General features: G+C 53.3%; 16 protein-coding genes, 5 long non-coding RNA genes, 12 other non-coding genes and 1 pseudogene across 70 annotated transcripts; 24 read left to right on the top strand and 10 right to left on the bottom strand.

The window, feature by feature from the left end:
- Positions 1-3,001: 3,001 nt before the first annotated feature.
- On the top strand, positions 3,002-6,423 carry LOC137206378 (uncharacterized). The gene is made up of 3 exons (XR_010934633.1): positions 3,002-3,053; positions 5,197-5,321; positions 6,153-6,423. It is a non-coding gene; the product is annotated as an uncharacterized lncRNA (long non-coding RNA).
- A 10,412-nt stretch (positions 6,424-16,835) lies between these two features.
- Positions 16,836-24,511, top strand: FLYWCH2 (FLYWCH family member 2). 5 transcript variants are annotated; one of them, XM_067706903.1, is made up of 4 exons: positions 16,836-17,085; positions 18,567-21,833; positions 22,575-23,006; positions 23,944-24,201. In XM_067706903.1, exons 3-4 carry the CDS (start codon positions 22,676-22,678, stop codon positions 24,174-24,176), a joined length of 564 nt encoding a protein of 187 aa, XP_067563004.1. In that variant the 5' UTR covers positions 16,836-17,085; positions 18,567-21,833; positions 22,575-22,675; the 3' UTR covers positions 24,177-24,201. The 5 variants fall into 5 exon arrangements, with proteins under 5 accessions (XP_067563004.1, XP_067563005.1, XP_067563003.1 ...); XM_067706904.1 differs by lacking the exon at positions 18,567-21,833 and adding an exon at positions 18,106-18,175; XM_067706902.1 differs by lacking the exon at positions 18,567-21,833 and having other exon boundaries at positions 16,837-17,085.
- Positions 24,512-32,891: 8,380 nt separating this feature from the next.
- On the top strand, positions 32,892-62,712 carry FLYWCH1 (FLYWCH-type zinc finger 1). Of its 10 annotated transcripts, none has more exons than XM_067706898.1 (11): positions 32,894-33,148; positions 35,313-35,427; positions 44,686-44,787; positions 45,570-46,004; positions 46,268-46,729; positions 47,760-48,203; positions 48,377-48,640; positions 52,266-52,535; positions 53,472-53,744; positions 54,898-54,970; positions 61,577-62,712. In XM_067706898.1, the coding sequence occupies exons 4-11, from the start codon at positions 45,671-45,673 to the stop codon at positions 61,614-61,616; spliced, it is 2,160 nt and encodes a 719-aa protein (XP_067562999.1). In that variant the 5' UTR covers positions 32,894-33,148; positions 35,313-35,427; positions 44,686-44,787; positions 45,570-45,670; the 3' UTR covers positions 61,617-62,712. The 10 variants fall into 10 exon arrangements, with proteins under 10 accessions (XP_067562997.1, XP_067562993.1, XP_067562996.1 ...); XM_067706900.1 differs by having other exon boundaries at positions 32,897-33,148; positions 46,271-46,729; positions 52,266-52,529; XM_067706899.1 differs by having other exon boundaries at positions 32,898-33,148; positions 52,266-52,529.
- Positions 62,713-69,245: 6,533 nt separating this feature from the next.
- KREMEN2 (kringle containing transmembrane protein 2) lies at positions 69,246-73,463 on the top strand. The gene is made up of 9 exons (XM_067705130.1): positions 69,246-69,722; positions 69,961-70,135; positions 70,874-70,965; positions 71,064-71,188; positions 71,389-71,542; positions 71,985-72,317; positions 72,385-72,507; positions 72,590-72,668; positions 72,914-73,463. The coding sequence occupies exons 1-9, from the start codon at positions 69,629-69,631 to the stop codon at positions 73,122-73,124; spliced, it is 1,386 nt and encodes a 461-aa protein (XP_067561231.1). The 5' UTR covers positions 69,246-69,628; the 3' UTR covers positions 73,125-73,463.
- A 253-nt stretch (positions 73,464-73,716) lies between these two features.
- PAQR4 (progestin and adipoQ receptor family member 4) lies at positions 73,717-81,599 on the top strand. Of its 2 annotated transcripts, XM_067706890.1 has the most exons (3): positions 73,721-74,933; positions 76,304-76,525; positions 76,710-81,599. In XM_067706890.1, the coding sequence occupies exons 1-3, from the start codon at positions 74,768-74,770 to the stop codon at positions 77,141-77,143; spliced, it is 822 nt and encodes a 273-aa protein (XP_067562991.1). In that variant the 5' UTR covers positions 73,721-74,767; the 3' UTR covers positions 77,144-81,599. The 2 variants fall into 2 exon arrangements, with proteins under 2 accessions (XP_067562992.1, XP_067562991.1); XM_067706891.1 differs by lacking the exon at positions 76,304-76,525 and having other exon boundaries at positions 73,717-74,933.
- PKMYT1 (protein kinase, membrane associated tyrosine/threonine 1) lies at positions 78,043-88,751 on the bottom strand. Of its 2 annotated transcripts, XM_067706888.1 has the most exons (9): positions 88,592-88,751; positions 88,093-88,200; positions 82,003-82,505; positions 80,619-81,112; positions 79,813-79,919; positions 79,507-79,679; positions 79,264-79,421; positions 78,264-78,362; positions 78,043-78,180 (listed from the first exon to the last, which is right to left on the bottom strand). In XM_067706888.1, exons 3-9 carry the CDS (start codon positions 82,351-82,353, stop codon positions 78,069-78,071), a joined length of 1,494 nt encoding a protein of 497 aa, XP_067562989.1. In that variant the 5' UTR covers positions 82,354-82,505; positions 88,093-88,200; positions 88,592-88,751; the 3' UTR covers positions 78,043-78,068. The 2 variants fall into 2 exon arrangements, with proteins under 2 accessions (XP_067562989.1, XP_067562990.1); XM_067706889.1 differs by lacking the exons at positions 88,093-88,200; positions 88,592-88,751 and adding an exon at positions 87,954-88,086.
- Positions 88,752-96,091: 7,340 nt separating this feature from the next.
- On the top strand, positions 96,092-98,965 carry LOC137206376 (uncharacterized). The gene is made up of 7 exons (XR_010934632.1): positions 96,092-96,184; positions 96,301-96,330; positions 97,389-97,460; positions 97,750-97,782; positions 97,887-97,940; positions 98,773-98,805; positions 98,905-98,965. It is a non-coding gene; the product is annotated as an uncharacterized lncRNA (long non-coding RNA).
- A 2,167-nt stretch (positions 98,966-101,132) lies between these two features.
- On the top strand, positions 101,133-108,041 carry GREP1 (glycine rich extracellular protein 1). Of its 4 annotated transcripts, XM_067705129.1 has the most exons (15): positions 101,133-101,275; positions 101,751-101,778; positions 101,879-101,911; positions 102,961-103,014; positions 103,149-103,181; positions 103,394-103,426; positions 103,531-103,566; positions 104,236-104,280; positions 104,559-104,600; positions 104,705-104,737; positions 105,142-105,204; positions 105,291-105,320; positions 105,614-105,727; positions 105,915-105,959; positions 107,700-108,041. In XM_067705129.1, exons 1-15 carry the CDS (start codon positions 101,165-101,167, stop codon positions 107,714-107,716), a joined length of 717 nt encoding a protein of 238 aa, XP_067561230.1. In that variant the 5' UTR covers positions 101,133-101,164; the 3' UTR covers positions 107,717-108,041. The 4 variants fall into 4 exon arrangements, 2 of the variants coding, with proteins under 2 accessions (XP_067561230.1, XP_067561229.1); XR_010934631.1 differs by having other exon boundaries at positions 105,291-105,727; XR_010934630.1 differs by having other exon boundaries at positions 104,705-104,785; positions 105,291-105,727.
- Positions 108,042-109,340: 1,299 nt separating this feature from the next.
- Positions 109,341-112,141, top strand: LOC137208016 (uncharacterized). The gene is made up of 3 exons (XM_067708479.1): positions 109,341-109,441; positions 109,620-110,381; positions 110,766-112,141. Exons 1-2 carry the CDS (start codon positions 109,341-109,343, stop codon positions 110,329-110,331), a joined length of 813 nt encoding a protein of 270 aa, XP_067564580.1. The 3' UTR covers positions 110,332-110,381; positions 110,766-112,141.
- A 4,078-nt stretch (positions 112,142-116,219) lies between these two features.
- Positions 116,220-117,608, top strand: CLDN9 (claudin 9). The gene has a single exon (XM_067705127.1). It carries the CDS (start codon positions 116,499-116,501, stop codon positions 117,150-117,152), a length of 654 nt encoding a protein of 217 aa, XP_067561228.1. The 5' UTR covers positions 116,220-116,498; the 3' UTR covers positions 117,153-117,608.
- Positions 117,609-117,888: 280 nt separating this feature from the next.
- CLDN6 (claudin 6) lies at positions 117,889-121,614 on the bottom strand. Its single transcript, XM_067706884.1, has 3 exons — positions 121,342-121,614; positions 120,909-121,238; positions 117,889-119,176 (listed from the first exon to the last, which is right to left on the bottom strand). Exon 3 carries the CDS (start codon positions 119,148-119,150, stop codon positions 118,485-118,487), a length of 666 nt encoding a protein of 221 aa, XP_067562985.1. The 5' UTR covers positions 119,151-119,176; positions 120,909-121,238; positions 121,342-121,614; the 3' UTR covers positions 117,889-118,484.
- A 21-nt stretch (positions 121,615-121,635) lies between these two features.
- TNFRSF12A (TNF receptor superfamily member 12A) lies at positions 121,636-123,262 on the top strand. Its single transcript, XM_067706887.1, has 4 exons — positions 121,636-121,766; positions 122,510-122,614; positions 122,837-122,971; positions 123,057-123,262. The coding sequence occupies exons 1-4, from the start codon at positions 121,673-121,675 to the stop codon at positions 123,110-123,112; spliced, it is 390 nt and encodes a 129-aa protein (XP_067562988.1). The 5' UTR covers positions 121,636-121,672; the 3' UTR covers positions 123,113-123,262.
- Positions 123,263-123,908: 646 nt separating this feature from the next.
- On the bottom strand, positions 123,909-125,267 carry HCFC1R1 (host cell factor C1 regulator 1). 2 transcript variants are annotated; one of them, XM_067706885.1, is made up of 4 exons: positions 125,133-125,267; positions 124,767-124,823; positions 124,525-124,680; positions 123,909-124,281 (listed from the first exon to the last, which is right to left on the bottom strand). In XM_067706885.1, the coding sequence occupies exons 1-4, from the start codon at positions 125,225-125,227 to the stop codon at positions 124,146-124,148; spliced, it is 444 nt and encodes a 147-aa protein (XP_067562986.1). In that variant the 5' UTR covers positions 125,228-125,267; the 3' UTR covers positions 123,909-124,145. The 2 variants fall into 2 exon arrangements, with proteins under 2 accessions (XP_067562986.1, XP_067562987.1); XM_067706886.1 differs by having other exon boundaries at positions 124,525-124,653.
- A 70-nt stretch (positions 125,268-125,337) lies between these two features.
- THOC6 (THO complex subunit 6) lies at positions 125,338-128,604 on the top strand. Of its 4 annotated transcripts, none has more exons than XM_067706881.1 (13): positions 125,338-125,382; positions 126,515-126,630; positions 126,730-126,794; positions 126,885-126,988; positions 127,071-127,108; positions 127,192-127,240; positions 127,362-127,433; positions 127,535-127,637; positions 127,723-127,772; positions 127,862-127,924; positions 128,025-128,135; positions 128,221-128,355; positions 128,435-128,604. In XM_067706881.1, the coding sequence occupies exons 2-13, from the start codon at positions 126,515-126,517 to the stop codon at positions 128,513-128,515; spliced, it is 987 nt and encodes a 328-aa protein (XP_067562982.1). In that variant the 5' UTR covers positions 125,338-125,382; the 3' UTR covers positions 128,516-128,604. The 4 variants fall into 4 exon arrangements, with proteins under 4 accessions (XP_067562982.1, XP_067562984.1, XP_067562981.1 ...); XM_067706880.1 differs by lacking the exon at positions 125,338-125,382 and adding an exon at positions 125,542-125,682; XM_067706883.1 differs by lacking the exon at positions 126,515-126,630.
- Positions 128,605-128,640: 36 nt separating this feature from the next.
- On the bottom strand, positions 128,641-136,310 carry BICDL2 (BICD family like cargo adaptor 2). Of its 7 annotated transcripts, XM_067706874.1 has the most exons (11): positions 136,265-136,283; positions 135,013-135,121; positions 134,575-134,870; positions 132,073-132,288; positions 131,825-131,941; positions 131,581-131,727; positions 130,501-130,695; positions 130,235-130,384; positions 129,640-129,770; positions 129,268-129,388; positions 128,641-129,138 (listed from the first exon to the last, which is right to left on the bottom strand). In XM_067706874.1, the coding sequence occupies exons 3-11, from the start codon at positions 134,854-134,856 to the stop codon at positions 128,977-128,979; spliced, it is 1,521 nt and encodes a 506-aa protein (XP_067562975.1). In that variant the 5' UTR covers positions 134,857-134,870; positions 135,013-135,121; positions 136,265-136,283; the 3' UTR covers positions 128,641-128,976. The 7 variants fall into 7 exon arrangements, with proteins under 7 accessions (XP_067562975.1, XP_067562977.1, XP_067562974.1 ...); XM_067706876.1 differs by lacking the exon at positions 135,013-135,121 and having other exon boundaries at positions 134,575-134,888; positions 136,261-136,310; XM_067706873.1 differs by lacking the exon at positions 136,265-136,283 and having other exon boundaries at positions 134,575-134,888.
- On the top strand, positions 129,429-145,799 carry LOC137207255 (uncharacterized). Its single transcript, XR_010935003.1, has 4 exons — positions 129,429-129,781; positions 130,277-134,882; positions 139,154-140,793; positions 144,845-145,799. It is a non-coding gene; the product is annotated as an uncharacterized lncRNA (long non-coding RNA).
- A 5,915-nt stretch (positions 145,800-151,714) lies between these two features.
- On the top strand, positions 151,715-163,534 carry MMP25 (matrix metallopeptidase 25). Its single transcript, XM_067706872.1, has 10 exons — positions 151,715-151,940; positions 152,354-152,486; positions 154,194-154,329; positions 154,436-154,728; positions 159,565-159,741; positions 159,824-159,908; positions 160,075-160,157; positions 160,464-160,616; positions 160,694-160,951; positions 161,097-163,534. The coding sequence occupies exons 1-10, from the start codon at positions 151,851-151,853 to the stop codon at positions 161,345-161,347; spliced, it is 1,659 nt and encodes a 552-aa protein (XP_067562973.1). The 5' UTR covers positions 151,715-151,850; the 3' UTR covers positions 161,348-163,534.
- An 8,638-nt stretch (positions 163,535-172,172) lies between these two features.
- Positions 172,173-176,289, bottom strand: ZSCAN10 (zinc finger and SCAN domain containing 10). The gene is made up of 5 exons (XM_067706835.1): positions 175,894-176,289; positions 175,264-175,531; positions 174,973-175,037; positions 174,762-174,819; positions 172,173-173,740 (listed from the first exon to the last, which is right to left on the bottom strand). Exons 1-5 carry the CDS (start codon positions 176,287-176,289, stop codon positions 172,173-172,175), a joined length of 2,355 nt encoding a protein of 784 aa, XP_067562936.1.
- Positions 176,290-187,185: 10,896 nt separating this feature from the next.
- On the top strand, positions 187,186-208,799 carry LOC137207231 (transcriptional repressor RHIT). Of its 10 annotated transcripts, none has more exons than XM_067706852.1 (8): positions 187,186-187,277; positions 187,994-188,085; positions 191,641-191,779; positions 194,360-194,573; positions 194,837-194,928; positions 195,284-195,404; positions 196,969-197,073; positions 197,334-198,599. In XM_067706852.1, exons 3-8 carry the CDS (start codon positions 191,723-191,725, stop codon positions 198,398-198,400), a joined length of 1,656 nt encoding a protein of 551 aa, XP_067562953.1. In that variant the 5' UTR covers positions 187,186-187,277; positions 187,994-188,085; positions 191,641-191,722; the 3' UTR covers positions 198,401-198,599. The 10 variants fall into 10 exon arrangements, with proteins under 10 accessions (XP_067562953.1, XP_067562952.1, XP_067562956.1 ...); XM_067706855.1 differs by lacking the exons at positions 187,186-187,277; positions 187,994-188,085 and adding exons at positions 190,858-191,507; positions 207,447-208,799 and having other exon boundaries at positions 197,334-198,334; XM_067706847.1 differs by lacking the exons at positions 187,186-187,277; positions 187,994-188,085 and adding exons at positions 190,861-191,245; positions 191,347-191,507.
- A 721-nt stretch (positions 208,800-209,520) lies between these two features.
- LOC137207243 (uncharacterized) lies at positions 209,521-216,879 on the top strand. Its single transcript, XR_010934997.1, has 3 exons — positions 209,521-210,248; positions 212,034-213,709; positions 214,102-216,879. It is a non-coding gene; the product is annotated as an uncharacterized lncRNA (long non-coding RNA).
- Positions 216,288-216,360, top strand: TRNAR-CCG (transfer RNA arginine (anticodon CCG)). Its single transcript has one exon. It is a non-coding gene; the product is annotated as a tRNA-Arg (tRNA).
- A 1,030-nt stretch (positions 216,880-217,909) lies between the features above and the next one.
- On the bottom strand, positions 217,910-218,937 carry LOC137207240 (mediator of RNA polymerase II transcription subunit 10 pseudogene; annotated as a pseudogene).
- Positions 218,938-219,250: 313 nt separating this feature from the next.
- TRNAR-CCU (transfer RNA arginine (anticodon CCU)) lies at positions 219,251-219,323 on the top strand. The gene has a single exon. It is a non-coding gene; the product is annotated as a tRNA-Arg (tRNA).
- A 2,030-nt stretch (positions 219,324-221,353) lies between these two features.
- On the bottom strand, positions 221,354-227,341 carry LOC137207245 (uncharacterized). The gene is made up of 2 exons (XR_010934999.1): positions 227,214-227,341; positions 221,354-226,737 (listed from the first exon to the last, which is right to left on the bottom strand). It is a non-coding gene; the product is annotated as an uncharacterized lncRNA (long non-coding RNA).
- TRNAK-CUU (transfer RNA lysine (anticodon CUU)) lies at positions 226,449-226,521 on the bottom strand. Its single transcript has one exon. It is a non-coding gene; the product is annotated as a tRNA-Lys (tRNA).
- Positions 227,342-230,189: 2,848 nt separating the features above from the next.
- On the top strand, positions 230,190-230,261 carry TRNAP-AGG (transfer RNA proline (anticodon AGG)). Its single transcript has one exon. It is a non-coding gene; the product is annotated as a tRNA-Pro (tRNA).
- A 4,743-nt stretch (positions 230,262-235,004) lies between these two features.
- Positions 235,005-235,076, bottom strand: TRNAP-AGG (transfer RNA proline (anticodon AGG)). The gene has a single exon. It is a non-coding gene; the product is annotated as a tRNA-Pro (tRNA).
- A 2,193-nt stretch (positions 235,077-237,269) lies between these two features.
- Positions 237,270-237,342, top strand: TRNAK-CUU (transfer RNA lysine (anticodon CUU)). The gene has a single exon. It is a non-coding gene; the product is annotated as a tRNA-Lys (tRNA).
- A 1,152-nt stretch (positions 237,343-238,494) lies between these two features.
- On the top strand, positions 238,495-238,567 carry TRNAP-CGG (transfer RNA proline (anticodon CGG)). The gene has a single exon. It is a non-coding gene; the product is annotated as a tRNA-Pro (tRNA).
- Positions 238,568-242,081: 3,514 nt separating this feature from the next.
- On the bottom strand, positions 242,082-242,154 carry TRNAR-CCU (transfer RNA arginine (anticodon CCU)). The gene has a single exon. It is a non-coding gene; the product is annotated as a tRNA-Arg (tRNA).
- A 4,139-nt stretch (positions 242,155-246,293) lies between these two features.
- On the top strand, positions 246,294-246,366 carry TRNAK-CUU (transfer RNA lysine (anticodon CUU)). The gene has a single exon. It is a non-coding gene; the product is annotated as a tRNA-Lys (tRNA).
- Positions 246,367-247,233: 867 nt separating this feature from the next.
- On the top strand, positions 247,234-247,305 carry TRNAP-UGG (transfer RNA proline (anticodon UGG)). The gene has a single exon. It is a non-coding gene; the product is annotated as a tRNA-Pro (tRNA).
- Positions 247,306-252,492: 5,187 nt separating this feature from the next.
- Positions 252,493-252,565, top strand: TRNAK-CUU (transfer RNA lysine (anticodon CUU)). The gene has a single exon. It is a non-coding gene; the product is annotated as a tRNA-Lys (tRNA).
- A 3,629-nt stretch (positions 252,566-256,194) lies between these two features.
- Positions 256,195-256,267, top strand: TRNAR-CCU (transfer RNA arginine (anticodon CCU)). The gene has a single exon. It is a non-coding gene; the product is annotated as a tRNA-Arg (tRNA).
- Positions 256,268-272,123: the final 15,856 nt, after the last annotated feature.

Below are 272,123 nucleotides of genomic sequence, written 5' to 3'. Positions count from 1 at the left end.
AGCCTCTGGGCTTCCCCTCCAACCTTCATGGGACCTCCAAAAAGATTTTTAAATTTTCCTTTGAAACTTTATTTGTATCCTACAGTGTGGTAGGTTGACTAGTGGCCCCCCAAACTTCATGTCCATCCAGAACCACAGAATGTGACCTTACTTGGAATAAAGGGCTTTGCATAGGTAACCAGTTAAGGATCTCCAGAAGAAATCACCATGAGTTTGGAGTGGGTCTTCAATCCAGTGACTGATGTCCTTAAAGGAAGAGGAGATGCAGAGATGCACAGGAGAGGCCATGGGAAGATGGAGGCAGAGATTAGAGTGGTGCAGCCACAAACCTAGGAATGCCAGCAGCCACCAGAAGTTGGAGGGTGGGAGGCTCTGCAACACCTCAATTTAGGACTTCTGGCCTCCAGATTGTGACAAATTCCTGTTGTTTTGTGCCATGCCGTTTGTGACATTTGTTATGGCAGCCCCGTGAAACCTCATCCATATAGGTAAGCCATAGTCATTGTAGAAAACGAGAAAATACAGATAAGCGAAAAGTCAAACCGCACAGAGGCAATTCCCTGCCCCCAGAAACAACCACAGTTAACACTTTAGCATCTATGTCATCAGAGTAAGATTTCTAAAATGCAACCTTCTGAAATGCTTAAAGTTCTCCCAAATGCCTTCAGGATAAACTCCTTAATAGGGCCTCAGAACCAGGCCTTTTTGTAGCCTCTTTTCCTTCTACTTGAAGAAGAATCAACGTGCACACCTGCCTCTGCTTGTTCCCCCAGGCAGACAGGCCTTGCCCGTGCCTTCAACCTCTGATTCCCTGGCCTCCTCGCAACACCCCAGTGGAAGCACTCCTCCTTCTGGAACTTAAGCTGCTGGACCACCGGAGCCTGAGGTGCTGGTGACCTCTGGGGCAGGGGTGAGTGGAGCCTCTCCCACCTCCACCTCTTGATTTCTGGACCCAGGAATCCTGGAGCTGCCATTCCACCCAAGGCAATACAGACCATAAACAAACAAATAATAGGCAATTACCAATCATGGGAACAGCAAGGAGGGTGTAAACGGGGTGGGAGGGCAGGAGGTCTAGAAAAGGATCTCACCCTCCCTTCCAGAGGGAGACCAGGCCCCAGCAGGAGGGCAGCTCCCAGGGCTGATGTTGAGGCACACTGGGCCAACTGTGAGGGTTTCCAACATGGTCTTTTGATCTGGAGGCCCCCAGTCCCAGCTTGCCCCCTCCAACAGGCCTGTAAGCATGGTCCTGGCCAGGCCTGGTAGCTTCCAGGCCCTGTGTGGGCTCGATGGCCTGGCTGGGACCAGGTAGCCTCAGCTCAGGTTGAGGGGGGCACACACCAGTCAGAGTGTCTGCCTGAGCAGCCTCCCAGCAGCACTCGGCCCCCGAAGAAACCTCGGATCCAAGGCCCTGGAAGATGACCCTGATCTTGTGCCCAGGACAGGACCCTGATAAGGGAAGCCCTTCCATGGACAACAAGGGTTGTCCTGGTCCCGAGCCTTCACAGGCACTGCCTCCTTCCCTGTGGCCGGCAGTCCTTGTGCAACGCGCCCTGGCCCAGGGCAGCACCGTGCTCCCCATCCCTTCCTTCTCGGGGTGGATGCTCTCCGTAATTTGGGGGTTTCTAGAGCTTTTAAAGCACTAACTTTATTTTGTTAGGACTGCATATTTAGTCTCTTTGGAGAGGTTAGCAGTTGAGGCTTTATGAAAATTCAGATGAATTATGACTGCCAGACGTGGCACTTTTTTTTTTAATTTTTGGCCATGCTGCATGGCATGTGGGATCTTAGTTCACCAACCAGGGGTCAACTGACATCCCCTACAGTGGAAGTATGGAGTCTTAACCATTGGACCACCAGGGAATTCCCCGCCATTTTTTATTTTAAAAAATACTGAGGAAAAAACCCCCAAACACTGAAAAGTAAAAGATCAACCAAAATCCCATCACTTAAAAATTATAAACATATTTTATAAAAATATAAAGCGGTACTCCCCCAACTGGTACCCTCACACTGCAGAGCCCCCAGAGCCTTGGTGGGAGCCGCTCCCTGGAGGGGTCACAGAGTGCCGTGCCGGCTGAAGATCAGAAGGCGACATCCATGCATGCATGGTGTTGGCACAAGTTCATAATACGAAAAAAAAAGGGAAAAAGCTAAATACCCATCTATAGGATATTAGTTAAAGTAATGGTGAAACAACCTCATGTTAAGAGAGGAACTCTATTCTCCTGGTTGTCAAGGCACACGTGTCAGGCAGCCTGCATTCTCCACAAAGGTAGGTAGTTAGATGCAGAGATACAGGGATGGTGGGTGGTGGACGGCAGATGGTAAGATGAGTGGCATTTTGTATGTGTCAGGGACCCTGGGCCCCCCCCTGCAGGACCTGTCCCCAGGAAGCCTCAGTCTCCCTCCTGCTAGCCCTCCCCAGGACACCCCTTGGTCACTGCCCTCCCAAGCCCAAGTATCACCTCCTCCAGGAAGTCTCCCAGGACTGAAGGCTCCCAGCTGCGAGCTCCCAGGGTAAGCATCTCCTGCCAAAAATGTTGGCTCCAGGGATTCTAATGAGTATGAGCTGGGGGCTACAGACTGAGAGGGCAGGGATTGGACATAGGGGCTGCACTTAAAGCTGTGCTTACACAAGGAGCTCAGCCTCCTCTCCAAAGGGCTCAGAACTGTGGAGTCTTTGGCCCCACTTCCTGCAGCTAGTGGCCCAGTGCCTCTACATTCCTCCTCTACCAGCCACATGGGAAGCCTGCCCAGGAGCTGGGTGCTCCCTCTCCCCCTCACCTGCACCCACGGTGCCCTTAGTTGTCCCACAACTAGGTACATCTTAAACACTTTTATTGTAGAGCAGGTGAAAGAGAAAATGAAATGAACCATCATAGCCTCAGAAAAATGTCACGTGGTTTCAGTGAAGCCACTGTTTTTCTAAGAAGCCATCATGGGGACACAGGAGGGAGGAGCAAGGAAATAGCACGCCCAAGTCCATTTCCTGTCCTGGCCTAGCTAGAGGCTAAGAGCCAGAGAGGAGAGAGCTTGGCTCTCTTCAGAAGGTGAGGACCTGGTGCCGGGCAGGGGACCAGGGTGGGAGAGCTGCCCCACCAGCATGTGGGGGTACCTTTGAACTGGCTAGGGAGTAGGGGGAATTGGGCAGGGAGTGTGAGTGGGGCAGGGGAGGGAGGGTGCCAAGCTGCTCCTTCCTCTGCACCCAGCAATCCCTGGGGTCCCCCACCCCACTGTCACCTGCCAGAGGACCATCCCCCTCAAGTCAGCTCCAGGCTCGTCCCATGGCATGTTCTCAGGACCAGAGGATCCTGCTGGGAGCAGTGAGATGGGGGAGGGGGGCATCAGGATCCTGAGCAGGAACAAAATTTCAAAATTGCCTGGTGGACATGAAGAGGGGCAGAGTGGGGGCGGGGGTCAGGGAGCTGCTGGTGGGTGTTCCCAGATGACATGGGAAGCAGAGGAGAGGGGCCCAGTGGCCAAGCCTGGGGCTGCAAGTTGGAGGGGGCAGCTGGAGGAGGCTGAGGAGGATGGGCAAGAGGAGAGGGCAGAAGGGAGGGGGCCAGACCAGCGGCTGCAGGAGCTCCCTCAGGAGACAGTTTCCTGAAGTGGGTCAGGGTACAGGTAGCCATGAGGGCTGACCCCAGGGGAAGCTGTCACCAACCATAGGCCCGAAGGGGCCCTGGGAGGAGTCCAGCCAGAGCTGTAGCCTAGAAGGAGTGAGGCCAGGAGCAGGAGAGCCACTGGCTGAGTGGGGCGAGGCAGGACATGTGACCCTCCTCCTCTCAGCTCCAGCCTTCTGCCGCTGCCTCCCCTGTCAAAACCAGAAACCAGAAACCAGAACTGCAGAGACCCAAGGCCCCTGACAGAGCAGGGATGTGGGGTGGGTGGAGGGAGCAGGCGCTGTGACGGCCCCTGGGGTGTGTCCCCTTTGCGGCTGGGGAAGGTGGCTCTGCAGGGCTGTGGGGAGGCAATGGGCCCCCAGCCCAGAGTCCTGAGGGGGATGTGAGCATCCCCAGGCCTGTGGAGGGACTCCTGAGCCCAAGGCCCTGGCCTCAGCCTCTGGGGAGGGGATCCCTGGGGGTCTTGGGGGAATCAGAGTGTGAGGGAAGGAAGATGACTAGGCATGTCCCCGCCCCACACACAGGGGTGAGCTCTGATACCTTGAGAAGATGGTGGCAGGAGAGATGCCCATGGCAATGGCCATCAACATGTTGAGAGACATGTCCCCCCTCGCAATCAGCCAGGCCTGACCAGGCCCAGCCGCCAGCTACCAGGACAAGAACAGGACTCTGGTTGCTTCCAGGACAAATAAAGTCTCCAGGGATGGGGGGAGGGGGAGGGGGATGCTTCCCCTGGACTGAGACCCCAAGACATCCCCAGCTACAGGCCAGGAGCTTCAGGGGACCTGAGGGACCCCTCAGCCTCCATCCCCTGCCAGGGGTCCAGGCAGGTCTGGAGCCGTGCTTGAGGAGCCAGAGGGACCCCCTCCCCCCAGACCCTGGAGCCTGTACCTGGCTCACCTGGAAGCACTCCCTGCAGCCAGCCCTGTCCCAGGTGCCACCATATGTCCACTTGCTTCCTCCTACCAGCCCAGGGGTTGGAGGGTGCCATCTCCATGAGCTGTGAGGAGGCAGAGCTCCGAGGGGCCAAGTCACTGCCCTGAGGCCACCAGATTGTCACTACAGAGGGTGGGGCAAGGCTGGCATCTACCTTGGAGTCCATTCTTTCTGCTCAGCTGGAGAGGGGGCATCTCGAGTGTCCCTGTCTTTTCTCTGGTTCCTGCCCCCGTGTCAGCCTGGGACCCTGAGCCCTACAGTCCCCTTACTGTCTCCATCCTGTGGGGTCACCCTGCCCCGTTTCCTCCGGCCCTGAAATTAATGGCCTCCGGGTCGGTAGTGTGGCACACTGTGATAATAATGATTGACGGGATGGCCTTATACAGCTGGATGAAGAGCAGAGCAAGCCGGAGCTTGCACCGTGGGAGGTCCCAGGGTGGCCAGAAGTAGGGGTCAGGGAGTGCCTGAGTAAGAGGGAGGCCTGGGCATGGTTTGGGGGAGGCACAAGTGAGGTGGCGAGAGGGTAGTGGGAGACCCCCTCCCTTGGCCTGGCCGCCCCACCCAACTGGCCACCATTGTCCTCCTCCCATGGTCAATTCTGGGCCCTGCCTGACCCCACCCCCTTCTCTTGCAGGTAAAAATGAACAAGAAAAAGAACCCTAAAATGTATTGACAAGAATCCTCTCCAAGCCCCCTACAGACAGGAGAGCCCACCTTCCTGGGGATGGGAATGCTGTGAGGCGACATTTTACCATTGAGGTATGAACAAAGTCAACTTGTGGGCAAAAATAAAAATTCACTGAATGCACATGTATTCAGTGCCTACTGTGTGTGCCTGACTCTTTTCCAGAAGTGGGCTCCAAATCCCAGGATTCTGGGTCCTTTGAGGCCCAGCTCCAACCCTAGAAGCCCTGGGCCCTCCCCACCCCTAACTAGCCCTGACCTGGCCCTTCATCAGGGCTGTCTGGCCTGGGCCACCTCTCAGCCCCAGGGAGGCTCTATGGGGCCTCTGTGCCCTGAGGTCCTGAAAAGGGAAAAACACCCTGCTTTCCCTCTCCTACACTCACAGTCACACACCAACACTTCTCACACCAGATGTGTGGGATTTTTCACACCCACCAATTTTCCAATTTCCTGTGGACACCAACTAAGATTTCTATGACTTAATTCTGACACTGACAGAATTTAGCACTGACCCCACATTTTAAAGGCTCAGTCCTACAATACTGCTCCCACTTCAGATGCCAATCCCAGGTAGTGGGTCCCCAGATTACCCACAAACATCTGTCTGACTTGGCTACAGATCATGTGTTCCCATGACCCCCTTCTTGGGTTTAATAATTTGCCAGAAGGGCTCACAGAACCCAGGAAAACAGTTTCCTTACTAAGATACGGGTTTAGGGAGTTCCCTGGTGGTCTAGGGGTTAGGATTCGGCACTTTCACTGCCGTGACCGGGGTTCAATTCCTGGTTGGGGAACTGAGATCCTGCAAGCCCCGAGGTGTGGCCAAAAAATAAATAAATAAAATAAAATAAAATTGTTGGGACTTCCCTGGTGGCGCAGTGGTTAAGAATCTGCCTGCCAATGCAGGGGACACGGGTTCGAGCTCTGGTCCTGGAATATTCCCACATGCTGCAGAGCAATGAAGCCTGTGTGCCACAACTACTGAGCCTGCACTCTAGAACCGGCGAGACACAGCTACTGAGCCCATGTGCCACAACTACTGAAGCCCACGCACCTAGAGCCCATGCTCCACAACAAAGAGAAGCCACTGCAATGAGAAACTCACACGCCACAACGAAGAGTAGCCCCCACTCGCTGCAACTAGAGAAAGCCTGCGCGCAGCAACGAAGACCCAACTCAGCCATAAATAAATAAATAAATAAATTTATATTAAAAAAAAAGAATCCGACTTCCATTGCAGGGGACACAGGTTTGATCTCTGGTCAGGGAACTAAGATCCCATATGCCGTGGGACAACTAAGTCCATGCACTGCAACTACTGAGCCCGCATGCTGCGACTAAGACCTGATGCAGCCAAAAAATTTAATTAATTAATTAATTAATTTTAAAAAAGACTGCTCCTTTAAAAAAACAAATAAGTAAAATTGTTTAAAGGAAAAAAATGGTGGATATTATGGCATGTGAATTAAATCTCAATTAAAAAAGAAAAAATGTGGGAGTTTGGGATTAGCAGATGCAAACTATTACATATGGAATGGATAAACAACAAAGTCCTACTGTATAGCACAGAGAACTATATTTAATACCCTGTGATAAACCATAACGTAAAAGAATATGAAAAAGAACATATATGTATAACTGAATCACTTTGCTGTACAGCAGAAATAAACACAACATTGTAAATCAACTATACTTCAATAAAACAAATTTGTTAACAATGAAAGGGAATTCCCTGGAGGTCCAGTGGTTAGGACTCCGTGCTTACACTGCTGAGAGCCCGGGTTCAATCCCTGGTTGGAGAATTAAAATCCCACAAGGGGCGCAGCGTGGCTAAAAAAAAAAAAAAAAGTTACGGGTTTATCATGAAGGACATGGCTGAGGAACAGCCAGATGGAAGAGATGCACTAGACAAGGTATGAGGGAAGGGGCAAGGAGCTTCCATGCCCTCTCTGGGTGCACCAACCTCCCAGCACCTCTGGGTGTTCACCAACCCGGAAGCTCTCCAAATCCCATAGTTCACGGATGTGTATGGAGGGTTCATCACATGGGCGTGACTGATCATTAACTCAATCTCCAGCCCTTGTTCCCTCCCCAGAGGATGGGGCTGAAAGTTCTAGGTTTCTAATCAAGCCTTGGTCTTTCTGGTGGCAGCCCTCATCCTGAACCTAACCACCGAGAGCCACCACATTAGAACAAACGACATTCCTGTCACCCGGGAAATTCCAAGGGATTTGGGAGCTCTGTGTCCGGAACCACAGGCAGAGATCAAATATACTGTATAATTCTCTTTTTTAAAAAATAAATTTATTTATTTTATTTTATTATTTTATTTTATTTATTTATTGTTTCTGGCTGCGTTGAGTCTTCATTGCTGCGTGTGGACTTTTCTCTGGTCGCGGCGAGCGGGGGCTACTCTTCACTGCGGTTCGCGGGTTCACGGGCTTACGGGCTTCTCATCGTGGTAGCTCCTCTCGTTGAGGAGCAGGGGCTCTGGGTGCGCGGGCTTCAGTAGTTGTGGCACGTGGGCTCAGTAGTTGTGGCTCGCGGGCTCTAGAGAGCAGGCTCAGTAGTCGTGGCACACAGGCTTAGTTGCTCCGTGCTGTGCGGGATCTTCCCGGACCAGGGATTGAACCCGTGTCCCCTACACTGGCAGGCGGATTCTCAACCATTGCACCACTAGGGAAGCCCTACTGTATATTTCTTGTTATGTCACAGGACCTCATACTCCTGGGCCCCCTCTACCTGGAAAACCAGCCACTAGGTAGGGTCCCTGAGGTTTCCCATTCCTGTGGTCCTTGACCCAAAAGGGGACAGTGGGACCTCCAGCATCACCTTCCCCTGGTGACCTCTTTTCCAGCCTTCACTGCCTCAGTCATTTTCAGTTCATAAGACCGTCCACACAGAAGAGAAATTTTACAAAGTAAACGTAAAGTAAAAGTACAGTCTTTCCGTCCCATTGCCCCCAATTACAGTTCTCATTTCTGGTGGATTGGACCTTGTCCCTCTGGATGTTTTGATGCAGAGACAATCCGAAGTAGGTGTATCTGTTCTCTGGGGCTGCCACAATAAACCACCACGAACTGTGTGTCTTTTCTTTTCTTTTTTTTTTGGAACAAGGAATAACAATTTGAATCAGAAAGCTAGCAGACCCAGAAGATGGCAGACAAGCATCTAAAAAACAAAACAAAACAAAACCAAACATTTTACCTCAGTCCAAATTCCGACTCCTTTTATAGAGAAGAGAGGAAGAGGAGAGGCCCACTGTGGCGCCCACCAGTGGCTGAGCGGGGGTTGCTAGAGCAGCGAGGCTGCTATAGCTGGCGCCTGCCCCGCCCCTATTACAATTCTTCTCCCTCTCCCTCTTACACGCTGTTAGATGCCTTTTCCCCAGGGGCTCAGACTCACCCTCCTGGAATTCAGGCTTCAGGTCATGATTCGGAGCCATTTACAAGCGATTCGCCGCCTCCTCCTTCTCCTCACCCCCGACTACTGCCCCCTGCTCTCTATCCCACCCAATTCCGCGTCAGGCTCCCCGTCACGCACGGCCAGCTCTACATCCTGGGCCCGATTTGCCAGCTCTGCATCCTGGGCCCGATTTACCAGCGCCCGCAGATCTCACAGCATCGCGACCCGCGCAGCCGCCGCTCCAGCCAATGAACTTTGTGTCTCAAAACAACAGAATTTTATTCTCTCTCACTTCTGGAGTTCAGAAGTCCAAAATCTGGTTGTCACTCCCTCTGAAAGTTCTAGGGGAGGATCCTTCCCTGCCTCTTCCAGCTTCTGGTGGGTCCAGCATTCCTTGGCTTATGGACACGTTACTCCAATCTCTGCTTCCATCTTCACATGGCCTTCTTGCCTGTGTCTCTCTGTGTGTCTGTGTCCCCATCCCCTTTCTTTGCCCTTAGAAAGACACCAGTCACTGGATTTACAGCCCACCCTAAATCCATGATGATTTCCGCTTGATATCCTTAACTTTTTACGTCTGCAAAGACCTTATTTCCAAATAAGGTCACATTCACAACTACTGGGGATTAAGACTTGAATGCATCTTTTGGGGGACACAATTGTACATTTTTTTATACACAAGTGATATCATATAATAAATGTGTATATTTCTACAATAAAGTGTGGAGAAGACACATTTCTCTAACCACAAACTAGAATTTTTAAAACTTTGTCTTTTGAAATAATCTTATATTTAGAGAAAAGCTGAAAAAAAAGTATAGAGTTTTCCCATATATCCTCCACCCAGCTTTCCCTAATGTTAGCATCTTACATAACCATAGTAATCAACCATAGAAAAGAACATTGATACAATCCCATTAACTAAAGCCCTCAAATTTCACCAGATTTTCCACTAATGTCCTTCTCGGGTCCAGGATCTAACCCAGGATCCCAAATGTATTTCTCTGTCATGTCTCCTTAGCCTCCTCCAATCAGTGACAACCATCTAGAATATTTGTACAGCCATTAGTAATTTAAAATGTATGTATGATCCAAATTTTCAATAGTTCTACTTTATTTTAAAAATATGAACCATGGAGGGACTTCCCTGGTGTGCCAGTGGTTAAGAATCATCCTGCCAATGCAGGGGACACGGGTTCGAGCCCTGGTCCAGGAAGATCCCACATGCCATGGAGCAACTAAGCCCATGTGCCACAACTACTGAAGCCCGTGCGCCTGGAGCCCGTGTTCCACAAGAGAAGCCAATGCAATGAGAAGCCCACGCACCACAATGAAGAGTAGCCCCTGCTTGCCACAACTACAGAAAAGCCCGCGCGCAGCAACGAAGACCCAACACAGTCCCAAAGCAGCCAAAAATAAATTAATCAATTAAAAAAATTTTTAATTTTCAAGCTACTAAAGAAAAAGAGATAAAGTTTCAAGATATATTTATCCCAGGATTGAAACTGAAACTGAATACTTTGGAAATGAGAACCACCATCTCCTGTGGATACATGTGCCTAAGCATAGGGCACATTTGTAATTTGATTCCAATGGTACACTCGCTGGAGTACACATCCCTTCCTCACCTATGTAAAGACCACTTCAACACTTACACCATCTGGTTGAAAAATGTACAGTGAAGCCAGTATCCACTAACGCCAATGAGGGCAGGATCAGTACAAAACATATCAGTGATCTTTGCAAGTACTGTTTAAACAATGATTTTAATGTGAAAGAAGTTATGAATATAGGCAGAAAATGCGTGTCTAGAATCAAGGAACAAAAGATATTTTAGTTTCACTTTTTGGTATTTAAAATGAAATTATAGGGGTGGGATACGGAGAGTGGGAGGGAGACACAAGAGGGAGGAGATATGGGGATACATGTATATGTATAGCTGATTCACTTTGTTATAAAGCAGAAACTAACACACCATTGTAAAGCAATTATACTCCTATAAAGATGTTTAAAATCTTAAAAACTAAAGTGAAATTATATAAAGTAACTGAAATTATGGCTATGGATATACAAACCATTCTGAGGGAGCAGTTTTAATATATATGCCACTTTTTTAAAAAATTAATTAATTTATTTATTTTTGGCTGTGTTGGGTCTTCGTTGCTGCGCGGGGGCTTTCTCTATTTGCGGCGAGCAGGGGCTACTCTTCGTTGCGGTGGGCGGGCTTCTCATTGCGGTGGCTTCTCTTGTGGGGCACGGGCTCTAGGCACACAGGCTTCAGTAGTTGTGGAACGTGGGCTTAGTTGCTCCGTGGCATGTGGGATCTTCCAGGACCAGGGCTCGAACCCGTGTCCCTTGCATTGGCAGGCGGATTCTTAACCACTGTGCCACCAGGGAAGCCCCTATATGCCACTTCTTGATCCTTCATTTTTTATCTTTGTTTGTTTGTTTGTTTTGGCCGCATGGTTTGTGGGATCTTAATTCCCCAGCCAGGGACTGAACATGGGCCCTCGGCAGTGAAAGCCCTGAATCCTAACCACTAGACGACCAGGGAACTCCCGATATTCACCATTTTAGAGTGTACAATTTTGTGGCTTTTAGTATATTTACAACGCTGTGCAACCATCATCATTATCTAATCACAGAACATTGTCATTACCCCAAAAGAAAGCCAGTCCCCTTTTAGCAGTCACTCCCCATTTCCCCCCAAATCTCCCAGCCACCGGCAATCACTAATCTACTTTGTCTCTATAGATTTGCCTGTCCTGGGCATTTCACATGAATGGAATCATGCAGTATTTGTCCTTTTGTGTCTGGCTTCTTTCACCAGAGTATGGTCTCCCAGGTTCCTTCGCGGTGTAGCAGATATCTGTATTTTGTCCCTTATTATGGCTGAACAATATTGCATTGCAGGGATAGCCCACATTTATTTATTCAGTCATCATTAGATGGACATCCGAGTTACGTCATATTTGTTTCACTGTTATGAATAATTCAAAAAGCCTTGAAGCTAAATCCGTGTCGCCTCAGCATAGGCCAAGGAGTGAGATTGCGATGAAACAACTATGTCAGAAGGATAAACAGGAGGTCTTCTAGTTATTCGGTAACGGGGGGTGGGGGAGGGGAGACCAGACAAAACACCCCTTCGCTCTGTGCACACGACCTCTGTGCTTTTCCTCGGTCAACGTGGAGAGCGGATTACGATCTCACCCATGTTTCCCGCCGTGGACAATGTATGGCTGATGCTCCTGGCGGCCGGGAGGCGGCGCGCGCGGACGCCGTCGGGTCCAGTGGACCCCGGAAGCCCACCCAGGCCCTTTTGAGACCTGGGCATCGGCTCTAATTTGCCTTCTGCAGGGGTGGCGGGGAGGGTGGCGTTTGGGCCAGGAAGGATTCCTCAGCAATGACCCGGCATTTGGCCCGCTATCCGAAGAATGCGGTGACATCCTTACTCCACCCCGAATTCCAACATAAATCGCAATACAAATTGCAGGTCCCCCTTTCGATCTCCTTCCTTCCTTCCTTCCTTCCTTCCTCCCTCCCTCCCTCCCTCCCTTCCTTCCTTCTTTCTTTCACAACGCTTTTTACAAAATCAATTTTCTTGAAATATAGTTGACATAGGATAAAAATTTCCCTTTGGAAATGTACATTTGCCATATACAAATATAACCACTGCCCCAATCGAGAAATGGAACATTTCCATAATCCAAAACATTCCCTCAGATAGCACAAACTATTGATATATAGCAAGGTATATAACTTTAAACAAACTATATAACTTGATCACTTATTATATCTATTTTATTATGTCTCCTCCATTGACCCTACAATATGGGTTCCTGGAGAGCAGGATCTTTATTTTGTTCACTGAGGTTCCCAAGTTCACAGTGCCGAGTAAATAGTAGCTATTGAACACACATTTGTTGAATAAATAAATTCCAGGGGACTTCACTGGCAGTGCAGTGGTTAAGACTCCGTGCTTCCACCTTCCACTGCAGGGGGCACAGGTTCGATCCCTGGTTTGGGGGGCAATGAGAAACTTAATTTTCAATCAATTAAAATTAGAGACAAGTCCCTAAGCAGTATCAGTATTTTGAAACGATTTGATAATATATATTAAAATTTTATTTATTTATTTATTATTTATTTATTATTATTTATTTATTTATTATTTATTCCAAAACATGAGAGAATCAAGTGGAAAGGGAGAAATTATCAAACCTTTAGAAAAAGGTAAAAGCAAATGCTATGAGTTGAATTATGTCCCCACCCCCCCCACCCAAAGAAGTTTAAGTCCTAATCCCCAGTGCCTGTGAATGTGACCTTGTTTAGAAACAGGGTCTTTGCCGATGATTGAGTTAGGTGAAGTCATTAGGGTGGACACAACCCAAACGACAGGTGTCCTTTTAAAAAGGGGAAATCTGAACACGGAAATGCACACGGGGAGAACACTGTGTGCAGACAAAGCAGAGATCAGGGTAATGCACCTAGAAGCCAAGGAGAGAGGCCTGGAACAGATTCTCCCTCCCAGCCCTCAGAAGGAGCCCACCCAGTCCACACCTTGATCTCAAACTTCTGGCTTCCAGAACTGCCAGGAAAAATTTTCTGTTGTTTAAGCCACTCAGTTTGTGATACCTTGTTCAGCATCTCTGACAAACTAATACAGAAACTATCCAGTATTTATTCAAGTAAGTATGGGAAGAACTTGCTTAGGATAATTTTAAAAAACAGAGAAACTCAAATTGGAAAAGACCACTAGATGCAGCTGTGTAGGGAATTCCCTGGTGGTCCAGTGGTTAGGACTCTGTGCTTTCACTGCCAAGGACACGGGTTCAATCCCTGGTCGGGAAACTAAGATCCCACAAGCTGCGAGGTGCCGCCAAAAAATAAACAAACAAACAAATAAATAAAGATTCAGATGTGTAAACACACACACCTATCATACACCTATTTTCCCAACCTCCTCCCCCACCAAGTGTAAATAATAAAATATTTCCATCACATGTGGAACACTAGGGTTAATCTGAGTTCAATAAAAATGTTTCTTAAATCAGTAAGAAAAAGATGAACAAGCTAATAGAAAAATGAAAGTGCAGCTGTTCTCAAGGTGTGTTCTGGTGGCCCCTGGGGGTTCCCAAAGACTTTTCAGAAGGTCCATGATTATTTTCATAGTAATACTGAGACAATGTTTGCCTTTTTCACTGTGATGACTTTGCACTGATGATGCAGAAGCAATGGTGACTCTTAGTGTGAATCAAGGCAGTGACACCAAACTGACAGAATTTATTGCCAATGATAAAATTCTAAGTCTTCTGGCAAAAAGTACAATTTTGGAAAACTTGTATGCCACCTTTAGCTTCACAGCTTCCCAATATTGCCAGACTTTTGTGTTGAGATTGGTGGCAGTATTAATGAATGTTATACATTTTATTTATACTGTATAATGAGATGTGTCAACATTTGCAAGATCTGTATAAGTCAATGAACAAATATTTTTGAAAAGACCAACACATGATTTATGAAATCACATGAGGGTAAAAGAGTCTTTCAAAATGCACGACAGATCAATGGATTTTCATGTAATAGAACACAAAAAGCTCACTGATATCGTCTCAGATTCCATGTTGCAACTAACCTTCAAAAAACTACCATGTTTTGAGTGTTGGTGTAGTATCAAAGAAGAATATCTACAATTATCTGAAAAGGATATTAAAATATTCCTTCCTTTTCCAGTTTTTTATGTGTGAGGCTAAATTTTCTTCACGTACTTCAACCAAAGCAGCGTATCCCAATAGAGTGAAGGCAGACACAGATATGCAAACCCAGCTGTCTTTTCTCAAACGTGATATTAAATAGATTTTTTTCTTCTTTTTTTGGCCATACCACACGGGATCTTAGTTCTGCGACCAGGGATTGAACCCGGGTCCCCTGCGGTGGAAGTGAGGAGTCTTAACCACTGGACAACCAGGGAAGTCCCCAAACAGATTTTTTTTTTTAATGTAGAACATTGCCACTCTTCTCACTCATTTTTGGTTTGAAGATACAGTTATGCAGTGAATTTATTATTGCTATTTTAAATTCTCATGTTAAATTTCTGATATTGTAAATATTGATAGATGTAACCTACATAACCAAAAGCTCTTCAAGCTGCTCAATAATTTAAAGAGTATAATCACTCTTTAAAGGGGTCCTGAGACCAAAAAGCCTGAGAACCGCTGGACTACGGAATATAAATGTTGGAACCCACGACCCACGGGATAATACTCTGTGAATTCTCACAATGACTCCATGAGGTGAGTGATGTTATTATACCCATTTATCAGATGAGAAAACTGAGAGACAGGGGAAGCAGTTGCTTGTCACACAGCAAGCTAACGCCAGAGCTGGGATTTGAACACAGGCATCTGACTCCAAGCTTGTGCACTTCCTTGGGGACAATCTGGCAACATGTTTAAAAAGTTCTTATGGACTTCCCTGGTGACACAGTGGTTAAGAATCCGCCTGCCAATGCGGGGGACAAGGGTTTGATCCCTGGTTCAGGAAGATCCCATATGCTGCAACTAAGCCCGTGTGCCACAACTGGTGTGCTTGTGCTCTAGAGCTTGTGAGCCACAACTACTGAGCCCTCGTGCCACAACTACTGAAGCCCACGTGCCTAGAGCCCATGTTCTGCAAAAGGAGAAGCCACCGCAATGAGAAGCCCGCGCACCACAACCAAGAGTAGCCCCCGCTCGCAACAACTAGAGAAAGCCCGCGCGCAGCAACGAAGAACCAATGCAGACAAAAATGAATAAATAAAAATAAACAATTTTTTAAAAAACTTATCAAAAATAAAATAAAAAGCTCTTAAGACGTTTGCCTTCTTTTACTATTTTTTGAAATTTCAAGAAAGGGGATAATCAGATGTCAGGAATTTAGATACAAAGATATTTATAACGTAATAAAATTAGAAACAACCAGTAGTCAGTGGATTATTAATAGATAATGGCAAATAAATTCATGAAGGCCTTTGAATGACTCTGAAGAATACCCAGGAAATGACCTGGCCCCTGGAGAAAGGATTGGAGTTCGGTGGAAGCCGTGGCTGCTGAACCGAGGGTGGTGATCAGGGATCTGCAGAGCCAGGGCGGCGGTGGCGGGGTGAGGCGGGGGAGGAGGGAGCTAGGAGCCTTTGTATAGGCAGTTGCAGGTTCTGCTGATATTTGGACTTGAGGAGGAGGATACAGGAGAACGCGGGAGAACTGGAGGACACGGCGGATGCAGAAGATGCGGAGAACGTGGGAAATGCCTGAAGTCCAGGTCAGGCAGGCCTCATGGCACCTGGACCTGCACCTGCTGGGAGCCCAGGAGCAGCTTTAGAGCAAGAGAAAGAAAGGAGGAGAAGAAGAGGGGTGTCCGGGGAGTGACGTTTTCTAGAGAGCAGCAGCGTCTTCATTCTGCCAACGTTAGGACGCGCAGCTAAAAGAGTGGGGGCTCTAGCGGGGCGAAGGGGGACGGGGGGAGGGCTGCGGAGGGTCGCAGTGAGCGGAGGGCCCGGGGCGCCGTGCAGGAGGGGTGGCGGGTGAGAGGCAGGGCGGGTGTCAGCTCGGAGGATGCTGGGCCACTCTGATCGCCACCCGCCAAGTGTCCAGGAAAGCAGCCCCCAGGCTCCGCAGCTCCCCGTGCGGGAGCAATCCCGGTCTCCACCGCCCAGGGTAGTCAGAGAATCAGTGTGCAGTGACTGTGTGCTGTGAGTGCGGGCTGGACCGATGGGCGAAGGCCGGGATGATGGACGAGGTCTGCACCTGTGGCGGGGGAGGGTCGGGGAGCACCAATAACGAGGGAGGGGCCAATGGCGAGGGCTGGACCGAGGGTCGGGGAGGAACCAATGGCAAAAATGCTGCGCCCTCAGGGATGCTGGGCGGAGCGGAATCAGTAGCTTTGATGAGCATACTGAAAGTTCTTCCCTCTGCTCGCTCAGAAGAACGACGGAGACGATCGAGGCCTTTAAACAAATGCTGTGACTTCCTCTACGTGGAGCCGAGGTCAAACACTGGGGGAGGCCGTGTGGTCTCAGTTAAACCCACCCCCTCTTGTCCTGGGAGAGCCCCGCCCAAAACTCGAAGTCTGGCCACTGGAAGGCTGAACCCCGCCCCCCGGGGGCCACCGCCCAATAACGGCATGGTCCTGCCCCCTCGCGAGCCCTGGCTCCGCCCCCGCGCGGGATTGGTCAGGCCGCCAGTTCTGCCCCGCTAGGGGAAGACCCGGAGAAATCGAGTTAGCCCAAGGAATGGGCCCCCCACAAGCCCTCTGCGCATGCTCGCTCCGTGACCCCAGCTTGAGGTGACTGCCCGAACCCAGACCGGGGCCCCAGGCACGGAGGCTGAGGGACCTGCCGCGGCTCGGTCTCCGGAGAGGGAGGGCCCCGCTGCCGTCGCCGCCCGGCCGGTGCCCGGTGAGGACGGGCCCCAGCGGATTGGGGAGGGTCTCGGGTCCCTGCCGGGCTCCTCTGGGGATCCCCAAGGGCTGCTGATGCTGGGGGGTGCCCCCCAGCTCTGCATCCCGGCGCTCAGGCCGCCTCCTTGTCCTTCACCAGCGATTCAGCTCTTCTCCTCGCTCGTCCTTCCCCAACCCACCCTACCCCAGGACTGAGCTCTCACACCCCAAGTCAGGGAGCCCCACATTGGTCTGCCTTTCCTTGACCGTGTCCGCCCCGCCCAGTACTGCCCCCGCGCTGCACCCATCCCCAGTCCCGTCCCATCCTTGTGGCTCTAGAGATGCTCGCAGGGATGGCAGTTGGAGGTCTGAGATGTTGGGGCGGGGGAGGCACTCCGGAGGCTTAGGAGGTGGCGGTAATGATGCGAGAGGAGAGAGGCGGGGAGCAGGGGCCATTTGGGCGCAGCATAGACAGGTCTTAGGACAAATTGCAGTGGGTAAGGAGAAGTAAAAGTAACTAAGATTCCAAGCCATGGTGATTAGGGTAAGGAGGTGCCATTACATGAAATTCCCACTTTGGGGAAGCTGTTCCCTGCACACTATAGAGTAGCAGTTCTTGACCCATTCTGGGTCTTACTGCTGCTTTGAAAATCTCCCTGTAAGGATGTGTACCTGCATATCTAAGTGGGTCCATCATCCCACCAGCAGCCCTCCAAGAACCACATGAGACAGCGATTATAGAAGGGGCATCTGTCAGTATCACCGGTAACTTGAAGACTTCACCCTTGCCTGCCTGCCTGCCTGCCTGCTCTTGAGAGCCCCTGCGAAGTTCACCACTACTCCCATTACATAGGTGAAACCAGCCCAGAGAGTGTAAGGGGTTGGCCTCTTAGCTGAGAATGCAGGTGTTGGTGGACATTGATGGTATTTCTTTCCCATACATATGAAGGTAATGGTAATTCTGTTAATCCATCATCAGTTTCCAGGCAATGATCCTGGCTTTCTTTTTTTTTTGGCCACGCCATTTATGGGATTTTAGTTCCCCAATCAGGGATCGAACCTGCACCCTCGGCAGTGAGAGCAGGGAGTTCTAACCACTGGACCGCCAGGTAATTCCCATGATCCTGGCTTTCAGAACCTCACCATCAAGGGATTGGACCTTGTATTAGTTACCTACTGCTGCCATAACAAATTACCACAAATTTAGTGGATTAAAACAACACAGCTTTGTAAAAGTCATGCAGTGCTGGAGGTCAGAGGTCTGACACGGGCCTCACTGGGTTAAAATCAAGGTGTGGGCAGGGCTGTAACCCTTCCAGGGGACTCTAGGAGAGACAGTCTGTTTCTTTGTCTTTTCTAGAGGCCTCCAGCATTCCTTGGCTCATATCCCCCTCCCTCCACCTTCAATGCCAGCAACATTGAATCTCTCCTCTCGCTGACCCTGCCTGCATCATCACACCACTCTTTCTGACTCTTCTACCTGTGTTTCCTGCTTTTTAGGATCGTTGTGATTGTGATGGAACCACCTGGACAATCCAAGATAATCTCCTAGTTTAGTAACCTTCATGCCATCTGCAAACTTAATTCCCCCTTTGCCATGTAAGGTAACATATTTACAGGTTCCAGGGATCAGGACCTAGATAGCTTTAGCGATGGGCAGCGGGGAGGCATTATTCTGCCTCCCAAGGTGTCTAAGAGGCTCCTGCCAGTTCTTAACATTGTGTGGTTTGGGGTTTACACTGAGCCATCTTACAATATCATGACAGCTGGCTAGGATAAATGGGTGACTGGAGACCCATAGCAATATCAAACCATCCGACTGGGGATGCAGGTGGAGGGTGTAAAGTGAGTGAAGTAAGGTAAACTATTAAGCCTTTTGATCTTTTTAATTCATTTCTGCTTCACTTCTAAAAATTCTGTTAATTCAATGAACTTTTATTGAGTAAAAATTTAATTTTCAAAATAGATAAATAGCTTAAATAAATAAATAAATAGCTTAAAATAGCTGCCTGTCAACTCTTCCATTCACATCTCAAAAATAAATTGCTAGAAGGTTAGGGATGGATCCAGAAAAGAGACTGATCCAGGCTGAGGAACTGTCCACCCCTGTACATGGAGTGGTGGAAAAACAGTTCAGCTATGAACTAGAAATTAGAAACTTCTTAAACAGAGGGCCCATGGCATCATCCATTTTTCACAAAGTATCAAATCAAATAGGGTAATGGTAAAAAAAAAAAAAATGTAGATTCTCAGGTCCCTCTCCAGACCCACTGAGAAAGAAGTCTGGGGGTGGAGGAGTCCAGAACTGTGCATTTTTAACAAGAATTCTGGGTGATTCTTAGGTATCATGAAGTGGGGAAACCACTGATTATAGACTTAACTTCTCTTTTCTCAATACGTAAGTTTTATTGAGATAATTTACATACCATGCAATTCACTCACTCACAATGTACAATTCAATGGCTTTTAGTAAATTCACCAAGTTGTGCAGCCATCACCACAATCAGTTTTAGAACTTTTTCATCACCCCAGAAACCCCATACATACTAGTATTCACTCCTCACTCTTCTGGTCCCCATCCCTCCCACCCCCAGCCCTAGACAATCACAAATCTACTTTCTGTCTCTATGGATTTTTCTACTCTATAGATTTTCTATAGACTCCAGGTCATTTTATAGAAATGGAGTGTATAATATGTGATCTTTCATGACTGGCTTCTTTCACTTAGCTAATCTTTCCAAGGTTCACCCATGTCGTGGCATGAATTTTTTAAATTATCAAATAATATTCCATTGTGTGGATACATCACATTTATTCATTTATCTGTTGATAGATATTTGGGCTGTTTCACTTTCTGGCATCTACGAATAATGCTGCTGCAAATATTCATGTACAAGTTTTTATGTAGACATCAGTTTCCATTTCTCTTGGGGATACACTTAGGAGTGGAATTGCTGGATCATATGGTAATTCTATGTTTAACCTTTTGAGAAATCATCAGACTGTTTTCCAAAGTGGCTGCACTATTTACATCCCCACCAGCAGGGTATGAGGGTTCCATTTTCTCCTCATCCTCACCAACACTTGTTATTGTCTGGTTTTTTTGTTTTGTTTTATTAGATCCATTCTAGTAGTGTGAAATAGTATCTCATTATAGTTTGATCTGCATTTCCCTCATGACTAATGATGTTGAACATCTTGTGCTTACTGGCCACTTGTATATTTTCTTTGGAGAAAGTCCTATTCAGATCCTTTGCCCATTTTAAAAATTGAGTTATTTGTCTTTTTATTACTGAGTTATGTGTTCTTTATAAATTCTAGATACAAGTCCCTTATCGGATGTATGATCTGCAAAAATGTTCTCCCATCCTATGGGCTGCCTTTTAATTCTCTTGATGGTGTCCTTTGACTCACAAAAGTTTTAAATTTTGATGAAGTCAAATTTTTGTGTTTCTTTTTTGGTTACCTGTACTTTTAGTGTCGTACTGAAGAAAGCTTTGCCTAATCCAAGGTCAGGAAGATTTACTCGTTTCTTATTTTTTTTAAGAGTTTTATCACTAGCTCTCATAATTAAGTCTATGGTCATTTAGAGTTAATTATTTTTATGATGTGAGAAAGGGGTCCAACCTCCTGGAGTTTCATTCCTGGACCACAGAGGTGTGGGCTGCTGGCCAGTGTTGTACACCAGGCCAGTCAGGGTATGGGGGCAGGGTCCTGTGGGTGGGGCTTCCCACCATAACCCTTTCCTGCCCAGAGTGGTTCTCTGGGTTGGGGGGGGGGTAGGCAGTGTCTTTTCTGCTGGGCCCCATGTCCCCCCAGGTCCCAGGTACCACCATGTTGCCTGCCCTGTGAGGCAGGATGGGCAGAGCTGGGAAGGACCACATGGGAGGAGTAGGGGTTAGCTTATCCAGGGGCTGGACCAGGGACAGGAGGGATAATGAGACATCAATCCCAGGGGTGCCTGTGGTCAGGTGACTTGCTACCAGGAAGCATTTACCTGAGGCTACACCCCCTGGAGGTGGGGGTCCTCCTCTGTCGCAGTTGGGAGGTCTCTGCTTTCGTGTCTAGTTGTCTGGTCTCTGCTTTCATGTCTAGTTGACTGAGAAGGGGAGCTTGCAGGGGGCAAGGCACCCCAACCATGCACTGGCCTTGTACCTCAGGCTCCTCTCATGGATGAAGGGGTCTTCGAAGACTTTTGGGTGCGGGGCATGGACACCTCAAGCCATGTGCATTGGAGGCGCCCAGAGAAACACAACTAAAAGCCATGTTGGAGAAACAGGTCTAGGGGGCCAAGTAAGAGTGTACGGGCCTTGGTGCTGCCTGAGTCCTGGACAGGGAGGGTGAGATGTCTGCCAAGGCGGCAATCTTGTTTCTGGGCCAAACTGGAAACTGAGAAAGACCCCGCCATCTGCCCACCACCCAATCACCCCCAACAGACAAAACAGCTAGCCCACACTGATGCCCCAGAGCCCCGGTCTCCAGGCCAGCGCTGCCCCTGTCATCCATTTTTTTCTTTTCTTTTTTTTTTTGGCCATGCCATGTGGCTTGTGGGATCTTAGTTCCCTGACCAGACATTGAACCCGGGCCCCCGGCAGTGAAAGTGCAGAGTCCTAATCATTGGACCACCAGGGAATTCCCTGTCATCCATCCTTTCTGCTTCTCCGGACCAGAAGCCAGGGAGCCCTCAGTGACCACAGATTCTCTGGACACCTCCACAGCCCTGTCCCCACTCAGCTGAGGCAGAGCCAGCACCAGCTCAGACACAAGGTCACTGCCCTCGTGGGGTCCTAGTGTCCCCTAGCACTGGGTGCCCTGGGGCCTCTGGCCTGGGATGGGGGCTGGATCTAGTTGTAAATCTGGAGAGCTCTGCCTCCCAGGGCCCAGCCCATGTTCCTGGTGACACAGTGTCAGGGTGAAGGGCACCGGGCATTCTGGGAGTATCAGTGACCTGAGCTCCTGTCCCCAAAGTACTTTTCCCTGAAGACTGGTGCTCAGGAAGATGGGTGTCCATTATCCTGGACAAGGTACCCCAGGTGCTGTACGGGCGGGCTCTGGACCCACCTTTACTGGACTCCCAGCTCTGCCTTCATGGCTGCATGCCTCAGTGTCCTCATCTGTAACCTGGGTCAATGAGAAAGATCAACTTTCAATAACATGGGGCTGAAGGTTAAGTGGAAAAACCTGTGGAAGCACTTCACCCTGTGCTCAGCACCTGTGGGCCTGGATTCCTAGTAACTTAGCTGTCAGCACCTTGGTCACCCCAGTAGCCCCTTGAGAGCCCTGTTTTGGGCACATTTTGTAGATGGGAAAGTGAGGTTTGGCTGGGAGAGGTGACGGACCCAAGGCTACCAAGAGAGCAGAAGCACCAGCCCAGGGTTCTCTGGCTCCATTCAGGTCCTTTCCTGGGGGCACTGAGGCAGCCCCATCTGCCCCAACCTCCAGCCCAGATTCTTCCTGAACCCAGGTCCAAGGGCACCTCCACTGATGGGATTTTGCCTCCTGCCTTAGGACGGAGCCCTTGAACTGCTGGGTTCCTTCCAGGGAGGTGGAGGAGAAATCCATCTGCTGGGGCCTGAGCGTGGCCTGGGGGCCAGGCCATCGGTCCCAGAATGCCCCTGCCCGAGCCCAGTGAGCAGGAGGGCGAGAGCGTGAAGGCCGGCCAGGAGCCCTCCCCTGAGTCCCCTGAGCCGGGCACAGATGTCGTCCCCGCAGCCCCCAGGAAGCCCAGAAAGTTCTCCAAACTGGTGCTGCTGACAGCCTCCAAGGACAGTGCCAAAGTGGCGGGGGCCAAGCGCAAAGGAGTGCACTGCATCATGTCCCTGGGGGTGCCCGGCCCCGCCACCCTTGCCAAAGCCCTCCTCAAGATCCATCCCGAGGCTCAGCGGGCCATCGAGGCCGCCCCCCAGGAGCCTGAGCAAAAACGCAGCAAGCTGGACACAGGTGAGGCCCCAGCTCAGCGAGCAGGGCGGGAGCAAGACCTTCCTGGGGCCGAAGTCCCCTGTCACCTGGGCAGCCAGGGGGACAGCAGGCTCGGCTGGCTCAGGGGAGTATGTGTGTGCTGTGAACATTTCTGCGTGCATCTGTCTACATTATCTCAGTGTGAATCTCTGCGTGTCTATAGGCCTCCGTGTGTGTGTGTGTGTGTGTGTGTGTGTGTGCGCGCGCGCGCGTGTGTTTCTCTAAGGTTCTGTCTCCCTATGTGTGTATTTGCCTAGGAGAGTAAGTTTGTGTGGGTTCTTATATGTCTGTGTTCCTGGGCCTATTTCTCTCCGTGTCTACTCTTATGTGTTTTTCATGAGATAGGGGCATCCCCAGCCACAAGCCTAGAGTTCTCAGGGGACCTGAGGGACCCCCTCAGGCTCCATCGCCTGCTGGAGTCAGGGACCCCAGAGCCTGGAGGCCCCTCTGCAGTGGGCCTGGCTCACCCTTGAGCCCTTCCACCAGCCTGTTCTGCTCCAAGTGCCTCCTCATGTCCACCTGCCTCTGCCCAGTGCAGAGAGGGTTCTGTCCTCAGTACCTGTGTGGAGGCAGGGCTCAGAAGGGCCAAGTCACCACCCTGAGGCCACCAGCTAGCTCACTGCAAAGGATGGGGGGGCCCCCTCTGGCTCAGAGCCCATTCTTCCAGCTGAGCTGGATGGGACAGGCCATTTCTACCCCAACTGAGACCTCTGCTCACTTCTCAGATCAGGCAGGCTCTGGGGCCATATGGACCCCACCCCATATGGCACCTTTGTGAGAATCAGGACAAAGTCACCCTTCCTCAGATGGAGAGATGAAGAGCGTAACAAGGGCTGCAGCTTGGCCCCATGGGCTCCCCTGGGCAGATGCTCATGGGCAGTCAACACCTCTCAACCTGCCTCTCTGTCTTTACCTCCAGACCTGTCCACGGCCCTCCCCACCTCCTGCCCCGTCCTGGGCCAGGCAGCGGGGAGGGAGCAGCAGCTTCCTGATGCTCAGCCCAGATTTGGCCCAAAGTTTCCTGGAAACAGGCTCTGTGTCCCTGGGCCAGTGGCCTTTGGGAGCATGTCTCTGGAGTCAGCAATCCCTGCCCCTGCTCTGGCAGCTGGGACCCCCAGGTTTGCCCCCCACCCCTTCCCCCTTTTCCTTTGACAACAGCCTGACCCATCCCCTTCTCTTCCAGACGGAAAAGAAGATGGAAGGTTGGCAGGACAGCCTGCCCCCAGTCCCTTGGTGGATGGGGAGGAGTCCACCATGGGCCCCATCGTGTCCAGGGAGGACCCGTAGCCCTGACAACTGAGGGTGCATCCTGGCTGGGTCAGTGAACTTGGCTGCAACTTCTACGCGTTCCACTGGGCTTCTGCCTGCGGCCCAGCCGCTGACTGATTTTCACTTTCAACGTTGTAATCTTTTTCTGATCAAGCATAATTTACTTTTGTAAGCAGAAAAAAAAATTAAAAAGAGAATAAAAGAAGCTGTATACTAGATCCCACCATGGGTAGGTTTTTAAAATTCCATGATTCTGGGTCCTTTGAGGTCCCAGCTCCAATCCCCACCCCCCTGCTCCTGAGCCTCCCCAACCCCCACCAGCCCTTACCTGGCCCTGTTCCAGGGCTTCCTGGCCTGGGCCATCTCTCAGGCCCAGGAGGGCTCTCCAGCGGCCTCCATCCCCCAGGGCCTCCTCAGCCTGGAAAACCCGACCACTGACTCAGAGACTAGGTGGAGTCTCTGAGGTTTCCACTTTCTGCTGCCTTTGGTGTCCAGCCCTGAACCCCTGGGAAGCCAATCCTGCCCCTCCCTGGCTCTCCTTCCAGGGCTAGTTCCCAGGAGGCCTCAGCCTGCTTCTTCCTGCTGGACCCTCATAAAGGCCACCTCCTCCAGGGAGCCACACAGGACTGACAGCCCCTGTGCACAAGGGCCCTGATGTCCACGGCAGCCCAAGGTTCTGCTGAGGAGGTGAGCCTGCGGTGTGAGGGGGCACGCCTGACAGAAGTGTATTGTGCCCCTGCCATGTTCCTTCTGGGTGGTTTGGGGGCTGAGGGAGATTCCTGGGAGCCTGAGCCCCTCCTCAGGTCCCCTGGGTGCTGCCCTGCTGGAGGGAAAGATGAAGAAACACTGTTCCCCTCCTTCAACCATAAGTCGGGGTCCCCTGAGAAAAGGCATCGGCCTCAAGTTGCTTCAGCCCTCGTGTTCCTCATCATTTGAAAACTGCCTTTGGGCAAAAGGAAATGGATTACTTTTTAAAAGTAGAGTTTAGAGGACTTATGTTTTCAAACATTTTCCAAATTTAATCAGTATCTGTTGACTCCCTCTTGGGAAAAGTGAGTTACACAGCACATCCGCAGCGCCCAACTCTCCATTTTGCTGTTATTTTTACAGCATAGTTGTCTGTAACAATTATATTCTGTAACCATAACTTGAAAAGTTGTTTTGTCTGAATTCTATATTTAAATAGATTCCCATCCCCCACAAGATTTCTCCTTTCCTGAGGCTCTGAGTCATCCTGGAGGGCTGGTTCTGTCAGTTGAGGAGACTGCCTGAGGGCTTGCTCTGGTTTAACATTTGATGGTGGAGGAGGCATGGAGTAGAGGAGGTGGGGAGAGGGACTGGCCAGCCTCGACCCCTGCCACTCATCCTGGACTCCAGGCAGTCCTGGCCTGGGCAGGGTCACTGCAGGCATCCACTCCCCTGCATTTTGCTGTGGCACCATCGACCCCTTCTGCAGCTGCCATGGGAGCCTGGGGCGGGGGTGGCACTTGGGTCCCCAGTGAGGGGGCCTGGTTGACTAGGTGGCCCCTGGAGGCTGGGTGGGGGCACAGGAAGTGTGCACCTCCATCCGGGGGCTCAAGCGGCCTGTGGTGCCTGTCATTTGCCAGGAGGGTGGGAAGCCACTGCCAAGCCAGGCAGGGAGCTCATACACTGGATCCGGAGGTGTTAAGCTTTTCTTATTTTTTAAATTTTGAAACATTTCAAACTCCCATAAAAGTTGAAGGAACATGCAGGCAACACCACATATCCCTCACCTAGATTCACCCTCCCTCTCCCTCCTAGTCCTGCCGCTTTCTTGCCTCATTACTTCTTGAGGACCTTAATGTCTGCTACACAGGACCTAGTGGTAAACAGGTCACAAGCCCAGCCTCCCAGAGGTAGACAGGAGACACAGGACTTCCTGCTGATGAGTCCATGAAATCTGGGGCTAAGGGCTGCCCAGGAGAGGACCAGGAGCTCCTCAGCATATGACAGGTGCCTGAGGAAGCCCCGTGGAGGGAGCTGAAAGGTGAAGAGGGCGGGCTTAGGAGGAGTGAGCCCTGACGGAGTAGGACAGGAAGGCCACGAGGCAGGAATGGTTGGCAGAGGCTACTGGCCCAGGGCCTTGAGGCCACAGGTGGGTTCCAGGCTCATCACGGGTAGTAGGAGGTTGGGACGGATTTATGCAGAGGAGGAATGTGATCAGTGTCGTTTTACAAAACTCCCTTGGTGCCCTGAGGAGAACAGACTGGAGGGGGTCCCAAGTGGGAGCGGAGAGGCTGGTGAGGGCACCACCACAGCCCGGGGGAGAGCAAAGGGAGGGGAGATGGGAGATTCTAGAAGGGGACTGAGAAGGGCTCAGTGTAGGCCTCTTTTGGGGGACAGTGTTTGAGGGAAGACTGGCCTGCCCAGCCCGGGATGACAGTGCCATCCACCAGGAGGAGAATCCAAGGGGAGAAGGCAGCTGGGGGCAAGTGGCCTTCCAGTTCACACAGTTGGCATCCTGCTGGACGGGTGTGTTCCTGTTGGTCAAGAGTGGTTCCCACCAGTGTCAACGGAGCAGAAATCCCTCAGAAGTGGCAGATTGATACAAGTTCTGAGTCTCTGCACTCAGTGAGTGGGTGGGTGGGGGCATTAATTATGATGGGGATAAAAAGTAAATAGGATGACTATTGTACACTTATTTTTTAAATATTTATTTATTTGGCCACACCGGGTCTTAGTTGCAGCACATGGGCTCCTTAGTTGTGGCATGAATGTGGGATCTAGTTCCCCAACCAGGGATAGAACCCAGGCTCCCTGCGTTGGGAGCGCAGCGTCTTATCCACTACGCCACCAGGGAAGTCCCTACACTTACTTTAAAAAAATATCTTGCATTGGTCTTTCCTTCAAGCTAAAAAACAAACAAAAAAAGGTAATTCATGTTCATGAAAATAAACAGAAAATACTGATTATGAAAAAATATTACAAAATCTACAATAATTCCACCATCTAGAGATAAGTCTATGATAAATATTTTTTATATTAAGAAAATTGGGGTGATAAAGTGCCTTTTTTTTTTTTTTTTTTTGCCGCACTGCGTGGCTTGCGGGATTTTAGTTCTCGACCAGGGATCAAACCCCGACCCCGGCAGTGAAAGCACGGAGTCCTAACCACTGGACCACCAGGGAATTCCCTATTTTTTTCTTAATGTATTACAAATGTCTCTCCAGCGTCCATTTTACAACGTACCACTACAGGGGTGGATCATTTATCCAACCAGTCCTGATTGTTGGACGTATCCGTTGTTTCCAGGTTGGCAACAATCCTTTCAAAAGCCTTGGGTGAGATTCCTGCACACGGATTGGACACAGCCACTATCATTCCACCCGCGGCCCGTGAATACCCGGCTCTCAGGCATCCTTGCAAACATCCGGTAATATCATTAAGAAGAAAATATTTAAAAAAAGAAGAAGAAGAAAATATTGATAACGCCCCCCGCTTCATCTTGTATGCACAACCTCTGCGTGCTTTTTCCTGGGGGTTGCATTTTCCTTGGTTAGCTTGGAGAGCTGGTCCAGGCACGCCCCCGTTCCCCCAGCCGCCGCCAGGCTCAGTGTGGCTGATTCTCCTGGAGGCCGGGAGGAGGCGCGCGCGGACGCCGTCAGGCCCAGCAGATTCCGGACGCCCACCCAGGCCCTTTGAGGCCCGGGCACCGGCTCTAACTTGCCTTCTGCAGGGGCCAGGGATGATTCCTCAGTGACAATCCGGCAGATGGCCGGCTATCCGAAGAACGCGGGTGAGATCCGTACTCCTCGTCATCCTCAGACACTCCAACACAAGTCGCAGCCCCTCCTCCTCCCAGTCTGATTGCCCCACAGCAAGTACCTCTTCTAAGAGCCCATGTGACTCATTGTTTATTATTATCTATTGCTTCTCCCCAACCCACCCCCCATAACGTAAGCTCAACGCCACCACGGCAGGGGTCTTTGTGGACTTGGGCTCCTAAGGTGCCCAGGGTGGAGACCTGGCAGGGGAGCGGGCGGAGACGCGCAGGGTGCGGATGGGGTACGGCACTCGGAGCCCAGGCAGGGGCAGAGGTGCGGGGATCCAGAGCGCGCAGTCGGAGTTGGGCGGAGCGTAGGTGCGAGAGGAAGGCGCGGAGGATGAGGCAGTGGGAGGCGGAGGACTGAAAACAAGGATGGGAAAGGGGGCGGGAGAACGCGGGAAGGAGGGGATTCGACGGAGGATGCGGAGAACGTGGAAATGCGGAGCGGGCGGGGGACCAGGGCAGGAGGGCCCCATGGGACCTGAACCTGCACCTGCCTGGAGCCCAGGGGCAGGGGGGCGGCGGGGACTTCCAGCAGCAGCTTTAGAGCGAGAGGAGGAAGGCGGAGGGGAGGGGTGTCAGGGTAGTGGCGTTTTCTAGAGAGGAGCAGCGTCTTCACTCTGCCAACTGGGAGACTGGGGGCTCCGGCTGGGCAAAGGAGGGCGGGCGGAGGGAGGAGTCCGCGGGGCTGCGGAGGGTCGCGGTGAACGGAGGGCCCGGGGCGCCCTGCAGAAGGGGAGGCGGGGGCGTCGTCGCGCCTGGGCAGGCGAGAGGCAGGGAGGGTGTCCGCTCGGAGGATGCTGGGCCGCTCCGGTCGCCACCCGCCAAGTGTCCAGGAAAGCAGTCCCCAGGCCCCGCAGCTCCCCGCGCCAGAACAATCCCGGTCCCCACCGCGCAGGGTGATCAGAGAATAAGTGTGCAGTGATTGTGCGCTGTGAGTGGGGGCTGGACCTATGGGCGAGGGCTGGATAGATGGGCAAGGGTTGGACCAGTGCAGAAAAAGATGCTTTCCCCGCACGGAATCCCCTCAAAGGGGCAGATTTTTTTTTTCTGACGTTTTATTTTGACATAATTTCACACCTACAGAAAAACTGCAAGTGTACAAAGCATGCCCATATACTTTTCACCCAGGTTCCCCAAAAGTTAAGAATAAAGCCAGCCACAGCAGCAATAGTGAAATTTAGAAACGTGTCCACAACTGCTGAGCCCGCGTGCCGCAACTACTGAAGCCCACGCTCCTAGAGCCCGTGTTCCGCAACAAGAGAAGCCACCACGATGAGAAGCCCGCACACCACAATGAAGCGTGGCCCTCACTCGCCACAACTAGAGAAAGCCCTCACGCAGCAACGAAGACCCAACGCATCCAAAACTAAATTAATTAATTTAAAAAATGCTTAAAAATTTTTTTTCTTCAAATTGAGTTGGAGGATTCTTCTGGTTAGAAAATCTATATCAGATCATGTGATCTGAAAAACGTTTAAATGTTTCCCCTGAATTTATATGATGTATTATGATGGAAAAAAATGAGATCTGGGCATCTTATAAAATACATTTGCCTGTAAAAAAAAGAAACTAGTGTCTAATAGGAAAATAACTAAACTATGTAGCCAGCCATATGTAAATACGGTTATAATATGGGGGCGGTGAGTTTTACAATATACAGTTAGGTGGAAAAAGCAGGAATACTTGAAAATAATTGCCATGGAGTGTGTTTGCAATGATGTAAAATTTAAAAGAAGATTCATTTTCAAAAAGATTGACAAGAAAGATGACAACTAGAAACTCAAGAGACCCAAAACGAAAGGGAAAGAACGAAGTTGGAGAATTCACACTCTCTGATTTCAAAACTTACTGCAAACCAACAGTAATTGAGTCAATGTAGTGCTGGCACAAAATAAACACAGACCCATGGATAGAATTGAGAGTCCAGAAATAAACCCTCACATTTATGGTTAATTGTTTTTTAACAGGGGAGCCAAAATAATCACAGAGAGGAATTAACAGTCTTTTCAACAAATGGCACAACTCAGATATCCGTATGCAAAAGAATGAAATCAGAGCCCTACTTTGCCCATAAAAACAAACAAACAAACAACTCAAAATGGGTCTAAGTCCCAAATGTAAGAACTAAACTATAAAACTTTTTAGAATACATACAGGTAAATCTTTGTGAACTTGGATTAGGCAGTGGTTTCTTAGATGTGACATCAAAAGCACAAGCAACAAAAGAAAAAACAGATAAATTGGACATCATCAAAATTAAGAACTTTTGTGCTTCAAAGGACACCATCTTAACTGGGAGCAATAAAGTGAAAAGACAACCCACAGAATGGGAGAAAGATTTTGTAAATCATATATCTGACAACGGAAGTGTATCTAGAATATAAATATAAAGAATTTTTAGGCTTAATAATAAAATGACAACTCAATTTTAAAATGGGCAAAGGATCTGAATAGACATTTCTCCAAAGAAGATAGGCAAATGTCAAATAAGCCCTTGAGAAGAGGATCAACATCATTAGCTATCAGGGAAATGCAAATCAAAACCACAATGAAAAGCCACTTCATATCCATTAGCATGGTTGTAATCAGAAAGACAGATAATAACAACTGTTGACAGGGATGTGGAGAAATTGGAACCCTCACACACTGCTGGTGGGAATGTAAAATAGAGTAGACCCTGTGGAAGACAATCTAGCAATTCCTCAAACGGTTAAACATCGACCCAGCAAATCCAATTCCAGGTGTATACCCAAAAGAATTGAAAACATCTGTCCACACAAATTTGCACATAATGTTCACAGAAGTATTAGTCATAGTAGCCAAAAAGTGGAAACAATGCAAACGTCAGTCAACAGATGAATGGATAAACAAATTGGGGTATATCCATACAGTGCAATACTATTTGACGATAAAAATAATGAAATACTACTGGCATGCTACAACATGGATGGACTCTGAAAACACTAGGCTAAGTGAAAGAAGCCACACACAAAAGATATATGATTGTATGATTCCATTTAAATGAAACGTCCAGAATATGCAAATCTATAGAGACAGAAAGATTAATAGTTGCTTAGTGTGGGAGGATGGGGGACTTGGGGGTGATCGCTAAAGGTTTCTTTTGGAGTGATGAAATTGTTCTAAAACTGAGTGTGGTGATGTCCGCATCTCTGTGAATCTATTAAAAACCATTCAATTGGTACACTTTAAATGGGTGAACTGTATGGTATGTGAGTTATATCCAATAAATCTGTTACCAAAAGATACAATAATAAACCCTTTATGTGTTAGCATAACATATTTTTATGAAAATCACTATATTTTCCAAATCAAAGAAATTTTATAAGAATGGCGTTGTTCTTTTTTTTTTTTTTTTTTTTTTGCAAATCTCTTTAATGTAGGCTTAATGGAGGACTACAGGTTCTCATCTGTGCTTTGGCATTCAACCTGTTACACGTCATGTAACCTTTGGAATATCCCACAGGGACTTCCAGGAACCCCAGACTACACTTTGAGGACCATTTGCCTACTGTAAAATTCATATTTTTCCTCTTGTAATTAATAAATGTATTGTGGGGAAATATGTACTTTGGGAATATGTAAATACTAGTTCCTTGTTAAACTTCCACCCTCCGGTCTTAGCGGCCATTGATAATTTTTGCCCGAATCAATTATTACTTACGATGGTCGCCAAAGGGTGATTTTCCGCATCCTTCCTTCTGCATTTATTAGCTGGCATTCTACTGTAAGAGCTTTCCCATCTCCCCATTTACTTACTTACATCACTATCGATCATGGCTTCTTATTTTACTCAGTTATAATCTGTTATTATCATTATTTAGTTTGAATCAAATTGACCCAGCTTTGGGGTAGGTCATTTTAAAGTTTCTGTGAAGTCCACAGGAAATTTCCTTCCGCTGGCTAACGAAAGTGACGGGCCTAATGATGCATTTAAATGACCGCTTCCGTAGTAAGTCAGAAAGAGAAAAACAAATATCGTATATTAACGCATATACGTGGAACCTAGAAAAATGGCACAGATGAAACGGTTTGCCCGGCAGAAATAGAGACATAGGTGTCGAGAACAAACGTATGGACACCAAGGGGAGGAAGTGGCAGAGGGGTGGTGGAGTGGTGGTGGTGAGATGAATTGGGAGATTGGGATTGACATATATACACTAATATGTATAAAACAGATAACTAATAAGAACCTGCTGTATAAAAAATAAATAAAATTAAAAAAATTTTTTAATGACCGCTTCCGGGCTTCCCTGGTGGCGCAGTGGTTGAGGGTCCGCCTGCCGATGCAGGGGACACGGGTTCGTGCCCCGGTCCGGGAAGATCCCACATGCCGCGGAGCGGCTAGGCTCGTGAGCCATGGCTGCTGAGCCCGTGCGTCCGGAGCCTATGCTCCGCAACGGGAGAGGCCACAACAGTGAGAGGCCCGCGTACCATAAAAAAAAAAAAAAAAGACCGCTTCCGCTCAGTGAGCTCAGACGCAAATCCTGGATCAGGTCTGGGGTTCTCAAGCCCCCCAAATCTCTTCTTCTCTGAGGGTCCACCGCCCCGGAGGCGACACCCCCACCCCCGCCGTCCAAGCCTCAGGTCAGATCAAAGCTCGGTCCCCGGCTGCCGCAGCCCAATCCTGGGCTTGCCCCGCCTCTTTCTCCAGCCCTGGCCCCGCCTCCCAGCGCCGATTGGTCCGGCCGCCAGCTAGGCACCGCGCACGGAAGACCCGGAGAAGTGGGGTTTGCCCAAAGAATGGGCTCCCCGAGGCCCCGCTGCGCATGCTTGCTAGGAACCCTCTAGTGCGCTCCTAGAGGCCGGCTCCCCCGCGGGGCGGTGCGCGCTCCCTACGGCCAGCGGGGCAGCGCGCGCGGCACGGAGCTCGCTCCCGAGAGGGCAGGTGGGGGCGGGGAGTGGGCACCCGGGTTGCGGTGGCCGGAGGGGCCTGGGCCGCGAGGTCGGCGCCTGTGGCTGCGGCGGCCCGAGGCCAGAGGACCCGCCGCGGCTCGGTCTCCGGAGAGGGAGGGCCCCGCTGCCGTCGCCGCCCGGCCGGTGCCCGGTGAGGACGGGCCCCAGCGGGTCAGGGAGGGTCTCGGGTCACTCGGCGTGGCCGCGCCCCCAGCCGGGCTCTCCCGGGGGTCCCCAGGACTGCTGATGCTGCGGAGGGGGGTGTCCCCGGACTCTGCATCTCGGCGCTCAGGCCGCCTCCTTGTCCTTCACCTGCAATTCGCAGCCTCCCTTCTCCTCGTTCCTCCTCACCCCCCTCCACCCACCCGACCCCGGGACTGAGCCCTCACATCCCAAGTCAGGGAGCCCCACATGGGTTTGCCTTTCCTTTACCGTGTCCGCCCCACCCAGTACTGCCCCCGCCCTGGCATTCACCCCAGCCCCATCCAGTCTTTGTGCCTCTGGAGGTCCCAGTGACCTTGCACTTTTTGCTGTCGTTACACCTACTTCCACTCCTGCATACCTAGATTACCTGTTGGGGCTTTCAAACTTTTTTGACTCAACCTACAGTGAGAAATATATTTACACGCCTGTAGATGCAGATTACTGAGCGATAAGTTTAAAGGGAGATTTTTACCCCAATCTCACATGACGCAGCCAGATCTACTCTACGTGGGTTCTAATTCCAACCTATCCTATCCTGTCCTGTCCTGTCCTATTCTATTCTATTTTGTTCTGTTCTTTCCATTCCAAAAGTCTGTTGCTAACCCATTAAACTGATTTCAGGACCTAAAGAGTCTGACCACAGTTTGAAGCCCTTGCTTTAACGACCAGTCTTTTACTTCCGTTACCCCTTACCTTTGGAGGATGCAGAGGTCCAATAACAGATAATCATGTGTAAACTTAAATTCCAAAGAAAGGGTATATTTTTATTATTTTGACATTAATGCTTTTCGGGGCCAAAATCATCTCCAGGACTTGGTGCGATTCAGGCAGGTTTACCTTGTTCCTCTTCCCAAAAGCTCCTAGTCGGACTCGGGGAAGAGTTCGTATGTGGAGGCTAGATTATAGAGCGTTTATAATGGAGACGGACACTACTTTTATCGGAGAGGGAAATGTTTCAGCTTTAGGAACTCAGCACTGCGTAGGGAGAATCGGAACAGCTGGATGCCGGGCAGAAAAGCCATTTAGGAGGTGGTGGGTATCAAAGCCTTGAGGTAATGTGGGGTGGGAAGGCGTGGAAGATGGTGTGACCAGGTGCCCAGAGATGTGAGGACGAATTAGGCCTGATATGGGAGGCATGGAAATAGCCATGATTGTGCTCTAGGGCGTTGGGGGATCTGGGGCTGGGAGTATTATTAGCTGGAATCTTCCTTTCTGTGTCCTCTGCCTCTAAGTTGCTTTGGAGCAGTGGTTCTCAAGCGACATGCAGCAATGTTGGTTGTCAGGATTTGGTGGCTGCTACTGGCATCTCGCAGGCAGAGGCCAGGGATGCTGCTAAACATCCTTCATTTCACAGGACAACCCCCCACAACAAAGAATTATCTGGTGCAAAATGTCAGTGGTGCCAAGGTTGAGAAGCCCTGCTTTGGAATAGAATTATTATTTTATTTTATTTTATTTATTTATTTTTGTCTGCCTTCGGTCTTCATTGCTGCGGGCGGGCTTTCTCTAGTTGTGGTGAGCGGGGGCTACTCTTTGTTGCGGTGCGCGGGCTTTTCATTGCAGTGGCTTCTCTTGTTTTGGAGCACTGGCTCTAGGCACGCGGGTTCAGTAGTTGTGGCTTGCGGGCTCTAGAGCTCAGGCTCAGTAGTTGTGGCGCACGGGCTTAGTTGCTCCGCGGCATGTGGGATCTTCCTGGACCAGGGCTCAAACCCTGTCCCCTGCACTGGCAGGCAGATTCCTAACCACTGCGCCACCAGGAAAGTCCCTGGAATAGAATTCTTAATCTTTAGGGAGATCACTGCCACCTTCACCTCTCCCAGGACTAATGCCTGTATGCACACTCAGAGACTTTGCACATAATGGTAGGAGGGTCCATGAGCCAATCAGTGTGCACCTCTAATTTTCATAGCTTGCTGGGGGTGGGGGGCGGGGCAGCTTTTGGAATCATCCAGGAGCTTTTTCAAACATCAGGATATTCGCTCCTCCCCGTTCCACTATTCAGAACCTCTGCTGGGCCTGGACAAAGTACTCCTTGTTCTTACATGATGATTCACAGTTTATGGAAGAATTTCACATACAGTATCTCATTTGCCACTTTTCCTGTTTCACAGATGAAATCAGCCCAGAGAAGTGATGGGATTTGCCCCAGGTCTCCCACCCAGCAAGTCAGCGCTAACGACGGGTGTTGGCGGACAGTGATGTTGGTTCTCACTCTTGTGTATGAAGGTAATTCTGTTGATCCGCCATCAGCTGCTGAGCGAGGCTCTGCCTTTCAGGATCTTAGGGCTTGGACCCACTGGTGTCTGAGAGGCACCTAACAATTTGTAATATTGTGTGTGTCTTGGGTGTTGGGTTTATTTGAGCAGGCAGTCTGAGTATTGCACTCAGATTGCTCTGTACCTCAATTTTGGGGGAGGGGAAACAGCATAAGAGAATGACCAACTGTAAACTGTGAGGCTCTCCTACTTTCCATTTACATCTGCCTGACTTAAAAATATTCTAGCCAACTCAATAAATCTTTACTGAGTAAAAATGGAATATTATGAAAAAACACATTAGGGCCCAAGTATTTACCTCAAAACAATGATCATCCAAAAATTAAAAAATACATTTAAATCCACCTAGAACAAATATATAAATTTATTGCAAATAGAAGTTTCATAAAATAATGCTCATTTCTGTTACACACAATGCAGATTGGTTATTTCCTATGTAATTTTTGAAATTGCTGCCTGGAACCCAAAGATTATAAGAGCAATGACCAGGGAGATTTGAAAAGCAGAGGCTTAGACCAAAACAAAGAAAATAAAACTCTTTCATACAGATACTAAATGAACACGTGTGTAAGCTTTTACTTAACTCATCAATCAAGGAAGCAGTAAGATCTTACAACCAGTTTGCAGGAGACTCCAAAAAAGATTCTGGAAGACTGTAGATTAGGAATATTGACATGAATGTGCAAATGGAGGCAAAACCAGAGAAGTTACTTACTTATCTGTATTTATTTACATGGCAAGAAAGAGAGAACGTGTCTACAGAATAGAATTATTTTACCTTGTTCCGTTATCTGTGCAGAGCTGCAGAAGTAGCTCAAAGGCAGCAACAGGCTAGAATCGTATAACCTGAAAGGCTGTGTTCTAGACAAAACCCAGTTCTCCATTGAAGCACAAATTTTCCCTATGGCCTCAAAATCTCAATGAAAGATATTTTTTGCATGAAATAAGGTTGGTCCAGTAAGATTGGGCCTGATTATTTACATAGGTGCGGCAGGCATGCTAATTCACCTCGTAGGCCATCTTGAGTTTGTTTTGCTGGAAGTCTCTGTGAGGAACCTCAGATTGGATTTCTAAAAGTCTGGTATTTGTTATCCCAAGGTACTAAAGCCATGCCCAATGAGCTTTCTCCCCCAGATTTCACCTGTACTACTTAAAATTTGGACAAATTCCACTCTTCTTGAGGTCCCCAAAATATCTTAAGGTGTCTGAAACTTGTTAAATTGTTATTAAAGGATCATTTAAAAAGATGCAATCATGACTCTCCCACCGATATAAAATAAACAAATGTTAATGATTCTGTTTAATGCATTAATGAGGGAACCTGTACAATGTGACAGGTTAAACGAGGTAATGTATGTGAAACACTTCATGTGTTGCCCTGCATAAAGAAAACCTCAAATCCTTATTAAGTTGGTCACTTAGCCTCTGGCCACCTAACCTCAAGGGCATCTATTCCAGTGTTTCTCAAAGCCAAGTCCATGATCCACCAGAACCAGGGTCTCAGGGGGTACTTGTTAAAAATCCAGATTCTTGAATTTTGCTCCAGACTCACCATCAGAATTTTGGATGGGAAATCCAGGCATCTGATTTTTTTTTTTTAATATCAGAGAAAGGGTTATTGCAGGGCCAAGCAAGGAGAATGGGTGGCTTGTGCTCAAAACCCCCAAACTTCTGATGATTTTCAGGGAAAAGTTTTTATAGGCAAAATTTGGGGTGAGGCTGCAGGGTATGTGATTTTCTTCTGGTTGATTGGTGGGGAGGTAACAGGGAGGGGCTCCAGGAATCCTGTGCTCTAAGCATCTGCATTTTTACCAAGTGCCCCGAGTAATTCTTATGGAGACCAGAATTACGTATACAAATAATTGAAATAAAAGCTTCATGAAAACTGTACTTAACCTCAGTATATGGGTGCACTCTTTCTGTTCTGTTTTATTTTTCAAGCGCTGCTTTTAAGGAGGTTTCTCAACCTTGACCCTGATGCTATTTTAGACCAAATCCTTCCTGGGGAGAGTGGGGGTGGGGGGCTGCCCTGGGCACTGTGGGATGTTGAGCAGCATCCTTGGCTCCCACCTACCAGATGCCAGTAGCCTGCCCCACCCCCTAGTTATGACAACCAAAAATGTCTCCTGACCTGGCCAGATGTCACCTGGTGGGCAGATCACCATGACTAAGAACCACCAGTCTTAACCTACTGCGTTGATTCCTATGGGTTGGAATCCTCAAATTGAAAAGAACCATTTTAACTTATATTAAGAGTTTAGGCCCTGAAAACAGACACAGGAGTTTTGAATGCTGACTCTGTCCTTTAGTGGCCTGGCTCTCGGTCACAGGAATCTAAGAGTGAGCCTTAGTTTCCTCCTCTGTGAATGAAACAACAGCAGGCCTAATGGATGAGGGTATTTGGGAGATAAAATGGAATAAAGCATGCAAAGCCCTCGCCTAGTGCCAGGCACCTCATTGGTATTTGGTGAACATGAAATGTGTGATCACAGTCCTTCGGACTCTTGAAGCATGTGTGATCAGAAACCATCTGGGAAAACAGAAACTACCGTAAGGTTTCACTGGGAATTTCATTGCTCTCCCTGGTGGTGGAAGAGCTGAGAAGCCACATGGGAAATGGTGAGCGACCCAGGGATTAGCAGTGGTGGGATGCCACCCCCACAGCGAGGCCCGGCAGAGCAGCCAGGGTGGCAGGCGGGACCCAGCAGAGCTGGAGCAGCCACCCCAGGCAGGTCGCTTCAGGGACACCCTCCAGTCTCCCATGGTGCCTCCGGTTGGCCAGATCAGCTGGAAGCCACAGTGCTAAGCCATAACATAGCTGGTTTGTAGGGCTGATCAATGCAGCTCTGAAGGCCTGACTCTCACTACCCGTATGGTCCTGGGCCACTCGCTTCAGGCCCGAGCCTCAGTTTCCCCAGAAACAGAGCGGGGATGATGGTGAAGGGAGATTGTTGGGTCCCCATACTTGAGGTACACGTGATGTTATAGGATTTTTGTTCCTGGCTCAGGTGCCAGCTTGAGGACCAACCACATGGCTCTGGGTCAGAGAGTATCCCTTTTGTGTCCCCTCCTCTCCTCCCCCACCCTTCTACCCAGGAGGCCTATGGGTCATTTATTTTCTCTGTCAACTTCCATTGTGTCTGTAAGTTTGAAACTTGGGTTTTCAAAATCCTTTTATTTTGAGTTAATTTTAGACTTTTTTAAAAATTGCAAAAAAAAGTACAAAGAATTTTCCTATACTCATCACCCAGTCTCCCTGAATGTCAGCATCTTACCTAACATTGTGCAGTGAGCAAATCTGGGAAATCCACGTTGGTACAAAACCATTAACCTAAACTATTGACCGTATGCAAATTTCACCAGCTTTTCCCCTAATGTCCTTTTTCTTTTCTGAAATCCCATGTTGCATTTTGTCCTTGTGTCTCCTTAGTCTCCTCCAGTCTGTGACAGGCCCTCAGCCTTTCCTTGTCCAAGATGACCTTGACACTTTCGTAGTGTCCTGGTCAGTTTTGTAGAATGTCCCTCCATGTGGCTTGGGGGTGCCACATGGGGGTGTGCGTTCTGGGCAGGAATATCACAGAGGTGATGCTGTGCCCTCCTTGGTGCATCTTATCAAGGAGGTCATGGTGTTGATGTGTTTTATTACTGGTGAAGTTGACCTTGAGCACTTAAGGCTGTGTATGCGAGATTTCTCCCCTGTCAAGTCATTATCTTTCCCTTTGTGGTTAATAAATATCTTGGGGGAAAGGTCTTTGAGGCCATGCAAGGCCCACAACACAGACTGCAAGGTACTTGATTTTCACTTGTTTTTCTGTCCCATTATCTATATTACTCTTTTTTTTTTTAATTTCTTTGGATTTTATTTTATTTTAATTTTTTTTGGTGGTACACGGACCTCTCACTGCTGTGGCCTCTCCTGTTGCGGAGCACAGGCTCTGGACGCGCAGGCTCAGCGGCCATGGCTCACGGGCCCAGCCGCTCCGCAGAACGTGGGATCTTCCCGGACCGGGGCATGAACCCGTGTCCCCTGCATCGGCAGGCGGACCCCCAATCACTGTGCCACCAGGGAAGCCCTGGATTTTATTTTATTATTTTATTTTATTTTTTGGCTGCACTGTGCAGCATGTGGGATCTGAGTTCCCTTACCAGGGATCAAACCCATGCCCCCCTGCATCGGAAGGGTGGAGTCTTAACCATTGGACCATCAGGGAAGTCCCCTGTCTATATTACTCTTTATTTTCCTGTATGACACATCTTGCATAGGACTGGAATCCCTACTTTTCCTGAGAGTTATGGAGTTAAAGAAAAAAATTACCAAGCAAGGAGATGCAGCTTATCTTTAAAGTGTTTACTATTTTCCCACTGTAAAGTGTTCATGCACCTTGTAAACAATTTTGAGAAAACAAAAGAAATTTAAGGGAAAAAATTAATTGCTTTCCTTACTAGTTTTAACATTTTGAGATATTTCCTCCCAGTTATTTAAGGTTTTTTTAAAGTCACAAATACATACAATAAAGTTAGTCGATAAACAACAAATGTGACCAGACTTGAGACTTGAGTTGAGACAGAAGAAATGAAGTGGATTGAGGTCTAGAGGCAGTGTCATGGTCTAAGGAATATTTTGGTTTTTTTTTTTTAAACCTTAGCTTAGAAAACATAGTCTTCGCCGATATGTTAACTGGATTTTGCTTTCTACGTAATATATTTTGTAAATACAAACGTTTTCAGAAGTCTTCCTGAATTATTTGTCTGATATGGAAAAACTCCCAAATTCTAGTTTTTAAACGTTGTGATACATCTAATTCTACCAAGGATGCTTTACGTGCATTTCAAGGAGCAAGATTGCCATCTTGTGGTCATCTTTTGGTATTACTGAGGATTTAGATTTGTGTTCATGTTAGGGGCCTGCGTTAGGTAATGCTTTGGTCCTTCACAAGGGCTCCATCTGGTCTGCAGGTGCGGGCTTCCCACTCTAAAGAGGAATAAAATAGCAAACATGTTGAACACATGTGTGTGCAACAGAAAATTACGTGTATATTAAAGGCACTAATACAAGAATGGAAACAGCTGTGCATTTGAGTGGCAGGCTCGTGGGTGATTTATGAGTGTCAGTTCTCAACATTTTAAAATGTTTTCTATGTAGTTTTTACAATATGATCTTAGCAACTTACAAAATATCTCAGTATATAGTCCATGCCACCCCTCTCCTTTGGTGAGGAAACCAGGCCCAGGAGTGAGAAGCCTGTTTCTGATGGAGAAAACTGTTTTTTATCCAAGTGACCCTGGGGACATGAGTCATACCTATGAGGATTTTTTGTTTGTTTGTTTGTTTGAGATCTTAGTTCCCTGATCAGGGATTGAGCCTGGACCCTGGCAGTGAAAGCACCAAGTCTTTTAACCACTGGACCACCGGGGGATTCCCTATAAGGTTTTTTGGGGTTTTTTTTTGCGGTACGCGGGCCTCTCACTGCTGTGGCCTCTCCTGTTGCGGAGCACAGGCTCTGGACGCGCAGGCTCAGCGGCCATGGCTCACGGGCCCAGCCGCTCCGCGACATGTGGGATCTTCCCGGACCAGGGCACGAACCCGTGTCCCCTGCATCGGCAGGCGGACTCTCAACCACTGCGCCACCAGGGAAGCCCTTATAAGGTTTTTTTTAAACAACCTTATTAAGATATGATTCACATAGCATACAATTCCCCCAACTAAAGTGTATAATTCAATGTTTTATTGTATTCACAGCCAATTTTATAACATTTTCATTACCCCAAGAAGAAACTCCACACGCCTTAGTATCACTCCCTAATCTCCTCCTCCCTCCCCTCCAGCCCCTGACAACCACTAATCTACTTTCTGTCCCTATGGATTTGCCTCTACTGGACATCTCACTTAAATGGAATTATACCACATGCTGACTTTAGTGTCTGGCACCTTTAACCGAGCCGCACTGTCTTCAAGGTTCATCCACATGGTAACATGTATCAGAACTTCATTCATTTTTATGGCTGAATAAATTCCACTGCATGGATAGACCACATACAGGCCAGAGCAGGTATTTCAGAGGGAAACACGGATTATGGATTGACCCAGCAGGTGCTGATCCTGCACGGTGGCCCAACAGGAGAGTGGTGTCTGCAGAGTTGGGGGGCAGCTGCCAGGCGGCCTGGGTGAGAAGGAAGGGGTATGGACTGTTCCTGCAAAGTCTAACTGTTGAGGGAAGGAGAGAGTCTTGTGAGGTTTTGTTTTAGGATATAGGAGACCTAAGAAGATTAGGACCTGAGAACTCTAAATGCAAAGACCCAGAGGAGGCAGAGAGGTTTGGAGACCAGAGAGAGCAGGATATGAATGATGGAGAAAGGGCCCCCGGGGGGTGGAGTGCCAAGGGAACTGGACGGGACACTTCATTTACCAAATCAGGATAAAAATTGTATGCTGTCTTTATCCAGGCAGTGATGATGAGTCATTAGAGCTTAGGCAGCATCCATCCTCAGTGGATAAATTGTGAAAGAGAGAGAAATTGTAAAATTCAGAATCATGGAGGGATAACTTTAGTTAATCAGAAATCTGCATTGTATGGAGAACCTCATTCACCAGTATGGTAGGTGGAGCATTACTATGTATGATTTGTTATAGTTGGGTTTTTTTGGGTTTTTTTGTTTTTGTTTTTTTGCGTGTCTGTTAAAATATACCTTACAAAAATGTACTAGTTTGATCATTTTTTAAAAAAAATTTTGGAGTATAGTTCCTTTACAATATTGTGTTAGTTTCTACTGTACAGCAAAGTGAATCAACTATACGTATACATATATCCCCTCTTCTTTGGATTTCCTTTCCATTTAGGTCACCACAGAGCACTGAGTAGAGTTCCCTGAGCTATACAGTAGGTGCTCATTAGTTATCTATTTTATACATAGTATCAATAGTGTATATATGTCAATCCCAATCCCCCAATTCATCCCAACCCCCACTTTAATCATTTTTAAGTGTACAGTTCAGTGGCATTAAATACATTTGCACTGTTGTGCAACCATCACCACCATCCATCTCCAGATCTTTTTCATCTTCCCAAACTGAAACGCTCCCCACTAAACACTAACTCCCCATTTCCACTCCCCCCAGCCCCTGGCAACTACCATTTGACTTTCTGTTTCTATGAATTTGACTACTCTAGGTACAACATATACGTGGAATCATACAGCATTTGTCCTTTTATGTCTGGCTTATTTCATGTTACAGACTTTTTAAATAAGTAATTCTCATTTGCTATCCTTTATACTTAATATTTTTATTCCTTTCACTGGGTTACCAGCCCTTTAAATGTGATAATCTGAGGGATTTAAAATTTGTGTAGCATGGCCCCTAGAGTTCAAGCGTTCAAAAGCACTTTGATATTGGATATTTCACAACCATTAGTATTAATTCATCTGTCAAAAAGCCAAAACTGACTAGGTTCAGTCACTTGCCAAGAATATCAGTTACTGCTGCATAACAAATGAGCCCTGATCTTATTGGCTTAAAATAACAGTAGTTTATTATTGATCAGGGTTCCATGGGGTGCCTGGGCTTGTTTCCCCAGGCTCCTTCTTGTGGCTACACAGAGCTAGAGGGTCTGCTGGACTGGACACTGGAAATGGCCTCCCTCCATGCCTGGCAGTGCCTCCATCCCTTGCATGTGGCCCTTCATACAGCTTCCTTCTCTGGCAGTCTCAGGGCCCCTGTCCATGAGGGTGAGGGCGTCCAAACCCCCACAGCGAGCTTCTGCCACTCTCTATTGGCTACGGCAAGTGACCAATGTGGGCTGGAGACCAGTCCAGATTCAAGACCACATGGCAAAGGGGCCTGCATACCTTATGGGAGGATCTGTGGTCATTAAACAGTCTACACTTTAAGGCCCTTTAATGGTTGAGAATGGGAACCATCAATCGAATCGAAATTCAAGCCCACTGGCAAGGAGCCAAGCCTATCCACAGTCTGTAGTCAGCCACAGTTCAAGGTCTTTTGTTGCGCTGGAACTTGTTCCATATCCTTTGAGGTACAGAGATTTTAGTTGAGAGAATTACACTGACTCAGGGTACACATGACTCTGGGTACAGTTTCACGGGAATGTGGGTGTTCTCTGTCATGCCAACCCCCAGTGGCCTGAAGGAGGCCGGGCTTCGGCATCTGATCGCTTGAGACTGAGGCCATTGGTGTGTCGGGGTCCCTGCAGCCTCAACTCCTGTCCCTCTGCACGGCGGGGACCAACCGCATGGTCCTGTAGGAACATGCATGCTGGGTGGACAGTGACCGCAACGGTTTGGGGGCTTGAGTTGTCTGAAAGGCCTGTGGAAGGGAGGGCCAGTTTCTCTGCGCCCTCTCGCCCCGTTGAGGAGAGGACGCCCGGTGGAGACCAAGTTCATTCGCCCGGCAACCCGGAGCGCGCAAGCCCCGGAGGCGGGCTGCCGGCGGAGGGACGTGGGCAGAGACCAATCAGCGAGCGGGGGCGGGGGGCGTGGCTTCCCGCGTAACCCTTTCCCGCCCGAGCGGCTCTGCACGCGGAGGCGCCGGCGCTGTCTTGCTGCGGCCGGTCCCCATGTACCCACAAGTCCCCAGTACCACTACATCGCCCTGTGGGGCGGGATGGGCAGAGCGGGGAGGACTGCACAGGAGGAGCAGGGGTTGGCTTGTCCGGGGGCCGGAGGAGGATGACGCTGGAGGACAGACGTGGCCGGGTACTCCCAGTCCTGTGTCCCGTTACCTGTTATCCGGATTTCCTAGAGTCTCGCCCCTCAGGACAGGGCTTTGGTGCTGCCCGGGGCTGGGCGTGCAGGCGGTTTGGGAGAGGTTGTAGGGGACACGGCGCCCCCTGCACCTTCGGCCTTGGCTCCGTCTCCACGGGGACCCAGGAGCCCCGCGCTTGGGCTGACAGGCCTTGGGGAACTGAATGTGGGCCCCAGACCAGGAAATGGCGGAGCAGGAATGGGGGACCCAGGTATTAGAACCGTAGAGCTTGGGATGGGGATGACAGCTCACAGGTGGGGAAGCTGAAACGTGCTGGGAGGCCGCATCCTGTTTCTGGGCTAGTACTGATAGATGGGAAAGACCCTGACATGCACCCACCACCCAGTCCCCCAGGAAGACAAAACGGCCACTTATGCCCCCACACTGATGCCCCAGGGTCCCGGTCTCCAGGCCAGCCCTGCCTGTCATCCATCCTTTCTGCTTCTCCAGACCAGAAGCCAAGGAGCCCTCAGTGACCACGGATTCTCTGGACACCTCCACAGCCCTGTCCCCACTCAGCTGAGGCAGAGCCAGCACCAGCTCAGACACAAGGTCGCTGCCCTCGTGGGGCCCTGGTGTCCCCTAGCACTTCGTGCCCTGGGGCCTCTTGCCTGGGATGGGGGATGGATCTAGTTGTGAATCCAGAGAGTCCCTCCTCCCAGGGCCAGGCTCCTCCTTTGGGGTCTGCAGAGTGCCAGCAGGGGCCCAGCCCATGCTCCCAGTGACACAGTGTCAGGGTGAAGGGCACTAGGCATTCTGGGAGGGTTGGTGACCTGAACTCATGTCCCCAAAGTGCTTTTCCCCAACGCCTGGTGCTCAGGAAGACCGGTTCCTGTTATCCTGGATGAGGTACCCCAGGTGCTGTACGGGCGGGCTCTGGACCCACCTTGACTGGACTCCCAGCTCTGCCTTCATGGCTGCATGCCTCAGTGTCCTCATCTGTAACCTGGGTCAATGAGAAAGATCAACTTTCATATCATGGAGCTGAAGGTTAAATGGAAACACCTGTGGAAGCACTTCACCATGTGCTCAGCACCTGTGGGCCTGGATTCCTAGTAACTCACAGCTGTCAGCACCTTGGTCACCCCAGTAGCCCCTTGAGAGCCCTGTTTTGGGCACATTTTGTAGATGGGAAAGTGAGGTTTGGCTGGGAGAGGTGACGGACCCAAGGCTACCAAGAGAGCAGAAGCACCAGCCCAGGGTTCTCTGGCTCCATTCAGGTCCTTTCCTGGGGGCACTGAGGCAGCCCCATCTGCCCCAACCTCCAGCCCAGATTCTTCCTGAACCCAGGTCCAAGGGCACCTCCACTGATGGGATTTTGCCTCCTGCCTTAGGACGGAGCCCTTGAACTGCTGGGTTCCTTCCAGGGAGGTGGAGGAGAAATCCATCTGCTGGGGCCTGAGCGTGGCCTGGGGGCCAGGCCATCGGTCCCAGAATGCCCCTGCCCGAGCCCAGTGAGCAGGAGGGCGAGAGCGTGAAGGCCGGCCAGGAGCCCTCCCCTGAGTCCCCTGAGCCGGGCACAGATGTCGTCCCTGCAGCCCCCACGAAGCCCACGGAGTTCTCCGAACTGGTCCTACTGACAGCCTCCACTGAGAATGGGAATGGAGTGGACTCCCAGCCCAAAGCAGTGCACTGTGTCCTGTCCTTGGAGATGTCTGGCCCTGACACCCTGGCTGGGACCCCCCAGATCCTGCCAGTAGAGGAACAGCAGGGGGCAGTCCAACCAAGCCCCCAGGCCCAGGAACTGAAACACAGCAAGCCAGACACAGGTGAGTTCCGGGCCAGCTGCCCCTGTCTGGCCACTTTTGTGGCCCTGCATGCTCAGACTTGGGCTTCGCGTACTCCCCTTTCCAGTGAGGTGACCTTAGCCATCTCTTCCCTGCTCTGAGCAGGGCCTCCTGGACCTTGACCCAGGCTGGTGTGATGATCGCAGGACGTCATCCAAGGGCACCCCAATCCCTGTGTTCCCATCTGTGCCCCTGGCTCAAGCCTTGCTCTGTGTCAGCTGACCTGGCCCTCCCCTTGCCTTCAGCAGCCCCCCAGCCCCTGGAGTTCCTGAGGACCCCATTTGGGGGCCGCCTGCTGGTGCTGGAGTCCTTCCTGTACAAGCAGGAGAAGGCTGTGGGGGACAAGGTATACTGGAAGTGCCGCGAGCACACCGAGCTGGGCTGCCGGGGCCGGGCCATCACCCGTGGCCTAAGGGCCACGGTGATGCGGGGCCACTGCCACCCGCCCGATGAGGAGGGCCTGGAGGCCCGGCGCCAGAGACAGAAGCTGCCCAGCCCAGCCCTGCCCGAAGGCTTGGGGGATCCCCAGGGCCCCGGCGGCCGAGTGGAGGAGCCCCTGGAGGGGGTGGGCCCGTGGCTGTGCCCCGAGGAGCCGGAGCCGGCCCCGGGGCCAGTGCTGAGCAAGCCAGCTCCCGAGGAGGATGAGGGGCTCCGAGCCCTGTCGCTGCTGAGCTTGCCTCCCAAGAAACGCCCGACGCTGGGGACCGGTGAGTGCCCCCCCACCCCGGCTCTACTCTCAGGCAGGTGGGAACCACAGCCCTTTCCTCTGCCCAAAGATAAATGTGGGTCCCACGTGGCTTCATAATGTGCTCATAGTCAAAACGATTTTTAAAATATAAATGTGTCCAAGTAATCATTAAGCCCAAGGGGTAGAACTAATGCTCGTGAGCCAGGCAGCCTAGGTCCTTCTGGAGCTTCCTGATGCAAAAACCTGAGGTTTATGGACCCCACGTGATTCTGGTAACCTTTGAAGTTTGGGAAGATCGGCCTGGTGGGAGGCTTGAGCCTTGTGCCCCAGGTTCAAGATCCAGCTCTGCCTCATGTAGCTGGGCAGCCTTGTTGAAGCACTGCAGGTCAGGAGGTCGCTCCTAAGATGTGTGATAGCCTCGCCATTAGGGGATCTGGTGCTGCAGTGCCAGCCCTGGTCCAGTGTGTGTTGTCACTGAGTAACTGGTAGATGGAGTCTTTGCAGAGGTTCTTATTCTTTCTTTGTTGGGTTTTGTTTTGTTCTTTGTGGCAGTTTTTATTACCAGTAACTGGGAGGTGGGCTTGGTCCCATAGGCTGGGTGCCTCCAGACCTGGAGAGGATTGAAGGATTTAGGGATTTAAGGCGGCTGCTGTGCTGGGTGCCGGGGGCTGGGTGAGAAGGACTTGTCTTTCACTGTGTATCTTTTGGTCCCATTTCATTTTATGGCGTGTGCATGTGTTATTCGATAATTAGATACAATTTTCAAACAAACCCTAAGAAAAAGTATGGCCGGGAGTGACTGAGCAGGCAGGGTGTGGCATCGGAGGCAGCTTGGCCCTCTCCAGTGTGTGACCTGGGACGTGGTGCTTGACCACCCAGAGCCGTGGCCTCCTCACCGGCCACCAGGAGAGGAGCCACACAGCCTCCTTGGGGCACTGGGTGGGCAATCAGTGGGGATGCATGCAGGGCCCTGACCTGCACGGTAAACTAAAGGAGCAGAGCTCTGCCAGCCTGCACCTGCCCAGCCCCCTCTCCACTTCCTCCTCCAGGAGGGCCCCCGCCCCTGGAGTTCCTGAGAACCTGCTACGGGGGCAGCTTCCTGGTGCACGAGTCCTTCCTCTACAAGCGGGAGAAGGCTGTGGGGGACAAGGTGTACTGGACGTGCCGGGACCACACGCTGCATGGCTGCCGCAGCCGGGCCATCACACAGGGCCAGCGGGTGACTGTCATGCGTGGCCACTGCCACCCGCCTGACGTGGAGGGTCTGGAGGCCCGGCGGCAGCAGGAAAAGGCCATGGAGTTGCTGCGGGCCAGGCCGGGCAGCCCCGGGGGCCAAGTGGACAAGCTGCTCCAAGGCGTGGACAGCCTGTTCTACCGCAGGGGGCCGGGCCCCCTGACTCTCACCAGGCCCCGGCCCAGAAAGCGGTCAAAGGCCAAAGATCAGGACCTCCTGGCCCAGCCGCAAGGCGAGGAGGACCAGGACGAGGACCTGGGTGAGTCCACACCCGCTGGCCTGGCGCTCTGCCTGCACTCCAGTCTTGCTCCCCGAGGTCCCAGGAGGTGGGAGGGGGGCGATGCCAGGCCTGGCCCAGCCCCAGGCCCTGCTCCGGCTCACACCCCAGCTTCCAACCTCCCTCCCCTGACCCCCTCTCCCATTTCTCCCCAGGAGGCCCTGAGTTCCTGAGGACCCCTCTGGGGGGCAGCTTCCTGGTGTACGAGTCCTTCCTCTACAGGCGGGAGAAGGCGGCCGGGGAGAAGGTGTACTGGACGTGCCGGGACCAGGCCCGCATGGGCTGCCGCAGCCGAGCCATCACCCAAGGCAAGCGGGTGACAGTGATGCGAGGCCACTGCCACCCGCCCGACCTGGGGGGCTTGGAGGCCCTGCGGCAGCGAGAGAAACGCCCTGGCACGGCTCAGCGAGGGAGCTCTGGTAGGCCAGACCGGGGAGCGGCCTCGGGGGACAGTCAGAAGACCCAGACTGCCCACCCCGTTCCCTCTTGACCTCCAGCAAGCATCCTCCCCGTCCTTACTGGGGACCCTCTGGAAGGTTACAGCTCCCTCCTGTCTCATCTCCCTACCCCCACACCCCCTCCTGGTCCACCTCACCTTATCCTCAAGTCGATTAGGTGACTTGGGGCATCACCCTTTCTCTTGGGCAGTGGGCCTCACTCTCCTGCTCAGACCAGCCCAGAATCTCTGCAGCACTTGATCAACCCAGGCTCCCTTTCCTCCTTCTCATCCTTTCTTTTTTCTTAAGAATGTATAGGAGTCATAGAGAAAGCTAATTGCACAAGCTGGTTTCTCATTTTTCCAGTGTGGGTGGCTGACACCGTGCCCAGTAATAAGCACGTCCTACAGATGTGGCTTAAGGGCTGAAGGTGACCCGTTCCTGTCATTGACTTCTGTTCTCCTCCAGCTGTTCTGCCTGATCATCTACCATCGTCCCTCTGGGCTCTATGACGAGGGTCACAGCCCCCCTCCTCCCACCTTTGTCGGCCCCACAGTGCTTATGTTTGACTCTCGTGGCCACAATAACGTGCATATTCCGGCTCATCTTGCTAAGAGCAGCCTCGGCCCAGCCTTCCCTGCTCCCTGCTCTCCCTCGGGGGTTCCCAGTCCCATACTTTTCTGAGTCATCTGAGTCGCCTTTAGAGCCTTTTTGGCCCTAAAATTCTCTCAAACTCGAGATCTCTGATTTTTTTTTTTTTCTGACTCTTTTTATCCCATTTCCTTATAACTTCTATGTACCTAGGGATGATCTAGCCTCGCCCCGTCCTTACCCCCAACTCCCACCCCAAATAACCACTCAGCCATGGTTCTTTTTTTGTTTTCTTCCTTCCTTCCTTCCTTGCTTCCTTTCTTAATTTTTTGGCTGTGCAGAACGGCACGCAGGACCTTAGTTCCCCAACCAGGGATTGAACCTATGCCCCCTGCAGTGGAAGCGCTGAGCCTTAACCACTGGACCTCCAGGGAAGTCCCCTTTCCGTTGTTCCTTAGGGCATCTGCTGCCCTCTTCCCTAAAGCGTGCTTCCTTCCATTGCTGTCAACTGTTTTTTTATTTCCTGTTGACTTCCGACCAGAGACGGCAAGGACCCAGCAGTTACCCACTGCCCCCTCCTCTCGAGGCAGCTGTTGCACTTTTTTTATTTAATAAATTTATTATTTATTTATTTATTTTTGCCTGCTTTGGGTCTTTGTTGCTGTGTGCAGGCTTTCTCTAGTTGTGGCGAGCAGGGGCTACTCTTCATGGCGGTGTGTGGTCTTCTCATTGTGGTGGCTTCTCTTGTTGTGGAGCACGGGCTCTAGGCACGCAGGCTTCAGTAGTTGTGGCACGTGGGCTCAGTAGTTGTGGCTCGCAGCTCTAGAGCACAGGCTCAGTAGTTGTGGCTCGCGGGCTTAGTTGCTCCGCGGCATGTGTGATCTTCCCGGACCAGGGCTCGAACCTTGTCCCCTGCACTGGCAGGCGGATTCTTAACCACTGCGCCACCAGGGAAGCCCCACTGTTGCACTTTTGTTCTATAAATCTGTCCACGGCTGAGTGGGAACACACTGCAGTGGAGGTGTGGCTGTTTGTGGCTCCTTTTCCATGGTTGTCTGGTGTTTGTGCTCGAATGACTGCATCTTTCCAAGGTGCATACAGGGGGTCTTTGCTTGAAGGTATAGGGTCGTGTCTCCATCCCGGTGGTACCTGGCTCTGCTGGGGGCACTTGGGGCCTTTTCAGGCCGGAAACCATGTCCTTCACTTGTAAAAATTTTCTCATGTTCAATGACTTTCGAGTCCCCATTTTTCTGACATTTCCTTGATTTTGCTTTCCAGTCCTTCTATTTAATTTTTAACTTTCACTCTTGTATTTGAACTCCTTTGCATTCCATCCTCTGAGGAGTGCAGCGGCCCTGCCATCCAGCCTCTGGCAGTGGCCTTGTTTTCTCCAACTACCTTTTCTGTATGAGTTTCTTTAGTCTCTGCCATTCAGGGTGAAGCTTCTCTCTTTTTTTTTTTTTTTTTGGTCAACTGGTGAAATTTTCCAGCCAGGTACATGCCATTCAATTTTCTGTCGATCACACAGTTGTATAAAGCAGCAAAACTAAAGGGGGAATGATTGTTGTATACACTTTAAATTGCTTTGCATGGTCTCATTTGTGATGCTTGGTGTAAGAGTCTTGACTTTTTCATCATGTAAGATGGTATGAGAACCTTTGACCCACGTGGCCAGTGGTCCTTAGCCAGGTTTAAGGAGAGACCCACACGCTCCGTATGTGGGTGCCGACCAGGCGACCCTCGAGACCCCAGGCCTCAGAGCCCTAGGACCAACCTCCTGCAGCGATTTCAGCCTGGCTGCCGGCTCCAGGGACTTGGGCAGGGAAACAGGGAGTTTCATGTCAGTGCAGACTTCCTCCTCCTCCCCCACACCCCAGACTCTTCCTCCCCCAGGGCGGGCACCTGTCTTATTGCTCTTCACGCAGACAGTCCTTGTCAGTCCCCCTGTTTGGGGCCTGCCCTAGACCCCTACTTCGGAGGGACCTCGGGCCTCCCTAGGTTTGGCCACTGGACTCTGCTTGTTCTGAGAGTCACCCCCTGAGGCTGGGCGAGCTCTTGCTTTGCCAGGTCTGTGACCAGGTGACCCCCTTTGCCCAGCGTCTAACCTGGGTCAGCATCTCTGCCATCTCCTCTCCTCTCTGAATTTCTGGCCTCACGCCCTGTGCCTTTTTCATCCCTCAGTGAACATTTTCATTGGGTGCTGGGGGAGCAGAAACATGCCCCACATCATATACCTCCCCTTCGGCCACTCACCCCCCACCCTGGCCCCCCCTTCTCCAGGGCATTCTCACCAACCCCCCACTATGGCTGCCATCCCTGCTGCTGTGCTGACGGACCCCCGAATCCCCCTCCACCCCTCCTGTGTGGTCCTGGTGCCTGGGCAGCGGGAAGGGAGTCCTCAGAGCAGAAGGGCGTGGCCACCTTCCAGGTCCCCCCTCTCAACACGTCAGGACAGTGGCCCAGGCTGCTCCCTGCCTCCCCTCCTGCCCTCAGGTCAAAGCCCACCCAGCCTGGCTCCCTGGGTGAGTGGACCCTTCTACAGCCCCACTGCTCACCACGCACAAAGGGCTGCACGCAACTCCCATTTCGCTCCTGGTTGCTTATCCCCCGTAGGGCCTGTCCACTAATTCCTCCAATTTAGCAGGGGTGAGAGGCCCTTGTGCCATCCCATTGCTGGCACCTCAGATAAGACACCGCCTTCCTGCAGGCGCCGCGAGGTGGAGGAGACGGACTCTGCCTTCAGCGATCTCCACCTCACCAGTCTCCCGCCTCCCTTCTCTCCCAGGCTTGGGAAAGGAGCCCTGGGAGCTCAGGCTAGGCTGAGTCTGGGGGATGGGGGGCCTGTGTCCTGGGCTGTGAGGAGGTAGATGCAGCGTGGGGTGGGGTCCGTGGGTCTCATGCCAGGAGCCATGCTGCTCTAGGCTCTGAGAACGGGGTCACGGCCCCCCTCATTCCTCGGCTCCAGGCCTGGCTCCAGGCTCTTCCTCCCCCGACCCCCTCTCCCATTTCTCCCCAGGAGGCCCTGAGTTCCTGAGGACCCCTCTGGGGGGCAGCTTCCTGGTGTACGAGTCCTTCCTCTACAGGCGGGAGAAGGCGGCCGGGGAGAAGGTGTACTGGACGTGCCGGGACCAGGCCCGCATGCGCTGCCGCAGCCGAGCCATCACCCAGGGCCAGCGGGTCATGGTGATGCGCAGACACTGCCATCCGCCCGACCTGGGGGGCCTGGAGGCCCTGAGGCAGCGGGAGCAGCTCCCCAGCCCAGCCCAGAGGGAAGGCTCAGGTGTGGGTGAGAGGGGCGTGGCACGGGCCGGGCCCCGGTCTCCCTGCTGGCCCAGCAGCCCCTGGGGACAGCTCAGAACACAGGCTGGAGGCTGGCTGCTGGGACATTCCTCCTGTGGCCCATGTCCAGTGGTGTCTGTCCTCCTGGTCTGTGGGCTCCCTTAGGGCAGGGGCCACATCTGGACTCCACACTAATGGCACTGGTCCTCATCTGGGATGCGCTGTCAGTGGGAGAAACCCACTCAGACCACTGGAGAAAACGGGGCCAGGGGCTGCAGTGGCATTACTGGCAGCTGCAGGAAATGCTCGGCACCCATTTGTGGGGCTCCTGGACCTGGGGGACCCTCTGTCTCCCCTCTCCCTCCCCACCCCTGCCAGTGCCTTCAGCCACCCCAACCCCAACATGTCAGGAGCTTTCAGTTCAGATTCTTAAAAGTCTCAAAAGGGAGAATTTGATTGGTTGCCAGCTGGCCAAGGGGAGGGTGAACAGGGAGCCGGGAGGCCCCTAGTGCACTGTCCAGACCAACCATGGCCCTTCCAGAGTATTCCATTTCAGCCCAGCCCCTGCCCTGGGGTGCTTGCTTGCCAGCCAGCATGAAGGCCGAGCAGGGTCAGGAGAGGCCCGCAGGAAAGCTCAGTGTTTGGGCGGCTGCAGGGCCAGCCTCCCCGATAGCACTACAGCCATCAGACAGACAGCCAGTCTGCACTCCAGGGCATCAGGGCCGTGGTGGCTTGAGCTTCAGTCCCCAGGGCCCTGCAGCACAGGCTGGGGTGGAGGGCAGGGACAAAAGAGGGACCTGCGGGGGTTGGGGGGTCTGCAGTTTCCTGGCTGGAGCTGGCTGGTGGGACAAAGGAAGCAGTCTCCATCCCTGGCACCCAGGCTCTGTCCCCTGCTTCCAAGGCCCGGCCCAGGCACCCCACTCACACGTCATGTTCCTTCCAGAAACCCTCCAGCCCCTGGAGTTCCTGAGGACCTCTCTCGGGGGCAGGTTCCTGGTGTACGAGTCCTTCCTCTACAGGAAGGAGAAGGCGGCCGGGGAGAAGGTATACTGGATGTGCCGGGACCAGGCCCGCTTGGGCTGCCGCAGCCGGGCCATCACCCAGGGCCAGCGGGTGACCGTCATGCGCAGCCACTGCCACCTGCCTGACCTGGCGGGCCTGGAGGCCCTGAGGCAGCGGGAGCGGCTCCCCAGCACAGCCCAGCAGGAAGACCCAGGTACAGACAGGAGTGGGGGCGAGAGAGCTGTGGGTATCTTGGTCTCTGCCAGCCCGAGGTTCAGACACCTCAGGCGACAGGCACTGTCTGGGGACCTTTGTTCCCTGGTCTTCCTGCCTTTCCAGTCTTCTAACCTTCCTCTCTACTGGCTCCTTCTCCTGAGCCTAGAAACACACCTAAATTGGTCCCATCCTTAAAACCAACTCCCCTTGTAACTGCCATTTTTTTCCTCTCTTTTATACTAAGAGGTCCTAACTTTTTATGGGTGGTAGTATCTTTTGAAAATCTGATGAAAAAATATAGACCACCCTAGAAGAATATACTAATGTGTGTGCACACGCAAACATGAGTGCTCCCGTGCGTGCACACACACACGTAGTTTTGCAAATAATTAACTGTATCAAACTGAAAATGGGTTCCCTTTAGATAAACAGAATGTAAAACCAGTCTTTTTTTTTAATTTTTGAATTTTATTTTATTTTTTATACAGCAGGTTCTTATTAGTTATCTATTTTATACATATTAGTGTGTATATGTCAATCCCAATCTCCCAATTCATCCCACCACCACACACCCCCCGCCACTTTTCCCCCTTGGTGTCCATACGTTCTCTACATCTGTGTCTCTATTTGTGCCCTGCAAACCGGTTCATCTGTACCATTTTTCTAGTAAAACCAGTCTTTAGAAAGCATTATGTGTCTCATATTAATTCATGGAAATATTAAAGGGCACATCTTATAAAATACGGGAATGAATCCAAGTTGTATCAAACAAACAAAAGAAACTTGATTTCTGTTTAAAAAAAATTTTTTTTCCATGAGAAAGCCACTGTTCAGCTTAACCAAGGAGGAGGCGCTGTGGTTTGCCTTTGTTGGGGTGAAGGGCGTGCCATCTTTGAGATTGTTGCCTCCCAGTCTTTTTGGTGACAAGGTGAAGACTGACTCAGGATCTCCAGCAGTTTATTTTACCGGGCATAGGTAGTTTTGGCATCAGAAAACCAGAATTCCCCTAATGACTCCCCCAATCAGAGTCATTCCACCTGGTTTTCATCCTCAAGGCCTTGAAGTCATCGTTCCAGGAGGTGTGCCTTTGCCTCTGGCAGCTTCAACAAGAAAAGAATTATTAATCCATGTTTTCAATGTTTTTTACTCAGAAAAGACAAAACTTCTGCCTGAAGTTCAACTGTGCTTCGAGACTTGTGCTCCTGAAAGCCAACAGAGCTATGGGTAACTGTATTACCATAATCACAAATTACACAAAACTTAGTGACTAAGAACAATAAATATTTACTGTCTGTCACAGTGTCTGTGGGTCGAGATTTCAGGAGTGGTTGGGTGGGGTGGTTCTGGGGTTGAAGGAAAGATGTCAGTGGGGGTACACCCATCTGAAAGCTTGAGTGGGGCTGGAGGAAGTGCTTCCAAATGGCCTGTTCACTCACATGGCTGTGGGCTGGAGGCCTCAATTCCTCACCATGTAGACATTTCCTTAGGGCTGTTTGAGTGCCCTCAAAAATGACAGCTATCTCCCCCCAAAACAAGTGATCCAAGAGATCCAAGGGAGAATGCAGAGCAAGAAGGAGGCCACCACCTAAAGCAGAATTCGCGTCCTTCTCAAGCACATGTGGGACAGTCCCCAGGATGGATCATATCTAGGCCATAAAACCAGACCCCACAAATTTTTTTATTTATTTAAAATTATCTATTTATTTATTTGGCTGCACTGGGTCTTTAGTTGCAGCATGGGGGATCTTTGTTGCAGCATGCAGGATCTAGTTCCCTGACCGTGTACCAAACCCAGGCCTCCTGCATTGGGAGCGCAGAGTCTTAACCGCTGGACCACCAGGGAAGTCCCCAGACACCACAAATTTAAAAGGATTGAAATCATGCAAAGTATTTTGTCTGACCACAGTGGAAAGAAATTAGAAGTCAATGACGAAAAAATTTGGGAAACTCACAAATACATGAAAGTTAAACAGCCTACTTATAAGTATTACCAGTGACTCAAAGAAGTTACAAGGGAGATTAGAAAATACTTTGAGGGGCTTCCCTGGTGGTCCAGTGGTTAAGACTCTGCACTTCCATTGCAGGGGGCACAGGTCCAATCCTGGTCGGGGAACTAAGATCCCACATGCTGCATAGCACAGCCAAAAAAAATTTTTTTTAATAAAAATTAAAAATAAAGATCTTGGGCTTCCCTGGTGGCACAGTGGTTATGAATCTGCCTGCCAAAGCAGGGGACACGGGTTTGAGCCCTAGTCCAGGAAGATCCCACAAGCCGCAGAGCAACTAAGTCTGTGCACCACAACTATTGAGCCTGCGCTCTAGAGCCTGCGAGCCACAACTACTGAAGACCGTGCACCTAGAGCCCGTGCTCTGCAACAAGAGAAGCCACTGCAATGAGAAGCCCGTGCACCGCAAGGAAGAGTAGCCCCCACTCGCCGCAACTAGAGAAAGCCTGCACACAGCAACGAAGACCCAACACAGTCAAAAATAAATAAATAAAATAAATTAATTTTTAAAAATAATAAAAAAATAAAGATCTCAAGTCAATAACTCAAACTTACATGTTAGAAAAAGAATGCTAGGAAAAGAAAAACAATGTAAACCTAAAGCAAGCAGAAGGAAGGAAATAATAGCTATTAGAATAGAAATTAATGGAGTAGAGAATAGAAAAGTAGGGACTTCCCTGGTGGTCCCGTGGTAAAGAATCCGCCTTCTAATGCAGGGGACACGGGTTCAATACCTGGTCGGGGAACTAAGATCCCACATGCCACGGGGCAACTAAGCCCGCATGCCACAACTACTGAACCCACGCGCCTCAACTAGTCAGCCCACATGCTGCAAACTACAGAGCCCATGCACTCTGGAGCCCATGCACCACAACTAGAGAGATGCCTGTGCGCTGCAATGGAGAGCCCATGCACAGCAACAAAAGGTCCCATGTGCTACAACAAAGATCCTGTGTGCCGCAACTAAGACCCAACGCAGGCAAGAATACAATAAATAAATAAATAAATAAATAAATAAATAATATATTTTTAATGTTAAAAAAAAGAAAATAGAGAAAACTAACAAAACCAAAAGTTGTTTCTTTGAAAGGATCAACAAAATTGACAAACCTTTAGCTAGACCAGAAAAACCAATTATAAGGAAATACTGTGAACAATGGCATGCCAACAAATTAGATAACTTAGATGAAATGAAAAAATTCCTAGAAACCTACCAAACCTGATTCATGAAGAAATAGAAAATCTGAGTAGACTTAAACCAAGTACAGAGATTGAATTAGTCATTTTAAAACTCCCCACAAGTTAAAGACTCTGTGCTTCTGCTGCAGGGTACACAAGTTTGATCCCTGGTCAGGGAACTAAGATTCCCGCTTAGGCCTAGATGACTTAATTGATGAGTTCTACCATATATATATGTTATATATATATATATAATATATATATTTATAGATATAATATATTATTTACATACTTATATACTATATAGATATAGATAGATAGATAGATAGATAGATATTCTTTTTTTTTTTGGCCACGCGGCCTGTGGGATCTAGTTCCCTGACCAGGGATCGAACCCGGGCCCCCTGCATTGGAGGCATGGAGTCTTAACCACTGGACCAACAGGGAAGTTCCAAGTTCTACCATATATTTAAAGAAGACAGATACTCTTCCCAAAAATAGAAGAAGAGGGAACACTTCCCAACTCATCCTGTAAGGCCAGCAATACCCTGTTATCAAAACCAAGCAAAGACATCACAAGAAAAGAAAACTAGGGACTTCCCTGGTAGTCCAGTGGGTAAGACCCCATGCTCCTAGTGCAGGGGCCCTAGGTTCGATCCCTGGTTGGGGAACTAGATCCTGCATGCATGCCACAATGAAGAGCCCACGTGCCTCAACTGAGATGTGGCAGAGCCAAAATATATTAATTAATTAATTAATTAAAAGAAATAAAACTATAGAGCAATGTCTCTTAGGAACATAGAAGTAAAAATTCTCAACAAAATGCCAGCAAACTGAATCCAGCAACATAAAAAAGGATCATACACCATGACCAAATGGGACTTATGCCAGGAATGCAAGATTGCTTTCCCAGCTGTAAATCAATATCATACAGCTTGTGTACAGAACAGATTTAACACAGCAGGCCTGCAACTTCTGTCCTTAGAACAACCTGCTTGCAAGGCTGACCCTTAGCTTCCAGGGTCAAGGTCAAGGATGTTTCCAGGACTTGACCCTGATACTATCCCTAAGTGATAACAATTGCTCACTTTTACCTTTTTGTACAAAAAAAGCAGCCACAACTACTGAAGCCCATGCTCCTAGAGCCCATGCTCTGCAGGAAGAAAAGCCACTGCAAGGACAAGCCTGTGCACCACAGTGAAGAGAAGCCCCCATTTGCCACAACTAGAGAAAGCCCGCGCGCAACAACGAGGACCCAATGCAGCCAAAAATTAAAAAATTTAAAAAAAAACAAACTTTAGTGCTTCAAATAATACCATCAAGAAAGTTGGAAAAGACAATCCACAGAATGAGAGAAAACATTTGCAAATCATATCTGTTAAAGGACTTGTATCCAGAATATATAAAGAATTCTTAGGGAATTCCCTGGGAGTCCAGCAGTTAGGACTCAGAGTTTTCACTGCCAGGGCCTGGTTCAATCCCGGGTCGGGGAACTAAGATCTTGCAAACCACAACAATAAAAAGACAAATAATCCAATTAACACGTGGACAAAGGATGTGAATAGACAGTTTTTATTTCAAAGATTTTATTTTTTTTATGAAGTTCAAGATATACTAATGGCCAATAAGCACAATTAAAGATGTTCAACGTCATTAGCCTTAGGAAATGCAAATCAAAACTACAATGAGGGGCTTCCCTGGTGGCGCAGTGGTTAAGAATCCGCCTGCCAATGCAGGGGACACGGATTCGAGCCCTGGTCTGGGAGGATCCCACATGCCTCGGAGCAGCTAAGCCCATGCACCACAACTACTGAAGCCCACGCACCTAAAGCCCATGCTCCGCAACAAGAGAAGCCACCGCAATGAGAAGCCCACGCACCGCAACGAAGAGTAGCCCCTGCTCACTGCAACTAGAGAAAGCCCATGTACAACAATGAAGACCCAATGCAGCCAAAAAAAAAAAAAAAAACTACAGTGAGCTAGCACTTCACACCCACTAAGATGGCTAAATCAAAAAGACAGACAATAACAAGTGTGTACAAGGATGTGGAGAAATTGGAACCTTCATACACTCTTGGTGGGAATGTAAAATGGCACAGCTACTTTGGAAAACAGTCTGGCAGTTCCTCAAAATGTTAAACAGGGATTTCCATGGCGGTCCAGTGGTTGGGACTCCGCACTTCCAGTGCAGGAGGTGAGGGTTCAATCCCTGGTCGGAAAAACTGCATGCTGCGTGATGCAGCCAAAAAAAAAAAGAAAAGTTAAACATAGAGTATTTGTTCACCCAGTAATTCCACTTCTAGTTGTACACCCAAGAGAATTGAAAACATGTGTCCATAAAAAACTGTACATCAATGTTCATATCAACATTAAACATAATAGCCAAAAAGTGAAAACCCAAAATATCCATTAATGGTTGAATGAATAAATAAAACATGGTTCATTCATACAATGAAATATTACTTGGCCATAAAAAGGAATGAAGAACTGACACACACTACAACACGGATGAACCTCAAAAACATGATGATAAGTGAAAGAAGCCAAACACAAAAGACCACAACTTGTATGATTCCATTTCTATGAAATGTCCAGAATAGGCAAATCTATGGAGTTAAAAAGTAGATTAGGGACTTCCCTGGTGGTCCAGTGGTTAAGAATCCTCCTTCTAATGCAGGGGACGCAGGATTGATCCCTTGTCAGGGAACTAAGATCCCGCATGTGGAGGCACAACTAAGCCCGCGCTCTGCAACTGCAGAGCCCATGCACTCTGGAGTCTGCGTGCCACAACTAGAGAGAAGCCCATGCACTGCAACGAAGAGCCCACACTCCGCAACGAAAGAGCCCACACTCCGCAACGAAAGATCCCACGTGACTCAACTAAGACCTGACGCAGCAAAACATAAATAAATAAATAAATAAATATTTTTTGAAAAAAAGAAACTAAATTAGTGGTTGCCTAGGGTGAGGAATGTTGGGGGGTGTAGCTAAAGGTTATGAAGTTATTTATTTATTTATTTATTTATTTATTTATTTATTTATTTTGGCCACACCGCATGGCCTGTAGGATCTTAATTCCTCCACCAGGGATTGAACCTGTGCCCTTGGCAGTGAAAGCTCGGAGGAAACCATAAACAAGACCAAAAGACAGCCCTCAGAATGGGAGAAAATATTTGCAAATCAAGCAACTGACAAAGGATTAATCTCCAAACTTTATAAGCAGCTCATGCAGCTCAATAACAAAAAAACAAACAACCCAATCCAAAAATGGGCAGAAGACCTAAATAGACATTTTTTAAAAGAAGATATACAGACTGCCAACAAACACATGAAAGAATGCTCAACATCATTAATCATTAGAGAAATGCAAATCAAAACTACAATGAGATATCATCTCACACCAGTCAGAATGGCCATCATCAAAAAATCTAGAAACAATAAATGCTGGAGAGGGTGTGGAGAAAAGGGAACACTCTTGCACTGCTGGTGAGAATGTGAATTGGTACAGCCACTATGGAGAACAGTATGGAGGTTCCTTAAAAAACTACAAATAGAACTACCATATGACCCAGCAATCCCACTACTGGGCATATACCCTGAGAAAACCATAATTCAAAAAGAGTCATGTACCAAAATGTTCATTGCAGCTCTATTTACAATAGCCCAGAGATGGAAACAACCTAAGTGTCCATCATCGGATGAATGGATAAAGAAGATGTGGCACATATATACAATGGAATATTACTCAGCCATAAAAAGAAACGAAATTGAGCTATTTGTAATGAGGTGGATAGACCTAGAGTCTGTCATACAGAGTGAAGTAAGTCAGAAAGAGAAAGACAAATACCGTATGCTAACACATATATATGGAATTTAAGAAAAAAAAATGTCATGAAGAACCTAGGGGTAAGACAGGAATAAAGACACAGACCTACTAGAGAATGGACTTGAGGATATGGGGAGGGGGAAGGGTAAGCTGTGACAAAGCGAGAGAGAGGCATGGACATATATACACTACCAAACGTAAGGCAGATAACTAGTGGGAAGCAGCCGCATAGCACAGGGAGATCAGCTCGGTGCTTTGTGACCGCCTGGAGGGGTGGGGTAGGGAGGGTGGGAGGGAGGGAGACGCAAGAGGGAAGAGATATGGGAACATATGTATATGTATAACTGATTCACTTTGTTATAAAGCAGAAACTAACACACCATTGTAAAGCAATTATACCCCAATAAAGATGTTAAAAAAAAAAAGAAAAAAATCAAAAAAAAAAAGAAATTAAATTAGTGGTTGCCTAGGGTGAGGAATGTTTGGGGGTGTAGCTAAAGGGTGTGAAGTTATTTATTTATTTATTCATTTTGGCCATACCTCATGGCCTGTAGGATCTTAGTTCCTCCACCAGGGGTTGAACCTGCACCCTTGGCAGTGAAAGCTCAGAGTCCTAACCACTGGACCACCAGGGAATTCCCAATCTCACGTTTTAAAGGAACTGCTGTGATGCATGTATATGAGTGTGTATAAAAATGATCTGGTTGATGGTGATCTCTAGGGGAAAGGGATTACAGGAATCCTTAACTTTCTTGATTATCTCTTTCCACCACGTTTGGATTTCATGGATATCATGAATGTGTGTTTCTTTGTCATCAGGAAGGTGGAAGATACACATCTGGACAGCGAGTCCCAATGAGGCCAGCCTCCTCCCGGACTCAGCAGAGGAACCTCACGTGTCACCTGCGTCAAGGATGCTCCAGGTCCACACAGAACCCCGGCATTTCCCACCACGTTAGATTTTGCTCGACAAAACCTCTTTCACTCTTCCAAAGCATCCACGGCCTTCACATTTCCTCAAGAGGCCTCCCAGGAGGAACACTTCGATGGTGTCTCCCTGCCGACAAAGAAGAGCCCCAGGAGCTGGTGGCCCGCAGCTGTGTGTGACGTGGAGTGACGTGGGGAGGGCCACGGCCACCAAAAGCTCTGAGGAAGGAAGCATCGTTCACAAAGACACCTGCCCCTGCCCTGGTGCAAATACCCATCTGTTTTCAGAGCCCACAGCTTTGCCAAGGGCTTTCCTGTTGGGTGTGGTCCTGCTTCAGCTCCACAACGTGGAAAATCATCGTGGAGGCCACTTCAAGACGAAGGTGGGGCACGTTTGGGGAAGTTCCTGCTTCCTCAGGCTGAGCTGCCCCTGCGGTTCCAGCCGCCCCAGATGTTTTCCGGGCAGGTGCCAGGTGGGCCTTCATGCTCCTTGGCCATCTGCTGCCGGGGTGTGGCTGTCCCATTAACAGAGCAGGCCGAAACCAGAGGCCTTGCTACACCCTCTGTTAGAGTTCCCTTTGCTGTTTTCCAACTTAAATTAAACCCAGTGTCCACAGTCCCCAGGGCAGGTGTTGTTCAGGCCCTGGAAGCCAGCCTGACGGCTGCAGGAAGCCAGCACTGGGCAAACTCCACCGGGGTCGCCCACGTTCGCCTGATGCAGGAGGAGAGGCAGACCCCGATGACAGCAGGTGCAACCCCTTCTCCTGTCTGATGGCACGGCAGGGAGACAGCCTGCAGGGAGCAGTGAGCCCATGTTCCCCACGAACTCCAGAGGCTGCTGCTTGCTAACAGGGCCGCATCCTCCCCAGCGGGCTCCTTGAATTGCAGGGGGAGCACACGGTGCAGGCTTCCTCCCACCAAGCTGGCCATGCAGCCTGCCGTCCAGCCATGGGACAGTGACAGCTCAGACACCCCCCACTGTCCTTCTGTCTATACATTTCCTGCAATAAACCTGATTTTATATCTTACTGTGTAGAGCTGCTGTGCGTCCACATGCCCTTTGCAGCAACAGATGGCCACCAGAAAGGCATACACTCCACATGTCTCAGTGCCACGTGGTAGGAAGTGATGGAGTTTGGCTGGGCAGAGGGAAGCCTCCACACCTGGGGCAGAGTCTGGTCACCTGGCCCAGGTGCCCGCTGGACTAGGACCCACCTAGTCCTAGTGGTGGGAGTCCTCGGAAAGGTTGCTGAGGGGTCTGCTCCCAGCGCACAGGGGGACAGTGCAGCTTCTGCTGGCCATTCCCCAGCCCCCGTCGAGCTGAAAGAGAGGCCTTGATCCTCTGCTGATTCATCCCAAGTCCTCCCTGACTTGTTTTCATAAGCTGTGGCAAGCTTGAAGTGGAACTGGCACCCCCAAGCCAGGGCAACCTTGACCCCCAAGACTCTGGCTACCTTCCCAGGCAGGTAACTGTCCCATCTCTTGACCCGACTACCGGCTCCATGGGGCCCTCACCCACCAGCCTGGCCAGCAGTCATGGAGATGGTCCAGCAACGTGACAGCCCACCTCCCAGGTAGGAGGCAGGAACCTGCCAAGAGACCCATCATGCTGCTGGCCGCCTGCAGTGGACACGCAACACAGGGGCTATGTTTCGGGCAGTGCTCTTGGCCATGGAGCACGCTGCCCCGAGAGAGTGAACTGCCCATGGCCAAGGCCAAAGACAGCCCTGTGGGAACAGATGCACCCCAATCCCAGACCCACAGATGTGCACATCCACGGGAGGTGACCACACTTATAGAACGGCACCTGAACTTAAAAGGACAGTCAAGTCTGTGCCAGCACCAGCTGGGTCTCTGCTCAGTCCCACACAAAGAGGAACCTCACACAGGCCTGAAGTGCCCGGAGAGAAGCACCGAGTCCCAGCAGCCAATGTCACCCAAACGCCTGCAGGGTCACTGGTTTCCCACCCTCCACAGTAGGGCTTCCACGGGGCGCAGGGTAGGCGACTCCAAATCTCGAGTCCCATGACTGTCACCTTGGCTGGGCTCCAGGCCCAGAGTCAGAGGAAGGACTCAGGCTTGTCCCTCTGCCCCCATGCTCACATTGACCAGGGCCCAGCCACTCATTCTCATCTCTGCACCTGCTTTGACCTTAGAGGGCAGGTGGATGGTCCATGTTGCTCGGACCGAGGACTCCCCAATGGACATGAATTTGGATACTGCTGCCGCCTTGGGTAGCCCCATGGCCACTCACCACCCACCACCAAGCCCCAGAGGCTCCCCATCATACAGCCACTTCCTCCACGGTTCCAGAGCCAGCAAGATGTCCCCTGCCCTATCCCTGTCACAGAGCAAAGTGCACAGAGGCAAGTCCCTCTTGGAAGCTGGCCCCTGGTGGACAGCGACAGCTGGGCGTGGTCCTGCCCTCCTCCTTCCCTATTTCCACTCTGCTGCTAGTTCCCCCAATAAACCCTGTTTCATTATGTCTGCACCACGTGGAGCCACTAATATATCTCTGTGTCTCTTTGGGTGATGGCACAACAACATCTCAATTATGAAATCTGAAATAAAAAGTTCATAAGGAGCAGCGAGACTGCCAAAAAGTTACTCAAATTTTAAAAATGGGCCAGCGGCTGGCTCTAGGGTCCCCAGCCCTCAGTCTCGTCCCTGGGGTTGTGAGGTGAGCGTCACTGAAATGCTTCTCCTGGCCCAGCTCCCCCTGCCCACCCAGCCCAGCCTCCTGTCCCCATGTCCTCTGTCGAGATGGCTCCTGCTGGGTAGCACCAAGGACTTCCTTGTCACTAAATTCAGCGGGTGCATCTCAGAGTTCACCGCCTGCACTGACTGCCCCTCCTTAAGCCCTGCAGACCTGAAGGCGGCTCCCAGGTTCTCTGCATCTCCTTTGAGGGCTCCTTGGTTCCCACCCAACCGATAAGCAAGGTGGTTGGTGTTCTGGGGACTGGACCTCAGCCCTTTTCTGAACAGCCATTTTCAGGGTTCACGGTTTGTCAATCTGCAGCCCCAGCTCTGCCCTCCCTTCTGCAACCAAACCTGTGTGTCCAGCTGCCCCCAGGACCTTGACCCTGGATATCCCACGGTCACCAGCAGCAAAGGTGGAGAAGGGGAGTGTCCTCATCATCCCCCTCCTCTGACAGCTCCACCACATAAGTAGAAACCCAGAGCCGTCCTTAACACCGCCCTGCCTGTCCCTAGGTCCCGTCAGCTATCAGTGCCACAAGTGCCACCCTGCCTAGTTCTTTCTTTCTTTAGTAACAGCTTTATTGAGATACAGTCCACACACCATAGAGTTCACCGACTCAAGTGTACGATTCAGTGACTGTTAGTACATTCAGAGTAGGGCCTCTGTCACCTCTATCTAATTCCAGAACATTTCATCACCCCGAAAAGAAACCTCAGACCCATTAGAAGTCACTACCTCTGCGGTTTCTTTCCCTATGTGTTAAGGCTGATGGGGTTCCTTCCTCTGGTGCTGGGAGAATTTGGGGAATCCAGGTGTCTTAGTCCACTCAGCTTGCCATAATATACCATAGGCCCCAGAGGGGGGATCTTAAACAACAGACATTTATTTCTCACAGTTCTGGAGGCTGGAATTGTGAGGTCAGGGTGCGGGCATGGTTGAGTTTTGGTGAGAGCTCTCTTCCTGGTTTACAGTTGGCCACCTTCTTACTGTGTCCTCACATGGGGAGCGGAAGGGGGGTAGGCCTAGCTAACTTTCTGGCCTCTTCGTATAAGGCACTAACACATCATGAGGGTTCCACCCTGACTGGAACACCTCCCAAAGGTCCCACCTCTTCATGTTATCACATTGGGATTAGGGTTTCAACATGTAAATTTGGGGGGGACACAAACATTCAGTCCATAGCACTAGTAAGGCACACATATGGTAAAGAAGACTGTTAGTCAATCCTTGTATTAATAAACATCCCTGGGCTTCCCTGGTGGCGCAGTGGTTGAGAGTCCACCTGCCGATGCAGGGGACACGGGTTCGTGCCCCGGTCTGGGAAGATCCCACATGCCGCGGAGCGGCTAGGCCCGTGAGCCATGGCCGCTGAGCCTGCGCGTCCGGAGCCTGCTCCGCAATGGGAGAGGCCACAACAGTGAGAGGCCCGCGAACCGCAAAAAAAAAAAAAAAGAAAGAAAAATAAACATCCCCATCCCTAGGCCCCTGAGTCACCTAGAGCCCCAACCCTTCACCTTTGTGACCACTGCAGCATCCAGTGTCCCCTCTGCAATCTGTCCCCATGATAGCCAAGGGCTTTTCTAAAATGCAACCCCAGCATACAACACCTGCCCCAGGTGTTCTCTCCCAGGTGTCCATATCAGGTATGATTACCTGGTTCAAGGACCAGAAGCCAGAGGTACCCAAGGGAGTCTCTGGAGACAAAGGGCAGGGCGGCTGCCAGCCTCAGGCTGCATCCTCATCACAGCTCTGCAGAGCCCAGCCTCTCCTGGCTGTCCACCCTACTGTTCCCCTGAGGGCTCCGAGGGCACTAGAACAGCCCCTCAGCCTTCTCCCATTAAAAAAAGGCTCTGGCTGCTGGAAGGGCTGTTCAGGGTAACCATGGGGAGTTGGACCTCAGTTGAGAGAGCTATTAGTCCAAGTAGGAGATGGTGGTGGCTCGGACTAGAGAACTAGCAGCAAGGATGGAAAAGTGACAAGAAATAAGTAACATGTTATGAGTTGAATTGTGTCCCCCCAGAATTCACATGTTGAAATCCTAACCCCTAGTACCTCAGAATGTGACCTTATTTGGAAATAGGTCGTTGCAGATGTGATTAGTTTAGACAGGATCCTACTGCAGTAGGTTGGGCCCCTAATCCAACATGACTGGTGTCCGTATAAAAAGGGGAAATTCAGACACAGACATTCACACAGGGAGAATGCCATGCGGAGGTAAAGGCAGAGACTGGGGTGATTAGTGGCTTCTAGGAGCCAGGGAATGCCAGTGACGGCCAACAAGGCACCAGAAGCTAAATGAGAGGCATGGAACATTCTCCCTCCCAGCTCTCAGAGGAACCAGCCTTGGAGACAAGAACTGTATGAGGGTGGGGGGAATGTATTAGTCCAGGTAAGTTGTGCCAGCTGCTGTAACAAGCAAGCCCCTGATCTCAGTGGCTTAACACATAGATATTTATTTCTCCACTCATGCAGAATCCCACGCTGATACTTCTAGTTGGTGGGCTCCTTCTACAAGGTCGCTAGGGAATCTGGCTCCTTCCACCCTCCCCTAGGCCCTAGGTATCCCCTCCATCTAGTTGGTGAATGAAGGAGATAGAAACTGAGGCTATTGTAGACCAGACCTGGCTGGGGTCTACATCAGTGCTTTTCAAACTTTAACACCTGGGGATCTTGTTAATGCAGGCTCTGATGAAGGAGGCATGGAGTGGGGTATGAGAATCTGCATTTCTAACAAGCTCCCTGGTGATGTCAATGCTGTTGATCTGGGCCCTTGCTTTGAGAATTGAGGAGTGAGAGGCATCACTCCTGCCCATGCCTCATAGCCAGAGCTCACTCCTGTGGCTATACCTAATGCAAGGGAAGCAGGGGAATGAAGTTCAGCTGTTTGTGCAGGAGCTGGAGGAGCCAGGGTCAGTAAACAGGCAGGGGGCAGGTAGGGGCCAGGCAGTAGGGACCCAGCCCTCCCACGACAGTGGTACCATTGCTGCGGGGAGACCAGGGGGAGGTCCTGCCTGAGACCATGGGTCCCTCGGCAGGCAGCCTTTCTGAACTCCCTGGAAGTGGTGGGGGCGAGAGCCCAGGCCTTCCTTAGTTCAAGGTTCTGTGAGCCACCTGGGACTGGAGCTTGCAGTGGGGATACTGCCTCTCATCTTGGTGCCTGAGTCCTGGAACTGAGCACCCCCTTCTTTTCATCCAATACCCCTTTTGCAGGAGATCAGCCTGGCAGTGGGGGCCCAAAGTACAGTGGACCAGATGGACAGCCCTTTTTAATCAACCCTCCTGCCAGAAAGGGGGTCAGTTCTTCCTCCACTCCACCACTGACCTTCCTTCTGCACGAGGGGTCCTGGTCGTCTTTGTCCTCCACCCCGCCCTTTTCTCAGGTGACTCTTGGGAGCAAGGCTCCCCATGCACCCCCATCACCCAGGCCTGCTGCACCAGGATGCTGTCCCTGGGCCAGAGCCTAGGACAATGCCACGGAGCCACAGCAGCCCCCAAGCTCACAAGCAGAAGGGAGAAGGGGGCCAGGTCCATGGGTTTTACTACTCCCTCCTTAGATGGGTTCCCTGCGCTGGGCTAGCCTGCGCTGGTGAGACTCCCAGTCCATTGCTCAGCAGGGCCAGGAAACTGGGAGGTGATCCCGGGCCAGCGTGGCAGCTGAGAGGGTGCCCCCAGGAGGCAACCTGGGCACTGGCCTCCAGCCTCAGCCAGCAAACTGCGTTGGGATAACGCCCCCCCCACACACACACACCTCCCCCCAGCCTGTGTATGAGGCACAGGCTCATTCGAAGCGAGGTCTTCGCGGGTCCAGTCACCACCACCAGCACTGTGGCTTTCCTAGAATCTTCTCTGCGCCCCCGATCTGGGGCGGGGGAGGAGTACGGCGGGTACTGACAGAGCGGAGACAGGTCCTTGCAGGCTGGACAGCCTGGTGGGGGACTGGTGAGGGGTGGGCAGGCCGGACTGGGAGGCAAGATATCGGGGCCGGGCGGGCCGCTCTGGGCCCCAGGCCACCACCCATCTCCTTCCCGGTCCCCGCCCCCGCCCTCCCACGCACCTGCGCTGGCCTCTCCCCAAGCCCTGGGGGCAGCCGGCGGGCGCTGCTGGGAGATCAGAGGACTCGGAGGAGTCGGGCCCAGGGGGAGGGGGCGGGGAATTTCCCCCCACGCCTGCCTGGGCCTGCTCCCCCTCCCCCTTCCCCGCCAGGTGGGGGGGGCACCGCTAGGGGAATTCCACCGCGCTGCGAGGGCTCCGGCGAGCCTGGGCTGGGGGTCCTAGGGAGAGGAGGAGGAGAGGAGGGAACAGGCTGGGACCAGGGGCGCAGCTGCCTTCCTCCCCAGACACCAGCTGCCCCTGCCTGTCCCAGACTGAGCAGCCACCATTCCAGCCCGTGGGGCGGGTGCGGGGGCAGGGAGTGGCGCTTCCTCAGGCCAGAGGCGTCGGGACCTGGGAAGGGAGAGGCGTGAAGATCCGAAAGAGGGTGTGCGTGTGAGCGTCTCACAATGAATGGGTGACTGAGTGGGAGAGCGTGCCTGCACTTCATTCAAGGGTGTCTGTGAGCTGGGGACTCCGGGTGCCCCGGGGACGTGTGGCCTCAGGAGAGGGTCCTGTGTCTCCCCCATTAGGGTCGTTCTGTCTACCAGCCTGGCCGAGCCTCCTCCACACGCTCCCGCAGGAACCTTCACCGACCCTGAGAGGAGGAAGGGAGGGGAGGCGCGCTCCGGGACACAGAGGGTCCCGGAGATGGGGGGCGGGCGTGGGAGGCGTCTGGACCTGCTGCCTCCGCTCCAGTCTCGGGCGGGGCTTCCCTGCCTCGGTGGGGGGGGGGGGGACCCGTGGGGAGGGACGCCAGGGGGGCAGGAGACAGCGCGTCGGAGACCTGGGCGAGGGAGACTCAGAGAGCAAGAGGCAGAGGGAGGGGGCGGGTGTGGAAGCCGAGGCAGGACCCCGAGCCCGGAGAGGCAGAGACGGAGAACATCCCTGGCCAGAGATCGTCCCCCCGGGGAGACTCCCAGTAGGGGCCGGGGCAGAGAGACGCCTTCAGGGCCAGAAACCCTAGGAGGCAAATACCCCTGGGAGATATTACCGCCACCCCCCGCCCCAGATAGAGAGCGCCTCGCAGAGCGGGGACGAGGACAGACTGTCAGAGGACAACGCCCCCCAGGCCTCCTGGGAGACCCCGGAGCAACCCCAGGGGCGACAAGGGCCTTGTGAGGGCCAGGGCGACCTCTTCTTGCTTGGGGGCGATGGGGACACGGGCCCCGCAGGGCCTCCTCCTCCTTCTCTTGCTCCGGCTGCTGCTGCCACGCGGGACCTCAGCTGGGAGCCTGCATAACCCAGGTGAGTCGCGGCCCGGCGACTGGGCCGAGGTCACCATTCCCTCCTCGGCCTCCGCGCCTAGAACCCGAGTCCCACTGGCGAGGGGGCAGAGCAGGTGGTGGCAGCAGCTGAGCAGCCCGAGGGCCCCGTGGGCGCCGGGGGCGCTGGCTGGGGAGCTGGGTGGGAGTTGGCATCGGAGTGTGGGGTGAGGATGCCCGGCAAGGGTCAGGACCTCCCAGGCCCCGCCGTCGCCGTGCAGGCCTGTCCGAGTGCTTCCAGGTGAATGGCGCAGACTACCGCGGCCACCAGAACCGCACGGGCCCGCGCGGGGCTGGCCGCCCGTGCCTCTACTGGGACCAGACACAGCAGCACAGCTACAGCAGCGCCAGCGACCCCCACGGCCGCTGGGGGCTGGGCGCGCACAACTTCTGCCGGTGAGGGGCGGGGCCTTCGCTGGGGCGGAGCTGGGTGCACTATTACAGGCGTTGGCCCGGAGCTGGGCCTTGGCATGGGCGGAGCGGAGGTCTCTGCTGTGCCGGCACAGGGGCCATCTCGAGGGCCTGGGGGCGGGGCTTAAGCGTGGGGTAGAACCTTTTCTGACCTGGGTCGGGCCGTAGGCGCATAACTTCTGCAGAGCCTCAGGTCAGGCCTGGGCACTCAAGGCGCCCATAAGGGCGTGGCGTAGTCAGAGGGCAAACCCTGGAGTGAGGGGCCGGGCCCTTGGCTCACATCTTCTTTTGAGACACATCTACTGGTGGTGACGGAGGGATTGGGGGTTCAGAGCCACAGTTTCGGTCTGAAGCGGCAGGGACCGAGCTGCGCGGGAGGACACTTCCCTGCTGAACCGCAAAGCTTAGGGCTCATCACTTCTGCTTTAAAGCAGGATTCCAAGTCAAGGGACTTGGCTGAGGCCCATGGCTGGGTGGAGGACTAATACTACAAATGGCCTCAAAGTCTTCATAGCCTATCAACAGCTGAAGACCTAAAATCAGCCCCCAGGGCCCTTTAATGACTTCCCAGCGTACACTCGGAAGTCGACATCCATTCTGGTGGGCAAACCAGAATTTGCTCGAACACACACGGTGGCCATTTTGAGAATAAGCCGTGGGTCAGGGCTGGAATTTGCCATTCTTGGGACAGGAGGATCCCAACTATTTCTCCTGTACCAACAGTAACCCAGATGGTGATGTGCAGCCATGGTGCTACGTGGCCGAGACAGAGGAGGGCATCTACTGGCGCTACTGCGATATCCCCACGTGTCATAGTGAGTGGGCCGGGATGGACAAGGGTGGAAGCCGGGCTGCCTGGGCAGAGTTCGCTTTTGGAGGCGCCTCACTGAGCCTGACTCTGCTGCCCCCTCAGTGCCTGGGTACCTGGGCTGCTTCGTGGACTCCGGGGCACCCCCGGCCCTCAGCGGCCCCAGCGGCACCTCAACAAAGCTCACTGTCCAGGTGTGCCTTCGCTTCTGCCGCATGAAGGGCCACCAGGTATTGCCCACCTGCCCAGACCGGTGGTGACCCCTGACCTTGACCTCAGGACCAAATCAACTTCGAACTCTGAGGCCAAACCTTGACACTAATTTCTGAACCCCCAGCCCGATTCCCACTTTCGACCCCAACCCCTGGCTCCCACTACCCCACCCCCACCCCAGCCCCTGTCTCGGTGGTCACCCAGTCTGTGCTCCCAGTTGGCGGGCGTGGAGGCTGGCTACGCCTGTTTCTGTGGCTCTGAAAGCGACCTGGCCCGGGGACGCCCGGCTCCGGCCACCGACTGTGACCAGATCTGCTTTGGCCACCCGGGCCAGCTGTGCGGCGGTGATGGGCGCCTGGGCATCTACGAAGGCGAGGAGTGGGCAGGGATGAGGGGCCCGGGTGAGGGGAAGAGTCTGAGTGAGACTCAGCGATGCCGTGACAGGGGGCGGGATCTGGGAAGGGAAGGCGGTAGGTTGGGGGCGGGGCTTAATAAAGGGATTGGGTTGAGGACTGGGCCCGAAAACGGGACTGGGCTGAACCTGGGGCCAGGGGTCTGGGTCTGAGGACGGGACCTGAGAAAGAAATTGTTTGAGGGCGAGACTTGAGGAGGGAATTAATAGTTTGACAGCGGGGCCTATGGAAAGGGTTGGACGGGGTCGGAGGAGGGAGTTGGGCTGAACCTGGGGTGGAGGCGGGGTCCGAAGATGAGGCTGGTCTGTCTGGGGCGGGGCCTAGCTGGGAAGGGGCGGGGCTCTATGTAGAAGGAGGAGCCCGCCGGTCTCCGGGTTCTGACCGCCGGCCCCGCCCACAGTGTCCGTGGGCTCCTGCCAGGGGAACTGGACTGCACCTCAAGGTGTCATCTACTCCCCGGACTTCCCGGACGAGTACGGGCCGGACCGGAACTGTAGCTGGGCGCTGGGCCCCCCGGGCGCCGCGCTGGAGCTCACCTTCCGCCTCTTCGAGCTGGCGGACCAGCGCGACCAGCTGGAGCTGCGCGACGCCGCCTCGGGCAGCCTGCTCCGCGCCTTCGACGGCGCCCGCCCGCCGCCGCCGGGGCCGTTGCGCCTGCGCTCCGTCGCACTGCTGCTCACCTTCCGCAGCGACGCTCGCGGCCATGCGCAGGGCTTCGCACTCACCTACCGCGGTGAGGCCCCGCCGCGTCCCCCCTCAGCGCGCTCCCCCGCCAGCCTGCCTCACACCCCTCTCCGCAGGGCTGCAGGACGCCGACGACCCTGCGCCCCCCAAGGGCTCGGCCCAGACCCCTGCAGGGCCCCCCGACGGGGCCAACGTGAGCTGCAGCCCCCGGCCTGGAACTCCAGAGGCCGCGATTGGGGGTGAGACGGGCGTGGGAGGCGGGAGAGAGTTTGGGGAACAGACCCTTCCAGCCCTGTCCTCACCGCACTCGTGTGCCCGCAGCCCAGGTCTTCTTGACGGTGACGGCCGTCTCAGTGCTGCTGCTGCTGCTGCTGTCCCTGCTGCGCCTGCTGCGCGGACGGTGCGCGCTCTGGGACAGGACCTGAGGGCGGACCTTGCCGGGAGCCTGACGCCCCACCCCGGTGCCCCGGGGCGTGGGGGGCCCTGGTGGGAAGCTAGGGCCCACGACGGGAACAGGGCTGGAAGGAACTCCTGGGTTCGAGGGACGAGGATCACGCGTTCGAGGGACGCATGGGATCACAAGCGAAGCAAGGTGCTGGAGGTGAGGTTGGTTGGGGGTTCGGCTGACGTCTGTTCCCTCTCTAGGAGCTGCCTGCTGGCTCCGGGTAAAGGGCCCCCAGCGTTGGGGCCTTCCCGGGACCCCGCAAGAAGCTGGGCCGTTTGGTACCGCCGGCCTCGAGGGGTCGCCCTGCCCTGTCCTCCCGGGGACCCCCAGGTTGAGAGTCTAACCGCGAGTTACCGGCCATTGAGCGCCTCCAGCCAGAGTTCCCTGCGCTCACTCATCTCTGCTCTCTGACTCGGGACCCTCAGGGTCCACTGGACCCTCCTGCAGCGGGATAGACTCCTGAGACCCTTTGCCACACACTGCCTACCTTGGCCTTCTGCCCCTTTGAAGTTTGGCAGCTCGGCCTCTAGTCATCTCAAGGAGGCCAGACGTTGGACAGGAAGCATCTGGTGCTATTATTGGGAACTTCACCTGACCCTCGGGGTCCAGATGGTCAAGGCAAAAGGGCAAGAGGAATTCGACTTCCCTCATAAACCTGGATACCTGGGTCTTTGAGCCCCTTCTGGGGTGGTTCTGGACTGCTGCCCAAAGTGAAATGTGAGAGGTCAACAAAAGTGGTCAAAAGACTAATCATAGGTTTTGAATAAAAGACCTATTTTGGTACAGGGCTCCGGAATTTCTTATGTGTGGGAAGAGCTATGAGGGTACAGTGCCAAGAGTGGTTGTGTACATGCAAGTTAAAGGCGTTCATCGCAAAGAGTTTCATGTAGCAGCCTGGAATGCAGAGGAACCGCGGAGGCGGAAGGATGAGTGGGCGGGGTCCTGGAGAAGGGGAGGAGGTGGAGGCCGGTTGTCAGCAGGGTTAAGCAGAAGAAGGGATGCCTTCGTAGACCTGATTTAGGATGAACCCTGGTGGGGACCGAACTTTCTTCCCTGGCCTCCTGCCCTCTCTCCCTCTCCGTTTCCTGCCCGTCCTGGGCGGGGCCGAAGATGCGCCTTTGGCTTGAACAGTGAGCGACTTTGGCCCAGACCAAGCTCGAAGAAGCCTGGCCCGAAGGGCAGGGCCTCACTGGAGGGCTCCGAGCACGTCAGGCACACCCCTAGAGGCCCGGGCATCTCGGCACGCCTTGCTGCGCTCCGGGGAAGTCGGGCGAGTGGAGATATCACCCGTGGAGTAGGGGCGCGCCGGCTCTAGACCTGGCCCGTCCGAAAATCCCGGGTCGGCAGCACCTTGGACAGAGACCGGGCTGTGGGGTGCTGCAGGGTGGAGGGGCTGTGCCCGGGAGGGTGAAGGCCCAAGGGTGAGTCAACCTGGCGGTAGCGCGAAAAGCCCGGGCGCAAACTGCAAGGGAACGCGAGCCACCGGGACCCAGAAAGTCGGGTCCCAATCTAACAGGAACCCCATGCAAATAAGACTGGGACCGCATATATTATGCTAAGACGCTGAAGGTCTGGGCGGCTGCCGGGAGGAACCTCCCAGTCGGCCGCGCCCATTGGCCCTCGCAGCCGCGACGTCAGGAGCCCAGAGCGCGAAACCCTGACGGGATGGCGGGGGCGAGCAGCTGGGGCGGAGCCTGGCGTCCCCTCCCGCGTCCGGCCGCGCCCGTCCTCCCGGCAGCCCAGAGACTACTGGCCGCTGCCGCCGCCACAGCAGCCGCCGCGAGCTGTCCCTGCACAGCGCCTGCCAGCCGCACTGCGCTCCGGATTCCTGTGCGTCCCCGGATTCCTGTGCGTCCCCGGCCTCCGCCCAGGCGTGGGGTCGCGGGGCCCGCGCGTGCGCAGCGGGGCACGGGCCGGGACCCCCCCGGACCAGCGCGTGCGCGGACCGAGCACTGGGAGGTGGGCGGGCGCAGGGATGAGGCTCCGGGTGCTGTTGGCCCGCTGAGGAGACCCGGGGGCAAGAGGAGCGCGGACCGACTTCGCCCGGCCGGGCCATGGCGTTCCTGGCCGGGCCGCGCCTGCTGGACTGGGCCAGCTCGCCGCCGCACCTGCAGTTCAACAAGTTCGTGCTCACCGGCTACCGGCCGGCCAGCAGCGGCTCGGGCTGCCTGCGTAGCCTCTTCTACATGCACAACGAGCTGGGCAACATCTACACGCACGGTGAGCCGCGCCCCTCATCCCCCATCCGCGGCAGCCCTGCCCGCGCCGGACCGGGGGCCCGAAGGCCGAGGAGAGCCCCAGCGCCCAGGTCCTGGGCTGCCCCGGCCCTGGCACGGCCAGGAGCCGTGGTGACAAAGCTGCCATTGTGCCGATCGTCGCTGCCCGCGTCTGCTCCCCCGGCGGGGCCCCCGGGGCAGGCGAGGGAAGCAGAGTCGGAGACCGAATCCGCTTAATCCCTCTGAGCCCTGGGAATAAGGAATCTGGTTTCCGGCTGCTTCGTAATCCCTGCGCCCTGGCACCCTCTACCGCCAACACCCGTCCCGGAGATGGGTGTTGACTTTGGCGAGGAGGGGCCCAGGAGGAGAAGCTAGGCCCCGGCCGCCCTGCAGCCCCCGCCCGCCCATAGCAGCCCAGCCGCCGGGCTCCGCCTGGTGGCGGCTCCTCCCCCCCTCCGACCCCGCCCCGGGCCCCTCCTCCGCGGCCCCGCGGAACTGTGCTGACACAGCCCTGCCCGTCCTTGGCCTACCCGGGTGGATAGAGGTGCCCTGAGTGCGCTGGGACCAGCCTTGGTACCTGCCCCCAGGGGGACTGTGGCCTGGCTAGACCCTGCCAAGAGTGGGCAGTCAGCGGCCACAGCCTGCCAGTGCCGACCTTTGACCCATGTGAGGGCAATGCCAAAGTGCCTGCAGGAAGTGGTAGGAATGGTTCTGAAGACCTGGACTGGGAGGACTGGAACTCCCTGAAAAGGTGCCTGGGTAGAAGATGGAACAGGGTTCTTTCAGCCCCCTGCCCTGCCTGGCCTCACCTGCTCTGGTGGACAAAAAGGCCCACAGCCTCCATCTGTCTGGTCCCTTCTGGAGAGGAGAGGACATAGGGATTGGCAGGAGCAAGATAAGTGGCCCTGGGATCTGTTGTCATTGCCTACATGTCGGATTCAGAACTCACCTTGAGATCATGCCCCCTCTGGCTTCTGCTGATATATACCTAGGCCAGATTGGGGAGTGGGGGCCCCCTGCTTTCCTGGGAAGTGGTGTGGTGGCTGCAAGGGTGAGACCAGCTTGGGAGTCAGACTGCCCAGGGCTCTGTGCTGCTTCATTGCTTACTTGCTGGGGTTCCCTGGGGCAGGTTACTCAGTTTCCTCACCTATAAAGTGGGAATAATGGTCTCCCCTTCCCAGAACTATTGTGAGCTCTGCTAAATAAAGTTACCGAAAGCCCAGAGCCTGCCTCTGTCCAGGGCCGGCCAAGAGTTGGCCAACAGCCTTGTCAGGACCTGTCTTGCTCCCATCCCTCTAGCGTGTGGCCTCATTGAGGACATGACTTGTCCTCACTGCTGAAGCTGTCTGATGGAAAACTGTCTCCCTCCCCCAGGGCTGGCCCTGCTGGGCTTCCTGGTGCTGCTGCCCATGACCTTGCCCTGGGGTCAGCTGGGCAAGGATGGCTGGCTGTGGGGCACACACTGTGTAGCCTGCCTGGCACCCCCTGCAGGCTCTGTGCTCTATCACCTCTTCATGTGCCACAAAGGGGGCAGCCCTGTGTACACTCGGCTCCTTGCCCTGGATATGTGCGGGGTCTGCCTCGTCAACACCCTCGGTGAGCCAAGGGATGGGGTGGGGGGCGGAGGGCTTGAAGGATGGGAGCTGGGGGTTGGGTACACTCACATGAGCCTGAGATAGAAAGGGCAGGTATCAGGGAAACTGGAAGAAAAAAAAAAAGGGACAAGGGCAGGTGGATCCCCAGACTGATGTGCCCTCTCCTGCCTCTCTCCTCTGTGCAGGGGCCCTGCCCATCATCCACTGCACCCTGGCCTGCAGGCCCTGGCTGCGCCCAGCTGCCCTGGTGGCCTACACCGTGTTGTCGGGTGTGGCAGGCTGGCGGGCCCTCACCGCCCCCTCCACCAGTAGCCGGCTCCGCGCTTTTGGCTGGCAGGCTGGCGCCCGCCTCCTGATGTTTGGGGCCCGGGGAGTGGGGCTGGGCTCTGGGGCTCCAGGCTCCCTGCGCTGCTACCTGCGCATGGATGCACTGGCACTGCTTGGGGGGCTGGTGAACGTGGCCCGCCTGCCAGAGCGCTGGGGACCGGGCCGCTTCGACTACTGGGGTAACTCACACCAGATCATGCACCTGCTCAGCGTGGGCTCCATCCTCCAGCTGCACGCTGGCGTCGTGCCTGACCTGCTCTGGGCCGCCCGGCACATCTGCCCCCTGGACTGAGCCACCTCCCGCCCGCCATGCCGGCCTACTCACAGTCTTCTAGGGCCAACAGCACCATGCTGGCTCCCTGGATGCTTCCAGCAAATGGGACTTCCTAGCGGGGAGCCCTCGTCTGTTCATCCATTCTTCCCTGTGGACTAGCCTCTTTTACTCACACGTTGGATCTCCACTTCCCCTTCCTGCCTTCTTCCACGGGACTTATAGGCTGAAAGGAAACCTTCCCTTCTCTGGGCCTGTTTTTACCCTCTGTGACCTGTGAGGTTTGGGCCAAAGGGACAGTTGGGATCCTGCCAGCCCAGAGCCATCACCCACCCTGACCCTCACATAAGGCACCTCACAGCTGCCTAGCCCAGCCTCCTGCCCTCTGTCTGTCCACCCTGCATGCTGGCCCTCCCAGCAGCCCGTTCTCCCTGCTGTCCAGAGACTGGAATGAGGGGTCTGGACAATAGGACTAGCCTCTTATCCCAGGACCTAGGGGCAGGAGGGTGGTGGCTGCTGCTTTTTCCAAGCAACTGGCACAGAGATGTAAAGAGCTGAATGGCCCCGGACCCAAGCCCCACTGGACTGAGGGCACCCTCCACCTTGAGTGCTCTGAAAGCTTGACCTGCCCAGCAGGGACATGCCTGCTCAGGAAATCTTTGCTCCACACAGTGGGTGACTCCCAGCTCCAATCTGCCAGCCTGGGGCTTGGGGCCTTGCAGCAGAGCTCAACCTTGGGCCGTCGCAGGGGCCTCAGACCCTGGGCAACGTCAGTAAGCGCCGTGTTGCCATGCAAGCAAGCTTGGGTACTCCCAAGATTCAAATACCTTTTATTAGACACGGCCAGGCAGAAGGGACCACTGGAGTTTCCAGATGGACCCCAGCCTCCAGGAGGATGGAGGGAAGGGGCTAAGAGGTTAAAAGTGCCGAGCCTGGGCCTGTGGGCTCAGGTTGGGCCCAGTGAGTCCTCAAACAGGCTGAGGAGGTTCCGAGGCTCAAAGGCGGGGAAGGTGCCCTGTGGAGGCTCTGAGTCAATGTCACTTAGGTCCAGAGAATCCCTAGGGGGAGAGAAGAAAGAGAAATGACTCTCAGGATCCAAAAGCTGCCCCCTCCCACCCCCTGGGACCCTGGGCCCGCTCACCTCAGCGTGTACCTGCCCCGGGAGGCAGGGGAGCCACTGCAGGGGGTGGAGGTGCTCCCGGCAGCACTGGCCAGGATGGCCTCTGGAGAGAGTGAGGGCCTGCGGGGGGTAGGCAAGACAAGCAGGGTGTTGAGGGGAAGGGAGGAGGCCACGGCTGGGTGGGAGCAGCAACACCAATCCTGACCCTGTGCGGGCTCCGAGCTCCTGCCTGACACAGGCAGGTGCCATTCTCGGACAATGGGCATTGGTGGACATTGAAAGAACACTCTGACAACTTCTAAAGTCTACCTGACCACACTCAAATGCCACCTCTGTCCCTTTTCAGAACACATGGGCTCTGACTGAGCTGACTTTGAAATGACCTTGTGGTATCTGAAGCTCATCTGGCACTTTGCCTGCTATAAAGCGCCCCCATGGCAATGGGGTGACATTCTCGTAAGGAAGGGGTTAATGGCGTGATTCCTTCTGAGAACTGTCTGCCCTGAGCTTGTAGTTTCCTTTGCAGTAGTTTCTTAATTACAGCCTCTCACTTGGCCACCAGGCACGTGGGACTAAGGAATTCCTCCCAGGGCGGGAGCTCACCAGGCTCTGGGGGTTTTGCGCCCTAAGAGGAAGGATAACACCTTGCCCTTGGGTATTGGCAGCCTCTGGGGGGTGGGGGCTGCACCGCCTGCCTTTCCCAGCAGGTGCTGTGGCCCCTGTGCTGCTCCCCAGCATGGCAGCACCCTCACTGTGAGGTTGCCAGTTCGCCCTGCTCCGTACGGCCCCTGGTCCACACACTGAGATTAGAAGAAACAACTGCATTCAAACTAGGCCAGGCCGCACCCCCACCAGCCTTGGTTTCCTTCCCGGCGTTTGATGGGGGCCAGGTTTGTGGGAGGAATGCCGGTTCACTACTAATTCCCGTGGGGCTGGGGCCTGGGCCTCGGGCATGGGGTTTGGCCATGCTGACGGCCCGTCTCCCCCAACTCCCAGCCGCCTGCCCAGAGTCCTCACCCACCCTATGCTGTCGTCATCCCAGTTGCTGGCGAGGCTGCTGTCCAGGAGGAGGCTGCAGGGCGGCGAGCCAGGTGGGGTGGCCGGCGGACCCAGGGGCTGCAGCCAGCTGGCAGGGTGTGCCAACCCGTGCCAGAGCCAGCATAGCAGGGAAAGCAGGGCCTGTGGGGACAGGGGGCCGAGGGAGGCTAGGTAGACCCTGGGCCAAGGAACAGAGCAGGGCCGCCCATCACCTTCCCTGGCTTACCTGCCACAGGGCCCACCCTCGACTGAGGGCCTCGGCAGCCATGTACCACAGGACGGTCCAGGGCCGCGGCTGCCTGAGCATGGGCAGGGCCAGCAGGGCCTCGGCTGTGGCCCGCAGCTTGGGGTCAGGTTCCAGCATCATGGTGAGGACAGAACGCAGCTCAGAAGACAGGCCTGTCCCCGGGGCAGGGCCACATCAGAGGTGATGGGGCCTTGAGCCTGGCAGTCCCTTGCCACCAGCCACCCCCCATGAGAGCCTGCCCTCCCTGTGGCAGTGCATCCCCTCCAATCCTCTCCTCCCACTCACCAGCAGTGAACTCAGGGGGCAGGTAGCCCTGGCGCAGCTGCTGCCAGCCCTCCCCACCATGGGGCAGCTCCATGTTGCACGCCACCTCCAGGATGGTGAGACCCAGGCTGGGAGGGACAGGGACAGAAGAGGGGCAGGGTTGACTTCGAGACACAGAACCCAGAGCCCCAGGCTACCCCCAAGAAGAAGGGTAGGAAAGGGATGCTATCTTCCACCATGAGCCAGGGAGGTGGGGAAGGAGGCGCTGGGGGCCCTAAGAAGGTCTCGGCAGGGCTGATGATGGGGACTATATCATGGAGCACAGACCCCGGGCCCAGCGTAGCTCACACACCACCTACCCCCCCACCCCGCCCCAACAGGACTGGCACTCTGGTCGCTGTTGTTAACAGTGATGTTCTCATCATCCTGTTGATGTGACTGGATGCTACTGTCAGAAGCAGAGCAGTGGTGACCAGCATGGACCTTGGAACCCAGCGCCTGGTCCAGGCCCAGCCCCACCTGCTCACTGTGGACTGGGGGAAAGTCCCCTAACCTGCTGTGCCCAATTCCCCTGTGAATGGAGTAATAATAGTCCCTCCCTTGGAGGTGTGGTGAGATGAGTGAAGAGACAAGTGAATCAGGTAAAGTGGCTCCAGAGGGTTCTCTGATTAGCTTAACTCTCCAGACCCCTCTCAACTAGAGGGCGGGACCCCCAACCCCTTGGGGAAGCATCTCCCAGCAAGTCTTCCTGACTTTGGGCTAGGATGGTGACCCTCTGCTGACCACTCCCCCGCCCACCAGGAAGAGCCTCCCACGTCGAGCCCTACCTGAACACATCTGCCGCTGTCCCATAAGCGCCTTGAAGCAGCTCGGGGGCCATGTAGCGAGGGTCTCCCTCCTGGGCCTCGCTAGCTCCGGATGCACCCAGCTCCACCAGCAGCCCAAAGTCACCCAGCTTGCAGCGGTCCCGGGGCCCCAGGAAGATATTGGAGGGCTTGACGTCAAGGTGGACCAGGCCTTGGCTGTGCAGGTGGGCCAGGGCCAGCAGGATGTCCCGCAGGTAGCCCCAGACCTGGGCCTCGGGCAGGCTGGCGCCCCAGGCCTCACAGTGCTGCTGTAGGCTGGGCCCACACAGCTCTGTCTGCAGGTATAGGATGCCGCCCTCCTCCCAGGCTTGCTCCAGCCGCACGCAGCATGGGTGCTGCCCCACCTTCTCATGGCCGCCGACCTCGGCCAACTTGCGGGCCCGGTCCTTGGGGCCCCGGAAAGGTGACATGCAGCGCTTCACGGCATAGAGCCGGCCGTCTTCCTTGGAGCGCACCTGGAAGCAAGGGGGAACAACCACTCAGGAGGACAACCCAGATGATTCTGTTAAGATTTCACGTGTGCGGAAGGTATGGCATGGCAGCTACCTTAGAGTGACCCCCACGTGTGCAAGAGCAAAGCTGGACAAACCTCCACCCCAGGTGCTGGTTTGCTGGAGACCCAGCGAAAGAAGAGACAGGGCAGACCTCTAAGTACAAGCCCAGGAGAATGCGTTAAGTAAAAAAGCTGCCTACAGAGCAGCACGGGCAGTGTGGTCTGCCATGCAGCATATGAGATGGGTTTGTTTCTATCTGGTCAATTCCAGAGAATTACAGAGAAAAGTCTGGAAGGAAGAACGCCCACCTGAGAATCACCGTGGTTTCCCCTGACCTAGGGGCCTCTGTACTTTTTAACAAAATTGTCTTCATGTAGTATTTGTGTAAGGAAAACTACCATTTTAGAGGAAATATACATGATTGGAAAATATATTTTAAGAAACAAAACGTGGCATGGAGGTGTCGCCTGAGTGCTTGCAGCAGGAGGGAGGTGGGGTGGGCACTGCACTGGGGGCGGGAGGTGGCCTGGCTCCGGGGCCTTGTGGAGCTTGCCAAGACCCCCACACGGCTGGCACCAGGCAGGAGGAGGTGGCAGGTGGGAGCCATCGCAAGGCGTGCCAGGCTCTGGACAAGGGGAGAGTGTGTACTGAGGGGGCCTCAGAGGGGCCTGCATGTGGGGTTATGAGAAAGCGGCCAAGTCCAGCACTGAGGGGAGCCTGCCAGCCCAAGAGGTGGGCCGTCAGGGGAAAGGAGGGGAACAGGCTTCCCAGGACACTGTCCCATCCCAGCCAGGGTGGCGAGGCGGCAGGGGGTTACCCCAGACAGGCCTGGGGAGCTGTCACTGACTCACCTTGAAGACCTCTCCATAAGAGCCGTGGCCCAGGCGGCCGAGCCTGTGGAAACTCTGCTGGAAGAAGGACTCCGGCCGGCTCGGGTCATACCCGGGGCTCTGCAGGGGCTCGGAGGCTCGGCCTTGGAACGACACCCGCCGGGGCTGGGGCTGGTGCCAGCCTGGGGTCCGAGGAGGGAAGAGGCGGCTGATGGGGATGCTGCCCTTGGCAGGGGGCCGGGGTGGGAGGCTCCGACTGAGACCCCGAGACCTCTTGAGGGAGAAGCCAGGTTCTGCATGGCGGAAGTAGGCTGGGACCGGGACGGGGGTGCCACTCAGGGGTGGCGGGGTGCCCTCTTCGGGCACAGGCATGTCCAGCACAGGAGCCCCCAGAGTTCAGAACAGTGTGTCACTCAAAACAGCACCTGGTCCTATGGCCCCAAAGAGGCTGCAGAAGAGAGCCGAGTCTACGCCACACACACACACTCTGCTTTAGGCATGGAGGCGGTGGGCACAACAAGCACCTGGTGGAAAAAGGTATACAAATGTATGCACGCCTGCAGGTGGCCACCTGCACCCTGGGGGTTAGAGACACATAGACTGAAAACCACAGGGTCGTGTCCTGGAGGTTCCCACAGTCCAGCAGAGGTTAAACCAAGGCATGTTCTGGAGCCAGACCATACCTGTGTGCACATCTCTGCCTTGTTTGGCCCTAAAATATCCCACCTTGGGGAATTCCCTGGCGGTCCTGTGGTTAGGACTCGGCACTTTCACTGCCATGACCCAGGATTCAATCCCTGGTTGGGGAACTAACATACCGCAAGCAGGGTGGCATGGCAAACAAACAAACAAACAAATAAATAAAACATGGCCAAAAAACTAAATAAATAAAAATTAAAACTTAAAAAGAAAAAATCCAGGGACTTCCCTGGTGGCACAATGGTTAAGATTCCGCACTCCCAACACAGGGGGCCCGGGTTCAATCGCTGGTCAGGGAACTAGATCCCACATGCATGCCACAACTAAGAGTTTGCATGCCACAACTAAGGAGGCTTCTGGCCGCAACTAAGACCTGGTGCAACCAGAAAAAAAAAAAATCCAACCTCTTCCAAGACTGTAAGGTAGAAATATTAACACAGGTCTGCTATCCTTTATCTCCAATTCCAAAGGAAAAAAGAAAGTCTAGGGCTTCCCTGGTGGCACAGTGCTTAAAAATTCACCTGCCAATGCAAGGGACATGGGTTTGATCCCTGGTCTGGGAAGATCCCACATGCTGCGGAGCAACTAAGCCCATGTGCCACAACTATTGAAGCCCGCGCACCTAGAGCCCGTGCTCCACAAGAGAAGCCACCTCAGTGAGAAGCCCGTGCACTGCAATGAAGAGCAGCCCCCGCTCGATGCAACTAAAGAAAGCCCGCGTGCAGCAACGAAGACCCAATGCAGCCAAAAATAAATAAATAAATAAATTTATATATTGAAAAAAAAAAAAAGGGCTTCCCTGGTGGCGCAGTGGTTGAGAGTCCGCCTGCTGCTGCAGGGGACACGAGTTTGTGCCCCAGTCCGGGAAGATCCCACATGACGTGGAGCGGCTAGGCCTGTGAGCCATGGTAGCTGAGACTGCGCGTCCGGAGCCTGTGCTCCGCAACGGGAGAGGCCACAACAGTGAGAGGCCCGCGTACCGCAAAAAAAAAAAAAAAAAAAGAAGAAAGTCTGAATTTCAAATTTCTTTCTTGCTTCCTTTTTCGTAGTTAAGGTGCTAAAACTCAGTTAGTGGGGTTTCGCTTCCAGCTCCATGTAGCAGAGGCTAAATTTCAGCTGAGTGTAGCAGAGAGGCTGGGGGCTTCCTCCTTTCACCAGCCCCTACTCAGAGAGACAGGCACCACTGTCCCTGTCCCCAGCTCCAGAGCTGTGGCTCAGGAGATTCTGCCCGGGGAGAGGCAGGTCATGAAACAGAGAGCTCCAAAGCTCTCCCTGCAAAAATGTGACTTGATTAGAAGTAGAGTGTGAGAAGTTCAAGCCTAAAGGCCCTCTCAAAATCAGTGGAGGTTTTGGTACTAAGCAATTAGGAGGAGGCCGATACCTCCATTTGCACTACAAGTGAACCACAGGACAACTAGTTTACCAGAGAGAACTGGGGAAAGAGACAGCTAAGAAGAGGCTTCCTGAGGTTAGAACAAACCTTAAACACTGAACTCCAAAGCTACCCCTTTAGGGACTTCCCTGGTGGCACAGTGGTTAAGAATCTGCCTGCCAATACAGGGGACATGGGTTCGAGCCCTAGTCCGGGGAAGATCCCACATGCACCACAACTACTGAAGCCCATGCACCTAGAGCCTGTGCTCCACAATGAGAGAAGCCACGGCAATGAGAAGCCCAAGCACCGCAACAAAGTGTAGCCCCCGCTCACCACAGCTAGAGAAAGCCCACACGCAGCAACAAAGACCCAACGCAGCCAAAAAAAAAAAAAAAAAAAAAAAAAAAGCTACCCCTTTAAAGCCCAAATTTGACTGGATCAGTCTATGGAGCAATTGATGTTCCAGGGCATTGTCAAAAACAACAGAGCAATCATCCAGCAATTGGTGGGGCCTGACAGCTGGGTATGATCAGGGAGAAGACAAACAGAGCCCCCCTAAAACCACTAGTGTCCCAGGGTGACTGTGCACATGCCCAAGGCTGGGCCCTCTGAGGAGCAAAGTCAAAGGCTTCACATTGTTTAGGAAAGAGACATCACTACAGTGGTCCAGCCACTTTAAACAAGCAAAAACAATCCCAAGCCCCCAGGGGTAGGGTGAGGAACCAATATTCACAGTTGCTACAACATACTATCTAAAATGTCAAAGAAAAATTACAAGATATGCAAAGACGCAGGAGAGTGTGACCCATACACAGGAAAAAAAACATACAGCAAAAACTCCCTGTAAGAGAGACCAGATGTCAGATTTAACAGACAGACTTCACAGTAGCCACTATAAATATGTACAAAGAACCAAAGGAAACCACACTTGAAGAAGTAAAGGAAACACAATGACAACATCTCATTAAATAGAGAATATCAATAATGAGATAGAAATTATAAAAGAACCAAATGCATAGTTGAAAAGTACAATGTCACTGAAATGAAAAAATTCACTGGAGGGGTTCAACAATAGATTTGAACTTGCAGAAGAAATAATCAGTGAACTTGAAGATAGTTTGATAGAAATTATGCAATCTGAAATACAGACAAAGAAAAGGGAACCAAATCTCAGAGAAATGTTAGGACAGCATTAAGTGAATCAACATATGCATGATGGGTACACCAGAGGAGAGAAGAGAAGGAGCTGGAAAAGTATGGATTAAAACTTCCCAAATGTGATTTAAAAAATATTAACATAGCCAAGAAGCTCAATGAACTTCAAGTAGGATAAATGCAGAGATCCACACACAGACACACCATATTAAAACTGCTGAAAACCAAAAACAAGGGGAAAATCTTGAGAGGAGCAAGAGAAAATGACTCATCACTGACAAGCCCCCCCCATAAGATTAACTGTTAACTTCTCAAAAGAAACAATGGAGGCCAGAAGGAAGTGGGATGACATATTCAAGCACTAGGGAGAAAATTTGTCAACCAAGAATCCTATATCCAATGAAACTATCTTTCAAAAATAAAGGCAATAAAGAGGGCGTCCCTGGTGGCGCAGTGGTTGAGAGTCTGCCTGCCGATGCACGGGACGCGGGTTCGTGCCCTGGTCTGGGAAGATCCCACGTGCCGTGGAGCGGCTGGGCCCATGAGCCATGGCCCCTGAGCCTGCGTGTCCGGAGCCTGTGCTCCGCAACAGGAGAGGCCACAGCAGTGAGAGGCCCTCATACTGCAAAAAAAATAATAAATAAAATAAATAAAGGCAAAAAAGAGATTCCCAGATAAACAAAAACAGAAAGAATGCATTGCTAGCAGACCTGCTTTACAAGGAAAACTAAAGGAAGTTCTTCAAGCTGAAACAATGTGATCCCAAACAGTAATTCAAACATACATGAAAAAAAGGAAGAGCACCAGTAAAGGTAATTATGTAATATAAAAGACAGTATAAATGCATATTTTTCTCCTTTCTTCTTTTAACTGATTTAAAAAGCAACTGTATAAACTATGTATGTAACTGTATTGTTGGGCATATAATATATAGAAATGTAATATACTTGCAAATAACAGCACAAAGATTTAAGTGTGTGGGAACAAAATTATATTGGACTAGAAAATGACACCAGATGGTAACTCAAACCCACAGGAACAAATGAAGAGAACCAGAAATGGTAAAAAAGAAGGTCAATGTAAAACAATTATACATATACACTTGCTTTTCTTTCTTCCCCCAATTTCTTTAAGAAATTAAAGATGATCTAAATAAATGGAAAGGCATTATATGTTCATAGATCCAAAGACAATATAAATAAAATGATAATACTCTCCAAATTGATCTACAGACTCAGCACAATCACTATCAGAATCCCAGGTAGCTTCTTTACAGAAATTGGCAAACTGATCCTAAAAATCATATGGAAATTAACAGGACCCAAAAGAGTCAAAACAAAGTCGGAGGACTCACACTTCCCCATTTTAAAACTTACTACAAAGCGGGACTCCCCTGGTGGCGCAGTGGTTAAGAATCCGCCTACCAATGCAGGGGACACGGGTTCGATCCCTGGTCCGGGGAAGATCCCACATGAAGCCCGTGCACCACAACTACTGAGCCTGTGCTCTGGAGCCCACATGCCACAACTACTGAAGCCTGTGCGCCTAGAGCCCACGCTCCGCAACAACAGAATCCACTGCAGTGAGAAGCCTGCGCACCACAATGAAAAGTAGCCCCCCTGTCACAACTAGAGAAAGCCCGCACACAGCAATGAAGACCCAACAAAGCCAAAAATAAATGAATAAAAATAAATAAATGAATTAATTAAAAAAACTTACTACAAAGCTACAGTAATCAAAACAGTGTGGTACTCACATAAGGATAGACATGAAGATCAACGAAATAGAATTGAGAGTTCAGAAATAAACCCTCACATTTATAGTCAATTGATTTTGACAAGGGTGCCAAAACAATTGAGCAGAAATAAAACAGTCTTCTCAACAAATGGTGCTGGGACAACTGGATATCTACATGCAAACCTCATTTAGCAGAAAAATCTGACCTGGCCTATTCTTCCCTCTAAGTGTAAAATAATAATATATTTCTTGACAGAAATATTAATGTGTTTGATTATGAAATGATGTCCCAGACCCATGAATGGATGGTGTTACATATAAATGTTACACGTACCCTATTAGCTTTCTAAAATGGGAGACATTTTGAATTCTGAAACACACCTGGCCTCAGGGGTTTGTGGACCTGTAATGCTAACTTCATGGAAGCCTTAGTCTAGTGTCTGGCATGCAGATCCCTCAGTAACTGTTATATAATAAATAATATATAATAAATAACGCTCTGAGTAGTAATTGAAAGAACACACAAAATACAGTGGTCCCACGGGTGTAAGTGACTTTTGTATTGGAGCAAAGAGGGCTACTGTGTTGCTATAATGTTATAATTGAAAGAATAACAAGACGAAAAAAGGAGAGAAGTCCAATTTTGAGTGGAGCCACAGTGTATCAAAAGATTCCATACTTAGCAGGGGGTGAGTCAGTGACTGAAACTGGAGGGAGCAGTCATCTGAAGGGTACTCTCCAGTGCCTAGGAAAGTGAGGCATGAGGGGAGGGACCCCACAGGGGCCTGCATGGGAAGACTCACCCTACAGCCTGTGGGTACCCTCCCTCTGCCTCTATGCATCTCAGGAATCCCATCCCAGAGTTTCTCAAAGTGAGGGACCAGGGTGTCAGGAACCCCTAGGGTGTTGGTTAGAAGTAGAGCCTCCGGGCCCAGCCATATCACATTCAGGGACATTGGGCACCTGTATCTTAAACCAATTCTCAGATCATCCCAATGTCACTTACGTTCTAGCACCATTGGCATGGCCAAACAGCTTTGGGGGTGGGATGGGGAGGGAGGAGAAGCAGGGGCTCCCGGTGAATCCAGGGTGGCCCTGAGCAGAAGCCAGGCCGGGATGAGCTCTGCAGCTTTCAGGGGCCTCACCCTCTCACTGGGCAGGACACATCTGCTGACCACGGTCTATCACACTAGACTGTGAGTTCCTCCTGGTCAGGGCCACAGCTGATTCACCTCCGCGGGCGTGGGGAAACCCTGGCGAATAAAGTTGAGCAGACCAGCTGTCACGGGGGAGGGGCTGTAGATGGAAGGTCGGTGGGGGCTTTTCCTGGGAAGGGACGAGTAAAGGGGGAGCAGTCGCTGTGGAAGGGGGCTCCCAGAAAAAGAGGGAGGCCGGGAAAGGAGGAGGGCAAGGACCGTCTAGGGGCAGGAGCCGCTAGAGGGGAAGTGGGCGGAGCCGCCCGCGGCAGGGCTGGCCCAGGGAGGGGTGGGGCTGTCGGAGAGGTGAGGAAGGAGGCGGGAGGGGTTGGGGGTGAGGCAGATCCGGGGAAGGACTGTCAGGGGGCAAGGAGTTGCTCGCGAGGAAGGTAGAAGGGAGGAGAGGGCGATCCCGCCCGAGAACCTTCAGGGCCGGGTATGGGCTCACCTGGGGCGGGAGGGCGGGACGCAGCTCAGCAAGGTCCCAGATTCCGGGTCGGCGGAGGGCACAGGAGCTCTCGGAGCGGTCCGGGGTCTTCGGCCCACCGCTCCCCAAGCCAGGGCGGGAGGATTCTCCGGAGGGGGAACGGCCCGTGAACGCGCGCGGACACGGCTCGCGCCAAAAATTCCAAACCGGCCTCGAGGCCCCGCCCAGGAACGCCTCTTACCCCCGGTGCAGCCTGTCAGAGGCGCACAGCCTGCTGGGGCTCCGCCCCAACGTCCCTGCGTGCGCGCCTCCGACCCCGCCCCGCCGGCTCCGCAGCCGAGCGCTCTCACTGCGCAGGCGCGAAACCTTCTCTGTGCTGGCCCAGGTCGGGTGTGGCTACGCGGTGCCACCTAGAGGCTGAGGCGCCACACTGGGTCTGAGCCTGCTCTTGGGTACTCCCGCCTGGTTCCCAGGACCCCGAACGACCTCCGGGCGTCGACCGACCTCCAGACCCAGGTGCCGGCACCCACGGCCCTCGCTGGGCTGCCTTAGTTTTCGCATCTATAAAGGGAATGGTCACTGCGTTTCGCCCCGGAGGTGTAGCCCCAAGAGGCGGTCACTTGGGGCTGCACAGGAAGTCGCTGCCGCACTGGGGATGCGGTGGGGAACACACACACACACACACACACACACACACACACACACACACTCTCTCTCTCTCTCTCTCTCTCTCTCTCTCTCCCCACCTGCGGAACGCGCGGCTTCGTGAACCAGAAAATTCTTCCTTTTCCAGGAAGCCTCCCTGTCTCCAGGCCTCGGCCACCTCCGAGGCAGCCATTCCCATTCTTTGGATCTGAGACTTAAGCACAGCTCAAACCTCCCTCAGCCCCTTCCTGGCTGAAACGGCCTTTCTGAGCTTCAGACTAGTCTCCTCTCCTGTAAAAGCGGAGCTGATTATGCTTCCTTCACCGAGCTGGAGGTTCAAATAGCATGATCCCCTTAAATTTCTTAGCAGGGGGGTTGCTTCTTCCTCCATCGGAGGGGACTTTTTATCTGTTTAACAGGATCGAGGGGAGTCACTCTTCCAGGCCACCCTCCCTAGAAAGCTCCCCATCTCATCACGTCTCCTTTCCCACCTTCTTTTCTTCTTTTTTTTAAAAATTTTATTTATTTATGTATTTTTGGCGCACTGGGCCTTTGTTGCTGTGCGTGAGCTTTCTCTAGTTGCAGCGAGCGGGGGCTACTCTTCCTTGCTTGGGATTCTCACTGCCATGGCTTCTCTTGTTGCAGAGCACAGGCTCTAGGTGCGTGGGCTACAGTAGTTGTGGCACGCAGGCTCAGTAGTTGTGGCTCATGGGCTTAGTTGCTCCACAGCATGTGGGATCTTCCCGGACCAGGGCTGGAACCCGTGTTCCCTGCATTGGCAGGCGGATTCTTAACTGCTGCGTCACCAGGGCAGTCCCCCACCTTATTTTCATATAGCATTTATCTCTATCTGAAATTCTATCGTCTATCAGTTTATTTGTTGATCATCTGTCTCCCCAAGTCTCTGAAAGGTCATGGACTGCAGGGCTCCCAGTTCACTGTGGTGCTTATACCTTCAGGGAACACTCTCCACTGCATGGACCAGTGCTGGAGGGCCTGGAATCCTGGGTTAGGCCCAAGACCCAGAGCTTTTCTGGGGGCTGCAGCACCCCCTCCGTGTGCCCTTCTTTGCATTAGCATATCTGGTAGCCACGGGCCAGCCCCTGTCACTCAGGCTGAATCCTTGTTAAAGACCCCAGGCTTGTCCCCAGGAGACCCAGGGAGCAGGCAAGCCCCTCTCCAGCTGCCAGTCCCATCTCTGGGAGTCCTGGGCTCAGGTCCGAACGTCTAATTCACAATGACTTAAAAAATAATTTTTTAGGGACTTCCCTTGTGGCACAGTGGTTAAGAATCCACCTGCCAATGCAGAGGACACGGGTTTGAGCCCTGGTCTGGGAAGATCCCACATGCCGTGGAGCAGCTAAGCCCATGCGCCACAACTACTGAGCCTGAGCCCTAGAGCCCATGAGCCACAACTACTGAGCCTGTGTGCCGCAACTACTGAAGCCCATGCGCCTAGAGTCCGTGCACTGCAACAAAGAGTAGCCCCCACTCGCCGCAACTAGAGAAAGCCTGTGTGCAGCAACAAAGACCCAACACAGCCAAAAACAAATAATAAATAAAATAAATAAATTTTAAAATAATAATTTTTAAATTCACAAACATGCTTTAATATAAAGTTAAGTACAGATAGCAGGTAAGAGCATCGACCATGGAGTCAGGGAATTTAAGGCTCTAACCCAACTCTGCCACACAGAAGCTGTGCAATCATGGGCAAGTTGCTTTATGTCTCTGGGCCTGTTTCCACATTTGTAAAATGAGGATAATAATAATAGTTCATTCCTCCTTGGGGTGTATGAGCAGTAAATGAGAAAGTGCATGTGAATAAAGGACAGGGTCAAGCACACAGTAGGAACTTACTCACTTTTTAATAATAATAGTAACACTCCCTCGTGCATATAGTGTTTTGCAGTTCTTAAAGCACCTGCCTGGACCTAAAGGAGGCCCCTGGAGAAGACTCAGACCCAGGACCTCTGCACCCACCTGGGGGGGTCACAGGTTTGAGACCAGAGCACTTGGCAGAGGCTCGGTCCAGGAGGAAGCCCCCCAACCCCTGCCCAGGCTCTGGACTCCCCGGGTCCTGGCCGCACATCCAGGTGATAGCCAGCTTGAACAGCGCGCCCCCGTGTGACCTGTCACAGAAATAGCACCGCGGGCCCGCCAAGACCGCATTCACCACTCACCAGGGATGGGGCCACAAAATTGGACTAATGTGACTTTAGAAAGGCAAGGGACTTCCCTGGTGGCGCAGTGGTTAAGAATCCTCCTGCCAATGCTGGGGACACAGGTTCGAGCCCTGGTCCGGAAAGATCCCACATGCCGTGGAGCAACTAAGCCCGTGTGCCACAACTACTGAGCCTGCACTCTAGAACATGTGAGCCACAACTACTGAAGCCCACGCTTCTAAAGCCCGTGCTCTGCAACAAGAGAAGCCACCGCAATGAGAAGCCCGCGGACCACAACAAAGAGTAGCCCCTGCTCTCCACAACTAGAGGAAGCCCACGAGCAACAACGAAGACCCAATGCAGCCAAAAATAAATAAATAAGTAAGTAAATAAATTAACAAGAAAGAAAGAAAGACGAGGAAAAGACGGCCACATGTGCAAACATGGCTACCCTAACAGGAAAGAAGCGATTGTGATGGACACTTCTGGGGAGCTGGCTGTGTTCTATTTCTTGACCTCTGTGCTTTATAGGTACTTATTATACTGTATGTTTCTGTCTTGTGCACACTTTGCAATGGCATAAGTTTTGTTTGTTGGTTTTGGCCATGCTGCACAGCTTGTAGGATCTTAGTTCCCCAACCAGGGATTGAACCCGGGCCCATAGGCTGTGAACGTGCTGAGTTTTAACAACTGGACCACCAGGGAAGTCCCTGGCATAGGTTTTTTTAAAAAAATAATCTGAGGGCTTCCCTGGTGGCGCAGTGGTTGAGAGTTCGCCTGCCGATGCAGGGGACACGGGTTCGTGCCCAGGAGCGGCTGGGCCCATGAGCCATGGCCGCTGAGCCTGCGCGTCTGGAGCCTGTGCTCCGCAACGGGAGAGGCCACAACAGTGAGAGGCCCGCGTACCACATTAAAAAAAAAAAAAAAAAATCTGACAGGTAGGAGAGGGAGTTAATAGAAGTCAGCTTTGCACAGTGCACGTGCTTGGGGGTGACAGAGGTGTCCTAGAGGTGGCCAATACAGGGATCTGGGCTGAAGTCACCAGCACCTCCCCCTCTGCCCCCCCCCCCCACACACACACGCTGGGCTGCACCCTTGCTGCTCGCTTCCCACAGGAGGGCCTGCACCCTGGGAGCACACTCACATGAGAGCACATGTGATGTGACTGTGCCTGGGGCACCCACCTCCCCCGCACAGACCCACCCGTGAACAAGACCCCTCTGTTCGAGCTGGGTCCCCTCAGCCAGGCACCCCAGCACAGCACCCCACAGGCCCACCTCCTGCCCCACCTGGCAGGTAGCCAAGACCTGGAGTCCTGGAGGCTGGACCTTTACTGGCTGCTGGGAAGGGCTCAGGGGTGGCCCCTGGCCTCAACCACTCCTGACAGCCGGGGGCAGCTGGGATGGTCCACTCAGGTTCCCTGGGGAGGGCTTTCCTGCCAGACCACCTGCTCTGCCCCATGGCCACAGGCACCGGCTCCCTGGCCCACTCACGGACGGTGACCAAGTGGCCTATGATTAGCCGACTGGGCGCTGGGTTCAGATGCAGATCGGGTTCACATACCAGCTCCATCTGGCTGGGAGCTTGAGCAGAAATCCCACTTTCCTGAGTCTGTTCACTCTCCTCTAAAATGGGGGAGCTACTTCTCACCCCATTTTGCAGATGGGGAAACAGAGGCAGAGAGAAGGGACTTGGCACAGATTTTACAACTAAGCAGCGGGGCTGGGATTTGAGGCCGGGCAGTACACAGGCCTCCGCCCTCTGCTCATCCACACACTTCTAGGCAGCAGCAGCCCCTGTTACCTCAGATGCCACTTCGCTGTCTGCCCACCTTGCGCCAGTCTAGGCCCAAGGTGTCTGCTTCAGACCTGGGATAGCTGAGGGCCCCCTGCACAGACCCAGACACACAGACACATGGCCCACCCTGCAGGGCGCCAGGGAAGCTTGGCCCAGGAGGAGGCAGGCGGGGAGACTAGGAGAGGCCTCGCAGGAGGTACAGTCTGGGCGCCTGCTTGGCCACTGCCAGAGGGAAAGCCAGTGCCTGCCACCACTGCCAGGCTGCCTGGGTGCTGGCATGGGCCTGTGAAAAATGCCAACCAGTCTGGGGCTTTGGGCCAGCTGACTCCGCTCAGGACTAGGGCCTGGCCCAGTTGGGCACCTCCGGCCCCTGCAATGCCACCACCCCGACCCCCGGCAAGGCCAGTCCCCTCAGCTTACCCCCAGCCCCACCCTGGCAGGACAGCCTGAGAGCACATGGACCACTTAGAGTGGGTTGAGAGAGCCCCTGATGGAGCTAGGTCCTGGGCTACCTTTTGCCCCTAGGTGTGAGGGGACATGGCCCAGCCTCCGAATAGAGGAGCAACTTTGAGGCGCCAGAGCTGGGAGCCCAGGGCAAGGTGACAGCTGAGGTGTCGGAAGTGCAAGTTGGAGGCCCAAGGAGCGCATCGCCTAAAATGGCACAGCCCGTGTCAGTAGGCTCCCTGCCAACTGCTCACAACAGCACCACCTGCCAGGGTGGGAATTTGGGGGAGGCCAGTTGAAGGGAGGCCAGGCACCTGCGGGTCAGACATCTTCTGAACATGCAGCTGTGCTAAAGGCCCCTCAAGCCACCCCCTCAGCCCTCTACCTGGGCTGGGGTCCAGGCCCCAACTCCTGGCATTTCCCAGGCCTACCTCTCTGGGTCTCCCGTGCTCGGCTCCCCACCAAGCTCCCTGCGCCCAGGCCCCAGCTCCAGGCTCATCCGCCCACCTGAGGAATGGAGAGTGCTTACTAACCTCCAGGTACCCTTTTTGTACTCCTGCCCCCACCTCACCCTAAGCAGCTCCCCCTCCCCCAGATTCTGTCCCTAAAGTTAGAGTCAGTGCAGATGGAGCAGAGCAGGAGATGGAGGTGAAGCTGGGAGGGACTTGTGCAGCAGGTGGACCCTGGCTGAGCCTTCAAGAAACAGCAGGGACTCTTGGACAGGCTGAACATGGGGTGACCCATCCCTGTGTGTCACCATCCTTCATGGAAGGGAGGCTCAGTCCCACTCTTGCAAGCCCAGACTCAGTTGGGGTCAAAGGGCTGTCTCCTGGTGTGATCACTGCGGTCTCCAGGGTTAGATGGGTTAATAGCCCAGCTCCTCTCGTGGACACGCCTGCCTGTGGGATACAGTGATACAGTCCTGATACAGTCTGCTACACTGTCCCCTGGCCACTTGCCTCTGTAATACTGTCTCCTTCCTGTAACATAGTAACTCATTCAGAGCCTCCCCTGCCAGCCACGCCCACATTTCTGGGCCTGGCTCACCCCCACCCCCACCCCCAGCTGTGTTTAGGCTGGGCCTGGGGTGCCTGCCTGCCCTCTCCAGCTGCTGGGGGGAGCAGCTGAGCCCTCCAGGCCTGGCGCCAGGGCCCCAGTCCCTGACAGGGGTGGAGGAGCCTGGGGGGCTAGGTGGGGGCCTGTCCCGGCTGTCAGCACCCATGATGGATGAGGGGTGAGCAGGGAAGAGGCCTGAGGGGGCGGGCGGGGGCTGCCCCCTGGGGTCTGCCAGCCCAGCGGAGCCTCTGCTACTCACAGTGGGGGGAAGTGGATGTGGGCCCCCACATAGCAGAGGTGTTTAAAGGCCCAAAACGTGGGTGTCCTCTCACTCTGCCCTCATCATGAGCACCTGGGCCTTCCCCTCCACCCTTTTCCTGCTCTGCTTGACTTCTGAAAGCCTGCAAGGCTGTGAGGGCAGGCAGCAGGGCTGCTGACGGGTCTGGGCAGCTGAAGTTGGGGCTTGGAGTGTAGGTAGAGCATTGGGCCAGATGCTGGGGCTCCAGAGAGAAGGAGGGGAGGGTCTGTGAATCTGGGCTGGGCAGGGCTTTGGGAGACTGGGGGATAGATGCCTGGGGTCCCTGCCCTGAGTCAGGACCCCCCTTCCTCCCCTAGGGCTACCTCCATTGTCTCCTAGCCTGGGGAAAGGTAAGTGGATCCTCCAGGCTCTGGGGTCAAGGAAGAGGGCCTGGTCTTCCCCTCGCAGGGGTCTGGGAGTTCTCTGGGGGAGCACCCCAGATGTTCCCTGCTCTGGGATCCAGATCTGGGGCCCAGGAGAACACAGGGTCATCCGTGTCTTCCTGGCAGGTGACCTTGTTCACGTCAGCTCAAGTGTGAGAAACAGACAGCTCGCACCCTTGGAACTGAGTTGAGATGGGGCAGAATCTCAACCCTGGGTGTGAGAACATCAGGGCTGGAGGAAGGCCTGGAGTTGGTTTTGCGGGGTGGGGGTGGGGCAGATTGCGACAGGAAAGGGGAAGGACATCGCTAGCAGTGACACAAGGCAAAGGCGTGGAGGTAGGACAGGAAGGGAGGAGACAAGGCGAGTTGGGGCGGGGCCAGGGGTGGGGTGTCCGGAAAGGTCTTCCCTCCAGGGACCTGTGGGGCCCTACAGGTGGGAGAGGGGCTTCCTCCTGAGACCTGACACACCTAAGCTGCAGGAGAGAGACTTCGGGGCTGGGGGACGAGGATGGGATTTCCAGGAAGGGAGGAGTTCAAGTAAGAATGGAGGCCAGAAGTGCAACTGCCCCTGGAAGAGGGTACAGGGGGATCTGCTCCCAGGGGTATGGCCCAGACGCCTCCCTCCATACCAGGGACTCTTCCACTTCTCCTGCCCCTGCCACCAGTCTGCTCACCCTCCAGTGACCCCAGGGCACCTGAGGCCCAGAGACGGGGGTGTGCTCTCTTGCTTTGCAGGGAGCATCCAGATTCAGCTCTTTGCTGCCTCCTAAGTCACCCTCTCTTCCTGACCCCACAGGCTTAGGAGGCTTGAATGGCTATCCATCAGGTAAAGCTGGCTGAGGGGTGGCGGGCGGAGCAGTTCTGTGTCCTCGGAATAAGAGCAGGGCACCCAGCTCCTGGCCCCTCCTGCCCCCCAGGCTCAACTTCCTGTTTCCCCCACAGGCTATGGCCCCCGCAGTGGTCTAGGAGCAGGTAAGGCATGGGCAAATGGGATTTGGGTCTGGGGGAGACAGCCATCTCAGAAACACTTAAGGACCACACTGCTGCACTTTCCCCCCCCCCACCCCAGCCCTGGGTGGAGAAGCCCGCCCACCACCCTTCCTGCAGGCCTTGTCCTTTCCCTCCTACATACCGCTCCCCTGCCCTAGGAATCCACCAAGGCGGTTCTGTTGTCTCACCATGTACACGCCTCGGGGGTACAACTCTTTCCTGTCCCTGCTTGTTCCCCAGTTGCCCACAGAACCCAACTCCAGGGCGGGCAAGCCCGGCTCACTGCGAGGCCCTGGGCCAGCACAGAGCCAAAAGAAGGAAGGAAGGGGAGTGAGCTCCCAGGAGCCAGGGCCCCTCCTGTGTCCCCCACCCTTCTTGGGAAGAATGGACTGGAGCTGAGTTCCCACAGGCCCTGGCTCAGAATGGCTATGGGGTGGAGGGTGTCCTGGGTCTCTCACCGGCTCACTGGGTCTCCCCCAGGCTTCCGAGAGGGTGTTTAACCTCAGAAGCCAGGTGGGCCCTGCTTGGCCCTGGCTCTCTCTCTGTCTCCCCACCTTCTCTCACACCCCTCACCTCTATCTCTTCTCCCAGGATTCCGCACTGGGCATGGGCTAGAAGCCCAGCCAGGTGAGTGGTGGAGCTGGGCATTGCCCATCCCCCTGCTCACTCCCAGGCCTCGGAGCAGAGGGCAGGATTTGTGAATGATTCCAGGGGGTGAAGGGACAGACAGAGAGCCTTCAAGTTTGCTGTTTCTGGTGGGGTCCAAGGGTCCTGCACCCTCACCCCAAACCCACCCAGTTCATGGCTTCCTCTCCCCACAGGTCCTCCAGCTCCCAATGGCTAGGGAACAGGTGGAGGTGGGGCCAGGATTCTAGGGGCACCCCTGACATGGGGTCTCCTGAGACCCTCAGTTGACCCCCATCCCCCTCTCAGGCATTGGAGGGGTCGTGAAACCCCAGAAGTCCGGTGAGCCTCGCCCTACCTGTCTCTCCTCATCTCTCTGCCCCTCTCCCTTACCCTCTCCTGCCCTGTGTCCCCAGGTGTCTCTCCAGAGTTTAGGAACGGGAATGGGCTGGGAGTCAGGGCCTTCCCAGGTGCTGCCACCCAGCCAGGTGAGGAGGTTCCGGGAAAAAGATGGGTTTGGATATGAGGGGTGGGGAGGATACCACTGGGTCTTCCCCCAGGCTCCCTCAGGGCACAACTGGTGACTCACTGGAGGCAAAGGGAAAGACCAAAACTGTTCCAGTTGTCTGGTTTGGGGAATGGAGACCAAGGGCACCCCTGCTCCACCCCTACCTCAGCTGGGACCACAAATGCCCCCACCTTAGCCCTCAGCTCATGGAACCCCAGGAAGAGGCTGGTTCCCTGGGGTGCCCTCATCTACTGCATCTCTCTCCCCAGGCTTTTGAAGGGGGGTGAAACCCCAGAAGCCAGGTGAGACCTGCTCCATGACCGCCCCTCTGCCCACCTCTCCATCTACCTGCCCTTTGAAGCCCCAGCCCCTCCCCCCATCCTTCCCTCTGGCTCTGTCTCCCCAGGATATGGAAATGGGCTGGGAGCTGGTGACTTCCCAGGGCCGGGAGCCCAGGCAGGTGAGGGCACCTGGGGCACCACCCTGTGGTCCAGGGAGGGGGAAGACGTGAACAGAGCTGGAATCAGGGAACCCAGAGAGAGTTGCGTTCTGGGGGGAGGGCAGGGGCTCAGCCTGGGAGGGGGCATGAAACCTCCGAAGCCAGGTGAGCCCTGCCCTGCCCATCTTGGCACTCTCCCCACCCATTTCTATCCTGGCCCCTTCTGCCTGCTCCAACCTGCCAGCCCACAGCCAACAGTGCCACCTCTGTGTCCCCAGGATTTGGGAGCAGAAATGGATTCAGCATTGGTGCTTTTCCAGCCAGGGGGCTTCAGGGAGGGGCAGGCAAGCGGGGTTCAGGGTCCTGGCCCACACTCTTAGGAGAGGGGCTGGTAGGGGTCAGTGTCAATCTCTCTGTCACTCCCCAGGGCTGGGAGGGGGCATAAGACCTCAGAAACCAGGTGCGGGGGAGCCCTCTCACCCTGTCCCCAGCCCTGCCACTCTGCCACCCTCCCAGGGACTGCTCCCTTCGTTAGCCGCTGCTGCCACTCCTCTGGCTTGAGCTGTGGTCTTGGGGAGGCTCTTCCAGACTTCCAGTCCCCTCTCTGGGCATGCTCCAGGGGAATAACTTTTGGGGGGCACAAAGGTTGTGGGGTGAGGACACCACAGGAGGTGTGGGCCCACCCAGCACTGGCTGGGCTCCAGCCTCTACCCTCCTCCTCTCCACAGGCCCCGTGGCTCAGAATGGCCAGGGACCAGGTAGGGGAGGGGTGGGAGGAGCTGGAGGCACGTGCTTGGGTTCGGGGTTCACAGGAGCTCTAGGCTCCCTCACCGAGTCTCCGTCTCTTTCTCAGGAATTGGAGGGAGCGTGAAACCTCAAAAGCCTGGTGAGCCCCACCCTGTCCCTATGTCCCTGTCCTCTGCCCCCCATCGTCCCTCCACCCCCACCCCTGCTCCCCTTACTCACTCCTGCTCTGTCTCCCCAGGACTCAGCAGCAGGAATGGGCTAGGAGCTGGGGCCTTCCCAGGAGTTGGAGCCCAGCCAGGTGAGGGCACCTGGGGTCCTAGAAAGGAGGGAGGGGGAGGGCAGAAACTTGATTTCTTGGGGGAGAATAAGGGCTGGGAGGGGTCCACATTGCATGTGGCTCAGTTCTTCTTTCCCCAGGCTTAGGAGGGGGCATGAAACCTCAGAAACCAGGTGAGACAGAGACCCTGCCCTTCCGTCCCACCATCTTAATTCTGTCCCTGTCCATCCCTGTCCTTGTCCCCATCCCAAGTCCTCCCCCAATCCACTGCTCACATATGGCTTTTCCTCTCCAGGACAGGGCATGGGCCATGGCCTGGGGGCCCAGCCAGGTGAGGGTGGCTAGGGCCCAGGCTGCTGGGGGAGGGAGAGATCACTGCTGGCCGCCACTCTGGGCTCCTAACAGGGGGCCTCTTAGAGGCTCACTCATTCCACCAACTTTCCCAAGTGCCTGCCTGAGCCCGACCTTGGCTGCACACTGCAGACCGAGCCGGTCAACCCTGACCTGGCTGCAGACCCGCTGGGCCCAGTGCCCAAGCCAGGACCCCCAGGTGCTGTTGCAGGCTGTGGTCAGGACTGGGGGACAATCCACCAGAGGTGGAAAGCCAGAGGACACAGCCTGAGGCTGGAGGCCTGGGGGGACTTGAACCTGGCAGTGGGACACACCTTTGTGGTTTTAAGCAGGGAGCAAAAGACCTTGTCTACCTGGAGTAGGCAGGGGTTGGAGAACTTGGGGAGGAGTCTGCTGGCGTTTCTGGGTGGGGGGTGGGCTTGGGTCCTGGCATCCAGAGAGGGAGCAGGGAGGAGCGAGGGTGTTAAGACCCCAGGAATCTTCTGGGCCAGAGGGATGGAGGAAGGCTGGATCTGGGATCCCATCTCTCAACCGCCTCAGTCTCCCCAGCCCTTTTCCTATCACAGGTCCCCCCAGTGAGCTCCCCACCCCTCTTGTGAACCTAGCTAGGTTGAATGGAGGGATGTTGAAGGGGAGGGCAGGGGTCTGGGTAGGCGGGGAGGCTGGGGCTCACTCTCACTTCAGTGCCATCCAGATTTCCTGTGTCACACCCACCCCCCCATAGGTCTCATAGCTCTAAATGGCTTTGGACCAGGTAGAGAGGGGACCAGGGCTGAGTTGGGGGGGCGGAGACCCAAAGGTGGGGGTTTCTGGAAAGGAAAACGCCAGAAGCTAGGTGAGCCATGCTCTGCTCTGTTGGGCTCTGTCTGTCATCTCTGCATCTGTGCTCCTGATCTCTCAGGAGTCCTGAGACTCCTGATCTCGTCTGAGTCCCTGATCTCTCCTCAGGCCTCTTGCTCTGTCTCCCCAGGGTTTGGGACCGGGAATGGAGCCCAGCCGGGTGCGACCCCAGAGCTCTAGGGGTGCAGGGCTCACCGAGGGGGTGGCTGATGCAGGGGTGGAGGTGCTGTCCCTAGCTCTGAGGGGACGGGGATCCAGGTGGACTCACTGGACAGTCTCCTTCTCTTCCCCAGGCCTCTGAGAACTGAAATCTCAGAAGCCAGGTGAGACCCGCCCTCCCATCTGGCGTCACACAACAAATACTCCTTCAACAAACATCCCCAGGGCAGCCCAGCCAGGTGGGGTGGCAGGCCTTCCCGAGCCTGGGCAGCAGGAGGAGGCAGGCAGGAAAGAAGCGTGAATGTAACGGGGGCATATTCTGGGGAGGTGGAGGCAGAGGTGGGGGCCCGCTGGCCATGCCCCACTGAAAATCTTGAGCTGGGGCATCTGAGAGAGGACCAGAGAGGGTACAGGCTCTGGAAATGGCTGGGGGCCAAGGAGGCAGGAGCTCATGCCCAGAGCAGAGCATGTGGTTGGTAAGGGGACGTCAAGGTGTCCACCTTCCTGGCTGGTTGGTGTGGGTGGTGGTGGTGACACCAACCAGACGGGACTCAGGCAGCTGGGATGGCGTTCAGGCTCCACAGGGAGGCTGGACCCCAGGAGGAGGCCGAGGGCCCGGCTGGGGGTGGGGGGGGGGAGCTAAAGGACCTTTCTTTGTGTAGGGGCCTCAGAGAGACTGTACCCAGAGCCCCTGTCTCCTGCCCCCAGGCCCTGCAGCTCAAAATGGCTGTGTAGCAGGCAGGGGTGGGCCTGCCTGGAGATGCTAGGGAGGTCCAGGGATGGGGCCAGGAGCCCTAACCTGCCCCCCGTCTCTCCACCAGGCTTCGGAGCTAGTGTGAGACCCCAGAAGCCAAGTGAGCCTTGTCCGGGCATGTCTCTCCACCTCCCTGCAAACCCTAATCTCCCCTCCCCCTATTCACACACCTGTCTCCATCTGTCCCCCCAGGATTTGGGAATAGCTACAGGCTGGGAGCCCAGCCAGGTGAGACTGGTGGGCTCTGGGGTGTGGTCCACATCTAGGCATTCTCTCCCATCTCCCAGGCCTTCAAGAGGCAGGACTGGTGAAGGATTAAGAGGGGGTCGGGGAGAGCCTCCAGGGTTCTGGCTTGGCTCTGTACGGGGGATCACAAATCCTTGCCTCTAACTTAGCCAGTGTCCCCAACCCCCTGCTCATCCCTCCATCCCTCACAGGCCCCCCAGCTCAGAACTAAGGGGTTGGGAGAAGCTGGAGGCTGGGCGAGGAGGAGAGAGGAGGGGGCGAGGTGGTCCCCACCCAGACTCTGTTCTGAGGGTCCTCTCCTGGGCTCCTTGGAGAGGGCAGAGTTGGTAATGGAATGCAGCAGAGGAGGCTCCAAGTTTTCTGGTCCCTAAACTGGGAGGAAAGGGAAGCCCGGTTTCTGGCCTCCTGTGTTCCTCAACCCCTCCCCACCCCCCGCACCTCCTGCCCAGGCCCACAGGGTCTGCGGTTCCCATGCTACGGACCAGGTACAGGAGTGGGTGCTGGGGGCAGATGCCAGGGTTCTGGAGGAGAGGCTCAGAGGGGGGTCATGGGTCCCTTACCTGCTCCCATCTCTTTCTTCTCCAGGCATTGCTGAGGCCATGAAGCCTCAGAAGCCAGGTAAACCCTCCCTTTCTCTCTTACCACCCTGTGATATTGTGATTTATAAGAAGAAATATGTATGTTTAATCTTCCTCACATTCCTGGCACTGTGCTCCTGAAAGCGTTGGAATTTCCTGGAGAGAGGAGAGAGAGAGAGAGAGAGAGAGAGAGAGAGAGAGAGAGGGAGGGAGGGAGGGAGGGAGGGAGAGAGAGAGAGAGAAAGAGAGAAGGAGGGAGGGAGGAGGGAGGGAGGGAGGGAGGGAGAGAGAGAGAGAGAAGGAGGGAGGGAGGGAGAGGGATATGTCTTCTGTTATGTTAATGAGGTGACTTTTGGAAAACCCCTAGGTCATCTGAGGGTGGGGGCTGGTTGCCAGGAAAAGCAACCATGTGATTGGAAGGTTGGAACTTTCAGTTCCACTCCGTGACCTCCAGGGAGGGGAGAGGGGCTGGAGGTCAGTCACCACTGGTCAATGATTTAATCAATCATGCCTATGTAATGAAGCCTCCATAAAACCCCAAAAGAACAGGATTTGGAGAGCTTCTGGGCTGGTGAACACCTGGAAGTGCTGGGAGGGTGGCTCTTTGTGCCTTCCCACGTGCCTTGTCCCTTGCATCTCTTTTAACTGGCTGTTCCTGAGTTATATCCTTTTATAATAAATCGATTATCTAGTAAGTAAAATGTTTCCCTGAGTTCTGTGAGCCGCTCTAGCAAATTAATCAAACCCAAGGAGGAGGGGGTGGTGGGAATCTCTGATCTACAACCAGTTGGTCAGAAGCACAGGTGACAACTTAGACTGGAAATTGGTGCTTGAAATGTGGGATGGGGGTGGGGGGAGAAGTCTGAGCCTTTGACCTGTGGGATCTGATGCTGTCTCCAGGTAGACAGTGTCGGACTTGAATTAAATTGTAGGACACCCAGATGGTGTCTGAGAATTGCTTGGTGGTGTTGGAAAAACCCCAGAATTGGACTTGGTGTCAGAATTGGACCCCCCACTTCTCTTACCCCCAGAAACTGTCTACTGCCCCCACTTTATTCTTCCTCATAACCCCCCACTCTGTCTCCCCAGTTTATAGGAATGGGCTGGGAGTTGGAGCCTTCCCAGGTGAAGGGCCCCAGCCAGGTGAGGGGGGCAGGGTCAGGCCCTGCAGTTCTGGGAGGTGGGGAAGAGGGGGCACAGGGCACACTGGGCAAAGAGGAAGAGAAGGGGCAGGGTGGGGTCCACCTGTCACTCAGCCTCTGTCTGTCTCTCCCCAGGCCTGGGAGGGGGCTTGAGCCCTCCGAAGCCAGGTGAGTCCATCCCTGCCTCCCTTCTGCCCCTTCTGAAGTCTCCCCCACCCAGCCCCTGCCCTCATGCCCACACTTCCTCCCAGCATACATATCAGGGAATGGGCTGCAGCTCCCTCCAGGTGAGCTCAGTGGTGGCCTCAGTAGGGGAGACAGAGGGCTCCTTTCTGGGGAAGGGCTGGTCGGGTCTGAGGCAGCCTCTGTCTCTCCTGCAGGTCTGGGAGGGGGTTTGAAACCTCAGAAACCAGGTGAGCCAGAGCCCTCCCCATCCCTGTCCTGCACCTCCTCCTGCTGTCCTTCCAGAACCCCCCTGCCCAATACTGTCCCTCACATCCCTGCTTTTCCTCTCCAGGATATGGCAATGGCAATGGGCTGGGGGCCCAGCCAGGTGAGGGGGCAGGGAACAGAGGGAAGTGGGGGGATATTGGAAGGTGGAGGGCAAGGTGGGCAATAGCAGGAACCACATCAGGTGGCTGAGTCACCTTGTCCCCAGAGCAGATTGTGGCCCGTGGGAGCTGGGCTTTTTCTGGCCTGGCCACTCTCTCCCCTGGAAGGTGTGTCTGCCCTAGAAGCCACCACAGGCGGGTGGCTTGGCCATGTGGAGGCCAGGAGGGCAGCCTGGGGGCAGCACTGGCCTGGGCTCACTGCCCCCTCCCTTCCTCCCCATCTAGGTCCCTGCAGTGGTGGGGTCCCTCCGTGGCTTCTTGCCAGGCCTCCCACTCCAGGGATCCCTTCAGATAAAGCAGGTGGCTGGGGCCTGAAATCCCAGCCCCCTCCCCCAGTGCAGAACGGCAAGTTCCCAGGTCAGTGCGGATAAGGGACCTGAGGGGCCCTGGCGGGTACCTGGTCCCAGGAGGGGCTGGGCCTGGCTGGGCCACTCAGAATCCCCCAGGCCTGATCTCCAGCAAGTCAGTGAGGAAAAGCCTGAACTCTGGCCCTGAGACCCCACATGACCCCCAATATGACAGCTCCCCCAGCCCCTTCCCCCATGGCAGTCTGCGACATTCCACACCTGCCCCACCTTGGGCTCACTCCTGTCCCCTGGCTTTCCTTCTAGTTCCTACTCCAGCCATCCAGTGGGGGCCGAAACCTCAGGAAGCAGGTGTGCATCTGCCTTCCCTGCCCCACCCCATGCCAGATCAGATCATTCCTCCATCTCCCTTGTTCCCTGGGTCATCTCAGGTGTTCAGGCACTTTAAGGGCCAGGAAGTCCCTCTCCGAGTCTACCCTTGGTATCTCTTGCTGCTTTCATATCTCATTTCTTCTGGTTCCATTCCCTGTGGATGAGGAGAGTCCCTTACTCCTGGAAGGTCCATACTGGGCCCCCAAGGAGTTTGGGAAAGTCTGGGTCCTCCCTGCTCATCTCCATTCCCCTCACAGGGTACCAGCCTCCGAATGGCTACAGACCAGGAGCAGAACTGGGTGAGGAGGCCCTTCGCCTGAGTTCTCCCTCCTCTCCCCTCCAACAGCGCAGGAAGCAGGGAGGCGAAACTGGCTATCTCTGACCCCTGTTTCCTCTCCCCCAGGCTTTGGTGGTGGCCTCAAGCCCCAGAAAGTCGGTGAGCCCCCGGGTCCCCATCTTGGGCATGAGCTATGTCTCCCTCACAGTGAGTGCTCCTTGTCTGTCTGTCAGTCTCTGTCCTTATCCACCCAGCGATTATGTACTATGCACTGGACCACAGTGGTGGCCAGAGCCAGGGGGATCCTGTCTCAGGTGAGGGCAGAGTGACAGACTCAGCAGGCAGAAAGGGAAGTGCCCAGAGGGAGGGAGGGACAGCTTCCAGAAGGTGGGCTCCACTGGGTTAGCTGGATGATGGTGGGGGATTGTGGAAGGTCCTCTCTAGTCTGCCTCTGAGTCAGTCTGTCTGTCTGCCCCTCCCTGTCCATGAGCAGGTCACCCTGGCCCCCCCCAGTGTTGCCCCCGCCCATTCCAACCAGCCCCTCTCCCACCGCTGTCCTACAGGTTTTGGTTACAGGAATGGTGGTCTGGGATCCGGGGTCTTCCCTGAGGCCCGCGCACAGCCAGGTGCCTGGGGCAGCTGGGTAGGGTGGGGTGGGGGTTTCTGGGCTCAGGGGCTGCTCCTGCCTCTGACCTTCCCTTTCTTCCTCCAGGGTTCCCTGGGACTGATGGCTTTTGGAATGGTGAGTTGGACCCAGGGGACACCGTGCAGGGGGTGGGGGAAGGGATGTCCAGGGGCGGGGCAGGAGTCTGGTCTCTTGCAGGGTATGAGAGGGCAGCAGTTGTGCGCCCCAATGTGGCTGCTCCAGCCCCTGGAGGAAATGGTAAGAAACGTTGGGGGAGCAGAGGGAACCCTAGCAAGGGTGGCGGGGACCAGGCCGAGTGGGTGAGGGACTCTGAGACCCTGGAAGGACTGGGGCATCCTGAATGTACAACTCCGGTGGGCAGGAGTCCCAAGCCGGCTCTCCTCCTTCAGGTCAGGCCGGGGCCCCGAGGGGCTCTCCCTGGCCCTCCCTCCAGCCCTGGGGGGCCAACTTGAGGCCTAGATATGGGGCCAGAGGTGCATATCCAGAGGTCAGGAGCCAGCCAGGTAATGGGGTGTGTGGGAACGGGTCATCAGGGGTCGGGTAGCTGTGGAGAACTGGGCTCTGGGCCCTGGGGCTAGCCGTACAGCCCACCTTATAGCCCTGCAGAGATGGAGGGAGGGCACTCCTGGTGGAGGGAGTAGCAGGGGGACAGGAGGGACTCAGTGTTCTCACCTCTGCCCCTCCCCCCAGGGCCCTATGGGCAGCTGAGGCCAGAGCTGGGCCCTGGGCCCTTAGGTGAGTGGGGGTCTCCCAGGGCCTGGGGTAAAGCTGGGGTGGGCAGGAGGACTGCGAAGTCGTCTGGTGACTGGGGTGCCCTGGCTTGTCTGTGTGCCTTAGGGGGCCCTGAGGTGAAGCGAGGCAGCAATGGCCTGATGGGAAATGGCTATGGAGGTGAGAGGGAATGCAGGGCCCCTGCCCCCACTCATCCCATGCCACCATCGTTGCCCCTCCAGGCTGCACTGGGGGACACACCCAGCCCTCAGGGGGGACATATAGCCAGCTCTCAGGCTACCTGTGTGTGTCTGCTGGGTGACTGGCCTCAGAGGCCAGGGGAGGGAGAGGACTCATGTCCCCCAGGAGGTAAGGAGGGAGACAGGGCTCACCACGGCCCTGCTCTGCCTCTTCCCAGGCTGCTGCCCTCTTGGGAAATGCTGAGCTCCAGAGCAGATTTACTGCCCACTCTGAGCTCCTCTGTATCAGAGCCTGGTCTGCCTGGCGAGGCTGGCCAGACCCTCGGGCTTGGCCTCTGGCCTGGGGTCTCCTGTGGGCTGGAACTATCAATAAAGGCAATGTGCTTCCCTGTTTGCCTCTGTGGGCTGTGTGCAGGGGATCACTGTCTGGGTTGGGGGCCAGCTGGGGGCCCCTTATTCATTCCTTCAACAAACATCAACACAGCTGTGTGCCAGGGGCTGTGCTCCAGATGGGAGAGATGTGAGAACTCAGGCCTGCCCTTGGGGAGGGGGGCATCACGTGGTCACAATCTGGCGATGGAGCCATGTCCAAGTTAGGGGACTTGTGCGTCATTTGTGTTTTAATTTATAATTAACTTATTAAAATGATCCAACTAAAAATCTCATTTTCCTTAAGCATTATACTTGCTTCCAGACCTCATTTTATTGATTGACCTTATAATGTGGATGTAAAACTCACTTCACATTCTTTGATTAGTACTCAATTAGATTATAAATTTGACAGATCAGCTTCTCCCTAAATATTTAGCATGCTTTACAAGCCTGATTAATTCAATTCCCTTAGACACTTCAAATAATTACACACATAATCTACTTGATCTCTTAACAGGGTGAGGGGGTGGCGTACGTGTGTACAAATCCAACCAGCAACTTCTTCCTAAGCACTTAAGGGGCTTTTGGAAATGAGCCCCTCTTGGAAATGAATAAATTAGACATTTAATATCTCAGATTACTGAACACTTTCAAACATTTTAAAAAGCCAGTTACTAATCCAATGTCAATAATCAGTGCTACTGGATTGCTTCGTTTTCTCATCCCGTGATTATAAGTTTAATCACCCAGAAATGTGGAAGCAAATTACTCTCCTAGGCTGGGTCCAGAATGGAGGTTGCACAATTGGGGATTGATCTGCTATTCTGAACTTTGACCAAGGGCTTGGCTAGTCCTGGAACCAGTCTCTTTGAGACTCTGTTCTGAGCTGTGCCTTCCCAAGCCTACACCTTTTGCAATCTGGTGAAGTTTTGTCTTAACTGAAGAATTCCAGCTGAATAGAGTTGAGGGGATTTGGCACCCTATGAGGAACTCAGCTTGTCTTTCTGTGGCCTGATTTAGGATAACAAGTGTAGACCAAAATCTGACTGCAGTATGCACAAGGTTTTGGGTTGAACAACCTTGAGGAGTGTAAATGTATAAACATTATTGGAATTCCAGACTGATTTCTCTTAGCCTACCTCATTTAATTTGCTCTATTTGAGAATCATTATAGACTTTTGTTTTTTCACAGAAGTATTGATTCTTTAAAAATATAATCTTGGGCTTCCCTGGTGGCGCAGTGGTTGAGAGTCCGCCTGCCAATGCAGAGGACACGGGTTCAAGCCCTGTTCTGAAAGATCCCACATGCCGCGAGCGGCTAGACTCATGTGCCACAGCTGTTGAGCCTGTGCTCTGGAGCCCGTGAGCCACAACTGCTGAGCCCACATGCTGCAACTGCTGAAGCCCGTGCGCCTGGAGCCCGTGTTCCACAGCAAGAGGGGCCACAGCGGTGGGAGGCCCGCGCACCACAACGAAGCGTAGCCCCTGCTCTCCACAGCTGGAGAGGGCCTGTGGACAGCAATGAAGACCCAACACAGCCAAAAATAAATTAAATAAATAAATTTATTAAAAATAAATAAATCCTGGATGTCATTTTTTTTTGTCATTTCTTTAAAAAAAAAAAATCATCTTGTGTTTCTCTGACCTGAGGTGTGGAATAACCCACATCGTCTCTTTACTGGAGAACAGGATTAAGAGGAGCGTTTGGGCACAGGGGCCACAGAGAAGAGGGTCTCAGTGAGGGCAGTGGATGATATCCTTTCTAACCCACTGAGAAATGTTCTAATATTGTTTTTTTTTTAATTAATTTATTTTATTTTTGGCCGCACTGGGTATTCATTGTTGCATCCGGGCTTTCTCTAGTTGCAGCAAATGGGGGCTACTCTTTGTTGTGGTGCTCGGCGTCTCTTTGCGGTGGCTTCTCTTGTTGCGGAGCAAGGGCTCTAGGCGCGCCAGCTTCAGTAATTGTGGGTAGTTGTGGCTTGCGTGCTCTAGAGAGCAGGCTCAGTAGTTGTGGTGCCCGGGCTTAGTTGCTCCGCGACATGTGTGATCCTCCTGGACCAGGGCTCTAACCCGTGTCCCCTATATGCACAGGCAGATTCTTAATCACTGTGCCACAAGGGAAGGCCTCTAATATTGTTTGTTTTTTTTTTAAATAAATTTATTTATTTATTTTTGGCTGCATTGGGTCTTTGTTGCTGTGCATGGGCTTTCTCTAGTTGTGGCAAGCAGGGGCTACTCTTTGTTCCGGTGCACAGGCTTCTCATTGTGGTGGCTTCTCTTGTTGTGGAGCACAGGCTCTAGGCGCACGGGCTTCAGTAGCTGTGGCACACGGGCTCAGTAGTTGTGGCTCGCGGGCTCTAGAGGGCAGGCTCAGTAGCTGTGGCGCAGGGGCTTATTTGCTCCGTGGCATGTAGGGATCTTCCCGCACCAGGGCTCGAACCCATGTCTCCTGCATTGCCAGGCGGATTCTTAACCACTGTGCTACCAGGGAAGCCCTCTAATATGTTTTAATAAATATTTCTATATTCCAATTTTAAATAGATTGACCATTTCTCATTTTTTCCTGATTGTCACCCATCTGTGTTGTTTACAACCGTTCTTAACAACGTTAACACAAATGCTGCATGTCAAGCTTTGCTTTTGAATTAATATCGTTTCATCTTTTCTGTAAGATCATTCATTGGGAATTTGCGTAGATCTTGACCTACACCAGGAGCATCATTCCAGAATCCCTAAGGGCAAACCCCCCCAAAAAAAGAGATCCATACACTCTCCACATTGGCTGTTGTAGGGAGGGAGGGCGGGGCTGTAGAGGGGGTTGCGTGGCTAAATGGACCCTCAGGCCAGTTGGGGGCGCCCACTGCACACGCAGCGCCTGGCCTCAGGGATGGTGAGGGGTGGAGCCTGCGGCAACTCGGAATACTATGATTGGCTGGAACTGAGGGAGGGGAGGGAAGAAGACGTTGACAGAGAGTGCTCCTGCCTCTGACTGGCTGCCAGTGACAGCTCGTGCCAGCCGGCGGGAGAAACGCACAGGTCGCCGGCGCATTGGCCTTTGATTGGGTGGAGCGCGGTGGCGCACGGCTCCGATTGGCTGGGTCTCTCGCAGGGCGGCGCGTGGCCACCTGCTGGAGAAACAAGGCCTCCGCGGACTATGCGCGCTCGGCCCTGGCGCGGCGGTGGTGGCCAAGCTGGCGTCCCGGCTTCCTCGCTCCCGCTCGCATCCGCGGCTGGCCCGCGCCCGCGCCCACTCGCGGTTAGGCCGGGCCCGCGCATCTCTATCCCTGACCCCACCGCCTGCTCCGTCCCTGCCGCACCCGCCGCTGCCCGGACTGCCGCCCGGCCTGAGCCCCGCGCCGCCGCCGCCGCCTCCCTCGGCGCTCGCGCTGGCCGAGCTGCCGCCGCTGCCCGCGCTCCCGCTGCGGCCCAAGCCGGTGGCGCCCTGGGGCCCCGGCGCCCACATGGCGCTGCCCGACCTGCCGCCCGAGGCCTGGTCTTCCGCGCCGCCCGCCGCCGCCCTCGCCCTGCAGGACCTGCCGCGCCTTCCCGCGCCCGCGCCACCGCCCTCGCATCTGCCGTTACCGCCTCTGCCCGAGACCGCGGTCGCCGCCACGCCAGGGCCCGTGGGCGCGCGCGGCCGCCCGCCACTCAACACCGAGCCGCCCCCGCAGCCGCTGCCGCCGCTACCCACGCGGCCCTCGCCTTTCAACCTGCAGGCACCGCCTGCGCCGCTAGACCCCTGGCCGCTCGACCCCTGGCCGCTGCCCGCCTTTCCCCCGCCGCTGCCACTGCCGCCCCCGCCTCCGCACTTTTTCCTGTAGCCGCCGTGCTGAAGGCCCGGCCCTCCCCGCCCCGGAGGGGCTGCGGGCGGGTGAGTTGGCAGCCCTGCCTGGATTCAGAGGCTATGCCCCTCGCCGCCTTCCCCGCCGGCAGGTTCAGGGGCATGGGTCGGGGTCCGGCTTGGGGAAGAAGGAGGGCGTGTCGGGAGCAGCCCAGCTTTGGGGGAGGAAGGAGCAAGTCTGAAAATAAGCTCGTTTGAAAATTGGGGCCATTTCTTCCATTTTTTCTTACTATCCTACAGGAAGCCTTTTCCCTGGTCATTTGAGAATGTAACTAATTCCTTGTAGTGATAAACTGGCTGGTGATCTGGGCAGGTGGGGCTGGGATCCCACAGCACGCGGCTTGAGGAAATGAAAACAAAATTTAAAAATACTTTTACTAGAGTACGCAAAATGTCTCATTTTCCCTTGTACAGTAAAGGGTTTGGATGTCATCGCTAAGATCTTTCTCTGCTGAAGTTTGTATGGCTTCTTGGAAACTCAGAACCTGCCTTCCAAGTCTTAAGAAGTCAAACTTTCAGCTGAAATAGATCCTGGGGTCCCTTGGGCCTGGGCGCACGGGGAGAACAGCGGTGTTGATGGACAGTCGATACTGGGCCTTGGAACAAGAGTGTCACATGCAAGGGCTCTGAAGTCATCCCCAAGGGACAGGAAAGCTCCCAGGGTGAGTCATGAGAGGAAGCCCCTGTTCTCTCCTCATCCTTACTACCTCCCTTCACCACCCCCACCCCCCTTTCTCCCCAGCATGTACAACGCAGAATAAAGTTCCCTTTGTTACTCAGGTGGCTTGGGCTCAAGTAACCAGGCAGACGTCCTATCTCAGTGGACTCTTCTACAGCAGCTCAGGAGTGGTATCAGGAAGCCAAATTGACCTTGGGAGACCTCTGAGAGCCTGGGACCTGCCAGCAAGAAAGGCAGTGTATGAGTTTCCTGAGACTGCTGTAGCAAATCACCACAAACTGGGTGGCTTAAAACAGAAATTTAGTCTCTCTTGGTTCTAGAAGCTGCAAGTCCAAAATCAAGGTGTCCCAGGGCCATACTCCCTCCCAAGGCTCTAGGGGAGGATCCTTCCTTGACTCTTGCAGCTTCTGGTGGCTCCAGGTGTTCTTTGTTTATGGCTGCATCACTCCAATCTTTGCCTCCATCTTCATATGACCTTCTCCCTTGTAGCTGTGTCTCACATCTCCCTCTTGTTTTTCTCTTATGACACCTGTCATTGGATATAGGGCCCACCCTAAGTCCAGAATGCTCTCATCTTGAGATCCTTAAGTACACCTGCAAAGACCCTTTTTTCAAATAAGGCCATGCTGACACGTTCCTGGGCTTGGGACTGGACATAGTGTTGGGGGCCACCATCCAATCCATACAGGCAGTGTGCTCTCCCTTGTGGGGCTGGCCCACCTGCCACGCTGTCTTTCAGCTTCCCTAAAGCCTGTGTTAGGCCCTACCCCTTGCTGAACCTGAGCCTTGGGTGCCCTTGGAGTACTCACGCAGGATCCAAAGGCGCTAGTGCCTTGATAAAACTCTCACTGGCACAGGAAAAAAAGTAGACCGACTTTCCCCTTTGCTGAATTGTGGCCGAGTTCGCATTCCTGCCAGCTTGCTGCTTCCTCTATGCTCTTTATGTCCTGTAGCCCTCCCCACTCTGAGCTGAGAATCAGACAGTAAACAGGAAGGACAAGACTGAATGTGGGCTCCTAAAGAAGACAGCACTCTCAGAGCTTCAGATGGCTAACTGCTGCTGGTTGTAAGCTGACAATTACGACTGATAATAAAGTTGTTACCCAGTCAATGGAGTCGGCCCCAGTTTACAAGTGAAACTGCCATTGTACTCTTGATGAAATACTCCCGTCCCAAGTTAATACCTACAATAATACCTAAGGTGTGCAGGGCACTTGCGGCCCAGCCAGTGCCTTTGGCAACCCTGGAGGTAAGCAGGGCAGGCTTCTCCCTCTGGTTTGTAGCCAGGAGACACCGGAGATTAGGCAGACGTGACTTGCCCAGCAAGGTCCTGGGGTGGGGTTGACACCACGTCTGACCCCAGAGTTCACTGATCTGCGTGCTGCGAGTGGAGAGCACTCTTTGCTTTCTGAGACGGGGACATGGACACGGTGAAAGTGAACCGGGTGGAGGGTGGCTTCCCGTGTAATCAGATACAGATGTTGTTCTGTGCAGAGACTTCCCCATGACGCAGGGAGCCTCGAGGAGTGGGAGGAGGAGGGGATGGCTGGCTCTGGAGGAAAGGACAGGATGCAGGGAGGATGGCTTGAGGGAAGCTCAACATGGTGCGGGGTGGCCCGGCTGGGCTGTGGGCTGCATTGCCTTCGGGGAAAGAGGCACCAGGAGGCCCAGCTTACTCTCAGGAAGCTCAGCCAGCGTTGCTGGGCAGGGAGCTGGAGGCTTTGAAGTCAGTCTGGGGTTGCATCAGGCTTGTCCTGTTTCCCACGTGTTCTCTTGGCCAAGTTCCTTAGCTCTCTGAGCTTGCTCCCTTGTCTGTAAAATGGGGGCGTAAGTCCCTGAGAATTATTATGGGATGTCAGTGTTTCCTCTTTTCCTTTTGGTTCAGGAGCCAGGGGCTTTCTACCTGCAACTTCGGGGCCTCAGGTGCCTCCCCAGGGAAATGGGCGATGCAGCCTTTGGGGTTGTTGTGCAGCCCCCATAGCTACCTCCATACCCTTCCTGGCACCATGGTAGCCACAGTCAGTTCCCCTCTTTTGTCCTGTTCCCCTGTAAGGGGAGCGAGATGGACAATAGGATTGGAGTTAACCCCCTCCCACTTCACCTTCATCTAAGCTGAGCTGCAGTCTCTTCTGCCCACCTGAGCCTCCCACCCCTCCTCCCTCCCAGAGAGAACAAAGGTTAGTTTCGGTTCTGTCACTCCCTGAAGGGGTGAGGAGGACAAGCCCCCCTCCACTTCCTTGGTTTCCTCCCTCAGTGGTACAGCGGGGAAGGTTCTCCTCCCCCACCTCTTTCCCAGGAGGTGGCGGATGAGGTGGGGCTTCCTGCGGACTCGGTAAAGTGTCATTGAGATGGTAACTACACAGTGGGGGTCCTGGCCTCTCCTGTCCGTAGCCTTCCAGCCCGAGTCCCAGGCCCAGCCTAGGCCCCAACTTTAACCCTTTGGTTCCCAGATCCAGCTGAATCCAGGTTGACCAGAGGACCTAAGAGAGGGCCTGGGGCCTCCCAGCCGTGGCCTAAGGAGGGCTGAGGGCTGAGGGTGGGCAGTACATTCCTGCCCAGGTGCCCTGGGACTCTGACCTCTGCTGCCCATCCCCCCCACACACACAGTGTGCCTCTCCTAGTTCTCTGACAAATGTCCCCACATTTACTCTCCGTCTAGGCTGTGGAGGAGGCGCCTTATCAAGAGGGGGAAAAGGGAGACAGGTGGGAGGAAGCTGAAGCTGCCCCGTGCCCGGAGGCAGGTCTGGCTGGGATTGGTTTCTGGGGGCGGCGGCAAGAGGGGTGTCTTCATCCTCTGACCGCCCACCTCCCGTGTGGCAGTGCAGGGGTAGAGTGTAGACATGTCGGGCCGAAGAGGAAATGGGATCTAAGAAGTTTAGGGTCCTCATTGTGCCATCTCTGGGCACCACGTTTACCTGGTGTGTGTAGTGCCCACACCAGGCCCTATCACGACGTTGGGGGGAGGGGGTTGGAGCTGCCCGTGGAACTGGTGGGCCCTTAAAGCAAGGCCCAATTGCAGGCTGACCAACTGTCCCCATCCCCTGCGACCCCCCTACAAAGGACTCAGTGCTCAAACCAGGAATGTACTAGGCAAATCAGGATGAGTTGGTGACCTTATGCCCAAGGCAGGAGGCAGACTCTCTCCAGGCCTGGGAAAGGAAAAGGCCCTGGGCTGAGGCTGCCCAGGATGGGAGGCCTTTTGTGCGGTTCGGTGGGCCCTCCAGAGATCCGGGCTGGCTGCTGCTCCCTGACACCTGCCTGCCCAAACCTGTGTGACTGGATTCCTGGTGGCCCCAGAGGGAGCCCACTGAAGGCTTGCCTCTATTTGCCCTTCTTCTCAACCACCCACCTACCCCATGAAGTCTGAGGCCTGGGGGCGTGAGGGGGCACTAGATGAGCTGGACAACCTGCCCAGGGCTCCCCCTGCCCATCACAGCCAGCAGGGAGCTCTGGCCGTGTCCCAGCCAGCTAGCATCAGCACCCTCCTCCCCTCTTCAGGCCGGGGCCACCAGGTCAGCCCATACCAGTTTATCTCTGCCCCTCTCTGGGGAGGCACCCAGTGTGGAGAAAGCGCCAATCATTGGCGTCCACCTATCAGACCCACTGGCTGGCACTGGCCTCAGTTGTTCCATTTTAGGGGGAGGCGTTCTTGTGCTTTTCTGGGGCACCCACCCCTTTGCAAATCTGATGACGTTATAAACCTCTTTTCCAAAAAATTGCTAAAACCCATTCCCAGAAGCAATGCAGCCACTTGAAATTAGAATCCTTTATAAATGAAGCCCCACTGGGTAGGTGAGGAGGCACCTAGCACCCCTCCCCTCCCTCAGGGTCGTAGAGTGGTGCAGCGGCCAGGTGTGCATTGGGGGGCCTTCCACCCCTGCCCCCACAGGCCAAGTGAGCTCCAGCTTCCTCAGGAGGAGGGCGGGTGGAGAGGCTCTCCCCCGGGGGTCCTCTCCACCACCCCGGAGAGTGGAATTTTCATCAGCCCCCAACTCCCTTTTCACACAGTAATCCTCAGTTCTTAGCACCCAGGGAGGGCCTTGAAGGAGCTCATGGCCCGCCCCAAATGAGGGGCTCCTGTTTGTGCGCTTCTCAAAGGGACCTTTGACCCAAGGAGGCTAAGGACCTTGACCTTCCATGAACTGGCCCTGGGTTGGGGGCAGGATTTGAGCCATGGTCTGTGTGACTTCCAGGCTGCCCCCACGAGGGGAGTCACAGGCTCTGAGGGGGTCTTCAGGAGGGGTGCCTTTCCTGAGGACTGTGGGGCAGGGCTCAGGGACGCCCTCCTCTGTGGTGTCCCACTCCCCGAGGAACAGAGTTGGGTGCTGGGGCTGCACCCCCACGGAGGGCTCACGCCCCTGCTACTCTCCCCCTTCCCCCTCCCCCACCTGCACAACGGGCTCTTTGTCCCTGGCCCCCAGACACCCTCAGCTCAGCCCCCAGATTCAGCAGCAGGGGTGGGGATGGCACACCTGAGCTGATGTAGAAGTTGGGGGTGGTGGTTTTCTAGGCCATTGCCTGGGTGATGCCACCTGAGCTGAGCGCCAGGCACCTGTTGCTGGGGAACAGTGCGGGCAGGGCCCCTCCCTCGGGAGCCGCCAGCGCCACTGGGCTGAGACGGGAGACGGATCAGATTCCAGAGAGTCCCCGGTTGGCGGGCAGCTGGACAGGGGCGGGGTGTGTGATACTGGGGAAGCTGGTGCGTTTGCATCACGGGGTGGGGGAGAGCAGAGACAGCGGCGGGCGGGGGACAGGAGGCTCCCCAAGATACCCTCCCACTTCTGTCCTGAGCCAGTTCCTTTATGGCCCCCATTCCTTCCTCCACAGCCGGTCCTCAGTCTCCCCATTCCTTTGTCCATGGGTTCCTATGGCATGGATGTTCTTTCTTCCCCTGTTCCATCCTGGTCATGACCCACCCCCGCACTGACCCTGAGGCCCCCATCCCATCCCCAGCCCCGCCTCCTCCCATCACTCTGCCTTCCCCAGTCTCGGCCTCTCTGCTCCTCCCCTGCCTTGGCCTTAAAACCCCGCCTGCAACCGGGAGCCAGCAGAGTCCCCAGGTGGCACTGCCAGGTGAGCCGCTCAGCGTGAACCTGCACCAACTCTGGGGACACATCTCTCTTCAGCCTGAAGGTGGGTCGGGAGGGTCCGTGCAAGCTGGGTCAGACAGGCGGCGGTGGGACCTGACTGCAGGGTGGCAGGAGCAGCCGCTGGGCATCTGAGGGGCGACGGGCCCCTCGAAGGGACACCAGCCGCTCAGCTGAGCAGGACTTGAGGTTGATTTGTGTTTGTGGAGGTTCAGAGACACATCTGTGAGGGGCACGGAGCGAGGAGGTGCCTTGCCAGAGGCTCACAGATGTGAGGACTGTCTTGGTCAGAGGACGCTGACTTACGCTCCGCAGCATCGGACCCACTCCTGCAAATCAACCAGGCCTCCTAGAGTTGGGAAGACCTAACTGAGGGAACAGATGGCTTCGGCTGCTCTTGAACTCCTGGGCATGACCCTGGCTGTGCTGGGCTGGCTGGGGACCCTGGTGTCCTGTGCCCTGCCCCTGTGGAAGGTGACCGCCTTCATCGGCAACAGCATTGTGGTGGCCCAGGTGGTGTGGGAGGGGCTGTGGATGTCCTGCGTGGTGCAGAGCACCGGCCAGATGCAGTGCAAGGTGTACGACTCGCTGCTGGCGCTGCCCCAGGACCTGCAGGCTGCCCGAGCCCTCTGCGTTATCGCCCTCTTGCTGGCTCTGCTTGGCCTGCTGGTGGCCATCACGGGTGCACAGTGTACCACCTGCGTGGAGGATGAAGGCGCCAAGGCCCGCATTGTGCTCACCGGGGGGGTCATCCTCCTCCTCTCAGGCATCCTGGTGCTCATCCCTGTGTGCTGGACCGCCCACGCCATCATCCAGGACTTCTACAACCCCCTGGTGGCTGAGGCCCTCAAGCGGGAGCTGGGAGCCTCTCTCTACCTGGGCTGGGCGGCATCTGCCCTGCTTATGTTGGGCGGGGGCCTCCTCTGCTGCACATGCCCCCCGCCCCAGATCGACCGGCCCCGGGGACCGAGGTTGGGCTACTCTATCCCCTCCCGCTCGGGTGCATCTGGGCTGGACAAGAGAGACTACGTGTGAGGTGAATGTCCATGGAAGCCTGCTGCTTAGAACCTTGACCCTGTGCTGGATGCCCTGCCCTAATCCTTGCCTTCTACTGTCAATCCCTCCCCCAGGTGAAACCCACTTTCCAGATGCTGGAGCCCAGCCCGGCTGCAGGGCTAGTCTCAGCGGGCCTGACTGAGTCTAGACCCTCCTCAGGGTCCCCACCTCCATCCAGGCAGGGTGCCCTGGCCTGCCCCTGCTTCCCCCAATTTTCTCTCTTCTGCTGTCTCCTTCTTCAGGCTGGCCCTCCTCTTCCTGAGCCCTCCCCTGCCCCCAGAACCTGGGCCTCACTCAAAGGGCAGTAGCTCCTTATGCCCTCCCTGGCCTGGAGTTGGTCCCTTCTGACCTGGCCACTACCAGCATCCAGAGGCCCAGGACAGGTCATCTGGGAGCAGCCACTCTCCTCCAGGCCTGGAGGCCCTGCCCATCATCAACCCCCCTCACCCCCACCTTTGAGTAGGGAATAAATAGACCATTTGTAACCCGGCTCCTTTGATCTGTGGTTGGGCCGGGAAGACCTGATGGCCTCTCCTGGGTTTGTCTGGCCAAGGCCTGCTCCAGGTCCTGACCAGTGGGTAACCTCACTCAGGCCACGCAAGACACGGGGGCAACACGGGAGGTGAGTGACTTGTGCCCACCTCCTCCTGCCAGGCTGGCACTCAGCAGACCCCCAGCAACACCAAAGGCAAGTAACCAAACAAAATGTGCTTTATTTAGTAAAAACTGGTGAGTGTGGGCAGGACATGGCAGAAGTGCACAGGGGCTGGGGATGGGAGGGTCAGGGGTCAGCACAGGGGGGACATGACTCAGGATGGAGAAGCCAGAGGTCAGAAGACTTGGAGGTGGGTGGGTCTTTGGTAACTTATCACCTGCTCCTCTAGAGGCTACACGTGGCTCAAAAGCCCCTGGGGGTTCCAGAGGCCTGACCAGCAAGGGAAGGCTTGTCTCTGCAGGCCTAGGGAGGCCCTACCCCCAACATCAGCAGGAACTCTCGGGGACAGGATGAAAGCACCTGGATAGCAAGCACCCTTCACATGGGGCCCAAAGCTCCAGGTTGGTCTCTAAGATGGGGGTGTCCAGGGTGGAGAAAGATCCAGAAACTCTGAAGCATCACCTCTTTGGCTCCATCATCCAAAGGTGAGGAACGCCAGTAGCAGAGCCCAGGTGGGTTATCAAATGGATTAACCACCGCCCCCCACCAATATAAAGCAAAAACAACACCAAAGCTGTCATGGATCACCATTGCCATGGCTCCAGCTCAGAGGGTTAGGCTCCACTCTCAAGGGAGCCCACGCTCCCCTTCCCGAATTAGACGTAATTCTTAGTGGGGTACTCAGAGGGACCCCGAGAGGCAGTATGTGGGGCTGAGGCCGAGTATCGGGCCATATAATGGCTGGAGCCCCGGGACCCCCCAGAGGGGCAGGTGCAGCACAGTAGCCCCCCACCCAGCAACAAAAGGCCAGAAGCTGCCCAGCCCAGGTAGAGGGAGGCTCCCAGCTCCCGCTTTTGGGCCTCGGCCACCAGGGGGTTGTAGAAGTCCTGGATGATGGTGTGGGCAGTCCAGCACACGGGGATCAGGGTCAGGACTCCTGAGATGACAAAGATGATCCCAGAGATGAGCACCAGACGGGCCTTGGAGTCCTTGTCCTCCACACAGGTGGTGCACTTGGCCCCTGCGAGGTAGACCAGCAGGCCGAGCAGGACCACTAGGAGAGTGATGACACAGAGGGCTCGGGCAGCCTGCAGGTCCTGGGGCAGCGCCAGCAGCGAGTCGTACACCTTGCACTGCATCTGGCCAGTGCTCTGCACCACGCAGGACATCCACAGCCCCTCCCACACCACCTGGGCCACCACAATGCTGTTGCCGATGAAGGCGGTCACCTTCCACAGGGGCAGGGCACAGGACACCAAGGCATTCACCCAGCCAAGCAGTGTCAGGACGATCCCCAGGATTTGCAGACCAGCAGAGGCCATGGTGAGGTTGAGGTTGAGGAGCTGCACTGCGGGACAGAAGCAGAGTAACGTTAAGATCAGCTGGCCCAGCCCCTGGTTCCCAGTGAATGCTAACCCCCATGCCACATGCCATGGCCACCACACAGGACACCAAGAGTATGAACCCTGGGAATCAGGACACCGTGTCCTGTAACATGGGCAAGGCATGCTCCCTGAGCCTCATTTTCTCATGGGCAAAATGAGCATTTAATGCTTTAGTATTTTTTTTTCCCCAGACAGGCACTAGTTTATAAGAGTGAAAAAGTAAGCAACCCAGTCCTAGTTGTTTTGAGTGCAAATGAAATATAAAGCCTATGCACATGCTTGCCCATGGCTTCAGCTACTTTGGGTACAAAGGGGCAAAAGGGATGAAACAATAGAATGCAGTTTTTTGGTGGTTTCCACAGGGTTAATGGGTGGTAGGTTTGCTCTAGCCATGAGTTTCAGGCTTAAAACTTAGTTTTAACACCAAGAATAGAGATACAAGTTTCCTCCCAGCACCCAACATAAATGTCCAAACCCTTCACCCCAACTTGGTTCTGTACCCCATACAGGCGGTTGCCAGTTTGATCTTAAGATCTTGTGTACATGGTGGCCAGTCAGCCCTGGCCTTGCCTGCCACTGCCTGGCCCAAACCAATCCCACCCAGTCAGACCCTGGATGGGGCAGGAGAGATGGAGGGAAACAAAAACAAAAACAGCCCTCCCACCCCGAAGCACTTCCTTTCCCAAGGCCACCGGCTGCCTCCCTGGTTCCTGCCCTTCTGTCCTCCCCTAGGGGGGCCACAGAGCAGACCCCCAAGGTTGGTGACATTTTTTTGTGTATTCTTGCCCCAAGTGCCATTCTCTCAGGACACAACTTCCCTAAAAGAAGTTACCACCCTTGGGGTCTGTCCAGTGAAACATCTCCTCTGGGGCAGCCCTGGCCCCCTCACATCCCACTTCGTGTTGGAGGTCGCCGCGGGGGATCCCTTCCGTTCAGGGTCCCGTTGTGGCTCTCCATTGCCCAAAGTTCCCGCGCACGGCTCGGACCTAAACTTAGCACCGGCCCCACCAGGGTGGCCAGAGGGCAGACTCTCCACTCATTTGCACCCGCCCATAACCCCGGCCGAACTCATGGCCTGGGGGGAGATAGGACGCGGCGGGCCGTATGGCGCTAATCCCAAACCCAGTGTCAGCCCTCCAGGACTCTGGCCGGGTTAGGGCCGGGGCCACGCCAGACTAGGCACCCAGCACCTCTCCCTTACAAGCGTGTCCCTGCTCTCGACCCCTTCCCTTTCCACGCACCACAGGCTCGGCTCATCCGAGGGCGTCCCCTCCCGCTCTCGATCCCTATTTCCCTTCTGAGTCTGGCCCGAAGAAGGGTGTCCTCAGCCCCCCGGCCTGGAAGCCGCGCACCCTGGAAGGTTCTAATGGCGGCGCTAGCTGCAGGGTCCGCTCCCGCAGGTGAGGGGGAAGGGAGCCCCGCCCCAGAGGGAAGCACAGGTGGGGGAGGGGCGCCTGGGTTTCGGTGCCTTTGTCCCCGGGCTGGGGGGAGGGGCGTTTAACCCTTCCGCCAAAGGACCCCATTAGGGCTTTGGTGCAGCCCCCCGCCCAGGGGCTCCTGGCCCTGGGTGGCTGCCGCCCAATCAGTTCAGGTTCTTCACGCGCACCTCAACCCAACTCCGCCACTCCCCCTGCCCCCCTATCTTCGAGGCACCTACCCCCTCCCCCACGACACGCACACTTCCCCCAGACTCACCTGCAAAGGAGTCCACCAAGATTCGGAGTAGCAGGCGGAGTGCTGGGACTGGGGCGGAGGCGGGGGTCTTAAAGAGGCAATGACGTCACCGGACCACCGCCCAGGGGAGGGGCAGAGACCCCAGTCCAGACCGCGGCGGACGCGCGAATCCCAATCTCGTCAGTGGGGGGCGCTCGAGCCTGGAGCCGCTGCTCCCCCATCTGGCCCGGGTGCAGGGCATCAACTGACTGAAGTCCGGCAAGCAGTGGGTCAAGGGGCAGGGTATGGAGCCGAACAGAGCTTGGGGCTCGACTCCGGAACTCACCTAACCTTCCCGAGCCTCATTTTAGTCTGAAAAATGGAGACAACAAGCCCACATTTTACTATGTAACTATGTCCTAAGGTAGAAATTAAAGGGCACAGTATTATTATTTTTGTTGTATTGTTATTATACCCTCGGGGCCCTTAAGAAACAGCTTTCTCTGTGCTGGGTTGTTTCGTGTCAGATCCGCCCTCTCGCCCAACATGCACCTCCTGGGCTTCCGCACCGAGAAGGCAGGGCCAGATCTGCATCCCTTTGGCGTTCTGGCCGCTCCCGCACAGAGACAGCGTTTGTTGAGCGAATAACTGAACTTAGAGGTCCGGGCGGGACCCGGCATCTAGGGGTGGATCATGGGGCGGGCAGAGGCTAGGGATCCGCCCCGGAAGGCGGGGGCGGGGCCGCTGCTGTCTGCCCCGGTACGCGGGCGGCCAGCGCAGACTGCAGCCGCCGCCCGACGAACACCATGTCTCCTGGCCCACTACGCCCGCTGCCGCGGCTCTTCGTGCTGGGGCTCGGGCTGGCGCTGCTGCGCGCCGCGGCCGGGGAGCGAGTGCCAGGTATGCCCGGCCCGGGCTGGGCGGGAGGGCGTGGGAGACGGAGGACTCCCAGGTCCGGGATCGGGGAGCCGTCATTGGGGGCCTAGAGGAGGGGGCAGAACTGGGGGGACTAGGCGGACATGGGGATCCGGGGTCAGGTGGTCTCCAGACACCGCGCTCCCTGGCCAGGAGAGGTCCCATCTCGCTCCCAGCTTCATCCGTAGTCCGGGCCTCAGTTTCCCGCCTGTCCAACTTGGGGGGCGGGGGAGGCTTCGGTCCTGAGTCTGGACTCGGAAGTGGAGAGAGAAGAAAAGTTTGAGGGAGGGATGTCCCGTCCGGTAAGGTGGCACGCCCCCAGCCTGATCAATACCGGGTCTGCCCACCCCCCTTAACCGGAGAGTTGGGGGGGTGCTGAGAGGCACGGAGGTCTGTGCCCCCCATACCATGTGGGGTGCCCCCTTCCATCCGGTGACTTCAGTGCCCAGCTATGCGGGGGGAGGGACCGGGGTCGGGCCCGGTGCCCAGGAATGAGTCACCCGCCGGCGGCGGCGGGGGGGCTGTTATGGGGACCTGACCCACTCCCCCAGCGTTCCGCACTACGCCCCCCTCTCCCCCGCGCTGCCGTGTCCCGGTCGGGCCGTGCGGTCACCTGTGAGGAATGTGGAGGGAGGGCGCCGGTGACTCACGTTATTCGAGCCGGCCGACCCTGACCTCAGCCCCAAAAATAGCCGCCCCCCGCCTCTGACTCGTGGCCCCCTCCCCAGGCACCACCCCCTGCTCTCGCGGCAGCTCCTGGAGCGCGGACCTAGACAAGTGCATGGACTGTGCATCGTGCCCCACGCGACCGCACAGCGACTTCTGCCTGGGCTGTGAGTGGGGGCGGGGCCAGAGGCGAGCGGACCCCAGTCTGGGGGAGAGGGTTGCTGGGTGGAGAGGGGAGCAGATCTGTGGAATTAATTGGGAGAGGCTGGATTGAGGAAGGGGCTCTGACTGGGGTAGGGACCAAGGTGGAGGAAAGGCTTAAGGCTCCGATCTAGGGGGCGGGGCTGGTCCCTAGAGGGGCGAGGTCTGACTTGGAGTCCCGCCCTCAGGCGCTGCGGCCCCTCCAGCCTCCTTCAGGCTGCTGTGGCCCATCCTTGGGGGTGCCCTGAGCCTGGCCCTCGTTCTGGGGCTGCTTTCCGGATTCCTGGTCTGGAGACGGTGCCGCAGGAGAGAAAAGTTTACCAGTAAGTGTGCCCCTGCCCGCCCGACGGCCCCTCATCATTCCTCAACAACTCCCCCGCTCCTGATGCCCCTCTTCTTATCTTGCAGCCCCCATCGAGGAGACCGGCGGGGAGGGCTGTCCTGGCGTGGCCCTGATCCAGTGACAGTGAGCGCCCCCTGCCAGCAGGAGGCTGCGCCCACTCATCTTTCATTCATTCATTCTGGAGCCAGCCCCAGCCTCCCAGACACAGCCAGAGCCAGGCTGCTCCAACCACAGGGGTGTGGAGGGATGGGGGACAGCGAGTCACCTCTCTGAGGCCTGGGTCCAGGCTTCAGAAGGGCCTTCCAAGGTGTCTGACTGCCCTGACTCTGGCTCCAGAATAGAAAAGGAGACCCTGGCTGGCTCATGCCAGACAGCTGACACTAAGGAACCACAGCATTTGCACAAGGGTCCCCCCACCCCCACTATGGCCTGGGGGCCAGGCTGACCTGAGAGACAGACACAACATCAGGACCCACCCACTCAGATGTACTGAAATTCCACCAGGGGGTCTCAGCCTGGGGGGCTAGGGACCTGTTCCTAACTCTAGGGGGCTGGCCCTCTAGCACGGCTGGCCCTAAGACACTGCCCCTCCAACCCCCAAAAGGGGGGAGATATTTATTTTGGGAAGAAAGTTTGGAGGGGGAGAGAATTTATTAATAAAAGAATCTTTAACTTTAAATGGTTTGGAGAGTGGCATGATCCCAGCCTGACTTCCCAGAGCTGGAGGGAGGAGTGAGTCAGCCGCGGGGGTGGGGGTGAGGCTCTGACTCACACATTCTCAATGCCTGAGCCCAGCCTGCCAGGACCTGGCTGTGCCCTGACCGTTTTCCAGGGAAGATCTTGAGGAGAAACCCCAGCATCCAGCACCCCTGCCCTGCCCTCCCTTTCCCAAAGGCCCTGGGTTCCACACTGTAGCCTTCATTTGCTCAGCAATCTTTATTCAGTTCTCTGGGGAGGGGACGGCTCCCTTCCCATGCTCCTGCGCCTCCCACCCCAGGGCTCCGTGGGGCTCAGTGTCCTCTGTTGGGGGAAGGTCCTGGTGCCCAGAGGCCTGGTCTGGAGGAAAAGCAGGGCAGCTGCTCACTTCGTGGGAGTGCTGGCCTCCCCTGCTGTGGGGAAGAAGGAAGGTGGGCAGGGGCACTGCCCCCCAGCACTCAGAGCTCCATTATGTCCCCAGCTGGGGTTGCAGGATAGTGGGGGCTGGGGGTGTCCCCCAGCCTCAGCAACCGGAGCGCCTCAGGGATCAGGTTCCCAGGGTAGCACCAGAGAAGCAGCTCAGAGCAAGGGCTTCTGGAAGAGGAAATGACAGTCACGGCACAGGGCTGAGGCTGGACTGGCAGAGCCACACCCCACCTGGTACAGGTCCCCAGGGGCTCCTGGACTGCTGGCACCTTCCAAGGAGCCAAGTAGGGAAACAACAGAGGTTGGCTAGAAGCTAAAAATAGCAAGATGAGGCAGAGCCTGGAGATTGGCTCTGAGGATTGGGTATGATCCTCCAGAAGGCCCAGCTAGTGGATTGTGGATTGTGCCTACCTGAGTGGGGGCAGAGCTGGGGGGAAAGCCATGGGGGGGCTGCAGTAAGGGTGGTCATTGTGCAGGCTGAGTCTAGAGAAATGGGTGACCATGTTCTCCTCAGACAGGAACTGCTTGCGCAGGGGCTCCCTGGGGAGAGACGAGGAGGCAGGCAGCCTGGGATATTCAGAAGAGAGGTAGTCTGATGGGGACCTGAGGTGACAGAGGGCTTGCTGGGAGTCCCTCCCTGCCCCCAAACTCACTGCTCCTCCTCCAGGCGACGCTTGGTACTCATGGGCACAGGTCCTCGGAGAGGGGAGCTGGGAAGAAAAGAGAGCCAGGAGCACCCCACCCTCTTGGACCCATCCCCAGGATCTGCCCAACTAAGCCTGCAGCGTCAGCCAGGAGCCCCCAGCCCAACCCTGTCTCAGCTGACGCCTAAGTCACCTCCTCTCCCAGACCATCCAGAAGCCTGCCTCGGAGTCTGTCCAGAGTCTGCAATCCTGTCTTAACTCATGCCCAAGCCCTGCCGATAAACCCCACCGCGTGTCATCCTGCAGACCAGCCCTGAGGGCCCAGCAAAGCTCCTGGGCCCCCGGGCCAGGCCCACCCAAGGCCCCCACACACACCTCGCGTCCAGGCCTCGGGACGCCCCTGAGTCAGCCCGCGGGTCGCGCCGGGCCCGACCCTGGGGGCTTCGCTCCAGGGGTTGCTGCAAGATCATTGGTGTTCGGGGTCCTGCGAGCGGAGGGGTGGGATCCGGGCGACAGGGGCGGAGCCTCCGAGGGCGTGGCTCAACACGTGGGCGTGGCTTTAGGCGCGCGCGCGGCCAGGTTCCACGCAGGCGCGGAAAACGGACGGCACGGGACTGGAAGGCGGGTCGGTTCAGCGGGGTAGGGGAGGGGAGGTAGGGGAAGGGACCTGGCGTAGTGGCGTTGAGGAGGGCGCCACTTAGTGTTGGGACCTTCTTGGCGGTCACCTCCGCTCCTGGGACTCGGGTTACGCGGCGGCCGCCTTCACGCCGGACCCGCCACCAGTGTTGGGTAGGTGACGCGCCGCGAAAGGGAGGTGCTCGCCGGCACTTCCGGTCTCGTGAGGCTTCGTCGCGCGCGGAGCACTCTGGGACTTTTATTTCTCGAGATGGAGCGAGCCATGCCGCAAGCGGTGCCTCTGGGTCAGGTGAGGGGGCGTGATGCGTGGTACCTTCTGGGGTTTGTAGTCCATGCCCGGCTCCGAAGGGGCCGGCAAGGAGTCGTGCGCTCAAGACCTGTTTTGCGTGGGCTGTTGGTGGGACTCGGATTCTGACCCGAGGGAGGGAGAGTAACCCAGAAATACCTCAGGGGCCTAACATGAAAGTCAGGATACGGATTAGGAGTCAGTACGTTTTTCTGTATTGGAGTAATAGAGCCACTTTTTTTTTTTTCTTTTTTTTTTTTTGCGGTACGCGGGCCTCTCAATGCTGTGGCCTCTCCCGTTGCGGAGCACAGGCTCCGGACGCGCAGGCTCAGCGGCCATGGCTCACGGGCCCAGCCGCTCCGCGGCACGTGGGAACCCACGGACACGAACCCGTGTCCCCTGCATTGGCAGGCAGACTCTCAACCACTGCGCCACCAGGGAAGCCCCTAGAGCCACTTTTTAAGCGGTTTCTCCGAGGCAGCCCTGTGCGAAACTTTTTATATACAGTAGCTCATCCAATCGTGACGAAATCTCCAGTGGGCTCCTTTTGACAGTTGAGGAAACGTGGAGGAGAGGCTGAGTCCTTGGTCAACAAAAGTTCCAATAGGCATCAAGCCTCAACTCTCCCCTTTCTCACCTCCTTCTTCGAGCCACTCCTGGGACTATATGGACAGGTGCCTGCTTGGTGGGCTATAAAAAGGAGAACTGAGAAGTCAGTGCGGTGGGAGGCCGGACTGCGGCGGGAGGCCGGACTGCAGCAGGGGAAGCAGGAAGGAGTGTGTGGTTCAGGGGTCCCAGACGCCCCAGACAGCCTTCATCCAGCCTCTCTCCACAGATGGAAGTATTTCAGGCCCTGCAGCGGCTGCACATGATCATTTTTTCCCAGAATGTCTCACCCTGTGGGAAGTTCCTGGCAGCCGGCAACAATTACGGGCAGATAGCCATCTTTAGGTACCCTTGCCCCTGCTCCCCACCATCCATTGCTCTGGCACTTGGTCCTCCTGGGGCTGATGCCCCCTGCTTCTGACTCTCAGGCCCCTCTCCTTTCAGCTTGTCTGCTGCTTTGAGCTCTGAGGCCAAAGAGGAAAGTAAGAAGCCCATGGTGACCTTCCAAGGTGGGTGCAGGCATTGAGGCCAGCTTAGGGAACCCCCGGGTGGACGAGAGGAGCAGGACAGGGTCACTCAGGTTCTGTACTTCCATTTAGCCCACGATGGACCCGTCTACAGCATGGTCTCCACTGATCGACATCTGCTCAGTGCTGGGGATGGGGAGGTGAAGGCCTGGCTTTGGGCAGAGATCCTTAAGAAGGTGAGTGTGGAGCTGGGGGAAGGGTGAGGTGCCCAGACCCAGAGAGAGCCTTTGAGGTCACCCAGTGTTTTCCTCCATGAAGGGCTGTAAGGAGCTGTGGCGTCGTCAGCCCCCATACAGGTGAGCCAGGCCCATGTGGGCAGAGGGCATGTGGGGGTGAAAGTACTGCCTCACAAGAGCTGACTCTGCTTTCCCTCTCCCAGGACCAGTCTGGAAGTACCTGAGATCAATGCTTTGCTTCTCGTCCCCAAGGTTTGAGCCCTTTTTAATCGGGGCTCTGCCCTGCCCTGTTTTGGGCCCAAATTTTAATCCTTTCCCTCTCCCTGTTCTGACTTGACATTGTCTTCTGACCCCATCCTTCCTTCTTCTGCAGGAGAATTCCCTCATCCTGGCGGGGGGAGACTGTCAGTTGCATACGATGGACCTTGAGACGGGGACCTTCACAGTGAGAGGGCTGTGGAACTGGAGTGGCAGGGGCGGGGTGGGGGAGCAGGGGCAGCAGCATCCTTCCTGGATCTTGTCCTGACACTGCCCCTCTCCCTGCAGCGGGCCCTCTGGGGCCACACAGACTACATCCACTGCCTGGCACTGCGGGAGCGGAGCCCCGAGGTGCTGTCAGGTGGCGAGGATGGGGCCGTGCGGCTTTGGGGTAAGGGAATGTCTGATTGGAGGGAAAGATGGTGGTAAGGGAGGCTGGGGCAAGGAGGGTACTTTTTATGGTTCTTCCCCCACAGACCTCCGCACGGCCAAGGAGGTCCAGACGATTGAGGTCTACAAGCACGAGGTGAGGGCGCACCCCATGCTCTGTCCTTCTTCCTTCCTGGGCATCTCCTGTGTCTTCACCTCCTCCTCTATTCTCCTCCTCCCTCCCAGGAGTGCTCGAGGCCCCACAATGGGCGCTGGATTGGATGTTTGGCAACTGACTCCGACTGGATGGTGAGCCGGGCAGAGTGCAGGATGGGGTGGCAGCTCCGGGCCCTGTCCAGCTGAGAGCCTGTGGTTCATGGCGGCTGGGGACCCCCACCTTTCTGCCCAGGTCTGTGGAGGTGGTCCAGCACTAACCCTCTGGCACCTTCGATCCTCCACACCCACCACCGTCTTCCCCATGCGGGCACCACAGAAGCACGTTACCTTCTACCAGGACTTGGTGAGGCCCTCTGTCTTGCTTCTGCCAGCCCTGCCCCGCTCCCCCTGCAGCCCTGAACCCTGAGGCCCCTCCTTGTCTTCCACAGATTCTATCAGCTGGACAGGGTCGCTGTGTCAATCAGTGGCAGCTGAGCGGGGAGCTCAAGGCCCAGGTGCCTGGCTCCTCCCCAGGGCTGCTAAGCCTCAGTCTCAACCAGCAACCAGCAGCCCCTGAGTGCAAGGTGGGTTCAGCAAGGGGCAGTGGGGATCCTGGGAGGCCAGGGCATGTGGGCAAGTCAGTCACTCCCCTCTTGCCTCTAGGTCCTGACAGCTGCAGGCAACAGCTGCAGGGTGGATGTCTTCACCAATCTGGGCTACCGAGCTTTCTCCCTGTCCTTCTGACCTCCAGCAACACCCCCACCTCCATCTCAGGGGTTCGGAGTGGTTTGGTTTTTTCTTTTTTTTATACTAATAAAATTTGGGGCATTTTTTTTTCATGTGCTTTTTTCCCAAGAATGGAGGCCAAGTCAGTGCAATGATTTATATATTACTCTTTCTGAGCTTGATACATAAATACCCACCCTCAACCCTGTCCTGGAGCATGCCGGGGGCCAGGGGGCCTAGTCCCTGGAAAAGATAGACTTATATAGATTCGAAAAACAGCTCTGCCACACCTGCCCCTGCCACCCACCTGGGGTCCCTGGTCCCCAAAGCTGGCCCCTGCTCCCGGTGAGCCCTTGCCCAGCCTCTCGGGGTGGAGAGGGCACCAGCCGCCTTTGGCAGACAGTCGGGGCCCGTTGCTCCGTTGGCCAGAAGAGGAAAGTGAGCCAAAGAGGGCAAAGGTGGCCCCCTCGACCAGGCGCTCAGGTCCTTCGGAAGAGGTTGCTGAAGAAGCCGCCGGCGGGCCCAGGGCCCAGGCGCAGCGAGAGGCGCGGCGGGTTGCGGCTCGGGGCGGATCCAGCTGCACTCAGCTCTTTCTGGCGTTGTGATCGCAGCTGCTGCCCGATGACCACCTGCATGTCGTCCTGCGGACAGGGCGGCCGGGCCGGCCGGTCGGGTCAGCGTTCGGCACCGCCCCTGCCGGCACCGCCCCGCCGGCACCGCCCCTGCCGGCACCGCCCCGCCGGCACCGCCCCGCCGGCACCGCCCCTCACCTGCCAGGCTTCCAGCTCTTGCGTCAGCGCCACCTTCTGGCGGATGGTGCGAAGCAGCTCCCGGGAGAGGGAGTCCCGCTCCAGAGAAACGCGGCTGAGCTCCAGGGCCAGTTCCAGGGACCTGCAAGAGCGAGGGGCAGAGAGCAGGTACGAGGGCGCTGGGGCCTCAGCGAACAGTGGTGGTTGGGGGCTCCTGGACGCAGGCGGGAGTGAGGCCGCTAATACCGAAACCAGGGAGGTTAGAGGGCCCTTGCATCGGAGTGGGGACAATTATAGCACTCGCGGGAGGGAATCCGAGACCCAGAAAGGCCAGAGTGTCCTGGGGGCCTGCAACCCCCCCTGGGGCGGTGGTGGATGGTGGCAGATGCTCACTTGTTCACAGCCTCGTCCCGATCCGAGAGGGCACCGCTTAAGATCTCTTCGGGATCCTCCTGCGCCCGCAGTTCCTTCTGCCTTTGCAGCTCCTCCCGCAGGGACTGTAGCTCTTCCCGCTGCAGCGCTATCTGCGGACAGGGTAAGGTGCAGAAAGGCAGGTAGGCCCCTGAGTGCCCCAGCTCTTACTCTTCCAGGCAGCCTGGACTCCAGTTCGCCGCCTTCCCGCCCCCTCCCCCACCCCCCATCCCCGCCTGCTCCACAAACAACCCAGACAGTTGTGGTCCTGTGCTGGAGATGAATTTTCTGAGCGCCTAGAGGGGTGGGGCTGGTCGGGGCTAGATGGGTGGTATAAGCCTGCAGGAAGGATGCATGGAGAAGCATTGGGAGGTGGGACTAAAGGGGCAGTGTAGTTCAGGAAGTCTTCCTGGAGGAGGTGACATACAGGCTGACTCTTCAAACATGATTGCAAGTTTGTTGGGTTGAAGGGCTATCCAGGTACAGGGGAATTCGTGGGCAAAGGTTCGGAGATGTAGATGGGAAAGAGAAACTGACATTGAGAGGGGCTTTGCGTCCAGTACTATGCTCCCCCCACCTCATCCTGCAACCGGACCACTTCCGCCTCCTTCTCTTCCAGTATTTCCGCTGGGCTCAGGGATGCTCGCTTCCTGGGAGGCTCCAACCTCTCCTCCTGGGGCGAAGGCTGGTGGCTGGATGCCTCTTGGGTCTCTGGGGGCAGAGTGGCCTATTCACCAAAGAAACTGGTCAGTGCAATGTCAAACCTCGTGGGAAAAAAAGGAGGGACGGAGTCTGCAGCCCTCCTGGATGGTACGTGTAGGGGCTGGTGGGCCGAGAGCTCACCAGAGCATCTCCGCCTCTGTCCGCGTTCTGGTCTTGGTCCTTGCTGTCGAGGCTATGGGCAAGCTCTGACTGAAGCGAGGCTCCTGAGATGTTGGCGTCCTGGAGGCGCGACTCCTCCTCCAGCTCCGAGACCCGCCGCTGCAGCCTCCGCAGCGCACTCAGTGCCTCCCCCGCCTCGGAGCGCGCGAGTTCCAGCTGCGACCAACCCACCACAGAGTGAAACAAGGGCGGTCAGCCAGGTGCTCCCGCCACCGGCATCCCGCGGCCGGCCCACAGGGGGCGCAGGCACGCCGCAGAGAGTCAGGCAGCCCCGCGCGTCCGCGCAGCCCAGCGCTGAAGTTGGCTCCCACTCCCGGATCGCTGGGCTGCCTTGGGCCGCGCAGTTACCCTCGGCAGACACCAATTTCCTCCCCTATAAAGCAGGGCGCCGATGGGTGCCCCGGCTTCAAAGTCTCCCATCACCGTCCCTCCAGTCCCACCCCACCAGGTCACCTCGAAAAGCCCCACCCGCTCCCCCGACCATACCAGTCTACCTTCTAACTCTCTCACTAGTGCTATCATCCAGCATTGACTGATCCTTTCTTCTAAGCTGGGCAATGTGCTGAGTGTCTCACACCCTTACCACAGCCATGTACCATTACATCCCATCTCACAGATGGGGAAACTGAGGCTGGTGTTCCACAATAGTAGGAAGGGACACTGAAATAAGAACCCAGGTAATTTGACCACAAAATGCAAACTCCTGAGATCTCAAACATCAAGCCATACTGCCTCTTTTCATTTCCTTTCCTCCATTTTCACAGCCCAGACCTGGTCCAGGTCCCTATCATCTCTGCCCTGAGTTCTGGCCTCAGCCCCATCCCTGGCCTCCCAGATGCCAGTCTCTGATGCATTCTAAGATTACTGCCCCTGCTCAGTAGCTTATGGCTCCCACTTGCCCTTGTGCTAATGCCTGTGCTCTTCTGGCCCAGCTGTTAGGGCTCCCAGTGACCCAGCTCTGGTGTCTTCTCCCAGGAAGCCCTGAGGCAGTGGCCAAGGCCCTGGCTGGATGCAGCTGCCCACCCCAACCCTACTAGTCACCTCCAGACTGTGCTCGTGCCTCTCCCGCCGTAGCAGCAGCAGCTCCTCATGGGTTGCTTGTAGCCTGCCCTGGCCCTTTTCCACCTCCTCACACAGACCTCGAATCTGGGCCTCCAGGTCCTGTCGGCGACTCTGGAGCATCTGATTCTGGGGAAAGGCCTCAGAGCTGGAGTGGAAGGGCTAGGCCAGGCACAGACAGCTCCCAGCCAGCCTTCCAGGCTCAACAGACCCAGCTGGCACTCACCTCCCCCTGCAGACATTCCAGCCGTGTCCTCAACTCTGCCCCAGCCAAGGCCTGGGCCTGGCACTGACCCCGAAGGCCATCCAATTCTCTCTGAAGCTCCTGCTCAGTCTGGGAGGCCTGAGGGTGGGGGGAGGCAGTGGAGCCCTCAGCTGGCCCAAGCCACAACACCAAGCCCAGTGCACCCACTCCCACCAGGGCCCAGGTATCTGCCACTCCTTCCCAGGGACCCGGGGTCAGAGCCGTCCCACCTGGGCCAGCTGCTGGCTGAGCTGGAGGTTCTGTTCACTGAGTTCACTGAGGGCGCGTGCCCGCTCCCGTCCGCTGTCCTGCTGCTCAGAACGCTGCTCCCCCAGCTGGGCCCGAAGGGCCTCCACGTCCCCCTCCAGCTCCACAGTCCTGGCCTCCCACTCGGCTCCCCGGGCTGCCAGGCCTCGGCGGAGCTCATGGTTCTCCTGCTGCAGCCGCTGTGGGGGCCGGGACAGAGGGTAGAGACAGGGAGAGGTGAGACTGGAGGGGACGCAGGGAGACAGAGACCCAAAGAAAGTCCAAGGGGGGTCTGAGACAAGCCTGAAAACCAGAAACATGAGAGAGCCGGGGAGGAAGTGGGCAGAGGGCAAGACACAGCCTCAGACAGTAGAGGAGGAGGGAGAGCAATAGAAAGAAGCTTCCAGGAGGAGCTGACCCTGGGCCAGAGTTGGGCGGGGCTCCCTGATGCCCACTCACCTCTGGCTGCCACCAGGGCTTCTGGACCCGAGGGCGTAGGCGCCGTTTGTGGCGCCTGAGTCTGGCAGAATTGAAGCCTCGGCCCATGGCCTCACACACCTGGGTTCCAGGGGCTCGGGAGGTTCGGCCTCTGCCCAGACTCTCTGCTCCGTCCCTCTCCCCCAGCTCCTCCTGGCTAGCTCCCTCTAATTAACCCTGGTTAGCCACACCCTGGCCCCAGGCCTCTGCCTGCCCTCCCCCAAACCTGTCTAACCAGCAGGGGGATGCTCCTGGCACACCCAGATGCCCAGCTTGTGGAGGCAGGCAAGTCAGGGGGCCAGCGTCTCCTGCCTCCCCGGTCATAGACTCTCCACGCAGGAAGGTGAAGCTAATCACAGCTGCTACAATGATTAGCAGGCATTCCTGCCAGGGCCTGTGCTAGCACTTTATATTATATTATTTTATTTACTCCACGAGACTTAGACTCCTTAACATCCTCATTTTACAAATGAGGAAACTGGGCCTCAGAGAGGTTAAAAGCCTTGCCCAAGGACACACAGTGAGTTAGTGGAGCCGGGATTCTAACCCAGGCAGCCAAGCCCTTAACCAAATACTGTGGGGGCAACACAGCTCTAGGATGGAGCCCACAGATTCGGGGTCTGATTGTCCTGGCCGTTGTCCTGCTCTGCTGCTGCTTTGTGGTAAGGCAAGTTCCCTGATATCTCCAAGTCCCATCCATCCATCCATCCATCCATCCATCCATCCATCCATCCATCCATCCATCCAATATTTCCTGAGCTCACCCTGTTTTGGAGTCTTTGTCAGCAGTAAGTGAGACCACCAAGTTCCGTGCCTGAAGCAGCTTAGAGTCCAGAGGCAAATGGACACTTCATTGAACCAGGTAGTTTCAGAGGGGGAACATTAAGAGCTCTAAAGAAACCCTGGTAAGTGATGAAAAGGAGTGGGGTGGGGTGGGGATCCTTCAGGAGGAAGTGATGTCTGTTGACTCCTGCAGGGCAAGAAGGAAGAGGGCTACAGCAAGGGACAGCAAGTGCAAAGGCCCTGAGGCAATAAGCGTGGGTTGCTCAGGGAACTGAAAAAAGGCCCCCTCTGAGAAGGGACTGCGTGGCTGAGATGACTGACGTCAAGGAGGTCACAAGGGGAGGAGTTTTGGTTTCATTCTAAATGTGAGGGGGAGCCACTGAGAGATTCTGGGCAAGGACTGAAATGATCTGATTTGCAATTTTTGAGGATCCCTCTGGCTTCCCCATGGAGAAGGGGCTCAGGGGGCAAGAGTGGAAGCTGAGGACCAGTGAGGAGGCAGCTGCAGTGTCTGGGGCAGATGATGGGGCTGCAGCCAGCTTGGAGAGACAGTGAGAAGTGGGTAGACTCACAATCTAGTTTCGAAGAAGAATCAACAGGGCCTGCCAGTGTGGGAGGGAGAGGTCACAGAGATGTGCAGGCTCTGGTCCTACGGCGGGAAGCTGGGGTGGGGACAGCAGGGGATGGGGTCATGGAATCCAGTGCCACTTATGTTGAAATGCCCATTAGGTGGCCAGGTGGGGAGGGTGTGGGGCCGACGACATGGATACAGGAGTCAGTGGTGTCTAGGGTGTTTAGGGGACCAGATGTGATCCCCAGGGTGAGAGTGTGGCTGACCACAGCCTGGGCAGAGGGAACTGTTCATATCTCCCAGAGCCGGGTGAGAATTGACTGAGATGATGCATGGAAAGTGCTTAGCCCAGAGCCAGGCAGGGAGAGAGCCCAGGATCTGTTGGCAATACTGCTGAGGAGACAGACCCAAGATTCAGAGAGGTCCAGCAGCTTGCCCAAGGTCACAAAGCCAGGCAGGGATCTGAACCCAGGTCCTGTCTTGCCCTCAGAGCCCATGTTCTTAACCACTGGGCAACACTGCCAGGGAGGCTGGTCCCAGACCTGAACTGCTGTTCCAGAGGCATCCCCCTGCCTGGCTTTCCTCTCCCTGCCCCCCTGCCTGGTCCCTCCCCTGTCCTCCATCCCCCCAGCCCTGCCCTCTGCTGTCAGCTCACTTCCTCATGCTCAGAGTGCTGGGCGCTCAGCATCTCCAGCCGCCGCTGCAGCTCCTCATTGCGCTCCAGAAGCATCTTGCCAAGCTCTGCGGCCAACAACAGGTCTTTCTCCTTCTGCTGCAGCTGCAGGGCCAGGTCCTCGGGCTCCTCAGGCCTTGGGCCCCCTCCCAGGAATGAGTCCCGCCGCTCCAGCATGAAGGGGAAGAAGCCCTCATTGCTGCTGGGGGAGGTGCCCCTGGAGAGCAGCCCGGATGGGAAGCTGGGCCCTTCTGGGGAGCTCATGGTGCCTGCAGTGTCTGTGGGGACAGGTAGGTCTGTGGGGAGAGGTAGCTGCATGACACTACACCGCAGCCCAAAGGGGTTCACTGCCCTGCCCCGCACCCCCACCCCCCCACACACATACACTGGCCAAGACGTGGCTCTCCTGCAGTTCTTCACCTGCCTACTGGCCCTCTCGGTCCTGCAGCCAGGGCCTCCCTGGGCCATGAATGGTTAATGATCTGTGTCTTGGCTGTCCAGCTCCTTTAATGTCCCCAGGGTAAACCGAGGCAGGGAGAAGCAGGAAAAGAGCTGTCCAGGCTTCTGCCTCTAGCAGATGTTTTCTGCTCCCAGGAAACCTTCTCCCAGTGCTCCAGGACCACACGCCACCCCAGTGACAGTCCCCACCCCCCTCTTCCCATGACCCAGCTGTTCTGGCTCCCAGCCTCTTACCAGCTGAGAAACTCTTCCCAGAACCCAGGTTCTTGGGACTCAGGACTCTGCGATTAGTCCAGCCTCTTCTCCCAAGAATACAGGGCCTTGTGAACTTCCGTGTCCTAAGCCCTTAGCCCCCAGAAATCCAGCACCCTCCCTTTCCAGAAGCCCAGGCCCAAGTTCCCTGCCCCCCAGCCCTCCTGGCCCTTGTTTTCCTATTTTCTCAGGTCCCCATCCTGAACTTAGGTGCCCAGACCCTCAGCCCACCCCTTCTGGATTGCTGGCCCCAGTCCCCCAGATTCCAGGCCCTGAGCGGGTGGGCGGGCCGGCGAGGTAACAGGTTGTGCCGGCACTGCCGCCCGACCGTCCACTCCAGGTTTCTGTTTACTTCCCGCCCGGCTTTGGGGATGGGAGCCTGGTGGCACTCCCCTAGGGCCGCCAGGGCCCGCAGTTCAGGGGCTCCAGGGCTCAGGAGGGAGGGGACACATGGGGCTTTCCTGGCATATTATCCCTCTCCAGCACTCCTGAGGTTCTCCACCCCCTACGCGCGCACACACATCTGTCCCTTCCCCTCCTCCCCTCGCCATGTGTCCGACCCTAGGCCTACTCTCAGGACCCAGGCATCAGCGGCAGTCCCAGCCCAAATGCCCCCCGGCCAGGCTGGGGGTCTCCCTGACGTGGCCTCTGCAGGCCCAACACCACTCTGGGACTCAGGGGTATCCCTCCTCCTCACCCCTCCCGGCACCGAGCTACCAGTTATTAGCACCTCAGCCCAGGCGTCAGGGTCCCCACGCCTCGACCCCCAACCCTAGGCGTCGTTAGCCCAGCCACCGCCTTCCTGCCTTCCTTCCTGCCCGCGTCCCCCGTTTCCCGGCCCCGGGAGTCCGGCCCGGCCGCTCCTGCCCCGCCCCATGCCCCACTCGCCCACTCTCTCCGGCCCGGTCCGCCCAAAACTTGAAGGGCCCCCATCCTCGGCGCCCCTTAGGCTCTCACCCGACGACGCCGGGCTCCCTCCGAGGTACCCGCGGCCCCGGTCCCCTCTTCCGGAGACGGCGCCAGGTGAACTGCCCGCACAGGTGAGGGGGCGGTGCCACGGGCAAGGCTGGGGCGCCCCCTGGTGGCCGGAATGGCCAGGTGGGGCCCAAAGAAAGTCGCCTCGACCCAGGTCAGAGCCAGTGACCCATCTTGCCGCCATCGGAAAACGACAGGGCCCATTAACTGACCACCTGCTGTGTGAAGACCCCTGAGTATATATGTCAGCTCCTTTCCCCTCACAACTTCCCTTGTGGGATAGGAAATTATTAACAATAACAACAAATCTAACATGTATTAATGCTAAGTAATATGCTAAGTAATAATATCTTCTTATATGGGGATAACTTCTTTACTTTCATGACATCCTAATGAAGCAGGAACTACTATTATCCCCATTTTACAGATGAGGAAACTGAGGGCCAGGGAGAATCTAACTTGCTTGGGGTCACATGGACAGAACTTGAATGTGAGCAGCACAAGTGTGACTTCAGGGTGTGTGCTCTTATGCTGATTCCCGTGCTGTAGGTGACAGCTAAAGTGACTTGCCCGTAACCACACCTTAGCCTGTGCGCCTCCCAACTTGAGGCTCTCAGTTCCCAGGCTGCACAGAGGCAGAGGCAGAGGTCTGGGTATGGAGAGTGGGAGGATCCAGGCCTGGGTTCTGGGGTCCAGCCCAGTGCAGCCTGGGCATGCGGGGGATGCCCCTGCCGTGGCCTGGTGGCTTGTCAGGAGTCTCCTCAGACTTCCAGGGCTCCCTGGGTCCCTGTAAAAGGGGTTCCTGTCCTGGTGAGTAGGGACAGATGGAGGGCTGGGAGCAATGGTATGCTGGTAACACTTTAACAACAGACTCTCTGGGGAAAAAGAATGCCCTGAGTTGTTGCTTTTGCCAATTTCTGTGCTGTAAGTACTCCCTCCAAAGCTGATTTCAAGCTACTGATGTGACATCCTTGAATGTGGAGATGGGCAGAAATGTCCATAATCAGCTTTTGCCAGCCAGTATCAGCTGGGTTCCCTGCCCCTCTGGCTGGGGGGGTCAGGGCTTCTGAGTCTTGGAGGACTGGAGTCCTATCTGGCTGAGTTTTAGAAAAACAGGAGGAAGATGGGAGCTGGGACTCCTGACTTGTGGGGAAATGGATGCAAGGATTCCTTGGAGGGATGGTTCGGGGGCTGGGACTACTGCGTCCGGGGCTGGGACAAGGTTTCCTGCCAGCACAGAGCAGGGGTACCAATTACATTGCAAAGGGGTCTGTGGGCTGCCTTGCCTGGCAAGGCTACTACATTCTCCCATAGCACCTGTGGGACAGCCTGGCAGACTTCAGAGGGCTGGAGACACCCCAGCCTTGCCTCGGTGCTGCCACCTAACTCCCTCCAAATACCAGGACCACCCGGGGCCCCAGGTGTAATGCACCCACACTCCACTCCCTGAGCCCCCCTCCTGCCAGGCAGGGGGTGGGCTCACCTGGAGATGAAGTGCTCAAGGCCCTACTCCCAAAGGAGGTTCACAGTCCACCCAGGAAGTTGGAGGAGGTGTAGACCTATAAACCAGAAAGGCACCAATAAAACAAACAGCAAAAGAGCTTGGCTCTCGGGTGCTGGCATCACATGGCTTCAATCCAAATTCCAGTTTGGTCACATGTCAGCTGTGTGTACCTGTGTCATTCAGCTGACTGGCCTCTGCAGCCCTCAGTTTCCCCATCTGTAAAACAGAGGCGATCACAGTTCCTAGCTTATGGAGTTCTGAGAATTCAATGAGGGTGAAGTACCAGCGCTTAGGCTGTGCTCATGATCCTCAGCAGGGCCCTAAGAAATGACTCACCACACGTATTACAATGCATTTCATCCTCACAGCAACCCTATTAAGTCATTGCCATTCACAGACAGGTTACCAGCTCAGGGAGGCAAAGTGATTTGTCTGTGGCTGCATAGCCGACCTCTCATCCCAGCTTGCCTGGTTCCCAGCCCCAGTCATTCTTTGGACATTTGAATCTGGCCTCCAGCCTCCCTGCTGGACCTGAGTCCTGGTCTCCAGCCCCTCCCCCGTCCCCCAGCTCCCCTCTCCCCAGCCTCCCTGCTGATCACAGGTGAAGATGGATAAGAGTGACAGAGTGGCCCCAGGGAAGCCCTAGGGATGCTGGGACATGTCCAGATAAGAGCAGGGATGATAATAACCCAGCCCTCTGGTCTCCAGCCACCCCCCAAGCAAGCCAGCTTCCTGGAGCCTCCAAGCTCTGGCTCGGCCCTGAATGCTCTCCCCAGCCTTCCTAACCACCTGGTGAGTCCTGGTGTCTTCTCCCTGGGGAAACCTCCACAGACTTCACAAGGACTTGGGCAGCCTTTGCTGGGCAGCGGAAGCCAGCAGAATGCCCCACCCCCTCCAGTGAGGCAACCCAGGGAATGGCGCACTTCCAGACCAAGGTGCCTCTGGGCTTTTACGACAGATACAGAGTCTATGAACAATAAGTAGTATTGTTTGGGGCATTTAAAACTTTCCTATAAAATGTTTTGCACTGAATACGTTGTTCTGTAACTTGCTTTTTTTCATTTAGCCTGATATTTCCAAGTTTTTTCCCAACTTAAAAAAAAAATTGACTTTATTGGTAGGTATTCATTCCCTAGGGCTGCCATAACAAATTTATGGCTCAAAAAACAGAAATGTATTGTTTCATAGTTCTGGGGGCCAGAAGCCTGAAATCAAGGTGTGGGCAGTGTTGGCTCCTCCTTGAGCCCCTGACGGGCATCTCTCCCACACTGCTCTCCCAGCTCCATGGTCCATCACCCAGAGCTCCCCGTGCTCCTTCCGCAGGTCTTATCCCCTGGAAACCACTGATCTGCTTTACTTTGCCTCTTCCAGATTGCTCTCTGAATGGAGTCGTGGCAGTGAAAGCACCAACTCCTAACCACAGGACCGCTAGGGAAGTCCCTGCTCCTGGCTGCTTTGACCCAGCATAATGCTGCTGTGATTCATCCATGTCATACATATCAGTGGAATCAATAGGGTTGAGAAGTTTCAAATCTAAAGGAAAGTTGCTGAAATAACACAATGAATACCCTCCACTTAAGCTCCCAATGGTGGACATTTTGCCACATTTGCTTTCTTGCTCTCTTACACGACACACACTCGCACACATTTTACTAAACCATTGGCTACTTCACCTTGCATCTCTGAGGACGCAGATATCCCTCTACATAATCATGTACCATTATCACATGTGATCGACTGAACATTTCTCTTTAGACCCCTTTCATCTGAAATACTCCCCTTGCCTTCTTTTTTTTTCTTTTTTAAAATATTTATTTATTTATTTTGGCTGTGCCGGGTCTTAGTTGTGGCCCACAGGATCTTCTGTTGCGGCATGCATGCGGGATCTAGTTCTCTGACCAGAGATTGAGCCCAGGCCCCCTGCATTGGGAGCATGGAGTCTTACTCACTGGACCACCAGGGAAGTCCCACTCCCCTTGCCTTCTTATGTGTCTTTCGGGATATTGACTTTGGGGGGAAGAATACAAGCAGCTGTTTTCCAAAATGTTTCTCAGACTTATCCAGGATAATGTATTTAGATTTAGTTTGTTCTTAACAGCTGTAAGGTATTTCATCCAATGTTTATGCCCCGATTTGTTTCTCCACTCTCCTATCAATGAACACTTAGTCTTCTGGCACTTCTTCAACATTATAAACAATGTTCTAATGCACATCCTTGTACGTAGATCTCCATGGACACTTGGATGGAAATTTTATGCTGTCATCATTCTAGAAGTAGAATCAGTGGGGGGAGGTGTTCCAGTGATCTCTTGCTGGGTAATAACTATCCCACCATTTAGAGGCTTGGAACAGCAAGTTTTTTTTTTTTTTAATTATTCTTTAGAACTTTTTTTAAAATTTATTTTTGGCTGCGTTGGGTCTTCATTGCTGCACGTGGGCTTTCTCTAGTTTTGGCTAGCGGGGGCTCCTCTTCATTGCGGTGCGCGGGCTTCTCATCGTGGTGGCTTCTCTTGTTGCAAAGCACAGGCTCTAGGCACACAGGCTCAGTAGTTGTGTCGCACAGGCTTCATGTGGGATCTTCCCAGACCAGGGCTTGAAGCCGTGTCCCCTGCATTGACAGGCGGATTCTTAACCACTGTGCCACCAGGGAAGCCCAGCAATTTGGTTTTCTCTCTCACAGTTTTGAGGGTTGGCTGGGCTCTGCCGGGATCTCATGCAGTTGCAGGTAAGATGGTGGCCGGGGCTGGAGTCGTCAGATGGTTTCTCCGCTCCCAAGTCTGGCGCCTGGGCTGGCTGGCTGGGTCAGCTGGGACGAGATAGCGTTTCTTTCTTCACGCAGCCTCTGCACGCGTCTGCCTGGATTTCCTCCCAGCGAGGCTATCCCAGACTCCTCACGTGGCAGCTGACTTCCCCAAAAACGAGGTTCCAAGAAGCCTGGGCAGAAGCTGCCCAGGCTTCTTAAGACTCAGAAGTTCCCAGAACCATCACTTCTACAGCATGCTACTGGTCAGGTAAGGCACTGAGTCAGCCCAGGTTCCAGGGGAAAGGAGTGGATTCCACCTCCCCACAGGAGGTGTAGAGAAGAATTTGCAGCCATCTTTTACCTACCACAGAGGTTATACTCTTCAGTTTTATTAAATATCGCCCAACCGGTTTCCAAAGGGTAGGTATGAATTTACACTCTGTAATCAGAAGTCCAACTCCATTTCTGATGTTTGCTGATAGCCTGAAAGCCTCAGGCTTCCCTCTTCCCTCTTGTGTCCCACATCTGGGCAAGCTGATAAGAAGGCCCTGATGCTTGCTCCCTTGCACAGGCAGGAAATTGAATTCAGGAAAGCCCTGGCCAGTGTGGAGGGGCCCTCAATCCAGCCTCACCCCCTAACCACAGTGAAAGCCCCTCCTCACTCTCTCAAGCCATTTCTGACCTGCTTGGGAACCTGCCCTGCTCCTCCCAGGAAGCCTCATTATGTGAGTCATCAATCTTATCCTACTCTCTGGCTATATGTGACCTCATCAGTCTTCACCTCTGAACCAAATTTTGTGTGGAGGGTTTGATCCCATCATGGAGCAACCAGGAAGCACACTCCTATCGGCAGAGTGTGAGTTTCATCTAGCCCGTACCTAGCTAATACTTGGCATCATCAGACTTTTTAATTTTTGCCAATCCGATGACAAACATGGTGTGAGATAATAGAAAAAATATATATCGGTCTCTGCCCTCAGTTCCTGGTACAAAGCTCCTGAAATCCTTGTAAATGGGGATGCCAGGAGAAGTGAGGTTTTCATTAAGTTGGTGTCAGTGAAGTGGGATTTGCTAGAACTCATGGAAGCATGTGGCTTGGGAAGAGAAAGGATAAAAGGGCAGGGGATGCGGAGATTTTGATTCCTGGTGGCCATGTGGTCACCCATGGCCTGGAGAAGCAGCTGTGCTGTATTCAGGTACTAAAGGTAAAAGCTGGCAATGGAATTTAGGGATGGACCCAACTCCCAGGGAGTTGGTTCAATTGAGGCAGAAGGAAATGAAAACTACTAAGAAAACAGCAAATGATTTAATTGTTTATTGTTATTGGTAACAGCTAAAATGAAATTAAAAGAGAGTGCTGGGTGGAACATTGATACTGATCAGATTTTGGTGAGTCTGAGCTTTGGCCACTAGCCTAATGCCACCCACTGAGGGAAAAGTCATGCAGGGACAACCATAAGAACCTCTGAGACCTCAGGTCACCAGGAAGGTAGTCAAGGGGGGGGAAGGGCAAAACCAAGAAGCTGCTGAAAACAGGGGGACAGTGTGGAGGGCTTTTTTTCATTTCGTGGATCAGTATCATCACTTTCTTGAAGACCCTTTCTTGAAATGGATTGTGAGAGTAACTAGCTTAGGGGCTGTTCTTTGGTTTTGAGTCTGCAGAGTGGAAGGGCATGTCTGGGTTGTTCAGGACCCACAGCTCAGTATGAAAGAATCACAGATGGTTATAAGTGATCCAGACCCACAGGAGGTTATTCCTGAGGGAACAGCCAGCCTGGTAGACTGAATAAAAGCCACAGTAAGGTCTGATTACCCTGAGAAGGAGAACTATCCATCTCGCCCCACAAATGCCAAGTGGAACACTGCAGATGAAGTGGCTGACAACTCTGTATGCTAGCCACCTGGGGCTGGCTTTAAAATGACTTGAATATTCGCCCACAAAATACACCCCTTACCCCGACCACCCTCTGGTTGGGGGGTGGCCCTTTTGCATGGGTACCCCACATAACCCGACTGCTGCAAAACTGAAGGACAGTTCAGGAAGCCTTATAAATCTGCGGTCCCAGCTCCCCCTCATGGGTCTTACTAAAGAAAAAAAATTAGGTTAATTAACAAGAAAATGGGGGGACTTCCCTGGTGGCGCAGTGGTTAAGAATTCACCTGCCAATTCAGGGGACATGTGTGTGAGCCCTGGTCCAGGAAGATCCCACGTGCCGCGGAGCAACTAAATCCGTGCGCCACAACTACTGAGCCTGTGCTCTAGAGCCTGCGAGCCACAACTACTGAGCCTGCACGTGCCTAGAGCCTGTGTTCCACAAGAGAATCCACCGCCATGAAGAGTAGCCCTCCCTCGCTGCAACTAGAGAAAGCCCAGCAACAAAGACCCAACGCAGCCAAAAATAAATAAATAAATTTAGTTATTAAAAAAAAAATGGGGAAAGGCAGAGAGAATCAAGAGACAAGAGACAAGAGACAGGTCTTGGCAGGGTGAACATTTTTAAAGGGTTATTAAGAAATAAGGTGAATAAAACGAATATTAATAGGAATGAAACAAAGAGGAAAACGCGAGGAAAGAAGAACTTCCTTGGTGGTCCAGTGGTTAAGACTCCATGCTTCCATTGCAGGGAGCACGGGTTCAATCACTGGTTGGGATCCGGGATCCCACATCCCGCATGATGCGTGGCATGGCCAAAAAACAAAAAAAATTAGGGGGCTAGCAACCTGGGGAGAAGTCGGACTCAAGTCCCAGAACCAGCTCTGGAGATTCTGCTTGGCCATGAAAGTTTTTAAAGGGGAAAAAGGGGAGGTAATCTCAGTTAATCACTGACTGTCAGTTTCTTTTTCTTTGACTGCACCTCGCTGGCAAGTAGGATCTGAGTTCATTGGAAGAGTGGAGTCTTAACCACTGTGCCACCGGGGAAGTCCCCTCAGTTAATCACTGAGATAGGGGGTCAGAATCATCACCATCTCCCGTTGGGTGCAGCCTTGTCGACTCCTTGTGATCTTTCTTTAGATGCCACCTTGTTCACACAGTTTCTTCACGAGATTACTGAAGGGGAAGCTAGGAAAAAGATCTAGTCATCTGCTAATTCCTTATTCTTCATTTCTATTTCTTTGATCTAAGGAAAGAATCAGGTTAGGCTAAGTGTTGTGTGATCAAAAGATTTGAAAGGTGTGCTTGGGCCGGAAGTTAGTTACAATATGGCTTTGCTAAAGTGACAAGACAAAAGGGACCTCCTGCAGAGAGCTCTTTCCTGCAAAGAGCTCTTTCCTGCAAAGAGCTCTTTCCTGCAAAAAGCTGCTTACAGATCCCCATTGTCAGACATCACTCCATTTCTAAGGGATTAGGGGCGAAGGTCCATCTTCTGTAACTTCTTCCTGCTGATATAGGGTGTTGTAGTCTTAGAGTGGAAGATGCTGACATGCTTCTATAACATCTCTTTGCTGACAATTTTAGTTGCCCACTTACATATACGGGCCTAGCGAGCTACATTTTTTTTTTTTTTTTTTTTTTTTTTTTTTTTGCGGTACGCGGGCCTCTCACTGCTGTGGCCCCTCCCGTCGCGGAGCGCAGACTCAGCGGCCATGGCTCACGGGCGCAGCCGCTCCGCGGCATGTGGGATCTTCCCGGACCGGGGCACGAATCCGTGTCCCCTGCATTGGCAGGCGGACTCCCAACCACTGCGCCACCAGGGAAGCCCGCTACAATTATTTTGACGCCCACAAAGATACAGATTATTATGAGCAATAGTGTTAACCGCATTCTCTTGAGGCCAGTACTTGGAATTGTGCTAGCCAAAGAGTCAGTACTTCTCAAAATGGAGCAGCTTATGTCATGGCTGCAGTCTGGTCATCATGCTTTTTCCCTCTGGGGGACAGTTACAGTATCTGTAAAGCAACTCAAGAATGTGCATCAGACACTGAAAGATTCTATGACTCTATTGTCCTGATCATTAACTACTTGAGCCTGCCCTTTTGTGACTCAGGGAGGCTTGGGAGACTTCAGCTTTTCTACAAACAAGAGGCAGGGGACATTGGAAGGGCCTTTGTACTTGGGGGGAGGCGGGGGTACCGCAGTGTTCTGCTCGGTTTAAATTCCTCCCTTCTGCCTCCCCCTAACCCCACCCAAGCAACCACTGATCTGCTTTCTATCCCTCTAGTTTGGTTTGCATTTGCTAAATATAACTGGAATCATATAGCATGATCTATTTTTTTGTCTGCCTTCTTTTTTTGTTTTCCACATTAACTTTTTTTTCTTATTGTGGTAAAATACACATATATAAAATTTACTATCTTAACCTTTTTTTCTTTTTTTGCAGTACGCAGGCCTCTCACTGTTGTGGCTTCTCCCATTGCGGAGCACAGGCTCCCGACGCGCAGGCTCAGTGGCCATGGCTCACGGGCCCAGCCGCTCCGCGGCACGTGGGATCTTCCTGGTCCAGGGCACGAACCCGTGTCCCCTGAATCGGCAGGCGGACTCTCAACCACTGCACCACCAGGGAAGCCCTACCTTAACCATTTTTAAGTGTACAGGTTGGCGGCATTACATGCAGTCACAATGCTGGGCAGAAATCACCACCATCATCCCCATAACTCCTTTCAGCTTGTAAAACTGAAACTCTGTCCCCATTAAACACAAACTACCCCTTCTCCCCACGCTTGGCCCCTGGCAGTCACCACTGTACTTTCTGTCTCTGTGAGTTTCAGTACTCTAAGTACCTCATATGAGTGGAATCCTGTAGTAGTTGCCTGCCATTAAGTCTTTTCAAGGACAGTTTCTGTTGATTTTTTTTTCCTTTGAACTGGCCATATTTCCTGTTTCTTTGTGTGCCTTGTGATTTTTTGTTGAGCACTGGGACATTTAAATCTAATAATGTGGAAACTCTGGAAGTCAGATTCTCCCCCTCCCCAGGGTTTGCTGTTTTTTGTTGTTGTTTGGGGGCTTTTTTTTTTTTTGGAATGTTGTAGGCTGTCTCTGTGACTGAGGTGTGAACTTAATGTGTTCTTAGGTCTTTTCTGAGCCTTTCCTTGGGCACACGCAGTCACTTGCTAATTTTCCCCATAGATGCAGGTTTTTTGTTTTGTTTTGTTTTGTTTTAATGTTCTAGTCTTTAATGTCTGACTCCTGAAAGGGGAAAATCGTTAAAAGATGGGGATTAATACTCAATGCTCTGTGGTGACCTAAATGGGAAGGAAAAGGAAATCCAAAAAAGAGGGGATATATGTATATGTATAGATTCACTTTGTTGTACAGTAGAAACTAACACAACATTGTAAAGCAACTATACTCCAATAAAAATTAATTTTTAAAAAAAAAGAAAGGGGTTATAAAGGGGTCCGGGGCCTTTAAATCCCCTGGCATTTACTTCAGCCAGATGGGCGGGGGCTGCAGCAGCGGGCGAGCTGCCACAAGAATGGCTGCCGCCCCTCGGTCTACAGCTCCCTGATCAGAAGCATTGATCAGTCTCAGCTGTCAGAGCCCAGATCCCCCATCTTCGGAGGACAGGGTCCTTTTTTGCTCACCTTCCTTCCTACAAGTTCTCCAGGTGGGGGATGGGCAGCTACTACTGAACTGAGAGCTGAAATTGATGGCCATTTACTGTCCAAGCCTTCCCCTGGAAGTTGTAAGCCTTCAGGCTTCCAGAATAGTTCCATCAGACAGATTCTGCCAGTGCAATTGTTGTCCAGGTGGGGAGACAGATTCCTGGTGCTTCCTACTCCACCATCTTCCCAGAATCTTCTCCGATCCAAAGCCTTTTGCACAACAGTGGGTGAAACAGTCGGGGAGTGAAGAAGGGAACTTCCCAGGACTCCTTGACACAGGAGCCCCACTCACCACTCATTGTGGTACCAAAACCTGTTGGTGAAGCCCTGACTTGGCGGCAATTAGATTGAGAAAACAGAACTAGAAGTGCAAGAGTTCATGAGACTATGGAAGTTGGAATGTTTAAACAGCCTTTATGTAAAGAAGCTGTGTCTCCTTTACCTATTGTTTTATGGGAATGGATATTATGTCCTGCTGGGAATATTTCCCCTACCTGGTATTGTAAACTCCAAACCTGTAGATGGAGTCCCAGCGGAGGCCACATCTAGGAATGTAAGGGTCGATTGAATTAAGGTAAAAGTTCTACTAACTGGAATTCTACTAATTGGAATACTCCATCAGACTTTCTGTGAAGTGCCTCTTTTACCTGAGTGCAATTACAGGGATTGACACTGTATCTGACTGGGGAATGTTTCCCTAACTAGTACTGTGAAACAGAAGGTGTGCAAATCCTCCCTTCAAGTAAGGTTACTTGGACGTGCTAAACAGGAACCAGTAAGATTGCCCGACTCTACACAGCGTTGAATAGAAGGTGGGGTGCTGGCAGGGACAGAGTCTCTGTGTGGTAGACCTATGTGGATTGTAGACTGGGGCTTAAGGCAAAAGCCTGTGAGCACCCCCCAGCGATGACTACTGGGACTTTCAACTGGAGAGTTTCCAGGGTTATTTACTATCTTGTTTTCAGACATTAATTGAAGCTACCCCATGACTGAAGGACATAAAATGATCTTAAAACCTGAAATACCCATTACGTCTAGGGTGATATCAGAGAAATGCTCTAATGGGGATGGCAGAACCCAGAAGAGTTCCATCATAAGATGGAAATGGTTTTCACAAGATGGCGCTGCCTGGGGAGACCGTCACGAGGAGGGAGCCTCTCTTCTCTGAGGACTGAATCCGGATCTGTGTGAGCAGCTCTGGATTCCACCACTTGGACAGTGAGTGCCCTATTAACAGCTCTCGACTGACCAACAAGAAGATGCTTGGTTTGTGGACAGCAGTTCCAAGGTGAACAGACAACCTCCTCTTTGGAAGGCCACCACTGTGATCAAAGAATGTGAAAACAGATCAGTCTGGTGGGCTGAAATGCAAGCTGTTTTCCTAGCCATGATGGGAGAATTGGCAGTGGGGAAATTCCCTATGTTTTGGTTTCTACAGACTCACGGTCAGGCAGGAGGGCAATGGAAACCTGGCCTGTTAAAGGGATGCCTAGGGAATTCCCTGATGGTCTAATGGTTAGGACTCTGCGCTTCCACTGCAGGGGACACTGGTTTGATCCCTGGTCGGGGAACAAAGATCCCACATGCAGCACAGCGTGGCCAAAAAATAATTATAATAATTAAAAATAAATAAATAAAATGATGCCGATATGGGACACAGCCCCGTGGAAATAACTATGGAAATTTGAGGGGTGCTTGAAAGTAGGACATGGCACATCAGTGTCCATCCTTGGAACCCCCTTCCAACTTAATAAGCAGAGATTCCTATATGTTCCCTTAAGGTGGCTGCCACCTGGGCCCATGAGATAAATGGACATGGGGTCCCTACAGCAATGCAGAGTTGGGCTGAATCTGGACATGGTCCTCTTGTACCCCCTGAGGCAAGAAATGCCAATAAGAGCTGTTTTGTCAACAAGCAAGAGACAGAGAATGGAGATAGTTATGTGGCAGATTCCCTGGGGGGAAGGCCTGGATCGTAACTGGCAAGTGAGACTAATGCTGGTATCCCTGAGAGGTACAGATGGGTCCTGCCGGGAATAGACACCGATTCTGGACTGGGCTTTGCTTAGCTGGTGGTAGATGCAAATGCTCAGAATAATATAAAAGAACTGGAACAGAAGATATTGTGACAATTTGGGTGGCCGATCATCATTTCTTCAGACCAAGGACCCCACTTTATAGCCCATAATGTCCAGAGTACTAGTTTGGTAGAGAATTGGAGCAAGCAGTTAAAGCATTAGTTGTTTAAAATGGGACAATTAAAGAGCTGGCTTATACTCCTCCCTGTGTAACACAGGTATGAGTGCGGCCAAAGGAGTGTCCCCACTGGGTAGTTGTCTCTGTTTTTCTGGTGGATCTGGGGAAGACAGGGTGGGGAGAAATGCTGGTAAGACTATGTAGTTTTTCCCAAGGGAGGAGGATGCTCATATAACAACTCATTTTTTTCTCTTTCTTTCTTCCCCACATCATCACAACTTTTTTTCTTCCTACCTGGTTCCATGACCAGGGCTGCAAATACAAGTGCCCCAAACAGTGATGATTCCTAAATAAGAGATAGCAACTATACGTCAAACCTTATGTCAGAATTCCTACGGGACTGATGGGGCAAGATGTGCCTTCACCTCCTCTGACAAAATTGGCATTGACAGTGAATGCAGCTATAGTGATGCTGGTAAAGATAGCCCACCAGTTCTGCACCTGTGTGACCGCAACCTCTGTGGACCGAGGGGGAGTCACCGGCTAGACTAGTATAGCTGCCTGCAATCTGGACCAGCACGGTGGCTGAACCTAACGTCCCTTCCAAAGGTGGAAGCATTTGGGTGTCAATGTAGAGAAGGAGGAACAGTAGCTAAGGGTAAAGTAATGGATAAATGAATTATGTCATGAGGGAAATCCAGTATTACATTAACACCTTGAAAGAGGCTCAGAGCAAGAGATGATATTCTCTGTTAGCTCGATTATACCAGATGCCTGGAAGGGTGAAGCCATATGTGCCAAGACCACTCCTGCTTTTGGAACCTGACAAGATCAGACAGAAACTTGAGACCCTAAGCGGCTTCACCCTGGCAGACACTTTCATATGATACGATGATGGACTGGAGTGATTGCTGACGGCATGGGATTCTGTAACATGCCAGTATCTTTCAAGTTGCATATTGTTTTGCTGTAAATGTTCCATGGCTAGACAAGGGGGTGGGCTGCGAAATAATAGAAAATTTGTCTTTTGGTCTCTGCCCTTGGTTCCTGGAACAGAATTCCTAAAACCCTTGTGATTTCCTAAGTGATAAGAGTACTAGGAGCATCTTTTGTTCTAATATTTGGTCTCTGTCCCCAGTTTCCGACCCAGGGCTCCTAAATCCATCAGAATTTCCTGGGTGATAGGGGTGTCTTTTGTTCTAATGAGGTGACTCTGGGTGGGCTTCTTGATAGCTCCTGGATGGGGGCTGGTCACCTGAAGCTTGGAACTTTCAGTCCCACCTCTCATGCTCCAGGGAGGGAAGAGGGGCTGGATATTGTTAATAATTAATCATGCCTACGTGATGAGCCTCCATAAAAATCCCCAAAGTATGAGGTTCAGAGAGCTTCTGGGTTGGTGAACACATCTACATCCCAGGAGGGTGGTGCACTCCAACTCCACAGGGACAAAAGCTCCTGGGCTGGGGACCCTTCCAGACCTTGCCCGATGTATCTCTTCATCTGGCTGTTCATCTATATTCCTTATCCTATTTTTTTATTACATAAAAAGCTGGTAAATGTAAGTAAGTGTTTCCCCCAGTTCTGTGAGTTGTTCTAGCAAAGATTATCAAGTCCAAGGAGGGGGAAGTCATGGGAACCTCTGATTTGTAGCCAACTTGGCAGAACCTGGGGTGACCTGGAGACCTCCTACTTGTGATTGGCATCTGAAATAGGGGGCAGTCTCGTGGGACTGAACCCTTAACCTGCGGGGTCTTCAATAACTCTGGTTACTATCAAAATTGAAGAATCGTAGGACACCCAGCTGGTGTCACAGAGAATTGCCCGATGTGGGGAAAAACCCCACACATCTGGTGTCAGATGTTAAACATTGTGAGTGCGGTAGTGTGTGAGAGCAAAGGAGAAACACCAGGAGAAGGAGTGGACGTTTTTATTGCATACGGGATCCATTATGGACTGAACCAGTGTCCCTAAATTTGTATGTTGAAGTCCTAATCCCCAGTCAAAATGTGGGGATTTGGAGATAGGCCTTTAAAGAAGTGATTAAGGTAAAATGAGGCCATTAGGGTGGGCCCTCATCCAATGTGACTGGTGTCTTTATGAGAAGAGGGGATATGGACCGCAAAGAGACACCAAGGCTGCGTGGGCACAGAGGAAAGACCACGTGAGGACACAGGGACAAAACAACCACCTGCAAGGTGAGAAGAGAAGCCTGGAAAAATCGACGTTGTCTGCACCTTGATCTTGGACTTCCGGCCTCCAGAACTGTCAGGAAATAAATTTCTCTCGTTGTTCAGGCCACCTGGTCTGTGGTAGTTTGTTATGGCAGCCCCAGCGGATCAGCACAGGATCTCAGTGTTTTAGTTTGCATCTCTAGCTTGCTAATCCTGCTCACTATTTATTTTGTTTAAAACACACATGGGGTCCTGTGGCTGCCCAGCTTGCGCCACAGACTGAGCTCTTTCACTCAGCCGCCCTCGCCAGGAAGTCCACCCCCACCTTCATCCTCATCCTTCTCCAGCTGCTCGGCCTCCCAGCACCCGGCTCCCCGGGGGGCGCGAGGGGCGGCTGTGCCTCCGGGATCTCCTCCTATTCACCCCTCCTCCGCCCTGCGCTCCCGGCCCGGGGCCGGCGCTCCAGCTCCTGCGAGCATGTTACTGGATTTTTAAATGCCTAGTACCTGCCCCGAAGTAGCCCCCGGGTCTGGGATCTAGAGTTGCTAGGACCACCGCGTAGGAAGCAGAGACCCGCGCAGCCCACGTGATTGGGGGAATGAATTCGGTGGCCACAGGTAGCCGCACGCACGCACACGGGGACCGCGGGCGGAGATGGGCGGGGGGCGTGCCAGGGCCCCGCGGAGGGGGAAGCAGCCCAGCCTCCCGCCGCCCGGAAATCCCCCCTGCGCTTGGCCGGCCGAGCGTCCTGGGGTCTCCGGGAAGGGCGCCTGGGGGAAGGGGAGGACCCCGAGCCGCCCCTCCCCCGGGCCCGGCTTCGAGGATCTGAAAAAGCAGAAGCGAGCGGCGCTCCGGAGAGTCCCACCGGAGCCGGGATCTGGGAAGAGAAACTTGCGGCCGGGGCTGGGGCCGCGCCCCGCGATCTGTGTAGCGCTCGGAGGAGAGGTCCTGGGTCCGGGAGAAGTCCTGCGTCACCACCCGGCCCGCCTCGTCTCGCTGGAAGACCGAAGATCCGGCCCTTTCCCCTGCTGCGCCGTCTTCGCCTAGTGGGTTGCGCCTGACCCGCCCCTCCCCGCCGGGCCCGCCGCTCCAGTCCGGAGGAGGGGCCGTCGGCGCGGACAGGACCGGCCCGCATCCCCGAGAGGCGGCCGTCGCGGACCCGGAGCCCGAGCTTCCACCCCCTTCCTGCACCCTTTCAACTCTGCAGGCCCTCCGCTGGACGCCCCTGTGCCCCCCGCATCGTGCTCCCAGGGTCCCGGATCCCCGAGCGGCCCCCCATCCCCTCGCCCACTCCTCGTATCCCGCGCCGGGTCCCCTGAGCCAATCTGGGCCCCTGATCTCCACCCCCGGATCCCCAGGGCGGCGTGGGTCAGGTCCCCTCGAGCTCCGCCGGCTGCCAGGGCAGGACCGCGCCATGCTCCGGCTCCTGGCTCTGTTGCTCCCGCTGCTGCCGCAGCCCGCGCGCGCCCGGGAGCCCTCCGCGCAGGACGTGAGCCTGGGCGTGGTGAGTGCCGGGGTTCGCGGGCTCCTGAACCTGCAGGGGTCTGGGAGAGGGAAGCCGGGGCCTGAACTCTCGGGTTCAGAGGAAGCTGGGGGCGGTTCAAATGTCCAAAGAGTGACCGGGGATGGAGACAGGGGACCCGAATTATTGGATCCGTCAGGAGGTTCGGGGCCCGAATTTGGAAATCTGGAAAGGGGCTATGGTCGGGAGGTGGGGACTCTTGGGAACAGATGAACAAGGGCAAGCCCAGGGCTGGAGGGCCTGTACCTTGAGATGGGGAGCAGGCCAGTACCCGAGGCTGAGGACTCTGGACTATCCATGTCTGGTGAGAGGTGGGGCTTCCAGGATGGTGGTGGGAAGGGAAAGTCCCATCTCTTCGACCTTTCCTGCTTCCCCTGTTCCCTCCTCTGGTCTAGGACTGGCTGACCCGCTATGGCTACCTGCCGCCACCTCACCCTGCCCAGGCCCAGCTGCAGAGCCCTGCAAAGCTGCGGGATGCGATCAAGGTCATGCAGAGGTTTGCGGGTCTGCCAGAGACAGGCGTCCTGGGTATGTGGCCCCCATCCTCCCTCCCCCAGCCCAGCCTCCGCACCCAGCCTGACCGTTGTTGCCCACCCAACCAACCGCAGTTTCTAAACCTCCCGTGTATCTGAATCATGGGCGTTATGAAATGCTGACCTCAGGTCCCAACTCGGAGGTTCTAAGATATTCCTCTTTCAGTAATTATCAGGAATCTCTTCTTGATAAATGACATGTGAGGTCATTTCAGGCTCCGCTGGTATAGTGAACAAGGTAAACGAGGTCCCTGCTCTCTCGGAGCTAACATTCTAGAGGGAGACACACACAGATCAAGAACAGAAATATGCAAACTAATTTCAGATAGTGGTGAGCATTCTGATGAAAATAAAATGCTAATGGTATTCAGGGAGCTGGTCTGGGCAGGGCAGGCCTCTCTGAAAGATGTCATATGAGTTGGGAGGAGCTCATATGACTTGAAGAATTCATAGGACACAAAGAGGAGGAAACAGCCATGGGAAGATGTGGGAAAAGAGTGTCACAGGCAAGTGCAAAGGCCCTGTGGCAGACACTGGCTTGCATGCCTGTAATGAAAGGAGGACTGATGAGCTAAACAAGAACCTGATCAGGGGCCGTGAAAGGTGTTTCGGTTTGATTTCAAGTGTGATAAGAAACCCTGAGCGGGTTTGAGGGAGAGAGGCAACTTGATGTGATTTGCAATTTTTGTGTGTGTGTGTGATTTGCAATTTTAAGCTTCCTCTGCTTGCTGCTGGAGAATGGAGGGTGGGGAGCACCCAGACCAGGAAGGAGGCACGTAGTGTTCAGGCAACGATGTGATGAGACGCAGCTGAATCCAGGGTGTATATTTTGGAGGTAGAGCTGAGAGGCTCGTCTGTTGGGTTAAATGAAAGGAAGAGAGAGGTGGAGGGGTCCTGTCCAGCTACGAGGGGAGGTAGGACCCTTTGGGCAACAGGATGTGCTCAATTGCTCTTTTTTTTTTTTTTTTTTTTTTGCGGTACGCGGGCCTCTCACTGTTGTGGCCTCTCCTGTTGCGGAGCACAGGCTCCGGATGCACAGGCTCAGCGGCCATGGCTCACGGGCCTAGCCGCTCTGCGGCATGTGGGATCTTCCCGGACCGGGGCATGAACCCGTGTTGCCTGCATCGGCAGGCGGACTCTCAATCACTGCGCCACCAGGGAAGCCCTCAATTGCTCTTTTTCACCTCAACCTTCACTTGGAGTGAGGGGACGGCTGGGGATGGAGCCAAGCTGGTAAAGGGGATTCCAGGAGATCTGACCTAGGAGGGGCTTGCCACAGACCAGAGACCCAGCTGGCCTGAGGACTTTCAACTTTATCTGGATGTGATGGGGACTTGGGAGCTAGCGTGTGAGGTATGGGCAACCTCCCAGGGGTTCCAGCCTCCAAGAGAGTAGTTCTCACTGCACCCCCAGGGTTCCTTTCTCTAGAGGCCAGCGGCCAGGGCTCAGGGAAGCAGGATGCCCAGATCCTGGCCTGAGACTCTTGAGTCCATCCAGGGCCGTGCAGAGAGTGATACTACCCAGAAGGGCAGTGTCATAGTCTGGTATGAGCTGGCTTCCAGAATTAGATGGCCTGGGTTCCAATCGAAGATGTGGGGCCTTATTGGGCAAGTGTTTGAAGCACTATGAGACTCAGTTTCCCCATGGAGAAAGTGAGCTTGTGCCTACTGGTGACCCCCCTCTGCCACAACCTCTCCCCCAGACCCTGTGACAGTGGCCACCATGCATAAGCCCCGCTGCTCCCTGCCTGATGTGCTGGGGGCGGCGGGGCTGGTCAGGCGGCGCCGCCGGTATGCTCTGAGTGGCAGCGTGTGGAAGAAGCGAACCCTGACGTGGAGGTAGGTCCTGGCGCCCTCTCCCACCCTGGGCCTGCCTGACCCAGCTTTGAGTGAGTGGCTGCCTTCTCTCTCCTCGGCCCCCCTCACTCGCCCCTCCTCTTTCCAGGGTAAACTCCTTCCCCCAGGGCTCAGTGCTGAGCCAGGAGACAGTGCGGACCCTCATGCACCATGCCTTGACCACCTGGGGTGTTGAGTCAGGCCTTGAATTCCAGGAAGTGGGTTCTCAGGATCCGATGGAGCCTGATATCCTCATCGACTTTGCCCGGGCCTATCACCAGGACAGTTACCCCTTCGACGGGCAGGGGGGCACCCTCGCCCATGCCTTCTTCCCTGGGGAGCACTCCATCTCTGGGGACACTCACTTCGATGATGAGGAGATCTGGACTTTTGGGTCAAAAGGTACACTCTCCCCTCTTCTGAGAGATCCTCTCCCCAGATCTGTCTGTCCTTAAGAATTAAGTTTAAATTACCTTTATTTATGGAGGCTGTATCAGTTGGGCTTCTCCAGAGAAATAGAACCAGTTGGATGTGTGTGTGTGTATGTGTGTGTGTGTGTATGTATGTGTAGAAAGTGATTTATTTTAAGGAATTGGCTCATAGGATTGCAGAGGCTGGTAAGCCCAAAATCTGTAGGGCAGGCCTGCAAGCTGGAAATTCAAGTGACTTGGTGGTGCACTTCTGAGTCCGGTATTTGCAGAACAAGCCAGCTGGAAACCCAGGCAGGATTTCTACGTTGCAGTCTTTGAGGCAGAATTCCTTCTTCTCCAGGAAAGCTCAGTTTTTGTTCTTAATGCCTTCAACTGATTAGACGAGGCCCACCCACGCTATGGAGGGTGATCTGCTCTACTTACTGTCAATTGAATATAGACGTTATCCATGTCTATAAAATAACCTCCACAACAATATCTAGACTGGTGTTTGATCAAGCACCGGGGCGCCATAGTCTGGCCGAGTTAACACAGAAAATTGCCCATCACAGAGTCCTGTTAGATGCTCAGCTCCAAGGTAGGGCTGAGGACTTAAAGGGGCAAAAACACAGCTCTGCCAGCAGCTGAGTCAGAAGAGTAACTGGCAATTGCTACACATGGTGACAAAACCACGGGGAATCACAACAGAGGATGTCCTCCAGCCTGGGGGTGCTCAAAGGAAGGCTGATCCAAAGCTCTTGAGTGCCGGGGACTTCCTGGAAGTGGTGACTTTGTTTGTTCCACACATATATACTGAGTACCAACTAGTGCCCGAGGTTCCACTCTCCCGGCGTATGCAGGGCAGGGGTGGGGTGGGGGTGGGGGAGAGGGGACACATAAGAAAGCACAAGCCAGTGAGCTCTCTGAGGCCAGGGGAGTCAGGGGTGGGAGCACTGGGGGGAGAAATGGCCTGGGACATTTGGGGCTGGAAGGCAAAAATATGGTGTTGGGAGGGGACTACAGAGGCTGGAGGGCAGGTCTCACATCACGAGGGGTCTTGGACAGCACATGGTGGGGTCTGGATGATAGGATTCTGAAGGCAGTGGGAACTGTGGAAGGTTTTGCATTCTAGAAATACCACTGGCTGCCGTTGGGGGCAAGATAGGGACAGGGAGGCAGGAAGCTATCTTGGGGTCCAGGTGAGATATGGTGGAGGGGATGGGAGTGGGGGCAGAGGGCAGTGGGCAGCTCTGAGGGGAGTCTAGTCAGGATGGGCAAAGATTGGGATCTGACTGGGTTCTAGGGGTGAAGGGGGGTGAGGATGGTTGGGTACCAGCCAGGTTTCTGGCTCAAGGCCCCTGGAGGATGGTGTCCTGTTAATGCAGGTGGGAAGTGGGGGAGGAGGAGGAGCAGACTCGGGAAGGCAGGGGTGAGTTCAGGTTGGGACGTGTGCCTGCAGTGCTGGTTGGCTGGTCAGTGCAGGTGGTGCATTAGTGGTTGGGTATCTTGCACTAGAATTTGGATTCCTCCAACTTAGGTCAGGTTCCCAGAACTGGAGCTTGAGAGGAAAATTCTTGTGCAAGCAGTTTTCGGGGGCATGTTCTCAGGGGAAAGGGAAGCAGGAGAGGACTGGGGAAAGAAGCTAAGCAAGGATGTGGTCTCAGCTGGACAGGAGCCTGACCCCACAGGGAACACTGGAGCATAAATAATGCCACAGGGCTGGTTCTGCCTGGAGGAAGGGGGCCCAGCTCTTCCAGCCCCCCGCTCCCCACATCGATCAGCCACTGGCTGCAGACTGCTCAGGGAAGGGGAGGCTGGGCCAGGAGGGAGAGCCATTTCCTGGGGGAGGGGGTGGCCGGAGGATGGGCACACAGGCTCTGTAGAGGATTTGGGTGAGGTGCAGATCACATAGATAGACAAATCCACCATAGGGAGGCTGTGTAATGCAGCATTTAAGCTCTCTGGGTTGAAGTGGAACTCGAGCCAGGGTTCTTCTGCCTGCTGCGTGTATCAGTTACTTGACCTCAATGTGCTCAGTTTCTTCATCTGAGAAGTGGGGATAATAATAGTATGTGCTGGTCCCATGGGCTTGCAGATTAGACGAATAATTCACCTACAGCTCTCAGCACAGAACAGGCTGTTCACTGCCAGCTGCTATGAGCTGGGTCTGGTGGCAGATTTGAGAGTTGGCAGTACTTGGGGGTAAGGTTCCAGGAGAATGTAGAATGTGACAATCAAGTTCAGAGCTGTGGGGCGTCCCACAATTAAGAGGAGGGTGGCAGGGAAGGAGGAATGAAAGGAAATGGAGAAAAACCAGGCTGAGGGCTTCCCTGGTGGCGCAGTGGTTGAGAGTCTGCCTGCCGACGCAGGGGACACGGATTCGTGCCCTGGTCCGGGAAGATCCCACATGCCGCGGAGCGGCTGGGCCTGTGAGCCATGGCCGCTAAGCCTGTGCGTCCGGAGCCTGTGCTCCATAATGGGAGAGGCCACAACACTGAGAGGCCCGCGTACCACACACACACACACAAAAACAGGCTGAAAGGTGACCAAGAACAAAAGCAAAGGAGGAAGTGGACAGGAGTGAGCAGGGCAGCAAATCATCCAGTAAGTTATTTATGCCTGGATCTGGCCCTCTGGGGACAAAGTGACCTTAGTGCCCACAGGCTTGGTGGGTGGCGGGAGAATCTAGACCACAGAGGCGTGAGAGGAGCTGAGGAATTGAAGGCTGAGTTCAGACCACTGACCAGAGAACTTGTTGGGGAGGGAGAAGGGATATGGATGGGGGGCAGACAGGTCCAGGGGGTGTCTTAGGATGAGGGAGTCTTGAGCACTCAGGGACAGTGGATGAGCCAATAGAAAGAAAGGGGTGGGGGATGGGTGCATGGATCATGGATTAATGGATGGATAAGTGGATGGATGAACGGACACACGGATGGAATGGATGGACAGCTGGATGCATGCACGTATGAATGCAGTGATGAACGGATGGGTGGGGCATTGTCCTTGTCCTGGAGGAGGTGAGCGAGGCAAGGACCTCTGCCCAGGGCACTGCAAGAGGCAGGAGGTGAGCTGGGGGAGATGAAGCGCTGTGCCCGATGCACAGGAAGTTACAGATTACACCAGCGGCCTGTCTTGATGAAATAGGAAATGCATTTGTCAGCATTTGTCATCTAAGAGTTGGGAGCTGGGGCTGGGGCTGGGTAGCGGGCTGAAGGGGCTATGAGTCTGGAATTGAAGCTGAGTGGAGAGAGCAAAGGAGCTGCCCACTGAGGCTGTGGGCAAGGATGCGAGGAGGTGCTGAGGACCCCCAGAGATGGGCACCGGGAGTCTCATGTGGCTGGATCTGCATGGTTGTGTAATTTCCCCAGCTGAATAGCGTGAGAAGGTTGCAAGAAAGGGGTGCGGCCAAAGGAGAGGCAAGGCGGGGTGGGGGGGAGTGGTGAGATATGAAAAAGATCTACCCAATTAAGACACCAAACGTCCTGTCCTCCAATTTCTTAGAAAAAGCACTCAGTGCAGTGAGAAAATCCACAGTCAACATGGGAATTCATCAGTACTTACGAGTTTGACCAAGACATCTGAAATCATTGCTGAGCTGCAGGACAGCACAGCCAGGGTACCAGCTCTGTCATTTAACTTGATCTCTCTGTGCCTCAGTTTCCTCACTTGTAAAATGGGGATAGGAGGTAGAGGTTTGTGAAAAGTAAATGGGGACAAGTGTTTGCTACTCTGCTTATGACTCACTCATTTCATCCTTAGATTCTCGCCTAGTGGCCTTGAGGGGTGGAGAGAAATTTGCTTTTCAGTTCACCAGGTTACTTCCAATAAACCCACATGCAGCACTGCTCACTCTAGTTAGAAATTTCCATGAAGTAGATCAACATCTGGGGAAATCCGTACCTCCAGGCGGGGCTGCTTGCCTCTCTTGCTGTCTCTGTCCCTCCTTGGCCTCTCACTGGCTCAGGAATCGATGAGGCGCTGGGGTTTGGCCAGCAGCTGGGAGTGTGGAGAGGCTCGGTCCTGGCACCTGGGCTGTCCCCCCAAGGAAGAGGCTTCTGTGGTCAGAGAGGCTGGGCGCCAGGGCTAGCAGGCTGTGGTTGGAGAATCCGTGCTAGAGCTTTGTGTTCTGAGAGGGATGAAGTCTGCAGTGGTGGGGAGGGAAGGCGAGGACCCCAGGGAGGTGGGGGTGGGGGTGGAGGCTGTGGGAGAGGGAGATGGGGGAGGGAAAATAGAGGACTGAGGGGTTGTGGGCACTGGGGCGGGAGGTGAACCCTGGACGGCAGACCATGGGGTGGGAGTGGGGCCATGGAGTCTGACCAACATTCCCCATGGGTGGGAGTGGGAAGGGTTTGGAGGGGTGGCGGGCCTCTGCCAACAGACTGGAGCTGTGAGAAGGGTACTCCAAGGGCTGGAGCTCCCTTAAGAGAACTGCACACACCCTAAGGTTCCTGATTCCCCCAGAATGTTTCTGTATGTTGCCTTCTTGGGGGAAGGGGCTTCGTCAGTGTAAAGCTGCTCCTTCCTCTATTCACACTGTTTCCTCCTGCTCTTCCCCCAACCTGCTCTGTGGCTCTTTTCAGACTGGCACTCCAGTATCTAGCACGGCCAAACAAGGCTACTCAAGAACATTTACCAAATAAGTGAATGCAGAGAGGAAGGATAAAATGGCTGGGGGGGTGGGGGCGGGTGTCCGGGTAGAGGAGGCCATGGCCACCTGTGAGGGTCTCCTGGTTGTTTCTGCCCAGCAGAAGGCCCCATTCCCCGGGGCCTGGGGGTGCTAGGGGTGGGGGTGGGGCACAGCTCCAGCCCATTCTCCCTCCCTCCCCAGATGGCGAAGGGACGGACCTGTTTGCCGTGGCTGTTCATGAGTTTGGCCACGCCTTGGGCCTGGGCCACTCCTCAGCGGCCAACTCCATCATGAGGCCCTTTTACCAGGGCCCGGTGGGCAACCCCACCGAGTACCGCCTGTCCCAGGACGACCTCGAAGGCCTGCAACAGCTCTACGGTACAAGGAGCGATGGGGCGCTCGCCGGGTAGCCTCTGCAGCAGGGTCAGGGGACTCACCGCTCTCTAACGTTTCTCCACAGGGAAAGCACCCCAAACCCCACTTGACAAGCCCACAAGGAAACCCCTGGCTCCTCCTCCCCCGCCCCCTGCCCTGCCCCCGGACCGGTGAGTATCTCTCCTGCTGTGAGGCCTTGGGTGAGCTCCCTAACCTCAGGGTCCTCCTACACGAGATGGGCAGGTAAGAGTCCCTGCCTTGTAGGATGCCGTCCAGGTTAAGTAAAGGGAGAGGGGCCCCCCAACCCTCTCTGTTCACCTCTCTTTTCCTTCCCAGCCCCTCCCAACCCGTTCCTGATCGATGTGATGGCCATTTTGACGCCATCGCCAACATCCGAGGCGAAACTTTCTTCTTCAAAGGTAAGTAACTTCGGACCTCCCCGACCCCATATAGTTGGCTTCCTACCCACTTAGAGTGACCCGCTCGCCGGGGCTATGAGGTTCGCAGGGATGCAGGACTTTCAGTGCTAAAAAGGGGAAAGCCCTGGATCAGCCGGTCACCCAAGAGCCACTGCAGCCTTGATTTTCAGATGGACCTGCCCAACCTGCGGTGGGAGGGGAAACCTAGCGCTGTGTTCGAGCCACACACTGCGGGGTGGGGGGTGGGGAGGAGACCTCCTGCCGTCTCATCTCACGCCCACATGCCCACCCCTTCTTCCCCCGTAGGCCCGTGGTTCTGGCGCCTCCAGCCCTCGGGACAGCTGGTGTCCCCCCGGCCCGCCCGGCTCCATCGCTTCTGGGAGGGGCTGCCGGCCCAGGTGAAGGTCATCCAGGCCGCCTACGCCCGGCATCCGGACGGCCGGATCCTTCTCTTCAGCGGTGAGTGGGGCTCGAGGCGTGGCTGGCTCCGGGCGTGCGCAGCGCCGCTCACCTGCCCCTCCCCCCCACCCACTCAGGTCCGCAGTTCTGGGTGTTCCAGGACCGGCAGCTGGAGGGCGCCGCGCGGCCGCTCACGGAGCTGGGGCTGCCCGCGGGAGAGGAGGTGGACGCCGTGTTTTCTTGGCCGCTGAACGGGAAGACCTACCTGATCCGGGGCAGGCGGTACTGGCGGTACGACGAGGCCGCAGCGCGCCCGGACCCCGGCTACCCGCGCGACCTGAGCCTCTGGGAGGGGGCACCGCACGCCCCCGACGACGTCACCGTCAGCAACACAGGTGGGAGAGAGCGCCCGCGGGGAGAGGCCGAGGGATGGGGAGCTAGAGGACGTCCCGGGGTTTTGGAGAGCCCTGGGGAGAGAAGCTACACGGGGGGAGGGGCAGGCCTGGACCAGCCCCTGAAGCATCTGCTCCCTCCCCTCAGGTGACACCTACTTCTTCAAGGGCGCCCACTACTGGCGCTTCCCCAAGGGCAGCGTCAAAGCCGAGCAGGACTCCCCCCAACCAATGGGGCCTAAGTTTCTGGACTGCTCCGCCCCCAGACCCCCCAAAGCGACCCTTAAGCCAGGAGCCTGCGACTGTCAGTGCGAGATCAGTCAGGCGGCAGGACGGCCGTCCGTGGCCCCCCTGCTGCCCCTTCTGCCCCTGCTGGTGGCGGGCTTCGCCTCCCGCTGAGGGGGGACAGCCCGCCACATGGAAGGGACCAGATCTCCCACCGCGGGCCCTCTGTCCCCGGAGGCGGAGCTCAGCGAGGATGCACCTGGGCGGATGCGGGTGGAGTTAAGCCCTGGGAAGGCCAAGAGGTGGTGACAGGACTAGCCCTGGCACTGAATGCCCCACGTGTTTGGCCTCCTAGTTCTCTCCTTCCCCTCCCCTGGCAACCCGGACTCCGGCCTGGCTTCGACCCCGCAGGACTCTTATTTTCCCGGAATACCTAGCCTTTCCCGGAGCTCAGCCGGCTGACTCCCTGCAGCCTTGGACCCGCCTGACAACAGCAGCTGTCCCAAGCTGTTCGGGTCTTTACAGGACAGGCCTGCCCCGGACGCTGAACCCCAGGCTGGCTCTCCACCTGCTGCTCTGACGTTTCTCACCCTGCCCTGCGTCCATGAAGTCCCAGTCAAGCCATATTGGTGGGGACCCCAAACCCAGCCCTGAGACCACCCCTGAGCACCAGTGTCCCAAGTTCTGGGTGGACCTTCTTTCTAGTCACCACGCTGGTACCAGAAATGCCTACGTTCAATAGGACACCATCCTGTCCCTAAAACGCCTCTCCCCACCTCCACACCTGAGCCTCTACCACCTCCTTCTGAACTGCTTGGCTCCATCAGCTCAATGCTGGTGGAAAGACAGTGGACTGGTCCCTTCTTAGTCCAGGGTCACTGGCTCCTCAGCTTTCCTGCGTGATGAGTGAGTGGAACCTGGGCCATCTCATTGACCCCACTGCAACCTCCCCCCTGCCCACTATCCACAGAATTCAGGATCTAAATCAGTGCCTCTGCAACTATGCTTTTGGAATATTACACAACAGAATGACCCACTAAACTTAAAAATGCAGATTCCATGCCCTCGCTCTGAATGCTCACTCTGGGGCTGGGGCCATGAATCTGCATTTGAACAAGCTGGGGTGGGGGTGGGGGTGGCCCTGCTGGGCAAGGGAGCTGGGCCAGCAGCTGTCATCTCTGTGTCTCTGCCTTGTGGCTTTTCTGTGTCTCTGACATGTTCTCTCTCCCAGGGGCCAACCCCTTCCTGTTGTCTACAAAGCCCAGCTGATGGCCTTGGTTGAGAGAGGTCCACCCCCCATGTGTGGAGTCACTTAGCAGCCACTTCTTTGGTTGGTACCCAGCTTCAGCGGCCCCACAGTGCTGCCCAGAGCTGAGGCCAGTGGGGATGTTGCCCACCTCGGTCACGAGCAGGAGACCAGTAGGAGGGCGACAGCCAGGTGTCTTCAACCAGCCTGGAACCTGAAAATTCAAGGCCACCAGAAAGCCATCTGGGCCTCTGTTAGGATCCTTGTGAAGTATGAGGAGGAGGAAACTTGTATTTGAAGAGATTGTCAGCCCCACCAGGAGGACAATAAAAATGACGGGAGAGAAAGCCCTTCGTTTCTTCTGAGCACTGATGGAGCTGGGGTGAAGTTCGGTGGCAGAAACTTGACAGACCCAAATCACTCTGATTTGCAGAAGAGGTTGGAATCCAGCATTGATGGGAGACAGGGTGGATGAGAATGAATGGGAGGAGGAACCCAAAAGTTGGTTGAAGGGAGCCCAGAGGAGGGATGTCCCATGTGAAATTTGAGGCTGCTTTCACTGCTACAATGGAAACTTCTGCAGCCTTTAAGACTTCATTAAGTCTGCTACACAAAAATGCCACATTAAATTGAATTATATTATTTAAAGAACAGTACAGTCCCATAATAAAAATGTAAAACTTTTGTGTTTCAAAGGAGACCATCAGAAAAGTGAAAAGTCACCCCAGACACCCTTGTCCCTTGTATACCCCCTTCTTCATACACTCTCTCCCTAAATGCAGATTCTTTAGGTCCAAACAGGCAGAGCTTCAGACTGCAAGTCAGCTCTTCCAAAATGACCCTGCAGCAAACACTGCAGGATTCCACCCAATGGGGTCTCTGGAGTCAACAACTCAGGGACCGAAGTGGATGTTGTTGCCAGGGGCAGTGGGAGGGGATGGGGAGTGAGAATTTCATGGTTGCGGAATTTTGGTTTTACAAGATGAGAAGTTCTAGGGATGGTGGTGATGGCTCCACGAGAAGGTGAATATATCTGATGCCTCAGAAACGTGCACTTAAAATGGTGATGGTAAAGGGTATGCGACATGTGTTTTATTTCACGTACAATAAATTCTTTAAAAAAAAAAGTGAAAAGAATGGGGAATTTTTTTTTTTTTTTTTTTTTTTTTTTTTTTTTTTTTTGTGATACGCGGGCCTCTCATTGTTGTGGCCTCTCCCGTTGCGGAGCACAGGCTCCGTACGCGCAGGCTCAGCGGCCATGGCTCATGGGCCCAGCCGCTCCGCGGCATATGGGATCTTCCCGGACCAGGGCACAAACCCGTATTCCCTGCATCAGCAGGCGGACTCTCAGCCACTGCGCCACTAGGGAAGCCCGGGGGAAAATTTTTTGCAAATGATATATCTGATAAGGGACTTTTATCCAATATATATACACTACCCTGACAACAATAAAAAGACAAATAACTCAATTTAAAAATGGGCAAATGGGGCTTCCCTGGTGGTGCAGTGGTTGAGAATCCGCCTGCCAATCCAGGGGACACAGGTTCGAGACCTGGTCTGGGAAGATCCCACATGCCGTAGAGCAACCAAGCCCATGAGCCACAACTACTGAGCCTGCGCGTCTGGAGCCTGTGCTCCGCAACGGGAGAGGCCGCGACAGTGAGAGGCCCGCGCACCACAATGAAGAGTGGCCCCTGCTCGCCGCAACTGGAGAAAGCCCTCGCACAGAAACGACCCAACACAGCCAAAAATAAAAAATAAATAAATAAATTTAAAAATGGGCAAAGGGACTTCCCTGGTGGTCCAGTGGCTAAGACTCCACGCTCCCAATGCAAGGGGCCCTGGTTCAATCCCTAGTCAGGGAACTAGGTCCCACAAGCATGCCTCAACTAGAGATTCCGCATGTTGCAACAAAGATCCCTCATGCTGCAAGACCCGGAGCAGCCAAATAAATAAATATTTAATTTAAAAACATAAAACCTACTATTTAAAAAATCATTAAATAAAATAAAAAATAAAAATGGGCAAAGGATCAGTGTATACATTTCTCCAAGGAAGACGTACAAATGGCCCATAAGCACATGAAAAGATGCTCAACGTCCTTAATCATCAGGGAAATGAAAATAAAAATCAGAGTGAGATACCACTTCACACCCACTAGGATGCCTAGAATCAAAAAGACATAGGGGGCTCCCTGGTGGCGCAGTGGTTGAGAGTCCGCCTGCCGATGCAGGGGACACGGGTTCGTGCCCCGGTCTGGGAAGATCCCACATGCCGCGGAGCGGCTGGGCCCGTGAGCCATGGCGGCTGGGCCCGTGAGCCATGGCGGCTGGGCCCGTGAGCCATGGCCGCTGAGCCTGAGCGTCCGGAGCCTGTGCTCCGCAACGGGTGAGGCCGCAACAGTGAAAGGCCCGCGTACCGCAAAAAAAAAAAAAAGACATAATAGTAAGTGTTGATAAGGATGTGTGGAAGTTTCATACATTACTGCTGGGAATGTTGAATGATTTGTCATTTTGGAAAATAGTCTGGTGGTACCTCAAAAAGTTAAAAACATAGTTACTGTATGACCCAGCCATTCTACTCCTAGGTGGAATTCATGAGAAAAAGCATGTCCACACAGAAACTTGTACATGAATGTTCATAGCAACATTATTCATAATAGCCAGAAGGTGGAAACAACCCAAAAGTCCATCCGTGGATGAATGGAGAAACAAAATGTGGTCTATCCTTACTGTGGAATGTTGTGCAGCCATAAAAAAGAATGAAGTCCTGGTACACGCTGCCACATGGAGGAACTGAAAACACTATACCGAGTGAAAGAAGCCAGATACAAATGGTCACATACTGTATGAGTCCGTTTATATGAAATGTCGAGAATAGGCAAATCTACAGAGACAGAAAGTAGATTAGTGGTTGCCTGGTAATGGGCACTGGAGGATGATGGCTTAGGGGTGCAGAATGGCTTTTTTTTTTTGTTTCTGGCTGCTGGCTGAGCAGCGTGGCATGAGGGGATCCGACCAGGGATGGAACCCATGCCCCTGCAGTGGAAGCAAGGTGTCCTAACCACTGGACCGCCAGGATAGACCCCCAGAATGGCTTTTTGAGGTGATGAAAATGCTCTGAAATTGATTGTGGTAGTGATGGTTGAGCAGTTCTGTGCATTGAATTGGGCACTTTCCTGGGTGAATTGTATGGTATGTGAATTATATCTCACTAAGGCTCTAAAGAAAATGGCTCAGTCCATGATGAAACACAAAATGCCTTCAGATGGTGGCCTTCATGAGACAGACATGGGGGGCAGAGTGTCACGTCTCAGGGAGCCAGGTTTCCAGAGATGAAACCAGAAATACGACTTGCAGCTGAAGCAGGAGCTGCTCCCTTCTCTCCCTCTCACCCTGGAATTCAAAGATGGCTCAGGGAAGATCTGGACTTCCTGGGTGGGGAAAGGGGTTTTCAGACAATTGAATGGGCTCCTAAGGGTCAGGGGATGTTAGCTGGAGTCCAGTGAACCCAAGTGACGCTTTCACCAAGGAGTGGGACTTGTAGGTCTGTCCCTCTTGGGCTCACACGAGTGGCCCCTAAGGAACCCTGTTCTTCTTCAAGGATATTACAGTTTGTAGTTTGCTTCCCCAAATTCATATGGTGAAGTTCTAACCGCCACTACCTCAGAATGCAACCTTATCTGGAGATGGGTCATTACAGAGGGAATAAAGTTAAAATGAAGTCCTTAAAAAAAAAAAAAAAAAGTCCTTAGTGTATGCGCTAATCCAGTATGACTGGTGACCTTATAGAAATGGGGAATTAGGAGACAGATACATGTCTAGGGACAATGCCATGTAAACATGGAGATGGCTGTCTGCATGCCTAGGAGAGAGGTCTGGAACACATCCTTCCCTCAGGGCTCTCAGAGGAACCAAGCCTGCAGACACCTTGATTTCAACTTCTAGGCTCCACCGGGAGAGAATAAATTTGTGCTGTTTAGACACCGGTCTGTGGCAGTTTGTTAGGGCAGCTCTGGGCCACTAATACAGTCAGCAAGGCCATGGCCGTGCTGGGCTGTGAGGAGCTGTGGCTGCAGCTGGGAGGCAGGCCAGGCTGTGAGAGATAGGGCCAGGGAGAGCCCTGCCGTGGTGGCTCTGGATTGAGGGGCTCCCAGAGGGCACAGGGGCATCCCCCATATCTTAACCCGCAGCTGGGTGATGTCCTTCTCCAGAGCTCCAGAAGATTCTTCAGCCTGCTGTCTCAAGTCTGGACTTTCCCTCTGCCCCTCCCCTCTCTTGAGCTGATGGGTCAGGGGTGAGGCCCATGCTGGGCTCAGAGAGTCCCATCCCAGCTCAGGGTGGAGGGGCGACAGCCAGGGACCCTGAGTGTAAGGGAAATGCCCTCCTCAGTCCAGGCCCCTCAGACCTCTGTCGCCTCGTCTTTCCTTTTTTCTGTCTCTTCCCCTCTCTGTCTCTGTTTCTGTCACACACACGCAAACACACACAGCTGACCCTGCATCCTGCCCCAGGGTGGCTCCACCCTCCCCCGCCCCTCTCTCTTCTGCTCTTAAATCAGTGGATCTCAGGGGTCAGCAGACAGCTCAGCTGGGGCTCTGGCTGGAGGAGCTCAAGGTCACTGGCTCAGGAGAAGCAAAAGTTGGGGGAGGGGGCTGATCTGTAGCCAGAGGACTTTCCAGGGTGGCGGGACAGGCTGCTTCTCTGAAATCCTTTTCCTCACACCTGTTCCTCCCACTAGGTCACAGCAGCAGAACCCGGAGCCACCATGTGCTTCTCCAAAGTGAGTGAGAGCGAGTGATGGGGGGGAGATTGGGCCCTGGAGTCTCATTTCCCCCGTGTCCCCCACCCCCACCAGCTCAGCCCCCACCCCTGCTGATTGGTCCACATGCACCTGCCTCTGTCCCACCCTCCCTGGGCCCTGGGGGAGCCACCGGGGAAGCAGAGGGTCAAAGGCATGTGACCTGTGCCATCAACAGGGCCCAGTCTCACAATGACCCTGTTTGAATGCCCTGCTGTCACCTTCCTGAAATCCTGCATAATTGTGGACAAAGGACCCTACAGTTTTCTTTTGCTCTGAGCCCTTTCCTTTATGGAGCAAGTCCTGTTGTGGGCCAGTATTCCTGTCTGGGAGGTCAGTTATGGGGGGCAGCTCTGTGTGCGTGTCTGTGTGTGCAGGAGCACAGAGGAGTTATGGGACAAGGGTGTCACTTTAGGAATTAGACTGGACATGCTCGTGGGGGAGCTGGAAATGGAGGGTCTGCAGTGTAAGAGGAATCAGCCATCCCCTTGGACCCCGTCTACACCCCGGAAACCCAGGGGTTGAGGCTGGGCAGTGCTTTCCGAGAAACTTAAAAATATTCTTCTCAGGTGCCTGGCCTCACTGTCTATTCTTTCCCTTTGGGGTGCCTTCCCCCCTTCCCCCACCACACCACTCCCCCCACCTCAATTCTGAGGGTGACCAGACCAGGGAGCTCTGGGCCACGCAACACAGGGATCGGGGAGTGGTCTTTGTGGGATGACCCAGGGCTGAGTGGTCAGGCTCAGTTAGAGGGACAGGAGATTGTTCCCACTGGCCCCCAAGGTATTTTTTTGCCCCGTTGTGTGTAACACTGGGCTGACAGGGTGGTGCCCCTGGTGACACAAAGTGTGCAGACAGGTGCCTTGCACACGCTGTGAGTGGCACTGACCACCCAGGGGCCGGAAGGCAGTGTGGACAGCGCCAGATTGGGACCATAATGTGGAGTCTTGTGAGGGTCTGTGGGGCACCTCCCACCTCCATGGTGGAGCCAAGTGTCTGGCGGGGAGGTGCTGGGGCCCGGGGGCCTGCAGGGTCAGTGGTCAGGTAGAGCCTCAGACAGGAGAGGACAGTGCCAATTCCTCCCTGTTCAGCTCTCACCAGGACCACGGAGGGCTAGGGATCTGGGAACCAGGTTGACCCTGCACACTCAGTGGCAATGGTTCTACTTGTGTGTGTGTGTGTGTGTGTGTGTGTGTGTAACAGGTCTGGGGGAGTTGGCAAGGTCACATAAGCCTGAGTGTCACTGTTACCTCCACAGGGAGTCCCAGATAACATTGCTTCTCTGAGGGCCAAAATGGCAAGAACCTCTTCCCCATGTATGGTTGGGGGATGCAGGAGGCCTGGGTTCTGCTGGGTGAAGCTGAGAATGTCCTGGCCCACCTGAGACGCAGGAGGGAGAAGGACCAGGCCTCTTTGTCCCAACTCTGTCTCTCTTCACAGCATGAGTGTGTGGACGACTTCTGTGATGACCTCCAAAGTCAACCCCAAGCAGAAACACAGGTGGGTCAGTGCGCCCCTACTCCCCTTGCCTCCCCAGTTTAAGTGTGGTGGGTGGTTTCTGATGATGGTGATGATGAAGGTGAAAGCTCAGCACCCAGTCTTTACACTGGACAAAATTCCTACCTGTGTGGCAGGTGAGTGCACAGGTGGGGGATACAGAGGCCCAGGGATGCTGAAGGAGGTGTCCAAGTCAGAGGGCAATTGATGGCAGGGCAGGGATGCCAGATGCCTGGTCCCCAGGCACATGGGCTGAACCCTCACCTTGCGGTGAGGGGCCACAGATGAGAACAAGCTGGGCCTTGGGGTTTGAGACTGAAAGTGAGAGTGGGTGGGGGGATTTTAAACGGAGCGTTGTTTTCCCAGCAGGTCGAGTCAGTCCTAGCAAAGCTGGACGTGAGTTTGGGCCTTGCCCGTCCCCCAAAGAGTAGCCCCCAGGGTTGGATCAGCCAGGTTATCTGGGTTGCTGTCTCCCTTTGGACCCATCTGGATGCATGGGAGGCCACAGTGAGGACCACAGACCTCAGCGGCAGGGGCAGGTGTGCAGCCTCCACACTTCCTCTCCCCAGGACCAACTCAGTGAGAACCTGCTTGAAGCTGTGGATGCCGAAGTTCACAACAATGTACCGGTGAGTATGAACCACTGTCACAGCCCCTTGCTTCCCCTCCACCTTACTCTCTCTCGCCGTTGGCACTGCTATGTGTGCACATAGCTCCCCTGAGTGGGGGTTGGAGGGATGGCCCCTGAGAGCTCAGGAGGTGCAGCCTTGCTGGCACTGGCCTCCCCGCCCAGCACACAGTGGCCAGACCCCGCCCTGAATTCACAATGATGAGCCCCGTGGGCCTGGTGCTGGGCTCAGAGGCCAGTATGCCAACAGGCAGGTACACCTCACCATGGTGGTTTGCGCCTTGAGGGGAATTGAGGGGCCAGGCCCCGCCTCTGGGAAAAGTCCTGGTGTCCATGGAGCTGTTGGCAGGAAAGCAGGCAGTTTCCATTTGCGGGCTTCTGTGTCCCAGACTCTCACAAAGGCTTGGAGGCCTCAGCCAGGGTCAGGACCTGGGGCTGCATCCCCGCTGGGGGGGGGGGGGGTCCCTGAACAGCCTCCCATCCCTGCAGGAGTTCACCCCCGTGCTTGGTGAAGTGCAGCAGGAATTCCGTTGTAGAATCCGGAAGCCCTCTGGTACTGACAATCCAGGAGACCCGGAGAGGCCCTCTGGCTCTGACAATTCAGGGGACCAGAAGCCGGGAAAGAGCTTTCCGGACATAGCGCTGAGGCAGTTCTGAGAATGACTGCAGAAGCTGAAGCGGAAGTTTTTTGTTGCGCTTGCCTGCCTGCGGCAGAAGGGGGCTGCCGGCCTACAGGCCTTGCGCAGTGCGGTTGAGGCCATCTGGGGAGAGTTGAAGCGTTTCTTCTCCTCTGTGGGGCAGGTCTTCAAGAGCCTCATCTAGGTCTAGGGAGCCCCACAGGGTCCGGGAGGAGATTGGCCTCATGTAGAAGCCAATTTGATTTTCCCCTTCTCAGTAAGAATCTTCTGAAGCGACCTTTGCCCTCCTGCTCACCCTTGACCCATCCTTGCAACCTCCCTCACCTCCTGTCCTTCAGGGAGGACACCACCATCAAGCTCTCCCCACCTGGGTTTCTTTCTCCAGGTCTGACCTGCCTGTCGCTGTAGTGCTGAAATCCTAATAAAAGTTGATTGAACCAAATGGAGTGCCTGTGGGGATGGAGGCTGGGGGCCCAGTGGTGACAGGCAGAGTTCATGGGTCAGATGGACCCAGGTGGGGGTCCTGGTTCTGGGTGAACAAGGACAAGCCACCCGCCTCTCTAATCTGTAACTAGGGACACTGGTCAAGGACTGACTCATGGTGAGGACTGGACCATCTCAGGCCACTGCATTGCTTATCGCGGTGCCTGAGGCATAGTAGGTGCTCAATAAATGCACACTCCTGGGGCACAGGGAGCTCCGGGGAGCGGCTTTGACCCCTCTTTTCTTCTCCTGATCTCCCTCTTTGGGCCTTCACCACTCCAGCTGGGGCCTCGCAGCTCCTTGATCAGAGCCCCAGGAGCCAGGGAGGGTGCACCCAATCCTGGGCCAGGAGGGAAGGCAGAGTAGGAGAGGTGGGAGCTGGGTCTCTGGGCCTGTGGCCTCCCTCACCTGGGCCTGCAAATGCAGACTGGGCGATCCAGGAGCAAGGCCTGAGGGCCAGCCATGCTCACCATCTCTGAGGCCAAATTCCCCTACCCCCAATCTGTCCAACCTCACCCCACGCAGCCCTGACTTCCTGCCTGAGGGTGCTCGCAGAGTAGCTTTTCCTTTGGGGATTCTCTGCAACCCACTCTTCCTCCCAACCCCTGAAGGGCTGGACCTTCCCTAGGCTCAGAGCTTTCCCTCCCAACTGTGCCTGAGAACCACCTCTACTTGCCCCAGATTTGGGGCTGGTTCTTCAGTTCCTTGAGCTTTGGTTGATGAGTTCACTTCCTTTCCACAAGCATTTGCTAAGGAGCAGTCTTGTGTCAGGTTGGTGGAGGGGCAGTAATTAAAATATAATATTTTTTGAGTGAAAAGTGACAGACAAAAGCAGGTGTATGTGTGCTCTGGAGCTGGGGTGGGCAGCTTTTCTCTCCTGTATTTTTAGCAGAAGTCACGTGATTTAAAATCTGTCCACCAGAGGGAGAGGCAAACCAAGTCACCCTGATGGGCAGGAAGAAGGTGGGGCAAACCTACAAGGCAGCTTTGGGTTTAGAAGAGTATGATGGTTAGGGGTCCCCAACTGTCAACCTGACTTGGCTGTGGGCAGGTTAGTTTCTCCTGTTAGCATTTTCAGTTAGAATTAGTTACCAATGTTACAGAAGAAGAGGTTTCCTGTATTAATCCAGAATCTGGGATTTTAAGTTTTATTCATTTTAATTAATTTAAACAGCCACATATGGCTGGAGGATACTGTATTGGACACGGAGGGTTAGTGGTAGACTCCAGAGGAGAAAAAATTCCTGGGTGAGATTGGTTGGCCTTACCAAGAGCTGCCTGTGACAGAAACCCTCCCCCCAACTCCCAACACACACACACACACACACACACACACACACCAGTCTGAGCCTTTTCAGGTGGGAGGAACTCCCCCTGGGCCTGCTCCCATCCAGCCTGCTTTGAAGGGGTGGGGGAAGGAGAAATGCATCACCGTGATACAGTGGGGAGGGTAAAAGGTGGCATTTTGGTGCACTTAAAAAAACATAAAGAGGGACCACTTTCAAGAAGGCTGTTTTACTTTGGGTATTTTAAAATACATTCCTGAGGCCTGGAAGAGTTCCCTGTGGGGATGGGAAGAACTACTGTGCAGGGTCGGTGGAGCCAGAGAGAGGTGGCTGGGGCGTGGGGGCAGCGCCATCCACTGCAGCCTTGGAGGCCAGGCACGCTGGGGAGATGCACGCGGGACAGACCTGGCGGAACCAGGCGAAGCTAGTACAGGGTCTCCCGGGCGTGGGTTCTCAGGTGGCGTAGCAGGTGGGAGTTGCGGCTGAAGCTGCGGCCACACTGCGCGCAGGAGTAGGGCCTGGCCCCCGTGTGCACCAGCATGTGCCGCAGTAGGTTGCAGCTGCGGCTGAAGATCTTGCCGCACTCCAGGCACTCCTGGGGGGGCTCAGCCTGCCCAGACACGCCCTCGTCCCCTGCCCCGGCGTGCGTGGCCAGGTGGCGCTGCAGGTGGGCGTTGCGCCGGAAGCTCCGGCCGCACTTCTGGCAGCTGTAGGGCCGCTCGCCCGTGTGGCTGCGGCGGTGGCGGGCCAGGTTGGAGCTGTTGCGGAAGCGGTGGCCGCACGTGTCACAGACGTGAGGCTTCTCCCCGGTGTGGATGCGCTGGTGGCGCGCTAAGTGGGCGCTCTGGCTAAAGCCCTCGCCACACTCGCTGCAGCGGCAGGGCTTCTCCCCGGTGTGGCTGCGCCGGTGGCGGGCGAGGTCCTGCGTCTGGCTGAAGCTCTTGCCGCACTGGGTGCAGTGGTGGGGCCTCGGGCCGCCGTGGGTCAGGAGGTGGCGGGCGAGGCCGGCCCTTCGCATGAAGCGCTTCCCGCAGTGTGGGCAGCTGTAGGGCTTCTCGCCCGTGTGCACCCGCTGGTGGCAGACCAGCTGGGAGCTCTGACTGAAGCTGCGGCCGCAGACCTGGCAGGAGAAGGGCCGCTCGCCTGTGTGCACACGCCGGTGTGCCCCCAGGTGCTCGCTGCGCCGGAAAGCCTTGCCGCAGTCGCCACACACGTAGGGCCTGAGCTCGGGCCCGGGACGCAGGCTGCCCGAGCACTCGGAGCACTGGTGGCCCTGGTCCTTGGCGTGGATCCGCAGATGGCGCTTGAGGCTGGAGCGGCGCTGGAAGGTTTGGCCGCAGTGGGAGCACAGGACGATGGCCAGCTCGGGGGGCGCTGGGGTCTTGGTCTCCGGGGCGCCTGGGGGCTTTTGGTCCTGGGCGTGCGCCAGAAGGTGCTGCATGAGGCGGGCCCGGCGCTGGAAGCCCTGACCGCACTCGGCGCACAGGAAGGCGGGCTCGGAGGAGTGCGTCTGCATGTGTTTGCTCAGGTGCGAGCTCTGGCGGAAGCGGTGGCCGCAGAGGTGGCAGGTGTGCGGCCGCTCATCCGTGTGCGTGCGCATGTGCAGCTTGAGGATGGAGCTGCGGCCGAAGCTCTTCCCGCAGCACAAGCACAGGAAGGACCGCGCGCCCGGGTGAGACCGCAGCTGGTGCGTCTCCAGGCGGGCCAGCTGTGGGAAGCTCACCCCGCAGTCTGTGCAGATGAACTTTATCTCCGGCTCCGACTTGGGGGCGCCCCCAGCCACTTTGACCTCCAGAACTTCACTCCTGTCGGGAGGGGACATTTCTCCACCGGGGCCGCCCACCTCAGGGCCCGGGCCGAGCGACTGAGTGTGGGGCTCTTCTGCCACCCTGGGACTCTCTGCCTGAGACTTTGCTGAGATGGCAGCAGGCCAGGACACCTCTTTCGGTTCCTCTTCTTTAAACGCCTCGTCTGGGGTTCTGCCTCCAAATCCTGGGAAAGAAGCAGAAAACAGGACAGGTCAGGCCTTTTCGGAGGCGCTTCTGGGAATTGCCAGAACCTCAGTGCCTGGAAGCAGAAAGAATCCCAGAATCCTGCAAAGCTGGTAGGTGGGCAGAGGGTGGGTAAAAACCAAATAACATACAGTTTACCGTTTTAAGGTGTATAATTCTGGTCCATTAGGTCCATTCAAAATGTTGTGCAACCATCACCACTATCTATGTCATTCTCCCAAATGGAGACCCATACCCATTAGCAAGCCCTCCCGTGACCACCTATTTTATTTTATTTTAGCTGTTGTAATTAATTTTACTGAAGTACAGTTGATTTATAATATTGTGTTAATTTCTGCTGTACAGCAAATGGATTCAGTTACAGATATATTCTTTTCCATTATGTTTTATTAGAGGGTATTGAATATAGTTCCCTGTGCTGTACAGTAGAGCCTTGCTGTTTATCCAGTCTATATATAATAGTTTGCATGTGCTAATCCCAAACTCCCAATCCATCCCTCCCTCCCACTCCCTTCCCCTTGGCAACCACAAGTCTGTTCTCTATGGCTGTGAGTCTGTTTCATAGATCAGTTGATTTGTGTCATATTTTAGATTCCACATATAAATGATATCATATGGTATTTGCCATGACCACCTTATTTATTTATTGGCCATGCTGCACAGCTTGCGGGATCTTAGTTCCCTGACCAGGAATTGAACCTGGGCCCACGGCAATGAAAGCCCAGAGTCCTAACCGCTGGATGGCCAGGGAGTTCCCGACCACCTATTTTAAAAGCTCAAAGTTTTGGAGGTTGATGATTAGACCCAATGAGCCTTAAAATAGCCCTGTATAGATATAGACATATCAATATATATCTATGTAGATATATATATCAGTATATATTACCTCATCAAAATAGTCCATTTTTTGCCAAAGAGGTCAAAAAGTCAGGTAGGGACCACCCCTGACAGGCAAAGAAAAACCCTTCAGTGGTCATAAACCCGGGAAAAAGGCCTCTTACCCAGAGGATGCACAGGCCAAGCCTTCTTTGCTGGGACATCTTCAAAGGTTAGGGACTCCTGTGACCAAAGGAGGGGCAGAGATTGTCACTAAGTGAGGAATGGGGCTCTAGGACCTGAGGGGGATGAAGAACTTTCAAGGTTTAAATTAAGAAAAACATGGATTTGCTAAAACTTCAGAGGCAGAGAACTGAGGGGACCAGTCCGGCTCACCAGCACAGCTGCTAGCTCCTGATCTCCAGAGTTCTCCTCTGGCCACAGCTCAGGGCCCAGCGGGGCTGACAGCACTGGGGGAGAAAGAAAGAGCTGTTAGAAGCCAGTCCTACCACCATGTGGCTCCGAGGACGTGCACCCATCATCAGGACCTCGTGACAGGCATCTTGGCTCTCCCCCATTCCTGTCAACTAGGGAGGCTGCCCCCTTCCTTCCCCACCCTCACCCACCTGGCCCCTCAGCTCCCACCGCACACCAGGCCTCCACCTTCCTTAGGCCCCAGCTCCTCACCGCTCTCTTGCGGGGCCTGCAATGTTCTCTTGGGACCTGGACTCAGTGGCTGCTTTGAACTTGGGGGGCATCTCCAGGCCCCCATCTCAGCAGGCTTGGAGGGCACTGGCTGGGACAGCGAGAGTTCCTGCGATGGCTCCAGGGCTAGAGGCCCTTCTGAGGGCACTTCCTTCTTGGGGCTGTGGCTGGAGACTTGGAAAGAGCCCCCCTGTTCCTCCAAGGTGACCTCTGCACGGGGACAATTCTTGCCAGCATTAAAACTAAAATCCTGTTCAGAACACATCCATGTTAGGTGACGGACAGGACGGTAATCCAAGTCCTACTAACTCCCTAGGGCCATGGGACTGAGGAAAGGTGAGGGTCAGACAGGGAGGGAGTTAGGAGGTCAAGAAGGAGCCGGCAGAGGAAGGAAAGTGGGGTTTAGTGACTTCTTTTTTTTTGGCCTCACTGCGCGGCATGCAGGACCTTAGTTCCCCGACCAGGGATTGAACCCACACCCCCTGCAGTGGAAGTGGGGAGTCTTAATCACTGGGCCGCCAGGGAAGTCCCAGCTCAGTGATTTCTTAATGGGGTGATAAAGTCACTGTCTTTCCACCTGCTGTCCAGCCCGCCTGGCTGCCCCCTTCTTACCAGCGGCCCCACATTGCTGGACTCCCTCTGGACACCCTCCAGCAGCAACACCACCTCTTCGCCATCCCTGAGCTGCTGGCCCTGGAGCCGGGCCAGGAGGTGGGGGGGCAGCACGCTCAGGAACTGCTCCAGCACCAGCAGCTCCAGGATCTGCTTCTTGGTGTGCAGAGCTGGCCGCAGCCAGTGGCTACAGAGCTCCCGGAGGCGGCTCAGGGATGCCCTCGGCCCCATGTCCTCCTGATACTGGAAGCACCTGAAGAGCTGGTGAGCCACCTCGGGCCGGGGCCTGGCCTCTGGCCGCCTGGGGTCCTCCTGGCCGGCAGCCTCTTCCTCTTCCAGTTTGACTGCTCCGAGCTGCTCTGGCTCCCGTGCAGCCGGGCCTGGTTCTGCAAGCATCCTTCACCTTGGCGATGACTCACAGTGGTTGCTTCAACTCTTGGGTCTCTCTCTCTCTCTCAGCTCCCACACCTGGGGTGTTAAGGGATGCCTACAGATGTGGCCTCCAGAGGAATCGTTTCTCGAACTGGTCACGAGTAGTGGCTCAGCCTGACCAACACACCAAAAGGCAGAGAAAATGGATTGTTTAGTATTCTCATTCCCTCCTGCAGCATTTAGAAGTTCACCTCACTTTACCCCAGTGATCAAAGTTGGCATTCCTGAGAGAGGACAGTCTGGCTTTCCCTGCCTCTCGATATGGTGCCACGGGGAGTACCTGGCACCACCGAAGATGGATCCTTGCCAAAAATGTTTCATCGTGATCCAATCCAGCCTTTAGACCCAACTTCCAGGTTAAAGGGCATTGCAGGGAATAAAAACAAGTTGGCAGAGAGGCTAAGAGTGATGGTGTTTAAAGGTACAAACTTGTAACAAGTAGTAAATAAGCCATAGAGATCTAATGCACAGTATAACAAATGCAGACAATAATATTGTACTATAATATAATTATATAATATGATACATATCATTACATTACAATCATATTATAACATATAAATGCTGTATATCTTAAACTTGCTTAAGGTTATATGTCAAATTTATAAAAAACAACAACAACAAACAAATAAGTCAAATGTCTCTTGAGGAAACGACCAAACAAATCCCAAAGACAGGACATTATGGGAAACAAGTGGCCCAGGTTCTTCTGAGTCTGTTATGAAAAACAAGTGCCTGGGGCTTCCCTGGTGGTGCAGTGGTTGAGAGTCCGCCTGCCGATGCAGGGGACACGGGTTCGTTCCCTGGTCCAGGAAGATCCCACATGCCGCGGAGCGGCTGGGCCCATGAGCCATGGCCGCTGAGCCTGCGCGTCTGGAGCCTGTGCTCCGCAACGGGAGAGGCCACAACAGTGAGAGGCCTGCGTACCGCAAAATAAATAAATAAATAAATAAAATTAAATTTTAAAAAGTGCCTGTAGGGCACACATTGCTCTAGAGGAGACTAACAGCTGATATAACCAAATGCACGAACATTGATTGGATCCTAATTTAAAACAAAAAACAAAAGGCTCTAAAAGCTATTCTGGGGTCAGTTGGGGAAATCTGAATATGGGTGCAGCACTGGGTGATAATGGAGATGACTACCAACTTCTGAGATGAGATTCCAGTGTTGTGGTATGTAGGAAATTTCTTTATTCTTAGAAAATGTTGAAGGGTTTGGAAGTGATGGAGCATGAGGATTCAGCCACATTTATGGATCAACAAGGCAAATGTGGCAAAATTATAGCAATTGTTGAATCTGGGAGATGGGTGTATGGATTCACCCATTCATTGCATTGCTCTTTCAACTTCTTTGGAAGTTTGAGAATTTTAAAGATAAAAGGTTGGCAGGAGGGGGGAGTAGTTCATGCATGTGATTGCTCTTTGACCAGACTTCCGGACCCTCACTTTCTGGCTCTGGAGGTGGTTCTCAGCAGTCAAGGCCAAGGCCACCCAGCTGACCAGTGCAGGGCTGAGCTCCCACCTGGTGTTCCAATCTTCTTCCCTCCCTGGGTTCCATCCCTAGAGACAGGCTGGGATGAGCCGGGGAGCTGGGATGGGTGGGTGGGTCTCCACATGGGACTTAAGCTTACTGCTTGCAGAAGTCTGTGACAGATGTGTTCCCAAGGCAGGCCAAAGCAGTCTCACTCACTTCAGAGGCCTCTAGTGGGTGCACCCTTGGGAGCTGGGTGATGGCAGGAGAGGCAGTCATTTCCCTTTCTTTCCTAATTTTTTTTTTTTTTTTTTTAGTTCTGGATTCTTCCTTGGTCTACCCCTCTGGGAGGTATCCATCCCAACCCTGTGAGTCTGGCTAGCATTAAAAAAAAAGTGTTTCTAACTGACCAACAGGGGGCACTGGTTCCATAGGACTATTCCTTCCTTTTGGGGTAGCCAAGACCTACCTAGGGGGAGCTGACCCAAGTTCCGCACCCACAGGGGACTCAGTTCAGTCATTCAGCACAACCCAGAAGGCTTATTCTTTGGATATGGAAACCCAATTTCCAACGTGTCTCTGCCCTCCCTGCTCTCCAGCTTCAGGACTGCAAATGAGCTTCTCCCAAACCTGTCCCCCACCCCCACCAGGAACATCCCAGGCAGAGGAATGGGAAGAAACCCTCTTGCATCACTTCCCACCACATAAAGGGAGTGGAGCGGTGCCCGACCTGCTAGCGAGTACACGTCGGGTGTGCCTAATGAGAACACCTTACTGTTCTCATTACTGAGTAAAAATACAAACAACCACAGCTAACAGCTAGTCCTATCACTGACCCATTTTACAGCCCAGGACACCCAGGCTCAGAGGTACAGATATTTCCCCAAGACAGCCCAGCCTTGACAATGGAGCCAGGGAAAAGTCAGCCTGGTCAAGAGCTTTGGATAGTTTAAGTCCCCTTCATTCAGGGCTGAGGGATCTCTGAACCTCCTTTAGAGGTGGGGTGAGTGGGGTATGATGTGGTAAAAGAACAAATGAAACCCGTGTGTTTTAAGTCTGGGCCTAGCGCTTCCCACACAGGGGAGAGGTTTGTGATGCTAAAACACAGACCCAGGCCTACGTGTGGCCACCTGACCAGCCTCCCTCCACCTCCCTCCAGCATCTTCCCAGCTTCCCTCCCTCTCCCCCACCTACCCACTCCCTCCGGCCAGTCTGCAGTCTCCCCCCACCACTCCAGAATCTCCCCAGCTTTCCCCTACCTCCATTCTCTCCCCCACAGCCTTGTCCAACGTCTGTTCCTTCCTGCACTTTGGCACATGGGGCTCCTTCCACCCACTGGCACCTCTCTTCTGGGACTCCACACACACCACCCACCTGGCTACCTTGCAGTTTTAATTATTGAGGAATGCATGAAAAAATGTCTGGTGCAGAAAAGGTCTTTACTAAATGTTCAGGAAAATGGGTTTTTGTTTTATTGTGTTTTGGTAGCATGAGCAAAATAATTAGAGAACCAATCACGTGTGATCAGGAACACTGTATTAACAGCTGGCATGTACTGAGTGCTTATCTGTATGGGCTCTGCTTAGGGTCACTTCATCCCACTCCAGTCCACGCAGTAAGTTATAATTTCTCCATTTGACAGGTGCAAAGACCAAGCTCTGAGAGGATGGGTGACTTGCTCAAGGTCACACCAGGGAGAGCCAAGATTTGCTTTAAGGGGAGAACGCTGATTTTATGGTGCAAAAGCTCAGAAACAGAAAAGGACCCAATTCCCCTCCCACCTCCTGCGATTTGCCTAGTCTTAACCAGAATATTACAGCATGAATCAGAAAAAACAAGGCCATTCCGATTTCCAGCCCTCAGGCTTAGGCAAGTGGGGCGCCGGAACCTTCAGGGGAGGTCTCTCCAAAAGGTTTGAAAGAGGTGGAATTCAAGGGACGAAGGCCCTGGAGAGTCTCTCCCTCCCCCCAAGTCTCCAGGACAAAAGCTTTGTTAATATGCGCATCTGTGGGGGGTGGGCTGGGTTGCTGGGGGAGCTTTTCAGCCATCCTCCGATATTTGACCAGCTTAATTTGGAACCTCGAGAGGCGGAGAGGCTTAGGCTAGACCAGCCTGGGGTGGAGGTGCTGCCACCGGACCCACCCAGACAATGGGAGCACCCAGAGCCGGGGTCCTCGGCCAGGGGCTCTCCCTTTCTCCCTGGATCGCTCGTCTTTGTTGGCCAGGCTCCCCTCCAGTGCTGGGCCGAGTCGATGAGTCCGGTCCACCTGGGGGACCGTGGAGCCTGCCTTCCACTCCCCAGCGGGTACAGCAAGCCCACGACACAGGAAGTCCAGCGACCCTCCCGAATGTCCCCATTGCCACAGGCCCGCCAGTACTCCCCAGCATGGACCAACCACATCCACCCAAGGCTTTCTTCCAGCACCCTAATCCCCCATCCCACCACAGAGGCCTGGAGCCCCCTTTCTCTCTCCAAGCTACAACGAACCCTTTAAGTCTGTCCTGGGAGCCTGTACCCCAGGCCTCCCTGCAACTCACCACTCGGGGTTCCCACTACAGAGGTGTAGGTGCTGAGGGGTTCTCTGAGGGCCCCCAGGGCCAGAGTCAGCCTCGGCCAACCTGGGAAAGGACTCCGGGAAAATGGAACAGGAAGTTCCCTTCCCCAATCCCATCCAGGTGGTGAGGGGGGCTTCCTAGAGTTAACCCTTAACCTCCCAGTTTGGGAGTGGGGTGGGGAGAGGGCGGGGCCAAAGAAATAAAGACAAAGCAGTGGATCCAGATTCCAACCCAGGCCTGTATTTGAGAGTCTAACTACCCCTCCAAGTAACAGCTGCCCCCCTCCTAAGCAGGACTGGCCCTGTGCCGCTTGGCCGTCTGTCACCCTGTACTTTTTTGGGGGACAAGAGTTGCCATTTACAAATGCTTGCTGGGACTTCCCTGGTGGTGCAGTGGTTAAGACTCTGTGCTTCCACTGCAGGGGGCGCGGGTTCATCCCTGGCCCAGGAAGTTCCACATGGTGCTAGGTGTGGCCAAAAAAAAAAAAAGCTTGCTATGTGCCGGGCAAAGAGGATACTGAGGTAAACGTGAGGGACAGTCCTGAGCTTGCACGCCAGGGTACAGGAGCAAACCACAGGTGCTAATTAGAAAATGGAACAGGACCATGTGATGGGGAAGAGAGGGCACTGGTCGACACTGGCACCTAAAATCCTCCCAAGAATCTTTAGAGGTGGCTTTTGTCCCAGCTTTACGAATGACCAAGCAGGGGCTCCCAGGAGGCGAAGTGACCTCACCAACAGCCTTGAGTCCAACTCTAACTCCAGTCAAGCCTTTCCCTTTGCTCTAAAGGGCCTCTTTGCGTCATGCCCTTGTCTCCAGCCAGATGGGCACTTCCTCTGGGGAGTCCACGGTGCCTCGCTGAGCGTTCAGGGCTCCAACCTGCTCAGAGGCTGCCCCGACGGGCGGCCAGATGCTGCGCTTGCTCTGGCTCCTCGGCCGGGTCTTGTCTCCTGCACTTAACAGCACCTGGGCTTCTCCTGTTCCTTTATTTTAATTGTCTAGCGTGGATCTCATTGGACCAAAGCTCCCTGCGGACAGTGGTCTGTTTCCCTTGTCAGCTCTGCATCCTCCGCGCCTAGCCTAGCGCCTGGCACACGTGAGGACGGACAAAATGGATGAGGAACCGCCGAGCAGAGAGTCCACCGCCCTCCGAGGTTTGCTGGCACCCCGCACCGGGCACTCCACAGCGCGTACTCCCGCTACCTCGGGGGCAGTCGGGGGCTACTGTGCCCCCCCTCTCTGGGGCGGGCCAGGAAACCCACCCGGGGCGGGACTATGAAACCCCACCCCGGATGTGGAAAGGAAACCCCGCCGCTGGGCCTGGCCTGGGAGGAGGGGCGGAGGCGTCTCCTGTACCCCTATACCTAGGCTGGACCATCACACCCCCTCCCCCGGGCACCACCGCTCCTGCCCCGCCTCTAGGGCTGACACGCGCACCTATGGCTGCCGCCTTCGAGGACGAGGCCGTGTCTGACCCCTGGGAGTGGGGGCAACTCGACCGGGAGCTGTGGGCCTTGTCTAGACAGGATGGGGGAGAACTGCAGGAAGGAGCGTGGCCTCCTCGGGTAAGGTGGTCTCGGTGCCTCGGGCCTGGAGCGTCCAGGTGAGAGCCTGGGGGAGCTGGCTGGGAGCACAGACGGAAGGCTCGGTGTTTGCTGTTGACGCTGTCTTCCAGACCTTCGACTCAGGTGCACACCTTTCCTGGAAATCTGTCAGAAAAGCAGAGACCAAGTTGACCTAACTCCCAGAAATAGCATCCAGGCAGAAAGGCAAGTGCCTGGAGTGAGACAAGACCAACACTAGCTTTTGGCCTCCTTCAATCCTAACTCTCGGCCCAGGTATGGGCTTTGGCTAATACCCGCGCTCCTGGCCCACCACGCGCGCGCACCATTCACTCGGGAAATATTTCCTTCCCCGAGTGTGTCCGGGCATTGTCCCTGACCCCGGGTACCCAGTACTGAATAGAAGGGACAAGTGCTGCCCCCTTGAGGCTTACAGACCGGGCAGGACCAGATCACGGGGGCAAGGTTTATTAACTCAAATTACTTTGCAGAAATAAAGGGCTTAAGTGAATTCCCTAGAGGTCCGGTGGTTAGGACTCAGCGCTTTCGATGTCTGGCCCGGGTTAAATCCCTGGTCCGGGAACTAAGATGCTGCAAACCGCGTGGCGAGGAAAAAAAAAAAAAAAGAGCTGAACATTTAAGTCCCTTCACATTCGTCCTTATCTTTGAAAATATCAATACACTCCCCTCTCCCAGAGTGTTAGCCACTGAGAGACGAAAATTCTTGTGAAGATGCTGGATTGCTACTTTACTCCATTTACTAAAAATGATAAACGCATCTTCAAAGGACTTTTAATATAAATCTACCTGTTTAGGATATATATCAATATCTTCTAAAATTATCTTGAAAATGCACACTTAAACTATTCTAGTTGTTATCTTAGATTTTGGGGGGAAGTAACTGGTGTCTAAAAAACAAACAAAAACAAACCCCAACTTACCATTTATTTATTAAATATGAAAAAAAATTAAGTTTAGTATTATCCAGGTCAGCAAAAGCACCTGAAAATAGTGATGGGGTGATGGGGTCTTCTTCTTTCCTCTTATCTCTTCAGAGATTGCAAAAGAAAAACAAATTTCCTTGTATTTTCAGTTTCCTTAGGATTCCTCCATTTAGAATTATTCAGGGCAAAGGGAGAAATCCTTCTCCAGCTCTGGGAAGAATTACTATTAAAAACACTATGATCCCTTGATTAGCCTTTGGTTCATCCAGAGGCTTAAATGCCTGTCTCTTAACTGCATTAGTAACATCTTTTCCTGCAGCCATAACCCCAGCATTTTCCTCTGGGTGGTTGCAATCTTGATGGAGTAATTGCAGTGTTTATGGTACAGCCAGATCCCTCACTAAGGACCAGCCCTGGTACAGAAGCACTGGGGATTTTGATAAGAACAGGAGTGAGCATTGCACCTGTCCTGGTCTTTCTTCAGTGTCTGTAAACTAGCTATCTCCCAGGTGTTTCATCTTGTCTCTTTGGTAGGAGCCAGCCATTGGCTCTGCAAGCCCGAGCTGCAGTCTCAGTTTTGCCATTTGCTGCTGTGTGACTTGGGCAGATGGTTTAATTGCATCCCTTCACTCTGCTGCTCAAAGCTCTTCTGTGGCTTCCTATGGCACTTAGAACTAAATCCAGACAGCTCAGCCTGGGGCTCATCCCACAGCCCCTTCCTACCATGGATCTCATCTTCTGGCTTCTTTTCCTTTTCCTTTCAATTCCTGAACATGCCAGTCTGATCCTGCCCTGGCCTGGAATGGATGCTCTCACTCACATCCCCACTTTGCCAGTTCCTCTTCATTCTTTTTTTTTTTTTTTAATGAGTTGGTTTAATTCCAGGTGGTACAGAATTCAGGACAGAACAAAGACTTAAGAACACACTTTGGCAGGATTCTGGGCTAGGTTTACTCTAATCTCACTGCTAAGGTAGAAATGACTGAGAAGCACTGAAGAGAGGGTGAACCACTGTATGACTTTAAAAAAATTATTTATTTATTTATTTGGCCACGCCAGGTTTTAGTTGCAGCACGCGGGATCTTCGTTACAGCATATATACGGGTTCTAGTTCCCTGACCAGGGATCAAACCCAGATTCAAACCCGGATCGCCTGCATTGGGAGCATGGAATCTTAACCACTGGACCACCAGGGAAGTCCCTCACCCAGCCACTTAAACGCAAGCTCCACAAGACTGGCTTTGCTGCTGTTCATTGCTGTATCTCCAGTGCCCGGCACATAGTAAACACTCACTAAATGTGGATTGAAGGAATATTCCACATCAGACCTTGTCTTTCCTGGTATTCTCTATTTCGGTAAGTGTAGAACAATCCATTCAGTTGCTCAAGCCAGGTACTGGGATTTATCCTTGACCCCCTTGCTTTAACTCATTCCCACATCTCATCAGTCTCCAAGTTCTGTAGGTCTGATAGCCTAAATATTTTTCATATATGTGTTTCTCTACCTCCACTGCTGCTACCAAGTCCAGGTCACCATCATTTATTGCCTGGATCATAGCAATGGTCTTATGGTTTCTCTTCATTCATTTCCTTTTTTTTTTTTAAGTAAACTTTTAGGTGTAATGTACAGAAATTGTGCGCAAACCAAAAACGAAGAGCGTGATGAGTCTCCACCAAGCAAAAACAGCCCTTTAGCCAGCATCCCAATCAAATTAGAATTTACTAGCTCTCTTGGGCCTACTCTGGTGCCCCCTTCTGGTCACTTCCCTTCCCCCATAATCGCTATCCTGACTTCCAACCACAGCAGATTTGTTTGGTCTGTCTTTGAACTCCGTGTAAGTGAAGTCACACAATAGGAACTCTCATCTGACCTTACTCCACAGTGAGGGAGTCATCCACGGGTTGCTTATTCCCTGAATAGTATTCCCCCATTGTGTTATTTGTTCATTCTACTGTGTCTACACGGGGGTGGTTTTTAGTTTGAGGCCACGCTTAGTAGTTCTTGTAGGTCTCGGGTAACCATATAAGTGCGTACTGCAGGACTTGTGCCCAGGAGTGAATCGCTGTGTCATAGGGTATGTGGATGGTCAGGTTCAGAAGATTCTGCCACACTTGTCCAGAGAGCTTGTACCATTTCCCCTCCCACTGTCTGCAGACTCATCTTGTATATTTCTTGCCCCAGTCCTAGGATCAGCTGTTTCTCCATGGAACCCTGATTTTTTTTCACATTATAAAGCATTCACAAAAATAGGATTTTTAAAAGGAGAGAAAGTAAAATTAATGGAAGTTCTACATTTTTTTTCACACCCAACTGAGTAAAAAAAAAAAAAAAATAGGAGACACTAGTGAAAGACCACACGCCATGTAGAGGAACGAGTCTGAGAGCTGAGGGTAGGTGCCAGAGAGTGCAGCAGGAGGAAGGGCTGAAAAGGACATCAAGGGTGGGTGCCTGAGTGCCATTGTCATCTGCTCCCAGGAGGGGTCCTCAGAGCTGAGCCAATCAGAATGCCTCCTAAGTACTCCCATCCCCACCTGCTTCAGTGTCTTTAGCTTTCGTGAGTGAATGTACCTTAAACTCTACCCAAGACTGGGGCACCCTTTAGGTATCAGATAGCAGGAGGTGACTGCAGCAACAGTGAAGGGTATTTTAGGATGATGATAGTGTCCTGGTTTCCTAAAAATGCAGCAATCTCTATAGGGAAAGTAACTTAATTTACTCTAATATCTACCTCCAAAGAGCCAAGTGGAGTGACTCTTGAGCTTGGTCTCAACAGAGAATCCCCTCCCTGCCTGTACTGTAAGCTGTCTTTAGCTCCCAGGTAGAGAAAATGTTCTGGAAGGTGGTATGTGGGTGTTTGGGGGAATATATCCAGTCAACCCTACTAAGTTTGGGGGCTTTTCTGGCCTTGGTGTTCACAGCTTGCGTGGCTGAGGCTGAAGCTGCCAGCCTTGACAATCATGGTAAGAAGCACTTGGAATTGCTGCCTAGGGAGGAACCTCCTTTCCTCCTGGAGCTTGCCCAGGGCAGGAGAAAGCCATTTCTGCTGACTGTGATGGGCAGGCTTCTGGGCCAGCATCACAGCTGAGATCCAGGAGCCAGGTTTGGGGTTGGCAGCCTCTCTGCCTGCCCTGTTGCAAGATCAGATGATAGTCTTGTTCACCCACTGGAAAGGAGCAAAGCCTCCACAATAAGAGCTGCTGGGTAGTTCCAGTTGCTGCAAGGCAAGGGCATCAAGAATTGGGTGATGAGTAGGCTCCTGGTTAGACATTGTGATGTAGCCATACAACAGAATATGCCGCAGTTGAAAAACAGCAAGGCACCGCTTGAGAACAGTAGAACTCTTGACACATAACCATCCGTCCAAACCTGCCCTAAGACTTGACCAAACTCTAGCATAGCTTCTAGCAGCATAAGGCCATGATGACCCCAGCCCCCCATTAAAATGCCTGCCTGAGAAAGCTCAAAGCTGCCAGGAAAATTTACTGTTCATTCTAGCTAATGCCTGATGATGGGCCCCTAGCCTCCCTTTCTTAGAGCACTTACTAAAAAGGGCTTATAATTGTGAATATGTGTCTCTTATAACCCAGAAGAAGATTATAACTCTTACAATCTTTCACTGACCTGAGAGCCATTCCCTTGAAATGTACTCATCAGGAGGGACAGGGCCTCTTTCTCCCTTCTCTGTGGGAGGATAGACTCCTCCTGCCTCCCACACCTGCCAGATAGCAGACACACCTGGCCTAATTGCAGCTTCACTGACTGGCTCATTGTGACTTTTCACTACCTCCCGCCCCCCGCAGCCCCCATTCTCCCTTTGAAACACCCAGTCACCTCTGCAGCACATCGGATGGAGCGCAGCTCTTTGCCCTGCTGTCCGTAGTTACCGAATAAAATCTGCTTTCACCACTTCATAATGTATGGCTGTGTATGTCTTTGACATGCTACATGTTTTGTTTTCTCTATATGTTTTTTATACTAAATATGTGTCACGCACACAGAGGGGGCACGTCAGCAGCATATACTCCCATTTTTGAAACAAAACAAAACAAAACTCAAAACGTGTGAGGGGCGGAAACCCTTGACCTGGGAGGCTGGATGGGGCGCTGGGCCGGAATTCGTGCTCCCGGGTACCCCGGCGCCGGCGCTCTCAAGCTGAGGGCCCTCGCTCAGCCAGCCTCAGTTTTCCCACCGGAAACTCGAGGGCTCCCGGGTGTCCGCCCCGCGGTCCTCACCGCCCCCGTTGCCCCCGTGCCCCTGGCCCACAGGCGGGCTCCACGAGAGACCCGGGGAAACCGGAAGTTGGAACGGGGCAGCCGGACGGAAAACGCGGGCACACCGGCCAGGGTCTGGCAGCACCAGGATGACCCTTCGCCCTCGGCGGGACTGCTCCTCGCGGGCGCGGACAGCAGCGCGCAGGTAAGGGCAGCAGGGCGGTGCTGTGGGGGGCGGGGCCAGGGAGGCGACAGCCAATCACCGCGTCTCCCGTGGGGGCGGGATGGGGCAGTTGTTGCTTGGGAGACGCGCTCCCCGCATAGTTGCCCTGCGGGCTGCAGAGCTGGGGAACGACGACTTGTGCGCGCGGGGCTCCTGGGCCTCCTGTGGCTCCGAACGCCTCCCCCTGCGTCCGTCTCGCATCAGGGGACGGGGCCTCAGGGTTGCCTCCACGCCACCGGCGGTGAGCGGGCCGCCCGGCACCTGAACTCTCACTACCTGGTCTCCAGCGGCCCTGGGAGTTCTGTTATTTTTCTTCAAAATTTGTTTTATTTCCGGGGTTCCACCTACCTAACACTTGTACTGGCTTCCTTTTCTTCTTTTTCAATGGTTAACATTTTCTCTGCTGTTTACTCGATTATTCCTATTTTTCTTGGCTTCTCTTACATTCCTTTATTTGCCCCTATTGTCTCTCCTTCCTAAGGCTAAATCTCTGCATTTCCCTGTCTCCAGCCTGGCTTAACGGTGTTCATTAACACACGTTTGTTTTTATTTTTCTCACATCAGATGATTCTTTTTTCTAGTTTTTATTATTCTGGCTGCTTTTTTGTAAGGTCCTCTTTAAGACCTGAATCAGCTCGCAGGCCAGTCTGAGGGTAGATCACGATTTACTAAAGGTGGCGTATTCTCTCTTACTCAAGCTCACTGAAGCCGCAGGATAGTGGAGTTGGCATTTGTTGAGTGTTTCCCGTGCCTGAAGCTCTGATAAGCGCCTTGTAAACAGGCTCCTGAGGTAAGTACTCTCTAACCTGGTGGCCTGTGAGTGGGACAACAGATGTTTTCTGCTGGAATTGTATGGAGTTCTTAATTTTGTTTTGTTTTTGTTTTTAGTCATCAACATTCAAAAGTCAGGATATTTCACATAGAAATTGAATTCTTTTTGGCTTCTCTTGAAAAAACCTCATGCTTGGGCAATACTGAGCCCCCAACCGCCCCCTTTAAACAAAATATGGTTTCTTGAGGCCCCTGAAGTCTCTCCCACTCCGGTCTTACACCCAAGGCACTGGTGGTTTATGGTACTGCGTGGTTGCTGAAGGCATTTAAGTTTTTGATCTCTACTTATTGACTCACCCTGCCCTGGTCTGAAGTCTTTTGGAGACTGCAATTCCCACAAAGCAAATATCAATAATCCTTCCTCCTAGACCTGCTCAGGCCTAGAGCCAGCCCTAGAAGGGTTTCCTCTCATTTCCAAGAAGGAGCTAATATCTATCACATAGCAGATGCTCAGTAAATATTTTCTGGGGCTCCCCTGGTGGCGCAGTGATTGAGAGTCTGCCTGCCAATGCAGGGGACATGGGTTCGTGACCTGGTCTGGGAAGATCCCACATGCTGCGGAGCGGCTGGGCCCGTGAGCCATGGCCGCTGGGCCTGCGCATCCGGAGCCTGTGCTCCGCAACAGGAGAGGCCACAACAGTGAGAGGCCCGCATACCGAAAAAAAAAAAAAAATATATATATATATATATATAATTTTTTTTTCTGAACAGTTAAATAAATGTTGAGACTTCTTTTGGTCTAACTTAGGTGATCCCATGGTGGGATCCAAACCTCTGGGCTTCCTCAGTATCCCTGAACTGTAGCCCCTTTTGTCTGGTAGAGAAACGTTTGCCCAGGAATCAGGACACACCCGTTCTTTCTGGACTTGGTGCACTCCTGGGACTGCCATGTGTGAGATGGTCCACCTCAGGTTGAGTTCCTTTACTCTGGACACTGGCTTAACACAGTCTGGCTCCCAGACTGTGCATTTCATCTTTTCCAGGGCCCCCTGTGGCTTTTTCTCATTTTATAATTCTGTTTTAAAAACAGTATTGACTTTTGATACAATTTTGTTCATCTCTCTTTACTTTGAGGATTAAAACACCTGGAGATACTGACCAGAGCCAAACCCTGGGGGTAATTTTTCTTTCATCAAAGTGATAGTAGAATCAATAAGAATTCTAGGACTCCTAAAACAAGTTGAACTCCAAAAGCAGAGTTGCAAACTCAAAATGCTGCAAGGGCCAAGTGGAGAACCAAAGGTAGCACCCTGAGATCAGGCCCGGAATGGGAGGAATATGGGTCCAAGTTTGCTCTGGTTGTTCTGGTTTCTCAAGAAAATCAATTTTATGGGAATTCCCCTCACTTTTATTTTTTTATAAATTTATTTATTTATGGCTGCGTTGGGGCTTCGTTGCTGCGTGCAGACTTTCCCTAGTTGTGGTGAGTGGGGGCTACCCTTCATTGTGGTGCTCTGACTTCTCACTGCAGTGGCTTCTCTTTGTTGTGGAGCACAGACTGTAGGTGGGCGGGCTTCAGTAGTTGTGGTACGCTGGCTCAGTCGTTGTGGCTCATGGGCTCTAAAGCGCAGGCTCAGTAGTTGTGGCGCACGGGCTTAGTTGCTCCGCGGCATGTGGGATCTGCCCGGGCCAGGGCTCTGAACCCATGTCCCCTGCATTGGCAGGCGAATTCTTAACCACTGCGCCACCAGGGAAGTCCTGGAACCCTCCTAATTTTTTAAGCGTTGGGAACTAAGTTTTAAAAAAATTGAACCCTTGTGAGTGCACACAGCACACCGATGGGGTGGTACAAGGGCCAGTGGTGCCTGTCTTCCTGGGTGAAGTGGATGTATCTCAGAGGACTCTGATAGGCCGAAGGCAGGGGGCCTGGGAACGTTTCCAGCAGGAATCTTCCTGGAATCTGACTACAGGGCTGGCCCTCACCCCTTTCCTGACACTCATCTCCTGTGCCCTGTTAAGGAGAAATAAGTGCCTTGCCCCAGGGAGTGAAGCGCAGTCTCTGTTCTCCCGTTTTGGGAGCCTTAGCTCTCAGAGTCTGAAGGGAAGACAGAAGCTGAGAGGTGGACTATGAAGCCACCAGGGATGTCTGAGGGTTTGGGACCCCATGCATGGCTGGGTCAGACCCCTTTGTCACCTCTATCCCTAGCCTTGAGAGGGAGCTGGTCGGGGGCGGGGGGAGGGCAGCGTCTGGAAAAATCAGATTGATGCCACATCTTTCCAAAGTGTGAGACATAGGTGTAGGGGTGGGTACTGAGGAGTTCCCAGGTCTCTTCGTTTCCTAAGTTTGCTCTTAGGGAGAGAGAACTCCATGCCAGTCTTGGCGGGAACCCAGAGGAGCTGCTGACTGGTCTGGGAGCCTTAAATGAAATCCAGGGACGTCTCCACGGAGACACCCATAAGACTTTCAGAAGCTCTGTGTACTGAAAAGGACCACCATGTCCCTCCACTCGGCAAAGTGTCCTTCGTCCTGTAACGACAGCTGCAATTTGAAACGTCAAATATCAAAATCCTTACACAAAATATATTTTCCCACTTTGGCGCTCCTGCTTGGCTGGTGTCACGAGCACGTGCCAGGTAAAGCGATCGTGAGCCGGCAACGCGGATCTGGGAGTCACCTCCCGGCCGAGAGCAGGTGCAGCCGGCCTCGGGACCCCAGACCCGGAACCCTCCAAGCTGGGAACGCTGTAGGGCTGCAGCTGTGTGGGGAACGGGATCTGGGAGGGACTTCCTGTTGTCCCTAATCCCAGTCTCCACCCGGCTCCCCGCGCCCGGTGTAGGCTGCGGAGACTCCCTTCCCCGGGGGAGGGGGCTCCGCCGCCCGAGGTGACCCCTCCGCCTCCACCTCGGTGAGAGGGGGGCTGGGAGGGCGCCTGGATCCCGAGACCCGCGCGGGTGGCCAGCTGGCAGGAGGGGACGGGGTCAAAGGTGGAAGGCTACGGGCTGGCAGGGAGAGGAGGCCTGGACCCGGGTTCGGAAAGAGGAAGGACATCATCTGTGCGGGACCGTGAGCAGGATGGACACCCGGCCCGGGCGGGTGGTTGCAGCCGCAGGGAGGGCTGCTGAGAGCGGGCAGCTCAATTTCTGGATCCCAGGCGGGACCGAGTCAGGTCGAGCGCAGGGTGTGTGTGTGTGTGTCCTGGACCCGGGAGACGGCGGGGCCTGTATTCCTCCGCGGAGCTGGCTGTGGTGGGCGGGGCCCCACTCAGCACCTGTTTCGCAGGATCTCTGCAGACCTTTCGGCTCCTGATGACAGGAGATTCAGATTTCAAGTCACCCCGGTTTTCCTTAACCCAGTTGCTGTGAGAGTCTTGCTTCAACGATAAACGGGATAATACAAAATAGCATTCTGTCAAAGAGAGGGACCAAAAAACAACATAGAGGGTGAGACCGTTGGAGGGCGTCTCGGAGGTTTTATTTCTGATTGGGACCAGGGATGGATCTGGTCCGGCGTGGGAATTTGGGGGGCTTCAGGGATGTCCAGGAGACACTGGCTGATTTCCTTCTGCTCCTCTAGGCTCCTGGCCAGAAGCTGGAGGGGACTTGGCCAACAAGACCAAGAAACAACTCGGCTGAGCTTTGTAGCTCTGAGACAGAAAATGTCTGCGGATGGTGGAGGCATCCGTGCTACCCAGGACAAGGAGGGAGCCCAAGAGGTATGGATGGGGTGCTGGGTGAGGGAGGCATGCACTGGAAGGAACTGGAGTGGAAGGGGATTTTCAAGGCAGGGCATTTGGACCAATGGATGAGTTAGACTCACCGTGGGAGCAGGACTGGTAGATGCGGTGGGGGGATGTTGAAGAGAAGGTGGTATGATGGGAAATACCTTCCACCTGGGAATCGACTTCTATGGGACTGCTTTGCTTTGCCTCGTGAATTCGGTAGTCAGCAGACCAAAGGCTACACGAGATAGTAAGGGGGCTGCACAGGGGTCCCGTGGGTGGGGTTTGCTCTCTGAACAGTGCTCAGAGCATATGGGCAAGCCTCAGTCTACCCTCTACTCCCCTCTGCCTGGGCCCGCACCTCCTCTCTCTCTGGGTCTGAGCACATAGCCCTTCCTGTACCTGTTGCCTGTGTGTGCGTAGTTACGACTTGCGGGGAGACCATGGTCACCAAGCTTGGGACTGGGGGAACATGAGTCAGCTGCAGCGGGATGTGCGACCTTGGGCAGGTCCCTTGGCCTCTGGGAACCAGGTGTGTCATCTATAAAATGCAGATCATGTGCCTGCCATTCCCACCTGTCTTGCCAGGTGGTTGGGAGGCTCAGAGAAGATAATAGGCATGAGAGGCCTCTGTAAGCAGCTCATCAGCCCGTAGGTGCTCATTATTGTAACATATAAAACACCACCACCCACAGCAACTAGAACCTAGGTCAGAGAAACCTGGAAATCCTCAGCTACGGTTTCCAGTAGCTGTAAGTTCAAGTACAAATCAAGTGTCAGTTCTGTTTTCATACCATAGAAGCACAAAGAATTTTTACTGCAGTTCAGTTTCCCTTCCATAATGCCTTTGTAACTCCCAGTGGGCCTCATATGTCCACAACATTCTGTGCTGATGTTGGATTCTGTCAGCTCACACAGTAGAGTAATAATAGTAATTACCAGCACTGCTCTTTGTTTATCCAGAACTTTGTGGAGAGGAGAGCTGTTTCTCACGTGTTATCTGTGTGGAGGCAGAGCAGCTGAGTCTCGGAGGCCGCCTGGCCTGTGTGGCTCCCAGGAACTTTGACTCCTGGCCTGAGAGTCTTATATACTGAGGTGGGTGGGGAGGTGGAGGGATAGGCTTGAGTTCCCAGCAGAAGGCTGGCCGGTGCCCAGTGCTATGGGTGGTGATGATGAGGCCTCACCAGGGCCTCCCAGTGCAAGGGAAGTGACTTTCCCAGTGCAAGGGAAGTGACTTTCCCAGTGCTCTGCTCTGCTCAGGACTGAAAGGCTGGTAAGCGGTGGTTCTGGATTCCAGCCCCGGTAGCCTGACTCAAAAGCTTGCTCCTCACCTCCCAGAGGGCTGGGGCAGAGGCTGCTATGAAGAGGGGAGGGAGGATCCTGGCAGTCCCATTGTGGGGGACAGTGCTAAAGGGGGTGAGCCTGAGAGGAGTTTCCCTTCCATCAGACTTAGGTGGGTACAAGGCCTCAGCACAGTTAGAGGTATGCTTGGACTTATTTTTTCCAAATCAGAAACTGCCAACAGCTCTGACCAATTGAGTTAGGACTGAAATGGCCCAAGGCCACATGTCTTCCTGTCACTTTCAAGAAGTTATGGCCCTGGGGGTGACTTGTGAGTCCGATACACTGAGTTCAAGTCCTGGCCGAGTCACTCCAAGCTCTGTGACCTTGGGCCATTGTCTGTTCTCAGAGCCTGGGGGTGTGAGTTTTCTGTGTCTGCTGTAACAAAGGACCACAAACTGGGTGGCTTAAAACAACCGGCTTTTATTCTCTCACACTTTGGAGGCCAGAACCCCAAAATCAAGGGGTCAGCAGGGCCCCCTCCCAAGGCTCTAGGGGAGGATCCTTCCTGCCTCTCAGCTTTTGGTGGCTCCAGGTGTCCCTTGGTTTGTGACAGCATCACTCCAGCCTCTGCTTCCATCTTCACATGGCTTCTCCTCTGTTTCTGTGTCCTCTCCTCTTTTTTTTTGGCTGCCGCATGGCTTGTGGGATCCTAGTTCCCTGACCAGGGATAGAACCTGGGCCCTCGGCAGTGAAAGCGGGAGTCCTAACCACTGGACTGCCAGGGAAGCCCCTGTGTCCTCTCCTCTTCTATGGACACCAGTCATTGGATTCAGGGCCCAACCTGAATCCAGGATTATTTCATCTCAAGATCCATAACTACATCTGCAAAGACCTTTTTTCCAAATAAGGTCACATTCTGAGGTTCCGAGTAGACATGAATTTTGAGGGTACACTATTCAACCCAGCCAACTACATTCGGTTTTCTCATATATTAAAAGAATAACAATCCACACTCCTGTGGGAGGTGGGAGGCTCAAATTGGGAAGAGGCATCTGCCCTGTGGGCACCCAGCAGGGCCTCGATGAGCCTCCCCTCCTTCCCTCACTGTCCTGCCTCACAGGGTGAACCACGGATATGCAGGTCTCAGGGACGGAGGCGGAAGCAGGGCCAGCCTTGCATCTGGGTGTGCGTTCTGCCAGCCTCGGTGTCTGCCTCTGCAGGTCCCCGAGTGTGGAGTTCTGCTGTGTTTCCCATTCTCCGTCCCAGTGCTGATGGGGCTGTTATTTCTAGACTCCAGGTCATGGGCATTCTTGTCAAGAAATGCTTTCCGAGTCGGAGGGGACAGTGCCGTTGGGAGCCGCTCAGGAGTCACCCCACATCAAGATGGAGCCGGAAGAGCCGCACCCTGAGGGGGCATCACAGGAGGCCAGAGCTCAAGGAGTACGGGGCTGGGTGCCCCTAAGCCAGGGCTCTAAGGAGAAATCACATTTCCTGCCTGGCGGAGGTGAGGAGGGGGATGTGGAGAGAGGCACTTTCCCAGGTGGACGCTCAGCCCGGGTGGGGAGACCCTGATGTCTGCCCCACCTGCCCCTTGGAGGCTGCCCCCGCTCACCCTCAGAGCCCACTGACCCTCTTCTTGGATCAGGTCGGGGGTGGAGTTGGAGGCACTGTGGGTTTCCCTGGTGGGCCTGGCATGAGCTCACTGCGGGGAGTGGGAGGGCCAAGCGGGATGAGGTGGCCGCGCTGAGGACCTCTCTCCTCTCTCAGCCCTCCCCTCCCCCCAGATCTCTGTGCTTTCTCACGAGGGGAGGACCAGAGACCGGCGGATGGCCGCGGCGCTCCTCACTGCCTGGTCCCAGGTGAGTGTCCCCATCCACAGCTGGAGCCGAAGGATGTGGAGGGACAGCGTCTCTGAATCATCCTCTGGATCTGAGCGCTGGACCTGAGGGTGGGGACTGGAGATCCTGAGCTTTGGCAGTGGTGCCGAAAAGAAGGATCCTTGTTTTTGTCTCTTGTCTTCTGCTGTACACAAGCGCTTTGTTCTTGCCCACAAAAGCCTTCCTTGGGCAACTGTCCTGCTTCATCACACCCGAGGGCCAGCCTCACTTGAGTCAGCAGGATGGGAGTCGGGGTCTTGCCCTTGTCCTGGCACCACCATGCCCCTCCACCACGTCCTGGCGTGTCCTGGAGAGTGGGCATCTCATGTTGTTTCAGATGCCAGTGACCTTTGAGGATGTGGCTGTGTACCTCTCCCGGGAGGAGTGGGGGCGGCTGGACCACACACAGCAGAGCTTCTACAGGGATATCCTGCAGAAGAGGAACGGGCTGTCCTTGGGTAAGTGCTCACTCGTGCTGGAGTGCTGCTTCCTGAGGCCCTGGGAAGTCAGCGGTGGGGCCTATCTGCCATCACCTCCTCCTCCCTTTCCAGGGCTTGAACCCCCTCTTGTGGCTCATCCAGACCTCACTGTACTATAGAAGCTTCCTAGTGATGGATGTGTTCTGGTCGGTGCTGATATGGTAGCCATGAGCCATATGTGGCTATTGACCCCTAGAAATGCAGCTAGGGCAACTGAGTTTTTTGTTTTATCTCATTTTAATCAGCTCAGATTTGAATTGAAATAACCACATGTGGCTAGCGGCTGCTGTGCTGGACAGTGCCGACCTAGAGACTGTGCTTCTCTCCAGTTCTTCCCTAGCTTATTCCAGTAGTTCCCCCACTTCCAAGCCCAGCTTCAGAGGTATCTGACCAGAAAGCCTGGCTCTGGGCCGGGCTGCTAGCCCAGGGGATGGGGAACAGTGCCAGCTAATCCCTCCAGGCCTTTGACTCTGAGCTGTCACATCCACCCCAGGGCCGTGTCCTCTTCTCAGAGGGGCCTTGGCTCCCTTGGTTTTTCTCATGGTAAGCAGTAAAGTCCCAGGGCTTTGATTCCTCAGTTTCAGGCTCTAGTTTTCATGGCAGACTTTTATGAGGGCTTATGGAAAAATCAGCATTCATTCATTCATTGTCATTCATTCGGTCATTCAGTCTGTTTGTCTGTCAGTGCACATCTGTTGCACACCTGCTAGTCCAGGTGGAGCCAGGGTCTTGGTAATTCCACCCTCTGACTTTGATGGCGGGCCAAGACCCCTGTTGTCCCTGGTGGACCCCGGGATCACAGCAGCTGCTGTGCTCACACCTTTAATTATCTCTGGTTTGCTCACCACCCATTGTTAGCACTCTCCGGGGCCCAGGCCAGCAGGTCCAGGCAAGTCTTGGGAGATCAGAGGGAACCAGCATCCACTCCAGAGCCCCATGGCAGGCCTCACAAATGCCCTAAACCACCCAGTTGGTCCAAACATTCCTTCCCCCCCATGGGGCTTGGATCAGGGCATGGAGGCCAGGGCCCTTCTGCTCTCTTCCTGACTTGACCAGAATTCTCAGGCCCTCACCCTGGGGTACTTGGCAAATGGGCCTTTGGTCCTTGACTTCTGGGTGGTCAGTGTCCCTGGCCCTCTTATCGCAGGCCCTCCCACTTGGCCTCTCTTTGCCCACTGCCCCTCCCCCAGGAGCCCTTTTTGCCTGTGATCCTGGGAAGGTGCAGGTGCAGGATAGAAAGACTGCATCTGGTTTCTGACATTGCTGGACTCACTGCTGCGGACAGTGTGACATAGAGGTGGCCAGCAGCTGACCTGGCCCAGCCCTGAGAAGAGTGTGCCTGGAGGTTGCCCCGGAGTGTGCATCCTGAGAGGGCATGGCCATCTGCCCCCAGTGACTGTTGAGCTCACTTGGTTTTGCCCCGTGTTTGCAGAGCTGCATCCCCTCTTCTTTTGCTCCATCATCTCTCCGGGGAGGTGGGGGGTGGTTTCTCCTTGCTGTGCAGCCCGAAAGGCCCTGACTGAGCACAGCATCTCTTCCCAAGCAGGGTTTCCCTTCAGCAGGCCTTTCTGGGCCTCTCAAGTGCAGGGCAAGGGCGAGGCCTCGGGATCCTGCCAGCAGATGGGAGATGAGGAGGAGGAGAAGAGAGGTGCGTGCAGAGGTGACAGGTGGGCGGGGCAGTAGGGTCGTGGCTGTCACTCCCAGGTGCCCCATGTCAGTGCGGGCGGTTTTCTGTGGGGTGCAGACACACAGCCCCTCCTGGGGCAGGGCCGCCAGCCCTCCCTCCTGTGTGGAGGGTGGCTCTTGCTTCCAGGGTTCCCAGCAGGTCCTTGCCCTAATTTCTAGCTCCACAATTCCCCCGGGGCCCTCATGAAAGCCTCTGCCTTGCTGGAATCCCTCTTTATCCAGGAGCCATGGAGGTGGGCAAGGAGGAGCTAGCCCCATCCCTGGGAGCCCTTGGGGATATGAAGTCCTTCAAAAGCAGGGTGGGGAGAGCCCAGGGGGACGCCCCACGGTGTGGGCAGCGAGCAGCCGGCAGCCAGAGCTCAGGGCCAGCCAAGGACGATGTGCAGCCGGGTCCCGTGGTGGAGGCACAGTCGGAACCAGCCCCGCCTGACATCGGCATCCCGAAAGCCCAGGAGGGCCGCTTCCCAGAGCAACCCAGAGAGGGGGGGACGACCGCCCCTGAGAGCAGCGAGGAGGGCCTGGCCTCTGACGGCGACGCCGGCAAGAAGACCTACAAGTGCGAGCAGTGCGGCAAGGCCTTCAGCTGGCACTCGCACTTGGTGACGCACCGGCGCACGCACACGGGTGAGAAGCCCTACGCGTGCACGGACTGCGGCAAGCGCTTCGGCCGCAGCTCACACCTCATCCAGCACCAGATCATCCACACCGGCGAGAAGCCCTACACCTGCCCGTCCTGCTGGAAAAGCTTTAGCCACCACTCGACGCTGATCCAGCACCAGCGCATCCACACGGGTGAGAAGCCCTACGTGTGCGACCGCTGCGCCAAGCGCTTCACCCGCCGCTCGGACTTGGTCACCCACCAGGGCACCCACACGGGCGCCAAGCCGCACAAATGCCCCATCTGCGGCAAGTGCTTCACGCAGAGCTCAGCCCTGGTCACCCACCAGCGCACCCACACCGGGGTCAAACCCTACCCGTGCCCCGAGTGCGGCAAGTGCTTCAGCCAGCGCTCCAACCTCATCGCCCACAACCGCACACACACCGGCGAGAAGCCCTACCACTGCCTCGACTGCGGCAAGAGCTTCAGCCACAGCTCGCACCTCACTGCCCACCAGCGCACCCACCGTGGTGTCCGGCCCTACTCCTGCCCCCTGTGCGGCAAGAGCTTCAGCCGGCGCTCCAACCTGCACCGGCACGAGAAGATCCACACGGCGGGGCCCAAGGCCCTGGCCATGCTGATGCTGGGGGCAGCCGGGGCTCTGGCGGCACCCCCTCCGGCCCCCACCTAGGAGGCTGAGAGACAGGGGCTGGCCTGGAGACAGGGAAGGAGGGGGATTGGAGCAGGGGCAGCTGCTGCGGGGGTGTGACCTGGGAGGCCCAGGAAGGGAGTTGGGGAGGTGCTGGCATGGGGATGGGGCGCGGCAACATGGGAGGAGCTCGGGTGAGGAGGAGGCATGCTCACTGCAAATTAAAGGCCTTGGAATTCGAGCGACAGCCTATAGCTCTGTCTCGTGGGGCCCTGGAGGCTGACCCTGGACTTGGCGGGGGGAAGTGGGGGCTCCAGAGTCAACCCAGTGTCTCCTCACTCAGCCATCCCTATGTCATCCCTCTGGGGGCTTGGGCACCTTCCTCCCCAGCCTTCACCTGGCTTGGACCCATTCCAGAGCCTATAGCAAAGGCTTCTGAGCACAGAGGTTTCCAAACCTGAAGTCAGCTGGCCACTTCTGAAATTGTGGACCCGGTGGGGTGGTCTGCTGCTGTGGTCACTTGTCCCAGGCATTGCCCACTGAGCTCTGGACCCTCCCTGGGCTCTTCTCTTTGGGAGCCGGGAGGAGGGCCAAGCCAGCATGGGAATTCATGCTCAGTGTCTCCTGCCTTCCCTGTCTCCTGTCTCAGGCACTGGGGCCTGCATTTTGTGACTGGACGTTTTCACCTGCGTCCCTGAGGACCCAGCTGTAATCCAGTGAGGATTTCTCACTTACCAGGGACCCTGCCCCTCCTGGTCCTTTCTGAGGCTGCTGCCAGCTTCCTCTCCTATTTCTCACCTCCTTGGTCTCTTTGCACATGTCTTTTATAATTTGCCCTAACCGCCCCTGCCTGGCTGTTTTACTCCTGGCCTTCTGGTTTTTTAGCTCTGAAGCTTCCCATTCTCTACATTTTTTTTTCCCCCGCTGGGGAGGGGTGGGCTCAGCTTGCTTATTGTCCTAGGTTTGCAGCTCAGCTCTCACAATTACATTCAGTCTGACACCAAATGACCTTGAGGACGTCTGCATCAGGGAGGCTGTTGGGACCCCACCTGTCTCTGCAGATCACAGGGCTAGCAGGGCAGTCGCAGCCCCGGTTAGCTCCCAGCCAATAAGGGATGAAATGTCTTGAACAGGACAGCAGACTGAGAATGGTAATAATAGCTGCCAGTGGCAGCTGCCCTGTCAGGCGTGGGACCAAGCACCATATATACGTTTCCTCAACGCTCTACAAGTCTGAGCAGTGGGTTTCATCTCAGTTTTATAGAGGAGGAAACAGGCCAAGAAGTCCAATAACTTGTCCAAAGTCATTGAACCAGAGAGCTGGAAGCTGGGGCTCAGGTCCAGGGTTTTTATTTGTTTGTTTATTTATTTACTTGGTTGCACCGGGTCTTAGTTGTGGCTCACTGGCTCCTTAGTTGCAGCACATGGTTTCCTTAGTTGTGGCTGCAGGGCTTCTCAGTTGTGGCTCACTGGCTCCTTAGTTGTGGCATGTGAACTCCCAGTTGCAGCATGCATGTGGGATCTAGTTCCCTGACCAGGGATCGATCCTGGGGCCCCTGCATTGGGAGCACGGAGTCCTATCCACTATGCCACCAGGGAAGTCCCAAGATATTTAGGGAGTTCTAGACAATGCTATAAGACTAAGAAAATAATGAGTATAAATTCTGGAAATGAATATAAATTTTCTGGAAAGACAATTTTCCCTTTTTACATCATAGAAAAATAAACTATCAGAAGGAAAGTACAATAAGGTGGTCAATTTCAATATAACTATAAACAAATTATCATCCATCAGCAATGCCCAATAGAATATATGGTAGGTGTGCTAGTTATTAATTTATTGTCCCTCAAACCCCCAATACACCCTTTTGTCCTGCTTTGTGGTAATGGAGCCAGATCCCACGGACGTTTCTCCTTTGCAAGCCAACTTGTTGTTAATCTTTGTCAGTACAGGGTGAAGAACAATGTAAGGGCACACTGGAAAAAGGGACTTTCAAGTTCCTTCTTCCTTGTGTAGTTTTCCACTGGGGCCAGTAAGGGGAGGAGAGGGAGCCCAGTAGCATCCACTTCAGCGGTCTTCTTAGAACAGCCTGGGCTCATCCCTTCCAGCAAGTAGTTCAAGCAAATGCAGGAAGGTGTACGTAGTAAACATCTACAAATGGAAAAATTGAAACAATCTAAATATCCAAGAGTAGGGGACTTTAAATGGAATATGGAACTTCCATGTTTTGGAATACTATGCACCTTGCACAACAGATGGATTTTGATAGACTTTTTTTTTTTTAATATTTTGTCTCCACAAGGCATTACCGTTATCTGAGATGGATTTTTTTTTATTTATTTATTTTTGGCTGCGTTGGATCTTCGTTGCTGTGCGCGGGCTTCTTCTAGCTGTGTCGAGCAAAGGCTGCTCTTCATTGCGGTGCCGAGGCTTCTCACTGAGGTGGCTTCTCGTTGCGGAGCATGGGCTGTAGGTGCGCGGGCTTCAGTAGTTGTGGCCCGCGGGGTCAGTAGTTGTGGCTTGCGGGCTCTAGAGCGCAGGCTCAGTAGTTGTGGGGCAACGGCTTAGTTGCTTCACAGCATGTGGGATCTTCCCGGGCCAGGGCTCGAACCCGTGTCCCCTGCATTGGCAGGCGGATTCTTAACCACTGCACCACGAGGGAAGTCCTCTTTGATAGACTTGAGCCAACAAAAATTCATTAAATAGAATTATTCCAGATTTACCTTAGAAATAATCATAGATGTAGAACTTAAGACTGAAATATTAATAGTGCTTATTTCTGAATGGCCTTATTAGGGATATTTTTAACTTTCAGTTATTTTAACCATCAGTTTTTCAACAAATATTGTGCCAGGCACAGTATTTAAGTTCTGGAAGTAGGGCAGTGAAAACAGTCTGATATCATGAAAATTATAGTCGAGTAGTGGGGGGCAAATATACAAATATGTCAGGTAGTGATAAAAGTTAGGAAGAAAAATAAGGCAGGGCAGAGGCATGGCAGCGGGTGCCGGGTGCTGTTTACATAGGGTTAGGGAAAAACCACTTTGAGGGAGTGCCATGTGAGCTGAGTGAGGAAGTTAGCTTTGTGGGTATGGATGCCTTTAAAATTTTCCGTACTTTATTTTCTTTCCTACACTAAGGATGCAATACTTGCATAATCAAACAACAACCACCACAAGAAAGGATTTTCTATTTCAGAAAAAGATCTGGAGTCTCATATCTCCAAGGGGAGTAAGAAGAGGGTGGGAGCAGGTCCAAATGCATAGAGCTTCCCCGACGCGGCCCGCCTGCTTTAGATTCTCCCCAGCCTGGAGAGCCCCGCTGTCCTTCAGTCAAATCTGCTGGTCGGGGTCAGCGTCGCCGACGGCCGCATCCTGCTGAGAGACCCTAGCCGACCCTCGGGAACAGAGGATCGGCGCAGGAGGTTCCCGGCCCCTCACTGGACTGCATTTCCCAGCAAGCTCCGCGCCCTGCTAGAAGCGGCTAAAGACTATTTGGGTGGGTGCGGGACCCTAAAAGCTATAAACGAGTCTCCTAAGGCTGAGTTCCGGCTCCTGGACCACGGCCCCCTCAGCTCTCGACCCACTGTGTAGCGGAAAGAGCAGGGGACGGAAGGAAGAGTCCACGCCCGAGCATCCCTTGCGGTGGAACAGGCGATCCACTCGTAGCTGGGCCCAGAGACATCTCTGCCCAGCAGGCCAGCCTTGGCTTTTCCTTTTCACCCTTCACGGGTCAGAGGAACACAGAAAACTGAAAGACAAGGCGAGAGGGAGAAAGCGCGAATCTAGGGGCAGACCTCAGCCTGGGGGCAGACCTCAGCCTGGGGGCAGACCTCAGCCTGGGGGCATGGGTGGTGACCACATGACGTCACTGCCTTCTGATTGGCCATCCCTGGAAATTCTCACCGTTCATTGGTCATCCGTCAGGGAGAAGGCCCGTACAGTAGGCGAACGCCCTCCTGGGGAGAGTAGTTGGAGTGCTTGTCTCGGCGCATGCGCCGTGTTGTTTCCCGGCGAGCCCCGCGCGAATTTCCGGCGCCGAAACCTGGAGGCGGAAACTGGGAACGCCTGGGCGACTGTGGGCGGTGTGAGTCCTGGGGGGCGGGACAGGCGACGCGGCCCGCCTGGCTCCGAGGTCGAGCGCAGGGCTTCGGGAGGCCGGGGCCAGCGCCCCGAGGCAGAGGCCGAAGGGGGCGCGCACCTCAGGGAGGTGCAGGGGAAAAGCCTGGGGCGCCGCACCCGCTGCCCGCCCCTCCGCCTCTCATCTGCGCTCAGGCAAGGCTGCTGGGACCGAGCGCGGGGCTCTGGCCGGGTCCGCGTTCCCGACTGCCGAGTCCTACTGAGCGACCCTGGTGAGTCCCTGGCTCTGTCCGAGCGGAGCCTTCTCCTCGGTCACTGGAGGATGAGCATGGAGAGCGTACCTTTCAGAATAAACTAAATAAAGTGCTTAGTGTGTAGTAGTAAAGAATTGGAAACAACCTGAATGCCTCACTCGGGTGGGTATTCATTAAGAAACGAGTATATCCATACCACGGAATCTCCTAGAGCGTCTGAGGCAGCATTGTTGCGTAGAAAAGCAAATGACAAAATAGTATTGCCGTAAGACCTGATTTATGTAAAAACACGCACAAAGCACTTTTCTCCCGGTTTCTATGGATATATTTCCAGTAAATGAACAGGGCAAGATTTGGGAGGTCATATGTCAGACTGTTAATGGGGGTGCAGCTGCAGTGTGGAAGGAAGAGTTTCTCTTTTATGTATTTCTGTATTGTTTAACACCCCCCCTTTTATTACAATGGTTTGTATCACTTTTTTTGTTGAAACAAAAAGCAATTAAAAATATTCCAGGGCTTCCCTGGTGGCGCAGTGGTTGAGAGTCCGCCTGCCGATGCAGGAGACACGGGTTCGTGCCCCAGTCCGGGAAGATCCCACACGGCGCGGAGCGGCTGGGCCCGTGAGCCATGGCCGCTGAGCCTGCGCGTCCGGAGCCTGTGCTCCGCAACGGGAGAGGCCACAACAGTGAGAGGCCCGTGTACCAAAAAAAAAAAAAAAAAAATATATATATATATATATATATATACACACACATATATATATATATTCCAAAATACAGACCTTTCAGGACTGTTGTGAAGAGAAGCAGTAAGGTATAACTGTCCCACGTTCATGTGTATCTGGATAAATGGCTCAGGATGGTGTCTGTGGGCCCTTTGCTGATACACTAGGGGCCAAAATTTGAGAAAAATACAAAATTTGAGAAAAATACATATATTGTATATTAAATAACGCCGCTAGCGCAATCTGGTACAACACTCAGTAATCAAAACATTAGTTTAAAAAAAACATTTTTTTTGGCCGCACTGCACGCCTTGCGAGATCTTAGTTCCCCACCCAGGGATCGAACCCGGGGTCCCTAGCAGTGAAAGCGCAGAGTCCTAACCACTGGACCTCCAGGAATTCCCAGTTAAAAAGAATTTTTTTTAATTGAAGAATAATATACAGAAATATACATCAGAAGTACAACTTGATAGATTTTTACAAACTGAACAAATACATTAATATTTCTCCCATAGAACCTATGAACATTTACATTAAGTGAGATAAATTGAGGTTATAAATATGCTCATCTCATGTCAGTAGACCAGGTGGTGAAAACCTGGGAGTTTTGGATTTTGGAGCTGAGGATAAGGAGCCGCGGATCTGTATTGGTAGGAGAGAGTCATGTGAGCAAGGCTTTATAGGAGAGCCTAAAATAGCCTTCAAGGCCAGGAAGAAAGGGAGCTGGAGTCCCTGGATGTCCCTCAAGGCTGGTGATTGCTCATGTACCGCCCCCCTCCTGCTATTCTGCTCTTTCCTCAGGAGTGCCTGTCCAGATGCCAACCCAGCTGCCACTGGGGATCCCTCTGGGAGATTGAAGGCCCAGGTTGAGGCTGACCAGCCCTGAGCCTTAGGCCAGGGGAATGGCAGCCCCCCCAGAGCCTCAGGACCAGGCCCCTGGGGAGGGAGAAGGGCTTCTGATCGTGAAGGTAGAAGATTCCTCCTGGGAGCAGGACGCTGCCCAGCAAGAGGACAGCAGGGATTCAGAGGTGTGCCGCCAGCGCTTTCGGCAGTTCTGCTACGGGGATGCGGGTGGGCCCCACGAGGCCTTCAGCCAGCTCTGGGAGCTCTGCTGCCGCTGGCTGCGGCCCGAGCTGCGCACCAAGGAGCAGATCCTGGAGCTGCTGGTGCTGGAGCAGTTCCTGAGCGTGCTGCCCGTGGGCGTCCAGGGCTGGGTATGCGAACGATGCCCAGGGAGTGGCGAGGAAGCTGTTGCCTTGGTGGAGGACCTGCAGAAGCAGCCAGTGAAAGCTTGGCCACAGGTGAGGGGCCCCTCCCGCATCCAGGGGCACCTGGATAGCACCTGGACTGAGGAGAGGTGGCCATCTCTATAGAGATGAGTCCTCCAGGGGGTGGGGCGGGGGTTGGGGGTGGGGGAGGACATGGAGAGCCAGAGGGAGCGTCCACAGGAGCTTGTCATAATGTGTGGCCTTTCTGAAAGACACTGTCCAAGTGAATCTGGTTTCTTTTGGTGGCTTTGGAGGGCAGCAGCAGGACCAAAGTGGGCATGCTCCAGGAAGGCAGGTTTTAGCTCCACAGGTTCTGCAAACGTTTATTTGTGTTCTGCTCTAGGCCAGGCCCTGGGGATACAGTGATGTGCATAGTGAGAGCACCAAAGGGGGTGTGAGAAGGTAGAGCTGTCCCTGTGAACCCTGCTGTCTTGTGGGGTGTTGGGTCCTTGACACTGGAAGCGTCTGGGGAGATGCTAATGTGTGGCGGGGGTGTGGGGTTCTGCCCTTGACAGGAAGGTCTCCCCCCACTGCCCCTTGCTAAGTGGCTCTTTGATTCTGGCCTTTGGGGGCTGGTTCTTGCCTCACGCTTGGTTGGGGAGTGTCCCTGGGCACATAGCACTGCCTGGTGTCACATTCTCATCTGGTCTTTCCTGGGGCCCCGTGTTGACCTTCTTCCCCACACCCAGCCTCCTGAGGGATGTGTCCTGTGTCTCCTTCCCAGGGGTTAAACTCTGTCTCCCCCATCTGGTCTTGGTGCTGATGAGCATGTTGTGGTTCCTGCACAGGATGTGCCCTCAGAGGGGGCGGAACCTGAGGCTGCAGTCCAGGGATCTCAGGCCCAGGGCCCTCCCCGGAAGGCAGGGACACAAAGCCGGCCACCTGTACCCTGGGAGCAGCACAGCCATGGTGGTGAGTAAACTTGAAGGTGGCAGAGTGGCTGGACAGGGGCCTGGGTCTTTCCTGGACGTTGCTCTAAAGGGAGCAAGAAGGGTATTTCTGTTCTGAGAAGGCAAGGTGTGTACGTGTGTGTGTGAAGGAGAGTTGCGAGATCTCACTCCCGGCCTGGGCTGGCCTCTTTGAGGCTCCATTCTTTCCCTGCAGCCCAGCTTCCGGTTCTTCTTAAAGAGGGGAGCACCAGAGAGACGACAGATACCTGCTTTGACTCTGGGGTGAGTTACCAGTTCCTTTGTCCCCTCTGATGCTGATGAGTCCCTGTAATGGGTCATGCCTTCTCACCAAGGCCTCTTCCATCCATCCTTTTCTGGCCTGGACCTGTCCTGTTTCCCATCCCCCTTCATGTCTCTGCCCATGACTGTCTGGGGAGTCCTGAGCAGGGCAGCCCTGAGCTGGGTTTTCTCACCTCATTCCAGGGACCTGTGACATTTGGAGACATTCCCTTCTATTTCTCCCGGGAAGAATGGGGGTCCCTGGACCCTGCTCAGAGAGATCTCTTCTGGGACATAAAAAGGGAGAACTCCCAGAACATTGCCCTGGGTAAGCAGTGGGCACAGCGAGGGGCCTTGGCGTCCTTGGCTCTTTTGAGCTGGAGGCTCTCGCCTCCTTGGAGTCCCAGCAGCAATGGGTGGGCCCAGTCAGGCCCCACCCCTGCACACCCTGCTGGAATCCTCAGTCTTCCTCCCAAGTCCTGGCTTAGCTGGCTCCAAAGAGGGCTTTCCCTGCGTCTCTTTAAGAGCCCCCGGAGGTTTCGTTTGTGCTGGTGTTCACTTTTCTCTGCCTGTGATGGCATGGGCAACATGCCAGGACTGTGCTGAGCACGGGTACAGGCATTTTCTCATGGGATCCTCACAACCCACCGCATGAAAGTGTGTGCACGTTTATAGACGAGGGACCTGAGACTCAGAGAGGTTGAAGGACACTGAAGGGACGGAGCTGGGACTTCGTGCAAACGTGGTTGTGAGGCCCCCTCAGCCTGCCCAGTGAAGAGGCGCGGAGAGACACCTGCTCACTAGAGGCCGCGCTGCTGGGTTTCTCTCCAGGTCAGGGCCTTCCTAAGCACTGTTTGGGGATCATCTCATTTAATCTGTGCAACCCAGTGGGACCGGCTAAGATCCCTCCTGATCCACTTCTATTTGTTCTTGAGCTGAGAGGACAAGAGCTTGTGTAGCGAGAGGAACCATGTTAGCTGAGCCCTGTGGTTCCTTGGTTGCTGATAACAAATGGTGAGGGTTGGGATCATTTATAGATGACCTCAGTCTATGCAGTTTTGGCATTTGAATAGGCAGGGCTTGGGGTGGGACGTTGGATCGCAGTGTGGGAAGGGGGTGTAGATTGGTTAGCCCTGTAGTTAGTAAGTGCCTCTGTTGGAGACGCCCAGCAAGCCCCTTGCCGCTTACTCTGAACCGTTTCTCTGTCGTCATTTTCTCGTGTCCCCATTCCATGGAGGAGGAAGCTGAGGCTGGAGTTTGCTGGAGCCCAGGGCTGTCTGAACCTGAGCCCCAGGCGCTGGCCGGGAGCCTCGTTTCTGCCTCCCCTCAACTCTGTCCCTGGAACCGCGTGGCACTGAAGAGGCCACCTCCTCCCCGCTTGCAGGTTTGGGACTCACGAGCCACAGCGAGAGATCCCGGCTGGAGGAGGTGGTGACGGCGCTCCCGGGCCAGGCTGCTGGCGATGTGACCGTGTCCTGGAGGCTGGAGGAGGCCGAGGCCCGGCCGGGGGTGCCCCGGGGGCGGGCAGCGGGGGCGCGGCGGGGGCGGCCACCCACGCGCCGGCGGCAGTTCCGGGACCTGGCGGCCGAGAAGCCGCACAGCTGCGGCCAGTGTGGCAAGCGCTTCCGCTGGGGCTCCGACCTGGCGCGCCACCAGCGCACGCACACGGGCGAGAAGCCGCACAAGTGCCAGGAGTGCGACAAGAGCTTCCGCAGCTCCTCGGACCTGGTGCGCCACCAGGGCGTGCACACGGGCCAGAAGCCCTTCTCCTGCTCCGAGTGCGGCAAGAGCTTCAGCCGCAGTGCCTACCTGGCCGACCACCAGCGCATCCACACGGGCGAGAAGCCTTTCGGCTGCAGTGACTGCGGCAAGAGCTTCTCACTGCGCTCCTACCTGCTGGACCACCGGCGTGTGCACACGGGCGAGCGGCCCTTCGGCTGCGGCGAGTGCGACAAGAGCTTCAAGCAGCGCGCCCACCTCATCGCCCACCAGAGCCTGCACGCCAAGATGGCCCAGCCTGTGGGGTGAGGGCCGGAAGGGCAGCCCAGGCAGGGTCCCCACCCGGCCCAGTCCACCATCTCCGCTGCCGGCAGGACTGCAGGGTCCCCCACGTGCAGAACCCATCAGCCCTGCCCTCCTGGGGACCTGGCCAACGCCCACCAGGCATGGAATCCCTTGTGACCTCGTGGCCATGCCCCTAACTGCTCTGGGGTTTTTCTTGCCCCCTGGTTTCCTGGAGCCCCGGCATATTCTAGGCTGGTGGCGTGAGCACAGGGGAGAAGCTGGGGCACAGGGACGTATGAGGACTCGGGCAGGCCTGGTGTCTCCATCCCAGAACCCCCTAAGCCTTGCTTGGCCCCGTCGCTCTCTGTTCCCAGCCTTCTCGGCTGGGTCTACGAGCTGGGCCTCCTGTCCTGCCATCCTGTGCCTTCCCACGGGGGTGAAGGCTAAGCCTTAGGGTACTGCTGGGCTCTGGGAGGGTCAGTCAGCCCACACCCATGAGGACCTGGGTCCTGGGTGCAGCCACAGGGGCTTTCTGGCCTCCACCCCTTCCCATTTCCAGACCTTGACCGCTCTGCGCTGTCCCAGCAGCATGCAAGCTGCCTGCCTCTGCCCTCAGCCAGCTTGCCCCCAGCTGAGTTCCCAAGAGTCACCCTCTACCAGTCTGGGGAGGGTGGTGTTGGCTCCAGGGACAGAGGCCAACTGTGCAGACCAAGAACAGGGCCAGCGGAGGCCCGCTGCCCCCGCTGCTCCCCAGTCTCCTGGAGTCTCGGGGTTTATGGTACTTAACACTAGCACTCCGTCAGCACCTTGTCACTAACTCCTCTGAGGCGCTGTATTCCCTGCAGAAGGGCATTCACAGGGACAGACCACAGGCCCTCCCAAGGAGCTGGCCCAGCTGGCCTCAAAGGGCAGCAGAAAGGTTGAATAAACATGAAAACTTTCTCCAGGCTATTCTTGTTCTTTAGGTGGCTGCTGGGGGTTGGGGGGACCTGGAATTCGTACCCCTGGGCCTCCTGGCCTGGTGGTCACAGTGGCACGTGATGCTGGATGGTCATCAGGTGGAGCCACATTCGTGGCTTCCAGGTCACCTGGGCCCCAAGGGCTGCCATGAGCCTTGGGTCCTTCCTCCTGTCAGCTAGTGCCTGTCCTAGTCTGAGGACAGCTCAGGATGGGACAGCTGGTGGCACCCCTCCCTACTCAGCAGGAGAGTGAGGGAGCTGACTGGGAGTGGGGCCTTTACGAGGCCACTCCCTCTCTCCCTTTGATGAAATGAGGAACCAGGCTCAGAGTCCGTGACTGGTCAGGGTGGTGGCTCATGCTGCCCGTAGAGGATCTGGAACACTAAGCTGGACCCTGTGCTCAAATCCCTTAGGGAGAGAGTGCTGCTGAGTCAAAATGGGCCATGCCCCATCCCCACCCAGCCCTTCACATCTGACCTCCCCGCCCCCGCCATCCCCAGGCTGGGCCCTGTGGAGCTGGTAGGCACGTGCTGAGAGCACCTTCTACCCCACCGAGTCCTTTCTGATTAACCAGGTGGTGGCTTCAGGGGCCACCTGAGAGGCAGTGAGGGCGGGCTGAGACAAGATGTTTTGTCCCGCAGTGTGTGTGTGCCAGCCTCTCTGCACCCCCATTTAACCTGGGCTTCATCCTGAGGTCACTGGACAGACCCCATTTCCCAGATGAAGCTGCCGGGGTCTCACTGGACAGCTGAGTCCAGCCCGGGGTTTCTACCTCTGGGATGATGCCCTTCACTGCTCCCCATGCCCTCAGGCTGGCAGTTGCTCTGTGTTTGTGTGTGTGTGTGTGTGTGTGTGCATGCGTGCACACGTGTGGGTGCCCTGAATGAGTGAGTAGGGGTGATGGGTGGCGGGAGCAGTGCACAAATTTTTTTGGTGCTGGTGGCTGGCTCAGAAGGGAGACACTGGGGTGTAACGAGATCAGGTAGCAGGTGGGCCAGGAGCTAAGAATAGGATTGGATACAGGCTCCTGGTGCAGGTGGGGGCGTGTTAGTGCCAGCCAGGAAGCAGCCCGCTGGAGCCAGGGAACAGAGCAGGGCCTGGGGTCGTAGGGCCCAGAACGCAGGGTTCCAGGGCAGGGGACAGGGTCCAGCTCAGCTCATAAACAGAGCTGATAGGATGGGACTCAGGGAGAGGCCAAGGGTTGGGACCAAGAGCATTGGCACTGGGCCCGGGAGGTGAACTCTGTGCTTGGAGGAAACCCCCACATAGCCCCATGGCTTTCCTGGTGTCTGGGACCCTGCAGGTGGCCTCGCAGATGGCAGATGCTCGGGACAGCCTGGGAAGAAAGGTAGTCGGAGGCACGACCTGACCCAGCCCAGCTGGCTCCCAGCTGAGCCCTACCCTGGCCCGACTCTGGCCTTGCCTCCCCAAGGTAAGTACAGTGGGCAGGGTCCAAGGGTGACCCTGTCACTCAGCAGTCCTGAGGTGTCAGCCTCTACACTCGCTGTCCTGGAGGGTGTGTTCCGGACGCTGGGCTTTGAGAGCTGCAAGAGGTGGGAGGCCTTGGTCCAGGTGAGCCCTCGCCTGCCTCTTCCCACCTCCACCCCCAGTCCCACCTGGGGCCTCCCTGGACTCAGGCCCAGCACTCGCTCTTGCCCTAGGGTTTCCATGGGGAACTGGTTAGGTTCCGGGAGCAGCTGGATGCCCACGGGGGCCCTGTGGGCTGTGCTCTACTGGCCTTGGTGGCCCCCAGTGAGCAGCTGAGGCAGCCCCAGCAGCTGTCCAGGAGCTGAGCCACTGTGAGGCTGGTGGGGCTGCCCCAAGTCTTCCTGCTGCTCTCCACTTCCCCCCGGGGGTGAGTGGGCTGGCCAGGGACCCCCAGTTGCGGGGCAGGGCAAAGCGGGTCTGGGGGGTGGGCAGGAGGGCTGAGACCCTCCCTCCAGGCCTGTGTGCTGCTTCCCCACCCAGCTACCCCCAAGCCTGGAGCGTTCCTCACTGGCCTGGGCGAGCTCTGTGGCCGTCGTCTTCACTGGTCGCTGCTGCAGCTGCTGACCAGGTGAAGGCCCAGAAGAGGCGTCCAGGAGGGGGGCTGTGGCTCTGATGTGTTGTCCTGAACCCATTACCTCCACCCATTCATTCCACAACATAAGGCCGTGTTGCCTGCAATGGGTGTCAGCTTCAAAGCCTCGCCTCCCACCCCCACCCACGCCCGTCCTCACAACCCACTCAGGGTCCCCCACACGTTGCAGTATCTTCTCAGCTCCGTGCCTTTGCCCAGGCTGCTCCCTCTGCTTGGCATCCCTCCCTCTCGACCTAGCCTCACACAGACCCTTCCAGGCGTCAACCATACCCCTTACAATCCCTGGGTTGACACTTGTATTCCCATCCACCCCTGTTCACACTTACCTGGCAGTGACTGTCTCGTCAGACTGTGGGTCCCTGGGGTCCAGGGTTGGGGATGATTCAGGTCTGGTCCCGAGGCCCAAAGGTCTCAGTGGGCAGTTGGGTGGTCACTGGAGGTGAGAATGGGCCCCAGCTCTGCTCCACAGTTCTCCCCGGCCTCCCCAGGCGGTGCCCACCCTGCGAGCCTTCCCAGACAGGCCCTGACCCGCTCTGGGAGCGCCCCATCTCTGTGCACGCTGATCCCTGGACCCCGGGGAACAGCATAGCTAATGGTGCAGCCAGTGTCTACCTGAGGCCATCCATGTCCTGGGAATCCTGTGATTCAGCCTGAACTAAGACCCCCCTTGGGCCCTCCCTTTCTTTTGTCTGTCTCCTCCTCCCTCCATTCTGGCAGGGTTAGTGTCTGGCAGGGTTAGTGTCTGGTTAGGGTCTCTAACACGCCGCCACCTGAGCCAAACTAGTCCTTACCAAAGAGACAGTGGTAGCCAGGAGCCTGGCCAAGCTGTTCCCTGGAGCCAGGGTCCTGCTCCCCCATAACTGCACCCGCACGGAGCGGCTGCCTGAGGAGTCCTCCGGCCCTAACCCCCACCAGGTCTTCTGCTGGACAGCTGAAGAGTCCTCAGGGGCTACCTACTGCCCAGTCTTTGGGAGCTCCTTGAGGGGGGGCACTGTGCCTAGGGGACGTGGAGCTCTGGGGGCTCGAGATTAGCGGGACAGGGCTGGGGTCCAACTATGTGGCAGCAGTTTCTTTTTTTTGACATTTATCTTGGTTTATTTTATTTTTTAATACATGTTTGCTTTTCTGTGGCAACAGTTTCGACTGGGAGAGAGGCTCGGGAGACCTGAGGCAGGGAGGCGAGGAGCTGGGAGGTCCTCAGACCACTTTGAATCCACCTTAATCCTGTCTGTAGCCAAAACCCAGCCCCAGCGCTCAGTGTGACCTGTCTGGGGCCAGGGCCGCCCTCCTCCTGGCCGTGACCCAGGACCGGCCTGGGGCCCAGCCCGATGTGGAGGCACTGGGGACCTGTGCCAGGCCCTGGGCTTCGAGACCACCCTGAAGACAGACCCTACAGCCCAGGTGAGGGGAAGCCCAGAACTTCTGGTGGTGCTCTGAGGAAGGCACCCCCCACCAGGACCCTGGGCACTCTCTCCTTAGCCTCTTACCAATCGTGGGCAGGAAGTGCACCCCCAAGTTTAGCCTCCATCCTCCCTGCTGCACGCATCCAGAACCCACTTCCCTGACTCTGGAAGCACAGTCTCCAGGGACCCTGAAGCCCCCCACACTGGCCATTTCTCCTCTCCCCTGCTCAAGGCCCTGGCTGGACCCTCAGGCTTTTCCTGGGAGGGTCTCAGGTTCCTTCCCAGACACCTGTCAGCTCACTGCCCTCCCCTCACAGCTCTTAACTTTTTGGTGCAGCTTCTCCAGGGGGGCCAGAGAACCAGCTGCAGGAGGCTGGACCCACGTCACTTCCAATGAGGCCATGCAACCAGAGGGTTAGAAAAAGAACTTGTGGGACTTCCCTGGTGGTCCAGTGGTTAAGAATCTGCCTGCTAATACAGGTGGCACAGGTTTGATACCTGGTCGGGGAACTATGATCCCACATGCCACATGGCACCGCCAGAAATTTTTTTTTTTAATTTTTAAAAAAAGAAAGAAAGTAAAAGGACTTGCTCCCCGGGCCTGAGGCTGGAAGGAGGTGGGAGGTAGTGTGGCAGGGGGTTAGAGAAACCACCCAGAGAGTGGGCCACCAGATGCTAGGGAGGCCGTGACTGTGGCCCAGGCCTGATCTCATCCCCACACCCAGACTTTCCAGGAGGAGATGGTCCATTTCTGGGAGTGGCTGGATGCCTGCAGGGACCCTGTGAGCTGTGCCCTTGTGGCCCTGATGGCCCACGGGGGGCCTCAGGGGCAGCTACTGGGTGCTGATAGGTAAGAGGTGCAGCCAGAGGCGCTGGTGCAGGAGCTGAGCTGCTGTAGGGCCCTGTGGGGCTGCCCCAAGATCTTCCTGCTTCAGGCTTGCCATGGGGTGAGCAGGGCCTGGAGCCCGCCCTGGAGGCTTGGCCGGGTCCTTCCCTCCAGCCAGCCTCCTGCAGCCCTGGCTCTCCTCACCCAGCCCTCAGCCTCCCAGGACTTGCTGTCCACCTCCTCCAAGAAGCCTGAGTGAGCCCTGCCCTTTCCCCACCCCCTCTCCCAGCCTCTCCTAGGAGTCATGTCCATGAACTTGAGCACTTCACCCTCAGCACCTGTCATTCGGTGCTCTGAATGTTTCCAGCCTGGCAGCCTGCCCAGGAGCTCTGGGGGCTAGAGCCCTGGAAGCACCCCCAGGTGTCTCCTGAGTGAAAGGACGTGACTGTTCCCTCCTTCCCCAGGGCACAGGGACGCACACTGGTGTGGGACGCACACTCTCCCCTGGTTGTGGCGCTGGCTGCAGGCACCACCAGCCACCCCCTCCCCGGCCGATGTCCTCCACATCTATGCTGATGTGCAAGGTGGGTCTACCTACCTCAGGGAGCCTGGGCTTGGGTGGGGCTGATGGGGGGAGCTGTCTGGAGAGCACTTCCAGGGCTCTGAGCTGGGATCCTGCTGCCACCTCCTTCCTCTCTTTGCCAAGAAGATGGGAAGGAAAACCTTAAATGGCAAAGGCCTTTGAAAATGGAGAGTTTCTTCCCCTACTTGAGCCTGGAACAAGTGAAGGTGAAATAGCTTTTCCGAGGTCACACAGCTGGTAAGAAGCAGCAGGGCTGAGATTTGAAACTTGATCTGGCTTTCCTGCTCTGCACTCTTTCTACTGCCCTGTGTGCCCTTGAGCAAGACTGGAGGAGACCCTTGGGGCTGGTGGAGTCCCAGGACGCTGGGTAAAAGGCATTGGTCCCTCTTGCAGGCAGCTTCTCCGGGGGCCCCACTCCAGGGAGCCCTAACCAAGCAGACATCTTGATGGTCTACGCAGCCACTGAAGGTAAGGGGATGGGTCTCCACAAAGCCCATTACACAGGGCCTAGCCTCCTGGCCAGAGATCTGAAGTGGCTTTAGGGGCATCTGGCGCTTGGCTGTTGGGGTGCAGGGGTACCAGCCTCGTCGCAGTTAAGCCGTCTTCCTTCCATGTATATTATTTATGATAATAGTAACGATGGTGAGCACATATTGAAGGTTGGCTCTGCTAAGCACTGTACCTACATCCTTTCCTCTAGGCTGTAAGTTCCATGAGGGCAGGACAGTTCTGTCTGCCTCAGGGCCCTGGCCAGTGCCTGGCACGTAGTAGGTTCACAGTAAATGTTTCTTCGATATTGAATCCATTGTATATTCACTGCACAAACATTGAGCAACAACTTGATCCGGAAGCGAGAAGTTCCTGCTCCCTGCCCCATTCTCTTGCCTGACTGCTGGGGTCCTGTGTGCTTGCCCCCACTTCCACCAACAATAGGCCCCTGGGGATTGGAAGGCAGCTGGCAGGGGCCTGAGTCTGACACTCTGGCCCTGGTCCCCTGGCCTGGGCTGTGTAGCCTTTCGGGATGAGAAGGGCTGAGACTTTATCCAGATGCTGGTGGAGGTCCTCAGAGCTGACCCCAGGGAAGACCTCCTGGAGCTGATGACTGAGGTGAGTTGGGGGTGGGGGGTCTCCTGGGGAGAGGAGCTGGATTCATCCTTCTTCTCAGCCCTGGTGTTCTGGTCACCTCCTATTCACCCCATTGCAGAGGGAGGGATACCCCGCCCTCAATAGTATGAGACGGTTGAACACACAACACCCGGCCCTGGACAGTGAGACGGACAGCAGTTATTAACCACATATACTCACAGCTGGGGGAGGAGGACACCTCAGGCCATTCCGGCCACTCAGTGTTTCCCTGGGGAGCACAGGGAACCAGCAGGGGTTGTAGATGCAGACTTTGTAGTAACGGGGTGGGGTACTAGTTTGAATAATTTCACAGGCTGGCAGGGAACTGGGGTGGAGTGTGGCTGATCTGGCTGGTGGGGGAACTAGCGGGATGGGGGGCCTTCCCTGCTGGGTCGGGGGGTACAGCTGACAAGAGCAGGGGAAACCAACGGGGCCTGTGAGACCCAAAGATGTGAAGGCAACACTTGAAACTTTAGGCCTTAAAATACACTGGATGCCAGGCTGGGCGCTGGGGGACCTGGCAGTCCTGGGCACAGGCTGGGTGTGGTCGGCACAGGTCAATTAGCAGGTGTGCAAGCTAGACGTGCTGGGTCCCGACTGTGATGAGCACCGCAAGGCCTGTCTGGAGATCCGCAGCTCGTTGAGGTGCTGGCTCTGCCTGCAGGCCTGACTGAGCCCGCGGCTACCAAGGGGATGCTGACTGTGGGTGGCCACACACCAACGCCATCCCTGACCCCATCCGCTCCTCGGTTTCCTCATCTAAAAGCAGCGCGATAGCACGGGAGGCTCAGCCGCCATGGAATAAACATGATGATCACTGTACACGTGAATAGCGCCTGCACGCAGGGAGCTGTGACACTAAGTGAGATAATGTATGCAGAGTGCCTGGCACTTCAGAGGCTGGGCCCACCGGGTGAGGAGGGGGAGCAGGGGAGGCGCCAGGGCAGCCTCCGGCTCTAAGAAACCCAACATGGGCTAGGCTGAGCTGGGTGTCCTGGGAAAGGGCAGCGCGGGGTCCACACCATCCTCCCAGCACGCGCACCCCACCTGCACACCACGCTGGGGCCACGGACAGGGCCTCTGCCTATACAGCAGTCAGAGTCCATTCTGGGACCATAAGACTGGAACAGAGCATGGCAGGTTTAGCAGTGCTGTGATAGGGGAAGCAAAGGGGCTGGGGGAGCAGAGGGCAACTCCTGACCCACTGCGGGCCGGGGGCACGTGGGAGAAGAGATCAGGAGCCTCTCGGGACAGGAGGGGCTTGGGCAGCCTCACCCAGGCTCGAACCCTCACTTGGGCTGTGCTCAGTAGCGCTCAGTCGTACAGCTTGGAGCCCCGCTCACACCGAGCCCGAGGGGCGGGGCTCCTTGCCAGTGTGAGCATGCGTATTAGGGCATATTGAACAGGCGCCTGAGAAAGCTTTATGAGAAAAGCTGCAATGGGAACAGCGGCAGGGCCGCGTGGCCTAATGGATAAGGCGTCTGATTCCGGATCAGAAGATTGAGGGTTCGAGTCCCTTCGTGGTCGTTGCGGAGATTGCTTTTTCTACTCCGGGTAAAAAACAAACAAACAAACACTTTTCCCTCTCTCCAGACTGCTCCCTACGCGGGCCTAGGATCCTCGGGCTATGTCCACCCCTCGGAAGTAGCCCTGCACCTGCAGCTGCGTAGCTCGGGACGCCTGGGAGGCCCCGAGGGCGCTGTGAGGACCTATAGTGCTCAGATCCAGACGGAATGCTGACTCTGAAGTCCACCGGCCGTGAGTGCCGGGAGCCCACACGGGACTGGCTGCATGAATATAGTTCAGACGACGAGAACTGTGACAGATGAGGGGTTGAATTTTTGCACGGGTAGGTCATCCCCAAGGGGTCAGTGGACAGGGGCATTTAAAAATATAATAGATTATTGTGATGAAGAAGTTTTGGAAATAGATAGTAATGATGCTTGCACAATATTGTAAATGTAACTGATGCCAGTAAATTGTACAGTTAAAAATGGTTAAAATGGCAAATTTAACCTTAAGCGTATATTTTACCACAATAAAAAATGTGAAAAGAAATTAATAGATTATTTCGATTTCTTGCAGTGAGAGTATACCCTTAAATGATTAGTGTGAATGTTTTTTTAAAAATTTAAATGTAAAGAATATGCCCAGGATTGAGTCATCATTTTACCTGGAAAAAACGACTCTACCTGCGGAACCGAGTTCTTACCAAGGGATTCTGGCTAAGCGGAATGACCAAAGTGATGGGACCTCCTCCCACCAGGGAAAACGCTGGGGGAATGGCAGCTGAGCGTGTACCCCTACAGTGGGCGCAGGTGACCTTGGAGTCATGAGGAGTGTCACCATCTCCTTTATCGTTTTTGTGATGTCTCAGTGGTTTACTAAGGGCTTATAAATAAAAAGAGAAACTTCATTAAGATAAACATTTTTATTATTTTCCCTACTTTTATTGAGATATAATTGACATACAGCACTGTATAAGTTTAAGGTGTACAGCATAATGATTTGACTTACATACATCATGAAATGCTTATCACAGGTTTAGTGACCATTCATCAACCTGTGATGAGAACTCATAGGATTTTCTGTCTTAACTCTTAGGATTAACTCTTCTTATAACGTAGAGCAATGTTAATTCTCTTTATCACGTTGAATACTACACCTCTAGTACTTACTTATAACTGGAAGTTTGTACCTTTTGACTACCTTCATCTAATTCCCCCCACGCCTCCCTCCACCCCGCCTCTGGTAGCCACAGTAAGACAAATACTTTAGAGATGGCAAAGAATACCCATCTTCTGGTGGGAAAGTAAACGCTGGGTCCTCTGATACTAGTTTCACGCTCTACCAACTGAGCTGGCTGGGCAGATACAGAGCCATTACGGAGCATCCTTAGGACAAAGACCTAAGGCCATTGGGCTCTGCTAAAAACTGCACAGACTTGGAACCAGAAAACACTTTTGGTCTAAGGGGCAATGTAGGGAGGAGGATGAAGACAGGGACCGACACTTTTTCCAAGCTCCCGGCTGTTGCCTCTCTCCCTTCTGCTCCCACATTTTGCATAACGAACACCTTCTTTTTTTTTTTTTTAAGTACTTAAAGACTTATTATATTAGACTAACTGAAATCTATGGAAACACAGTTCCATTGAACACATTCTTTATGCACTATACTTAAAAATATAAAATACAAAACGAATTTAAAGTACTTATATTAAACCAAGTTTTCCTTTTGTTTAGCTTTCTTTGACACCATAAAAGAAAGAAAAAAAAAGAACAGAAAGTATATTAAAAGAAAACTATTAGGTATAATTTTTTTAAACTTTTACTTTACCTATCATATTTAATATTTCCAAGACTATTTGGCCATGGAGAATCATACACATCGCACTCAAAGTTGTGTGATCACCAGTCCCCTGAGAGCTAGAGGACCAAACAGAGCACGTCAGGGAGAAGGGGCAGCTGGTGGCACAGCCCCGTACGCCCTCCAGGCCCTGCCGTCCCCAGAGGCCAACGACGAGGACAAGGTGGCGGGAGGATGGGCCCAGGAAACAGCGTTGGTGCCGCTCAGTCAAGGCTGCCTGAAGGTCACGGCCACTCGTGCAGGGCTAGGAGGATCTTCAGACAGACGGAGGAGGGAGTTAGGAAGGAGGATGGTCTTCCCCCCGGATGCTCCGGTACTTAGCCATGTCCTCAGGAAATACTTTAGAAAGTTCTTGAATCAACAGGCTTTTAAATTTCTTCATTGTGTCAATCTTGCCTTTAACTTGTTCATTTTTAGCCAGAGCCCTCTCCAGGCACTCTTTGTTATAGAGTTGGGGATTTCGACCTTGATCTATGTATTCAAAAACTTCTAAAGGGACAGTAATATCATGAAGTTGCTGTCTGCACTTATCGATATCCTGTAAGCCAGTAACAATAAAATTCAGCTTCTGGTTGAGCCCGGCCTGGCTGCTGGGCTGGAAGTCGCTGACGATGATGCCGAGCTGCCGGATGTTCTCCACGAACTTCTCCAGGTGCTCCTCCAGGTGGTCGAACTTCTCGGCCATGGCCCGGCCGTCCGCACCGCCGCGGGCGCGCTCCTGCCCCCTCGAACGCCTTCTTGATGTTAATTATCCCAGGACTCGGATTCTCCTAAAAAGATGGGGAAAGGGCTCCTCCGGGACTTGATCCGCAGACTTCCTACATCCTAAGCGAGGATCGTACCTCAGCTTCATCCGCGCGTGCGCGATCTCTCCCGAGCCCCAGGATGCTCGGGAACCGGCGGGATTTAAGAGGATGCACCCGCCGAATACGGACGTCAAGGGGACCAAGGACCCGCCGAGCTGGAGCCGGGAGGCTGTGCGTATTGTGCAGGAACCATGGGGAGGTGACAGAAAGACTGGTTTAGGACTGTTGTAAAACATTTCTCATGAGCCCCGGTGGCCTAATGGATAAGGCATTGGCCTCCTAAGCCAGGGATTGTGGGTTCGAGTCCCACCCGGGGTACGGGAGGTAGTATTTTAAACTTTCTGCCATAGGAAAAATGAAATGAAGCTAGCTGTCTACTTACCCTAGTGGGAAATTAAGAGGCCCTGGGGTTTAGCTAGATGCCACCCTATAGCGAAGTTGGACAAGGTTTACTTTTCTGATAAAGATGTGCGTGTTTTCAGATTTTGCCCATAATAAAGTTTTCTCTCTTTTTAATCCATGCCTTCATCCTCAAGGTAAAAATCTCCCAAACTGCAGGACATGGTGGAGTAAAATCAGAAGCCTCCTTTACCACATGCCCAAAGAGGAGGTGGCCGCTGAGGCTTTGTCATATATACACATAATTCTCTTTTATTTTTAAAAACCATGGATGGGACTCTTCTGTTCCTCCAGCTCTGGCCTTACTTCTGCTTTCCCAAGCACCTGAGGTCCCATCATCCCTACTCAAACCAGGGATCTCATCTCAATGCAGCATCTCCCACCATCATATGTGGCCTGCAGAGAACAGCGACCACAGAGCTATCCAAGGCTGCTGGTGCTTCCCTCACCAACGTTTCTCAATGCCTTGTTGAAGGGAATGTCCCTGGGGCCCTCTCAGTGGGGTGGTGGGTGTGCTTTTCGTGTATGATAGACCTGTTCCAGCATTTCTGTCTCACAGAGTCTTTGGATTCCTTTCTCTACATGATGCCAGGAACATTCTTGAATCTTAATCTCCTTAAACATAGGCCACCATTGAGTTCCATGCTTAGCCAACCGACTAAGAAAACTGGCAGAGCCACATTCAGCTGCACAAGATAACACATTAGATACAGGCTTGCTGGGAAGTGCACCCAGAGAAATAACGTCACCAGTTGCAAAAATCCCATCCTCCTTATTCTAACATCCTTGGGTCCATTCCCACACACATTCCCTAGTTCTCTGCTGGCATAAATGAACAAAATTTGCAATTCTTTTGGCATATGAATGATTTCCTCCCAGGCCGGCCTTTGTCCTTCTCCTACAGCATGCTGATCTGATTGTAGTTATAGGGCAACCAGTGTTAGGGGGTAACAAGGCTGGCTGGTGTGGGCTTTGAGGAGAACCGTCATCCCCTGTCTCACCTGCCATGCTCCAGGTGAGATTATTATAGGATATTCAAACACAGGAAGGCTACTCTTCTCAGATATCAGAGGACAGGCTGCTTTCACTGGCAAGGGAGGCTCCAAATGACTCAGGGGTTCAAGATTCTCAACTAGATCTGAGCCTACCTAGATGTCCCCAGGCTTCGGCTCCACTCCTTCATAATCAATGCCGTTTCTTCCACATGGAAGATCTCCCAAGTCTATGAACTCAACTTACATTGTCATTCCACAACATACTTCATTCGATTATGTGTTTGATTTTCAGCAATGTCAGCCCTGCAGCTATACGATTATTTTACGGCTGCCAGAAAACGTCCCTGGATCTCTGAACATGACTTAGGCTGAAAATTTAAAGGCCTGATCTTGTCATTTTCTTTCTTTAAGCAAACGGATGCACCCAGGAGAATCCTTTCCATGCTACAGTCCTTGTAGTCACCTTTACTGCCGTAAGAGTCAAGTGCAGCAGCCAAGTGGTCTCCCAGGGCACTTGCTTCAGTCGGCACTTCATCATAATCAACCAGGTGATAGGCGGCTTGATAACGATGCCCTTGCATGCCACGAGTCACCAGTATCCCATTTCCCATTGGCAAGGAGCTCAAGCCCAAATTCATTACCAAACCAGGGTCCACACAGCAGTCAAAAAACCCATCCGTTGGCGAGTGGGGGTAATGGGGAGAGGTTGGTACAAGGATACAAGCTTTTAATTATAAGACGAATAAGTTGTGGGGATCTAATGTACAGTATGGTGATTATAGTTAATAATACCGTATTGTTAACTTCAAATTGCTAAGAGTAGATCTTAAGTATTCTCAACACACACACGCACACACAGAAGGTAACTTTGTGAAGTGATGGATGTGTTAATTAGCTTGATTGTGGTAATCATTTCACGAGGTATAGATATATCAAATCCTCACGTTATACACCTTCAATATATATCATTTTTATTTGTCAATTATACCTCAATAAAGCTGGGGGAGGGTAAGAAAACCTATTTGTTATTGTAAGACTAATGAAAACTGGTAACTATGTAAAAAGCATTGTTAAGGAGGCAGTTGAGAAGGCAGAAGGGAACCGTGAGAAAGCAGCTACCACCCATGGGGCTGGAGGACCACGGGAAGAGGTTGGGATTATTAAAAGTTAGAAGCTTGGAGAGAAATTGTGGAGCTTAAAAACCAATCTCTGGGGCTTCCCTGGTGGCTCAGTGGTTGAGAGTCCGCCTGCCGTTGCAGGGGACACAGGTTCGTGCCCCGGTCCGGGAAGATCCCACATGCCACGGAGCGGCTGGGCCCGTGAGCCATGGCCGCTGAGCCTGCGTGTCCGGAGCCTGTGCTCTGCAACAGGAGAGGCCACAACAGTGAGGGGTGCGTGTAACGCAAAAATAAAAACAAAAAAAACACCAATCTCTGGAAAAGAGGAGCAGCTCAGCTGAGCTCAGAGGAGGGTCCCCTGGGACTGGCATCCCCAAACGCCTGAGGGGGGGGGGGGCTCCGTCAGCTTGCGCAGGTGTCTCTCATGAGTCATGATGAGGGTGGTTCTGTGAGTGCTGGGAAAACAAACTGGATTCAGCTGCCATTTCTGGAAAGAACTACTATTGCAGGAATAAAAAAGTGAGGCTGGGTGGGGTGGGTGGCAGTAGGAACGGGAAGCGAACAGGAAGTAGAGTCCCTTCTTCCTCCGCCAGCCTTTCAGCCTCTCGAGTGTCTCCTATCGGCAAAATATGACGCAGATCCTCTGGCAAAGCGCAGTAGTCAGTCCCCCACATACGAACCTTCAAGTTGCGTACTTTCAAAGATGCGAATGTGTGTTCGCATGTCTAATCACGTAAGTTAGTTCACGTGTCTGGCGTATATTGTCACATGCGTGCATCCTATACAAGTGGTTATGCTTTTGTGTACTTTACTGTACAGTACTGTATAGAGGACAGTAGTACAGTGTCTTTATTTCAAGCCCAGGATGTCCGGAAGCAAGCATAAAAACAGCAATGATGTAGCTGGTACTACTGTACTTTTCAAGGTACTGTACTGTAAGATTAAAAATGGTTTCATTTTGTGTTTTTTATGTATTATTTGTGCGAAAAGTATTATAAACCTATTACAGTACAGTACTACATAGCCGATTGTATTAGTTGGGTACCTAGGCTAACTTTGTTGGACTTAGGAACAAATTGGACTTATGAACGTGCTCTCAGAATGGAACTCGTTCGTATATAGAGGACTTACTGTGTCACTAAGCGGGGTCTACAGGGTGAGTTTGAAGCTGAGGGATAAAAGTTTAAATACTGGCCCACGGGTCTATCCTGCTTCCCCCGCTTCCTTACAGATGCCTCCTCAGAGTGTTCCCTTCATGAACTGATTACACAAAAATCCCTGGAAACTTGTCCTAAAATAGTTGGAAACAGACTCTAAGAATGAGAATGTTACCGAACCAAACTTGGGTCTGCTCAGCTTTGTGCAATAAAGCCAATCTACTGACACCGGGTGGTGGTGAAGGAAAGTGCAGCGTTTATTGCAGGCATCGCGCAAGGAGCCCAGTAAGCTAGCGTTCAAAAGGCCTAAACTCCCCAGATGGCTTTCAGGGAAAGGTTTTTAAAGACAAGGTGAGGAATGGGGGTTGTGGGGGTGTGTGATCAGCTCATGGACATTCTTCTGATTGGTTGGTGGTGAGGTAATTGGGAGTCAACATCATCAACTTTCTGGTTCCAACCGGTCTGGGGTCTACATAGGTGCTTTTGGGCAATCTATAGTTAACTTCTACCACCTGGTGAGGGTTTCGGGCTCTGCAAAACAGCTCAGAATATTATCTACAGCCCTTGAGGAGGAGTTAAAGGTGCTTGACTTTGTTTAATGGCTAAACCACTGTCTTGCTTGACTGTTTTCCTTTCTTTCTGCATTTTCTCACTTCTCTGATTAAATTTATTCTTTGGAACTTGGGGAAGGCCTAGAAGGCTAATGTTTTCTACAGATGAGGGCAGGCGGAGGACATGGGGGGATCTGTCCCTGGAAGGCCCCATAGGGTCCTACTCGGTTACAAGATTCCAAGGTTGAATCACCTTCTGGCTGCCTGGCACCAAGGAGAACATCACTGGTGGTAGGTAGACTTCTGTGAGACCCGGGTATGCTGGAGCCATGCAATTATTAAGCCTTTTGTCCCCGTTGAACTGGGATGGCTGTATGGGAGGGAGCTCACCCCACGTCTCTGGCATTTTGGAGATACAGTGGAAATGTGATCGTTGTAAGCATTGTGGAATTATGTGTTGACGCATTGAAACCAAAATGTTTCAATGTCATTAATGCATTGAAACCCGAGAATGACAGCCTCCTGTGGACTAATCACCAATTCAAAGCAGTGTGAACATCAGAGGCTGCTCTGGCAGCACTGAAAGCAACCTACATCTTCTACAGCTGAAGGGCCGATAAAGCTGAAGGCCAGGCTCAAGAGCAGGCCTTGAGGCAGACTTGAATCCTCAGTCCCAGCAAATTTCCTGGACCAATGTCAGGGTGCTGATAGGGAAGAAATGGGACCCTCAAACTTGCAATGGGGATATCTGAGTAGCTGCATTGAGAACCTTGAACGCTCGGGGCCATCAAACTTGGAATGGATATATCTGCATTGAGAGCCTTGAACTCTCGGGGCCTGCTGTGGGGGCCCAGGCCTCCACCCCCTTGCCTGGAGACTAGGAGGAACCTCAAATGAGGCAGGTATGTTACAAAACATTTGGTCACTTCAGACCTGCTCCAACTTCCCCTCCAGGCCACCATACCAAATACTAGGGTCACATCCCAGCATGACTCAACTGGGAAAGTACTGGGACTGCTTCTGTAGGATCTGGATGACGTGTCAGCGGTGACCTGGAGAGTCTGCCCGGAGTGGATCCTGACGGTCCTGGATCTGGGTGAGGAGAATAAAAAGCTGGAAAAAGGAGAGATTATCATATGGGACACTCTTTCATGACACAGAACTTAACGCCTGGCATGGTCCCTCAAGCTGGTTGTGATACTCAGCTGGCATGGCTCTTGGAAGGATGGAAAAAGCAATGGCCTACATTAAATGAAGTAGAATTGCCAGAAATGCCATGGCAAACTGTGAAAGAAGGAATCAGAAGGGACAGAGATACTGGTTCGCCAGCATGGCTCTACGGCATGCTGCAATGGAACAGACTAGGGATCTTGGCAGTGCCTGCAAGAAATGCTATTCACGGAGGCAATAAGACTTGCACGGTTGAGGAGATGCACCAGCACCTCTGAGAAGCTTGAGAGGTACTGTTTTCTGGTCTGGTGCCTACTGGGACACATCCAAAGTAGTAGGTAAGCTTTTGTACCTTGTCTCTCCTATTATTAAGAAGGAAGCTCAGCACTTTTTAAAAAATTGAAGTATAGTTGATTTACAATGTTGTGTTAGTTTCTGCTGTACAGCAAAGCAATTCAGTTATACATATACGTATATATATTCTTTTAAAAATTCTTTTCCATTATGGTTTTATCATAGACTATTGAATATAGTTCCCTGTGCTACACAGTAGGACCTTGTTGTTTATCCAGTCTATATATAATAGTTTGCATTGGCTAACCTCTAACTCCCAATCGATCCCTTCCCTACTCTCCTCCCCCTTGGCAACCACAAGTCTGGAAGGAAGCCCAGCACTTTGACAGGACCCTGTGATGGGTAATTTTGTGTGTGAATTTGGCCAGGCTATGGTGCCCAGATGTTTGGTCAAACAGCAGTCTAGATGTTGCTGTGAAGGTATTTTTTAGATGTGACTAACATTTAAATCAGTAGAGTTGAGTAAATCAAATTATCTTCCCATAATGTGGGTGGGCTTCTCCCAAACAATTGAAGGTCTTAAGAGAAAAGACTAAGATTACCCCCAAGAGGATAGAATTTTGCCTTGGACTGCCTTCTGACTCCAGTCTGCAACATGGACTCTTGATGGAATTCCCACCCCGCACATTTCACTTTGGGATCCCCACAATCATGTGAGCCAATTTTTACAATCAATCACAATCTCTCCCTCACTTTCCCCTTCCTCTCTCTCTCTTTCTCTCTCTCTCTCTCTGAGTTCTCCAGAAAAATAGACTACAACAGAACTCTGATGAATATAGTCTCTCTCTCTTTTGGACGAGTAGGGTGCCCCAATCCAGGCACCAAGAGGGACACAACCTGGCAGGCACCTCCCCACTGCCAAGCCCTCTCCTGCCCCCCGTTGGCCCCCACCTTGGAAACCTGGATACCCAGATGAACCGACATCATGAGAGCCTCAGGGCCGGTGTTGCTAACCCTTCTGGTTCCCCTACCCCACCCCAAGAAAGGAACTCACATTTCCCTCACTGCTGCCTCTCGAGGAGAGGGACACCCAACCTCTACTTGGAGTAGCCCACGATTTCCAACTTTCTTTCTACTTTAGAAAGGGGAGGGGGCTGGGACAGGAATAACGGCCAGATGAGGGGCTCCCTTCCCTGCTGCATCTCTGTCTCAGGAGGGAGGAAAACTGAAGCAAATGCACGTGGGGACACACAGGGTTGGGGGAGGCAAGGGTCCTGGGTGGGGAACACCCCCGGATGGAGCATCACGTAGGTCCCTGCTTAGGGCCAGAGTTAGCTGAAAATCCATTTCCAAGTCTCCTGTTGTAGCTCTCGTTCCGCGTGTAGAACTGAGACTGAATGGGTTCAAGTCCTACTTTGGGCGATAATTCTTGGCCTGATAAGCGCTTGCCCCGATCGCGGGAATTTCAAGAAAGTTCTTAGAAAAGGAACCTCTCAGAGGGGCTCCTGACCCACTCTGTGTGCTGTATCTGGAACTGTGGAGTAAGTTTCAACTTTTAAATTCCAAAACGTATATAATAAAATATTAATGAGACAAAAGCAAGTTGCTCCGGTGAGATTCGAGGTTGGTGGCCACATGCCGGCCTCCCTGGACCAGCAACAGATCCTCCTTTGGAAGAGGCTTAGTTTATATGGATCTGGTCACTTCTGTAATATCATCTCTGCTTACCTGTGAAGCCAAGCCCTGAGGGCAAAAGTCATGTCCAACGTGGGGCTCGAACCCACGACCCTGAGATTAAGAGTCTCATGTGCTACCAATTGAGCTAGCCACGCAAGGTTAGAAAAGGATAGTCCTCACAAACTAGTTGTATTTCTTCAGAACTTTACTGTCCTAAAAATGGTAGGGACAAACCCTAGATCCTGTGCACACTGCATCTCGGGCACTGGAGTGCTGAATTCTCGGGTCCTTTCAGCAGAGGACGAGAGCCCCAACAAGTTCCTGTCTGCTGTCCGGCCGTGGGTCTGTGTAGTCCCAGCAGCTCCAGGGAGCTGGAAAGTCGGGGGCAAGGGCACGTGGTTGGGTATCACTAGAGACTAGTAAGGATCGCGGTGTGATCCTCGCTTAGGTTGTGGGAGGTGTCGGGTTCCAATAAGGGACGATTTCTCATCATCAAATTCTCAGCTCTCTTTTGGACGAGTAGCCTGAAGCAAATCAGGAAGGCTCCATGGCCTCGCCTCGGGAACAAGCCAGGGAGGCCTTCCTTTCCAGGTGGATGCTGGACTCCTTGCTAGCGGGGCAGCGCCGTTCAGGAAGAAGCGCGCACCAACCCCAGTTCTGACCCCTACATCAGGGTTCCAGAACTGTGAGGGTTTTCTGGGGCCGAGCTCAGGCCAAGAGGGACCCCGAGATGCTCGAGGCTCACCCGGACTGGCCGGTTGGGAGGTGGCAGAGTCTCATTCTCGAGGTCTTGGATTTGTGTCCCATATTGGGTGAAATTTCTGGCCTGGGAGACTTTCACACTCACCTGGGCCACAGGGACTCCCTCCTCCTCCTGGTCGCCCGTCCCCTCCTCTAGCTGTTGGAGACTGGGTGGCCCTCGTGGCCTGGGGGAGTCTGGCTCTGCGGCTCTAGGGCCCTAGTGTGCGGGAGCCCCCTCTCCGTTAGGTTCCGGCAGCGCTGCAACTCTCCTCCTTCTGGAATCGAAACCGAAACCTCCTCCGGCGCAAGTTCCTGCGGGGCCCGGCCGCCAGAACTCGGCCCAGGATCGGAGGGCAGAGCCGCGGTCTCAGGCTTCCAAAGACAGACGTCAGGAGCTATTCAGGCGTCGGCTGGTTGGTCTAGGGGTATGGTTCTCGTTTTGGCGTGCGAGAAGTCGCGGGTTCAAATTCTGGTTGAGCCCCACTTTCTTTTATTCAGACATCCCCAATTTTCGGGCTGAAGACTCCGGAGCTCTACGGAGTCCTAAGCGAGAGGATCTTGGTCCCCGCCTGCCGCGATCCGATCGGGCTGCGCCCAGTTCCGTGCTGCCAAGTGGCCATCGCTCCGCTTGGGGCGGGTGTTTCCAGGCCGGAGGCTTCGTCCTTGGGGCTCCGGGACTGGCCTGGAGGCCTGGCGCTGGGGGAAGGAGCCCGAACGGGGCGGGGGCAAACACTTCTGTCTCCGCTCGCTGGAGACCAGGTCTGTGTGCCAGACGGTGCCTGGACCTGGAGAACGATGTAACTTGGTCTGGGCATGTATTTTTGCTTTGGGTCATAAATTCAAATTCCGGACAAGCCCACGTTTCAACGTCTTTTTCCTACTTGAGGGGCTGCCAAAGGACCTTCCACGACCAAGGGAAGGAAGGAAACCGCATCGGAGACTGAGCATGGGGACCGCGAAAGACCTGGGGTCAACACAGGTGTCCAGAGGGCGGTGCTCTAGACACGGGGTCTCTTCTTCAAGTTGGAAGAACGGCAATGTTTACATAGGTTTTATTATTATTCTCTGAGGCCAACAGATCCAGCCATTGAGAAGATGGCTTGTTACAGTTTCCAAGAGGAGGGGGCACGCCTCCACGTTGGGGGAGGGGGGCACAGGGGAAGCACCAGAGTCAGTCAGGAGGCGGAAGGAATGAGAAGAAAATGTGTGCAAAAGAGGCTTTATTGTGGTTTCACGAAAGGTGAAACAGGTGAGGCAGGGAAAACAGGTTTAAATGGGTTAGTTTGAATAATTTCACTGGACTCTGGGGCATAGGTGCTGTCCCTAGTTGTCTGTTTCCCAGCCTTGAGGTGATTCTGGCAGATGGGTTGTGGCCCAGAGTGTAAGAGTCTGATAAAACAGGTGGTTGTGGACTCTGGATTGGTTGGTTTGTATCTGAAATGCCTGCTGGCAGAGGAATTGTTTACTATCTCCTAGAATTGGCCAACCTTGGGAGGGGCATTCCCTCCAGAGTCAGCAAGGCTCCAGACATCAAAGAATCAGAATACAGAAAAGAAAAGACATGTGTGACACGGGCAGGGACTGAGGCTTTGGTTGAAATTTCAGGTCCCCCAATCTGGGAAGAGCTTCCTGATCCCAGGCCCAGGGGATTATGGCACAGAGCCCCTGCCAGACGAGCTGCCGAAGAGCCAGATCTTCCCAGAACATGCAGAGGGGGCAGGGGGCTGGTGGGCCTCTTCTCTGACCTAAACGCTTGGGTTTCTCCAGTTAAGCCCAGGGTCGTGCATGCTGGGTGCCCCTTTCATGCCTCCTGACTCTCAAGTCCCCTAGCAAGTGGGTTTCCTGCACAGAACCCCGGGCCCCACTTGGATGTCCAGGGAGGCCTCTCCCACCCCTGAGGCCTGGTGGGGGTCAACCGGGGTAACCAGGCTCCCTGGCCAGCACTTTCTTCTCCTATAGCCAGAGCCTTTTAAGACTCCCCTTTTCTTGAGGGGAAAGCACTACTGCCTCCACCAGCAGGTTATTTCCTCTGCAAAGTCCTGTGTCAGTGGTGTCCCTCCCTCAGGCCTGCCTTAACCCCCTTTGGCACCCGGTGTCTGCTGCCCTCTACCCATGCCCTCAGTCGAGGGCCTGCCTCCAGTTGGGCATTTGTCCAATGAACAGGAAGTGCGAACTGCAGAGGTAGGTCCCTGGGGAGGAGTTCTTACCCTCACTTTGGCTTCGAATCCCCGAGGAGCCCAGTTTGCTTTTTCTGGTCATTTTATGGCAGAAACGGAATCCCTGGCAGGGCTGGTGTGGGGTCAGGGCCTGTGAGGATGGATCATGTGGCAGGCCCAGGGGGTGGTGGACCCAGATCCCAGTTGGACTTGAGTGGCCAGATCGGGCCTGGACACTGAAGTCTGGTGTCTGGGTGTGCTCAGCGGACATGGAGGGGCCGTGACCCAGGTCACAGCAGTGGCAACGGCAACGCGGGGCGGGGAGTGTCCCCTGAGGGCTCCCTGAGTTTCCTCAACTTCCTCCATCCTTTTGCTCCCTACCTAAACCCCCTCGCCGGGGTCCCTTCCCAGCTGCTGTCTGCACTGGGACGCGAGTCTGGGGCTCCGGGAGGCAGTTCTCTGATCTGGACGGGGTGTGAGACTCGGGACCCCGCGGCGGGTATTTCCAGTGAGTGGCGTGGGGGTGGGGGTGGCGGTCCCGGAGGCGTCCGGGGAGCCCGCCACGCCAGGGGCGGGGGGCCAAACCCGGCTCTCAGCTTCACTCCGCTGCCCAGCCCTTAGCCCGGTGACGGAAGAGGGACCTGGGGACGTTCTCCTGAGCTGATCGTCTCAGTTTTCCACAGGCGGAGAGGAGAGTAGAGGAGCGGGACCCTCCAAAACTCGCATCGGGACTTGCCGACTTGGGAGTCTCAGAGTGTGCCAATGCTGAGCCTTCCCATCCCCCTCCTGTCCATGGAATCAAATCCTTCCCTGACATTCGTGGGGAAAAGGGAAACGATCCATGGATGAGAAAACCGAGACAGTCCAGACCAGTGAGGACAGAACCACGTTGAACTCAAGAGGAGAACAAATGACCCTCAGGAGGTGGCTCGTTGGTCTAGTGGTATGATTCTCGCTTAGGGTGTGAGAGGTCCCGGGTTCAAATCCCGGACGAGCCCCTCTTTTAAAGAGTAGTTGGGGGCTTTCCTGGTGGCACAGTGGTTGAGAGCCTGCCTGCCAGTGCAGGGGACGCGGGTTCGTTCCCCGGTGCGGGAAGATCCCACATGTCACGGAGAGGCTAGGCCCGTGAGCCATGGCCGTTGAAACTGCGCGTCCGGAGCCTGTGCTCCGCAACGGGAGAGGCCACAACGGTGAGAGGCCCACATACCGCAAAAAAAAAAGAGTAGTTGGGATGTGGGACACACCGCTGTCGCATTCACCAGATATGGACATGCCCACCCTGGTTTTCACCCTCGTCCTTCCTCACAGTGGTCTGGGCTCCTCTGCCCTGTAGGGTCACTCCTGTTTGAGTAACGATTGTGACTTGGAATCCAGTACACCCCTCACTCCCAAAGGAATATCATAGTATAAGTTGAGCTTTTTACACCACGTTGTCTTGCAGATGCACAGATAATAGTAGCAGCTCGCTCCATCGACTAAATAAACCAAAGGAGGAACTGGTGGGTGGCTTTTGTCTGGTAGCCAGATTCAAATCTTTGATGGACCCATTTCTAAGGTTCCTTTGGTTAAAGAAGTTGAGGAATCAAGTGGGTTCGCGGACCCACTGTAAGGAGGAGACTCCAGGCCTGTGAGAGCTTGGGCGGGGTGACTCATTGCGAACTGACAGGCTGCAGATGTGGCAGCGTCTGGACCCAGTTCGTCAGACTAGCCTTTGGTGCATTTTGTACCTAAACCGAATGCCAGGAATTGCTTAGAGATTCTGTCAAAAGAACGCCCAACGTGGGGCTCAAACCAAGGACCCTGAGATTAAGGGTCTCACGCTTTACCGACGAAGCTAGCCGAGCACCCATGCTTGGTAGACTGCGACCATGTTTGGAAAGTTGACTGGCTGTGGATAACCCAAAATGACTGGGCTGGGTAGGCCCCGGGGTCAGCGGGGACGTGGAGCACCATCGGGCGACCTGCGTGTTGAGAATGCCCGGAATTCGCGGTGTCCCCAGCCGGAGAGCAGCTGGGGGGGGAGGGGTAAGGCTCCACACTGACCGATGGACGGAAGGACAGACAGCGGCTCTGCTGCCCCCGGGAGCCCTGAGGCACGGATAGAACTCGGGGCGGGCCAGCCCGAGATGATCCTGCAATGCGCGGACACGCGGCCCGAAATGGGGCAATGATAAGGGACCCACCACTATATTTACGCAAACAAGCCCGTGAACCCAAAATAATTGTTAGACTTAACTGGATTCCACTTGTTCGCATAACTCCATCTATACTTCCTTTGAATTAGCTAAAAGAAATTTATTTTTATTTAAAAACTTATTTTGCCCCAACATTTCTTGGTCCGTCCTTTGGACGATCTTGAGTTGCTGGAACCAGCGACCTGGTGGTGGATTGCTGGAGGGGAATGGAGACCCCGTGGAGCCTGCCGCGACACCTACCCTGCTCACGCCCTCTGCTTTAGGATCCAGTCTCCCGGGATTCAGGGTCAGAAATGAGACGTCACTGGAGGGAGCAAGCGGATCCTTGCATGCCAGGAGTGAGACCCGGGAAGGTCGGGGCTGGGGCAACGCCGCCCCAGCCCCCTCCCGGCTTGGCTCTCCAGAACAGAAAGGAACTTCAGATACATGATGGACTGGGAGTGGGACCTAGGGGTTGCCTGCTCCTTCCCTACCCCAAATTCTGGAGACAGGGCACCTCGGAGAATCTGCTGAGGACTCAATGAGATTTCAGATTCCACCAACCTCGATGTGCGGACCTGGCTTGAATCCTGAATCTAACCAGCCAAATGCGGAGTGGAGGTTAGGAGGCAGCGGGAACCTGCATGCGTACTGAGCACGAGAGAACACTGCAGCATCACCGTTAATGTTGTTGGATGTGCACATGGCATTGCGAGTATTTTAGAACAAAGGACTTTATTTGTAGAGATATTTGGTGAAAAAAAAGGCAAAAAGCTTTTACGGGTGAAGCAATGCTATATGTGCTTTAAAATACGTCAGAAAAAAAGTAGAGGGAGATAGATTTCAAAAATACACGGGAATGGGCCGTGTCTCGCGCGCGCCGCCGTCATGGGAGCGGGCGGCGGGAGCGCGGAGCGGCCGGCGGTCCCTGCTCCTAAGGCGCGGGGCTGCGGCCTCGGGGCCTGCCCGCCGCCTACTTCCCGACGGTGGGGACCTTGAGGCCGCGCCCCCGGGCGCCGGGAAGAGCTCAGTCAGGTTGGCCGCTGTCTTACGGGCGGTTCCAGATGAGACCGCGTCCGCCGCCTTCCCGTCGGGGGGTCCCGCCCTCTGGGCCTGGTAGCCCCGCAGGCCTGTCCCCAAGTACCATCACGGTGGGGTCAGACCTCAACCTAGGGGTTTGGGGCGGACACCAGCGTTCGGCCCGTAACAAGATGGGAGCCGCATTTCCCAGAAATTCCTCTGGAAGTTCGAGTTTGCCGAGGAGAAATCCGGAGGCAGCCAGAAGTGTGGCCTTGAATTTCAGGGCTGCTCTCCAGGGAGCCTTCATGAAGCACCTGCTTCCCTGCTGCAGACGAGAGACAGGCGAGGGTTCTCCAGGGCTGGGGATGGCAGTGGACCCCCGCGAACTCCAGACCATCCGCCTCGGTGCTTGGGCTGAGGTCGTGGCAACAGTTTCCCTGACTTTCCTCCCCCACCTCATTCGGTGCAAGCCCCTGATTTCCCGTGACCCCAGACACCTATGGTCGCTTTACGTTTTCCTGATGGACCGTTGCTTGATTTGGTTGTGGGTTCTGGAAGGGCGGTAGATTCTATTTTTCCCAGTTATTGGCTTTCTTCCTTGATGTTGAACTTGGCCATGTGACTTCAAAGGCATCTGTAAAGTTATCAGAGCTGACTTTCAGGAAGAAAGTTTAAAAGCTGTTGTGAGGGTCACCCCTCCCCTTCCTGCCCACAGTGTGAGAACAGCATGTGCACAATTAGGGCTACTTTTTCACCCTGGACCCTGGAATGAACACACAGCCACAGCCAAGCTACAGCCACTGCAGCTGATAGGTAGCACCAGCATGAAATAACAGTTGTGATACTGAGAAAAACAACAACAACAACATGGGAATGGAGGAGGCTGTGGTGTTTGGGGGCAGGGGGTTATGTAATTCTGCTCGATTTTGTTGTTGTTGTTTTTTGAGAACTCTAACAATAAGGATTATTTTGAAAACTTTATTCTTTCATCAAAGAATGGAGAGGTGTGAGTACACCCTCTCCCAAAGTTTATTTTTTTAAAAAACCTACTGGAAATTTTCAGCTACTATTTCTTCTAAAACTATTTAGCCCCATTTTTCTCCTCTCTTGGGTCTTCAGTGACTCCAATATTATATATTTTGTTAAAGCCCTACAGATCCTTGAGGCTCTGTTATTTGGTTTATTTTATTTTTTAAGTTTATTTTCTCAGTTCTTCAGATTGGGCAACTTCTATTGTTCTGTCTTCAAGTTTACTGATTCTTCTGTCTTGTTCATTCTGCTGTTGCCCATCAATTAAGCTTTTTATTTTGGTTATTGTATTTTTCAGTTCTAAGTTTTCCATTTGGCTATTCTTTATATCTTCCATTTATTTGAGACTTTCACTTTTTAAATTTGTTCAAGTAGCTTGTAATTGCTACTTGAAGCATTTTTACCACAGCTGCTTCACCCACCTTTACCCTCCTTGGCAGATGGTTCCAACATTTGAGTCGGTGTCTCTTGTCATTTCTCCTTCAAGTTGAAATTGTCCTGGTTCTTAGTTTGACCAGTGATTTTCAGTTGCATCTTGGACATTTTCGGTATTACGTTATGAGATTCTAGATCTCATTTAAATCTTCTGGTTTGCAGCCTTCTCTGACTAGATGCCCCTCTGGTAGGGAAAGTGGGGGCTGCCCTGTTGCTGTCTGGTGCGGGCAATTCACACAGGGTGGGACCTCCTCACTGCTGGGCTGGAGTAGGTGTTCGTGGTCTCCACTAGGCCTCGGCTGATGCCCCCTGTCTGGGGGGAGAAGGGGCGCCTCTTACTGCTCCCCATGTGGACAAAGAGAAGGTTGGGACAACATGGATGTCCATCATTAGAGGCTGGATTAATGCAGCGCGAGGGTGCTGTTACTAGGTTCTGGGCCACCGGCTGAGGTGGCTCTGAGGTTTCTGTTCAGATCCCAGGAAGGGAAAGGGGAAGTGAGAAGAAACTGCGGCCGAAGTTAAGGGGTCCCCTTCGTGAGGTGCACGCTCAGGGCAGTCCTACCCAGCCTCCCAACTCTCCCATTTCGCCTCGTGGGAGTGGGGGGGGGGGTCTCTGGAGGCTCCCCTATCCTCCACTGGTCATTAACAACAGAAGAAGTGCAGCCCGGCGGCCAGAGCCTAGCTCACCCGAACACAGTTGGGGGCTTTCCCGGACCGGGGCCCAGGTGGAAGTTCCCCAATTCCCAGCCCAGCAGCGTCGGCTCGGCGCTCCCTCTGGCGGCCAGAGGGGAAAACCACCTGGGAGTGTTGAGCCTCAGCGGGATGGGCGGAGGGCGAGGTGTCCCAAGCTGAGGCTGTGGCCTCCGGCTGTGCGTGCAGATCTCTCTCCTTACCTCCCACTCCCTAAACTAATATGGAGCCCAAATTCAGGACTCAGATTCAGGGCTTCTGGCCCTTCCGATCAGGCTGGCGGGCTGGATGTGGGCGGTGGAGGTCGACGGGCCCTCAGAGCCATATTTTGTTCCCGCAGGAGTCCCTGGGCTGGGTACCCTGGGAGTTCTTGGGTTAAAAAGAAAAGAGAATGGGCTCGTCCGGGATTTGAACCCGGGACCTCTCGCACCCTAAGCGAGAATCATACCCCTAGACCAACGAGCCACAGTAGACCTGAACTTCTGACTGCCTATTCCAGCTTATCTTCACACCATTTCCCTGTGCAGCCTCAGGTCCCCGTTTTCCCCATTCCGAGCGGCCCCCGTATTGAGCTCGGATAAGTTCAGCTCTCAGCCCTCGAGAAGAGGATAGCGCAGTGTCGCCGCCCCTGTGAGCACCAGGTCTCGGAGGCTGACGCTCTGCGGGTCCGGGGCTCCCTTGTGCCTCTCCTAGTCCTGGGCTCGGCTGGCGTCTCCACGCCCAGAAGACTGATGCCTCCACGGCAGGGAAACTTGAGGGTCCTTTCTTCTCTCTACAGCCCAAGGCTCGGGACAGAGCTAGAGGCATGGTGCCTGGATTCCTCCGTCCTGACGAGCCCACGTGCGACGCAGCTGTCGCTCTCCTCCACTGGAAGCAAATTGGGATTCAGAGAAATGTGCGTCTCGTGAGGCTTAGGGACCAGGCGCACCGGTCACCTCAGAGGACCAGTTAGTGTGGCCGGGGCCTTTCCCGGGGCCCTCCCGTAGGAGCCTCCATCCCTGAGCTGGTGGCCTTGTCCACAGCCCCCACCTCTCCCAGCCCCGGAGGATCTGTCCTCTCCAGAGCTCTGCAGAGGGTCCCCAGCCCGCTCTTCCCTGTGCATCCCAGCGCCAGCACTAAAATGTTCAGAAGAGCTCATGCCTAGATCCCGATGGGCTTTCTCACACCTGAGATACTACCCTCGCGTGTCCCTCTTGCTCCTGCGACCTCGGTGACCCTGCTCTCCACCGAGCATTCTGGCTCCGTTCTGCATTCATCCCACAAACCCCCTGCGCCGGATCCTTAGCCAGGCCCCGCGCTGAGAACTCTGCAGGGACAAGATTTGTGGGGACCAGCCCCACCTGGAGAGGCCGTGATCTTTGAGCACGGAGAGGCACACACCTGGAAGGGAGGGGTCACGGGCTGGGGCAGGGAGGCTGGTTCAAGTCCTGACACAGGGGCAGAGTGAGGAGGGGGAGATGGGGGAAGGGCAGAGTGGGTGGGGTTGACTGGAGTGCACGTTGGAAGAGGGGCTGCTGCAGGGTCGGAGGGTGGAAGGAGGGGAACCACACAGCCTTGTTGTGGGGGGAAGGCCCATGGCCAAATGGGGTCTCGCAGGCCTTTTAAGCCAGAGATTGTGAGCCCCAGCTCCACCCGGAGCAGGGACTGCGTGTTGGGTCTTGGAGAAGGTTTCTGTTGCCCGGGTTTGGGGCAAATGGAGCTCCAGCTTTGGACATTGGCATAACTTAGCTCCTCCTACAGATCCCCGAGGCTGTGATGAGGGTGTTCTGGTTAATTTGCTAAGGCTGGGCTGTCATCCTTGGCACTGTGGGGGGCTGGGAGGGGGTAAGAGGCTCCTCATTCAGTCTAGCTCTTCTGACTTTTCAGTAGCGGCAGCTTTTCTAGAGTCTGAGACTTTGTGGGGAAGTAGTGGGAGGTCAGGAAGAGAATCCCACCCAGGATCGGTTTTCCTAGCTGAGCAGGAATGGTAAACGATGTGCCCCTGCCCCAGGGACCTTCTGGACAGATGAACCATTGTGGGTGGGACCCAGGAGAGGTTCGGATTTTTCCATTATATTCCCAAGACATTGGTGGTCTTGGGCAGGCTGTGGCTCCGTGGAGTCACAGAGGCGAGGACTCTACAACGGGGCAAACAGAACTGGCCAACGAGCCCTCCCCTCTGGGACTTCGTGGGCCTCTCTGTGGCCCTGCACACAGATCCGCAGAGGAGTGGGAGGGGGCTGATTCTCTGGGTCATTTTAAAAGAATTGGAGCCATAAATAGGCAGGGGCTCAGTACTGAGTTAGGATCTGGGTTTATGCAAGCAGAGGGAGTGTCAACCCAGGCTCCCCTGATCCTCGAGAGAGGCTGTTCCTTGCCCCCATCCTCACCCCCCAAGGACCACCCTGAATGACCCCGACCCAGGGCTGTGGCTAATGGCCCCATGCCAAAAATTCCACTTTAACACCAGGTGAAAGATTCCCTGTCCGCTGACAGCTGGCTGAGAATGGGGGGCAGGGTGGGGGCGTGGTGCCGGGTTTGGATGTCCAGAGTCCCAGTCAAGGACTGTGTCCGGCCTCCAGAAGGTCGACTCCGGGGACGGCTGCACCTTTGCCATTTTTTGCAGGACCTGCCTTTGGGACTCTGAGAAGCTGGGCGTCAAAGATTGTTCTTGTCCTTGCTTGGCTAGCTCAGTCGGTAGAGCATGAGACTCTTAATCTTAGGGTTGTGGGTTCAAGCCCCACGCTGGGCCCAACTTTTGCCAAGCTGGAGTGAGGGAGTTCAGATTCTCTCCTGTAAAGCAAGCATTCACGGAATCCTAGCCAGACCAATCACAAGACCCTTGGACAAATTCCAGGACCTCGACACACCATTACCTGAGCTAGGGTTACAGACCATCGTGGAGCTCCGGAGAAGGCATGGGACCTTTGCTTGGTGAAGGAAGGATAGACAGGGTGAAGTGGGTGAAGACACCTGTGTGGTCTTTTTTTTTTTTTTTAATGATTGTTTGACCTCTTGGAGGGGCCTGCTGGCTAGGAAGAGACTGCCAACCCCAGGGTCAGCTAATTCTAGAGAAAGTAGACAGTTTGCAAACCAACCAATTTCCAGTCCACACCCTGACCCAACTCCTTATCTAACTTTCACACACCAGGCCAATATTTCCCCTTCCCCAAATCACCCAGGGCCAGATATTAGACCCCTAGGGACAGCCCCTACACCCTAAAACCCACTGAATTATTCAAACGAGCCAGCCACTGTTTACCACACTCTGCCTTACTTTTCCTGCGGAAAGGATTTGCCCGAACCACAGGAGGCTCCCAAGGTGGTCGTCGTCCACCCTGCGGCACTTTGGGGATCAACAGGGAGAGCCAGAATCCTCTATCATCGGAGCTCTCTTCTCCTAGCCGCAGGCTGGCAGCCCTGGAGCCCGGCGCAAAAAGCGGAACCTTCCCCTCCTTCCCCCCTGTTCCTCCTCCCCTAGAGATTCTAGGGCAGGGGCCCCACCGTAGGACCAGGGCCTACTTGATGCCGGTCCCCTGCCTCCTGCCTGCTCCCCAGCCACAATCCACAGCCCCACGGCTGTCAGCCTGAGGCTCGGGTTCCCCTGGAGAGTAAGGTGCTCTCCGGGTCACCCAAGCCTCCCGTCCCCGCCCTTCCCCCACCCCCACATTTCTGCTCTTCACTCCCCTGGGGCAAGAATCTATCCCCTGTTGTGGTCCAGGAATCGATCTCCTCGGCCCTGTCCGGGCTTAGCGGACCCTTCTTTCTGCCCCTGCCGGTCTGGGTTTCCTGGGTCTCCCCGCTGTGATTCCAGTGCTCCTCCCCGTCCACTTCGGGATAAATCCTAGTCGCGGGGCGATGGGAATAGTTGTGAAGGAAGCACTGGAAGATAGTTCACTAGGGAGGCTCGTTGGTCTAGGGGTATGATTCTCGCTTCGGGTGCGAGAGGTCCCGGGTTCAAATCCCGGACGAGCTCAAGTTGTGTGTCCCGATTTTTCACTGTTTTAAAGCTCGGGGATGAGAGACCGAGCCTAGAGACTCATCCGGCCATGCGTATTGCGCTCTGCTCCAGGCCCACCCCTGCTGACCCGGGACCCCGCGCCCCCGCGTCCCTCCCCTCCTCCCCAGCCCGGGGAACCTAACCGCAGAGGTCCAGGCAGCCCTTGAACTCCCCAGTCCCCAAAAGCAGCTTCGTTGTGTTCTTCGATCAGGGCAGCTCTTCCCCGGCTGGACACTGGTTTCCTCCGGCTGGTCCGACTGAGATTGCTGCTTTAAGTGTAAAAATACGCATTGGCTTTTGAAGGCTTTGTTCAAAAAAAGTAAGAAGTCTGAGTATGTGTTGAAATGATACTTTGGATATATTGGGTTAATTAAAATACATTACACTTAATTTTACCTTTTTACTTGTATTTTTTAAATCTGTGGGAATTCCCTGGCAGTCCAGTGGTTAGGACTCCGCGCTCTCAATGCCGGAGCCCCTGGTTCGATCCCTGATCCGAGAATTAAGATCCTGCAAGCTGTGTGGTGAGGCCAAAGAAATAAAATTAAATTAAACTTAAAGACTTAAAAAAAGATCTGCTGGTGGTTGGGAGTCCGCCTGTCGATGCAGGGGACACGGGTTCATGCCCCGGTCCGGGAGGATCCCACGTGCCGCGGAGCGGCTGGGCCCGTGGGCCGTGGCCGCTGAGCCTGCGCATCCGGAGCCTGTGCTCCGCAACGGGAGAGGCCGCAACGGCGAGAGGCCCGCGTACTGCAAAAAAAAAAAAAAGATCTGCTGCTAGATGAGTTTAAATGACAGATGTGGCTCGTTTTTGTGGCCTTCAACAATGGACTGCGCTGGGCTAGAGACATGACTTTTGTTGTTGGGGACAGAGGTCCCAGGTCCAAATGCTGACCGAATCCGTAGTTGTAAAAACATTCCCTTCTGTTTTAGACCCTGTAGCGGGGGGAGGGGGGGGGTCGCATTCCTCCCAACCCAGGCTCTGGACTCAAGACATTTAGCCCTGTAGGCCGTAATTTCACCATCTGTTAAAGGGGGACAGTTTTGGTTCAGAACAATTTATTTAAAAGACTGTCCTTTCCCCCACTGCTTTGTAGTGCAAACTTTCACAAATCAAGAATCTGAGTACGTGTGATTCTAATACTGCGCTGCTTTGTTCCATGATCTGTTTACCCTTGTGACCAAAATAACTTCGGTTCATAATAAATCTTGGTATTCAGGAGTGTAAATCTCCGAAATTTGTTTTTGTTATTGTTGGTCATTTGCACTTTCATATAAGTGTTAGAATCAGCTTGTCAATTTATACAAAAATAGTGATTGGGATTTTGATTGGTCTAACATTGATTCTGTAGGTCAGTTGGGGGTGATTTGATATCATTACAATAATGTCTTTCAACTCATGAACATGATGTATCTCTTCATTTATCAAGGTCTTCTTTAATTGATCATAATAGTGTTTTATATTTTTCTGAAATAGGTCTGGCGCATCTTTCATTAGAATTTTTGCTAGGTATTTGATTTTGTGGATGCTATTGTAAATTATATCACTTTGAATATAATTTTCTATGTTTTGCAGTTACATAAAAATACATTTTTGTATATTAATCTTAGATTCAGTTACATTACAAAACTCATTATTTTTTTATTATTTTTAATCTGTAGGATTTTCTACCTATTCAGGCATGTCCTTTGTGAATCATGGCAGTATTGTTTAATTATTTCCAATCCTTACTTATACCTTTTAACTACTTTTCTTGCCTGATTGCACTAAGGCCTCTAATAAGATGTTAAATTGAAATGTGATAGGAGGCCTTCTTGTTTTGTTCCAGAATTCATAGTGAGAAGCTTTCAAAATTCTTCCATTAAATATGTTTGCCATCTTTTAGTTTAATAGTTATTATTTGTCAGTTATTATTGCTATGTAACACTCTCAATTGTAGTGGCATAAAGCAATATTTTATTATGCTCATTGATTCTGTGGGTCAGGAATTCAACAGGGAAGAGCAGGTATAACTTGTGTCTGTTAAATTTGGGGCCTGGCTGCAAAGACTTGAAGTCTAGAAACATCTGGAGGCTCCTTTAACAACACAGCTGTCATATGAACTGAAATGAATCAAAGACTGAGCTCAGCTGGTGCTGTGGAATGGAACATCTGCACATGACCTCTCCATGTGGCTTGGGCTTTCTCACAGCATGGAAGATTCAGGCTAATTGAATTTCTTACCTGGCAACATGGAACCCCATGTATGTGTTCTACTGAACAAGATGGAAGTTGCATCCCCCTTCATGATTCAACCTTGGAGGTTCTACAGTGTAACTTCTGCCATACATTATTGTATGAAGAAGTCACAGCCCACTGAGGCTCAGGGAGAAGAGACACAGATGCCACTTCTCAGTGGAAAGAGTGTCAAATAATTTTGTGGTCATTAAAAAAAGTTTTATTCAGACTCACAGATATAGAGAACAAACTAGTGATTACCCGTGGGGAGAGGGCAGGGGGGAGGGGCATCACAAGTGCAAGGAGTTAGTAGGTAGAAACTATTATGTACAAAATAAGCCACAAGGCTATATTGTACATCACAGGGAATATAGCCAATTTTTATAGTAACTATGAATGGAGTATAACCTTTAAAATTTTTTTTAAATTTATTTTTGGGTCTTCGTTGCTGCACGTAGGCTTTCTCTAGTTGCAGCTAGTCGGGGGCTACTCTATGTTGTGGTGCGCGGGCTTCTCATTGCGGTGGCTTCTCTTGTTGTGGAGCATGGGCTCTAGGTGTGCTGGTTCAGTAGTTGCAGCTCGTGGGCTCTAGAGCGCAGGCTCAGTAGTTGTGGCCCACGGGCTTAGTTGCTCTGCGGCATTAAAATTGTGAATCACTATATTGTACACCTGTAACTTATATAATATTGTACATCAATTATACTTCAATTTTTAAAGTTTTGATATATAATAAATTGTATACATTTAAAGTGCACAATTTTATATGTTTTGACATTTGTGTACACCCAAACCGTCACTACAGTCAAGATAATGAACATATTCATCATCCTCAAAAGTTTTCTCATAGCTCCTCGCTCTCTCTCCTACCCCTCAACATCAGTTTGCTGAGAGTTTTTTTAAAATCAGGAATGGAGGTTGGAGTTATCAAATGCCTTTACTGCATGTATTGAGGTGATCATATGGTCGTTTCTTAGTCTATAAGATGTACATTGATTTTTAAATGTAAACATTCTAGATAGATAGTTTAAAAATACATATCAGAACTTTAAAGATATTGCACCTCTGTGAGATGCCCCTCACCCCCCAGCTAGCCTCAGTGGGTTCAGCCCCAGGTGGCCCCAGCTCCCTTGTTTCCTCACCTTCAAGGGTGTAAAGAAACACCCGTCCCCTAACCTCGGGGGTCCTAGAAGGTGCAGCTCTCAGAGATGTGGCTGACAACAGTTTTTGCCAACAGAAGCCACCCCAGCATAGCAATGCCAAAATTGTGAGTGAATACCCCGGGTGGGACTCGAACCCACAATCCCTGGCTTAGGAGGCCAGTGCCTTCTCCATTAGGCCACCGGGGCGCACTACCTGGTAGCTGGCTTCCCGTCCAGGACCCGCCCCCTTCCACTCTTCCGGCGCCCGATGTCTGTTCCAGCATTTTGCTGTGCTGGTTGCTTTATTTAGGGCCCATCTTGGACACCCCCGGGCCCGGCCCCGTTGGGTCCTGGGGCCTCCCCAGCTCATCGGCCGCTCAAGTCCCCGCCGCGCCTGGTGGGGATGGAGGAGGGAGCCGGGCCGTTGGTGGAAGCCGCCCTGCGTGTGCATCTCCGGGACTGGACCCCGGACCCCAGAACACCGAGCCTAACTTCACCCTCCCTTTGGAGGTATCGGGACCGAAACTTCCCCCAGGTTCCCTCCCCTGGAGCGGAGAATCCCGCCTCTGCCCCAGATGGGGGAGCCAGGGTGACCGAGTACCGAGAGCCCGCATCTTCGTTCTGGCTTTTTGGTTTAAGGGTATGGTGCTAGCCTTGGGGGAGTTTTCAGACCCTGTCTGTTTCAGGTGGGGCAAACCGGGAAGGCTCCGAAGCCCCCTCCAGGAGGAGGAGCTTCACCAGGTCTCCCCTTTTTAGTGCCCAGCACAGGGGAGGCGGTCGCTTCGGATTTTTCCAGCTGGAGTAAGTGTCCCTCACCCTCCGCTCGTCTCACCTGGAGGCGAGGCAAGGGGGGACCGCGGGACCCTGTTGGGAAGGACCCTGGGACTTGTGGACAAGGACCGAGGTGGGGGTGCGGGGAGAGCTCGGAACCTCTGCACTTGTCCTCGGACCGGCGTGGCACCTTGTCCCACGACGACGCCCTTGAGGCTCGGACCCAGGACCTGGCCCCGGGATCATGCTCAGGAAGAGAGAGGAGGTCGCAGCTCCTCGGATTCCGGGCATCCAGACTGTGGACTCAGCGACCTCAGACCTCAAACCACCCCACCGGAGCACGCGACAAAGGGGACCCGGTTTGTCTGCGGCGGAGGCTCCGGTGAGTGGGCCACTGTCCAGGGATGGGACCCCGACATTCCTCTGCGGCGCTGGAACTTGGGCCACGAGTGGGAGTCTGAGCTCCAGGATTCGGCGCCTGTACTCGCCTGTGGGACTTAAAGGATGGGAAGAAAAAGGGTAGGAGTAGCCAGTCACCTGGGCCCCACCTGCACTTGCACTGCCCTCTACTGCTCTACTTGCATCTGCTCCTCTACTGCCTGGGGTCTCCCTGCCTCACTCATACCCTTGAGTTGGCTTGTGTGGGTCGATAGGGCCCCCTACATCTTCACACTAAAGGAGACTCACATTCTACTCCTCTCTATGGGTGGGTGGTAGGGTTGTCTTACCGCAGGGAATGCTCCAAGTGAGGGTGCTGGAGGGGAAAGCATCCAAACCTGGGGATCGGGAGGAAAAGAGGCCAGGTCGACGGGGACACCCATCCAGGAGGCAGGGTCCTAACATCCCATTGCCCTTTGACTGAGGATCTGTGGTCACACTCCTGCTCCTAGCAGAGGAACAGGCTTGGATTTCAAACCACCCTCAGCCTCCTCCACTGCTGCCTCTGTCTCTGCAAGCAAAGGGCCTCAGAGCAGCCCTGACCCCAGAGCCCAAGGAACTCAACCAGTCTGCTCCTCCCGACCACCCTGGGCCAGAGCCTGAAGCCTGGTAGGGACCCACACCTGTATCCTGGTCTCTGGAGGCTCCCAAGGCATGGGAATTAGGTGGAAGGAGCTGAGGACCCTCCCTGGTCTACCTGCCTCCAGGGCACCAGGCTCTGCCTTCCTCTTAAAACACCCCCTTACCCCCCTAAGGCTGCTGCCACTGTGGATGCAGGGTGGGTTGCTGAACTGAGGCTCTTATCTCAGGGATGTGGTCTGTACCACACCTTGGACCTGTCTTTTACGGCTCTGGACTTTTGGGTTTAACTGAGGCCTGCACCCAGATACTCTTGGGCTCCCAGCATGAGTAAATATTACTATCTCATTGTGGAGACCAGAACAACCTGGAATCCACAAAATAAAATAACCCATAGGACACCCCAAGATGTGGCCTCCTGGCCTTTTCCAGACATGCTCTGTTCAGACCCACAGGAGAGAGCTGGGCCCCCCTGGGGAGCCCTGTGCAACACCCTGGCCCCTGCACGGGTGGACAGAGGAGGCTGGGAGCCCAGGTGACAGAGAGGATAGTATAGGAATAAGGAATAGACATGTTTAAAATAAAACCTGACCCCAGCATCAGGGGCCAGATTCTCTCTTATTTTAGGGGCCAATTTCTACCCTCCCCTCTCAAATGCAGGCAGCCCCACACCTGCTGCACCCACCTTCCCTGCCCCAGCCCTGAGATGCTTCTCTCCAGGGATTCCTCCCAGCATCCAGGAGACCCTGTTGCCATTCACAGTCTTACCGTCACTGGTTCTGTGGGCAAGTTGGTACTCAGTGTATCCCCAGCCTCAGCTCAAGGCCTGGCTCAGCCAATGGTTGTCAGAAGAATGGACAATACAGTCCCCACCTAACAGGGAGCAACACCACTTCCAAGGAAGGAAGAGAGGCAGGGGAAGTAACTGACCTTGATGGATTTCTAGGGGTATATGTCTAGCTTTAGGAGTGAGAAGCCCTGGATTCAAATCCTGGACAAGCCCTTCCCTTGCACTCAGGACACTTTTGTGGTGTGGATGGAATGGTGGGCCCTGATTCTAGGTGCCTTACGTTATGATGGAGAGCAAAGGGGTTGAGACAGGAGAAAGTGAAGAGAGGGGTTTCTGGAGCCGGAGCCCTGCCCTCTCCCCTCGTTGTCCAGGTCTCACTTTGGGATACTGTGGGCTGACCCATGTCCCTGACCCATGCATCCATACTTCCGTGCACAGACTCCATCCCTGAACCTCAGTTTCAGGAGAATTCTGTGCTTCCTGGAGAGATCCTGAACTGGGAAATCTCCACGGCCAAGTGGCTTGTGGTCTGGGGTCTTGAGCCTCCCCATAAGTGTGGAAGGTCAAGGACACAAATCCTGGGCAGTTCCTTTAGGGTTGAAGGAGGGTTGCAGGACCAAGCTCCTCTATTCCTCATCTGGACTTCACAGATCTGGACCCACCAAGCCTGGGCTCTCAAGGGCCTCAGTTTACCCATCTGTAAAGTGGGGATAGTAGCAGCTCATGTCTCAAAGATTTGGTTGGGATCTTAAGTTACTTAATTTTTTGGTAAAGCATTTAGAACAGTGCCTCAAGACTCCTGCCTGAGTTTCCGGCCTGTCTGCCCACCCCAGGCCACCCCAGGCCACCCCAGCCACCTCCCTGAGCAGGGCAACTCTGGGCTGGTGGAAGCCCAGGTTTTCTCCCTGAGGCCCCTCCCAGTTCCCGGGGCCCCTCTTGCTTCCCCACCTCACACTCCTCCCCACCCCTTTGGGCAGGAACCTGAACAGTCTTGTCCTAGATTGGCAACCCCTAGCTCTGGATCCTAAGGGCTTGCTCCCATCAGGTGATCCAGCTGGACTCGGAGTCAGGGTTCAGCAAAATATTTCAAGGGCAGGAGGAATCCACGGGTCAGGCCTGCTTTCCGTCGCTCTGAGGAAGAGGCTGGGTTCCCACATCCCTGGAGCCACCTCAAGCTGTCGCACCCACCTCCCCTGGCCTCAGGATGGTGCAGGGACCCTGGCCTCAACAGGTGGGCCTCAGGCGGTGTCAAGGCCCAGAGAAAGACCGGATTCAACTCAGCGACCGGCGCCATCCAGGATCTCAGACTAACTTTTGGGGTTGGGGTTGAGGGCAATGCGTGCAGCTGAAAACGTCCATGATCTGGAACAGACCCTGACATCTTCCTGAGCCAAGACGCGACTTTAACCTAGATATTCAGCAACAGCATCTATGTGGGTCCCTTGTCATTTTCGGACCGTGGGGCCACGAGTCCCGGGATCAGCTCGGGCGCGTCAGCCCTGAGTTTTGTCCACGCCGCAGGGCTTCCGGCGGCTGCTGAGCCGCCGGCCGTTCGTCCGTCCGTTGGTCAGTGAGGCGCCTCACCCCCAACCCGGCACAGCTGCTCCTGGCCTGTAGACGCCGAGGATTCCAGGCAGTCTAGACCCACAGAATGCCCTGAGGGGATCCATGTCCCCGCTGACCCCGGGACTTGCCCCATCCAGTCATTTGGGAATGGTCCACAGCCAGTCAAGTTTGAAAACTTGGCCGTAGTCAACTGGTCACAGTTGCCCGGCTAGCTCAGTTGGTAGAGCATGAGACTCTTAATCTCAGGGTCGTGGGTTCGAGCCCCACGTTGGGCGGGCCTTTTGGCGCCTATTGTGGATTCCAGTCCCACATGGGTTGGTTTTCTGCTCCCAGCTGTCCACTCCCGACTAAAATGTGCCCTGTTAGAGGCACAGTGAGCTGAAACACAGAAATTCCTGCTCACCGGAGGAATCCGGGCTGGGTCCTGCCCTCGGAGTTGTCTGCTCCTTTGTAGAGGGTGGGGCCTCTCATGGCAGCTTCTAGACTCTCAGGACAAGGCAAGAACCAATGCTCTTTAAGGCTGACAAGGGTTTTCCTCCTCGGGAAAAACTGTCCCCAATTAAAATACAAGAAAGTGTGAAAACCTGGGCTTCTCCAGGAATTTGACCCTCTTGTACCTAATCGAGAATCATACCCCTGGACCAATGAACCATTCCACCTAACCTCCTCCTCCTCTCGCTCAGAGACACTGCTCCGTTGAGGGAGAATTTGATCCAGGTGTCTATCAGGTAGGTGTCGATCAAGTAGAGGAATATAGGGCTGTTCAGTAGTTCCAGTGTCTGTTTTGCCTCCCTCCCTGACGAGGCCCAGGAGTAGATACCCGTGAGTGGGGCCGCTTGCGGGCGAGCTGTTCACCCTGGAACAGGGCTGCGAGTCTCCTGCCTCCATGTGTAATAGGAAAGCCGTGGTTTCAGGGGCCTCCCGAGAAAGGAGAGGCGCAGCTGCGCGGTCTTCCTCTGGCTCCCGCCGCACTTGGAGCAGATAATCTAACCCTCGATCTGAAATCTGACAGCGGCTGCGAACCCGCGAACCCACTGAGTCGGATTCACAGGTGCGCAAGCTAACAACTGAGCTATCGGGGCGAGCTTCACATAAGTCACCTGTAGAAGGGCTGAGAGAGAAAAGAAAAAGACTGATGTGGCGGCTCGTTGGTCTAGGGGTATGATTCTCGCTTTGGGTGCGAGAGGTCCCGGGTTCAAATCCCGGACGAGCCCTACTCGTTTCCCGAGTTCAAATCCCAGCAGCGCCCTCTCTTTTTCTTTTTCCTTTCAGCGTTTTCAGCGGAAGACGGAAGATCGACCAGTGGAGGCGTCAGGGAGATGCAGACGGCTTCCTCTGAGAGTGGGATCGGAGCGCAAAGGAGATGACTCCGGCAAACAGCAAAGGAAAGTGCATTATTGGTTGCTCTAGGGGTACACGTCTTATGGCTCGGGATGGTCGCTGCTCAAGTCGCAGGTGAGCCCTACTCTTACTTAAAGTTGCGTTTTAGTGGTGGGGAGAGGGAGGGAGAGAGAGAGAGACAGACTCCCGGGCTTCCGTGGGCAGAACTTCAGTGTTGGGTCCTGCGCTCGGCCCCGGGGCTTCCCAGATGAGAGAGCGAAGAAATGGCGCCACGTATCCAGAGGGGTGGGGGAATGGTTGAACATCTGGGAAGGACGTATCCAGAGGGGTGGGGGAATGGTTGAACATCTGGGAAGGACATATCAACTGCAGAGCGTGCCCCAGAACCCGACCCCCGACTCCTGGACGCGGCTCTCGCTGTTCTGAGGGCAGCGTCCTCTTGCTGCCCAACAGGACCGGAGGAACCTCCTCCTTCTCCCCTTGGTGAGCTGGGAGGGGCATCGTGACCCGCCCAGGTGTGGGGTCTGGTTGGTGAGCTAACCCGCATCCCTCTAGGGGGCCAAGCCCCCCCCCCCCAACCAGGCCATCCTAGGACATCCGAGGCCAGGACCGTAGCTGGCCGGCTGATTCAGTCGGTAGAACAAAGCGACTCTCAAAGTCACCCTCTCAGGTTGGAGGCCCCACGTGCTCGCTTTCTTGGTTTTGATCTCACCGTGGCGGGAGCTGGGAGCGGAGCCGGTAGAAGCGGGAGCAGCGAGGGGAGGTAGAGGCGGTGGTGGCCGTTTCCTCCGTGCACTCCGCAGGGGTTTGGTGAGCAATTACTGGGTGCCAATACTTGGCGGTTCGACTTTTTACAAAGCGAGCGTCCCGGCGATCGCGGCCCAAGGACCCTTCGCGCGCCCCCGCCGGCTCTTGAGCAGTCCGGCTGCCCCGCGCGGCCAGGAGCTCCTCTCCGGCTTTGGCCTCGCGGGTCCCCAGCGCGCTCGCGGCTGAGAGGAGGCCAGCAAAGGAACCGAAGAGAGGCGCGGGGACTTAAGGCCTGCCGCCCTTCCTGGCCGGGGGCTCTTTGTCGTCCGAGCGCGGAGGAGAGGCGGCGGGGACCACCGCATTGGGGAGAGCGCAAGATCTGCTGCCTACTTTGTCGGCACAGGGAGCGCTGGGTTTTCTCCCTGCCCATGGGTCCTGGAACTTTTCACTTCCCGGTGGGTCTGAAATTGGAATCTCTTCTTCGAGCCATTTCATTGGCCTTGTCGGTCCCACCCCCGGGGTGTCACAGCGTCATAGGGGAGAGCCAAAGAATGCAGGTCGAGTGGCTCGTTGGTCTAGGGGTATGGTTCTTGATTAGGGTGCGACAGATTCTGCGTTCAAGTTCCGCACGAGCCCTACTTTTTCCCCAGTTGTGTGTCTCAGCCCCACTCAATGCCACCCACTGTGGTTTAGAAAATTTCATTGAGGACCAGTAGCCAAAGCATCTCCACGAGTCTCACAACAAGCTACTTCTGTCAGTCCAGGTTCGAGGCACCGAAGACTGGAGAGGTCTTTCCTTCCTCTGTGCATCAGGAGCCCCGTCTTCACCAGCTGGAGGCCTCTGAAACGTCAAGCCTGGGCCCACACTGCCCGGTCAGGAGGCCGAGGCATTAGCCTGGGGAGAAACGATGTGTTGCTGGTGTTTGCAGCCGGCGTCCCGAGCCTGCCCCCACCCCAAATCCAGTTGTTCTACCTGGCGTGGCCTGCTGCATCTCTCCTCCTTCCCTGCCCGAGGTCAGTAGGAGTACCGTGGCCCTGGACCCCAGCGCCCGCCAGGAGCCGTGTCCCCTCTGCTCTGTTCTGCAGCTCAGGGGGTCGCCTTCGCGAGGCGCAAGAGGTGGACACCAGGAGCCCAGACACCAAGCACCAGGACCTGCTATCACGGGAAAGTTCAAAATCTAAGCATCTGAAGAACAATAGTGGGTGTGTTGTTGGTCTAAGGCTATTATCCCACGTGGTTACACCCCCACCCCATGTCCTGCCAGCTCAATAACGTCAAGCAACGGATTCAGGCCAACACACACCTTACCACTATCAGAGAATATCTCAGACCTGTGAGTAAGCCTAAAAAAACATGTTCAAGAACTCTACAGAGGTGGACGTCTGTTGTGCAGAACCCTGAGGTGGGGATGGCTCCAGGCTCCAAATTCCTACAAAACAGTTGCTCAGTGGGAAGGCACCTTTCCTCAAAGTACCGGGGAGTGAGAGGAAATCGGGAGGGAGGTTAACTCCTCCAGCCTTTCCCACTTCCCTGGGCACACTGGCCCAGGAAAAGTCCCCCCTGCCCCACCGTGGGGTCTCAAGTGCTTGCTGGCCAATGCCTTCAGCTTGTGCTGGAAAGAAGAGTGCCATGGGGTGCCAAGAGAATTTGCCTCTCATAGAACGTTAAGGATGGTTACGCTGGAGAGGAGGAAGCAGAGAAATGGGTGGCAGAGGGTCTTCCTTTTTGTTTGGGATGGTGAGTTTGTGTGCCTTGAACCAAGGATCATGAATAATCCAATGCTGGGAACTTGAGGACCAACTGGGGTGGGGGGAAATCAAGTAGAAAATTTAGTTTAAAGTGACCCATGACTGGTAAGTAGTAAACAATTTTCTGTAGAGAAATACACTTTTATTCTAGATCTCACAGGATTCCCCACACAAGGAAAATGGGCTACTCACAATGAAAAATAGCAAGGAAACAAGGCACCATGAGCAACAACCAATGAACAATAGACAATGGAAATAAAACTGGAAAGATTTCAGATGCTAAGATTATCAGACACAGACTATAACGCAACTATCTCTACCATGTATAAAGACATGAAAGACAATAATGAAAATATATTTGAGAACAGGAGCTCTGTAAAATGCTTTAGAAGAATGAAACAGGACTAAATTTTTCTAAAATTAAAAGTATGCAAAAAATGAAACAAAACTCAATAGATGTATTAACAGTTGGTTTAAAAAGATGAGAGAAATGGTGAACTAAAAATAGGTCAAAATAATACAAAAACAAAAAACCCCTAAAATATCTCACATGATTACAAATTAAGCAATACACTTCTAAATATTCCATAGGTTAAGGAAGAAATTACAATGGGATTTAGAAAATACTTAGAAATAAATGATGATAAAAATACTACATACCAAAACCTTTAAGACATGGATAAAGCAGTAGTTAGAGGGAAATTGATAGCCTTAGATGTGTGTAATAGAGAAGACAGGTTGAAAGCTAATGACAAGAAGTTAGAAAAAGTACAGCAAAAATAAACTCAGATAAATTAGAACAAGGGAAGAAATGATGAAGAGATGAACGTAATGAAGTTGAAAACAGGCATACAACAGAGATTAATGACAGATCTTGGAAGGCAGGTATTGGAAAAAGCTAATGTTATTGATAAAACTCTGCAAAAGCTGGTTAAGAAATAATGACAGAAGACACACATAACCTATATCAAGGAATGACTTTACACTTATTGCATAATTTAAGAAGATAATAAAAGCATATTCTAAACAACTTTGTAAAAATTTAGAAATAAATATATAATTTTTTGAAATATAAAACATGCCTTAATGGAATCAAACTGGAATAAAAAGGTAAATGATCTTAAAACTAATAAAGTGAATCAATAGTCAAGTATTACCCTCCAACGAAAATTCTTGACCCAGATGGCATCAGTGGAGCATGCTAACAAACATTGAAGAAATAAAATTTTAGTCCCACACAAAATGTTGCATAGAAGAGGGAACCTCTGAACACATTTTATGAGGCTAACGCTATTCTGATAACAAACTAACCATGGACAGCACGAAAAAGACATTTAAAAGCACATAATCTTGCTCACAAAAATAAATATAAAATCTTAAAATATTAGCCAACAAAATCTTACAAGAGGTAAAAAGAATAATATGTCACAGCCAAGCTGAATTTATCCTAGGGAATGCAAGGTTGATTTGACATGAGAAAACTGGTAAATGTATTCAATAAATTCAGGGGAAAGTATCTGATACAATCCAACTTTCATTCATGATTTTTAAAATTCTTAGTAAATTAGTCAAAGAAGGAAATACCCATAACTTCTCAAATTATCTACAAAATACTGCAGCAAATTTCATACTTGTGGTGAAACCTTGAAAACATTCTCTTTGAGGTTAGAAATGCAACAAGGATGCTGACACTCTTTACTTCTATTGAACATTTTATTGGAGACAGTGGGTCACCACACATGTAGGGCTTCCCTGGTGGTGCAGTGGTTAAGAATCTGCCTGCCAATGCAAGGGACATAGGTGTGAACCCTGGTCCGGGAAGATCCCACATGCCGCGGAGCAACTAAGCCTATGCGCCACAACTACTAAGCCCGCGTGCCACAACTACTGAAGCCTGCGTGCCTAGAGCCTGTGCTCCGCAACAAAAGAAGCCACCGCAGTAAGAAGCCACGCACCGCAACGAAGAGTAGCCCCCGCTCTCCGCAACTAGAGAAAGCCCGTGCGCAGTAACGAATACCCAACGCAGCCAAAAAAAACCACCTAAACATGTAACTACCATATGACCCAGCAATTTGGGTATTTATCTCAGAAAAATGAAGACTATGTTCACACAAAAACCTGTACACGAGTGTTTATAGCTGTTGTACTTGTAACAGCCCAAAAAACTGGAAATAATCCAGAGGTCCCTCAAGGGGTCAATCGTTAAACTAACTGTGGTACATCTCGCCCTAGGTTTTCACCCTTGGCGCCGCTCCCTCCATCCACCTACGCCCAGCTGCTTCTCCCTACACCCGATGTCAGGTGGGCCGGGTGGGCATAGGGGCCAGACCGGGTTCCCTAGCTACTGGGTGGTGAGGGAAGTCCTGGACTAGAAGCACCCTTGTTGCAGCAGGGAGCGTCGGTGGGGAGTGGAACCTGTGGCGGGGAACCTCCTGTGAAGCCCAGGAAGCTTTGGCCGCTGACCCGCCCCTGGTGCCCTCGTCTAAGTCATTAACTATTCTAGATTCCATCACCTTCGCGCTACTCCCCATCAACATGTACAACGATAGCAGCAGTTCCCAGGTGCCCGGCTAGCTCAGTCGGTAGAGCATGAGACTCTTAATCTCAGGGTCGTGGGTTCGAGCCCCACGTTGGGCGAGCTCTTTTTCTAGTTTGGACCTTTTGTTTGGAGTCCTGAGAAACTCAGCAGGTAGTGACTAGTAACCAGGATACCACACCTGGGGGAGTGGCTTTTCCAAGCAAGGCGTTCCTGTGACCTGCCGTCAAAAGGCACTCAACGCAGGGCAGAAATAGAGACACAGATGTAGAGAACAAACGTATGGACACCAAGGGGGGAAAGTGGCCAGGGGTAGGATGAATTCGGAGATTGGGATTGACATATATACACTAATATGTATAAAATAGATAACTAATAAGAACCTGCTGTATAAAAAAGAAATAAAATAAAATTTAAATGATTAAAAAATAATTAAAAAAAAAAAAAAAAGGCACTCAACGCTGCCCTGCCGGACCCGGAGTTCCTTGCTGGCTTTTACCCCAGCGCGGCCACAAGCGCGCTCCCGGCTGCAAGGAGTGTTTGCTAAGTGACATAAGAGCCGGGCGGGGACGCACGGATCGCTGGCCCTTCCGGGCCTGTGGGATCCGCTGGATCCACCAGATTTGGGTCAGGGGGTAGGGTGCAGGGGCCGCTCCCCTCTTTGTGGGCATGGGGAGCTCTGGGGTCCTTGCCTCGCTCACTGGTCTTTGAGCTCAACACTTCCCGGCGGGTCTGAAGTTGGAACCTCCTCCCCACACCACTTCACTGGCCTCCCTGTTCCACATCCGGGACGCCAAGAAGTCTTAGAAGAGAGCCAAAGGGTGTGCTTTGTGTGGCTCGTTGGTTTAGGGGTATGGTTCCCGCCTCGCGTGTGAAAGGTCCTGTGTTCAAATCCCGGATGTGCTCACTTCTTTTTACACAAAAACAGTTCCTCTGTAGAGATTTGGGAACTACCTGAGGCCCCAAACCTTGGGCGTCGAACCCAACACTGCAAGAGAGAATTAGAGAAAATATTTCAAAGCCTCAATGTGTCTCCAGGTGCTTTTAAAATTTTAGTAGGAGTCTTGGCGGGGGTCCAGTGGTGCGGACATCCCGGTTCAGGGCGCTGCGCCTTGGGCTTCGATTAGGTTAATGCCGGTAGGGGAGAAAATCCATGAGAGGCAACAGTCTCCCAAAGTCACATAGCTTTCAGGGTTCAAGTCCAGCAATTACTCCAGTGAGACTCAAACATCCCTGCTAAGTGTCCAGTAACGTATCCACCGTGACTACCCAGCTGGGAGGATGGATGATGCACTTAGAGACGGCGCCCCAGGGCTTCCTCCCCTTTCTTTATTCTCTTTTCTTCCTCCTCCTCTTCTCTCTATTTCCTTGTTACCCCTCACCTGGGCGCTCCCAGGTCTGCCCTGGTCCCGCTGTCCCAGATCGGGAAAGGGTTCCTGGAGTCCGAGCGGCGTAGTCCTGGGGTCCACGCCATCAGGACAGGTATCCTGTGCCCCGCTCTGGACGTCAGGCTGTGATAGTCCCCTTTTTTGGCGGCTGGGGGTCCCAGTGGGGTTTGACTTTGACCCTTAAGGAATTCCAATCCCAGGGAGCTGCTTTCCGTAAAGGGCGAAGGTTCCCCGCTTTTGGGGCAACCGTGGGCCGGGGTCACCCCTCAGGCCAAATCTCCTCTTTCTTCCAGAGTCTACCGCAGAACTCCAAGGCTGACTCTTGAATTAGATTTCCTGGGTGAGGGGGCGGGGTGGGGGCGGAACTGGACTTCCCTGGTAGTGCAGTGGTTAAGAATCCGCCTGCCAATTCAGTGCACACGGGTTCGATCCCTGGTCCGGGAAGATCCCACATGCCGGGGAGCAACTAAGCTGTGTGCCACAACTACTGAAGCCCGCGCGCCTAGATCCCGTGCTCCGCAACAAGAGAAGCCACCGCAATGAGAAGCCCGAACACCGCAAAGAAGAGTAGCCCCTGCCCGAGGCAACTAGAGTAAGCCCGCGCGCAGCAACGAAGACCCAACGCGACCAAAAATAAATAAAATAAAAACATTTTTTTAAACTTTAATTTATTGGTTAAAAAATTATTAACAGCTTGAAGGAAATTACAAAGAAAAATACTCCAGCAGAGTTGAGGTTTCCAGTAACACGAATGTGCAGGGTTTTGGGGACCAATCCTCTCGCTAAAAACAACTGAAAATGTTGGATATTAAAAACAAACAAACCTCAAAGAAGTGAAGAGCTTGTTTTGGGGAAAGTAAAGAAATTCCGGGCCCAGTTTAAACGGATGTGGAAAACCAGAGGGATGCTGGAGTCCCAAAGCTGCGGTCGAACCAAAGACACTTGCCAATACCGGCAAACGCGACCGCTCCTAGACCAAGGCAGATTCCTCCTTGAATCTGTCACCCTCAAAGATGAGTATGTACAGAAACACACCCGTCCCGTCCCAACGGGCCGCCAACTGCTTCTGGAAAGCGTGTTGCCCGGGGTCTGCTCCTCCTCCCGCCTTCTGCTAGAATGCAATCGATTTAAGAGGAGAGCCTGTGCCGAGACCTCGCGCACCCAGAAGACGAAGCACATCCCCGGAGCAAGGGGGCCGCGTCTACAGCGTCCTAGCTCCTCTCAGTGAAGGCCGCGTTCCTCCAAATTGGTTCCTGTGCAGTCTTGGGGGTGGCGGCTCCAGCAGCCCTCCCGCCGCTTCATCCGGGCCTGTGGCCAGACTGCCAGGACCAGCCAGACAAAGGAGATTAGAAGACTGAATCAAAGTGTGTTCTCTGATTCTGTCCTGGATTTTTTTTTTTTAAAGCCATAAAGGATGTTATTGGAGGAAATTCGAAAATGGACTGTGCGTTAGACAATCTTGTTGCTCCAAAGATAAAAGATACATTTGGGGTGGGGAGGTGGCGAGAGGAGTCTCTGAGGTACCGGGAGCTCTCCTGGGAGGAGGGCTTTTACATTTGGATAAATTACAAGCCTTAGTGAATAAAGAAGGGTGAGTTGCGAGGAAAATTGCAGGGGTGTGTCCAGATACCCGGGACTTCGGCTTTGTATAGCTCCATGGGGAGGGGTTTGTTCTGGCTCTGGGCCTGGAAGAGCGACGTCCGGTGTAGAACATTCCGCGCGCCCCCAGTCTCCTGTACGTAGGCCAAGCCCTGAGTGACAGCGCCCTGCGCAGGAGGCTGCGGAAGAGGCTCTGACTTCCGCCTGCGGGTGAGCCTCGGAGGATGTGGAGGGGTCTCCTCCCCTTGCACACGGTGTTGGTCCCGCACCATCTTCCTCCAGCCCTTAGCTCTCCCGGGTCTTCTGTCCAGCCGGGGCCCGGGAGGACCGAACATTTATCACACACACTGCAGTCGGTGGTCCGACCCAACACACCACTGATCCAGCCAGGGTCCCTCACTGCTCGCTGAATCTGTCATCCGGAGGAGAATCCAGGGCGTTCCGGAGCTTGGGACTCCTGGAGGAACCCGACAAGCCAGACTTGGCGGGGCCAGCGCTGGAGGAGCCACAAAAAGGCAGGAGAGCGCGGCGGGCGGCGAGTGCGCGGTCTGCACAGGAGCTCCGCCAGGATCGGCAGTTTCTGTTTTGCTCACGACTGCGCTCCTGGAGACTTGGATAGAGGTTGGGACGTTGCAGGGATTCAGCCAAATTTTGAGTACTCAAGCCAATTCCTGGAGCATTTTCTAGCCAGTGCTGACGAATTATTCCTTCTTCTCACATTCTCAGGAAAACTTTCAGCAGCCACCCCAGTGGCCTAATGGCTAAAGCACTGGCTTCCTAAGCCAGAGGCTGTGGGTTCGAGTCCCACCTGGGGTAGTATGAGGAAGCACTCTATCTTTAGGTGGAGGGGCGAGTTTTGGGTTACAGACACAGAGGAAAATGGGTCTTTATAAAATTCGAAGATACGCCACTGACCATAAGGGAATGTGAGTTAAATTTACAGATGTTTACTTCGAAAAGACGGGAAGGAGAAAGACTGTGTACCCATACATCTTAATGGAAAAAATGTGTGGTTTCACCCTGTGTTTTGGAAAGCAGTCTGGTATACACACCTCTTTGATCCTCTAATTCCACTTCTGTAACAGACAAAACTACCGATGTAGGAAGTTTTATTGCAGCAGTTTGGTAAACAATAAATAAAAGGCAGAGGGAAATGACCATGGAATACATTTTGCTTCATTAATAGTGTTCAACCTCAGAAAAGAACGTTCAGTCTATCCCGGTTGACTTGGAAGATCCCGCTATGAAAGCTGTATATGAGCCAGTTCTTATAAAACAAACGGTAACTCCCAAACTGCAGTTGTCCCTGCATGACTGCCCAAGAAAGAATCGGGTGTGGAAAGGCCGAGGAGGGAAGGGGAGAAAAAAAAAGAGAGACTAGCAAAATGCAAAAATATGCCGGTCAAAAGGTAAACAGAATATGTGGAGAGCAGACGTTGCACCTTTGATATGTGAATGTAAGAATTGAATGGGCGCTTATGGAAGAGTTGGAAGTAACGTGGGCCAAAGATAACGTTGACTTTATCTAGGTTAGGACTGTGGGTGATTTTCTGCCTGGATTTCTGTTATTTCAGTATAGCTACTTTTGTGACTTTTTATAGTTCCTCCGGGGTGAGAAATGGCCCTGTGTCCTCGGAAACATCATGCTTCTTTTCTTTACTTTACTTTTCTTTTCCTTCCTTCCTTCTTTCCTTCCTTCATTCCTTCGTTCCGTCCTTCGTTCCTTCCTTAATATCTAAAGAGGGCAGGGCAAGTATCCGTAGAAGGGAGAGAGAATCGCCCCTAAAAAGACACCTACCGCGGTTCATATTTGTCTGCTCCGTTAAACTGCAGGCGTCGAGCCTGGTGAGGAAGGAAACAAAAATGAAAAGCAGCAACTTCATCTGATCCGGAATCCGGCCCCCTTTCTTCCTCTTTGTTAAAAATCCAATTTGTTAACTGCTGTACCCTTAGTGCCTGGTATACATTAGGCACTCAATAAACACTTGAGTGAATGGATGACTCTATTAGGCGAGTGGTCTCTGGTATGTTGGGGCGCCTTTGGGGCCCAGAGCTTACAAGAAGACGGGAAGACGAACGGTCCCAGCTGGAAGGAGCAGCCCGGCCCGGTGCGTTTCGTCGACTCCAGGCCCGCGGAGTCCCGGCTCCACCCGCTGACCAGGAGACCTGGGTAAATCCCACTGGGCTGCCGTGAGCTTCTCCTCCCACAGGAGGTGTCAATGGTGTTCCCGCTTCATCCTCAGGGTCATGCCAAGTAGTATGTACCTACTCCTCTCCGAAAATATGCATTGCCCTGGTGTATCCGGGTAGCTCAGTTGGTAGAGCATGAGATGAGACTCTTAATCTAAGGGTTGTGGGTTCGAGCTCTACGTTGGGCGTGTGCCTTTTTTCCTTTGCACCGTAGGCGGCAGGGAAGGGTGACAAAGCCAGGATTCCCCTTAAATATATGCCCAGTAGGTGTCTTTGAATGAAAAGTTTTAAGTTTAGCAAGACTTAGAAAGATGATATCTATAATACTATATCAATAAAAAGGACAACCAAGAAAACAACAATAACAGAAAAAAGAATACAAAAGGACAACCAGATAGAATGTGCCTCCTGAGGGGATCCTAGAGGCAGCAAATGTCACATTTGTAATTTAAAAATTTGTAGTAGCCCCATTAAATTTTTAAAATGAAATTAATTTTAATAATATATTTTATTTTAACCAGTTTATTATTATTTCCCATGTAATAATATACAAATTATCAATGAGGTGTATTATAGTCTCAACCTTAGTACTTTTGAAATCTTGATTCAGATGGTTCTCTTTGGTGGGGGGCTGTCTGTGCACTGCAGGGTGTTTAGCAGCATCCTTGACCTCTATCTGCTAGATGTCAGTAGCCTCCCCATAGTTGTGACAACCAAAAATGTCTCCATACACCGTCCAAAGTCCTCTGGGAGGTAAATTTGTTTCTGGTTGTGAGCCACTTGTCTAGAGAATTGAGGGCATAAACATTGGCGCAAACAGTTCACATGTGGGATCGACAGGAGGGCTGGCTTGGCACAGGGCCAGGCATCAGGGCCAACTGGAAACTCATCCTGAGATGGCCAACCCAGAAGGCAGCCCGGTGGGGTCAGGAAATAGGCTACGTACAGTGGACTGCACAAATAAGTTAATATATTGAGATTAATGTGAGCCAGATTTCTCACTGGTGGAGCTGGAAAGAGAGAGGGCTTCAATAAATCCTATGGTGTTGCGTGGAATTGGAGGTATTAGTCATGTTATTTGATAACTTTGTAAATGCTGTGTTGCTGGTAAAGATGGTTGGTGGTAGTGACTTTATAAAAGCAGTTCTTATATTGGTATATTTTCCTGCCTGCAATTAGTATTTCCTAGTTGTATAATTTTTCTATATTTCTTAACTGGCATTATTCTGTAAAGAAGAGATTTTCTCCATGAACACATGATGAACTTCAGATCATTTTAAAAAGACAGAGTAAATGCTAAATTCATTCCCTTAATTGTTAAATTTTCACCTTCAGTTATGGCAAATTACCTTAAAAATTCTCTCTTTTAAAGATAGTATTAATATTGATTCACAGATTGTAATATATTTAATATTTTATAATTACTTACAATTATTATTATTATTATTTTGATTTGTTTTGTTTTGGTGTTGGTTTTGGCCACGCCACGCAGCTTGTGGGATCTTATTTCCCCAACCAGGGATTGAACCTGCGCCCTTGGCAGTGAGAGCACGGAGTCCTAACCACTGGACCACCAGGGAATTCCCTATTATTCTCTTTGATGCTCAAATTATTCGAAATTTAGCCAGTGGGAGAGCCCTTTCAAGCTAGCATCTTTGTTCCTTTTTAAAAATCTGTTTATTCACAAATCTTTAATTTGAAAAATTTCGAGCCTGAAGAAAAGTTGAAAGAATAGTACTTTAAACACCATATATGGATATGATGATACATATGAAAGTCATTTGCATGTTCACATTGGACTTTGAGCATTTCCTTATTTTCTGGCACACACATAATGTCCTAGACTCACTTTGTTTTTTTTTCTGCCCAGATCTGGAATCAGCCCTTTCTCTAAGGAATCCAATTTCCTTTTAGTAGGGAATGGCATTTGGAAACCAAGATCTGGGTGCTAGGTGTGCTCAATGATACCAGGTTGTCATTAATTACAGTTTTTGTTTTTGTTTAGTTCACCTTAACTTTTAAAATAGCTTACTAATTTATTCTTGTGTCTTAAGTGTTCCTTCTCCAATCCTTTGCTCAACTCAGGTCAGTTGATGGATTGACTCTGGTGGATCATGGTAACTCGATTTTTTAAAAATTAATTAATTTATTTATTTTTGGCTGCATCGGGTCTTCATTGCTGCGCGCAGGCTTTCTCTAGTTGAGGTGAGCGGGGGCTACTCTTCGTTGCGGTGTGCAGGCTGCTCATTGCGGTGGCTTCTCTTGTTGCGGAGCACGGGCTGTAGGCTCGCGGGCTTCAGTAGTTGTGGTTTGCGGGCTCTAGAGCACAGGCTCAGTAGTTGTGGTGCATGAGCTTAGTGGATCCGCCGCATGTGGGATCTTCCCGGACCAGGGCTCGAACCCAAGTCCCCTGCATTGGCAGGCAGATTCTTAACCACTGCACCACCAGAGAAGTCCGATAACTCGAATTTTTTAGTTCCAGGGCATTCCTTCCCATTTCCATTTTTTTGGATCTGTTTGGGCAACTCCTCCCCTCCTCCACTTAGTCTTCGTGATAAATGTCCATCACTGAATTCCCACATGGAATGGACTGGGGTTATGACCCTGGATAACCAGAATACCCCACTTTCCCATCAGGATTGTTGGTTCCGATTTGGGTATATGATCCAAATAGGGATGATGACAGTCTTGCCTTACAACAGTGCCAATAAGCAGTGGTAGAGAGAAGTTCTATGTGCCCTGTGATTGCTAGTCTGGGAGGATGTGAGTTCAGAGATACTGGTGGCTGCCTTCTTGCCACATGGAGAGTCAGTCTGTAGAATGAAGTCGAACAGAAGCAAACAGAGTAGAGAGATAGAGAAATACTGGTCCGGATGTCATTACTTGGGTCCCTGAATCTAGCCCTGCCTGAAACACACAGGCTTTGCATGAAGAACTTTGGACTTTGCAATTACATCAACCAGTAGATTCTATTTCTCCTTAAGCTGATATGAGTTGGTTTTCTATCACTTGTAAACAATGGCTTTACTAATCCAGCCACTATTCTCCCCTTCCTCCCCAGATCTTTGATAATTTTGTGTGTGGGGCGGTTGGCCTATTTTTGGAGATGGAATGGAGAGAACTTGATCTCATAACACATGTCTGATGGAGACATGAAGTCTCATTACAGCCCTGAGATTCTTATTTTGAGTTACTGGGAGGAGGGTAAAGATATTTATTAAGATGCTATAGTCAGCATGAGGAATATATTGTTTATAAATAACCCAAAGTAGAAGAATTAGCTAGAGGAACACTCTGGTTTCCAGAGGAGATATTTTTTAGGAATTCAATTGCCACTTCTGACTCAGATGTATGGTTTTTATGAGTAACTCTTTAATATTATCAACTCAGGAAAGTAAACTTTGCAATGCATAAGATCAAGACCTTTATGGGCACCTTAAAGCCAGATCTTGCCTTCAGAACAACTAGAGTGATACCTAATGGACTCAGGAATTCTCGGTTCCTCATTGGCACCCATGTTCTACCAGCTTGTAACTGAACTCAGCAATGGTTCCTATTTCTACCTCATTTACCCCCAAATTAAAATATAGAATAAAAGACTTGTCAACTGGTCCTTTATAAAAATGACTATTGAGGGCTTCCCTGGTGGCGCAGTGGTTGAGAGTCCGCCTGCCGATGCAGGGGACACGGGTTCGTGCCCCGGTGCGGGAGAATCCCACGTGCCACGGAGCGGCTGGGCCCGTTAGCCATGGCCGCTGAGCCTGTGCGTCCAGAGCCTGTGCTCCGCAACGGGAGAGGCCACAGCGGTGAGAGGCCCACGTACCGAAAAAAAAAAAAAGACTATTGACATATGAAGATAAACATGTGACACTATTTCCAAATTATATTTATGCAGAATACAGATGATTGAGCAGAGAGCAAAGGATATAAATATCACTTAATACCTTTTTAAAGAAAATATTTATTCATTTAGGCTGTGTCGGGTCTTAGTTGCAGCACACGGGATCTTCCTTGCAGCATGCGGGATGTTTTAGTTATGGCATGTGAACTTTTAGTTGTGGCTAACTTCTAATTTGGACATTCTTGCTTGAGAAGAGGTTTTTAAAACTTTCTCATTAAAAAAAATCACTTTTGTTATTTGACAGGTAATACCTAATTATGGAACATAAAAATCATAAAGAAGAAAATTAAAACAACCTGTAAATTTGCTGCTCCAAGATAACCACGGTAATACACAAGTTTTAGAAAGGTTGGCTGCAATTTTTCCAAATAACTTTGTGTTCCGATTTTCCACCTCCTTCTTCCCATGTCAATAAAGGTCTTAGACATGTGATTTTAATGGCTGCATAATATTTTATCCATTCATGGGTGCAGTATAATTTACCCATTCCTTGACTCTGGACGATTTCAAGTGTTTCTGTACTATAAATAATGCTGCTGCACACTTCCTGGTGTATAAATCTTTGTGTTCCTTACTGTCATAGGTAGCCTACATGACCTATTTCCCCAGCTTGGAGTAAAAATTAAGGTCATCATTCCTTTATTTCTTCCTTGTTTCTGTCCCACCCCACCTGTTAATACTAGCAGGGGGTCCAGTGTCACTCTCTTGGTGTCAAAGCATCCCAGAAGCTCATTCAAAGAGTCAGCCCTTCTCGCTTTCCACTGCCAGGTGTAGAGAGAGAACCAGAAGTTGGACCTGTCCACTGGCATGATTGTGTGAGTTGCTAGCACCCAGTGTAGCTCCCAAACCTTGGTCTTGTTTGATCTCTTGAGGCCTGTTTTGCTGCAGAATTGATGCTTGTGGCTCACATCCTTTTCGGGCCCGCCTATGGTCTCAGGTCGCAGCTATCGGAGCTCAAGTTTACTTTATTCTCCATTAAATTCTGACCCTGCGCCATGGTGGCTACACACAGCAGGACTTCTAGCTCCACTGTGTCAAACCAGCTCTGCCCATGAACACTCAGCTCAGATTTACCCTCCTACCTTTGAGATTCCTGCTGCATCCTTGAGATCTTTTTTATATGGAGTGGACTTCAGGTTTCTTCTATATCATAGCTATATCTGTGAAATAGAATTGAAATAAGTATATATGAAGATCATAATATTTGGATAATTAATGTTTCTTTGATTGATTGATCTGTAAGGTAATGAACATTTCAACTATGTTCTTTCTGTATATTAATAGCTTTTACTTTAAAAAATTTATTTATTTTATTTATTTATTTTTGGCCGTGTTGGGTCTTTGTTGCTGTGTGCAGGCTTTCTCTAGTTGCGGCGAGCGGGGGCTACTCTTCGCTGCGGTGCGTGGGCTTCTCATTGTGGTGGCTTCTTTTGTTGTGGAGCACCGGCTCTAGGCGCGTGGGCTTCGGTAGTTGTGGCACGTGGGCTCTAGAGCACAGGCTCAGTAGTTGTGGCAAACGGGCTTAGTTGCTCCGCGGCATGTAGGATCTTCCGGAACCCGGTTCCCTGCATTGGCAGGCGGATTCTTAACCACTGAGCAACCAGAGAAGCCTAGTTTTACCTTTCGATTTGATTTTGGGTTATGGAGGAAATAGAGGTTCATGAATGCTACACGTTCATTATGGATTGTATCTTTTAGTAACTGAAAGATCTTCATCCTCTTTAATCCTTTCTTCATCTTAAAGCATACTTTAGTTAATATTAATATCACATCTCTACTTCCTTTCAGCTTGTGTTGACTCATTCTCTCAGACTCTCTAAAATAGTTGACTTGGGACTTCCCTGGTGGTGCAGTGGTTAAGAATCCACCTGCTAATTCAGGGGACATGGGTGCGAGACCTGGTCCGGGAAGATCCCACTTGCCAGAGAACAACAAAGCTCATGTGCCACAACTACTGAGCCCACACTCTAGAGCCCGCAAGCCACAACTACTGAAGCCTGTGCACCTAGAGCCCGTGATCCACAACAAGAAAAGCCACCACAATGAGAAGCCCGAGCACCCCAAAGAAGAGTAGCCCCCGCTTGCCACAAGTAGAGAAAGCCTGCGCACAGCAACAAAGACCCAATGCAGCCAAAAACAAATAAAATTTAAAAATAAATACAATAGTTGACTTGCTGAAGGGTTCTTTTCCTACTGTCAGTATCTTTTTTTTTAAAGCTTCCAGTACATGAGATAAAAAGAGAGTATAATTCTGTACCTAGAAAGAATAGTCAACAATGAATGCCTCCATCTCCCATACACTGTTAAAAACAAATGAAACTTTATGAGTAGAGAATGAATACATGCTTTGTAAGACACAGTTCTCCATGTGTCTCTTGCTTTTCTGCATATTCTATGAGCATAGACATTCACTTTTTTGTTCTAGACCACTTTTCCAAGGATGTCTATATAATGAACAGCATTGGAAGATAGAATGGTGTGTCTTTCCAGAGCAAAGGGAAGATTTTTCACTGTCCGGTATAATAAATATAATGTATCCTTCTGGGGCAAAGTTCAGGCAGGCTTATTCTCAATGATAAAAGATTTGATTTCCTAAGCTTAGGCTCCTGTAACACATCCCTTGTGTATGCAGGTGATGCTTGGCCTTATTTACATCATCCTGTGAGAATCAAGGCTTAGGGAACTGTTGTAAATGCTGGTACTCTGGCTCCTGCTACTGCTGTGAGTAATACAAGCATGCCCTGTTTTATTGTGCTTCACAGTTATTACACTTTTTTACAGATTGAAAGTTAGTGGCAACCCTGTGTCAAACAAATCCCTTGGTGCCATCTTCCCAACAGCATTTACTCACTTTGTGTCTTATTTTTGTAATTCTTGCAATATTTCAAACTTTTTCATTATTATTATATTTTTAAAGTGACCTGTGATCAGTAATCTTTAATGTTACTATTGCAAAAATATTATGACTCTCTGAAGGCTCAGATAAGGTTAGCATTTATTAGCAAAAACATATTTTTAAAGTAAGGTACGTAATTTTTTTTTTTATTGATTCTTCCAATCCAAGAACATGGTATATCTCTCCATCTGTTGGTATCATCTTTAATTTCTTTCATCAGTGTCTTATAGTTTTCTGCATACAGGACTGTTGTCTCCCTAGGTGGGTTTTTTCCTAGGCATTTTATTCTTTTTGTTGCAGTGGTAAATGGGAGTGTTTCCTTAATTTCTCTTTCAGATTTTTCATCATTAGTGTATAGGAATGCAAGAGATTTCTGTGCATTAATTTTGTATCCTGCACCTTTACCATATTCATTGATTAGCTCCAGTAGTTTTCTGGTGGCATATATAGGATACTCTATGTATAGTATCATGTCATCTGCAAACAGTGACAGTTTTACTTCTTCTTTTCCAATTTGTATTCCTTTTATTTCTTTTTCTTCTCTGATTGCCGTGGCTAGGACTTCCAAAACTATGTTGAATAATAGTGGTGAGAGTGGACATCCTTGTCTTGTTCCTGATCTTAGAGGAAATGCTTTCAGTTTTTCACCATTGAGAATGATTTTGCTGTGGGTTTGTTGTATATGGCCTTTATTATGTTGAGGTAGGTTCCCTCTATGCCCACTTTCTGGAGAGTTTTTATCATAAATAGGTGTTGAATTTTGTCAAAAGCTTTTTCTGCATCTATTGAGGTGATCATATGGTTTTTACTCTTCAGTTTGTTAATATGGTGTATCACATTGATTGATTTGCATATATTGAAGAATCCTTGCATCCCTGGAATAAATCCTACTTGATCATGGTGTATGATCTTTTAAATGTGTTGTTACATTCTGTTTGCTAGTATTTTGTTGAGGATTTTTGCATCTATATTCATCAGTGATATTGGTCTGTAATTTTCTTTTTTTTTTGTAGTATTTTTGTCTGGTTTTGGTATCAGGGTGATGGTGACCTCATCGAATGAGTTTGGGAGTGTTCCTCTGTAATTTATTGGAGGAGTTGAGAAGGATGGGTGTTAGCTCTTCTCTAAATGTTTGATAGAATTCACCTGTGAAGCCATCTGGTCCTGGACTTTTGTGTGTTGGAAGATTTTTAATCACAGTTTCAATTTCATTACTTGTGATTGGTCTGTTCATATTTTCTATTTTTTCCTGGTTCAGTCTTGGAAGATTATACCTTTCTAAGAATTTGTCCATTTCTTCCAGGTTGTCTATTTTATTGGCATAGAGTTGCTTGTAGTAGTCTCTTAGGATGCTTTGTATTTCTGCGGTGTCTGTTGTAACTTCTCCTTTTTCATATCTAATTTTATTGATTTGAGTCCTCTCCCTGTTTTTCTTCTCTTTTTTTTCTTTTTTTAAATAAATTTATTTTATTTTATTTATTTATATTTGGCCGCGTTGGGTCTTCATTGCTGCTCGCGGGCTTTCTCTAGTTGCGGCGAGCAGGGGCTACTCTTCGTTGAGGTGCACGGGCTTCTCATCGCGGTGGCTTCTCTTGTGGCAGAGCACAGGCTCCAGGCACGCGGGCCTCAGTAGCTGTGGCACGTGGGCTCAGTAGTTGTGGCTCGTGGGCTCCAGAGCACAGGCTCAGTAGTTGTGGTGCACGGGCTTAGCCGCTCTGCGGCATGTGGGATCTTCCCCGCCCAGGACTCGAACCCGTGTCCCCTGCATCGGCAGGTGGACTCCCAACCACTGCACCACCAGGGAAGTCCTCCCTCTTTTTCTTGATGAGTCTGGCTAATGGCTTATCAATTTTGTTTATCCTCTCAAAGAACCAGCTTTTAGTTTTATTGATCTTTGCTATTGCTTTCTTTGTTTGTATTTCATTTATTTCTGCTCTGATCTTTATGATTTCTTTCCTTCTGCTAACTTTGGGTTTTGTTGTTGGGTTTTGTTTGTTCTCCTTTCTCTAGTTCCTTTAGGTGTAAGGTTAGATTGTTTATTTGAGATTTTTCTTGTTTCTCGAGGTAGGCTTGTATAGCTATAAACTTCCCTCTTAGAACTGCTTTTGCTGCATCCCATAGGTTTTTTTTTTTTTCATCCCATAGGTTTTGATCGTCGTGTTTTCATTGTCATTTGTCTCTAGGTATTTTTTGATTTCCTCTTTGATTTCTTCAGTGATCTCTTGGTTATATAATAATGTATTGTTCAGCCTCCATGTGTTTGTGTTTTTTACGTTTTTTTCCCTGTAATTGATTCTAATCTCATAGCGTTGTTGTCAGAAAAGATGCTTGATATGATTTCAATTTTCTTAAGTTTACTGAGGCTTGATTTGTGACCCAAGATATGATCTATCCTGGAGCATGTTCCGTGCGCACTTGAGAAGAAAGTGTAATCTGCTGTTTTTGGATGGAATGTCCTATAAATATCAATTAAATCTATCTGGTGTATTGTGTCATTTAAAGCTTCTTTTCCATATTTATTTTCATTTTGGATGATCTGTCCATTGGTGTAAGTGAGGTGTTAAAGTCCCCCACTATTGTTGTGTTACTGTCGATTTCCTCTTTTATAGCTGTTAGTAGTTGCCTTATGTACTGAGGTGCTCCTATGTTTGGTGCATATATATTTATAATTGTTATATCTTCTTGGATTGATGTCTTGATCATTATGTAGTGTCCTTCCTTGTCTCTTGTAACATTCTTTATTTTAAAGTCTATTTTATCAGATATTAGTATTGCTACTCCAGCTTTCTTTTGATTTCCATTTGCATAGAATATCTTTTTCCATCCCCTCACTTTCAGTCTGTATGTGTCCCTAGGTCTGGAGTGGGTCTCTTGTAGACAGCATATATATGGGTCTTGTTTTTGTATCCATTCATCAAGCCTGTGTCTTTTGGTTGGAGGATTTAATCCATACATGTTTAAGGTAATTATCGATATGTATGTTCCTATGACCATTTTCTTAATTGTTTTGGTTTGTTTTTGTAGGTCCTTTTCTTCTCTTGTGTTTCCCACTTAGAGAAGTTTCTTTAGCATTTGTTGTAGAGCTGGTTTGGTGGTGCTGAATTCCCTTAGCTTTTGCTTGTCTGTAAAGCTTTTGATTTCTCCATCGAATCTGAATGAGATACTTGCTGGGTAGAGTAATCTTGGTTGTACGTTCTTCCCTTTCATCACTTTAAGTATATCATGCCATTCCCTTTTGGCTTGTAGAGTTTCTGCTGAGAAATCAGCTGTTAACCTTATGGGAGTTCCATTGTATGTTACTTGTCATTTTTCCCTTGCTGCTTTCAATAATTTTCCTGTGTCTTTAATTTTTGCCAGTTTGATTACTATGTGTCTCGGCATGTTTCTCCTTGGGTTTATCCTGCCTGGGACTCTCTGTGCCTCCTGGACTTGGGTGGCTATTTCCTTTCCCATGTTAGGGAAGTTTTTGACTATAATCTCTTCAAATATTTTCTCAGGTCCTTTCTCTCTCTCTTCTCCTTCTGGGACCTCTATAATGCGAATGTTGCTGCGTTTAATGTTGTCCCAGAGGTCTCTTAGGCTGTCTTCATTTCTTTTCATTCTTTTTTCTATATTCTGTTCCACAACAGTGAATTCCACCATTCTGTCTTCCAGGTCACTTATCCGTTCTTCTGCCTCAGTTATTCTGCTACTGATTCCTTCTAGGGTAGTTTTCATTTCAGTTATTGTATTGTTCATCTCTGTTTGTTTGTTCTTTAATTCTTCTAGATCTTTGTTAAACATTTCTTGCATTTTCTTGATCTTTGCCTTCATTCTTTTTCCAAGGTCCTGGATCATCTTCACTATCATTATTCTGAGTTCTTTTTCTGGAAGGTTGCCTATCTCCACTTCATTTAGTTGTTTGTTTGGTTGGTTTTTTTGTTTGTTTGTTTGCGGTACGTGGGCCTCTCACTGTTGTGGCCTCTCCTGTTGCAGAGCACCGGCTCCGGATGCGCAGGCTCAGTGGCCATGGCTCATGGGCCCAGCCGCTCCACGGCATGTGGGATCTTCCCGGACCAGGGCACGAACCCGTGACCCCTGCATCGGTAGGCGGACTCTCAACCAATGCGCCACCAGGGAAGCCCCATTTAGTTGTTTTTCTGGGGTTTTATCTTGTTCCTTCATCTTATACATAGCCGTCTGCCTTTTAATCTTGTCTAACTTTCTGTGAATGTGGTTTTTGTTCCACAGGCTGCAGGATTGTAGTTCTTCTTGCTTCTGCTCGGTACGTACATTTTTTTAAAGGCATAATGCTAGTGCACACAGTAGACTACAATACAGTGTAAACATAACTTTTATATGCACTGGAAACCAAAATATTCATGTGACATGGTTTATTTTGACATTTGCTTTATTTTGGTGGTCTGGAACTGAACCGCAATATCTCTGAGTTATGCCTTAAAGTTCTTTGTCTTTGACCTAACAGTCTTATGTCTTCTGCTACCATCCATGAACCTGAAAGACTAGACTAGTTAATAGGGAAAAATCTCAGACCCCTCACAGTTCTCACAATGCCTATTAAAGAAACTTTTGGAAAAAGCAGAGAGTTATTACGAAGAAAGAAAACTATCTAAAAACCCTGCATTCTGAATATTTTTCTATCTCACTTTTTCATTTAACATTTTAATTATAATGATATTCTAACAATAAGTACAACTAAGCCATGTTGGCTGACCAAAACACATATGCTTAACTACCAGGCTGGATTGCATTTACCGTATTATAAAATTATACTCTGAAAACATCACGTAGTGTTTTCTTTAAAAAATAATTTTACAAAATATAATTGATGTCATCTACTTCTTTGCTTAATTTATCTGTCTCATTGGCATTATTTACCACTAGGTTTGTATGGTAGAATGAATGATGAAACTCAGTCTTTCACTTGCCTATAATACCATTATATATCCATGCCCTTTACATGGCCTCATGGCAGATGGAGTGTCCTTCCCTGACCCTTGACTTGGGTTTTGGCCAATGGGATATCAGTGCAGGTGACCTAAGGAGAGGCTTCAAATGGACTTGGGGTTGGGTTTGCCCACCCGCAGTCCATTGCTCCATCAGGAGACCATGCTCTGGGTCGCTGCTGTCCCTCCAGCCTGAGACCCAGGAGGACACAAGAAGAGAGGACGTGAGCCTGGCCCACAGCCTGTTGTCAAGCCCAGATGGCCCACAGTCTGAAGCTGAATTTGACCTTGAGACCAGTGAATAGGAGGTTATTGCTTTTCTATTCCATTGAGGTTGGGGAGTTTTGTCACATACTATTACTATGATAATACATTACTGATATGGTTTTTTTTTTTTTTTTTTGAAACTTAGCTCTTGGCTTCTGAGACACCACTTCCTTCTTGTACACTGATTGTTTCCTGATTTCTACCTTTACAGATCACATTTGCTGGCCTCTATTTCTGTCACCTCACTATATGTTATTACCCTCATGGGTTTTATTCTTGGATTTTTTTTTTCCTTCTCGTGTTACTCCCTTTCCGTGGACAATCACATTCACTCTCATGGCCTCAGATAAACTTATGTGCTGATGACTACTGAACCATGTGAAGCTGGACCCTTGCCTGAGTCACAGGTCCAAAACATCTGACTCTTGGGCCCCTCCACCCGGATGTCCTATCATACAGTATGTGACCTTTTGTGTCTGTCTTCTTTTACTTAGCATAATGATTTTGAGGTTCATACGGGTTGTAATATGTATCATGACTTCATTCCTTTTTATGGCTGAATAATATCCCATTGTATAAATAAAATTTATTTATTTATTTATACAATTTAAAAATTTTTAATTTTATATTGGAGTATAGTTGATCAACAATGATGTGTTAGTTGCAGGTGTACAGAAAAGTGATTCCGTTATACCCATACAAGTATCCATTCTTTTCAAATTCTTTTCCCATTTAAGTTATTACAGAATATTTAGCCAAGTTCCCTGTGCTATACCGTAGGTCCTTGTTGGTTATCTATTTTAAATATAGTACTGTGTACATGTCAATCCCAAACTCCCAATCTATTCCTCCACCCAGCTACAATTTACTTATCCATTCATCCTTTGATGGACTCAGTATTTTTTTAGAAGTTTTTTTTTTACTGTACACGGGCCTCTCACTGTTGTGGCCTCTCCCGTTGCGGAGCACAGGCTCCGGACGCGCAGGCTCAGCGGCCATGGCTCACGGGCCCAGCCGCTCTGCGGCATGTGGGATCTTCCCGGACCGGGGCACGAACCCACGTCCCCTGCATTGGCAGGCGGACTCTCAACCACTGCGCCACCAGGGAAGCCCAGAAGTTTTTTTTTAATTTTTTAAATCTTCTGCTCAGATTAGCCATATTGGTTTTTATTATTTGTGACTAAGAACCCTGAGTGAAACATTCTGGAATGTAACCAGTCATCAGGTAAAGACTCGAACCCAGAATTAGAAAACCATGAGGGTTTTCTCCAACTAATATCTTCTCCTCTCTCTGTGTTTGTTCCTTCAGCACTTCTCTGCTCCTCAGTCCATAGGATAGCAATGGGCAGGCAGAAGAGGGTTGGATTTACACATTCCAGCCAAGCCACATAGTGATATGGACTGGCTCTCCCTCAGCCTAGTTCCAAATACCCTGGTCTAACCAGCTATGATGAAGAGAGGGATGTGGTATAAATATGGTTGCTGGGGCCCCACGGTCACTACTATGTGAATTAGGGGTTCCATTCAGAAAAAAGGTAAACAATGTAAGCTGGACAGACAGTCCAAAAGGTATCTGCCTTGGGGCTTGGAGTCCATAAATCACAGTATGCTGCGTTCTCCTGGAGACAACTTCCCTTAGAATCAGGTTGTCCTTTAACCCAGGTGTGATCATAAATTAAGCTCAGCTCTGTAATGGGTTCTCAATATTCCCATCTGCACAATGGAGACGATTAGGCATCACTTATCTTCTCTGGATATAACCAGACATAAGAAAGCAAGAATTACACAGGAAACTCAAGAATAGCCCCAGGTCTGAACGCAGGAAGTGAGGAGAGCTAGGATTTAATAACTGAATTTCCCCATCTATGGGCACAGGCCCAGATCAGCCAGGTCCCAGGGAATTTTGTCTGGGATTTATCTCCATAGCCCTGGCTTCATTTGTAATATCTTCAAGTTTTGACCCAAGAGTTACATCTAAACCTTAAACAATATTCTTTATCATCATCATTTGGTACAAAGGGACTAAGAAGTAGGCAAGACAATTATCCTTTTCTCTAATGAGCCTCTCAGGGAATCTGGTCCCAGTGGTTGTGAAGTTCTTGTAAACACAAGAGATTGGAGTGAGGCATGCATTTACAAGCATCACCTGGATTGCTGGCACTAAGCAACCTTAAATGATCCGAGGTGTTGCTGCAGCTACAGAAGGTAGAAAAGGTTCTCCCTCAGAACCTCCAGAAGGAATCAACTCTGCCAACACCTTGATTTTGGACTTCTAGCCTCCCGAACTGTGAGATAAATTTCTGTTGTTTATAGCCATCTAGTTTGTGGTACTTTGTAGCATTTAAATTTTTTTATTTATTTATTTTTGTCTGCGTTGGGTCTTTGTTGCCGTACACAGGCTTTCTCTAGTTGCAGTGAGTGGGGACTACTCTTCGTTGTGGTGAACAGGCTTCTCTTTGCGGTGGCTTCTCT

The sequence above is a fragment of the Pseudorca crassidens genome, chromosome 15 (genome assembly GCF_039906515.1).
Source record: "Pseudorca crassidens isolate mPseCra1 chromosome 15, mPseCra1.hap1, whole genome shotgun sequence".
In the NCBI taxonomy this organism is placed as follows: domain Eukaryota; kingdom Metazoa; phylum Chordata; class Mammalia; order Artiodactyla; family Delphinidae; genus Pseudorca; species Pseudorca crassidens.
Note: the sequence above shows the minus strand (reverse complement) of the source record. Positions and strands in the feature narration are given on the sequence as shown.

Coding starts and splice junctions, on each gene's coding strand:
- GREP1 (XM_067705128.1), top strand. CDS start 101,165: ATGTCTCTCCACCTCCCTGCAAACCCTAATCTCCCCTCCCCCTATTCA. Junction 101,276..101,750: donor CAGGCTGGGAGCCCAGCCAG/GTGAGACTGGTG, acceptor CCAGGCCCACAG/GGTCTGCGGTTCCCATGCTA. Junction 101,912..102,960: donor CATGAAGCCTCAGAAGCCAG/GTAAACCCTCCC, acceptor CTGTCTCCCCAG/TTTATAGGAATGGGCTGGGA.
- FLYWCH1 (XM_067706894.1), top strand. CDS start 45,671: ATGCCCCTGCCCGAGCCCAGTGAGCAGGAGGGCGAGAGCGTGAAGGCC. Junction 46,005..46,267: donor ACACAGCAAGCCAGACACAG/GTGAGTTCCGGG, acceptor CCTTGCCTTCAG/CAGCCCCCCAGCCCCTGGAG. Junction 48,204..48,376: donor GGACCAGGACGAGGACCTGG/GTGAGTCCACAC, acceptor ATTTCTCCCCAG/GAGGCCCTGAGTTCCTGAGG.
- CLDN9 (XM_067705127.1), top strand. CDS start 116,499: ATGGCTTCGGCTGCTCTTGAACTCCTGGGCATGACCCTGGCTGTGCTG.
- LOC137207231 (XM_067706855.1), top strand. CDS start 191,723: ATGTCTGCGGATGGTGGAGGCATCCGTGCTACCCAGGACAAGGAGGGA. Junction 194,574..194,836: donor ACATTTCCTGCCTGGCGGAG/GTGAGGAGGGGG, acceptor CTCCTCTCTCAG/CCCTCCCCTCCCCCCAGATC. Junction 197,074..197,333: donor TGAGGAGGAGGAGAAGAGAG/GTGCGTGCAGAG, acceptor CTCTTTATCCAG/GAGCCATGGAGGTGGGCAAG.
- THOC6 (XM_067706880.1), top strand. CDS start 125,644: ATGGAGCGAGCCATGCCGCAAGCGGTGCCTCTGGGTCAG. Junction 125,683..126,514: donor AAGCGGTGCCTCTGGGTCAG/GTGAGGGGGCGT, acceptor CTCTCTCCACAG/ATGGAAGTATTTCAGGCCCT. Junction 126,989..127,070: donor GGGCAGAGATCCTTAAGAAG/GTGAGTGTGGAG, acceptor TCCTCCATGAAG/GGCTGTAAGGAGCTGTGGCG.
- FLYWCH2 (XM_067706903.1), top strand. CDS start 22,676: ATGCCCCTGCCCGAGCCCAGTGAGCAGGAGGGCGAGAGCGTGAAGGCC. Junction 23,007..23,943: donor ACGCAGCAAGCTGGACACAG/GTGAGGCCCCAG, acceptor CTTTACCTCCAG/ACCTGTCCACGGCCCTCCCC.
- PKMYT1 (XM_067706888.1), bottom strand. CDS start 82,353: ATGCCTGTGCCCGAAGAGGGCACCCCGCCACCCCTGAGTGGCACCCCC. Junction 79,680..79,812: donor GCCCCCTGAGTTCACTGCTG/GTGAGTGGGAGG, acceptor CCCCGGGGACAG/GCCTGTCTTCTGAGCTGCGT. Junction 78,363..79,263: donor TGGGATGACGACAGCATAGG/GTGGGTGAGGAC, acceptor TACCCCCCGCAG/GCCCTCACTCTCTCCAGAGG.
- KREMEN2 (XM_067705130.1), top strand. CDS start 69,629: ATGGGGACACGGGCCCCGCAGGGCCTCCTCCTCCTTCTCTTGCTCCGG. Junction 71,189..71,388: donor GCCGCATGAAGGGCCACCAG/GTATTGCCCACC, acceptor CTGTGCTCCCAG/TTGGCGGGCGTGGAGGCTGG. Junction 72,508..72,589: donor TCCAGAGGCCGCGATTGGGG/GTGAGACGGGCG, acceptor GTGTGCCCGCAG/CCCAGGTCTTCTTGACGGTG.
- TNFRSF12A (XM_067706887.1), top strand. CDS start 121,673: ATGTCTCCTGGCCCACTACGCCCGCTGCCGCGGCTCTTCGTGCTGGGG. Junction 122,615..122,836: donor CAGCGACTTCTGCCTGGGCT/GTGAGTGGGGGC, acceptor TCCCGCCCTCAG/GCGCTGCGGCCCCTCCAGCC. Junction 122,972..123,056: donor CAGGAGAGAAAAGTTTACCA/GTAAGTGTGCCC, acceptor CTTATCTTGCAG/CCCCCATCGAGGAGACCGGC.
- BICDL2 (XM_067706876.1), bottom strand. CDS start 134,856: ATGAGCTCCCCAGAAGGGCCCAGCTTCCCATCCGGGCTGCTCTCCAGG. Junction 131,728..131,824: donor TGGAATGTCTGCAGGGGGAG/GTGAGTGCCAGC, acceptor GCCTTTCCCCAG/AATCAGATGCTCCAGAGTCG. Junction 129,139..129,267: donor AAGAGCTGGAAGCCTGGCAG/GTGAGGGGCGGT, acceptor CCCTGTCCGCAG/GACGACATGCAGGTGGTCAT.
- CLDN6 (XM_067706884.1), bottom strand. CDS start 119,150: ATGGCCTCTGCTGGTCTGCAAATCCTGGGGATCGTCCTGACACTGCTT.
- HCFC1R1 (XM_067706885.1), bottom strand. CDS start 125,227: ATGATCTTGCAGCAACCCCTGGAGCGAAGCCCCCAGGGTCGGGCCCGG. Junction 124,824..125,132: donor TCCCGAGGCCTGGACGCGAG/GTGTGTGTGGGG, acceptor TTTTCTTCCCAG/CTCCCCTCTCCGAGGACCTG. Junction 124,282..124,524: donor CCAGCTCTGCCCCCACTCAG/GTAGGCACAATC, acceptor TTCCTCTTCCAG/AAGCCCTTGCTCTGAGCTGC.
- PAQR4 (XM_067706890.1), top strand. CDS start 74,768: ATGGCGTTCCTGGCCGGGCCGCGCCTGCTGGACTGGGCCAGCTCGCCG. Junction 74,934..76,303: donor GGGCAACATCTACACGCACG/GTGAGCCGCGCC, acceptor TCCCTCCCCCAG/GGCTGGCCCTGCTGGGCTTC. Junction 76,526..76,709: donor CTGCCTCGTCAACACCCTCG/GTGAGCCAAGGG, acceptor TCCTCTGTGCAG/GGGCCCTGCCCATCATCCAC.
- MMP25 (XM_067706872.1), top strand. CDS start 151,851: ATGCTCCGGCTCCTGGCTCTGTTGCTCCCGCTGCTGCCGCAGCCCGCG. Junction 154,729..159,564: donor CTGGACTTTTGGGTCAAAAG/GTACACTCTCCC, acceptor CTCCCTCCCCAG/ATGGCGAAGGGACGGACCTG. Junction 160,617..160,693: donor CCGGATCCTTCTCTTCAGCG/GTGAGTGGGGCT, acceptor CCACCCACTCAG/GTCCGCAGTTCTGGGTGTTC.
- LOC137208016 (XM_067708479.1), top strand. CDS start 109,341: ATGGACCCTCAGGCCAGTTGGGGGCGCCCACTGCACACGCAGCGCCTG. Junction 109,442..109,619: donor AACTCGGAATACTATGATTG/GCTGGAACTGAG, acceptor GGTCTCTCGCAG/GGCGGCGCGTGGCCACCTGC.
- ZSCAN10 (XM_067706835.1), bottom strand. CDS start 176,289: ATGCTTGCAGAACCAGGCCCGGCTGCACGGGAGCCAGAGCAGCTCGGA. Junction 175,038..175,263: donor GCAGGCCCCGCAAGAGAGCG/GTGAGGAGCTGG, acceptor CAGTGCTGTCAG/CCCCGCTGGGCCCTGAGCTG. Junction 173,741..174,761: donor TTGGCCTGTGCATCCTCTGG/GTAAGAGGCCTT, acceptor CTTCTTTCCCAG/GATTTGGAGGCAGAACCCCA.